Source organism: Anas platyrhynchos, chromosome 4 (genome assembly GCF_047663525.1).
Source record: "Anas platyrhynchos isolate ZD024472 breed Pekin duck chromosome 4, IASCAAS_PekinDuck_T2T, whole genome shotgun sequence".
Taxonomy (NCBI): Eukaryota; Metazoa; Chordata; class Aves; order Anseriformes; family Anatidae; genus Anas; species Anas platyrhynchos.
In genome coordinates, this window is record NC_092590.1 from 65,559,779 (window position 1) to 65,837,332 (window position 277,554).

The following is a 277,554-nucleotide window of genomic DNA, read 5'->3' on the forward strand; positions in this document are numbered from 1 at the left end:
AGTTGTGATCCATTTGACCTACAAAATGTCACAGTTACTGGAGAAAAATCTGTAGAAAGATTTTGCCCAATGTGATCAGCAGAAGTATGCCCTTTGAATTGGTGTATTGTGAAGTTTGTAATTACTTAATAAAAATGAGTATATAGAAATATGACCAGTGAGCCATAAATCATAATGTGCCTTCTTTCATTAAACAGTGAAGGTTAGTTTATTTTTAAATAGCAACCTTTTCTCAATTATATTTTAAATACAGTATCTTTTTGACATAAGCAAAAGAATGTTGTCCAGTAGATTTACCATGGGCTACATTTGAAAGATTTGATCACTAGCTTTTACTTATCCTCTCTTTTCCTAAGTTGACCAATTTTCAAAAATAAAGTGGATTGGTCACCTTTTTCATCTTCTCCAGGGAAATTTTCTGAGAGGTTTGGGCAGATATGAATGAAAATGATGGCTCTTAGCAAATTCCCTCCAGCTAATTTGTCATGCTTATATAACTTAGGGAGCAGCATTACACAGTATGAGCATATGTAACATGACATATCAATTCCAAGCATTAGAAATGATCCTACTTTAGGGAAAGGTAATATGAAGACCATAATAATATTTTCTTATTTAAAGGTGTGCAATACTTAGCTCACATAAAGGACAGTTATATAAAGCTGTCTCTAAATGAAGTAATCAGCTTAATTGCATGCTTGCCTTTAAGCATACACATTATTCTGTTGAGCTGAAGGGGATCTGAGAAATCTGTGAAAGATACAATTATTAATCTGTCCAAAAGAGAAGTAGGAAGAGTGGTGCTGTATCTTGTCAAGACATGTGTCTACTGAAGGGGAGACTGAATTCCAGTGTATGCACCAAAAAATCACTACAGACTTATTGCTCTCTCCTACACAAGCAAGTGTACCCTGATCCACACAGCTAGTCTTCCTCTGTGTTATTCATCAATAAATATTTAGTCCTTTCATGTTAAGTGCAACAGTGTCAACAGAAGCAGTTGAAAGAAACTCAGTCACAGAACAGACCAAGAAAGCGCAGGGTCCTGTGTGAGTTTAAATCCTTCTGGATAGCAAAGGACAATCTCTGCTGCTCTTTCCCATGCGGGAATACTCACTGTGTTACTGGTTAAAACAGGGAGAAGAGTGCAGCCCTGCAGTCGTTGTCATTTATGTGAGGGAGGTTTAGGCAACTGAAGACTTTAAGAATTCCTGACTACTGACAGCTCCTTATGTCTCCCCAGACCAGACCTCAGAGCTGAACACCCCTCAGCAGGTTCAGAAAAAATCCCAGTTCCTCTCCTCTGCCTATTACTACTAGATAATTTAGGTGGTTTGCAGCTCAGTGATAGCTGGTGCAGTTTTATTTCTTTCCTTTCCTTGGAAAGAAATCCAGCCAAAGACCGAGTGTGATTGAAAATCAGGGTGACTAGAATGAAATGGTACAGTGCTAGTCATAGCAGATTTCGTCTATTTCCACGAAGAGTTATGTTAGATGTCCCTGATGTTGAACTTCATACCCACAGCAAAGGAACTCTTAGCCTTGTCTGCATTTCTCAGGCACCTCCTGTAAAACAAGCCTGAGGGAGAACAGTGCTGTCATCATTGGATCTTCAGTCCATGAGCTGAGTCTTCCTGAATTACTGTGCAGTATACATATATAACAGAGTCAATATGCACCATAAATGTCATAGCCATAAAAACATACTTGATTGAATCCAGTCATGGTGTATTTGGCATAGAATGTGTATAAACCAATAGAGTGTTTTCCTACTTGCCCCAAGAGTTAATTTGACCTGTTATCTTTCTTGTCCTGTTAGCATTTATTTGCACCTAATAAGGCATGAATTCATTACTCGTCATAAATGTCCTAGCATTTAATCCTACAGTGTCATATTTTAATTGGACACAAAGAGTATCTAAATGGCTGTAATTCTCCAGGGATGTGGTTATTCAGTAATAATCACAACCCTTGAAGCTCCTTTATTACTTTTACTAAAATAAAACACCTCATGATTGAAATACTACATATTTCCTACATTGCATCAAAATGAATTTGATGGTTTAAAGGAAAAGATTAGAAATTTAGTTCCTACAAGACTGCTTGTCAGTAATGGCTTATACAGCACCTTTCACATTCCAAGTCCTGTAGCTGTAAAATGGTAACACTTCAAAGACTGAAGAAATGTGACTGAGGGCATTACATCCTTGTAGATCCCATGAGGGGTCTGTGAGGCTAATACCAATATGTATAGTCTGAGGTCTTTGTTTTACACATTATATAGCACATGAACAGCTGGAAATGAAGCATCATTTGCTGTCGTCTACTAGGCCCTACCTGATTAAGTCCCTCCATACAAATAAAGAAAAGAAAATTGCAGAAGACAAGCTATCACTCAAATTCCTGTTTAGACTTCTGGGCTACATCTGCGACAGTCAGCGAAGCAAGCTTGGGCTCATTGTCTGAATCTGAGGAGAAGAGGCATGGCATGGTTCCTTTATGCAGAACTAAGCTTTTTATTTCCTACTTCTTGCACCCAAATGGTGCAATGGACCTTGTCTGTAATGAGAAGGCATTTGTCCTCCTGAATCCAGGACAGGTACACCTGAGAGTACCCCGGGTGCCTGCCAATGCAGCACCCTTGATCCAGCCCTTTGTAAGAGCATACCAGTGCATGGCTTGTTTTTGATATCTTAGATGGACACGCCCAGACTATGTGTGAGAGAGTAAAGGGAATTTTGCTCTGTTTCTGGAAATGAAATCAGCTGGGGCTTGAAGCTTGCTGCAGTTACATCAAGAAAAGCAAAACATTTAAGTGGAGCCTGGCTGATACAATGAAATTATGAGACTTGGTTAAATAGATAGAAAATAATGAACTTTGTTAGAACATGCAAGAACATCAGTGCTAACTCCTAATGGTCTCCTTGAGGTAAAAAAAAAAAATCACCAGGAAACCTTTTAAGACCCCAGTTTTCTTGTTTTTCTGTTTTAGCGAGGATGCGCTGAGAGCAGATAGAACCCAGAAGAGCCTGCCCAGCAGCAGGCACCCCCTCCTGGAAGGCACACTGCCCCTTGGTGTTAATTGCAGCATACTAACTCCTGACAGCCTTTTAATAGGCAAGGCAGGAGGGAAGGTGGTATTTTGTTACATGTCTTTATAAAGTACTAAAATGCAAATTTAAAATGCTCATTACACTTGAGTAGCTCCACTCTGCTTAAATATTGGCTCCAGGTTTACTTCATTATCCTCTTACCAGTAATTAAGCTACCTAGGGACAATCAGCAAATAATAAAATGCTGTGGTGGAGGAAATTAGTTTAGACTACAAAGCATTGAATGAAATTATTGTGCAAAATAGAAGAAAGCAATAGAATATAAAAGATATTTAGCTATCTCTAGATAAATACATTCCAAGGACCATAATATTTCCTCTACATGAAATGTATAAATTGAGGGTTTGGAAAAGTCCCTGCTCATACCTCCTCAATGCAGCTTATTAGGTAAATACTGGCCTTTCATTCCCACTAATATCTGATCAATGAACCGGTCATTTTCCCAGACTTTCAGCTTTCTGCAAACCAACAGGTATGAAGGGCAGTGTAAAGGCAACTGAATGAGGTGTAAGTCCTCTGTCCATTTATTTCTTCCACATCACTGACTGAAGAATGCAAACACAAAAATGCAGGGAATAAGCTGGGTTTTTGTCCCTTCATCTGGAAAAAAGCAAAGCTTTGGAGACAGATCATCCTGGAAACGAAGGCAGGAGCCCAGCTAGATATGTATGCTGTCCTCAGTCCATATTCTGCTCTTACTACAGCTGATTTAGGGAGATGGTACTTTCTCTACCTGTCTTAAGGAAGCCTTCTTGACTCAGTCAGAAGCAGAGCAGGCTATCTTAATGACTGCATTGAGAAGAAGTAAAATTATTTGAATATTTATACATTTATGTCACTTTTTTTAGCATATGCTACAAAACAAACAAACAAACAAAAATAGAAAAAAAACAGTAAGGTATGAGCATTTGAGAAAAGGAAATGGAGGGTAGGAGAGGAGATATTTCATGCGCCAGCAGTTAAAATATCTCAGCTCATTTCTCAGAACTAGATTAGAGGATGAGTGACACAAAAGGAATGTAAAACCTAGCACCTGACTGCTACTTTTCATCCACCCTGTGAACAGTGCTGTAAAAGCTGTGGGGCTGCTACAGATGTGAGAAAAATCTGCTATCAGAAGGTGGACGAATTTCTAGAGGGAAAAGCCTCAGTCCATGTGGCAACTGTTTGAAAGGAACAACAACCCATGCCCTTTTAAAGCTCAGTAAGTGACATACCACAAAGGAAATTGAGTTCCTTCGTAACAAATTTTAAAGAAAATCATGCCCTGGATCTCAAATGCTGCCAGGTGTTCCAACAATTCATTAGTTACACAGAGTCACTGTGAACAACTGGTGTTCACAAACACAGTGGCAACTTTTGATACCACAGGGGAAAAAATAAATAAATAAATAATCTTGTCTCTGTGTGAATCTTAAGCACTTAACGTTTTACCCAGCATTGGTGTTTTTTCTTGCTTTTTTTCAAAGAACACAGCTACCCCACAAAAAGGTGAATTTGTTCACTTCCACACACTGCTATGGGCAAATAGAATACAGCTGGCTTTACTCAACTGTGACTTCTGGTTTTGACTGATTAGTTTCTCTATTTCAGGTTTTAGTGAAAGGAGATGTAAATAATAAACCCAAACTGCTAACAATGTAATTGTTATTTTAATGTTGTGTCAGTACTGTAAAATCTTAAATTTAAAAATTTAAGACTTCAAGAACTTAAGGGCATGACTGAAGTAAAGCAGTGTGAAAACAAATATATCTGTGGCAGGGTTTGAAGATCCACCTGGGTTTAGCAGTTCTCTGATTTAAAATATTAGGGCTTTAAAATTGAAAAGGTCTAAAAAAGTCAGGTCATTCCCCATATTTATATCTCTGTTTATGTTCTCTACTGTCCTGATGGCATTGCCATCACTCCAATTTTATTGGAACATAAAGATATTTGGTATATTTCTAAAATCCCAAATTCCTGAAGTCTTGTGATTATAACTCCATCTTTTTAGTAAGTTCTCTGTCCTCTGTGGTGCAATGAAAACTTTGAAAAAGTGAATTCTAAAATGTGAACCCAAAAGAAAATGTAAAATCATAAAATGTGCATGACTCTTTAAAAAATATATTTACTTCTTCCTCATGATACTCACAGGGACTAGCTATTTTTGAGTATACAGGGTTGTTGAGGCTGAATACTTCACTTCTGTTCATGTTACTAGGAGATTCACAGCCACAGCAAAAGGAAAATATGTGTATGCCTAGGACATGGTGTCCTGGGGTGCATTCGGATGAGTATTGCCAGCAGCTAAGGGGGGTGACCCTGCCCCTCACCTCAGGCCAGGTGAGGCCTCACCTGGAACACTGCGTCCAGTTCTGTGTTCCCCAGTACCAGAGGGACATGGAGTGGCTGGAGAGTAAATAGGTATTAGTAATGGGGTGGTTATTTTTCTCAGTCAAATTGCATAAGTGAAAATTTACTAAGAATCTTAAATATGCTTTCAAAAATGGTCTGTAAAACTACTAGAAGGTTGTAAGCAGAATCCTTGTATTATACAAGTTGAAATGTTGTTTCAGATAATCATGTAATAGTAAATATTTTCTCTAAAAAAAAAAAAAAAAAAAAAAGAATTGTTAATGATTCCCAGGTTAAATTCCAGTTTAAATTCCCAGTTTAAATATTCTCAAGAAATGAAGTGTATTAAGAAAACTCAGTAGGTGGGAGCTGTGCTCCAACTGATAGTACAAAAAAGACCTTTTTTCCTGGCACTAATAATGGAGGAAAATAAAATCTGAAATACATTACCTTGCTAATCTTGATGTAGTGTTTCTTGAGATAAAACATTAATATTCCTTTGACCAACTAATACATCAAAAATTATAATTCTATCAAAGTCTATTAGCTGGCTTACTGAAAGACCACTATTCAAAGCATGCAAAGACACTTCTCCTGCAGGAAGAACATAATTTCTTCACAAAAGGGTTTTATTTTTTTCTTTCTATGCACTCTATTTGAAATTCTTTTATATTGATTTCTTTTTTAATTTTTAATGTAAACAGAATGTGGAAGGCATGATGATAATCAAGATCTATTATTGCATTATATTTAGTTTAGAAATAATAAAAAAGATAAATAATGAATAGGTGGCAAAGGCTTATCTTCTTCCCCGGCCTGTTCCATGTAGCGCTTTGTTACAAAGTTACTGGCATTTTCAATAAAATGTATCAGTAAATTTAGTCAATTAAAACTTTCCTGTGATTCAATAGCAAGATTTATCCCACATGTAGAGTTCATCAGAACATCGAAACTTCATCAATCTTACAAACTCACATTTATTTTCTTCACTAGGCTTCACACTCATAAATATGAAGCTTGCAGTTGTAGCTACCATTTCTTAAACTTTTCATGGCTGCCAGGCTGTAATTGTGTCTTGACAAAGTTTTTAATGGATCATCCATCCAGAAGAACAGCACACATGGCATTCCTGCAACCTGCAGCTACTCAAGAAGACTACCAGGTATTACTGACAGATGGAGGCCAATGTACACACAAACTCTAGAGCCCGACTTTCAGCCACTTGCATTGGTGCAAATACACAGTAACACCACCAAAATGATTCAGTGTTACTTGGAAGGTATGATGAGGAATAAAACTAGTTCATGCTGCTGCATGTTACTTAGAGATCAGAAAGCATAACAGACATAATAATATCAGACATGATTTAAAATGATAAAGCTATGTGTCCTTCATCGTTTCTGCATGTAGACTTATACTCCCACCACACAGTGACAGTGACATCATCTGTGTCCTTCCCGGAGAGCCAGGTAATGGTGTAGGGAAAGCCTAAGAAAAGCTGGCAGCTCTCCCACATGCTAAAAGTGAGGTGGGGTCCTGCTCATGGGGATTCATCTGCTTGTTGTTGCTTCTGCAGAAGAGCCCTGCCACAGTGGTCACAGTGTGACAGATTGGCAGTGCATCCACATCCTAACTTATTTCATCATGAGAACTTCTGCCCCTTACCCTCATGCTGGCACCTCCAGAACACAGCATCATGTGAGCACAACAGCCCGAAAGGGTTTGCACTAGCACTGACTGTGCTCTGAGGTCTTTTGGTGCCTCCTGTCAGCAATATTTTAAAGGAATTACACAAAGTAACTTTGGCAGCTATGTCAAGCATACTCTGTATTAAAATGAAGAGTTCCTCTGCTTTAGAAGAGGAACTAACTATGTAGAAGTAGATCTGCGCTGTAGTTTGCTTGCCTAATTCCCACTTAACACATTTAAATCTGATTTTAGGTGCAGGTGAGATCTTTAAAAATCTTGTTTATTTCCTACTTAAACTTGAAGGTGCTGAATGACTTTTTATACCTGTATTTTTGCTGCAGGGTGCATGTGAAATAGTAAATGACTTGGCAGCAAAAGTACTTTGCACCTTGCATACAGTTATGAATCAGAACAGATACTCTTGATATATCCCACAAGGATTAATTCTGCAGATACTCTCATGACTCATTGTCCCACACATACAAAAAGGTTACATTTGCACCCATGTTTTTTAATCCCTCTTAGAGCACTTACCTGGTGCATGTAATGCCTGGCTTCAAATTCCCTCTTTAATTCTTGCTTCACTGCAGTGATTATTAAGCACCAATATATTCTTGAATTGGAAATATCTCTTTGGGTTGCGCTGTTGCACTTCTACCTATATAAAGAAATGCACGCTGTAGCTCTGGGGCCATAGGAATAACAGTGGCTTGAGATGGCTGCAGAGAGGGCCAGGATACTGCTCCTGAGACCACCACTTTGCTTGGTTCATGCTGATGTTGCTGAGTACTTGCTGGGCCTGCAAGCAGAGAGCAACCTTGCCCCAATATGCTTCTGTCAGCTCTTCAATACATACCTAATAATGGGCTGAAGTGGAGGCCCTTGGGCAATTTCACTCCTGGAAACAAAGGCAGTGTTTCAGGACACAGACCCTCGCACCCCAGTGGTGTAAAGAAAGATTGAAGCCATAGAGAAAAAGTTCTTTGTATGCACTTATTTTACTCACCTCAGTGTTAGTAACAGTGAAAAGTGCCTTCATGGTTGTAACTGGCCTCTGAAGGCATGCCTGTGAAAGTCTGAGAAGCAGGATATCTCCCAAGTTGTTTCAGGTAGATGCTAGAGGAAACCATTTCCCTATCTATGGAAAAACTTCTTTCTGACAAAGCTGGCCCATTTATTAAATAACTTCTCTCTTCTGGTAAAGCTGCTGGACTACTCTCTCTATATTTTGTTGTTGAAGAAAATCTCATCTCTATGAGGAAAATAAATAAATAAATAAAAATGTCCTTAACTTAAAAGAAGAAAAATGCTTTCAACAAGTAGGTTCTGTAATAACTCACACTCTTTTTTTTTTTTCACTCTGTAGTTGTCTTACATTCAGTCACAAGGCTCAGGTAAGAACCAGAACAGAGGAAAGGAAAGAGAGTGAAATCAACTATTACATTTTTCTTTGAAGTAATCATGATCCTTCTAAATATTTCCTCTTTATTTCTCCTTTTAATATTTCTATAAATTCCGTGTTGCCTTCAGACTCACTCATGATAACATTCACGGTCTTTCTCTACTACATTTACATATCTCTTATAGATGTTTTCTGCCATATCAGCAATTTTTGGTGTTGCTGTTAGAGGAAAGTCATTCAAGGTGCAGGAACTTCTTTGGCTGGGTTTTGTGGGGGACTCCAGCAGAGAACATAATTAAGCAGCAGCTTCATTGCACTGCTTCTTGCCTGAGAGATCTCTTCCTTCAGTGCTCCCTTCCTCAGTGGTGTCATTATTTACATACATGAGAGATATGAGAAATAAAAGTTGTGGAGATACAATGTTTGGCTTCCTATTTTGAATGTAGAAAGTTTCTGCACTCCAAAGTAGTTTTTTCTCTTTGGTGTACATCCCACACATCATTTGTTTCCTTAAGCCGGATTTTCCCTTCATGAAGAAGCAATCTCCACAACACTTGCTGAGACCCCGCACACTAAGTAGAGGGAGGGAATTGATTGTATTTGAAATCTTCCTGTAAGGGCTATCACTAACCAAAGAAGATCTTGTAAAGCACAGTGCATAATATGCTGTGAGTTGTGCAGCCTGAGAATGGTTTCATTATGCGTCATTAAAACCGGCTGGAAATTTTCAGCTGCTTTGTAGTCTGCCATCAGTGCCTGGGTTTTCATTTGAAATTGGAATTCCACCAAATTCAAATAAATATTGAAATCCTACATGGAATAGAGGACTTGTTAACATAATTCCATGTGTCACAAGTCATATCTCTATCATATGCTGCAGCTCTTTTTTAGCAAAAAGGAAGGAAGTCTCCAATTTTGCAGCAGATTGACTTTCCTGCTGATGACATTACTTGGGGATTTATATCCTCTTTTAAGTTCAGAATTCTGCAGAAGGGGGTTTGTGGCAGATTTAATTATTCTTCATAAGAGTGGTAAAAACAAACAAATGCCTGTGCCTTCTCTCTCTCCACTTGTCCTTAGGTTCCTTGATTTCTCTTCCTGCTTTTTCCTTTTCATTTGGTGAGTACTTGGCAAAGTATTTATACCTTTGGTTTATTTCAGTGGTGCTAAAAAAATCTTTATTTATTCTTTTTTTTTTTCCTCTGCCTGCCCATCCTTGCTTATAATGGCAGTTTTTCACAGGTAGTGGGATGTGGACCCTTGGTAAATAAATTCCTTGCAGCAATTATGATGGGCTGTGCTTGCTGCCAGTCCCAAGTGGGAAACATAAGACTGGCAGCAGCAGCCAGGCTGATCCCTGCCAAGGGAGGTGAGGTGGGCGCAGTGTAATGAAGCTGAGGTCTGGAGGCAGATTACAGAAAAGAGTGACTGAATGGGGCCAGCTACCTTCTCCCTGGCCAGGCTGTCCTGTAGGGGAGAGGGGACAGCAGAGGACTGGTGCCAGGTCCCACAAGACTTCCCTGACCACAGATCTGGCGCTTGCCCACTCTTCATCTAACCCAGCAGTACCCTGACATGCCTCAAGCTGCTTTCCTGTGCTGCAGCTCTGTCTGTCACCGGAAAATCTGGAGTACAGAGGAACAAAGACAGTTGTGGAATTAAGCTGTCATAGATGACCTTGTGCTAAATTGTGCTCTCTGTTTTTCCAGCAGGAGACCTTTGACTTTACAACACACCTACTCTTGGATGCTTTATATTATTTCCTATTATTCACACCAGATGGGTGGCTTCCTGCAGGAAGCAGCACTGTAGTTAATAGGTGAATGGAGCATGCCCACTGCCTGTTGGAACTGAATATGCTCACGTCCACCAACAAACTTACTCACGTCTCACTGCCTTTTGAAAAACACCAGACAGGTAGCTGAAACTACTTTGTATTTCTTGCTTCACCATGTCTATCAGAAAATCAAAAATATACTTTAAAAAGACTTATATCTAGGGGGAAAAAAAAAAAAAGGAAAAAAAAAAAAAAAAGGAAAAAAAAAAGTAATTTAAAGTAATTTGCATCTTTTTCCATTAACTTACATGCCCTGTTACTGCTAACAATATTCTGTGTTCTCCATCACAGTGTAGACTGTATTTCAAACATGAAACAGGCCTTCTGAGTAATCAAATGATTTTTCTCTTGGAAAAGCCTGTTGGTGAGTGCATGGAGGTGTAGCTCTGGTGAAGGACGGATCATGCTGTGAAGATTTATTTTCACTGTGCTGTGGAGGAGCAGTGAGCTCTCTTCTGAATCTGGCCATCACCATAGTAAAAACACTACAATGAAGATTTTCTTACTTCTAGCCACTGGTATAACCCATGGAAAAGATGGGCTACACCATAATGCACATGGGATATACATATAAAATATATAAATATATAAAATGTGTGAGCACGGATTCCCTCAGAAAGTAAATCGGAAATGTTATTATTCAAAAGCATGTAATCTTATATTAGCTGGCACCTGAACCATATCCAAAACTTTGGTTCCAAAAATGAATCTATCCCTCTCCTCTGTTGCCTGTAGTCCTTCCAGAATTAACATACGACATCTTTGTAGAAAGTATTTAAAGGAAAACTAATCTACTTGAAAAAATAAAATAAGAAGACATAAGAGCAACAATTTATTTATTTTTTGTTTGTTTATTTATTTAGAAAAAAAAACACACAAAAAAAAAAAAAACAAAAAAAAAAAAAACCACAACTATTCTCTTTTTCTTTAGTAGATACTATAAAAATTATCACTACTAAACATCCTCTCTAGGGTACTGAAATATTGTGTCCTCCAGTGTTCTTCTGAAGACCCATGGTATATTAGTGCGCTAACAGTGCTTTTTTAATGATTCTATGTAGCCTCCAGCCCTGCCTGAAGCCACAGTAGACAATTCCTTTCACACTGCTTCTTGCCAGTTTCCCTTGACCTGTCTGGATTTTAAATGAAGATCCTTATTCTGATAAAATCAGAACATTCTGAACAATACAGGATATATAGGAGGCTGCTGCTTGATGCTCAGTTAGCCAACTAATGTTCTGCAAAATGGGTGTATATAGGTAAAAATTGGTTGCACAGGAAAGACCCCTTTTATTTTTCTTACAAAATTATATTTAGGACACTGACAGTATCTAAGATTTCCTCTTCCATCAGAGAGGAATAACCTCTTCCCAGTTCCAGACAGGTGATATTGCTCTTTAAAAACATTATGATTTTGTACTATGTTCTGGGTGCGTTTCAGGCATATTTTCACATCCCTCTGGAAATGCCCATGAACAGTGGACATGTAGTATCTTAATGACATATTCCCCTGCTACATAAAAAAAAAGATTGTCTTCTCCCCATGTAGATTTCAGAATAGAAACAGTGATCACGCTTGCGAAGACCCTCTGCTTCCCTGTCAGATGATAGGACACCGGGGATCTTCTCCTCCCCAAAAGAAGCCACCAAACAAGGAGGTTCTGTGTGACATGGAGATGCTGAAAAAAGCATGACTGCACCTAGAAGTAATCACCTCTAAGACAACTCTGTCTTAACTCAACTTCATGGGACTGCACGAGCTTTTCACATGCCAGTCTCCCAGTCAAGTCCAAGGAATCATTACCAAAGTTTTGTACTGTTAAACACTCATCCTTTATTTTCCCACAGAAGTGAAAGGTGTGCACACCTTATGTGGTACATGAACAGAAAGGACACACCTAAGGACACATAAGGACACATAAGCTAACCTACTTAGCTATTCTATAGCCACTTCGTTTATGCATTGCTTGCTGTTAACAAGTATACTAGTTGCTAACATGTTAATAGAAACTATTGTGTTTTCATTGGTGCTGCACAAGAAAAAGGCCTGAGGCCCAACCCATATCTTCTGAAGAACTTGAGGAGACCTTGGTGAAAAAGTGATAGACCTTGGATCAGGCCCAGCATTACAATGTGTTTCTCTTACAAACCCCAAGAAGTTATCACTGTTTTCAAGGGTAAGCTGGGAACAGGCCATTAATGCAGTGACTGATGGAAATGAATTGCTTTAGAAACAGAAGACTGAGATTATTACGGCAGGTCACAGCAAGATCAAGAAGCAAAGTTCTCAGTAAGAATCTCCCTACTGAATATACAGCAGAGGGGAGAAAAAAAACTAACCACTAAGATTTAAGAGTTCTGTAATTCTCTTTTCATCTTGTGTCTGAAAAGTGCAACACATATCAGAAGGACTTTATAAAGACTGCATGATAAAATAGCAGAAAAGTATAGAGATTTCCACCAGTTTCTTCCTTCCACCAATTTTACTTCCTTTTTTTTTTTCAATGCTGTTAAGTAAGATGTATGACTATCTCGAAGTTTTCCTGATAATTTTGGTGAGCTGTATAAACATTCATTATACACTAATATTTATATGTTCTGGAAATAGGAAGTGTTTAGGGAAAAATAGAAAATTCAGGTCATTTTCTCCAGAGGAAATTTTATTTATTTATTTATTTAGGAGATAAGGTCCTTAAAACTGTTTGTTTGTTTGTCTGTTTCCTGAAGTAGGTGACTGAATGACAGATTTCATTCCTGGTTTGGGATAGTCCTCTAACCAAGTCACGGAAGTGCTGTGGTTTGTAGTATGTGACATTTGCTAAAGAATAAGGGGACATGACTCAAATGTTCCTGTTAGAAACGAACATATTCCTTATACAAAAATATTCCCATAATCTGGAAGATGCAAAGGTATGGCTTATACAAGCAGTAATATAAAGTGAATTCAAATTAGACATGCTTATCAGAGACAGTGCTTAATGGTGCTATACTGTTATGGCTGGGAAAAGAGATTTGATTTTGTAGAACATAAAGCTTATACTTCTCAGGCCTCGTAATTTCAGTGATGTTCCCAGCCAGGATTCTTGACTTTCAAAGTTAAATCTGTAAGAAAAAACTTGAACTCTAAGTAAAATGAACTCCAGTGCCTTTTCTGTCAGCTTCCTACAATTCTCTTGTGCAAACAATAATGTATTTTAGGCAGAGGTCCTAACCTGTACATAGAAACAAGATAGGTTAATTAATTTTTAATGCATTCCTGAAGGAGGGCCTGCCATCAAACTTGATTTTGTTATGAAACTTGCTTCCAGAAAGTTCAAAATATAAATTCCTTATCGGCTTATGAAGTTGGAATAAATAAATAAATAAATAAATGACATTAGCTAGAGTGAAGTAGAAGTCAGTAAAGCAGGATATGCAGGGCAAGCAAACCATGATGATGAGGTTTTCTACATACTGATACGTTACACAGAAGCACTGCATTAACAAGTAAACTGCTTTCCAATTTTTTGAAGTAAATCTTATCCATGGTGATCATATTGTAACAACAATAAATTTCGTATTAGAAAAGGCTTCTATAACAATTATAATTAAACCCCTATTTTATTTTATTTTATTTTATTTTTTTTACCACTTGATCTTGTAGGCACCCTGTTTAGCTGCTGATCACATTTTAATGACAGGTACTACATATTGCCTTCAGATCAAAGAGAATTGTTTTCAGCATTAGCAATGATTGTACATATTTTAGACTAAAATAATTACATATTGAAAAGTGTAGCTAAAATATGCTGTAGAGTGGCTACATTTCTTACAAACAATAATGCACAGCGGAGACATTAAAGACATTTCACGGCTGTTAAAGCTGACTAGGTTATTTTTGATTAAATTCATCTGATTGACAGCATATTTTACTAAATCTGAAACTGGAGATCTTCCAGTCAGCCAAGCACCAAGGGAGAAACCAGAGGGGGAAAAAAAAAAAAAAGTTTAAGTCCTTTTGCCTGAATGATCACCAATGGTGAGGTAGGAATACTTCGACTGAAGCAAAATGTCAACATTGTTTTAACACATTTCATTTGAGTCATTTTGGTTTAAATGCAAGACCCAAATGTTCTGAATCTAAACTTTCTTCAAATGCCAGAAGCTTGCATGCATTCTTGCTACCAAAGCCTTGCCAGAAGCAGTCCATATAAAGTTGTTTATGAACCACTGGCCTGTATTTTGGGCATTTGTACTGTTATCTAGAACAAGAGCTCTCCATACTAGGAGGAAAGTAGTTCTCCCTCACACTGCTCTATGCCTTGTACAATTGCACACAGTGAACTGAGGAACCCTCAAACCAGACATCTCAACTCACTTCTGCTTTTGTGAAAATGTCTTTAGATTATTGCATTTTGAGCCAACATAGAACAAGAATCCAAATATGAAATATGAGGTGTTGCCACTGAGGACTGTTCAGTTATTCATTGTGGATGTCATGACCTATTGCTGGTGTTTGTGAAACCAAAAGTGAGTAGTATAGTTGTCTTTTTTCTATACACATTGAATTCAGTTATTCAAACTGCAGGTGCTAGAACTCGCTAGGTATAAACTGAAACTAATGTACTGGTGTGACCTGTATGTGAAAATCACATGCAGACAGGAATGCTAACCTAGCATGCAGAATGCGACTTGGACCACTATGACCAATACTCCTTGGGAAAACACATTCTCTTCCCTGTTTTCTTATGGGCATCATGAAGCATGGAACAGTTAAACAGCTCATCCATCCTGGCAGTACTTGGAGTAAAACGTATTAATAAAATATGTGTGCATTTGTAAAAATATCCAAAAACATTACAATCCTCTGTGCCTCTTGCTAAGGACCCCTGTGGACCTCAGGTATAGAAAGGCCACCAGCATTTTTGTGAAAAATAAATTCATCAGTGCAGTTCTGGGCACCACTGTGTGCAGTTCTGGGCACCACAGTATAAAAAGGACATGAAACTGTTGGAGAGTGTCCAGAGGAGGGCTACGAAGATGGTGAAAGGCCTGGAGGAGAAGACATACAAGGTCACTGGGCCTGTTCAGCCTGGAGAAGAGGAGGCTGAGGGGAGACCTCATCACAGTCTACAACTTCCTCGTAAGGGGGTGTCGAGAGGCAGGAGACCTTTTCTCCATTAACACCAGCGACAGGACCCGTGGGAACGGGGTTAAGCTGAGGCAGGGGAAGTTTAGGCTTGACATCAGGAGGGGGTTCTTCACAGAGAGAGTGGTTGCACACTGGAACAGGCTCCCCAGGGAAGTGGTCACTGCACCGAGCCTGTCTGAATTTAAGAAGAGATTGGACTGTGCACTTAGTCACATGGTCTGAACTTTTGGGTAGACCTGTGCGGTGTCAAGAGTTGGACTTGATGATCCTTAAGGGTCCCTTCCAACTCAGGATATTCTATGATTCTATGATTCTATGATCAGTATATTTATGGCTAGATTCTCTCTTTCTCCTGTTGCTGAGCATTTATACAAATATTCAAGTTGATTTCACTGAAACTACTCATTGGATTATGAACTTCTCAGTTCAAATACATGTTTTACAAGAGAGCTCTTAAAGACTGGAAGATTCTTAACATGATTAATATGGTGAGGAGATTTCTTTCTTTCTTCTTAATGGAACTCTAATACAGACTCTCACAAACTCAAAGTTTGACTTCAGTTTTTACTTCTGTGAAGCAAATTCAAGCACTCCCATGTTTGAGGATCTCTTTGCTTAATAGGTGAACTTGATTTGTTCAGGACAGATTGGGAGCAGATGGTATGTCTAGTTGTGAAGGGTATAGACAGTGTCTGCTGAATGTTTTGCTCACAATCTTATGATATTGTTTTGTTGGTAGTGTTTTGTTTGTTTATATATGTATATATAAACACACATATATGTATATATAAACAAACATATATAATATATACATATACGTATATATATATATATATATTATTTTTTCCCATAGTTCTTCTGCGACCAGTTCCTAACAGGGCTGCACTCTGACAACTACTCTGAAACCAGCATAATTACTAGAGACATCTTTTAATATTTGGCTTTGCAAGTGAGTAGACCTTTGAAACAAGCACTCTAAAGTTGCATTCTTTCTTGACAAACAGTAAGAGGAAAACAACGATTCCTCAACCATTTCTAATCCTCTCTCTCTCTCCCCCTCCCATACCCTCTTCTGGCCTGCACAAACAAGTCAGAAGGTCATCTGCAGGAGGATTTCCTTCCCCTGTGGAATAGGTACTCTTACTATTTCCCAGATATTAGTATTTCTTGTTCAGACTCACTGTTTTTGTTTTACTTTCTAATAAGGTCTACTTTCTTAAAGAGATGTATACGTTTGTACTTTTATACTGTTCTTAGACAAGGGGAGGTACTGAATAGGAAATTAATCCAAACCTGGCATTCCTTCAGTTCCTTCACAGATCCCAGACATACATAAACTGATTGCCTCCTGTTCACCATTTACTTTCGTCACTTTTTACACTGTTGTTTGCATTACTTACTCTGAAATATTTAAATATAAATAAGCTGTGAGTTTTTACAACTTTCTCTGGAACAGCTTAACACTCACGTGCCTCTGATGATTCTTCTTCTTCTGACAACACATATGTTGTAATCTTGAAATCAAATGCAAGGCACTGGGCTCACATTCTAAATACCAAAGATAATGTGTCTTTTTCATAATGAGATTACAATCAAGGTCTGAAATTCCTGTGTCTCAGAAGCTCTGGGGGTTCAAACTTTTGGAGGTAATTACACTTCTACTGGTGAAGGATTTTTAGCACTATTTGTGGCATACCTTGATAGATTTAGCTTCAAAATGAAGCATGTTTACTGCTCTAATATTATGCTCTTTGGATAGATTTTTGTGTGCTCTGCAGACAGCTCACTGCATTTTAAAAGCATCAGTATTTTCTGCAATAGAAAGCATCTAAAACTGTATCAAGCAAGCATGTCCTTTTTAAAGATTTCAAGTTTAGTATGGGAATAAAAAATACATTGGAACAGGCATGAGATGAGTAGGTTTCAATTCTATGTGATCTTTTTATGGAGAGATGTGTCCCTGTGTGCTCCAGGCATCAACTTGTGTAATGAAAGTTAAACACCTAGAGATCCTGATTATTGCACATCTGCAGTGCACCAGAAGTAGAAATGGCACAAAAAGCAAGCAAACAAATAAACAAAAGCCACAAGTTTTCTCACAGTGTATGAAGTATACACTCATTTTATTATTATTATTATTGTTTTTAAGTGGGTCGTACATAGCCTAGCCTGACTTCTGTTTCTACACTGATTTCAAGGACAGATCTGTTTGTTCATTAAGCTCTGTCACCAGTAACCTATGTGCCTAGTTGTTGTTTGGCTGCTTAATTTGAAAAACTGGTAATTTCTATTTAATTTTTATTTTTATTTAACTGTGGCACATTTTATCACAGATCTAATCTTCATTTTATCACTGGACCTATTCTTAATTTTTCTTAATACCAAAGAGAATTTATCTCCTTTTTTCACATACACATTACTCTGAATATAAATAGTTGTATAATTGTTAATATATTACTTTTCAGTTTGTTACAGGTGCTTCACAGAAACCTTTGTGAAACAGAAAATATCAGAAGTCATTATGTGGCCTTTTCACAAAGGCTTCCATCTGCACCTGACAAAAGAGTGACTGATAAACATGTGCCCTTATTTTTCAGCTGAGTAGAAAATCTCCAGGCACTAGCCTTTTCTAAGGTCAGAGAAGACCTTTCTTAAGAAAGGTTTGGATTATTCAGAGACAAATTATCGCATAACACCTCATTATTTATAAAGTACCTGTTTCTGAAGATGCTCATGATTACATTTATCTGACCACAATGAGGAGTTGTGATCTAGCTCTTGGTAAAGTTCTGAGGGGCTGCTGCTGGCAAAAGGCTGTTCCTGCAGAAGCACATCAACTTTTGCTGCTAGCAGTGCTCCCCTCTCTGCCTGTGATGGGTATTGTCAGCACAGTGATGCAAGAAGAGATAGACCTGGGTATCATCTCTTCCTCTACTTTTGAGCAAAGACTTGCCTCATTTCACACCAAGACATCAGAAGAAGCATCCTAATATTCCAGCAAGCTGCTACATACCTGGAATAGGAAAGAGGGGAGCACAGCTATTGGTCCTTTTTTTTTGATGTGTCTGATGTGTCATGGAAATTTATTATTTAAATGAAAATTACTTTCCTCACCTAGCAGTAGTTTGCCACCAAAAATTGAAGTCATGTCCTAATCTTTGTTCTCCTGAATTTTTGCATATCTTGGTATATATATACCTTATATAAAACTTGTAAATGGTCAGTGGGACAGCAACCCACACTGAGGAGTGCTTCTCCACTGAGACTTTTTCAAGAGTTGCTGAAATCATCTTAGTTATTTCCAAAAGAGGCTTTTCCTCCTCGAGAACCATCCACCTCCTCTGTGCTTGGTGGTCATGCTCAGGAGAGGTTATACAATGAGAATTAATGAAGTCATCCAGATGAAAACTCGTGTTAAGGGATGCAAAGCATGTCAGAAACAGAACAAACAGTGTAGAGGAGCTCTGGTTAGAATGTTGTGGATTCTCAAATACATAAAATGTATTGAATTAACATGTAAAGAGAAAAGAATAAGACATAGATTTTCTCCAGTTCAGGTTAAAACTAATTTTATGTTACATAACTTTTAAATTTATCAAGTTTAATTTTAAAGTCCTTGTGACTGTTCTGTTTACAGTCATTTGACCTAAGCAGGGATCAAATAAATAAATAATAATAAAAAAAAATCACTGACCTTACTAGCTCTTTTGTGAGCAGTGATGTATCATGCCATAATAAACATGAAGACAACCTAATATGGGTCCAATAATAACAAAAAGGATAAATATATTAATTTTTAAAGGAAATGTCTGCAGTGTGTATTTCAGGGAAACACTGCTGGCATGTAATCCGACACTACAATCAGTGTTAGCTGTTTAGGCTATGCTGAACTTTTTTGTTTGGACTTGGGTCCATAGACAGTTGAAGTTTGGTCAGTTCTGAGAATTGGCGGACCAAGTTTATCCCTTCTTTCTTTTTGTTATCATGGTGACAGAAAACACAAGGTCAATAAAGTCTCATACCAGGAAGCATTAATTTGTCATAGGAATTTTTCTCAGTAATTTTCCCCTTGTGATAGCTCAGATTATCCCATCTTCAGCATGTACTTTCTTCCATACCATGCGGAGACAGGAATGACAATCTAGGTGGCATGAGACATTCAGACATGATGAAAAGGAAGTATCTAATCAATAAAGCATTGAGAACAATTATTGATGCTATCTCATAATGCTGTTGATAGAAGCATTGAGAGCAAATGGTTTTATGAACTGAGCTTGGGCAGACTTTGGTCTTGTTAAATCACAGTGTCATTTCATGCTCTTTTGGCTGTAAGTTAATTGAATCTGACCTACAAGGAAGTTTGTTATAGATTGTCTCCACAGAATTGTAGTCAATTTGTTGTTTTCCTAATTAAAAACCTGATTAATGTTAAATTCTCTCAAACTACTCAGATGAATGTTGTCATTGCCAGCATTTATTGGCATCAAAACAAATTAGGTTTAAGCGTTTCCTAATTTTAAGTAGTTTTCAAAATTACATCATATAGAAACAATAGCTAATCACTCTGAGAACAATTCTCATCCTTTTAAAGCAAATACTTTAATTATTTGCCTATATTTTTCCCTTGTGTACTCCTCTCTATTATCTGACAACATAACTTTTCCCATAGGAAATGCAGTATATTATACTCTTTAATTTTTAACAGCTTTGTGTGACTTTTTAACATATTACCTTGAGAGAAGAGTTTATCTTTGATATGACATATCAGTCTCTAAAAAAAACCCTCAGCTAACACTACAGGATAAGTTTAAATCACATGAAGGCATGTTCCAAATTGTAGTTACTGTAACTGTGCAAATAAGGAATATATACATTGGATGAACCAAACAGAGTTTGGGTTTATCACATAGTCAACATAATTAGCTTAATTATATTACATGATTTGTACAACTGGAAAAAGTATATATATATTTTTTTCTCATTTTACCCGAAATGTTTCTGATTCTGATTTTGGTAAAACACTCACTTTACTTATTAGTATTATTACTTTACTTCTTCTCTGTCCAGTCTAGTAAACATTCACAAAAATTGAGCAAGTATGAATTGCTAAAATAATATTCTGTCTGAAAAAAAAACGTCCATGTGTATCCTTTTGGAAATGTTGAAATCAAGTATTTCAGCAGTTCTCATTTCTCTCTGTAAATAATGTTAGTCTCCCCAGACTGACATTTTTTGGTAAATTGTCTCTTCATCAAAATATATTCAGTCATTTCTGTTGTAAATGAAAACACTGTAAAAATGTGTATAATTGTGAGCTTAGTAATTTGGAGTAAACCTGAATTATTATTTTTTTTTTGAGAAACAAAGGTAGTCAGGGTGTTTTTTTTTGTTTGTTTTGTTTTGTTTTCCATTGGAGTTGATGTAGAAAAATGGACAGATAGAAAACATCTTTGTTTTTTCTCTCTTCTCACATAACCCATAACCAAAACAGCCATTGCAGTAGTTGCATGTGATATGCTTCTATACATGCTTTAGCACCATCTAGCAACCCCCCAAGATACTGCATTTTATCACCTGCTTTCTCTTGTGCTGTTGCCTTTAAACAGAAGTCTAGACAATTGCTTTTAATTTCCCCAAATGAAGCCACAGATGTTGTCAATTAATACGCTTTAATATGAAATAATATCCAAGAACGCTAGGGAAAGTCAAGATAGGATTTCCTATGCTCCCTCTTTCAACCTGAACAACAGAGTGCCTGGTAAGTCATATCTTGAGAACTGTATATGGACTTGGTTCACTACTAACAGAGTTCAAGATGTCTTTTCATACAACTGCATGCAAAATTGAACTAAAGCAGCAATTTCTTTTGTCCAGGAAGGAGAAAGAAACTACTTACTAGTCCTGGAAACAAACTGTCCTGGAACAAACTACGTCCTGGAAAACACGGTAAAATAACTTTAAATGCTCATTTGCAGAGTGAAGGGCTTGTTGCAATGTGTTCAGAGCTGGGGCTTCAGTGCCACAGAAAATGGAAGTCTTTACTTCTCAAATTGAGCTGTGAATATACAGAGATTCACAGAGGGAGAAAATCCCCTAAATAAGCAAAATCAAAACTGCTCTACTGTACACTCAAGCACAACTTCCAGATGTCTGTCTGGAGGGTGTCACTGATGATCTGAACAACTGCTATCACTGCTATTTTATGATCTAGAATACCTAACCCATTACTAATCAGTAAAGTGAGTGGCTTGAACTCTTCTAGCAACAGGGGTCTTGACTTGGTTATGAGGATTTTTCTGAGGAAAAATAAAACAAAACAAAAAAAAATAAAACTTGATGAAATAGAAACTTTCTACTAGAAGCAGACCTATTCTGATTAAACTTTCATTGGGAAGTGTTTTTTGATCCCAGGTGGAATTCATTGATAAAATTCTAGCAAAAAAGTTCTAGAGGAGAGCTTGATGAAGCCCAGTCCCCAACGGCAACAACCATTACGTGTAAATTGCCCATGAGCAGTGATAGTCCAAATTAAACTAGACAGCCTCCCATCCGGTCCCTTGCCTTGTGAGAACAATAGAAATCTTTTCTTTATTTCTATACAGAACTGTGGTCTTTTTGTTTGCTTTTGTTGTTTGTTTGTTTTTCTTTTGTAACTTAATCTTTTTATTTCTTGTCCTCTGTACACGGGACTTGTAGAAGTACCTCTCCCTGAGGCTCTTTTACCTAGGCAAAGTTATTACTATGTCCCCTCTTCAATCTTCTTCTCTTTAAGCTGAAAGCCCCAGTTCTTTCAATTTTTACTCATAGGTTTCTAGATCTGTGATCACTCCTGATGTGTTCTTGTCACCTGGGGCTTATGGCATTAATGATGAACATGAGCCCTTTCTCTGCCAAATTCAGATACAATGAAAACAAAAGCAAATAATAGCACTGTGAGAGACAGCATTGCAAAGCAGTACTTCTGACCTAAGTTTCATACATACTCTCATTAGTGTATAACTTTGAAAGTACAATGATGTTGGCCTAGTTTAAGTTGGGCACAGATGCTCAAATCTGTTAACAGTTTTATTTTACATCACTCTATGTTCTGATAGGAAGCCATGAAATATGCATAATATTTTGATGTCTGTAACTTGTCTCCTCTTTAGCAATGCTTGCAGGCTACCAAGCAAATCGTCAGTCTAGATTTATTTAAAAAACAATTTTAAATCACTCAGGGTTTTTAATGTGTCCTGTTTGTAAGTAAAAGAAAAAAGGAAACCATTTCTCTTGAGAAGGCTTATGTCCTCCATATCATGTTAAATAATTAACAGCACTCACCATGCCAGCAATTATTAGGAGACATTCCTGGAGTTGGCCTCTTGCTCTCAACAAACACATTGACTAATTTTGACAAATGCTACTGCTCTCAGAAGTGTGCTTATTCCTGGTAGCACATTTAATGATCTGCAGAACATGTCCCCTTCTAATACTTACCAGTCATAGAAAGTACCTCCTACACCCTGCAATTAAAGCATAGTCTGTAAAATAATTAGTCACAGGGAAAGAATGTCAGACAGGAACAAGGGTTTCTAAGATCACATCATTTCAGCAATAATTGTTGAGCAAACTAGGGATCTATTCAGAAACCTGCTCAAAGACATAATTTCAATGCTAATGTTATTTTTAAGGAGAGTTTGAGTTTAAGAGAAAATTAAAGAAATATTCTAAGTGGGTGAACTTCATAAAAGTAAAATACACTGCTTAGATATTTTTAAAACAACGTTGCTAAATTAGGATTCCATTCCTTTTCTAAAATGTGTCAGAGGTATTAACTCCTACATGAGAATCAGTTAGCTAATGTGAAATCTCATTAATTTAATTTAATTTTACAAGCTATTTCAGGCACATTCTTACCTTCCTTCTAGGAGAAAATAGAGAGGAAATATTTAAGAAAAAATAAATGTTAAGGGAACAACAATATATTAATTAGGAGCAGAATTGATACAGTTACCAGATCCTGTTATATATTCAGACCATGGATTCAAGTTAATGCCAAAAGCATTTCTCGCTCAGTGCCTATGTGGAGGGGTGCCTCTCATCACAGCTGCCCTAAAACCCTCATCATGTCCCCTCTTTGCACATCACCGGTCACATGCACTACTCAAACCATGGTAACCCCATGGGTTTGCTGAACAGGGGCAGCTATTTGACCTCACTTTCATTCAGGAGTAAAATTTTCTTCTTCCTGACTCTTCAGTGGGCAGTGTCTAACAATTATAATCTACATTATTAACTTCAGTAGGCTTTTGGGAGATCTTCCATAAAGCCTCAGCTAAACTGTCTTCAATAATAAAATATCTTTGCATAACATATGCCGTACCTCTTGACAATGGAAATCAACATTGTATCAAGTCCATCTTTTATCATAGAGAGCTTCCTTTGACCTTAGAGTCTTTGTTCAGTATTACAGCTTTTTCTGTGTATTTCCAGTGGTTAATATTTAAAGTGTCATTGGACTTTTCTGCACACTTGACTTCTAATGCACAGATGATTATTGTTATTCTGATTCTTTTTTACTTTTAGTAGAAGGTATTTCCTCATTTTTAGAGGTGTTTGATCTAATGGATGCAAGCCACGGATGGTTCTTACAAAATCTCATTAGTCTCTCTAAAAGAATGTTTTGTTACTGTGTGGGTAGAAATATCCTTTGTTTTCAAAGTAATTGTAATATATCGTCTGTAAGGTGCAGCACAAAGTATTCCAGGTTTTACATAGTAATTGTTTTTCTTATGAAAAGACAGTGAGGTCTACAGAATCCTTCTTGACCTTGGACATGTCACTTTGCTTGTATTTCTTTTTTAATTGTTTCATTTTTACCTTACAACACAAGTTCTTAGACCCAGAGATTAGCTTTCAAATATGGCCATATAACAAGATACAGATGTCTCTTTACAGCCACGGCTTCTGTGCTAAGCATAATAAAAATAAACAACAGTAACAGTAAATGAAATACTGAAGGCCCTTAACCCACTGCGCTATTAATGTGCAGAAAAAAGATTCTGAGGATGCTATCCATGAGGATCTCAGCATCAAGCTACAGACTCATGAGTAGAGAGATTAAATTCAAGGCATGAAGTCAGAGCAATTCACACTCTAGTCACTGCATATAGATTAGTGGACTTCGCTTTTGTACATAGCTTCAGTTCAGAAAAAAAAAAAAAAAAAGTAGTAGGGGAATGTGGAAATAATATCTGAAGGAGGTAGTAGCATAGAATAAATTAATGATTCAGAATTAAGAATTTATCTGAAATGTGGTTTGCCAGGGCAAGCCATGCCAGTCTTAGGTCCATACCTTAAGTCCGTTTTGAATAACCCTCAGTCTGAAGACCATGGATAGAGAACTGTGAAGATTTGCACTGCAGAGTGCATTGTTACAGTACATTAGTTACAGTAAGCACACCCTCAGTTGTTTTTTTTGTTTGTTGTTTTGTTTTGTTTTTTTTTGCTTTTTTTTGTTTTGTTTTTGTTTTTGTTTTTGTTTTGCTTCTTTAGTGGAGTGGGTAACTTGCATAAGAAAGGAAAACAAATTGCAAACTGTTCTCTTAAATGAACTATGCAAAATTTTTCTGTAAAAGAATATTGAGCTGTAATGTTTTCCTGTTTTAGTATTGATACTAGCTTGAGTACTTCAATACTCATAGAAAGAAAACTTCATAAGAATACAAACAAATCAAATGCATGGAGTTTTCCCACACTACTTCTTCAATTCTCATTATGAACTTGCATGTATAAGCACAGTAACACTGAGATGGCAGCTGTAACTGCTGGCGGTGTGTGACCATATACAAACAATCAAAATGCTTGTGTTACAACTGCCACTTAGTGCAACATCACTCTGCACTTACTATGGGTAAGCACTGCTTTTGCTACAATCATTATTGACAGTGCAAAAGCTGACTGCTTCTCTGTGTAAAAAACAAACAAACAAACAAACAAAAAACCTTTTAATTCCACCAAAGCTGACTATTTTCTGTGACTCCTGAGGTTAGATTAGTCCCAGTCAAGATCAGTTTGATTTTTAGTTGTAATAGATTTATAATGTGGTTTTCCAGTAACATTTTCGCTATGTCAGGAAACCAATGTATTCTTTCTGATTTATTCTAATTTGCTTTCTTCTAGAAAGAAAACCAAATACATTTGGACTGCAGAGTCAAAAGAACAAAAAATCTTATCTTTTAGAGAAATGGTTTCTGTGAAGCTTACATGTAAACAAGCACTGAACACCCTTATCTATGCTAGCTGAAGGAATATAAGTAGTTACCATCAACCTGATTCAAGGATTCAAGAACAGGTATATCACATTCAGGGGAGGGAATGCGCAGACAGACTACTGCGTTACTAGCTGTATGTGCTATTAATAACTCCACAACTATCACTTACTAAATAAACTTGTGTAGGAAGACAAAAGGAAGGAAAATTTAAGGTGTCCATTTTTTATTGCATATTATTTCTAAACAGTGCTTTATGAAGTGTCAATATTATTTCTTTAATAGGTATTTGTGATTTTTCTTATGAGTATTAGGATATTCCTTATGCCCATTTTTAAATGGCACGTCTAAATGGTAGCTAAAATATATTTTCTTGTGAGGTAAATCTGGATGGGAATTATCTATTTATGTGAAATTAGTTCAAAATTTTAGATTGAAAAAAAATGTGTAGATTTAACAAGATGTTGTAGTATGATCAAATTAAAACTTTTTCAGGTAGAAGGCTGATTTCAGTGTAAATTCTTGATAAAAATCTTCCAGCCAAATGACTATCAGGGTCCACTGCTCTCAGGATTTTTGTGCTGTCCAGTATACATTTAGAAATGTCAGATCTCTGATGTCTTGTGCCTTGGGACTGGATTCACATGGTGAGTTCTTGTTGTTTTCCACCATTACCTCTCTTACACTGGGCCCAACACAGCCAGCTGGCCAGATCTTGGTGACAATCATTTCTTCCTATCACCATACCCTATGGGAAGGCTATCATATGCTAAGGGAAAACTGGGCAACATTATGCAAGACTCTTTATCCTTCAGTGGGAAAACTGCAAGGACGAAGAACTGTAGAGCAAGAAGAGACCTACAGAGATCTGAGCTCTCTCTACTGTACACACAGCAACAGAAGCCATGCAGTGGAGGGGTTAATGTTAAAGGTGTTGTGTTAACTCATAAAAAAATTAATTGGGGGTCCAAATCTCTAAAGAAAATATTATTTCTGGTTTGATCTCCTTGTTCTTTTCAGCCTGTGAGACTTTAGCATAGAAATCTGAGGTGCATTATTTTTTCATGCCTGCCTATATTTTTTTTTTCTGTTCTAACAGCTGAAATTTACTAGAGTGCTTTGACTTATGGAGCAAAAGAGCATAATGTTATGACTGCATACTAGAAAGTTACTTTTGATGCTATCCAATACATTGGAACAGTCTGTTACTCCTTTCTCAGCCAAGCAAAATCTACTCACTTGTGTATTTTTTGGCAGTGATATGTGTTTTGAAGAAAAGCTGCTATTGTTCCAGTGCCTGATATCATAACAGTCCTTAACTCTTTTATATATGATCTGCACTGGAGACTGTTACAGGTAGTAGTTTCACTGGCATTTTACTGAACCCTCTGCAGCAAGATCTACAAATCATATTCAGACAAAACTCATAAAAAATAAAGCCCAGAAGTTCAAAACAAAGAACGCCTGTAAAAAACTTTTCTCTGACAGTTGCATCAAAGAGAAGGAAAAAAATACCCTCCACCAAAACAAAAGAAACAAAAACCTGTAATTCATCTTATTCATCTTATATTAATGTTCAACATAAGCAAGAAATAAATATGAGGAGAAGAGCGATCTAGGAATTAACATGGTGGTAAGAATATTGAGCTTCCTATATTGTCAAAGTGTATTAGTCATTGTATATGTTATTAAAATGAGAAGTAACCCTCTAGATTAAAGTAGCCTAGGCTAGGTGTGTGAACAAGCAGGTTTATATTTGCTGTACTCAGATAACAATTTTAAATTAAAAAAAAATTGCTTTAAGGTGACTTCTGAGCATGTTAAAGCTTCCCAAATAACAAGACAGGTAGCCAAAAATATCTCTCAATGCTAGGCATATCACTTGCTAAGTGCAAAGCACAGGACGCAACAGTTACAGCAAGCAAGAATCCAGCATATAGCCCACAAAATAATTGTTCTTTGTCCTCCTATCATACTGTGCAGGACTTGGGCCACTAACACTTAAATATGATAAGACATCAAACCCTCCCCCCAAAAAGAAAGTTATGCAGAGAAATCCATGTAGAATTTAAAAATAAAAATAGAAAAGCTTGGGAAGTGCAATGTAAATGAAAACTACCACAAAGGTTGCTGTCTTCCACTGCTGAATCTCAAAGCAGTTCACTAACCAGAGCACTACAATATTGTGATTAAAAAACTGAAGCTCTGTGGTTCACTCATTCCCTAAGAAGAAAAAAGAGAGAGAAAAGGGAAGCTTGGCTCTCAGGCCAGGTTTGTAGGGACTTGCCTATAATGCATGCTTCTTGCTTGTTTTCTCTGCCTGGCACATTGCATATTTAAACAGCCCCTGCAACACTAGACACTGTGGGTTGTATTGTACCTCAAAAGTCATCTGTTCTGAAGAGAGCAGATAACTCTGGATCATAAGATTTACAATGACTCTCTGCATCCCATTACTAATCACTCAGCCCATTTCCTTCCTTTGGGTTGAAATCACAGACTCATTGTAGGCAGCAGCAGATTGTATTGAAATCAGTATCCTATCCTTTGCATCAAAGTTCTGAAAAAAAGTTCACATCAACCTTTTTGATTTTTCAGAGGGAGACTACATCATTAATATCATGGTGGTAGAGTACACAATAGATATATTTAGAGGTTCTCCACACATAGCAGCATTTCAGTTGTCCTATATTTCAATGCCTTTGGACAAACAAACGTGGTAAAATAGAATACTGATATAATGAAATGTCATTCATCATTCAGCGTTACAGATGATGTTACAGAAAGCGCCAAGTATAGAAATCTGTGTACTGAAACCAACATTCATCTTCAAAAAATCAATGTGCTAAGTAATAATAACTAACCCAAAAGAAAATATATTTGCAGAAGCTCAGCTACGCATGAAGAAAATGGATGTGAGCAAAGAACAAATGCTCAACAAGAAGTAATACAGCAATTTTTTATGTGCTGAAGATTTATCCACAGAAAATTTTAGCTTTTTTTTTTTTTTTTTCAAATAATACATTCCAAGGTACACCAAATTTACACAACATATGTTTTACATCCCATAAGAGCTTCACTGAGACCATTCAAAGGTCTGCCTTTCTTTTGAAACCAGACTACAACAATCCCATGAAGATTAAAACAAAGAGAATCCCCTAAATTAGGTAGTACACCAGAACATAAGAGAATACTTGAAGCAGTCCCACTGTCCATGTGGCAGGGTTAGAGAGGTTAACTAAGAACTTGTCTATCACTATTTAGTGTTTGGACTTAAGCAGGGGGGAAAAAGGAAAAGAAAAAAAGAAAAGAAATAAAAGAAAAAAAAAAGAAAAAAAGAAAAGAGAAAAAGAAAATAAAAAGCCCTTCAAGTTTCTAAGAACTGGAAAAAAGAAAAAAAATAATTCATATTAGTATGTACAATGAAACATAAATTATGGTAGAATATGGAAATTTCCCTGAGTTAAGTTACTTACTCCAACTAACACAGAATAATTCCATCCTTCAAGGCAGGATACTCTGAACTAAGATCCATGTTCAGGAGACAGAATGCCTTGTAGCATTCTCACAGTTCTCAAAATCACAGCAAACTTAAAACAACTCCTCACACATGAAAATCACAGAAGTAGATTACCCACTAGAGTGGGTGAGGCTGTAATCAAGGAAAGTCCCATAATTAAAACAATTACAACATCAAAAGACTGAGGTAGAAAAATTCTCCAAGACCACCATCTGAATGGGTTTGCAATGTACACAAAATGAACAACTGTAAGGATGATGGAAGACTGCCCTGACACGACTCCCCATGTTTCATCCATGGGGAGACAGCATTGCACATTGGAAATGTCACCATGCAGGAGCTCAAGCCTGCCACCCTAGAACTTCTATGAATTTCTCTAGATCCATATCTGCCAGATTCAAGACAATATGCTTGACTCGGCTGTCACAATGGGCAAGTAAAAAAACCCTGGGAGAGGCCTTGCATAATATTAACTGCATGCTTAATTCCTAGCCCAACTTTTGTGAAGACAGCATGGGGTGACTAGTAAATTGCTGGGGAACTACAAACATCTCTGGAACATGGACCTCTTTCCCAGCAGGACAGAAGTACCAGCAAAAACTCCTAGACTCGACAGATAAAAATTATTTTGTCACTATCTGAGATATTCCTAGTAATGAAGATACTACATAAAAGCTAAACTGTGTTTGAGCCAAAAATAATTTGAGGAATTATACCATAGTGACATTTTGCAGAATCTGGCATCTGTTTAGTACTCATTGCAGCATACAAAAGTGCCTGGTGGACTACTGAGCCTGTTTGTTTTGAAATGTCTTACCTTAAAAGCACATAGCTGCCTCATAGCAGCTCTGAGATAATTTATAGCTAAATTTATTAAAATGTATAGACTTCTGTTATAATATCTTAGAAATTTGTTTACTGAACAACTGAATATCTTTCATTCTGGATTAGGGACCATGAACTATAGAACTCAAGGGCTGTTGCAGTTACTTACGAGGTCCTTAAAAGGAAATGCTTTGTTGTTGGTGGTGGTGGTGGTGGTGGTTTTCTCCCCATCATAAATTATTTACACCTAACAAGCTCAGAAAACAGTCTTTTTCCACACAGCACATAACTTTAAATTCACTGAAATATATAAACAATGCTTTCCTAATGAAAAGTTTGTATCCCAGAGTCTGATGAATAGAAATTCTGCTACTAAATTATTTTTAATTACAAATTCAGTCAAGAACGCATCTCATTCGCTTCTAATGTAGTTCAGATTACAGAAAGATAAAATGTAAAAATAAGAAAGCTTCCTTTAGCCCCGGAGACATTTTTTAGAAAAACAAGATGTTCTTTCTTCCTTTGCTCAAATCACTCTGTTGCTCCTGCCTGAGAACAATGATTAACTTATTTAAAGAAAGCAATTTGATTTTTATTTTTCTGTTGCTATGCAGGAGATGCAAGCTGCTTTCTTGTTTCATTTTATGACAGACAAATTATCTTTGCAGCACCAGCAGTTGGTTTCAGTGTCTGTCCACTGGATATGAACGTAACCTCTCATGCAAACTTAGAAGCAAGTATGGACACACAGCACAGGTTTCTAAATGAGGTCCACAGAGAATTACCAGATCTTAAGAAAAATCAGCAATCAACAAGCTCCAGAAATGCAGCCTAAGCACCATGTCAATGATGATTCTTTCAACAAAAATAACAGTATTTGTAACACTTGCTGTAAGCAAGCATGAAATTGGAGGCAGTCTCGAAAGAATAAATCTGCAGCGCTGTATATAGAAGTACTTCATGCTAGGAAATGGACTTTAATTAGAACATCACTGGTGTCAAATTTCTAATAAAATGTTTAAAGACAAATGGAGATAGCAGAACCTCAGGAGCTTCACTAATGTAAAAACATCTGTTAATTGCTGTGGATTTACATTTTTACATTAGCACAAAGTCTGAGGCACAAAACTGATAAAGGGATACAAAGGCTTTGTATGTGCCTAAGCTCCTTCCAGGCTGCCACCTAAATGGTGTGCTCAGCCAGCGTGGAGCATCTGTGATTTTGCAGAGCCTGCCCCGTCTCTCCCCCTAGTGCAGCCGGTGGGGATTAACTCCCACCTATGTTCTGGGTCATGCTTTAGCAGTATTTCCATGCACAGGTTACCACAGACAGCTAAGGATTTAGCTGCCCTACCTCTTTGTGCATTCAGAGGTAACCCAGTTTTGTTCAGTCTTTCCTAAACTGACTGGAAGACAGACGATTGCCATTTCAACAGTCTCATTGCTTGCTTCCTTGAATCTCTCTCACCAGCATGATGTAACTGTCCTCTGAAGCATAACATTCTGCTGAGCCCCACATTTTCAATAAGAAATCAGATAAAAAATTATTGCTTGTACTCAGAGTAAGACCCATGGGAGTCTCAGGTGTCCCTGGGGATCAGATAATTAAGAGGATGTTAAATTTAAATCTACAGGTAGCAACACATGGAGACACTTAAGAGAAATGGATCCAAGTGACTTCTGTCCCTCTCGAAGATATCGGGTACAGTCAGCCAGTGTAAGCAGTATGGACACATGGCGAACCCAGCTAACAACCTGCAAAATAAAATAATAGCAATTCTAGACATACATTTTTATTTCATACTCAAAATATGAAGAAAAAAAAAATCTTCGAATTGACATCTCTTCACTAAATGAATAGTTTGAAGCTTGGATATTACAGAATGTCTCCAAGTACTTTCAAAGTCATAAAAAATTTGCAAACTCAGAAATGGTCATTTGGGATGTGTGGGGTGAAGTGAGGCTGTTGAGAGAAACAGACAGAAATGAACAGTGCAGTCAAAAGCTACTCTGCAGTCCGTTACAGCTCAACAGCAGAGGAAAGCTGTGCAAAAAGACAGATAGATATGTGCATATATATTTGTGCAAATGGGCCTCAGCAGATAAAGGTCTCTCTTGCATTTCTGACTAGGACATCAGAGCATGGAGGCAACTGTCAAGGGAAATCGGCTTCATGCTCAAGGAGAAACTGGCACTCCATGGAGAAAGAGAAGAGACATAGTGCAGAGGCTATTCCTTTGAGCAACCATCCTTATGCATGATGTTCTCTAAAGACACAACTTTCATAACAGGGGCAGCTTCTAAATCAGGGCTTTAGTCTTTATACCACTGATCTCATCCTGCTCCAGCAATCCCTAGGCTCTGTTATTTTTCATTATATTATTTGCAGGAGAGATGAAGTGAGCATGTGAAAAGACAGACTCTTTAAAACAGACCCATCATGGTGGCACTGGTCCCAATCAGCAGAGATCCTTAGAAATATCAAAGACTTTGCTGGAAATCACACTGAGCAATCTGAGCTCAGCAGGCCCTGCTCTGCGCTGGTTTAAGAAGATGGTCTCCAGAAGTCCATTCCAGCTTGGGTGGAGGCTATAAAGTTTTGGGTTTCAGACTGTATCTCAGCGGGGCTTTGGTAGTTCTCCTTTTCCACCACTGTCCTATACCACACTCCTTGCTAATTAAGAACAGGAAAAGGAATAACATCAGGGATCTAAGCACTGGATTTGTATCCACTGAAAGAAAATAACAAAAAGATTAACAAAAAATCTTGTTTTTCATATGGTCATTTGGAGTTGTGTTGGTTTACATAACATTCATGACATTTCAATTTACAAAGAAAACTAAAGTGCTGCTAGTGGTGAAGTGACCGTGTAGGCCACAGTTTTCTTTTCCTTATGCTGTGTGTGGAGAACAGCTTTTACAGATGCTGGTGGTTTTTGGTTTTGTTTTCATCTTCTGCGCTGATTTTTCAATTCTGTTGGCTAAGTAAAATCTGTTGTTCTAAATAGAAAAGCATTCACTTCTGTGTTCAATCATCTTTAAGGGACTAATAGTTGTACAGCATTTTCAGTTAACCTGAGGAAGGCCTATAAAACCAAGCTGAATATGCTTTCAAAGGCAGAAAATGCCCAGAAACCGTGATACCTCACTCTGTTGTAAATAATAATTAGACATTTTTAACAAGTCAGTATGAAATAATTAAAAGTTACACATTAAAGTGGAGGAAAAAAAAAAAAAAACACAACCCACAAGCCAACACTTCCAAGATGAAGTTCGCTTTATTAAGCAATTTCAAATACTAAAGTTTATTACAACATAGAGTTTTTACTCCTTTAATTGAATTTCTGGCACTAAAAGCTTGGTAATTAGAATATCTAAATGATCTGCAAGGAAATAAATGAAGTTATATACATTTTAAGTGATAGCAATCACTTATGTCACAAGTCTATGGGATGGCCTGTGCAGTTCTCTCAGGCTCAACACATAGAGGGGCACCTAGCGATTCTGCCCCAGAAGAGGCAAGGACTACACCAGGTTTCATTAAGCCATAAATCCATCTCTGGCACCACTTGCTGCAGGGACACAGGGAACAGGGACAGCTTTAGTCCTGATTCACAGTTCTGAGCTATTCCTGCCTGCTGCTTGCTCCTGCAGGTATTATTTCCCACTGCTGTCCTGTATAAAAGGATGCCTGCTTTTATTCCAGGTACAAAAACCTTTATGTAGGTAGTCTGGCCAGCAAAGCAAAATGTTTCCCTCTGTCATAACTTGGGTTAGAATTTGGGCCAGAATTTGGGCTTCTAGTGATAAAACTTTAACGTACAATTAAATAAATAATTAAATAAATAAATCATTATTGCTTGGGGAGACCTCTTTTTCCATTGCTACTCCTAAAAGAAAACATATTATAACTATATGAAAAATGCCTTTGGCTGAATCTTGTACTATTGGAGTCTATACATCATAAAACTAAGCACTAAAACCAATTTATTTTAAATTGTTTCACTGAATATGCTCACCTGTTTTCTCTCCTTTTCCCCCTCTCTGGAGAAAGTAAAGAGGAAATAAGAAAGGGGGAAGAGGAAAGAGAAAGGAGGGAAAATGAAGGGGTATGAAAGGAGACGAGAGAAGGAATAAGAAGGGAAATGGAATAGAAATAATAATGTGCATAAGTTATTTTTAAGCAGTGAACAGAAGTGTTATTAACTAATCTTTGTGTGTCTGATCTTCATATGAAAGTTGCAATTTGCTATAAAGGCTTTTTTTCTGCTACATGGTAAGATTTGTATGCTATTTAAATGCTTGTTTAAGGGAAATTTGATGAAGTTTGAAGGATTAACCTCATAAAAAGTCCCTGTTTAATAGGAAAAGATCTGTAAAAAAAGAGGCAAATATATTTATAAAACTTTAAAAATTATTATTACAGAAATACAAATTTATGCAATTCAATCTTCAGCTCCAAGATCTAGCTGGTCATTGGAACCTCCTAGCAATTTTTTTCTTCCAATAAAAAAAAAAATCATCCTATTTCCAGGTCAATTTTAAAATGAGGTGATCACACATTAAGTTCTTTTTGACAAGACAGAGGAATAGGTCTGTCACAATTGGTGTCCAGTCACCAAAACAGCTTGCCCGATATCAGTATGATTATAAGGGTCCCTTCTGGTGGCACAGCAGTGGACTGGTTCTCATGCATTGTCTCTAACACAACTGATGTGATGATAACAGTGTCTGTGCCAATGCACTTCCAACACACTGGTGGCATTTGAGGGCCCACCTCAGAAGAACTTAATGTGACTACGAGTATGCTTATGCCCTTTGAGCTGTTCCATATGATGAATGTCGGTCCTGTTACATAAACGCCAGATCCGTTTCTTTTGTCTTATAATGTGAGATAACTGCAGTAAGCAGGACTGTTGTGTGCTTCTGAACATTTGCTTTCTCCTAGGAAATAATGGAAATTTTGAAATAACAGTTACCATGATTCCATTTACCCTCAGGTCTGTGATAACAGGGTAGATTTATCACTGTTGCTATAATCTGACAAAACTGATGGAAATAAAGCTTTAGTAAAATGAGCCACTGGAAAGCACTTTAATACACATACAGTAAGTCAAAAGATTCATCAAGGGCAGAGGGGTCACTTTAATCCTTAAAGTAAATTGGAATCACTTTTAAATCACAAGAACATAGGCCATGTTCTTGTTATCATGCATTATCTTTGGGCTGTCAATACTTGGGCAAAACTGTAAGGACATAGTGTCATACTTCCTTTCATTAAACAAATAAAAATAAGCTTCCTTGCTCTAAGGATTCTTTGCAGAATGTATTATTAGGTATTACATAAATGCTGAGATTAACCCCTCTGTACTTCGTTTATTCAGTATAAAAACACACTGCTTTGACAGGCATGATGATCATGCTGCAATGAACTGGAAAGATAAAAGCCAATATAACTATATTTGTTATGCAAGAGCAGTCAACAGTCAAGTTAATAACATTTTTACAATTAACTTTTGTAGGTGTGAATTGAAAGGAGCTAGAGCAGGATGGCGTCGTTTTTTTGTGTTTTTTTTTTTTTTTTGGTTGGTTGGTTAGTTGTTGTTTTTCTATGCAGATTACTATTTGACAAGAACACACAGGTTTAATGGTCACTAAGAAAGACAAAATATAAGCATAGAATTCTAAGATCCTAAAAGAGCTCAGTCTTTTTAAAGACAGCTTTGGTGGATTAAGGACAGCAGGATTTGGTTCTAAGCTTTTAAATGATGAAACTCATAAATAGTTTTGAAGATGCAAAGTCAAGAAAATAGTAAATAAAGGTCTTTGAAGGATTAACTGTAAAATAGATTCCACTAATCACTGCTTATGAAGGGGTGACCTTCAACATAAATAGAGCCATTTTGTCAAACCAAAGTCGATTTGATGGAAACAGAACTAACAGGAAATAAAATCACAAATTGTCTGCAATCAAAATGTTTTGTGCAAGGTTATAAAAACATTCAGTACATCTATCAACAACAGGGCACTCACATATTTTCAGTCTATAGTGGTGAACGGTGAGATATAATAGACTCATAGAGTTTAAGGCCAAAAGGACTCTTAGATCATTTATCCAACCAACATCATAGGACATTACATCTCCCCTAGACACCATTACATTGAGCCCAATAGTTCTTACCAGCTAGACTGTCTTTGCTGTGAACCTGAAGTCTTGCAAGGTCCCAGGAACAGGCCATGAGGGCAAACTCTACACATTCAAGAAGGAAGAAGTCTGAGACTACCTTGTGTTGAGGAAGACAGAGAAGAAGGATATCTCCACTCCTGTCTAACACAAGACCCCAGCTAGCACTACTGCCAAACAAACACTTGAGATACATGTTGTGTAGTCCTGTGGGGCAGACTGTTAGACCCTTCCAGCTTCAGTCATGGCCCCAATGTACTCCAACAGAAAGGAAAGTTCTTGCCTTGGTCCCCTTACTCATCTTTAGTGTTTCCTCTATATTCCTCTGTCTCATGATGGGAATGAAACCTACAGTCACTGTCCTTCAGGAGATGGGTCTGGCAATACTCAAATGACCTGTGCTGCAGAGAAGCTTGGAGAGGGCTCCATATCCAACTGGCCTATACTAACTACCTGGTAAATGAAGAAAGGAGTGAAAGGAGATAACACCACAAAGGCATGAATTCAACAGATATATGCGTACAGGAGTCCTTTATGAGCCCAGATTGTTATCCTAACCACGAGACGCAAGGTACAGATGATAGGAGATGGCTTGGTGTCTGCTAGCCAGCAGACAATCTGCTTGCACAGTGGGTTTACTTTAGCTTCTACTTTTTTATGGTGATGTGATTCCTTTTTATTTATTTATTTTATTTATTTATTTATTTATTTATTTATTTATTTATTTATTTTATTGTTACTCCAAGTGCTTGAATGGTCTAGTACATTATCTAAAGGGAAGATGGTTATTACTAGTGACTTAACTGTAGAGCTGATGAAGCATAAGGCACACAAAACCTTCTGAGAATTAAATAAAAAAAGAGAGAGAATAAAGAAAAAATAAAATTATATTTTCTACATGCACCCATTTTTTTACTGGATATACAGATTACATATCATATATATTTTGAGTTACAAATTATCAAGAAAATTGATTAATTAATCATTAATTAAAGTTAATTTACATCCTCCCTCCCCTTCAGAAGAAGAAAGGAAGGTATCATATAACCCAAGTACACTGAAGCATTGGCTTTACTGAGGTTTGGATCAAACCCCAAGATTTAGTGAGCTTTATATATACAACAATGATGCAAAAGAAGGACCTGATTGCCATAGCCAGGCTGCAGGATACAGTTTCCCATTATGGACAAAACAGCAGAGGAAAAAAAAAAAGAGAATATTTCTTAGTTCTGACTTGAATATTGGACACCACTGCAAATGATAACATACCAGAGCTTCCATACGCATTATCACAAAGAGAAGGAAAACAGAGATATTAACAAGGATTGTTTATTCTCCAAATCAATGCATTCTGTAGAGCAAAAAGATGAGAAAATCTATTTGGAATGGGTAACAATGCATGATCAGTGGATGACATGCATAACAAAGAATGTTCATCCAAGTGTTCTAGCAATCTGAACATAAAGTGGGTTATGAAACGTTAAGACTCAAAATAGAAATAAGACACTTACATTTGGTGATAAGAGGAACAAAGCATGACCTGGACTCAGCTGGAATGGCTGAGTATGTGTAATTTTTACACCTTTCAGTGAAACCAAAAGTATGTAAAAAGAAGTATGACACTGGTGAGTCAAGAGGAAAACTAACACAACTACAACCCAAAACCTACAGTGTTTTTTATCATTTCATCATGCAAATTATCAGCCCTTTTTGGCCCACGAGATCTACTAAGAACTGAAGGCAACAAGATTGGGAAAAGAAAAAGGAAGTTTCATAGTTCTGACTGGAGATAAAAGAGAAAAGGAACAAGTGTCTATTGAGAATAATAGTTTTCTTGGATAAATAGAGGCCTTTTAGGTGAAAAGCAAAAATATTGTCTTTCTATACAGAGTTTTGAGCAACTTGTAATCAAATCTGACAGTGTTCTGAGTATTGCTGAAAGATTTCTACCGTTAAAAAGCACTCTCCCAAATTCCTGTAGTAATTCAGAACTTCGTTTTTAACATATTCTCTCATTTATCAGTGTTATTTGTTATCCTCCCTGAAAAACTCATAGGCAGAACTTCCATTTTATTTATTTATTTACTTACTTATATATTTCTCTTTACGAGTCAAGTCCACAATCATATTGCAGCATTGGCCTATTCAATTCACATTTTTATCTATTGATCTGAAAATGATAATCATGAAATTCATTCCAGTTCTTGTGCTCTCAGACGAACTTACTTTACAAATCAAGGAAGTACATACCATAGCCAGAGTACCTGGGAACTTGCAAGTTTTTTCATTTAATTTTCCTTTGACATTTCAAAGGAAATTGGGCAGATCTGCTTATATTATTTTAAGGGCAGAGAAACCTTTACAAAGAATATTGTTAGACCTGTGAATGGTAAGTGTTACTTTACATATGCAGTGATCAGAAAATTTTTATGTCCCCAACATTCTCCCCCCACCAAAAAAAAAAAAAAGGATATCACCACCTTTAGCGGTGATATACAGGTATATGAACAGTTCAAGAGAACAGTATATCCAGAAGGTCAGTTCAACATTTCTATTAATTTAGACCTGAGATTGTTTCCATTACACACAACTAATACTGTCTTTCTGGAGGCTTCTGATCTGTAAATAAAGTGACAGACTTTTATGCCAGTAATTGGGTGGTATTGAGTTACTGAGAAGTGAGCTGAAGGGGCATGATAACATTAATGAAAGCTCTTGCACAATGCATGTACTTGAAAGCAGTACAAATGTATAGCTTGTCTAGGATGGCCTATTTCAGTAGTCAGCAAGAAGATTAATATGATGGTGTCAAACAGAGATAATTGATACCAATTTTATATATTTAAGTTTCTATCAAGGAAGTGCACTGAAATCCATCATTCTATTTGCAGTGACAAGTTAGTGTAACAGCAGTGGAATTTTTAGGTTTAATTCTTTCATAACCTGTGATAAATTGTTATTCTGAATTATCAAGATTATGAACTGGCAGATTAAAATATCACACTTGGGGATCGGTAAAGCTTTCCATATGAAAATGGTATTAAGAAAGATGAGAACAATATTTTCTAAAAACTGAGCTGCCAGAAAATGCTGGAACTGTATAAAAAACTTTTCACATACAAGGCTACCACACATCTCTTTTCTTTTTGATAGATCCCACATAGAAAATGTTTGGGTAGTGATCCCATGCACCACTTCATATTTTTATACACCTTTTTTAGCAGTATAAAAACTTTCATCAGCACCTGCCACACACCAGAAATCCACAGTGTCCACAAGATGTCCTAAGGACCCTATGCCTACTTAAGGCATTCATCAAGCAAGCACTATATGTTGACTTGCTATATAAGCAATTAACATCATACTTTGAGTAAATATCAGGCTAACAATGGATGACTTACAGGATTGCTCTGTGTGTGTACTGATAATTCATCTGTTAGCAGGAACATCATGTACTTGGAAAAGACAGAGGTCCATCGGGAGACTCCAGCAAGGCTACGCACAGACTGCAGTCATAACAACTGGAGAAGGCACTACATATGCACAGTCATGTGGGGTTGAGCCTGTTCACAAACACCATGAACATATGACCGCCTGTTCTAAGGGTTACTGACGCAGAACTATTATTACTTGTTCAGGTGCATTCTGAGCCTCTTTCAGAAAGATCCATTTTGTATTGCCCAGAAGATAGACATGGCATAGTCTCCTGCATATGCCTATGGTGTATAGCGTATACACAAGTCTCTATGTGCATAAACATGTGCGTGCAAATGTGCAAATATCAGTATTTATTTATCTATCCATCTGTATATATACAGGTATTATACATTTATGCACTTCCATATATGTGTCTAAAACCATAGTCTATCTACGACCCTTCAGAATGAAAGCATGGGGAAAAAAAAGAAGAAATTGGAATGATTGGACACTTCAGCACATATCTGAGCCTGTGACTCAGGTACCTGTCCAATAGTTCTATGCTAAACAAGTCCAAAAAGGAATTAACTTTGTTGTACACAGTGCCACCACACCTACCTGCATAATGTTGAAGTGACCCTGTCTTTGTCCCATCTTTGCTGATGCCTGTGCCTGGTGTGCCATAAGACACTGTTCTGAAGTTGCTTCTCCCAGTCCTCCTGCCCTTCCTCAGTGGCAAGGAGTTCAAAGCTCAATTCCTAAAGCTCAAAATTAACGAAGTTTTAATATGGATATTAAAGACCCTGGCCTTCTATCAATTTATAATTTAAATGAATTATTTGGTGTTTCTTTCCTTCTCCATAATTCTTAATTTATTTTCTACTGTGTTCAATAATATATATATATGTGTGTGTTTATATATACATATATAAAAATACCAAAATACCTTACCAGTCTCACTGTGGTGTTGATAATTCATTGGCTGGAAATTTCTGAAAAGCTTATACAAAAACTTTCTCTAAATTAGAGCATATACATGTCACTAGAGTAAACTATAATTTTTTTACTTATAAATGAAACAGAATGCTGCATGGCAATTTCAGCCGTGAAAGGATTTATGCTACTTTTTTTGTCTTAATTTTTCAATTTTGATAATCCATTTACAGGGCTCGTGATGGCTGTGCATTCTTTCTTACGCTGTGGTGTTCTGACCTGCAAAAGCACATCGTTGTTTTTTTTTGTTTGGTTGTTGTTGTTGTTTTTTTTTTTTTTTTTTTTTTTTTTTTTTTCAAGCAGACAAGGAACATCTATAATGCTTCCATATTCATTTTATTTAAAGAATGTAGACCTTACACGTGTTCACTTAGGTTAAAGGCCTCTTACTTTCTTGTTGATGATGTTTAATTGCTGGCAGTTTAAAGGAGGTGTTTAACACTACTTATCTCCTACACTTAGTTGGGATGGATATGGGGCTTTTAAACTATCACTCACCCAGGCTGCAAAAAGCTCCTGTGGAGAAACAATTTAAGTAAGACTCATTTCGTAACACAGCCAAAATTCCTCAAGATTCTTTACAAAAGCTCATCCCCATGTGGTAATTCCTCCAATTTTTCTATGACTCATTCCATCTCACAAGTCCTGCACCACCCTGTATGTTCTTCCTTACCTCATTTTAGTGCCTCTCACTTCATTTTCTAGTGCATAGAAGCAGGGATGGGGGCAAGGACCAAGTCTGAGGGCTCTGATACCTTCTTCACCAGGAGCCCGCCCCTGGAAAGCTGTGGCTGCTGAGCTTTGAGAAAGAATGAGTTGAGTTCGCCAAATGGACAAGTACCCCTTGGATCCCTTTTGATCACATAGGGAATGAGTTTGAAAGAAAAATTTTGCAACTTAAATGACTATATCCCACTTTACTGCTTTTTTTGATTTTAGATTTTTTTTTAGATTTTTTAGTCTTAATCCAAGATGGGTATATGTTTCTGCCAATTTTTTCATTACTTAAAAAGTCCTCTTGAAAAACAAAATCAAAACAACAACAAAAAAAAACATACCCATGTAGAAACTGCATTTGAGGTATCACTAGAAAAGTGTAGTATTTTCTGCAAGAAGTTCTGGAAAAAGCTTTCTTGGACCATTGTTCGAACATTGCTCCTCCTGAGGCATCATCTTTTAAGTGCCCATTTCACACTGCAATTCCACAGCCACTAAACCAGAGTGGCTGCAGCAGGACTGTGTTCAGCCAAATCTACCGCCTCAGATGGCTAAACATAAGACTGCAGGAACACTGCTGCCTGAACCAGATGGCCACTGATAAATGGCAGGGTTGAACCATGGCAGGCCTAATTTAGATCAGCATATGCTACCGTGTTGCCCCAAATTTTAATTTTTATTATGCCACATGTAAGTCTTATAAGAATTACACTAGTAACAATAAAGTGTGAGCAGCTCTATATTGCTTTTTTTCTGGTTATAAATATGTTAAGGCTGAAAATCAAAACTAGTGAATCTTAGAATATGTTAGCATATTCATTATCACTTGTAAGCTAGTTAAAAATAAACTCCAGCTAGGCAACTATATTTCTAGTCATAGATAAAAGTTCTCACAAAATAAATGCAAAAATGGAGTTATGCCAGCACTTGAGATAATATGGAATTAATTTATCATTTTGTAAAACAAATCAAACCGTGATTAGATACAGATAGGTAAAGAACAAAGAAGAAAAGAGTTTCATTTTGTTTTCTTTATGACTATACCTGGCCCTTTCCTGCTCAGATACAGGCTATGTTGGCACTTCAGGCTGTGTTCATTTCACATTTTTCATTAGCAAACCTGATTAGCTATACTGTCTGTTCTTTGACACCATATATTTGTTTTTATTTTCATTTATTTTTATTTTCTTCTCTTCTAGTCTCTATTATAGATAATATTATAATACTCTACTATATGAAAATACTTTACCTCCACTGGAAGTGGAATATTTGAATTTACTGATTCAAGAATGATTACTAAAGATATGCAGTTGAAAACCTGCAGCAGGTTCAAACCTCAGTCACTGACCCATTGATTTCACCTAAAGGTTGACAAGTTCTGTCTTGCCTCACAGGCCAGCAGCTTACGTCAAGAACAGTAGGCACTAGAGAACAGACGATAAATTGACTCCTACAGGATCCAATACAACTGCTTTTCTTATTTACAGAATCATAAACAGCATATTATCTGGAATATATGTCAGTTAGATGACCTTAACTGAAGAGAGACAAACCCGGGGCATCTTCATTAAACCTCTCCATCTCTTAACTTTCCAGCTAAATCCCTAAGGTGTTCTGAAAAAGTATTACAAATCCTTCACAGGCATTATTTTTTTAGGTTCTCAAATGGGCACAAGAAATAAAGCTGCTGATTAATAGAAACATTATTTCTGCTCAATAAAAGTGACTGGGGCTAAAGTCCTCATTTGTTAAAAACTACGGACATTGTGATATTGGGTAAGTTTCTACCTAATGTTGGACCTCCTTGTTATAAGTCAAACCTGCCCACTTTCAAACTTCTGTATAGCTGAGACTTAGATTCAAATCTTAGATCCAGTGATACGGATGAGAGGTGGTAAATTTGGACAACCTGTAAAATTTGAGATATTCTTTCCATGTTTCTCAGAATGTGTCCCCAGGTATACATTAGAAGGTGCCAGTTCTCCTTCTTGGATATTATCAAGGTTTGAAAGTATACAGACATTCACTTAAAACAAAACAAAACTAACTTAAAAACCAATTTTATACAAGTTGATGTGGAGTTCACTGTGACATCTCATCCTCCTGCCAGATGATTCTACTTTCCCTCTACTTTGAAAATGTGTGTGTGTATATAAATGACTAAAAACTCTGCTAAAATAATTGGGGAATGAATTAACACTGATGTCAGCTGCCCTAATTAATGTAAAAGTCAGATACAGTCCTCAGAGGGGTGGTCTTCTTTGCATAACACTTATGTTCAAGTTCAAGACAGAACTAGAACAGAAATCTTAGTGTAATCAGGCTTAAACAGATGGCATTTAGAATAGGAGGGGGAAAAATGTTATGTGCTCTGGCATATAAATGAGAGCAGTTTAAGACAGCAATGGATCAAAGATGCTGATCCAATTCTTGCAAGAGAAGCTCCACATTGCCATAGCCCCATGATTTTAGTGAGGCTCTGTGAAGATACATGTGTCAGTTTGTGTATCTTGGATTTTAAAATAAAAGAAGGGTATGACTAAAGGTGAGTCCTGTCTGGCTATGAACAATTTCAATTTGAAAAGAGGAAAAACATTTAAGTTCTCCATAGGGGTGAGCATCAGCAAAGCTTTCAGACTCTTGACAGCTACAGGGAATCTTCAAATGTTTAAAGAAGTTGAAAATACTTACACAAGCTCTGAATAATCAGGAAAGCAACTTAATGAGGCTAACCTCAGAGAACACGGGGGTGGGGAGTGGGGTGTTTGTTTCCCTACTGAATGGGTATTTTGCTTTAGGAGGACAACAGTGATTGCTAAGATAATTTTTTGAGAAGATTTTTACCATTTTTTTCCTTCGTCTGTAATTAGATGTGAGTTAAGATGGAAAATGGTGATAACGGACCACCAAAAAGCTCCTGCCTTCATTATTCATTTTCAGAAAGGAAGAAGGTCATTGCGCTCACATTTTAGTATGAACAGAAGAAATGTGTGAAGTGTTTGTGATAAACTGACGAGTAAACACAATGCCACCAGTGTGAAATGACAATGCAGGCAAAAGTGGCAAGTGAGACAGTGTTAAGTTTTTTACTTTGAAAAGTACGGTGAAATGGGTGAAACGAATGATTTTTTTTTACTGCTGGAAGATCTGAGGAATACATCTATCCCATGTAACACTAGACAGATAACTGAGAAGCTGAGTTAGGACAGTGGGTAAAGGTGGCTCCTTCTTTTGTCAGAACAAAGGGGTAGTTCCAAAGACATTACATAGAATGAATCACCTTTTCCTCTCATTATTGTGGCTTGAAAGTGCAAAGGTGTTTGTAAATTGGATCTTCAGCTTAACAGTATGTGAACTATACCAAGCTATGAGTCTTGCCCAGTAGCAGCCACAAAAAACACTCAGAATGGTCCAGCCAAGCAGCTGGCACAGCAATGTGCTAGGAAAGTATGATGATGATCATTAAAGAAAAAGTTCTTGTCTTGATTGGATATGTTGCTCTTTCAAATCTACCATTCCCATACATTCCCATATATAATCTACCATTAATGTAATCTGCCATAACCATATACAGCAGTGCATATATAGCAGTGCATACACCGCACTGCTATGAGGTAATAAACACAGCACAGTACAATTCCCCTCTCCAGTGAACTGGAACTGACAAAAGACATGATCCAAAACCAGTGATTTTTTTATTTTTTTTTCCCCGCTGAGTTCGTTGGACATTAGATTTTACCCATAAAATCAGTTCTAAATTCTAATATTCAGCAATGGGGTGCAGCACAGACATTATGGATGTTATTCACACATAAACACTAACAGGAACTCTTCTCCCCCATAATCCAACTTGTTTATGTGATCAGTGTTAGATACCAGGCTTTGCTCAAGTTCTATTTTAATGTTACCCAGCCATAAAATCATGACTGACACTTTTCTGCAAGAGATGTGTTAGGTCTGGTATCTCATCCAGCTTCAAATCTGGGTAATTACCTTCTGCCCCTGCAGTTTAAATAAGATACACCATTTATCTTCATTACATGCCCTAAAATTACTGTTCCAATTTGCTGTGCTTTACTGCAATACCTGCTGCATTTCACTGCAGAAGTGGCTGCTTTAAGTGGTAGGTGAGCTGATTTTAGAAAGATAGATAGTTTGTATAAAATATTTTGGGATCCTTTGAAATGAGCAGTGCTCAGAATTATTTTTGATTTTTACAATCCTTGTGAGTATGCCAGGATAGTCATATTAAATATGCTATTTGGCAGGTTTTATTTTTAAAAAATGCCATATGGTATGTGTTCATCACCCAAGCTACTGCACAGAACAATTCCATATCAGTTTTTGATGTTAATTTTACTTGGGACTGTATCGAGATCATCATGCCAGGTTAATTAAAGTACTACAAAGAATTCTGCACAATGAACTGATACTAAAACAGAAGGAAGTGTCAGTTTTCAGTGAATAAAATAGGAATGCTAGAAGGTAATTACCTGCTGTTGGTAGCAGAAAGAAGAACATTGCAGAGTTCTGGAAAAATAATAATAATAATAATAATAAAAAGTAATAATTTTTAAAAAGGCGTTATAACAAAACTAACTACTTGGATAAATTTATTCCTAACTTGGCAGCAATGAATGTAATATTTGGAACACTGTCACATAACATGTCATAAGGAACAATGTACATGAGTCAGCAGGGATGGAGGTGTATTTCAGTCTGGGCATATCATTCTTTACCTCATGAGCATTGCCACTGATAACTTCAAATGTAAAGTGCATTCTCTTCTGTGGGCGTGACACAACCAATTCAAATAATAACACACTTGGAAGAAGACAAAACCTATCATACATTAAATGTGTTTCTGCCAACATTCCTGAACAAAAGTCCATCCCATGATCCTAGATTTGGCTTTATTATAATTCAGTGGGTTTAATTAATCACTAGAGTTATTCAGTTTCATACCTGTGTAATTCCACAAATTTGAATGCAGACAAATCTACACTAGTTGTAGTTATGCTGCGGTGAATAAAATGTCATGCCGGAAGACCATCATCACTACAGGAGAACAGGAATGTTTTTTTTCTGTCCCCCCTTGTTTTTCTCAATGTTAAATATATTTTGTCATGAATCAGATAGTAGCATAATATTTTTTAAATCTTCAAAACAAAAGCATTCTGAACAGGTGGTATAATTAACCTTCACTGTGATATTTCATGCTGCTCATGGAAGAAACAAGATTCCCTGCAGAAGGTGGAACTCTGTGCATAATGTCTACCACTATAGCATCAACTATCCTTGAAAGGCTAATTGTTCATCTTGGGAGTACCATGAGGGGGGAAATTCAGAGAACAATTTTTTCCATGCTACACCTCTTCCCTTCCAATGGACAGTTTTGATTATTTGGACCACAGTCCATCATACAATAACCTGCATTATAAAGTAGAGTATGTCACTTCTCTGACATACTTCATGGGCTGTGCAATCCTCTGTCTTTATACCATGTCAAAAGTTTCAGGGTGTGGTGGCTTCATACTGATGCTCAGCTCCACCTCACTGCTATCTCACTCCCCCTCCTCAAAATAGTAGGGGAAGATAACATATGATGAAAAGAAGAAGAAAATATATGATGAAAAGAATTTTCATGGGTTGAGACAAGGACAGGGAGATCACTCAACAATTATTATCACAGGCAAAACTGGCTCTGCATAGGGAGATAAATGTAACATTGTTTATTGCTAACATCAGACTAGAGTAGTGAGAAAATTAAGCAAACTAAAGCCACCTCTACTCTCATTCACCCTCTTCTACATCATCCCCCCAAGTGGCACAGGGCAACAAGGAAAAAGTGCTGTTGTCATTCTATAGCACTTTGTTTCCTCCACTCCTTCATGGTTATTCTTTGCCCCTGCCCCAACATGGGGTCCCTCCCATAGGATGCTGTCCTTCCCAAACTGATCCTGCGTGGGCTTCCCATAGGCAGCAGCTCTTCAAGAACTGCTCCAACACAGATTATGTACCCTGGGGTCCACCCCCAAGAGCAAACTGCTCCAGCACGGGTCCCCCACAGGCAGCAGCTCCCCCTAGACCCCTGCTCCTGTGTGGGCTCCTCTCCACGGGCTGCAGCTCCGGCCCAGGGCCTGCTCCTGTGGGGGCTCTCCATGGGCTGGGCCGCAGCCTCCTCCAGGACACATCCACCTGCTCCACCGGAGGCTGCTCCATAGGCTGCAGAGTGGAGATCTGCTCCGTGTGGGACCCACAGGCTGCAGGGGAACTTCTGCTCCAGAGCCTGGAGCAATTCCTGCCCTCCTTCTGCACTGACCTTGGGGCTGCAGGGCTGTTTCTCTCACTCCTCTCTCTCCCAGCAGCTGTGTCACAGCATTTTTTTCTCTTACATCTGCTCTTCCTTAGGCCCAACCAGCATCACTCCCTGGCTTGGCTCTGGCCAGCGGCAGGTCCCTTTGGAGTCGGCTGGAGCTGGCTCTGATCTGACACAGGGCAGCTCCTGGGCTCTGCTCACAGAGGCCACTGTTGCAGCCCCCTGTCAAAATCTTGCCACATAAACCCAATACACAAGGTACAAGCAGCAATGGTGCTATCAGGTGACCCCACACAGCAAGCCAAGCCTGTCAACAGCCCCAGTCACGTCTGAATGCCTTGTGAGTAACCAAGGGATCAGGATAGAGCTTCAAACATCAGGAAAACATGGATCAAAATTTTCTGGATAACAACTTGATGCCCCCTTGTCCCATAATATGACAGAAAGGACATCATCTAGAGGGAAAATAACTTTGTCCTTAGCTTTTCAAAGAACAAATCACACTACTATGTACTTATTTATCTTGTTTTGCAGGCAGGTAAAGAGATCCAGCTAAAAATTTTTCATTCTAATACAGCAATATGAAGCCACACATACAGCAGAAAGGATATATTTTCTTTTTGTCTAAACACAAGATCCTTTATGACATGTTGTGACTGAAAACAAAATATATAGCAAGGCAGTGATATTTTGAAGTATTCCCTTCTAAAACATATTTCTGTTCTTGTGGTTGGAATAGGTATATCTTACTTTTCTATCAGTCCAATATGTTCTTGTTAAAAGCATGTCTGGGTCACAAGCACTTACAGAAAACCCAGATGAGTTGTAGGAGACTGAGAATTTTACATCTTCTTACATTTTTAAAGGTAACCAAGATATTTTGTCTTAATTAAAGGCAGCTCTAGTCCTTTTTGAAAACGAAACCTGACCTTTTCAGTAATGCAAAACAATCACCTTTAATGTGTACAATGTACATTCTTGGCCTTAAAAGATTAGTATAATTGTATTCAACTTTGCTTTCTCAAGAGGAAGAACAGCATTTTCCATTTAATTTAATATTTTCCTCTCCTTTAATAGGAGAGGGTTTAAATGACACAACAGAGAAAAATGTGAGTATTTCCTGGGAAAATTTCTACCCTTGTACTAAGATCTGCTCATGTCAAATCTCCAGACTTCTTTCCACTTTTTAATTTGTCATTCTAGATCCTTTCAAAATTACATCTAGGTATTTACATTGTAATAGCATTCCCATGAAAAATTTGCCAACCTAAGAGAAAGAACTTCATGTTTATAACACATAATTCCCAATTGAATTAACAGTGGCAGTCATAGCCTGAGTGGAGCTCTGGTTAACAGCTTCTGCAGCAATTTGGGCCTGTGTGCTGCAAGCCTGATGCAGCACACAGGCCCCCTATAGCACAGCCACACTAGACTCGATGTCAGAAGATGCTTATTTTGGGCCTGCATTACTATATCTTAGATTCATAGAATATCCCAAGGTGGAAGGTTCCCACAAGGATCACAAAGTCCAACTCCTAGCTCCATACAGGACCACCCAAAAATCATATCATGTGTCTGAGAGCATTGTCCAAATGCTTCTTGAGCTCTGGCAAGCTTGCTTGGTCAGAAAACCAGGCATGAATGAATACAGTGACATACCTTACTGAATATTTCTTGTATGTCTTGGGAACAGGCTGACATTCAAGTCTACTACTTAGGTAGGACAAAGATTTTAAATTGAGATTCTGACTATGGTATTGCTTGAAAAAATAAAAAAAAAAAAAAAAAAGAAAAGAATAATAATAATTAAAAAAACTTTCCTTGAAAACGCAAGTGCCGAGTGTCACTGATAAATCCTCATTACTACAAATCTATCTAACAACAGACTTCTCTGATGTCAGCAATTAATCAAGCTCCAGGCTTCTCAAATGCATTTTGCTATGTGATCATATATGTGCAGATGACAACATTGGTAACTACAATTTCATACTGAAGTCTGAATAATACAGCTTTTGTAGCACCTGTACATAAATCCATCAGAAGTTACTGTTAATTTATTTGATAACTTCTTATTGTAGAACAAAGTTGCAAAACATGAGGAGAAATTCCATCTACAAACCATAGGCAGAAAATCGCCCTTAGTGTTGACAAAATCAAAATAAGGTCTAATTTTCTTTAAAAAGTTTTACTTCAAGCTGGTGCATGTTGAAGCAAGAAAATCTATTCTGAAAAGCCAGATACTGGTTTGATGGCTTTGATATCTCCCTATCTTTTATACACATGCCAAGAGAAATTCTGAATATTCTCTTAGCATCAATGAATATGCTAAAGCTTTTTGTTAGATTACAACTAAATCCTGTTTCTTTGGAAATCTCAAGTTCAAATAAGTTAATTTGGATAACATTCATCAGCTAGTTGCAGGTACAAAAAAAGTTAGGAAGACCTTTTAGATGGCATTATGAAAAATAGATACCTCTTGCTTCAAAGTAGTTAAGCTTTTTGAACAAGTTAGCTTATTTTTTTATCCCCAAGAAGTAAAATCAACCAAAAGTCAAATCAACCAACAGTAAATGAAAATAATATTTTAAATAAATTTTATTTGATTAGAGATTGAGACAAACTATTTGATCTCAAAATTATTGATTTTTCTATTTTGATCCATTGTTGAAAACACTAATTTCAGATACATATACATGTGTTTTGTGCATCATCAATTTTTCCATTTATGTCTGTATGTATTGAGGAGTGGCTGTACTGTTGCCAAGACTATGTGCATAAGTGAACCTATATTTGTAGGGAACTGTAATAATCTTTATTTGACCAGCTGATACAGCAGGTAGAAACTGAATAAGCTTGCATGCTTACAAGCTTTGCTGCAAATCTGGAACAGAAGCAGTAACCTCAGGCTAAATACTCGCTGCAGACAATTGCTCTGAGTTTAGCTTGATTATGATGAACAGTTAGACAATTTGAGAAATAATGTGATTGGCGTGAGAAGAACGGAAGGTCAGGTTAGCAAAAGGAGAGTAGACAGGGTTGCTTACCCCCATGCAACAAGCAGAAACTGGGAGAGGGGGGTAATGATCAACTTGAACTGAGAGGTACAAATACCACTTTTTACCTTGGTTAGATAATGATGGAATTAAATATCTTTTAGTTTTGTGATAGCTGAAAGAAGGGAAGACACTGCTAAAGGCATGAACCAGCACAGAAAAGCCTCACATGGAGCTGGGTAATATGTTGGTGCATAGTCTGAGGAACATGCTCCTTTGGGAAAAAAGTACCTGGTAATTTGTCTCATTTTCTTTCCTCATGAGACACAAAGCCCGGCTCCTAAATCGTGCCAAGCATTACCTGTGGGCGGCACACTGAACTAGGTGATACTTCATGCTATGAGTGCGAGAACTGAATTATATAGTCCTGTTCACAGAGTCACAGAATTACAGAATGGTTGAGGTTGGAAGGGACCTCCAGAGATCATCTAGTCCAAACCCCCTGCTCAAGCAGGGTCACTGGTTTGTTTTTGTGACGGACCAATTTATAGATACTATTCTCAGCATTTCCCACTCCTTCCTCATAGTTGTATCACACCATCATGGCTACAAAATACACGTCTGGGGAAGCACCACTAGCAGCAGGGAAGAGGCAGAGGCTGAGCTCTGCTGACCAGCGGGGCTACCAAGCCTTTGTAGTGTGATACCACCTGGACACCTGGCAGGAGCCAGAAGGCATTCAAGGAGAGACAGAAGGTCTGAGAGAATCTCCCATCATAAAACGGCTTTTCTTTGACTTGCCATGGTAGGCATGTCTGGAAACTGGCAATAAAGACAATCTGGTTCATGTACTTAGAAACAGGAATGAAGCCACCAGTATGACATGGAAGTTTAGCTACCAGAACTCACAGTAAAATGCATAGTCACCTGTTTCACTGACTTAATTTCTCTTCCCTAAAAACAACTACTCCATGAGACTGAGTACCAGATACCTTTTGGGGCCAAGAGACTCCAAGATATACGTATAGCAATGACAATTTTAATGAAGAAACATTTAATTTCAGATTTCTTAACACTGGTATAGATTGCACGTGTAAGAAGTATATATTAAATAAAAAGAATGGCCTTTGATTTCACTGGAAGTAATGCATGAGCACTCTGGGATGTTTCAGTGTTAAAATCCAGAGATGATTTTCATTCTCCTTTGAAGGGCAAGGTGTAAACATGTTCGATAGATTCATTATTTACAATGCTGCATCAAGCAGCAGATGTAGTTGCTCCAGAAAATATAGTTCCAAGTAATTCATTCACTCTTGGTTCTGTAAAAAACAGTAAGGAGAGAATGAAATGAGAATAATACTTCTCCACGTAGAACAGAGAGGAAGAACATTTTAGATGCCATTTCAAACCAGTACCCCGAGGACAATATTTCCTTCTTCCATGAGGCCTAAGTTTAAATTTTTCATATTAAACTACTATGAAGTTTAAAATCTGATAAGGGAGTGCTGTGCTACAGAAAAATAACCTTTTTTTTTTTTTTTTAGATCTGGGCTGTTATAAACAGCGCTGGGTGTGGGGGGAGTCTACGCTCCACCAACACACACACAGGAACATCAAACATTCTAAATATATAGAACATTGCTTTTACATACTAAACCTGAGTATGCCTATACATACATACACAATCAGAAAAGGTAACAATCCTTTAAGTTCCCTGCCTTAACAGTCTCCATTTTCCATTCCTTTTCTTGATTACTAACAAGTCTCCATTTTCCATTCCTTTTGAACAATATGTCTCGCTTTAAGTTGTCAAGCAACTTGGTCTTCAAGCCTTATGTATCCCGTTCTTCCCAGATGGAAGAAAAGCATATCCATCTCCTTTTCAAGGCAAATAGGCCTGGGTCAATAGGCACGTCCAGGTCAACAGGGGGCGTAACAGCAAAGGCCTGAGATGGCCGTAGCAGCAGAGTCTCCTGAATCACCCTTCTTTGTTCCCTCTAAACTCTTTTATATTTCTGATGGCCTCATCGTTAAGAGTCTAATGTTATCTCAACCACGGGGCTTTCCAACCCCCATGGCCACACTCTCAAATCTCCCCCTTCTTTATTAATATCAACCATTTTCTCGACACGAATTACCACTCCATATATGACACTATTGTTCCTCTTTGGCTGTGGCAGAAAAGACAATGTAGGAGTGTAAGAGCAGGAGGAGAAAATGTTATCAATCAGGTGACTGACAGTCATCTCCCTGCGAAGTAGACATAAGACAGATACATACAGGTGCACACACACACACATTCACTCATATATACATACATACATATATATGTGGGTGAATATATATATGTGTGCGTGTAGGGAAAAGTCTATGAAATGGCATTGTGGGGTGAATGTGACCTCCAAAACAACACATTTCACAGACAGTCCATCCACTCAGTCACCACGCTGATACAAATACAATGAGAATGACATGCTTGATTCAGAAAAAAATAGCTTTTAACCATAAGCTTAAGGCTTATGCCTGTTCTAGGCATATTCATTCTTATATTAAATCCTGGGGAAAGTGCTATTTTCAGCATGGATGTTTGAATCCTAAATCACAATTTAAAACAAAATAAAGCAAAACAACTTGCACGACCCTTAATTTTTCACAGCTTTCTTTAACATAACTGTTTCATATCTGTGGACTTTTTCTTTGAAAAGACAAGTAGTTACACATGCATTTTAAAACAGTAGCATAACAAAAGAGATTTTTTTTTTTCCCAAAGACTTCTGTTTATGCTATGTAGCATCGTTCATTTTCTTGAGGTTGTTTTTGTTATTCATCCCTGTGCTCAACCTGCTCATCTGTAAAGTTCTGTCTCTTTTGTTTTTCTTTTCTGTCTCAGATTTTCATCATTGAAACAGAGAAGATTTGTTTTATGCCTCGATTTAATTTACCATTTCAGTAAATTTCTTCTGACAGTGTTCATACTGTAGTTAGTGTGTGTACCAATGATAACAGTTGCATCGATTACTTTACTGACAAGTAATATAAAAAGGAAGGAAACTAACTGCAATGCTTTCTCAAGGAATGAGAAATTTTTCTGTATTATAAATATAAAGGGAAAGGTGGAATGAAATAAGCTGCAGCAATAAAGAGGAAAATTAATTCCAAGCTTTTACAGATGGCTGCAGTTGTATTACTTAACATGCATGTCAGCTGTAGGAAAATGTTTGAAAAATGAGGTTCAGCTCGACAGTAAGAAATCACAAAGCTTCCCAAATGGACCAAATTCAACATTGGAGTGAAACGCTGAAGTCAGTGGGGTTACAAAAACAGTAAATTTAGCACTTTATGCTTTGAATCTTTTAATATTTGTGCTAAAACAAAATGGAAGAGGGATACTTGCTCTCTACCATGCTGCTATTACAGAGAGGTTAAAAATAATGTACTAACATGAATGTTGAAGTGCTTCCCTTTCATTTTTGTTTATTGCTGTAGATATAAAAGTATCACATGACCTTCCAGAAAGAAGCTCTCATACCAGAATTATTAGGCAAAATTTACTGCAATCCATCAATGCAGGAATGCAGTGATTATTGGTATAAGACCATGTAAAAAATAAATAAATAAATAAATAAAAATACTTAAAACTAAAAGCACAGTCTTTATTAAAACAGACATCAGAGTTATAGAGCTGACCTCACGAAAAAGCCCGTTGCTGTGTTCTAGGGTTAAAAACAGAAATAAATGAGACCTCAGTTCATTACCATTCTTTAAGGAGAGTAGAGGTAGTGTAAAAGGACATCTGTGAGTAGTAGTGACAATTTATCTCCAGTTTTGTAACAGTCACAACATTTCTTACAATAAATTCTTTGATACTTGATATGGCATGAAATATTTCTGATGATCTTTAATGACAAAGAAATATACACATGTTCTAATGGGATAACAAGTGAATATGTTTCTTTACATTAGAAAACACATTGTTATTATGCTTCACAATGATCTTTTACTTATTCATGCAACAATCTAAAAAGGAGAGGACTATTCAAAAATTGACAAAATTACAAGTGATTTTTGAATGTTTGACCTTATAAAAGAAATAAGATACAGAAAAAGGCTACTAGTACTTTCCTAAAATTATGGTAACATTTTGAGAAGCTTTTAGATTTAGACTTTGAAATACAGTTTTCTGAGAAGGCTTTCATTAAATCCACTTTATTTTTTATTTATTTATTTTTTTATTTAGAAGACACTTTATTGAGCCTACATTTCAAGAGTTAAAATCTATGGCAAGATGACTCTTCTCTGTAGAACTGAGAATCTCTGCAAAGAGATTCTCCAAGCCCAGGGCACTACTGAATGATCTGGACTAACTTCTGACAGCTTTCTGTTAAAGCAAAAGAGACTGCAGGATGCTTAGTAACCAAACAGGTGTCATCTTAAAATTGCTGTCATGAGAAAGTTACGATGGAGTAAGGAATGAACAGAGCTGGCATTTCATGTGGTACATACGTACACCTCAAGCCTGCCAGAATTTTACTTACTTATTTATTTATTTATTTTGTTTTTATTTTTATCAGCCTTGGTGGGATAATTAATATATTTAAGTTAAATATGTGGCAAAACATGCTTTTGGAGGACTGGAACCTATAGCAGAAGGGATTAGAAGGGATTAGAAGTACTACCTGAAGTGCAGAATTTCAGAGTGGTCTCCTCCCAAACACAGTTGATCCTGAGTGTGCCTCCTCCTGCCTTAGGGCATACCAATCCATCTGACCTTTTCTCTTATTCAGAACAGAATGCTGTCCCCAGAAGGTTTCTGGTAAAGTGCAAATTTTTTTGTGCTTCTTGGATAGACACTGGTCTTAACACACTTGCACAGCTCTGTTAGTCCTACACCAGATTCAGCACTTCCACATTTGTCCCAGTAAATGCTTAAAGGTCCCATGGCAAGGAGAAGGCTAACCAAGCTGAACACAGCTTCATAATGATTGGGACATTCAGTATTTTACTGTTTTGCTGTGTATTTTACTTTTATGAGAACAGTGCTATTAGATGAAACATTCTGTTCACTTTCAGAGCATTTCTAACATTTATTTTAACATTTTTCAACACTCTTGGAGTACTGGCATCATACACATACAGGTGCACACACCTATACAAACATATGAATAAGTATTTATATATAAACACATATGCATACATTACCAGGGGCAGAAAGGCCATATCAGTAAAATATGAAGACTTTTATGAGCATGTTATTTTTCTCAACAAATACTGTAATTTTAAAAAATATGTTTGTTTTTAAAATATGCTTTCCCATATTGAAAATATAATGGAAGTTTCTCTTTTAACTATTCCATTTTAAGCATATAAAGAAGTCTGAAATGTCAGCTAAATATCTTGATAACACAATTTAACACTTAGAAGAGAAAACTGAGCATTTTCAGATTATTTTGTAAGCATTTTAATTAGTTTCTCAGGAATAACCACATCAATTTCTCAGGCCTGCCAGTGTTCCCATCATAACAGTATTTCAGCAAGAATTTCACACCATTACTACTTAAACAAAGTGGAGAAAGCATTCTTAAAAAGTGAGAAAGGAAAAAAGGGGAATATGCTGACAGAACAATGGACCTGAAGTCTGCAGTACCACATACAGCAGTCTCTGCAGTAAATTGATAACCACCTGTTTTTTCAAAGGACATAAATTTTTCCCACCTGATCACATTCCTAGCAGTACTGGAAACAAAGACAACTTCTGAAGGACTTCAACACTGGACTAAAAAGGTGTAACTTATTTTCTTGAGGGCTGGAATAGTGACCTTCTGCTCTCCCTACCAACCTGAATTTTGCTGTGATCCTATGACCCTATTGTTATTATGGAATTCAATATGTTGCACCACAGCATGCCCTCCCTTTTTAAGGTAGAGGTTACACAAATACATCTTCATTGTCTTTAGTTGCTGAAATTTATGTTTGGTTTATTAAGGGAAACACTGATTCTTAGCAAACCCATGGAAAAGGTAATCACACTGACCTTTCTAACTGCTGTGCAATGGAATCAGCAAAAAGAGAGAGCAGATAAGAATAAATAAAGAAGGGATATTTGCTACTGCTATTTGTTGTTTCTTCTTCTTCATGAGAATAATGCAGTTCAAAACACTGGGCTGTCAGCGCAGGACATATGTTGATTTTAATAATTAAGCACTGTTGGGTTGCTGACACTATTAGTCAAGGGTCAGTAGACATTTTCATTACAATTGCCATTTTCCAAGACTTCCTAACTGTCTCTTTGATTCACGCTGGGCTGAGCCTTAGTGTGTAGGTTATCAACTTCCTCGCATTTTTTGCCTCACCATAATAATCTATTTTTCAAGTTTTCAAACTATAGCAATTTAGGATTGTTTCAGTCTGTTTCCATTAGGAGCCTGTAAGCTGGGAGGACAGAAGAGAGCAGGGATTTTGAAGCCTCATTTCTTCTCAGTCTCTAACAAACAACACTGAAGCCTCGGGTCCAGAGACTGGGTAGAAGAGAATTGCATGTATCAGTGGAGAACTATGGGAGCTGTGGAGGCAGTGTTTTTCCCGTCTTGTAAGAAGTTTCTGGGAAGCGGGTTACTTTTCTTTGAATGTAGCAGAAATCTCTAAGAGACACAAGTGTGAGAAAGAAAATAGCCTCCACAATCTACACAGTAGATGGACTTCAACTACTTGTTTTGTTATGAGTTATTTGGGAAACATGCAGCAGCTTTTTTTTTTTTTTTTTTTTTTTGTCCTTTTTTCACCTTTTTCTCCACAACTTTTTATTGTGTGGATGTAACGTTTCTGGAACACTTCCTTCCAGGCACAAGTCCTGAAGCTACCACAAAAGCTTACCTCTTTGGATGATGACATCTGCTGCAACGTGGTGCTCAGAGCATGAGTGGACCTGCTCTGCTCTACCCTCCCCCCCCCCCCTCCCCCCCTTTCCAATGTGCCATTGAAAGTGCCATTGAAAAACAGATTTATAAAACATGCTTCTGCAACCAAAATCCCTCAAACATTTAGATCAGTGTTCAACTCCAGATAGGAATAATAACTTACTCTTTTTCCATTGTTCATGTACATTTAGTTACTAAAGGAAGCAGAATGAAAACTTTATACTACCTATGTTTTCTATATGCTTAAAAAAAAACAAACAAACAAACAAAAAAAAAACACTCCATCATCTGCATTTGAACAGGAATATTTCCTATTTATTGTCAATGGTGATAAAACCCTCAGAGCAACCTTTATTCAAACTTAGGGTGCATCTGTGAACTCTGTGAACGTTACCTGATTTTTGTTCATGAAGTATGGACAGACATCCAGTAGACGCTTTCTACAAACATCTGCTCCCTTCTGTCTCCATTACATTTGTATAGTTGTTTTATGGTTTGTATTTCAAGCTAAGCTCGTTTTGGTCAAAGATTTCATTAGAAGCAAATAATTCAGGCTCAAGTTAGGGAGATTTGGGAACCTAAACAACTAATAGACATACACTAGGAAGATTTGTCTGCATTCTGGCTTATCCAGTTCTTGTCAATCATAAGAACCAATCATTTCAGAAAAAGCCGTTTACCTATTGATTCAAAGAAACTTGCTGATCTGTGTTACATGAATTATATGACACATTGGGAAAAATACAGAATAAACATCCATTTTGTCACTGTCAGAATCCAATAAACATTGTGAAATAGATACTGCTATTCCATAATTTTTCTATTTACTAATAATATCATATAATATGTTTAAAATGGTAGTATACTACAGGCTAATCTGTTGCAATGGCATGGCAATTGGGTCTCTCTGTTCTTGAATTGTATGATGAACAGTAACCCATCCATTCCTATCCAATTCAAAAGAGGTGCAAGCTTGACTCTAGCCTAAATTCTGAGACAAATTGAAAAATATTTTTGCATGCCTGTTAATTCCTTAAAAAAACAAAAACAAAACAACACCAACAAACAAATTACCTTGAGCAAAGGAGTTGATAGCAAAAGAAACAAGCAAACAAACAAACAGATCTGCTTCAAATGCAATGCTTGAAAACATAAATAGTGGAACAATTATATTGTTTCTTGAATTTTGACTACTTCACAAATGTAATCATGAAGCATGAACCTGCATAGCTCCCTTGGTTTGTTCAGCCCACAGCAGAGCAGGCCAAGGGGAGGCCTTGTGGTGGCCTGCAGCTTCCTCATGAGGGGGGCAGAGGGGGCAGGCGCTGAGCTCTGCTCTCTGGGGACAGCGACAGGACCCAAGGGAATGGCATGGAGCTGGGACAGGGAAGGGTCAGGCTGGGTGATAGGGAAAGGTTCTGCACCCAGAGGGTGGTCGAGCACTGGGACGGGCTCCCCAGGGCAGTGGTCAAGCCACCAAGCCTGTGGCAGTTCAAGAAGCGCTTGGACAGTGCTGTCAGACACATGGTCTAATTTGGGGGTAATCTTGCGTGGAGCCAGGAGTTGATCCTTGTGGGTCCCTTCTAACTCAGGATATTCTAGGATTCTATTGTTTTTTATGTATTGGTTTACTGTACCTCATTTATCTTCAAGTTCAATCCTATTCAGATAAAATCAAGAATGAGAGCTGCAAAATCAAGTTAATTCAAATTTTAAAAGAAATATTTCTTTACTGTACATGAACTGGTAAATACACTACCTTTTTTTCTTACTCTCTATTACGTTTTGTATTTAACCAAAATGTCATCAAATCTGTAAATATCTATGTATTTATGTATACATTAAAAGAAATATGACCAAAAGAGTCAAAACCACAAAAGTAAACCTTGTTTTTGTAAATACCAAGTGAATCAATTATTAGAACTCAACTGCGCTCATGTCTTACTTTTTTTTTTGTGTGTGTGTGTGATATTAAAAGCAAAATACTGAAAAGTTTCTATATTTTTCATGTGATGAAAATTGTTTTGGTTTACTTTGAAAAGGTCAGAAATAAGTGTATACACAAACACTACAGCTTCAAAATAACTATTCAACTTGTGGTTGTAAGTTTTACTGTTTCGCAGTTTCAGCTATAAAGGCTCTGAAACTGCTCTGAAATATTTTTTCTGAAGGGAGAGAACATCTCTTCATGCAGTTATTACAACTACAAAGGAGTCGTGAATGAAAATGAAGTCTGTAACTATATTACCTGCTCTACAATTATAAGTGTGGCAATTAATTTTCTCAAAGCTTGAACCAGCACTCCAGTTTGTGAGTCACAACAAAGTAAGCTTTGGAAAGTGTTATAGATAACCGCTCATTGAATAAGTTCACACTGACTGTTAGAAAAAAAAAATAAAATCTATTAATACACTCCTCCAGAATTTTCTGTGTAATTACCCTGACAAGATAAAAATGCATATAGGTTGATCAAGAGATTGTTAAATAGACAGGTAAATGATAGATATCAGTTACATGTGGATGACAGTTTTTGAAATGTATTTTAGCATTAGCAAATTCTCGAGTCACAGATTTCCTGAGAAGAAGGTGTGTCTAAAACGTATTCTGAATTCATTGAAACCTGAGGCAGACAGAAAAAGTCAGGCAGGATAAGCCAGGATACCAGCATAACACACTGCTCTGCCTGGAATTTTTAATGTCCCCTTAGCTGTACAGCTTCACAGATAATAGTTTTCTTCGCCCAAGACAGTTTTTGATATTTGGGAAAAAAAAAAAAAAAAAAAAAAAAAAAAAAAAGACCTTGAAAATGTTATTAATTAAAAATTTAAAACATAGAATTCAGCAAGTGAATCCAACAAATTTTTGTCTTTAATTTTTCATCTCTAAACATGATTTTACATTTTTCAACTAGTTGTTCAATTATGTTTCAAAAAGAAAATTTTTTTTTCAGACAAAGATTGAAGACTTTTCTTTCATTGCTCTGGGGCCTTGAGCACACCGACAGTCTCTAATTGCCCTGATCAGCCTGAAACCATCATTATCTGCAATCCTCCTCTGCAACTGCATCCCACTGCCAAGGGCTTTAGCTGCCTGTGCTGGAGGTCAGCGCTGAGTGTCACAACTCTTGACCTTGGATCAGGCTGCTGGGAGAGGTTTCTGTGTGCACCCTGCAGCTTGGGGGCCTTGTGCACACTTGGTGTAGGCAGGTATGCAGTGCCTGGTCTTGCACTGACCTTGACCCTGACCTCAACACTGCTTTTGACTCACAGCGGTCAACATTCGCTAATTGAAAAAAGATACAAACAAAAAATCCTAAATCCAAACTTATTCTTCTTGTTTTATTTAGTATTTACCATATGTGACTGTTTACTTCTGCTGCCTTGGAGGAACTGTGAGACTAACTTGATTGATGTTTCTAAATATCAGTCCTGTGAAACCTGTGATGGAGACCTTCCCATAGAGAAGTGCAAGTAGTTTAGTCATCACGCATGTTAGACACACTCTCTAAAGACCACGCATTTAGAGAGTAGCTATTCCTCTCCCACTGTTTTTCTATCTCATGTCTTAATTATTCTAAATCAAGAAAGAATATCTGGGCAAATGATTAATTACACTCATTAAAAATTATTTTGATGGGCTGCACATTCTAAAGTGTGGCATTCGTTTGAATTAAAAGTACACATTATACCATAACTTTTAATGAGGAGTCATATCAATATGGTTTGACCATGGATGTATCATCTACTTGTTTCACTCAATAAGCTCTTTTTCAGGATCTGGCAATGATTAATTATATATAATTACAAATGATAATGGGACTACAGAGCTGGGAAAAACAGTAGTATGAGATTTGTTTGGTGATCCTTTTTTTTTTTTTTGTCTTAAATTTGAGGTAGTAAACAATGGTAGCAGCAGGTTCATTAAGGGAATAAGTACTTTTTATGAGCAGTTAAATACTAATTGTAAAGATTGTTGGATTCAAGCTGAACTGTATCTCTCTCTTTTTTTTTTTTTTTTTTTTTTTTAATTAGAAGAACAGCTAAGGACATCAATTTTAGAGGAACCACATTGTTTTATCTGTAGTCTAATCAGACATTTGAGACTCAGGATGCTTGCAATCAACTTCAGCATACTGGCATTACTTACATGTGACAAACCGTAAGAAAAACTCCATTTTCTTTGTTTCTCTTTGCTTGTCTCTTGCAGTTTCAGGCTGTCTTTCTCTTTTCATATTATCTGAATTTAAATCTTCATTTCAACTGTGTATCTGCAGGACAAAGAGAGAAGTGGGGTTCGCTATTTTTGATGGGGAAATTATATATTCATAAAATAAAAAGAAAAGTTTCTGTTGTGGGTGGACTTCTACTCACTAATGATCTGACTCTCAACATTAAGAAAATGACCCATTTTTCACTTTTTTTTTTTCTAAATTTACTCATCATCTCTAACTTACCATCTGTACAAATAAGTTTAAGGAAAAGGACTTGAGGAATATTAAGCAGGAAAGGAAAATTGCATTAACAGTATCTCCTGGCTACTAAAGATGGATGAAAATTGAAATTTCAGCCCTATCACACATTCCAATATTTCTACCTTTGTTTTGTATCAGATAAAAGTTAAAATGCATTCAGATTTTCACAGAAGTGAAAATTTTTAAATTTCCTACTTTTAATTGTTAAAACCTTATCTTCAGATTAGGAAAAAAATAATTATTATTTTTTTTTTTAAAGCCAAAATTCTCAGAGCAGTTGAAGTCCACCAAACGTTTGATCTTTTCTTTTCCAAAAACCAAAATGTACTTTCTTTCACCTGTTCACTCTAATACATACACAGTGTGAAATAAGCAATTAAATAAAATAAATGAACTAGCTTAGAAAGAAGTCAAAGCAAATCTCCGCCTATACAATTCTTTGCCTAAGGAGAAAATGACAAAGCGAATGGAAAATGCATGACTAAAATTCATCAGAGTGCTTAATGCACTACTGGAATCTGCTCTTACATGATAACAACGGGGGCACTGTAAGAACTTCTAAAGCAAAGGAGTCTTTCCTTTGTATTGTTGTACCAAACTAAATCATCATTTTCGGTGTTCATTTGTTATTGAGATGTGGCTATATATGCAGAAACAAGCTACTTGGTGCAGAAAAAAGAGATCAATATATCAAAGCATTTGCCAGTCCGGACTCATATCCATATCATAAATGTCTTGATAATTTTACTACAGATTGAATTTTATCAGGTTCCCCCCACAATAAATGTTCCCACCTTATATTTGTTTTGAAGCTGTCTGAAGAACAAAATATTGCTACAGATCCCCCAAACGTTGCTGGATCATGTCTGTGCACACTTGGAACAGAGCTACATCCTCTGGAAGGAATCTGTCTTCTGTAAACTGAAAACTTTCTCTGAACTGAGCCAATGTGTGGTAAGTAGGGACTACTGGGAGATGAACTTCAAAATTTCAGTATTTTTTTCAACCAAAAATTCTAGTTTAAATGCAGCCTGTGTCAGACGTAATTGTCTACAAGCTGGTAGCTACAGTTCATGTGTTCATGGTCTAATTTCTAACAACGCACCACAAGCATAAAATTAATGTATTACAGTAATTTTGAGTAGGGGAGGTCCATAGTGGAGTGTGGGAGACACATCTGATTTTAGAGATACAGATGATTTACAATATAGAAAAGACTACCCCACGTATGGTTATCTACACTCTTCATTATCTTCCAACACTATCCCATAATGGTTTGACAACCTCAAACTCCCACATCTTACTATGTATAGAAAAGGAGCAGTGGGGGGATCTTCATATGGCACAGCAAGGCATCCAATAAGTATAGTTTAAAATAACACATAAATGGGCTTTGATACAGCCTTCAAATTTATTTATTTATTTATTTATTTATTTATTTATTTATTTATTTATTTTATTTATTTATTAGCTCAAAGCATCCAAAATATTAGCTACATTAAATAGCAATTATATCAAAGCAGCATTGCTTGAAGACCAGACCTAATTCTTATGTAGGCTGGATGTAAGAAGTCTACTTGGTATGAAGTGTCTTTACCCCTGTGCTGTTTGAGAAGACAGACATATCTTTCATGTTTGTTCACACCCAGCTTCTGTATATTATCAAAATTGCCGAAATCAGAGAAGCGGGAGTTGATGCTCCTATCTATGCCCATCTGAGAGCTGAAACCTAGAGGAAGTGCTTGAACATCTTGGATCTAAAAAATCATTTGGTACAGGTGCTCACACTTAGTCTCACTGAAATCAACAACATCAGGCCGCTAACACAATGCTTTCATTTCAAAATTTAAAGAAAGGAGAATGGTATCAGTACCTAGTATATAGCTGTCTGATAATTAGGACAGTCACCTAAATAAGGCACTACAATATATGCCCTCCTAAACCAGAAGGATTTCCAATCCTGAGGTCTCTCCAGCAGGATAGCTTGGCCTGGAAAAGAAGCATCCTCCACCTTTCCTATGAAAGTCAAAGTAAAGAGTGCATGGGACAGAGGGAACCACATATGAAAGATAATAATATAATATATATATATAATATGAAAGATAATACTATAATAAGATAATAAAAATAATAATTAAAAAATAATTTAAAAATATATATGACTTTGCAGCCAAGTATTAGGAATGACATCAAGCTGAAAAAGCAGGAATTCTTTGTATTATAAGAAACATGTACTGGATAAACTTGAAAAGAAATGAGGGAGAACAGCAAGAGTCTAATTCTTTGAAAAAATTGATGGGAAAGGAAAGTACAAACCCTGATTTAGAGTGGACAGAGTTGCTGTTGCCATGACCAATATAGCTTGCCTTAGGGGGAGAGATTGGATTCCATTCATAGCCTTATGGGTCCTACTAACTAAGCAGGTCTCCCAGTGGAAAGAATAAGATTTCTGGTCAGAGATTCACTTGGTCAAATCAAGACACCCATAACCATCCTAAAATAGATTAAATGAGTTGCATGTCACAACTTTCTTCATTATAAATGGAGATGAAACCAGATTAGAACATCTCAAGTAAGATAAGGCAAGGCTTACTTTTATGACTTCCTCTCCTGAAGAAGTTGTGGTGACTTTATATGCCAAAATCTGGTGTTTATAATTAACATTTGAGTACTCCAGTGAGTCACTCTACTACGTTAGACATCTCAGCCTTTGGTTATATCCAGGCTTTACTGATACAGGTAAATCCAGTTTCTCATTATTTGCTTCCTTGGTTAGCAATAGTCCAGCAAGAAGCAAATCCACAAAGAAAAAGAACAAAGAAAATGAAGCACAGTATAGGTGCAAAAATATTTTAAATGTTAAGTGGTACGGTACTGTGAACCACAGTGTAATTAGAACATAGCCACTTAATGCTGCAGCAGTTCTGATTACGTACATCAACTGCCTCTGTGCATTGCAAATCTGGAAATATGTTAGAAATGCCAATTTAAAGGTGTTTCTATTTAAGTTAATGGCATGGAAAAATCTAAAAGGTTTGTTCCATGGAAATAATCATCTTGGTTTACTAGCCATGGGGAACTTTTTGCAAAAGGTTTTGAGAATGTCTTTTATAGTTTTACATATATCTATGCTTATAGTAGCCTGATTCATAAGTAGAAAACAGATTATTATAAAGTTTTACTTATCTTACACTTTCAAAATTGCTAAGTAGAGATAAACAGAATGGGCATGTTAAAATTTCTTTTTTTTTTCTGATTAATTTTACGGTAATTCAAAGTGTTTCAGTTTTAAATGAATTGTTTGAATACTAAATTATGCAGCTTTATGATCCAAGAGATAAGCAGAGCTCTAAAGATGCCTCTGAGACTTGAAAGACAGCATTAGAAGCTCATTATTGCCGGCACATTTAACATGGTTAAAGTAGGGGAAAATAGCCATTAAGTTAATGTAATAGTTAAACTGCATTAATTTGAAAAACTGCCCAGTGAAATGCTTACAGTGAGGATGTATCTTTTTCTTTCTTTCTTTTTTTTTTTTTTTTTTAATTCTCTAGTATTTTCAAATATTAATGAGTCAAAACATTTGAAGAGTAGTCCCTTTCAAGCATTTTAACATAACTTTTACACTTGAAGATATGTTCTGTTTATTACTCAAATGCATTTCAGAGCATCAATATTTTCTAAAGAGAGAAAAGCAAATGTTAATATGCATAAAAAATGAGTTCAGTGCTTCTGGGTGGTACAAACAAACAAAATAAGCTTCATCCCTCCTTCCCATTAGTCCCTTCATCCACTGAGTCCTTTCTTCTAAACATTGTTCTCTACATTTCACGGGAGTCTGGATAGTTTTTAATGCTTCCTTTTGTCTTTTGGAGCAATTAGGAGAGAGTTACAGTTGCTTTCAATCTCATAGAGGAAAGAGAACCACAAAGTGCTAGTAAAGTCCACATCAAAGAAACATAATGACTGCCACCAGGGGGTTAGATTTAATATATATCATGTTTCCAAAAATGATGTGATCAACCCCACAAAAGTAAAGTTCAGGGTAATCTCCAATATGTCTCTATGTACATACAAGTCTATACTTATTCCACAGTGGGTGAAGGTTTAATGTCCCTTTCAGAATTTGTTGGGGTAAGTTTGGCACCTGCTCTGCACCCCATCATACAGGGATCTCTCATACTCTGTGCTGCTTCTGTCCAACTGATTCTTAAGTTGTCTTTGATGGCAGAGGAAGACAAAGAAAGGAAACGGACTGGCCTCTGCTCTTAATCTCAGACATGGAATGAGCACAAGTGAACTCTTAAACCATGAACTAGACCAACCAGTGCTTGTGAGAGCTAAAAGCTGATGAAGATTTAGAAAAAGACAGCAGACCCAGAATCACTCACCGCTTCACTGCTGAGAAGTTTTCAAGCAGCCTAATATCCTCCTTTCTACCATTAGGAAAACATGTGCCTGCTTTGAAGATCTCTCTTTTTTTTTTTTTTTTTTTTTGGGGGGGGGGGCTGGGGGAGAGGAGTCTGCACCACCATATTACAGAAAGAAATAATTCAGGGGAACCACTCAATGTGCTTTGTTCCTATTTCCTTCCCATTAGCTATGACTCCAAGATTACAATGCTCATTCTTCCTCAGCAGCAGTGGATGACTCAAGCGCTTGAGAACTGAAAAATCTTCCTTCTTCTGTGGAAGAGGGGTGGAGCTCTCCACTGTCAATGTTACTTTGCACTAGAAATCAAAGACCAGGGTGCCAAAAGCAAGCACTACAATTTTAACATGGAGAGAGAAAAGCACAAGATGGAGAAAAACAGCAGGAATATTTTCCACCTTTACTTTTTAAAGTAAACTGAGCCCTATACTTCCTGAATCTCCAGCCAATATTATAAGTTTCACAGTGAAACTACATGTATTTTATGATTTAGCACCAAAAAATAAAAAAAAAATAAATGGTGCAGTTAGCCCAACTGGTGTTCCACTATTACATGCCAGAGACATTCAGTAAGTACACAGTAAAGTTAAGGTAAGGACTCTATAGCTTCTGATTCCATTGAAAGGATAACATTTCTGGACATCAACTCAAAACTGATTGAGAGAAGCATTCTATAATTTACTGTTCCCAATATCTACACCGTGCATTGCCTTTCCTGCTCTCTTAGTTGCCTTGAGCACTACTGAAATTTAGTGCTTTTAAGTCAAGCTGTCTTAAAAAAAAAAAAGGCAAGAAACAAAAAGAAAAAATACATACATGTATTTTTAAATTATTTTCCTCTTATACTTCAATATTCTAAAATATTTACTTAAACTTTTTTGCCAACAGATCTCATAATAATTTCATTTTGAGAAATTTCCAAAGAACTATTTTTTTCCTACAAAGAGTTTTTGAGATCAGCTTAACAATTTTTCAAATCTGAAAAACGGTTGCCCAATATTCGGTGTCAGTAGGGTGACTATATGGGCAAATAGAAGATATTTTTCCCTTCCCACTGTAATTCCTCCTTCCTGAATTTGCTACATTGATTATATAATTATACATGTATAACTTCTGCTGCCATGAAATCTGACCAAAGTTAAAAAGAAAGAGGTACTACACTAGAAAAAGTAGCAAATAGCTTTTCACTTGTCCACAGCATCACTCTGTCTCCAAAATCAAATTTAAATAGATGACTTTCTGATATTCATTACAGTGAAACCTGATCAAAATTTATGCCCCTCCAAACAGCAACATAACATTAATTCTATGTAAAATATGTGCTCCCAAATAATTATACTTACACAAAACACAAAAGCTTTCTGTTTGTATATAAGTAACTAATATGTCCTGAAGGTCTGTCTAGCTTAAATCTGTGGATTTAAGTAATGTCCAAACAAATATCTTATTTTAAAATTTCCTTTTCTTTTGGATATTAAAGTATAAAGAATGTCTATCAGGATTTTGTACCATTATAACAATATATTGTGTATCTACGGCAATGCAGATGCTTATAATTTGCTCCAATGGTAAAAATTTTAATTCCATTAATTAAACAGGTTGTTTCCCCTCTGATATTTTTATGTTCATTTTGTATTTTCTTTTCTGTTCATGGTCTTGATTATTATTTGAAAAAATAAAATAAAGCCATGCAATTTATTATAAAGCAATATATGATCAAGCTTTGTAAGTTAATTCCAGAAAATCTAAGCAACTTTCCATTTAATACGGAAGTAGAACGTTAATGTTGGTTATGATCTCAAGGAAGCTTAGACAAATTTGCTTATGAAGTTCAGACCTTGGAATTCCATGCTTATTTGTTCCATACTTCCATACTTTTCTCATACTAATTAACTCTCCACAAACTATGAAATAGCTATGTAAACTGAAGGAAAAGCTCGTGTGTTCATTTTTACAAGATTTCATTTTGTTAACTCCATCTTTCCCCAAAATGATGTTCTATCAGTATCCATTCTATTTTAGCAATGGCTAGCAAAGCTGAAATGGCAGCCTTATATGAAAATATATCCCATATTTTTAATGTTACAGAATGCATAATGATTTCTCCTAATTGTTCTACTTAGCTTGCAAGGTGATGTTACACAGATCAGATGACATATCATCAAAGAAGATAGTCAATCTTTTTGAAGGAGACTCAAAAGTATAAATTGCAATTAAACTTGAAATAAAAATTCAGTTCCATAATTTAAACATACTGCTAATTGCTTCTTACCTTACAAAGGGTTATATTCTTCTCTCTCCAGTTAATGCAAATTTCCATTAACAGAGAATATTAGGATTCCAAAGTGTTGGACAGAGGAAAAAGAATATAGACCTCTTTAAACTTAAGTACCTGCAAAATACCATTAACTGATGTAAAGTTGACAGTCAATTAGCTACTCATGTTTTAAGTGCTTTTAGTATTTGGAAGAAAAACATCTCAGCCATTAATTTTGAATTGAAAATAAGCTTCTGTTAGTTGATGCTAAACTTTTCCTGCCACAGTAGAAAGGTTTTTCTAGTGAACAATAGGGATTCTGAAAAAAGCTATCATAAATCAGACTGGGACTATGTCACCTTTTCTTAAGAGTGCTTAACACATTGCATTCATATAAAGACTGGGTTTTCACTTTAATATAATATTGCCAAATTTCAACAACTTGTCATTTAAGATTTTATTCCAAGTACCCGAGTGTGGCTCATCATTTTCTTGCCCCTGAAAAATTCAGTAAAGTAGTTCAGTATATGGCTTTACAATGTTAAAGATGCATTTCAGCTTAGAATTATAGAGCATTTCATATGTTCACACCACAGCTTTCATTGACTTCACTTGCAGCTGTGTGTACTCTGCACCTGTGCAAATCAGACTCCAGAATTTCACACTGTGTGCCCAGAAAATGAGGAAAATATGCAATCCAACAACCTGTGAAAAGTTTAACAGTTTGATCCCCAAAAAGTTTTAATAAATAAATAAATATGTAGAGCTTTCCATGCTTTTCTAGCAATGAGAAGCTCCTAAACTCAAGTTATTTGAGTATTATTCTGGGAGGACATGTGGGGTCTGTGCTTTAAGAAATGTATTAAAGCTTCTACATGTACACTGGCTCCCAAAATGACCTCTGAATTATGTGACAAATCTCTATTTCCATCAGCAATATTCGAAGAACGTCACAGCAGGATACAACAGGCATGTTTACACCATGCTACAAAAGCCAAGTCATGTGAATTTATCAATATTTTCAGCTGAAGGTTTAAAGCACATGAACCAGATCAGCCTACCCCCACTAGACCATCCTGCCAAAGGATTTATCCTACTTGCCATAACTGCCTCTGTCTGAGATTTTACAAGCATTACTGTGTTGGGATGCATGACTCATTACAAAGTGAGAAAGTTGTGGTAACAGAACTTTATAATGGATGGACTTGGTCTCATAAGTATAGCCATTTAAATGAGACTTGTTTTCTCCAAGGCTGCAAGCTTTTTTGTTTGTGATATACAATTTCAAAGGATCAATGGAATGCTTACTTTATGAAGAGAGGCAGCTTCTTTCTGATACTTCAGTTCAACCATTTCATCCATTTTTTGTGATTACTCCATATAAGACATCAGAACAAACAGATTTTAGCTTGTCTTGTGAATGACTTTCAGTTCTCATCACTATTTTGTCACAAGAATACATTAATTTGGTGCAATTTTCCACTTTTTTTCATTTATTATTTTAGCTGAGAGAATAACAAGAACGCATGATTACTCATTGAAATCACATGACATTGATGATGATAATCCACATCATTTGCACAGAACCCCCAACATTGTAGCTGCAAAATAGTAATCCTCAACTTCTATTTCTATTCCTTTATTTTTTTGTTGTTATTGTTGTTCCTCCAAAACATCAAGTGTTACAGCAGTTCACCACAGGAGACTGTACTATGTACAGGCAAAACACTACACAACCCAGCAGAAAGATATTTTTCTATTTGCTGATAATGCTAGCTTTTTTCCTTGGTAGAAAATGCATTTCTCTTGATCTCACGTGTCAATTTAACATTCATTAGAGAGCCAGAAGAATTTATATATTGTCTCAGTGGAACAGTATAATATATGACTAGTTTCTTTTATTTTGATTTTTATTTTGTTCCAAAACTATCTTAGTTAAACTTGACCAATACCCACTTGAAGTAATTTATGATAGTCTCAGAGGCACTGAACTTCTTAGTTCTAAAGCATTGTTTAGTTTGTCAGCTTCAGACATTAGGAATTGCTGAATTGCTGAATCCAGTAGCCCAGTAAAGGCATGGCTGACCTCTAGGCCTCATGGTCTTACACAATCACATGAGATACACACACTCTGCTCTCTCCAGGTGCATGTGGAATAAAGAGCCCCTCATCCAGGAAAAATAGTTTGAAAAATAGATGGAGTTTAATGAGAAGACGTGACAAAACATGGTGAGTTGAGGCAACTGTCAAACCTTTAGGGTCACTCCTCATCACCATGCACAGAAGCAGTTTGAGGCCTCTTTGAATTAATTCAACAATTAAATCACAGAACAAAAAAGATAAAACAGAATTTTGTGCTTGGAAGCCTATACACATAAATCAAATAGTAACGTGATCATGACATTGTTATCAGCTTTGCTTCCAGGTATTTTCTGGTTAGTGACCATCATATTATCTTATCATATCTTTCTTATCATATCTTCCGGCAGGTTTTCTCTAAGTGAACTCCTGTCATTGGCTTCCCCTCTGTGAAGTGAATACAGGCTGATATGACTTCATTGATTTCATGATTTTTTTTTTTCCTAAGTAGAATTATACCACTAAATGCATATTCTTTTCCAAAGCTTTCTACAATCTTCAGGCCTGATGACTGATTTACTTAAGGCAACTCCTCATTTCTTAACTTGTGTCTCCTGCAGGAATGCAGTTTTGTTTCACATAAATACCCTTTTTCACTCCATTTAAAGATGCCTTTGAAATATTCCACTCTACCAGCAAGGTTTCACCAGTCTGAATGTGTTTGTATCTGTAAATCTGCCTAGTTACAGTTGCAGTGCATCCGCCAATTATAGCAGATAGATGGATCTACCCAGATTGCACCTTCCCATCATAAAATTAAGCACCTAACTTTTCTTTTTTCTTTTTTTTTTTTTTCAAAAAGCTGCATGTTCATCATGCAAACTCATAAATAAGGACAGTGAATATGCTTCCTTACCAGAGCTTGAGATAGAGTAGACATGATGTTATAGAAAAAAAAAATCGGTTGGGCTTCCTGACCCTCAGAGATGGCCTGCTGAGATCTGGAAAAATACTGGCAATTCTCTGAGGTAGTTTTGCAATGTAATAAAGGTTTTGCTGCTGGAATCCATCTCCACATTCATTGGGCTGTACATCACTGCATCTTTGCTGACTTTAGGGCTGTATTGCAGGCACAAGTGATGTGCAGTGGAAATTTCTGTGTCATGGCCAAACTACATATATATATATATTTTTTTTTTAAATTAGAACTGATTATGCAAAGTCATGCATTGCCAATTATGGAGAAAGATGTCCCAGAGGGAATAAAGCAGTATATGCTAGAAAGAGGATTTTGCTAGTTTATTCTGTAACTATCTTTGTGGAGGATCCCTGCTGCTTTCTTTGAAACCCTTTACACTGATTGATACCGGAGTCTGTGTGGGTTACTAAATATGATCCTCTATTTTAATATTTTGGCTGTTCCAGAATGGGTGAGCATGATGCAAGATTCCCTCAGTATCCTGCAGCTCAGAGAAAGAAGATTGGGAGAATAAGTGTTTCTGTATTACTTCTGCCCAGACATTTCATTCGTATTTTGTTGGCACTGCCATCATGACTGTACATTTCTATGACTATTTCTGTGTTTGCAATGTAGATCCCTGTTTAATCACTACTGAAATAAAAACATCACTCCTTTTCATGCGGAATGCTGCACCGTCTACAGGGAGATCCTGTGAGAATCAGGGATTAACTTTTTAATCTTTTGCCTCTGGTCTAACATTACTTATTATTATTATAGTAATCATTCAATTGCCTTGACAGAAGAGGAAGGTACGTTCCACACAAATCTTATAGCCTTTTTCTGTGGAGAGAAGTGTTCTCTTTTTCTGCTAATATCAGAAAATGCAATCCATCCATCAAATTGTCAGACATTACCTACAAGGCAGATTGACAGATTTTGTTCAAATGAATTTTAGGAAAGCTGAATAAATCCTTTTAAAAAAAGATAGCAACAACTGCCCACAGCACCACTTGGACCAATTCCTAATCTGATGTAGCTATTTGAAGCTTTTCCTGAATTGTCTGGGGCAATATGGAAAGAGTTGAATTTGGCCATATCTATAGAAAATCGCTTGCTACTCTACTAACTTTGTCAGTCTGGGGACAGAACATAGCTTTTCTCCTGCTGTGGTATATGTAGACTCCATTTGAACTAGATAACTGGTGGAAGAACACCTGATATTGCAGTTTTTATTATAAAGTCATGCTTAAATAATTAATAATTGCATTATTGCCTTAATAAACACTGAAGGTACAATAAAACTACAATTAAATTTGCTTTATGAGAAGAAAATTATAGTGTCTTTTAAGGTCTGTTGTTTACAGTTAAGAAATCATATTACTCTTCTATGACACCTTTACAGCACTTTCAACCTTCAGCATTAAGCTAGAGTATAGCCAGTTCTAGTTTGTTTGAGGTAGTTCTCCATCGATAGCAGAAAGTAGGATCAATATGTGCAACTTGGTGCTCTGTAGGTAGGAAAGTTCTGCCCCTGAGCTTCTTGAATATCATGATAAACATGAATTTGAGCTGATGTTGTAGACAAAACAACATAGAAGGAAGAGGAATAACTTCTCCATACGTAAAGACAAAGTTCTGCCATCCAGAGGATTCTGCCTCCGGATGAAGAGTCTTGAGGTGGTGGACAGCAATCAGGTGGACAGCACTGGCTGAAGTAGAAACATCAGCACTATTAAAAGAAGGACACATGCATTTATCACACTACTTATCTAGAGCTTCCTGTCATGCCCACAAGACCTTACTCTTTCTGGTACTGCTGCCAAAGTTGTTTTCACCACAGGATATTTCTGATCAAATTCAAGTGGAGAGATGAAGTCTGCTGGAACATGGTGATGAGCACCATTGATGAAAACTGGCGTAACACTGCTAATAGGTTTTCCAGTTTCTTCAAAATTGTCTGGTATGAAAAAAAAAAAAAAAAAAAAAAAAAGGCAATGAATTATACGAATTACTCTTCATGCTTTTGGATGGTCTTGTATTTAAGATATCAGCACTGACCCTTGTCTGATTCCTGACAGTTCTGCTAAGGATTGTTGACAAAGATTTAAAAGTCAAGTTTCCCATTTGTTGAGAGTTTAGAATTTTGATGACAAAAGAATCATTAAAGTTGCACTAGCCATTTTTATATAATATGCAAGGTATTCACACCTGACCTGATATTGCAGACTGCATGGTACAACATAAATACTTTTGCTAGCCCTCAGCAAACTAAAACAAGCCCTGGGAAGTGAACAGTCCAATCATGTTACCTTAGAACTCTAAACACCAATTAACCCTGCTTTTTAGCTCATATTTCTCTTCCCTACATTGTAGTTTATACTGCAGTTATGAACTTAATTAGATAATCTATCTGAATATGTCATGTTTCTATTTAAAATGACAACTTTTGTTAGGTAAGGTTATAAAAAAGTCATATATGTGGGAAATGTAATGACAAAATGTGAAATTTATTTTAGTTCTGAGTGATGGTGAGAATTTATCATTTAAGAGGCAGGTATAATTTTCTAGCAGCAGTTTGCTTTCTGTGTTGCACAACATTTGCTGCTGAGTCCTGTATTTCTCTTCTCCATATGCCAAGAATAAGGTCTTTTTGCATGAACATGTCACACTTGTTCAGTATATTTATGATTCATTCAGAATTGATGAACGGGTGTATGTTGTCACACTTTGTCTTTTCTGTTTCTAGTATTTCTAAAGTGCATAAACTAGATAGGTTTGATGGGAGTTAGGAAGTTTCTCAAGGTTAGAGTGGAAGTTAGAGTGGCCTTGCAACCAAGATAAGAAAAAGAGAAAACTTAAGGGAATTGCACCCACATCTTATACGTACAGAAAGTGCAAGAGAAGTTAGGTAGTAAGTCTACATAGCTGGAGTTCACCTGCAGAACTTTTCACAGCTTGCCCCAAATCTGTTCTTTGCACCAAGGAAGAACCTACGACTGCCTTCTGGTCCAGAGAATGATCTGTTCTCCTGGAGTTTGCATTTTCACTGAACTCACTTAAGATCTTTGATCTACACTTCCACTGTATTCTATTGTTTTATGAAAAGGGACACATGGCCGATTACACAGATGTGGAAAGATAATGCCATGAGGAAAATAAATCATTCAGATTGACTGGCATAACTTCAACCTAGACTCGGTGCTCTTTTCCAGTAAGACCTAGAAATGAACTAGTACTTTAATCCATACATTCTGAATTACTTGATAAAAGTTAAACACATCTCAGTTAAACGCTATTCACAAGAAGAAAGGTATTGGAATCTGGAAACACTTTCAATGTCATTTCCTGACACCTAACATACAAACTATGTAATTAATCAGATTCCTCTTCCATAGAGTAGTCCTTGTGCAAAAGCATTTAGGTAGTGACAAAATATTAACGATGATAATGTCAAATTCATGAATTCTCTGAATTGATAATACTCTGAATGATACCAAACTAGTGAAGCGGTACTGAATGACTTAGTTGAACTAGATGATCTTAGAGGTCTTTTCCAACCTAATTGATTTTATGATTCTATGACTTTCCCCTTCCCTTCCCTTCCCTTCCCTTCCCTTCCCTTCCCTTCCCTTCCCTTCCCTTCCCTTCCCTTCCCTTCCCTTCCCTTCCCTTCCCTTCCCTTCCCTTCCCTTCCCTTCCCTTCCCTTCCCTTCCCTTCCCTTCCCTTCCCTTCCCTTCCCTTCCCTTCCCTTCCCTTCCCTTCCCTTCCCTTCCCTTCCCTCCCCATTCCTTCTCATCCTTTTTCAGTCCCACCCTAAATTGTCCTAAACTATGTTTCTTGTCATAGCTGAGACACCCTGTTCTGAATGCACACTACAGATGATCATAAAAGGTCAGCTGCTGCATGGAGTGCAAAATTTTTTGCTTGGTGCACATAACTTGCAGGTGTACAGACATATATAGTAAGAGAAATCAGTCAGATGCTTTTTTTTTTTTTTTTTTGGTGCTGAATATAGCCAAGTGTTTCTAAGTGGGAGTCAGTTACTGTGCTGCTGAGCACCTTCCAGTTTCAGAAGTGCCAAAATCATCAGTATTTCTCTGGTTTCTCATGTGCCTCCATTGTTCAGCCTTAGTTGAGCTGATCAGAAACTTTCTAGCAAAAATAAAATACACCAACATATTAATTGAAGCTGAAATGTTTCCCTGTCTCACACTTAGGATACTAGTCTAACATGTAGAGACAAAAGTAAAGTTTTTTTTCTGCTTTCTGTAGAGAAATGCTGGATCAAAGATTTAGGAACTAAGAGAGCAGATGGCTTCCATAACTAAGACCAGCTCTCTAAGCATCATGGGTTATAAATAAACCTATTAAACAAAACTAGTTGGGTTTTGGAGCCAAAGGCAGATACTTTCATGTATTTCCTTTCCTATGTAAATGTTTTAAAGATTTTATTTTTGTTCCAGAATAGAAAAAAAATATATTTCAGAAGTTCTTGTGATACAAAATTTTCATCCTCCACAGTCTAGTGCATCATGCCAGATACTTCCTGAGAATGTGTGCTTTAAGCTTTCTACATCAGTTGAATTGACTTTGACACATAACAATCTGCGGCTTTCAAAAATAACACCTAAAGAATAAATCTTTAACACTGGTCCAAATGTTTAAGAATTTGGAAGGGAGTAATTGCCAAGGTAATTTCACTCAGCAAGAGCACAGACTGAACTGCAGAAATTCAGTGTAACTCACAAAGCAGTCAAGGTATGCAGAACGTGAAGAAACACCTCACCTGTTTTCACTGCTGCATAAAATGAAGAGGCAATTGAAAAGGGTAATTTTAGTAAATCTCAGAAGATTAAATGGAGGCAATCATAGAATAAGTAGTTCTCCTTTGTATATAAAACACTAACAACAATCTGCTGTCAAAGATGTAATGTTTCTTATGAACATACTTTGGTTTTAAGAGCTTTAGAGAGAGTTTACTAAGACGTCTGCAGATCAGCATCTCTGTGTCCCTCTGACAGCTGTAGCATTGAAAAAAAAAGTCTATAAAAGGGATCAGATGTAAATAAAGAAATGGGACTTACCCATGACCTTCCAGAGATATTGAAAAGTGTAAGGAAATATTACTTTAAGCCATAAATGTACAGTAGAGATAATGCCAAGAGAATTAAACAACCATCTGGTGTAATTATTCATGTTCTCTAAAAATAGTTTGCATGTGAATGTGGCACCATATTTCCGTATATAATTTAGAGGTTTGAGTCTAAGGGAAAATTGCAGAAAATGACAGGAAATAAAGACACTTTTTTTTTTTTTTAATGTAGATTAATGCATTCTCTTCTAGATAAGAAAGCATGGGAGACAGTGTGGTGAGTGGATGGGAACTGGGAGTGAGAAGAGTACTAATGCTTTTAAGGCAAACATGCATGTGACAACCAAAATTCATTTGAAATCCTGCCTTCGTGTGCTGGGGTTTTCTTGATGCTTTGTACAACAGTTTCAGACTGTACAGTTGTCAGGTGAGGAATTGTGTGAATAGTACACATTTTAGATACTGTTATATTCTAAATAAGTGATGTAAAGAAAAATATTGGTGACTGAAGTAGTGCAAAATTTGTCAAAAGAGATTTTTATCATAAAAATAAATCATGGATCTTTGAGGAGGAGAAATTTGTTCATATAAAACCTCTTGCTGTCCATACTGCATGAACCTACCCATGCTTCTAGGAGAGTCAGGCAGTTAGAGAGCAGAACAGACCAAGCTATGTTTAAATACTGTATTCCAACAACTGCAATAAAATTAAATGAGTAAAAACCTGTCCAAGGATAAGCTGCAGATTTTTTTTTCCCCACTCTTAATTGCACATTTGTGTAAAAGAAAACAAAATATCCATTTATAACATGGGCAGTACTCTGCAGTAGAAAATACCACTGGGTAACATGAGAAAAATACAGCAGAGGTATTTTTTAATGATAATATGTGACTAATGCACATAAGTAATAAATTTACAGAGAAAGAATGTTAAATTATTTGTCTTTACTCATGTACTATAACCAGTATTACAGTAAAAAAGGACATCAAAACGACTGATGAAAACTAATTTGAATTCATTGCGAAATAAATACCTGCAGAAGGTGTTGTTTGATGCATCATTTCCCAGGACTGCATACATGGAGGATTCTACACATACCACTGTGTACTCTGAAAGCCAAGTTTCCTATACAAATATGAGTAACACTGATGTGAGTTAGCTGTAACTCCCCCATATCAGAAGAAGGTACCAACTCTGTACATGGAAAAAAAAAAAAAAAAAAAGTGAAATGTTATCTCTTTAAAAAATGTTCGGAATGAAAGCTACCACAGGTGCCAAGAATGGAAAGGCCAAGATAGTCTCACAGCATTTTGGTGTAAAAAAGCACCATTTGCTCCAGGAGATGTATGCTTGATGTCAGTTCTCGTTTTCCTCTTCTACTTTTCAGTTGCAATCTAAAGTTTTAGCAGTCTAGTTTTGATAATCCAAGAATCTTAATCGATGGAGAACCATCATATTCCTTCTAAATCAATTAAATAGCAATTATAGCAAATTGGTAGCCTGATAATAGAATCCAGAGAAGGAAGACCTGAGCATGTCAAAGTCATGCCTGTCTGCAAAACTCTCCAAATTTCTTTGACTGCCAGTACAGTCTTTACTGGAAACAAAAGACTCAAAACTGACACAAAAATGGATAATAATAACATTTTTGTGATTTATTTTCAGGAATTCAGGTTGCTGTAACTGTATCTCTACTCCTACTTATTTCAAGGCAATATTGTTGTCCCTAGATGCTCTTATTTTTGTCTCTTTGTTTTATTAAGGCAAGAATTCAAACTAATTAAAGAACTTCCATCTGGTTTTTGTCTTCCGTCAACAGCTTGGCTAAGACCAGTATTCAGAAGATAGCATTTCTGTATGATAATGCAAAGTCTATTACACTCACATATAAAAAGATTAAAATATAGTTATTTCTTTCTTTTCTTCACTTTTTGCAATGTTTTGTATGATCTAATAAATATATTCATTAGCTGCTGAGAGTTTCATTTTAACATATAATGTATAAGTTAGAAATATTTAGATAGAAAGTGTAAAATAGCTGCAGATGGCTCACATCTATTTCAGTAAAATTTGAACCAGTTTCTTCAGCCAACTACATTCCTTCTAGTACCAAACATTTGCTTTTAAGACATTATTATCTAAGAAAAAAAAAAAAAAAAAAAGAAAAGAAAAGAAAAAAAAAGTTATGAAAGCAATGTATGCTTTAGAAAAGATATCGTGCTGTGTCAAAAGTAACATCAGGGCATTATGTTGGAAGAATAAAGAGCAATGCAGAGGTGTGTGTTATCTGAGCAATAAAACAAAGCAGTAAACAGCATTCTTGCCATATCTCCTATTTTTTTTTAAAGGAAAAAAAAAAGCCTACTTAGCTTAAAACTATGAAAACTTAAATATCTTCTTTAGAAGGAAGAAATATCTTCTTTAAAGGAAGCCAATAATGGTGTAAAATAATGGTGGGAAAATGCTTTAAATAAACTCAAGTTTTTTTTCTGCTAACTCCTGTTCCAACTCTTTACTAATCATGCCTTTCTCTTGAAATGTTTTAGGTTACAACCCCCTTTTTAGAGCTGTAATTTTGTATACTATTTACTTTAATAAGTCTGTAAATAACATCTTCCTGCACAGGATGACTAGTAAGATATTCCATGTACCCAAAAAATAAAATGACCTTGGTGGGTTCCTTACTAGGAACAATAGTCATTTGAGCATATGCTATCTATGTTAATTGGAGAAGCTGTTATCTGACAATACTTACACCATTTCTGTGCCAAATTAAAAAACACAAGAGCTTTTTCTCCAAGAGCTATTAATAATGCTTGTTGGAATAGGCTGCTTAAATTTAAGGACACTTTTCAAAAATAACTTATGTTTAGAAAGTCTATTTTGAGAATGGAGAAGCTTCATAAGTGAGATTTGAATCAGAATTGAAAAACTCTTATTGCTTGCTGAAACCAAAGAACGTAACAGAAAGTGGGTCAAACAGAAGTTGATCTAAAAGTCAAAAGATGTTGAGAACTTTTTACCACAAAGGCAGTTAATCACCAAACTGGCAAAATTACAGCCCTGCATGTGTAATATCAGACCCCCTTCATGATGTGGAGCTGCTAACAAGAGAGATCTGAGCTAATAAAAGAACAACAGCAGCTAATTTTGAATCCAGCCAAGCCTGAAGGAGGTATATTTTCCTTCCTCCATGAAACTATTGAAACGGTGGGGTGCTATAAAAGCTAGCTGCAGCAAACAAGCAGTAACAGATGCCACTCCCATTCTTGGCTTTACAAAACTCCTCTGAGCTTCCCACTATAAAAGAAGAAAAAAAAGAAAAAAGAAAAAAAAACAAACACTATGAACGCAGCATGCAGGCTAAAATTCAGCTCAGAAGCAACTGTCTGTGTCACATGCTATCTGCAGTACAGTGACCTCACAGAGATTATATCAATATGGATGAGATGAGACAAAGTCACTAATTATTACAACTAGCTGCAATTTTATTTTCATTTGAAGTGATCACAATTGAAACTAAAATAACACCAACATTTTAAATAATAATAGGTTTTCCAGTAAAAACAAGCAAACAAACAAACAAACAAAAAGTCCTATATATCTAGAATAAATATATGAAATAAAAGCAGTAAACAGGAGAAGAGTAGCTCAACTTAAATGAGGAATTCTCCATATACATTGTTTTGCCTACATAAAGTGTTGTTCTTGAACTATTCTCCTGAATAAGGGACAGGTCATATAAAGAATCTAGGAAACCATTCTCAACCTCCGTAAAATAATACACTGGAAAGCACCTTCTCATAAGTATCTAGCCTCTCTATATTGTCTTCCTAATACGAGTGCAACACCCTCAAAATGCTATCTAAAAGAGACAGCATGCTAATAATTGCTTCATACTGCCCAGCAGAAAAATGATACAGACATTGAAGTTCTCTGTCTTTATTGTACCCGTGCACCTACATTCTCTATCTGTATTGTACCAGTACACCTGCAAGTGTTTCTACACATAATCATTTTTTCAAAGAACTAATTTTGGTGGTCATGCAACTACTTGCCTTTGATACAATTATAGGGGGAGCAAGAGACTTGAATTTTTTGAAGAAGAGTAAAAACTGGGGCCTGTCCTTGCCACAGACAGAGATTAAGGTCTCAGAGTTTAATTCCCTCCTTTCACTAGTTTCATGATTTGGATGGATTTTTAATGCACTTTGCCGTTATTATTTGGAAATCATTAAAATGGCAAGCTGTTTCAATGCTCCATGGTGCTTAGCTGTAGCTGTGGTGTAATTACCTGAAGTAACTAGGAAAATAAAACTTAAAGAAAATGTACAGCATTGAAGAGGCTTTCAGGGTAGGGCATAGCTGCATTACCTGAGCGTTCCCTAGGCTTCCAACCTTAGATGCTATCGTGCTGGGGAAACCTGGTGTGCTAGCTCTAAGGAACAGTACGGAGTGTAGAGTGGAGTGGAGACACCACGGCTAGGCTCTGTGACCAGGTGGGGACTCTATTGTTCTTGTGCACACCGAAACTGATAAGCTGCACTTTTTGCCACCCTGAGCCAAGGACTTGTCATGTTTTGACAAATGCTGTACCCTAGTGTACTTTTTGCTCATTATAATATCATTATAATACCAAAACACACCTCCATCCCAAAAGCTACCCGCTTCCAAGGTGCGACCACCCCTCACTGAGCATGCACTCTGAATTTCTCAGAGCCTATTACTTTAAATGGAGACGGGAGAACTTTTCACCAATCATAACTAAGATATGCTTGTCTAGAGTCACTCAAGCTCCACCTAAAAGATAGAAAATAATATAAATTGGCCTAAGAGAGAGGGCATGTTAGGGAAGATACCACCATCAGGGGAGATACTATCCCGAGGGAATACAACATCCTTAGGACCTCCTGACTCCTGGGATCAGTCGACGGGCTGAGCCTCTCTTCCCCTCCCATTGGGACGCCTTTGGATGAGATTTGAACACTTGGTTATAAATCTTTCTAGAATCTTTGATCCTTTTAACACGTTAATTTCTAGGCTGCGCACCTGTAACACCTGTAACACCTGTGTATTTCATGCATGCTAGCTTGCTTTTGCAGACAGTCACTATCGCTGTCAATCCAAAGAACCTGTGTACCTGTTGCTGTAATAAATCACACTTGATTGCATTGTTATAGCTCTCATAAAGTGCAACTAGGGTAAGGATGGTTATACGTTATTGGTGAATCTGTGACCGTGATAGTTCAGTGTTCTGAATCCAACCAGACCCCAGACGGTTAACACGTTATTGGTGAATATCCGACTGGACCCCAGAAGGTTAACACATTATTGGTGAATCCAACTGGACCCCAGATGGTTAATGCATTATTGGTGAAATCTGTGACTGTGATAGTTCATTCAGTACCCTGAATCCGACTGGGCCCATAACGGTTAATCAGCTACACCCCTTAACGCAACAGTAGCTCACCAGGGTAACTGCACTTGCAAAATGACATGTTCTCATCTTGCTCTAACAGTTGCCTCATTCATTGGCTGCATAAACCATTTTGCAGGCTGGTCTCTTCCTGAAAAAGGAAGGTACCATAGCAGAAGAATCTTGAGCTACCTGCTTCATGGATAATGTACAGACTGCCTAGAGGGTGCACTCATAGGATTTCACTGAGTCCTTCTGAGACCATGGTGAGCTGCACTCTCACTGACAACAATTCAGTAGCATGTTTTAACATACATTGGCTGCTGAACTAAATGACAGTCATTGAAGAGTAGTAAAACTCAGACATGTTTTAATTACAATTTTCTAGAGAAAGATCATGTTCTCCAGTTTGCCATGGGCATATATCCTCCAGTACACACAATATAAGAGACAAGTAGTACTATTATTTCTTCTATGAGATCATAGTAAATCAGAATTTTGCAGTACTCAAAGCATATTATGTGTTAAATTATATCTCCTCCCTTAATTTCAAAAGCTCATTAAGTGTTTAGTTATATAACGCTGTCTGTGCTAGATTACAGATGCAATCTTTTGAATCAACAATACTGTCAATTACATTACCTAAACAGCTGAAAATACATTATGAAGAAAATTCACAGATGTCCATAAAAGCTTATAGGAGAAATTACATTATGTTTTAAATACCATAATCTTTGTGTACAGATAGAATTAGATGACTCAGCCACATGTCACCAGCCTAGTAACTTAAACGTCAGCTAGTAGTGACTGAGGCACTAACCAAAAATATGGATGGGCCTGATTTCATTCTGCCTAGCTCTAGTGACTTAAGTGAGACATTTAAGTTAGGAAATTAAATGTAATAAGTTATCTCCACAATTAATGGAAAGAAGACAGCAATTCAGAGTTGTGGCTGCCTGCTTCACCATTGAAAGGTGCCAACCTTCTTCCATCAGCTCCTGAGGAGAAGAAACCCAAGTGACTAAGCTATAAATGTGTCTGCTTTGTGGAATGCAAACAACTCTGCCAAACTGAGTGATGAAAAAAAAAAAAAAACCCACAAAACAAAACAAAACAAAACAAAAAACCACTACATAAATCAAAAGGGCCCCAAACTAAACAAAGTTTAGATGTCGATGTGAAAGTTCAGATGTCACATAGAGATACGTCAATGTACCAGCTAAAATGAATTCATCATATGCTTAAACCATTTGGGTTTAAAAATCTGAGAGATCAAGCATTTAGTAGCTTTGAAGAGCCTGTGAAGCAACTGTGGTCAGGCCACATACAACATTTGCTATGGCCACACAAAGCTCTGAAGAGATAGCTGAGGCAGACACATTAGGATGGTTTGTACCTTTTGTATAGAGGCCTTGTGATTGAATGCAATGATTATTTCAGGTATCACTTTGCATAGCTAGTAATGATTTTGTATACTACATCACAATCTGTAGAAAGGTTTTAGGGCTAGTTTGCAGCAGAAGACTGCTGTTACTATGCTGTCCACTATTTTATGACTGTGAGATTTGGACAGCTTATCCCTGATTTATCAGGTACCTCTGTCACTGCCTCAGCGGTCTCAGGGGTGAATACCTGACACATTATTGTCGTCTGGTGCTGCAGACTGCTGCTCTTGAAATCATAGTGCTCAGTGTTCAGCTGAGAGTGTGTAGTCACATAGTTCATATACACAGTGAGAAAATTTGCACAGATTTTGCAGATCTCTGAATAGAAATTCACTTAAGTAGTGTACTGACACCTCATTAAAATAACTTTATACTAGTTTTAACTTTTAGCAGCTTTGACTTAACACTCCCATTGCCCAGTGTGATGAGACAGACAGTTTTTTGGTTCTGAAAAACTTTGGGGATAGGTGTAATGTTAAAATAATGCAGAAGGCAGAGTTCAGCTTAGTACGTGGAGAGACAAAGTATACTATCTCGTGGGCACACTGTCTTGAACTCATAGCTTTTGTCTGGCTCTGCGTGTAGGCAGGCCCTATTGATTTCAGTATGTAATATACCATGTGGACTTAATTGTTGTAGAAATAACACACAATTCAGAGGCTATGGAAACAGTAAACAAAGGGAACACAAAGGGGTTCCTCAGTGATCTGATAGTGTCCCTCCATGGAGCTCTAATCCTTGCCCCAAAGATTGTTTATGCACTTTTGCCCTGAAGTATCCACAAATAAAATATACACACAGTATGAGAACTGGCCCCTTCCTGGGCAACAGTGATTGCTACAGAGCTCTGAGTTGTATTCCCAGTTGTTGACTCTCTTTTCCCTCTCTGACCCCCTTTGTTTTGCTTTTCTGTTTGCACAGTGGCACACCTTCAACTGAAAGATCAAGAACAAATTCCTGTCAGATTTGCCTTAAACCAGGAAGTGATGGCACAACTTCTGGAATATGCAAAATGTAGGTTTGACTCTTCCCAAGAGGAAAAGGGCAGGTGCCAGCGTTGTACTTCCTTTGAAATTTGTACTTCCTTTGAAATTTATTTTATTTTTATTTTTTTTTCCACCAAAAAAAAAGGTGGATAACAACACTGATACCTTCTCTTTCCATTGAATTTTTAAAGGGAACTAGAAGACCAAACCCAAAGAGGCAACAGGAGCACTGAAGTCTTACAGGTTGTGACAGCTAATCTTTCATGAGCACCAGCCTCAGAGGTTTTCTTAGCTGATGAAAGCTCGAAGAAGAGTACAAATTTCTCTCTGCCTTCAGCCTTTCCTCATAGCTGGCTGAGGCATCCTCAGTTACACGTTGGATGAAATTTCCCAAAACCAGCTCATGGCTGTAGATCCCAGCCAGCACTCTAACTTTTTCCATCCACAATGCCCAGAACAGTTTCTGGAATATGTCAAATCTAGCTGTAACTGCCTAAGAACTTGCTGCCCTGAGATGTCTGCTCTCCCTTTCCATGGTAATTCAGTTATCCCTGTAGCAGTGTGGCAGAATCACAACTACAGGCCACTGCTTTTGTGTGATGTTAGTGGTTTTTAACAGCTCTTCTTCATGGTTTAAGATAATATGCTCAAATTGGGAATGGAGCAGTGAGGTTCAAATTTAAGCTCTATACTGCTGCCTCTACCCTTGGGACAGTAACCACAACTGAGAGGGAAGAGGAAAGTATCTCACTCACAACACTCATATGCACTTTCAGTGCATGGACTCTGCTGCTGTGGCACCTGAAAATCCAGCTTCCTACAGTAAATCTACAGCTTAGTATATTTTCCTTGAACTGACTTTAAGTGAAAGAAAATTCATTTCAAAATGAATGAAAATTCAATTTAAATGAAAGAAATTTAAAATGAAAATTAAAATTTAAATGAAAGAAAATTCAAAAAGAAAGAAGATTCCATCATCATGACATATTAGTTGACCTCCATGTCCAGGAGGTTGTGAAGTGCTAGATGTTCACAGGTTAAAAATCATAGAGCAGTAGTATGTTTCTTGGACTGCACAGTCAGCGCATTTAGAGAACACTGATAGAAGATGATGTGCTGTATTGGGATCTTGCTTTTACCTTGGGCCTCCTGCTCAGTTGTGCTTTCATTGCCACAGCTTTTGGCCTGAGTTGCTACTGCCAGTTAGGGAAGGAAAATTCCACAATGGAGATAAAGCAGAGCTCTGTTAGAGAGTAAGAAAAATAACAGCTTTGATTGTTGGTACTGGAGATAAATTGTCAAGCTGGAATACTCGGCTGCTTTCCACAGAATCAGATTAAAAGAAAGATCATCTGGCTAAACAGTACTAGACTGGCAACTCTTGAGTAGATGGTGTTGATTTGATTCTGTTAAAAGTCACTCAAGAGAATAGAAACTTCAGATAAGACAGAAAAGCGACAAGTGCTTGTAATGACTTGCTTCTTCATTTCTGAGTGGTTTGAGCTTAAAAGTCACAAACTGTTAAACTTCCAGGTGCCTTTTCAAGACAATTTATTTTCCTTGAATTTAACATAAATCGTAGAGAAAAGGAGTTCTCAGTATGCAAAGCCAGTGAAAGAAGTGTGCTATGGTTGTAAACATGGGGTTTATTAAAAAAGTAATGGACTACAGTTAAAATAAAAAGCATAGCCTTCTTGCATACAATATAAAACCTCTCTGCTGGCCGAGTATCTCACCCCTCCCAGTGCAATTCTACTTCAGCAAGACTATTCAGGAAATAACAGCACTGAAAAAAAAAAATAATAAAGTGATGTGTTTGTCCGTGAGTCATATAAAATGTAATTTTGGCTTCAACATCTAAAGCTCTTAGACACTTAAAAACCTTCTGCAGCATTATGGTGGCATCAGGAACCTGGCACAGAAACCTGAGCAGAGATTTTCTGAGACTGTTTCTCTAAACAGGCTAAAGACTGAGGGCTTGGTGAGCGATTAGGGGATTATTGATCACGGCTCAAATCTGCAGCAGTATATAGGTGCCAAACTCCCATTAAGTAAGATTCAAGTAAAGAGCCCAAATACCTTTACAGATCTGAGATCATATTTTTATACAGTGAACCCCACCTTATGTTACTTGCTTCCACCCTATTTTTTAAACACAGCTTAATGTTTGTCTCAGAGTTACACAAACACGGTGTTCTTAGAATAACATCATCTTTGTCATTTTATTTATTTATTTGTGCTTGCAGTTCTTTTTAAAGTCATGCAGAGCACCCGAGTGGTCACAGACCAAAAAAAAAAAAAAAAAAGAAAAAGGTAACCCTGTGTGTACATTTCCCTGTTAGCTGAGCTCTGCATATCCCAGAGCCAGAGAGGGGTTTCCTTTGCATCTCCTTGCTGCTGGGTTGGACTGGCCCCTGCAGCACCAATTCTGCTGCATGGCTTGAGGAGCAAACAGAATGCTGGCAGCAACTCTTTGCTCAACTCTGCTACCTTCTCCCTGGGAAAGGCTGTAGTGGGTAATCGTGGGAGTGAGCTGAGTTTGAGAACATATCGCAGCACTGAACTGGGGATCAAACCACTATTTGACATTGAATAATGTACTACTTAATGTCTGTGCTAATAGTGATCACTTAATTAATTGTAATATTGTAATCCTTCGATATTAGCACAGATTTAGGAACCCATGTGGGAACAATGGAGCTAGGAAAACAGTGTTGCATAAAACTTAGAGGAGTAGCGGAATAATCTCCTGAAGCTGATTCGGCAGGCATTTTGATTTTAGAACAAGCTTTGGTAGGCAGTTTATGCACCTAATAATCCCAAAACACTATGTCTTGTTCCATTAAAGGGTGCCTCCTGCCATCAGAGGAACTTGCAATACTAAGCACGGAACAGAACTTCCACTGGGGAAACTAAACTTTGTCTGAAAAGTAAAAATTTCACAGCTCAGCTATATCAAGCCACAGAGCCAGTTTCTGCAGGTGTGGGCTACAAATCCTTGCTTATTCAGGAAACATCTCATCCTGCTTGGTATATTCATTTAGAAAGTCCTGAGGTATTATTTCCTTTCCTAATCCTTGGAATAGCTGACAAAAAATTTCTTTTTAGCCTTGTCTCAGAACATTGACAATAGCTTTTCAACAATAAAATGTTAGTAGTAACTGCAACTGAAGACAATGTGCTCAAAAACATGTTCAGTTTGCTTTTTGGAAAGGAAAAAGTGCATGACAAATTTCTTTCTAATTTAGTTACTGATGAAACTTCATTTGCTAGTAAAAGGACAAGTGTCTCTCCCTGAAATGCAACAGGGGGATTTTTTCAGATTTTTTGTTCAGATTTGCAGTATTTTCAGTAGTCATTTCTAGCAATACCATATCTGCTATCTTTACCCTTATTTTTTTGAACTCTTATATAGTGAATTTATTTATTTATTTATTTATTTATTTTACAGAGAGCAGTAGGAAAATATGAATACTTGCTACTGAAACTGATTGAAGAAAGTTTCAGTAAAAATATTGGCAAAGCAGAAGATATCAATGCACACACACACACACACAAAATTTAAATTTACAAAAATTGGAAATGTTGACAATGGCAAAATATTTTGGAGTTTTGTAAAGGACTTTTTTCAAGGAATAATAATAGTTGTGCACAGAATGTTTTTCCATAGTGTTCCTGATGATACACCTATTTGAGATTATCCCAAAATAAAATAAAAAAAAAAAAACAAATGCTGGCAAAAGTAATAGTGAGATGGTATGACAGTAGTAAGTCTATAAATTTCTTAAGGAATCCAAAAAAATCATTATCCCTCCATAGAACATCCTTAAAGAAAATGTTTGTGGGGAGTGACAATACCATTTATTAAACTAATTAAGAAGAAAAAGATGACAAGTTTTTCTGCTCATGTTCCCTTCTTCGTGTCTGTTAAAGCAATAACAAACTTCTTAGCCAAGTATAATCCTGAAGAATAATTGTATGTCCAAATATTTGTTTTGTTTTGTTTTTCTCCCCAGCTATATCTATTTGTTATACCTCAGTCAAAGCTTCCTAAATAATCTCATGCATATACCTTTGGACCATACCAGAAAAGAAAAAAAGTAAATAAAATAGTATTATTGCTGAAAATCTTGTACTCTAATGAAGACAAAGATAAAAAGATGTGCTATTTTGACATAAAAGAGAACAGAGAGGTGCCAGTTCTGAGCAGATAAGCATAGGGCAACTTTTGTAAGGAAGTGAGTTTTAAATGAATAAAGTTAAAAGGGTTAATAAAAGTGTAATGGTGACCAAGACAAAACTTCTCCAAGTATCAGAAGCAGCATCAGTGGAAGCAGGAAGCTAAGAACAGAGAAGCCTGGTAGATCTGAATGTGCTTGTAAAACAGGTAAGGATTGAACTGGAACAGGAGAAAAAAAAAAAAAAAGGCAAAAGTAAAAAGAAAAAATGTCACCAAACCAATAGGACCAAATGGGAAGCTTATTCTGCAGAAAGCCAGGTGAGGAAGCATTTGAGTATGAATATGCATTCATGCACTAAGTGTGATAAGGGGTAGACATTAAACTCACTGAAATATATTCCAAAACAAACATTACATACCAGCTCAGGCTGTGCTTTTCACTACGCTTGTGAATGTACTTCTATGCCTCACAGATGAGACAGATGAAGTTACTGTTCCCCACTAACTTCCAATGCAACCCAGGTCAATCAAAAGTATCTTGTTGATGGACATACTACAGCAGTTCAATAGTGTATGCAGTAAGAGGTATGCAGTGCAGGCATGCATCTCCAGGCAGGAGAAAAGCATAAGAACACAATGGTACAAGCATTGGGAAGGAGACACCAAACTCATTGGGCCAGAAGAAACTCCAAGATCAATAAATTCAGAAAACATAGGGGTGTCCTTTGCTACAATAAGTATATAATAACTTGGCTATCTACCTGGATGATTGTGTTTTTATAGACGTGGGAGTAGTGGTGGAGAAAGCAAAGAGATCTAATAGAGACTGGGAAGCAGAGAAGTCTGGCGTGGCTGCTTGTGTGCATTTATTTACTCATGCAATTGTTTTACCTTGATGGTAGGTTAACACCACTGGGTTACTCATAGCCCCCATTGCCTCTACAATGCACTGCCTGAGTACCATGATACTCTCTGGATGTACATGTACACTGTAGTCTCTGGCCTCCTCTATTCTCTGGATGTGTGGTTTGGTTTATTTTTCTTTTTCCTCTCTTGGCTCCATGCTTGAAAAAGATTCTGTTTCTTTTCAACAACTTCTCTAATTATTTCTGGAAATTCTAAGATCTCCAGTCATAATATTTGTGTCATCAAAAGCAACTCCACAGGAAATAATGCCAAATCACAGAGTAGCTTTATAATGAAAAGGTAGCTACACAAATTTAACCGTGAGAAAAGTCATGCCTCGATCTAGAATAAAGCTAAACACTTTAACACGCATAAAATGGCCTTACTGAGCCCCAGCATAGTGCATTGGAAGCCAAAATCAGACCCACTGGTCTAATTAAAAACCCGTATTCTACTCTCATATTGGTCTTTGACTACAGTTCTCAGAGGAAGGAGATAATAACAGACCTTGTAGACCTTTTGTATTTCTTTCCTCTCTAACTCTCTAACATATGAAAGATGCTTGGTTCATATGATAAGTTCATATGTAGTCATACTGTAATGAAGACACCTTTCCTGTGGTTTCTGTGTTTCACCTACATATTACATTTTAGGTTCTCTAACAAAGGATAAAGCATCTACATGTATATGCTTGTTTGAAAATCTTAGCTATTAAAAACAAACAAACAAAAGGAACACAACAGAGTTTTTAGAAATGTCAGATATCAGCGTGCATAAAAATATAAGAACTTGTTCCAATTTTTACTTCATGCTGTTATTAACAAAAGTAATTTCTATGAAGACATTCAAGCATGCTTTAGTCAAATGTGAAGTTAATAAATTATATTAATTTTTAAAAGCAAGGACTCCAATTAAGGTAAATTTACTGCAGGTTACCTTTTAATGTCACTCAGGACTTGCATTGATAGAGGAGTGTAGAGATAGAGAGCTGTCTGATAGTGGGAGATCTTTCCCCCACTGCCCTGGACACTGCATTGGTCTTAAAAAGGTAGAGTAGGGTCCTCCTATAGGAAAACACAGGGCAAGGCAGGGCAGGGAAAGGGGTAGGGGACAAAATTTGTTTTCAGATAAGCATCAGGTCATTATAACCATTTACCTTCTTCTTCTCATAATGAAGTCTTCCCCCCCTCCCCTCCCCCCCAGTATCATCTACTTCCCTTCCTGTGTTTTTTTTGGTCTTGTGATGTTTCATGGTGTCTTACAAGTAGACTTTAGATCCAGAGCAGGGACTATCTTTCCAATTTCTGTCTGTGCAAGAGTGGTCTACTGCCACTCCCTAACATAAATGTTGCTACTGTAAATAATTGAAATTTATGTAATATTACATCAAGTTGTGAGCACCTCTGTACATGTCCTGTCTGATGTCACATGGAGAATTAATAACAGGAAAAGACCACCTTAAACTCTCTATTCTTGGATACAAAAAGCAACTAGGACAATAACAGAATCAAACTGTAATTTGGAGAACAGTAATAAATATATTCATGAAATCTCCCCACTAAGTTAATGAAGAAGTAGTTCAATCTTCCAACAACATAATTATAAACACAATAAAAAATGTAGTAGTAAAATCTATCCTTGTAACATTTCAAAGGTGTAGAACAGAGCAGCTGAGGGAACTAGGGTTGTTTAGTCTGGAGAAGAGGAGGCTCAGGGGAGACCTCATTGATCTCTCCAACTACCTGAAAGGAAGGTGTGGGGAGCTGGGGGCTGGCCTCTTCTTGCAGGTAACTAGCAATAGGACTAGAGGAAAAGGCCTCAGGTTGTGACAAGGGGTTGGAAATTAGGAGACATTTCCTCTCAGAAAGAGTAGTCAGGCATCAGAATGGGTTGCCCAGGGAGGTGGTGAAGTCACCATCCCTGGGGGTGTTTAAGGAAAGGTTGGACATGGTGCTCAGGGACATGGTTTAGTGGGTGACATTGGTAGTAGGGAGATGGTTGGACCAGATGATCTTGAAGGTCTTTTCCAAACTTCATGATTCTATGAAAGAGAACAAACAGGTGTGTGTTCATTATTTGATGTTGAGTGACTTGAGGATGCTGTTAAGAGAAACTTGTTTAAGGAAGCAGAGCAATCTGAGCAGGGAAAAGCATGTGATAACAATAAAAACATTAGAAGTCAAATTCATTTACAGCAAATAGTAAAACCACGCTGGCTGGTCAAGAAGTGTGAACTGAGTCTGCTAATGTTAGAAGTGCATCATTTCTTTGAAGTTTACTCCCGGGAGCTAAGAAGCTAGTCATGACTATTTTTCAGGCTAAAGAGAATATTTACACACATAGTACTGTTTCCTACTAAACAGACAGAAGTGTTTTAATCTATTTTTTTTTAGTTGTGTTCATGATACACAAATAAACAAAAACGTAAAGTTCTTGACATGTAAAGATCAAGGTAGTTCTTATGGACTACTTTTATCATTTGGAATGTCTGCTGCATTCAGGTGATCTTATTGTGGTTCAAAAGATAATTTTCAAACAATAGTAACATTTGATTACAGATGCTTCATATCCTGGCTAACTGGAACTAGACTGCATTATCAGAGCCAATGATGTATTAAAGCATATTACTGAATCATATAATGGACAAAATAAAAAAATAATCATATTTTATTCATTTTATATTTATTCATGCAATAATTGTAGCTATTGCTGCTGGGTAGACAACAGACTTTTTTTTTTTTTCTTTTTTTCCTGGCAATTTTACTTAGAGAATGTAGTCAGTTATTCAGATAAGCCACCATTGCTTTTTACTGCCCTATCTTCTCCTTCCCCTCAGTTACTGATTTTTTTTTTTTTTCTGTTCTCTGTGGTATTTTTGCCTGTAATTGCAGCAACAGAAATTGGAACCGATTCTTCATATGTTCAAATAAATGCAAAACTGCTCACTAGGCAAGCAAATAAAACAGTATTTTCATTCTGTAGAAACTCCCTCTATGATCACAAATGAAGATATGATATGGGTGTGATAAACAAGGACTGATAAAAGGTATTATCTTTTTCTTTGCGTCAGTTCTGTTACAGACGTCATTGGAACAAAAGGTTGTCATTCTGTCTTTTAACACTGCCCAGTACTTATTCACTTATCAAATAGATACTGTTACATTCTGCTTTCTTTAAAGGCAGGTTAAATAACATTTCCAGTTATGGGAACAACTTATTCACTGAACAAATTCACCATCATTTGTCCCTATCAAGCCTTTTTAACATGCATGAAGAGGCATTTTTAATTTTCTACACTGTTAGTTTTTTAATACTATTTGTTTTTAATTTATTTTATTTTTTAATGTCATTTATTGATGTTCAGAGGGGTTTAGTTTAGATAGGTGATTTATGAGGGAAAAACAGTTTAAAGAAATAGAACTAGAACCAAATACCCAAAATAAAACAGAGTAAAGGAGAAGTGATTACATCATTGATTACAGGTATCAGGAATAAAAGCCTCTTCTTCATCATTGATTCATCAATGATGAGTCACAAATTCATCATTCTTTATCATTGGGATTGGCTCCTCCTTTTCACAGACTTTGAGAGGCACTTGATTTAAGACAAACCAGATTTGTGTCCTCACCTAAAATCAAAGCTCAAGCTAATACAATTAAGAGCAGAAAAGTAAAAAACGAGCAAACAAAAAATAAAACAATAGAAATAGCACTGCAGCATGACTTTTGTCTCCAGGGGAGGTGTGAAACTGTTCATGTAAAACTCTTTTTTCTCACCTTTGTCCTTGCATATTGGGAGCCTCTAGAGACAGTGGGCACAGAGAGCCAGGAAAAGCAACTACAGGAGCCTGCTTAAGTCAGCACAGATCGCCACATTACAAATTCAGCCTCCCCATCCCGAGGCAATAGACTTGAGAAGAGGTGCTGCACTTGACTTCTGGCATTTCTGGTGAAAGAATGAAAGCAGAAATGGATGCAGATATATCTGCCGGAGGAAAATAAACCTACTTTTTTGTTCTTATTTTTTTTTCCTTATTCTTTTTTTTCCTTTCTGTAAGGCCTTTATCCAACACAGAAGAGCTAAAAAACAAACTAAATAGTTACAGCTGTTAACACAGAAAGTTAAATTTATATATAATACCATTAGCATAGCCACATATACAGGCACAAACCTAAAACCGGTAGTAGCCACCTGCTGAATGCGGCTTTCCTCTGTTAGTCAAATTCTTACAGATTCATTTTCCTAATTTGCCTTATAATTTCATTATAGAACACTGGACAAAACTGCTAGGGAAGAGCTACAATGGTCCAATGAAAAATAGCATGGAAAACAAATGATAAAACAGAATTGCAGGTTGTGGACATGTACAGATATGTGGACATGTCCACTGTATCTATTGACATCTCTCACATTGGAGCCACTCTCAGTTGTTCTTAGTGAGTTACTCTGCATAATTGCTTCTAGCCAAGGGTATTTATTTCCATAGTATGACATCATGTAGCAAACTGAGCCCTTCCCATTTAACAAACTGCAAAAGATGAAATCTAAGTCACAAGCCTTTTCCCCAGTGGGCAAGACTTGCATTACAAATGTGGAGATCAGTTTTTCACAACTCCTGACCTATCAGCAAATTAAATTTTAAAAACCTCTACACTCAGATTTTATCTGATCACTAGGATTGAGACAGATTCTTATTTCAAAATAAATGTTCCTCCTGAATTTGGTTTCTACTTCACATCCTCCTCAACTGCATCCTCATTTTATCCTTTGGAAGAAATATTTCTAATCCTGTGGAACTGAGAAAAATTAACATATAAGTGCTTAAACTGTCATGAAAACCAAAGGCAAATGAAAGATTGCTTTCTTAAATAAGAGGCGCTTAAACATGACTTGCACATCACTTAAAGACATTGTTCACTGTCAGGAGAAAGAATCAGATTCTTCAACCTCTAAGGCTAAAATATATACCCTCTTTTGATTTAGAGCCAGAGTCAAAAAAAAAAAAAAAAGGACATAGGAATATAAAACCAAATTCAGGAGGATGCTCAGAGCACTAAATCAAAAACTGAAGTCTAAAAAGCTTCGCTCACTCTCTCCTCACCTGAGTGGGTGATAATCTGTCCTTGGCAGGGTGGTACATACCTAAAAGGAGAGAAAACAATGCTCCTGGTACCCAAAATCTTACAGAAAATACAAAAGGGAAACGTGATCTCAGAAGCTGGAGGACTCTTAGCCTAAGTTCCGTCTTGTTCCATTCTGGACCGAAAACTCACACAGAGCAATGCTTTGCAGCCAAGAAAATGCCTTGCCTAAACAATTGCATGGACTGATCTTGCCCTCCTTCACGGAGCATCAGGGAGGCCTGGAGAGGGGTCAGTGCTGTGGATGTGCTCTGGTTACTCCTAGGAATTACCTCAGGGCTCAGGGCCCTCACAAACATGTATTTCTTGAAACAAAGCTTATAAAATGGATAGTGTTGCTGAATGAATAGTGTCGCTGGCTTAGTGTCAAGTTAGAGGAGAGTAAACAAGAAATCAGGCTTTCTTGCCTTCACAGGAGCCTGGAGGGGCACTCAAGCCTGCTGCTCTCATTTCTAAGGAGCAGCAAACCACTTCTCTTCAAAAACTTTTCTTCTCTGAAGGACATAAAACAAGATACAGGAGGTGAAGAAGTGCAATGGTCAAAGCATACTTGTACAAGGGAGCGCTCCAAACTCCTGTCTCCAGTACTGAAGCAGTTCTCCTGTGGATATGAACAGAACAGAATAGTTCAGTTGGAAGAGAAAGGTGCTCTGAAAACCATGCTGAAGACCACTGATCAATACCTTCTTCAGTTTTACTTTTTTCCTTTTTGGAACTCTGTGTAATCTCATGGAAAGAACTTGCAAATGTAAAAGTGTCAAGATCTTAGTTAATATACCTACAGGTAAGACTGAAACTAGGGAAATCCATAACTCTAATTAATTCAGGGTCACACTGTTGTTATTTTTTCCAATTAGAGACTTAATTTCAGATATATTTATCAGATACAATTAGAACACCTAAAAGCATGTATTGAATATAATGCCATAGTGCTTTCTAGGACCATCTACAGTCATTTTTCTTTTGTTTAGCTAGTTTTTCATCAAATGCCTGTGTTATTCACAGCATTGGCTGCCATTTCCTGACACTTTTCCTGTGTTGTACCCTGACAAAACTCAGCAGATTTTCTTGTAATCCAGATCAAACATCAGCACAAGCCTGAGGTCTGCAGTGCTCTCTAAACCCAACAATTTGCAGAGCTGGAGGGCTTCAGAAACTACACAGAGCAAAGCTCAATTTCTACAAGCAACAACATTTGTGTATTTTCACTTATTTGCTCCTTTGAAATATAAAAGTTGGTGCTCCAGTGCAGCAGATGATGACAAAGGTAGCTAATCACACAAATGGCAAAAATGTCATGACTCAGAGATGAAATAAGATCAAGTACACCAGTTCCAAGTTGCAACAGTGAAAGTTAAGCTGCAAAAACACTATACCAAGAGATAGCATAGTAATAAGAAATGAAGCAATATCTTGGGATCTTCAAAGTTGGCTAGTTTAAAAATCCTACTACTAATAATATTATAATAATATAAAATATAAATAATATATAATATAAATATGAAAAATATAAAATATATATATGACTGGCTCTCCCTGTCATTGGATTAATTTGTAATTTGTCTTTCTGGACATCAGTTTGAAGTTTGCTTTTCTATGAGTCTACAACTATTCTAATACAAAGAAATGATATTTTTGAACTCCTGTTTCTCTGAGCTGTTCTGGTTAAACCAATTATGAAAGACCATGTCTGCTCTAGGAGAACTGCTGATCTAGAGTTGGATCCAGGCCCTTGAGTATCCCTCTTTTCAGTTTCCTTAGAGAATAAGTTGGAAATGAAGAAGGGCAAGCTATATTAAGGGCATCACTTTAAGAGAAAATTTAGGGTGACTGAAACAAAGAGGATGCCTCCCCTCTTCTCACTGATGAGGGCTAGGATATGATGTGATTAGTACCCACAGTCTACATGGATACATAGCAAATAATAAACTCTGTGTGCTCCCTGTAGCAGACAAGCTTGCTAAGAAAACCATAATAGGATATAGGTTTGTGGAGTATTTTTTTTTAATATTTTATCAACTTAATCACTCACATTTCTGAAGTAGTTTCCACTTAGTTCAGTAAAAGTTTTACATATTGTGTTTTTACTCTCATAAATTCCAGTCTCAGCTGAACTGTAAGCTATGGGATGCCAACTTTTTTCTGTTGGCATCTGAATTCCATTTCTGAATGGGTGACTGTTGCTGACACATCAGAATACCTCATTGTCCAGTGCTTCTTATACGAATGTCTGAGTTTTCAAGCAGTTAGAAGAAACAGCTAGAGATCCATTAGTTGTCTGAAATAAAATAAAATAAATAAAATAAACATAAAAATAAAAATTTCACTTTAAGTGTAACATTTCAGTTTCAATAACTTCTAAAAAGATAATTCATAAGCATTTAGTATATATACATTTATGTTTAGAGTGTTCATTCAAAACAAAAAGTCAAAACACCTCTTCTGTTTATAAAGTGTCAAAATGAACTATTTCCTTTTAGAAAAGAATATTTATTGTGGGGTGTATTTAGCAAACAGCATAAAATCACAAACAGCTGCAGTCAATCTTAAAAAATGCATTTTTGGATAAATAACATATTTGTCCTAAGAAAAAATACATATATTGCTTATGCCTTAGGGTTAGAAATTTGTGTTGTTTCTGTAAATAAAAAAAAAAAAAAGCAAAATATTTATAATATACTTTTTGCTTTGTAAAAGCAAAAAAAAAATTTTTGCTTTTAGTGATACTGTTACCTGTGATATCATCTCTTGCAATTGCTTTGAACGAAATGAAAGCATATCCAAATGAAGATATTTTCTCCAAAATAAATTTCCTTTTAAAAAGTTTAAATATGAGGGTGAATACCTTTAGATATGAATTTATATTGTGATGCATGTACACACTCAGAAAGCACATTTTCCATCTATTCTGAATCACAGACACCTATTCCTTGTTCAGATAAGCTTGCACTCTCCCCAGTATCCAAATTCCAGTGTTCTCTGTGGTCGCTGCCCACAAGCTTACATATATCATAATTATAGTGGATGGGAGGAAGCAAATAACCCCTCTTTAAGTGTATCAACTATTGATTACTTCTTAGAGATTTCAAAAACACTGCCATTAAATATTAATTATAAAAGAACTGATTACCCTATTGAAAGCAAGAATGCTTTCCTCAGGGGTTCTAACAGCAACCTCATGGATTCTAACAAACACTTATTCAAGACTGATGGGAAACAGAGGAGCTCAATTGCTGTAGTACAGGGATTTTGTGTGATGGCTGCAACACTATGCACAAATCTCCACAGCTGCAGTTTACTTTGCTGCTATCAGTCATGACCATCTATGTATGTAAAGTTACTTATATATGTAAAGTTACTTATACATGTAAAGTCACCTGTATGCAAAGTCACCTATACGTGTATGTGTAAAGTTAAGGACTCTAACTTCTCTAATGATATGAACCCTGGATTTCTGCATGCTCAGACAGTTATACAATATTTAATTTGTCTCCTCTTTTTCTGTTCTCCAACCTTTACTAACATTCAATCTTTTCTTTTTCATATACAGGAAACAAATGCAGCCCTGGGTAGGTCATGTATAGATGGACAGTGTTCAGGTTTCACTGTGAAATTTGTTTCTTTCGTGAGAAACAAATAAGATGAATTTACTGCCCATAAAACAGCAGTCTAAAAGCTTGGTCTGCTCCCTGTCCTGGAGGTAAATGCCAAGGACTCATCCCCACACAAACCCCTTATTCCCAGGTGGGGATGTGGCAACAAGCCTACAAGACACGGCTGGTCAGCACCTCCTTGCTTAGCATCTCTTTGCATTTTCTTCTGGGACTCCCACTGAACTGCCCTCCAGCCTTTCAAAGTACAACAACATCAAGGAGATTCATATCACAAGAATCTTAAAACGTGATATCTCAAACTGTGATTACCACCTGGATGCCCCGTTTGATGCGATATCGACACAGCTTGTACATGCCTCCTCAAGACAGCAGAGGGATCTGTAACGTTATGTTTGCAATATCAAGGGGAGCACTCTCATCATGGGTGGAGACCAAGCTGGCAGTGACCTCTGCTCGTCAAGGGTGTCAAAATCAACAATGAAAAATACAGGAAGGGGCAGGGGGAAAAATAAACTTTAGGCCTGATGTCACTTTAATTAAGAGAAAATACAAATCACAAAGTCACATCCATTTAGGGATGGTCCCGTGTTTTCATTATAACCTTAGTGAACGTATAGAAGACGAAGTTAAGGGTCTGAGGATGGGAAAACAACTGCCAGCAACAGAATAGTGTTCTGCTATGACAAGCAACTCTTCTCTAAGCTAGCAGAATTAGCCTCAGAGTAAATCTATCCTGACCACTTTAAGGGTTGCAACACTACAGCTGAGAAACAGTGCAGCAGGATATTTTAAGTTAATAAGCTTTTGTGGCACCTGGAGGTTGACTCTTAGCAGTGATGCCAAATGCAGCAGCACTTAACAGTGGGTGCTTCCAACCCACTGGCACCAAGAGATTATGGTTAAAATTTTTATTGTGTGTTTTCCAAGCCTGCTATTTGATTAATGCACTGGCTTAGCAATATTGAATGAAGCTTTACTTGAATTTAAGTTCCACTATCTCAAAGAATAACAGAGTCAAGTTATTCCAAAGTTAGCTCCTAAAATAAATAGACAAACATGTAAATAAAGAAAGAAAGAAAGAACAACAACAACAAAAACATAGATTTATAAATCATTGGAAAGACCCTAAAATGTTTCCTGCTGTTTGAAAGAATCAGGATCAAGATTTCCCTAGGGGAAAAAATAAAAATATAAAAAAATCAGAAACCATTAAGTTTTACTTTATATGTCATCCAGGAGAGACCTAAAATAAATCCTTTCTCAGGTATTAGTTGCATGACCCAGTGACCAGGTTTATATCAGTCAAAAAGCATGTAGGGCTAACCATTACTATTTGTATTTAAGACACTTTTTAAAAGGCAGTTTCAAAACACTACCAGGTTAATGGACCAGTAAGCCAGGTGGGATGTGTTAAACAGGAAATTTACAGTGACCTGGCTGGATAATCAATAGAAATGAGTAAAAAGTTAGGGTTGAAAAAAGCATTCAATCTATGCCTGGATAAGATCAAATTTATTACAAAGGGACCAAGATGTACTATTTACTTTTCTGGTATAACATATCTCTCAGGCATGTCAAACTGCAATGGCTGTGCCCAAACAAAGCAAAAAGACACTAGTCCTGATGTTTTGAAAAGCCTTATAGAATTGGGAAAATAATATAACCCATGTTGAAAGTACATATAAGGAAAAAAAATAAAAACTAAATAACAACTAATCCAGCAAATTAAGAAACATTAGTAACAACATATATATATATATATATATATATACACACACATATATACATATATATATATACATATATATATATATATACAGGAATAGCATTTTCTTATTAACAAGCAAGAGAAATGCATCTCTTACATAGCTGTGAAGGGCACAGAACATTAAGTTCCTCTTACAACTGAAAAATGAAAGGCAACTACAGCAAAATGAGAGCTTTGCCAATCAAACCAAGCAGGAGAGAATAATCTAAATCCAATTGTCTTAGAGGAAACTGCTGAGAAACTTGCTCTCTGAGCATATCCATTACTGTTCATAATTAACAAATGTTTGAAAACTGTAGAAATTTCAAAGAACTGGAGGAGTGCCAGGATAAAAAAAAAAAAAAAAAATCAGAGGCTGAGGGAATTGTGAGGGAATTGTAGAGGACTTAGATATCAATTCCTGGGGAAAAAAATTGAACCAATTTGAGACAGTCAATTAAATTTAGAGACTACAGAAATGTTCAGCATCAGTCAACATGATTTCATGGAAAGTAGGTCTTTTCAAATCAACTGTTCCCTTTCTACTGTTGGATTTTAGGTCTAACTGATATGATAAATATATATTGTTATATATTTGTATTTATTTTAGACAGAGTACCCTTTAGCTGCTGATTTTAGATTTCTTGGCTCTAAAAGACAGTACAACGAATTAAAACTTGGTCCCCTGATGAATCTCAAAATACAGTACCTACTGAGAAAATAGTCAGGAATGCAGCCTTAGCCATAAGGCCACTGGGAATCGATTTTCAACTCCTATTTTTATCAGTAACTTAGTTAAAGGTACAAAAGTTTTATTAGCACAGTAACTGCTAAGATCAAAGAGTACACTTAACAGTCAGGTTATTACAGGGAGACCTGAATCATTTGGTAAATGATCACAAAGCAATAAAAGGACATTTTGTATGGTCAAACAAAACATAACATAGATGGGAACACAAAGTGCAGGTTGTACAAGTTTCTGTGAGAACTAAGTAATTCAGAAAGGGACTTAGAGGTCATCATAGGCAATTGCCTCAACATGAGTTCACAGCACAAAGCTGTGGCAAGAAGTTCATGTACACTTAAAAAAGTGACTTCAAGCATAGGAGCGAAACCTTGACTATTTTTTAATCTTTCTGCATGGCATGGGTCATGAATTTCCTGCTATGATCATCTGGGCATATCTCTCCTAATCATTGCAGAGGCCTAAAGTACTGCTCGCACCTTGGTTTCTTGTCTCTTTACCTGTGGCATACAACACTTAACTCCCCAGATAGCTGAACTTCACATTATTTAGGCCAACCATCCAGCAGCTTTGGACACAGCGTAGGAGTTCCTGGGTAAAAATGTAATGAAAAAGTAGTATAGATGTGGGGGATCAAATTGCATGAGTGGCAGACAATGTTCCAATCTTCCCAGCCTGGGTAAGAAATTTTCATAAGGCCAACTGCACTAACACGTCCAGATTTTATATTACTGAGGACAGGGAGAGCTCCTGGATCCTCCTTCTCTTGTGATGTTAGGCTTTGCATAACTGGGGTCTCAGAGTGCCTCCACTGCAGAGCCAGCAAGTAGAACATCTGATGTCACCCTATCAGAAAAGTCAAATGTGAACTGAATAAGGGTTGGATGCAGTAAACAGGCTATGGCTTGGCATCCCTTCAGCTAGATGAATCTCTCCAGCTTTAATTTTAAGCTCTAGAATTTTGTGATAAATATTGTGCCAATATTTATTTCAGAAAATTATATTTCTGCCAGTGATAGAAAACATCAAGCTGACAGCTATACTCTCAGCTTTCCTGAATTTGGATTCTCAACATAGATTTCTGTACTTGTCTGTAAGTTGAAATATGTAGACAAACCCTTAAGACCATGTTCTTTTTTTGTAGTGCATTGGTTTTTAATCACACTAACAATAAAGGCTCAAATCACTGTTCACATGTTTAAGAGCTTTCCTTGGTGTTTCATATATTCAAAAGGCATGGAAACAGCATCTTCAGAACAATGCCTTACTCAGACACCTCTTCTCTCAAGTATTTGGGAAAAAAAAAAAAAAAAAAAAAAAAAAGAAAAGCTTATGGAACAGAATCTCATAGTTTTGTGCTCAAATTCAGACTTCAGTTAATAACAACAAGATCCACAGCAACTTCTGGGAGAGGATGTCACTTGTCTTGCTCACAGCATATTCCTTCTCCTCTGCATCTCTGACTGCTGAGAACCCATCCCACCTCATTCCTGAAGACTCTCTTTAACCTCATGATGAAACTTGGAAAGAGTGAACTCCCAGCCTGATGGAGATAGAGGATATTACCCCACAGAGAGTCTTCTTGTCTTTCAAGATTTGCATCTGTTCTCTACCTGTTTGGTTTATGCTTTTAAGCAATTTGTTTCAATGTAACTCCTTGAAGTCAGAAAGCATATTGTTAAACAGGGAATCTAAAGGTATGTCATGTTAAAAGAATAATCCCTGCAGTTCTCTCTGTTTTCCTAAAAGGATTACATTAAATATTTGATACTTGACATTTGTACATAGATAACAAGGTTGCTTTTTTTCTTTTTTCTTTTTTTTTTTTTTCCCCTTTTATAAATCAGAAATTGAGAGAAACCAAGGGGGATAAGACAGATAACTTTTGATTAAGTCATTAGCATGGACCTCTAAAAATGTGGTTCGATACATAAATCGTTTTTTGTCTGATCTTTATTATTCTCCTAGGGCCTGACTAAAGTAGGGATGATAAAACACCTGGTATATAATGAAGATGAATTAATTGATCTTCATGAATGACTTATGCACTACGGAGATGAGGGTCTTAAAAAGATGTGCCAGATGGGCATTTTTTGAGCCAGAGCAAAAGCATCACAGTGGCAATTCTTTTCCCATTTCACAGAAAAGACACAATTTGTTTCTTATGGATTAGAGAGGCTAATTTTGCTAGAGGACAGAACGATTCAAGAAATCTGGAGCATTCAAGGATTTAGTGCTGCTGCCAGGACACATCTGTGAAAAGAAGACTCTTGATCCCATTTATCCTCAACTAGAACAAGCCCAGAGGAGGGTCAGAAAGATGATCAAAGGGCTGGAGCACCTCTCCTATGAAGACAGGCTAAGAGAGTTGGGGTTGTTCAGCCTGGAGAAGACAAGGCTCCGGGGAGACCTTACAGTGGCCTTCCAGTACATAAAAGGGGCCTGCAGAAAAGACGGGGAGGGACTCTTTGTCCTGTCCAGAGACTGTAAGTCCCTGACAGGACAAGGAACAATGGCTTTAAACTAAGAGATAGTAGGTTTAAATTAGATATTAGGTAGAAATTCTATCCTGTGAGAGAGGCATGGCTCTGGAACAGGTTGCCCAGGGAAGCTGTGGTTGCCTCATCCCTGGAAGTGTTCAAGGGCAGGTTGAATGGAGATTTGAGTAACCTGATCTAGTGGGAAATGCCCCTGTTCATGGCAGGTCCCTTCCAACTCAAACCATCCTATGATTCTATGATTCAAACAGTGAGCAAAATCTCCGAGATGACATTCTCAAAATTATCTGGGAAACAACAAATCAAACAACCTTACTCTTTTACATATTCTCCTTTCTGGATGTTGGTTCCTGACTTATTGAGTTTCATGGCTTAAAACTTTATGCTTATTGATTGTGAAATTTGCAAGTTCAGTTCCTTAGTAACAATTTCAATTCCTCCATTGTAAAGACATAGAAGAAGAAATCACTGCAGACTCATGTTGTGTGTTTTATTGGTATTTCTTTGTTTTCTGGTCCGCTTTAAGAAAAATGCACTGAGAACAATCACTTAGTCGCTCATAGAGAAAGCAAGTCTGTTTCTGACCCTGCTCTGCTGTGCAGAAAAAAAGAGGTTTGAGACTCCAAGACGTGCCCCTATTTCTGCCTATGGACATTTTGTTAAATCTGCAGACTTCACCTGAATGTTTTCCATCTCCACAGCCACAGGCAAACATCAACAGGAACAGACACACAGTTTAAGCTCGTAATTAAAACTGCCATCTACCTGAAACACGGTAGTCCAGCACCTAAGCAATCTGCTTGTAATCTACAGAAATATTTTGAGCCAGGAAATGCTTGAGACTCTTATAATTTCTTTAACATTTCCATTTGTGTTGCAGCTAATGCTTTGTTTTAGAGAACACTGTAATTTCATGACCAAGTAAGCATCTGTGAAAGATGCTTACTCTGTGAGGATGCTTAATCTGTGAAGATTTCAGAAACCAATAATATTGAGGTCCATATAACATTAACCAGTATTACTTCAGAAATGACGTTAATATTAATATTTCAGTTTAAAGACTATGGGCTACATCCACAACTGTCAATAAATTAGCAAGATCACTCAGAATGAACAATAGATAGATATTCATTCAAATCATGTTAAATGCGAGTATAAAGACAGAAGAATGCATGAAAGTTTGGAAAATTGTAATATTCTATAACATATATGTATTGAAAGAAGGCAATTATATTCCATGATTTTGTTAAATTGCACAGTAATTTAAAAATCCAATTACATTTAAAACGAACAATTGAAAAGAATAATTATATTTCATTATGTCAGCTGGGTTGCTAAGATGAACATTGTGTACTGCTGGATAGATACTCTGCCATGGAATCCCATAATATGATAAGTTTAAGAAAATCATGATTATCAGCCCAATGTGCTGGGAGACATTTTATTACAGCTGCTGGCTACTGATATATTTAAAACTCATTAACTGGAAATGGGATAGAAACTGAAAAAAAAAAAAAGGAACTGGAAAGGAAAGGTAGCACTCATACCTAAAAACACTTTTTTCAACTTCAATTCAAAAGGATTGGAACTTTTAAGTATTTGATTATATAGCTAGAAATTAGTTGAGAATACAGATGCTTTAAACTGCCACCTTTTGCTAAAGACAATTTCCCAAAACACTTTTACTTCTCTGAAGTAAAATTAAGCTAAAACAGATGCCTGGTTCATGCCACTGCACTGGCAGGTTGTACCCCTGTTTTCAGTCTGGCTATACTTCAATTTATTTTACAGATATTTCAGTGTGACTTTTCCTGCCACTCTTTTGCAGCTGAATAGCACAGGATGCATGGCTAGAAGAAACCAAGAAAGGTTATGACATTTCTCCAGCCCATATAGGATTTCTAGCTGCTGTTTCAATTCCATAGTCTGAATAGCAGCCAGCATAAAGCAGGCATATCTCATGCTGGCATGTAGAGAATAAGGAAAAAGAAAAGTCACATATGTGCAAACAGACTTGCATGGTTTCCTAAGATATGCCTCAGTCTTAGCTAGCATTTGGGAAGTGTTCTTCCCCAGCATATTTAACATCTATGTTAATCATGACTTAGATGTATAAAGCAAATTTAGGGCAAAGCTATCTACAACTTCAGTAAGTTAGAATGAAGTTGCATAAACTAAAAATTAATTGAGCCTTTAAAAATGTTTGTAAATCCCCTAAGTGCTGGCAGGAGCTGTTCTGTGGATACATTTCTTTTTGGAATTATCCCTTTTTATACTTAAAATCCACAGTTATATTAATTTACATCCATTATGCATCATAGTGTTCTGGAATATTTTCTGTATAAATGCTCATCAGTCTTAAACATCAACCTCAAATCTCTGTAATGCCTAATCTATACAAGGGTATGTCATTAGTCACAGCATGCACTATTGGTTAGAAAGTATGACCCATTAACCAAATAATTGTGCCATTACATTTATGTCATACTTGTTAGCTTTAAAGTCCATGTTTTCTTAGGAGCTTCCAGATGCCATTTCATTTCATGAATTAGACTTTCCGTTTTCCCAGCCTTAAAGAATTGTAAATACCACTAAAAATTCAAGACATCTTCTGTCAAGAGTTCATTTTTATAAAAATAATATAATATTATACTTGATGGGAAGAGCTTATGGGAAGAACTTCAACTGCACTTGAGGAGATGACCTAAATACCATGAGAAGACAATAGAAATTACCCATTGCCCCCTTCATACTCAAAAAGAAAAAACAAAAAATCCTTAGAAAGAGGAATTGAGCGAAGGGATAAGAAATTCATGAAGGAATATTTCAAATATACTCTAATTTAATTTAACCTCTAAATCTGCATATAGAATAATTCACATACCCATAAATATCCACTTGTTGAAAACAGACTGTGTAGCAAAGGAAAAAAAAATCCACTTCCAAATACTCTGCAGAGCTGAGGTTAATCTGCAGGTATTATACTCTCATTAATGGACAAAAAGCAGGTCAGCTACTTCCTGGTTTCTCAAACTGCACTGGCAGAACTTGAAGAAAGACCTTGTGTCTGTGTAAATATCTTTATTTAAAATGTAAGACAAAAAGAGGACAAGTCTAGCTGTCTTTCACCAGTCTGAAGGATCTCTCTCCTCCTGACCTTCACCTCACAGTCTCCTCTGTCTGATCTATTTGCCTCTTTTTGCCTGTCTCTGCCTCTTTCAATTTCCAGGGGGAAATGGAAATAATAGCACTGCCTGAGATATGCAAGGCTTTCAGACACAGTGGTTTTTGCTAAATAATGTTTCTCTTTAAAGAAATTGTGGTAGTCGTTAAAAGCTTTGCAAAAGATTTTAAGAATTCTGAGAGGACTTTAAGGTTAATAGTATTTATTTACCTTCCCAGAAGATCTAAAACAGAAATAAACCTTTTATGAAGATGTTTTTCTGAAGTGAGGCGTTGGGCCCAGATCTGTTCTTAGTTAATCAAGGAAAAACTCACAAGGCTAACTTCAAGTTTACATCATGTGGTGGTTTTACCGTGCTGGGCAGCTAAACCCCACAACCGCTCTCTCACTCCCCCACTTTTTAGATGAGGAGGGGGAGAAGTAAACCAAAGAACAACTCACGGGTTGAGATAAGGATAATTTAATTAATGGGAAATAATAGTAATAATTGAATAAAGATTACTATGAACTAAACAATTTAACTAAAGGGAAATAAAAAGGGGAAGGGGAAAAGGGAGGGGGAAAGGGAAAATAAAAAGAAGGGAGGAAAACAAACAAATAAAATAAATGAAGGCTATGTGGAAGTGCAGAGGAAAGAAATTACTCTCTACTTCCCACAAATGAGCGATGATTGACCACGTCCTTGAAGCAAGGCCTCAACACACATAGCCGGTGTTCGGGAGGAGGACCAACGTTTTCACAACCAGGGCCCACCCCTCCTCTCTTCTTCCTGTTTCCACTTTTTATTGCTGAGTGTGACATCACATGGTATGGAATATCCCTTTGGTTGGTTTAGGTCAGCTGCCCTAGTGATGTTTCTCTTCTCACTTTTTGCCCACCCCCTAGGAGGGTTAGAGAGAGTCCCGATGCTGTGCCAGTGCTGCTCAGCAGTAGACACAACACTGGTGTGATAACACTGCTGTTCCAGCTACAAGTGCAGAGTACAGCACTGTATGGGCTGCTGCAGGGAAAGTTCCAGCCAGACCCAGTACACACCACTGTTAACAAGAACAGACTTGTCTAATGTAAAGAAATTTATTGTAAATTCTATTAAGTTATATTAAGTGCAAATCAGAGTATACTTCTTGCAATATCTATTACGGTAAAATATGCAACTTAGCTGCAGAACAGATGTTCATGTTGTGACAGAACCAGCTACCCGCTAACGTAGACACCTCATTTGGATCATTTAACTTATGCCATTATGGTGTCAGTTCAGGATTACTTCCCAAACAGCAAACATTTTTCGAGTGACTTTATTTCTAGTTCTTTCTTATTTCTTCTTCTTTCAGGAAGAGAGTGATCCTGATCTAAACACATTTTTTAAGGCTTTTTTTTTCTGAATTTAATCTAGCTTAAGTTCTCACTTCCATCTATTGTTCTTAGGTATGCTTCATTTTAGCCCTCTAAATAATTCCTCATACTTCTTGATATTATTACATTTGTAGTTGCATTTTCATTTTTTTTCCATGTTATTAAAAAAAAAAAAAAAAAAACACTGAAAAACAAGAATAAAAACCATTGCCACCACTACCAAAACCAAAACAAACAAACAAAAACATCCTTTGACATCAATCTTCAATCTGAAATCAATGGGTATGTTTTCATTATCCCAGATCAGTCCCTTTTTCAAACAGTGCAGAAGAATAAGGTATATACAGCACGACCCTTTTCTTGACAGATGACAGCAATCAGTAGTTTAGAGATTCCTCAAGCTAGAGGTTACCTCTGGGCCACAGTACTTCAGATGCCTATTATTCATAAATTTGCCTAATACCTTTTTGAACCAATTTATAATTTTGACCTCTTCACAAATTGAGAGTCATCATTTAAATTACATATGAAGGGGAGAAAATGATTTCGTACATTTAAAGTGCTGCTTTTATCATTTCACTAGGCTCCTTGTTCCTGAATGTGGCACAGAACAGCCACTCTTTTATGCTGTTCATGTATGCTACACACCTTTGTCATATGCACTGCCTTTTTCCAAACTGAAAAGTTGTAGTTGCAAAGAAGATTTTTCATACTTTGATCATTTTCTTGCCCTGCTCTGAATTTGGTTTTGAGACAGAAGGGCCAGAACACACAGAGTAAACAGATTACTTCTGTTTTCCAAACTCTTTCCTAGTTCTGCCCAGTTTGCTTTCTCAGAATTTCAATGCTAACTGCAGAAATGCATTAGCAGTTCTACACCCTGCAATTAAAATGCACCATGCGAGACAAACAAGGAAACTTTAAACTGGAGAAAGCACAGTAAAGGTGTCAAAACATTGGAAGCGGAAATGAACCTTTCAGTGCCCTGGACAGAAATGCGACAACAACATGGAAATCACAATTATTCAGGGCCAGAGTTCCCTTCAGCAGCATTAAGGATGCATTACAGAAACATGGCTGTGAAAACTGTGGCTATGGCTTCTCAGGGATAGAGGGGGAGAAGGAATACATTAGAAGTTTCCACAGCTGGAATAAAAATGTTGCAAATAAACATTGAAAAACATGAATCATGTGATCTTAAAGGAAAAAAAAAACAAAACAAAACAAAAAGAAAAAAAAGAAAAATAACCTAATCCCCTAAGCCTGCAAGTCTAAGGAAGCTCATTGACAGCAAACTGCTATGTTACTTAAAACAGCCTTGCTCATGTCACTGTCTTAAAACAGAAAACTAAGAACACCTAAACCATTTGCAAAGGTGAATGCAAACTCATTCACTATATTATCTGCTACAGAATCATATTATGCAGTGTCCTTGACTGAAAGGAAGGGATGACTCAGAAAAAAAAATCCCAATTATAATATTTTACAGAAACAAACAACAAAACCTCTCCTAAATTAATGGCTGTAATATCATTATACAAAGTGCTGTCAGATTTGGGTCCTAAATATCATGGCATTCTACATTTTACTTAAAGCCTTCAGAATCTCACAAAAATCTCCAGAAATCTTAAAACGTATTGGGATAAAAAAAAAAAAAAAAAAAAAAAAAAAAAAAAAAAAGGAAATAAATTCACTTCTTCTAAGCCTTTCTGTCCAAAATGCTGGTAAACCTGATCCCTAGATCTGCAAGGTGTGGGAAGGTCTATCAGGAGAAGAAATAAAAGGAAACAAGCACCTATTTCTTTAAGTGATATTTTTAAGCCTACCTCTCCCCAACTCTTTTTTTTCTCAAGACTCCTGATCTTGTGACATTTGGCAATGCAAAGCCTGAAAGCTCTATTATTAGTCAGTGAGAAAATGCAACAAATGGCTTAGCTTCCCTTACAGAGCAGTGCTACCCCACAGCTCACCTCCTTGTAAGGTGGTGAAATAAATTCTGTGTTTTGAAATCAGCAGTGAGATTAAAGGCAGGCAGGGAGGGAGGGAGTGCAAATCAGCATGACACAGGACAGAGGAGTATGAAAGATGCTATCGAAGAAGCCCAAATTACTTGCAGTCAGTTGGATTGAGGTTTTGCAAACATCACAAGAAGAATTCTGAGAAATAGCATCTAAACTATGCTTGGAGACCTCCCACTAAAACTGCATGTCTAGTGTTGCTTTTGCTTTTGGTGAATCACACTGGTAGGTCAGCTATAGAAAAGTGCAATTGTGTTTTCTCTGAGATGTCACAGGGAGTAAGACCCTTAGGCCTCATGCACTGACAGCTAGAGGAAAAGTTAGAGGCAAAAATGCCTCTTTCTCAACAATATTGTGATAATCCTTATTTGTCTATCTTTTTTTTTCTTTTTTCTTTTCCTCACTTTTCATAGTTTAAAAAGAAAATTGCTACAGTCTTCTTTTTCATTTGCTACAGAAAATTGCTAAAATCATGAGCGAATCTGCAACATAATATACAATGCTGTCAGAAGGGAAGGGGAAATTATAACAGCTGTTAAAATCAAATATCATTAATAGAAGAAAAACATTCTTATGAGAAGTATACAGGAAGAAAAAAAAATTCTACAAGAGCAGCCAAGTAATAGGACTTTTTCATTCATAACTTTTGCACAACATTGGAGAGATACATATGTACCTCCCAATAGGAAAAGTACAGACAATGGTGTGCTTTTAGACGTTATGCTAAAATGTATCAGAAAAGTCCTGTGGCAGAGCTGTGTCTCCATTGAAATAAAAAAGTTATTGTCAACTTGTCTGCATTTAAGTATTCTAATATGTAATTTTCTGTGAATACCAGGAAAGCCTTGCTGCTGTTCTTCTACTCCATTGAACTGAGATGTATGAGAAGACTTTGTTCTCTACCAAATCCACACTTCGATCAGGTCAGCACAACCTCTCCTAGATCATTTAATATCATTCACATGAGTAATCTCCTTGTAACCATAGAGAGTACTTCCATGTACACCAGGTAAGCACCAATATGAATGTTTGCTGTTTCTAAAGCTATTTTCAAGGTTGAATTGATATATATATATCAAAACTAACACTTGTACCAGCATAATATCAAGTGAAGAAGAATTCTGTCCATTCAGGCATCATTTCCATCCAGCTTTTTAATGGGGACTTTCACTTTTGAATGACAAATAAGCTATCTCACTGTGCAAAAGCTTTGGATTTAATGATATAGGAACATAATTGCAATTTATATATTTGAGTTAAATATTTTCCCTTATTAAAAGTCTGAAATATTGGAGCTTCTCTCTGCCATGAATTTCCGCTGAACATATGGAAGCTTAGCCCCCTTTTGACAGTCTTGTAGGGAATGTTATTGTCTTTATTTCAGAAGAGGAAGCCAACTAAATGTAGGTGACACACCTGCTACAGGTTCTATATTTCAACTAAAGAGTCTTCTTCTACAGAAAATCATTGTTATGATTACTACCACTTTCAGATTTAAAAGTAAGATTCATCCTTGAATTTAATTTGATCATCAGGAACACAGAAAAAATAAAATCCCATAAAGCTGTTTCTCTCAGATTAAGAAAGAAGACTCCAGCCATTCCTATTTTAACCACTGAATGTAAAATAAGACCCTACATATCTGAAATTACTAGACGTTCTTAGGAAATGGGGTAAAAGGATGCATAGTATAGAAATGTGAGTGAAATTTTTAATGGGCCTTTTTATTTGAATTTTTTTGACAAACGAAAAGAAACATACAAACAAAATAAAACAAAAGAAGACAAACAAATAAATAAATAAATAAAAATCAAACACCATCCTAAGGATTATGTTTCAGAAGGTAATAAAAAGAAACAAGACATACTATTATCTTTGGATTACCTGTGATTCACTCACATTTTACTACAGCGGATATCCTTACAAGTTTAATTGCCCTTCATATGACTTAAAGAGCAGCTACTGTGCTTACAATGTTCATCAATCATGGAGAAGATACACTGTGAAAGCAGACAAAACTCTGAAGCATGAAGACAATTCTGCAATTAGAATCCCAAATCAGGTTTGTTCTCTTTTACTTTTGTAAATCCTTCTAAATTTTAAAGTAGTAACTACAAAGTATGTACATGGAAGAAAGCTGTACATTCATGAAAAACCATCAACATCTGAGTAAAAGCAAAAAAAGATAATGATATCAAAATATTGAAAACAAATATTTTAGAATTAATATTTTGTGGAACAAAAGAAACCTTAGCTGAAATTTCAGTGAAATCAAATATTTAAATGAGAAAATTTTCCACAAATAATATATCAACTAAACATTTTGAGCGTTTTTCCGCTACAAATTAAAATGCAGACTCTCGGAAGGCAGGGTTTTTTATTTCCAGAAACTTGGACATAGTTGCTTGGGTTGTTCTTATGTCCATATTATTTTTCAACCTCTTTGTCTCTTGATTCAAAATATCAATAAGTCATAAAATTGCTTGAATTTCTTAATAAATGTCAGAAATATTAATAGCATGTGAAAAGGAGACATAATCTTTCCCATTAATTTAAATGGCATTTGGAGGAATATTTTAAGCTGACAAGTACTAACATTCTCCATTTTACTGATATTGTGACATTTTAATATTTCTTTTCCTTGACTCAGAAGAAAAAATATTGTTCAAAATTCCTGACAAAATGTACCTTTCATTTTTATTTTTTTATTATTTTTTTTTCTTGAAAATTTGTGCATGTTAAACATCATTTCAAAACTTTATTTCAAAAACATACTCCCTAGTTGGGAAAAAGCCCATGTGGAAATGTCATGAACATCTTAACTGAGTTCAAAAATCTTGGTTTTGTTGAAACAGCATTTTCTGTTGCAGATCTGAACTGAACAGCAGCTTTTGCTGCAGCAGGCCTCAATACCTTTATTTACACAAGGATATAAAAAGGACACACACATACAAATGTCCTTCACTGGAAGAGTTTATAAACTGACAGATGTTTTACAGGAAATGCTCTCATTGTAGTTTTACAGTTAAAAACAAAGACTAAACTGTTGAAGATAATACAGGAAGTCTGAGGCAGAAACAGGATTTAAACATATGTTTCCTAAGTGCCAATACAGCTTTTTTTTTTTTTTTTTTTTTAATCACAATTGCCAATACAGCTTTTTTTTTTTTTTCTGTCCCACAGGCATACATCCAGAGATGCTTATACTGATATACAAACTTTGTTTATGAATTCAACCAATCTTTATTATAGAACTATGTCTGCAAAATAGAACTAGTAATAGCTTACTGCATACCATCTTACATTAAAGAGATCCAAACTGAAAACTCTGTGTCTTATTTAATATAAACATAGATTTAAGTTTAAACAAAAGTAATTGCCTATAAGGATGACACAGTATTTGCAACTGAATGACCTCTGAATATGTGAAGATTCATACTCTACTTCAGCTCCTGCTCCCTCTTTAACCCTCCTGCATACCCACACACAGAAATTTCCAAGTCATTGTCTTATCTGTGATATGCTGACTTTTTCAACCCAATGTTACTGTAGGTGTTGTTTTCACACTGTGTTCTTCCAAACCTTCAGATTTCACTAAAGGTAAACCTGTTCCAAGATGTTGCCTGCAGCACTATGTGAACTTGCTGTCAAATAAATTTATTTATGGATGATAGCTGAGTTTTATTATCTAGAGGTCAATATTAGTTACATGTACATGTATGGATAAAGATCTGCATAGGTGGCCTGACACATTACTAGCATTTTACAAATTTGTTGTACTTTTCACAATTACAAATCAAAATGAGTTAGTAGCTTAAAAAATGTTTCCTTCAAAATGGGGAGAAACAGCAACAGTTAAACTTGTATTTTTTTACCATGTAGTCTTACCTTTTTCAGTGAGCTATGGAGCCTGAACCCAGAGTCATCCATTACCAGTATTACTCTCCAGGGTAAATGCAACAATAATCTATGGGGTCAAGAGGTCTGAAGAGTCAGCAGCCTAAAAGCTGACTCAGCATGAAAGCAAAACAGCCCTTACAGTCTATTCAGGAACATCCTAGTTTATCACACAGCTGTGTAATGGGTGCCCAGAAGGTCGCACAGTAGAGCACTAACAGATTCTGACCTCAGGTATGAGCCGTAGTTTTTATGAGCTGAAGGTTGAAACTATAAAACCATCCATGGATGCAGATATAGCCACAGTCCAAGTGGTAAAGTCCTATCATGGCTTTCTCTGTGGCCACACAATCATCTGTAAGCCTGTCTCAGCTGCTTGCATCTCACTATAACATATAGTAAAGTTTTGAAGAAGCCGGTATCTGGCTTTTCTTTCCTTTTCTATGTTTGTTTTGCCATGCCTTTGATTTTCAACTGAAGTTAAATAACAAAATATGTTCCTAGGAAGGAAGTCACAGTTGCAAGAGTCACCATGCTTATTTTAGTGATAACTTCTTCACTGCAGAGCCTGAACTGCAGGCTGAACATTAACGTGTGAAACCATGACAAGTTTCAATAGATTATACTCATTAACACAGTTAGTATATTAAATTCACAAAACTTGTTTGTTTTTGTTCAAAGGGACTTTAAAAACTCTTTAAAATGACTATATTTAAACACTTTTAAAATGCATTAAATTAGGTATTGCAAAGAATTGCAAGAACTTTTGTAAGTCTTGGCTCTATGATGATATTCCATGTACAGACCATTATGCATGATATGCAGATGCTCTTACTTTGGGGTCAGCATATTCACATCATAAGCACACATAAACATATTCAAAGGGCTAATAAGGCAATCATAATCTTTGGCAGAAACCACAGATCCCGAAAAACTAACTAGATAGTACCTATTCAGGTAAGAATTCTTTAAAAAAAAAAAAGTGCTCAGATTTTGCTGTGTATTGCATTTTATCTATAAAGAGAATTCAGTCATCAGAGCTGTAAAATCTTTTACATGTAACCAACATGTTAATTTGAATTGCCGAATTAATGAACCTAATGTACAGCTCACATCAGTAAGTACCCCTTCAGATTCATGTCTAAGTTCATACCATGTCTAAGTTTTGAACAAAGCAACTCTCCTGTTGAATATTATGCTACTTTAAATTTCTCACTTCTCTGGCTTCAAAAATGATATATCTATAAACTGAATCCTGGTGAGATCTGTGGGTGTAGGGCAATATTCTCCATAAATCTGAAACACATAACAAGCTTAAGTTTTCAATACTACAGATAAATGAAAAAATTACAAATCAAATAAAATCTGTAGTTTATATACACATTACATTCCATTGTTGGTTAAGACAGATTATATTTTATAGGTTACAGTAGTAAAATTGACTTATGTTCTACAGTTGTACGGTCCAGTAAGGAATTCATAAATGTTCCAAATAGAAAGAGGAATCAATAAGAAACGTGAATTTAAGGCTCCATACAGCATCACATAGACATATGTAAAAGTCTGTCTCTATATTCTTCCACCATTAAGGCTCAACAAAACCTAGAAATTCAATTTTCGTATTCCACAGGGTTATGGATTTTCCCACTTAGAGAAATGGTTCAAGGTTAAAAAAAAAAAAAAAAAAAAAAAAAAAAAAAAAGTTTCATCAGAACCTCATAGACAATCATAGTAAAATATTATTACATTTCTATGTCACAAAAACAAAAAGTAAACTTGCATTACTGTGTTCTGTGCTTCGCTTTTTTTTTTTTTTTTTCCTCCTTTGTTTTGTTTTGTTTAAATGAGGCCCTTGCTGTGTGCTAAATTGGCTTTGTTGTAACTTTTGTACAGGGTAAAGATTTCTGCAGATCAAGACTCACAGTGACAGAGCAAATCATCATGCAGGAAACCAACCCAAGGAAACCATTGTTCTGAGGGTTGTTTGTCTTGTTTTCCCCGTGTGCTCTGCTTTGGATTGCAGAACAGAGTTCAGAGAAAGTAGGTCGAGAGCTTTTTGCACTGGAGGTTTGAGAATTCCCAAATACAGAGAAGTGCAAAACAAAGGGACCTATTCTCAATTTATCTGAATTCAAGTGTGTTCCTTACTTGAAAATAGAACTTGGAGAAGCATAAACTTCACAGTGGCATGTACAGAAATCACTAGGGTAAATCAATAGAGACAGATATACATAGACTTTATTCTGAGATTCGTTACCACTGAGTTCAGTGAGCACAGGATCATGCAGAGGGTTCCTAGGTTTCAGTAAGCTACATTCACTGTAAGGAAAAGGAACCTTGACAGCAATACTATCTGTATCTGCAACCTCTCTGGATACATCTGGAAAACTGTTTTATGCATTGACGGCAGAGAGGGCACCAATGAGATCAGAACTGAGGCAAAAAGAGACGAGCAGGAGTCTTTCAGGGGGCTGCCAAAGATAAGTGAGTTTTTGGGGCAGGGATGACATAAGAGATTAGGAGAAAATGATGAGCTTTTAGACGGGTAAAATGGTATTAAGAGGTGGTGTTGGAATTCATGGAGAAATACAGGGAAGACTCCTGACTGAGCAGCACAGTCTGTGCTGCCAGACCAAAGGTCCATCCAGCCCGGTGTCCTGCTTCCAAAAGTGGCTAAAGCATGTTTAGGATCTTCATTAAGAACAGAGAGAAATGCATGCTTCCTCACATATGCACAGACTTCAATACTTGGGCTCAGGGAACTGAGGTAACTGTGGTATGACAGGAGTCTCTCATCTGAACTGTTTTATTTCTGAGAATTACCTCACTTTAGGAAAGGATTCTCATTTTAGGATCATGAGTTCCCCAAAATACATTTGCTGGTAACCACCCTCTTCCAAACCCTGCACCCTTTACCTGTGCTTAGAGCTTTTTCTTTTCTTTTCTTTTTTTTTGTTTTGTTTTGTTTTGTTTCTCATACACATACATTCATAAGTGAAACTGGTCAAAAATATGTCAAAAAAAAAAATCTTTACTAGCCATAAGAAAATATAGTCCCTAGCTTTTGTTTTGCTTTCCATGAACAGCTGAAGAAACAAACACAAAACAAACACAGAAAGATCAAACATCTCAGGATGCATCTTAGAAAGAAGGGAGACTGCAGTGCACCTCAGTCTAGTGAAAGTGACTGAGAGTGCCAACTGTGGCATGTAACCTCTGGCTTCCACGAGGCTCCAAGCAGTTATCAGGGCTGAGGTGACCATCCTGGTGTTTTATTTCAGCCAGAAGTCAGAAATTTCTTCAGAAATGAGAAGACACATTTTTCAATAAAAAAACAAACATCTTGTGAAGAGCTCTACATCAACCTTACAAAACACTGGTAACCTCACCATCCTGGATTTTAGCACAGAAGTTTTCATGTCACTCTGACTTAAACCCAAAAGAAAGTTTAAATGGTTTAACTCATGACTTTAAACTTGACCTAAACCATTTGCAGGGTCATGATCTTTTTCCAGTGCTAAATTCCAAGCTGCAATTAACCTGTCCATTTCTTTTATTGTCTTTCCAGACAGCTTCTGAAAATTTTTATTTGCAAAGAATTTTTGTCAATAAAACATTTATGGCTTTCTTCCTAATAGATAAGAAAAATGTTTTAATGAACAAGATTAGTAAGTGGTATCATCTCAAGTTTAATTTGATTTATTAATGAGTTACTTTGGATTCATATTTTACTCCTATTCTAATTCTCTCTCTTTTTTTCTTTTTTTTTTTTTTTCTCCCTCCTGTTTTCCCCTTCCAAGTTTCTGGCCTCTCTCATGAAGGGCTGGACTTGTACTCCAGGATCACTCCTTTAATTTCTAAAGAGCTTAAACATTTAGAAGCTCCAAAGAATCTGGACTTTTTTTATTCACCTGAAAACATAGGGACTAGTCCCCAGAGGCCATGAAAGTGTCAGATGAAGGATGACTCTACAAATCCTATCTGAACAACAAAAGCGTGTGTACATTCACAGAAACAGAAGTTCTATCACCACTGCACAGTCTTTTTGTCCTCTGACTGCATCTGTTCATGTCAGTGTTACCCCATAGAACTCTTCCTGCTTTGCCCTTCCTCTTATGCAAGTGTGCAGTGACCAAGTACTGAGTGGCACATAAAGAGTATTGTGCTGGCAACAAAAAGAAAAGGTTATGTCAAACCAGAATCAATAGCAGAAACATTAGAAATGTCATCTGCAGAGAGTAAGATGAATTTCTTCAACCATAGTCTCCTCTTCTCTAGTAATAAAATAAGCAGGTTATGAGCAAAGTTCAAATCTTGTCTTGCAGCATGTACTTCACATAAAAATGCAATGATATAGTTATAATAAATAGTTTCTATTTTGAAATCACCTCCAAATTATCAACTCCAAAGAATCTTCATCTAATAATAATTCCATTGCAATTATCATTACATACACAAGATTCAGAATCAGTCTAATTGTACTAACGGCCTTTGGAAGCAATTTGAAAACTGAAAGTTCTATAATTCAGAAGATATTTACAACACAGCAATTGGTTATATGACAAAAACATGTAGTTTCATAAAAGCCATCTGCTACATTGCAGGACAAATAACTGTGTTTTCTTTAGGCTACTCATCATGAACTTTACTTTAGTAGAAAATGATGAAAAGGAAATCAAAAGTAGTACTTTAAAAATTCCAAGAGGAATGCATGATGTGACAAAACGGACAAAGTGGCACAACTTCAATAAAAATCAAGATTCTTTTCTGGGATTTTGATGGTAGTGGCTGGTTGTTTCTTGGTGGTCGTCATACGTTTTTCTTTGTTTCTTAGTTTTGTTAGTGTTGATTTGTGTTTTTTTTGTTTGTTTGTTTTTGTTTCTGTGTGCGTCTGTTGTTAGTTGTTTTTTTTTTTGTCAACTTTCGATGACATTATCTAATGAGAGCTAAGACAACTTATGGACATAGCTTGGTCTGAGTTTTGAGAAAATATTTCATAAACAGAAAGATGTTGAATTAATTAAATTCACCATGTGTATGCCCACAATGAAAAGTAAGGACTCAGACCTCTTTTTCATGTCAGATTTGCTTTGTGTTTCTGGGAAAAAAACACTTGAGACTAAACTCAATAATGACTTGAGAGTACAGGATTTAGTCCACACTGTCAGATCCCTGGCCCAGGTGAAATCTTGTATCCACAGTAAGGTACATAGGCTCTGAATTGCATTTCTGTACCCATGAGTCTGGTGTTCCTGACGGTGCATTCTTGACCTATCATGGTCAATAAGAAAAACAAGGCAAAAGAAACAAATAAAAATGAAAACTCTTTCATCATGCTGAAAGAGTAGTATTAATAAATACTGAGAACAGAACATGCATCCTGACTGCTGCGTCTTTTCAGAACCTGACTGCCCTCATATGTTCAACCCAAAAGGTCAGAGTCTGCCTTTCAATACAGAAACAACTATTATTTGGAAGAAATGGCAACATGTCTCCTTTTACATACTTCAAAGCGCAGGTAGCAAAAGAAAAACCTTTCTTTTCTGTATACATTTTTTAATTGTCTAGCAGCTGGTACACTCCTCTAAGAAGTAGGAAAGCCCTAGCTCACTGACTGCAGTTTGAAGTAGGAAAGCCCTAGCTCACTGACTGCAGTTTGAAGGGTGGAGGTATTCCTCATTTTCTACTGCAACATCATCACTATTTGTCATTGTATACTTCTTGAAGAAAGGAAAGACACAGGAAGAGCAAACTGCTCTGGAACAGTAGTTCACATCCTCACCAAGGAGATGGGTCCTAGATTTTGAACTTTCTTAATGAAATGAAAATCAAATATAGGTGTGAGAACAGAGTTCAAGCTTCCTCCTCTGAAATGAATTTCCTAACTTTAGGTGCAAAACCAAGCTTCCCCTTGCACTCTCTCCTTCTGATCTCACAGATCTGGAATATCTTCTTGCACAATGACACAACTTTACAAGAAAGACAGGAGATGTTCTCTCTCATTTCCCACACTCTAGTACTAGCCTGAGAAGAGGTGTTAGAACTTGACATTCAACTTCTGTTCTAGATGCCTCGGGCCCTTTTGAATTTAATGGCTTTATGGTGTCTTAGTATGACTGAAGATTCAGGAGATGTTTGTGAAGCCTCTTCTCACTCAACTCCCCTATGAATGAACCTCCAGTTATATGGACAGTGGAATCTGTGGAAAGCTGAGTGCTCCATCAGAAGCAGACTATATGCAATGAAGCTGCCTCCCACACTGACGTATATCTTAGTTTTTCTGATTGAAAAGAGGTTAGTCATCTACCTAGAGAAAAAAAATTAATTACAGAGATTCAGACTCTCATATGAGCAAAGGTGAGGAAAAAAAAGACTGTTTAATCAAGAAGACTTAATAAGAAGTAAGACGGCAAAGAGATCATAATAAATGATTGACAAAGAACATAGAATCAGAGAATCAAAGAACATTGCAAGTTTGATGGGACCCACATGGATCATCAAATACAACGCCTGGCTACACCCAGGACAATCCATTAATCAAACCATGTATCGGAGAGTGTTGTTAAAATGCTTTTTGAACTCTGGCAGGCTTGCTGATGACCATTTCCCTGGGGAGCCTGTTCCAGTGGCTGACCATGCTCAGTGAAGAACCTTTCCCTAACACCCAGACTGACCCTCCCCTGTCTCAGCTCCATGCCGTTCTCTTGGGTCCTACTGCTGTCCCCAGAGAGCACTTCCTCCCCTCGTGAAGAAGCTGCAGGCCACCACGAGGCCTCCCCTCTGTCTCCTCTTCTCTGGGTTGAGCAAAACAAGTGACCTCAGCTGCTCCTCAAATAACTTCCCCTCCAGACCCTTTACCATCTCTGTAGCACTCCTTTAGACATCTCTAGTAGTTTTATGCCCTTCTTATGCTGTGGTGCCCAAACCTGCACATAGTACCGGAGGTGAGGCCGCATCAGCACAGAGCACAGCAGGACAATCTGTTCCAGCTAGCAATGCCATGCCTGATGCACCCCAGGATACAGTTGACCCTGTTGGCTCACATTCAACTTGCCATCAAGCAGAACTCACAAATCCCTTTCTACAGGTCTGATCTCCAGTCTGTCTATACATATATCCAGAGTTGCCCCTTCCCAAGTGCAGAATCTGTCACTTGCTCTTGTTAAGCTTCCTGTGGCTGATGATTGTCCAGTCCTCTAATTTGTCAAGATCTCTCAGCAAGGCCTCTATACCCTCAACAGAGTCAGCTGCTCCTCACAATTTTGGAGGGAACGTACCTACTCAGTGTACCTTTGAGTCAGGCTTCTAGCTCCTCTTGCTTGTTTCTCTAGATGTGTGCATTGTTGTAGAGACATTTCAAATGTGCTTCATTGTACCAGGCACCTCATGGAGCAGACTGAAGGATCTCTCTGGCATGCATCCCTCAGATTTGGCTTGCTGTTGCATAGTTTATCAACGGTGGGCCTGACTTTATCCCTCTCCCTCTTCAAATCTTGTTTAAAGCTCTACCAATCAGTCCAGCAAATTCCTGCACAAAATCCTTTCTCCCTCCCACATCATCATGCCTGTTCATCAAGTTCCAGAGCCTCTTACCTGTTGTGTGATGGCAACTGAGAAGGCGAGTTGGGCAGGAAGGGGATTTGCATGCCACCCAAGGCCAAAACCTGCTTCCATTCCTCCCTGTCTCTTAGGTTCCCTCCTGCTGCCTATTGGTGAGAGTGTAGGGGACACTTACTTCTTGTGTTGTAGCTGGCTGATGTATCTGTCTTAAGGACAGTAGAGTATGGTTGCACCAGTCCTTCTCTGACACCCTGATGCTCTTCAACCTGCCCACTTTCTCCTGAAGCTTTAACACCAAGCTGACCGGCTCTTCTACCTGGGCATACCTCCCACAGGTGTACTCACTGCTGTCATCAGACACTAACAGAAAACACAAGCACACCCTGCATTTTGAGACTTGGATGGCTGCATGTTTCCTTGGGAGATCTGTCTGGGTAGTTGTGTTGTTTCCTGTGGCTGGAGAAGCCACAGGGTGCACAGTGGACAAAAACTTTCTGCTGGGAATTGCAGATTGCATTGTCATCATTCTTTTGTGAGATAAAAATAAATACCTGAAGAAAGAAGGAGCCTGAAGCTATCTGCATTGTTTCCTGATTCTTTTTCCAGTTGGTATTCAGCTACATCAGAAGAGGTGATTTTGCAAGTGGAAAGTTCATTATTATTGAATTCTTCCAGGGTCAGCAACATTTTTTTAGGAAATTACAGGTCACATCTGAACTCACTTTAATTACAGAGCTAGCCTATTAAAAAGTTCATGTGTTGTCAGTTATTTCACAGAATTGCTTAACGATGTTTTTTAACAACTGTACTTGCTACTAGCTTATCAGTCTAAAAGTTTTTCTTAGTTTTCTTTTTTTTAAAAAAAATAAAAAATAAAGGAGGAAAAACTTGGGTGAAGACAAAAATATCATTTAAAACAGTGAGTCTAAACATTTTGAAAGGACATAAAGATATTTTGAAAATTTGTAAGGATGAAAACTTTGTATACCAATGAATTCAGGGATCTTTCAGAATGTGTATTGTAGAAGTATAAGTTTTGTAGAGATTTAATTTTTTGTCTTGGGTTCATCTGTTTTATGAAGAAGTTTAGAGATGTACAGAAAACATTTTTAGATAGATTGGCATGAGTTTGCCTGTACTAATACTTTCTGACTTAATATCTGCATCTTCGTATGAGCAGCAGCTGGAGAGTGTCCATCCTCAGTATTTTGACCTTCAGCCACCTGAAGGTGGATAACCCCTTGTTAAAAGCATCATGTTTTTTGTAGGTATCTGCAGTCCTGTAAATGGTAAGGAAAAGCTGTGATACGGTAATGGCTGTGTTGTTGGCAGTATTTCCTCTTTTTTTTTTTTTTTTTTTTTTAAGAGTTAATACAAAGAATCAGCCTTACACAGAGGACAAGATAGACTTATTCTCCTAGTCCTACAGCAAGAAAAGTCCATAATATAAATCTTTTAATGATAAATCTGATTCTCAGTCCACATCTTTGCTCATTAATCATTCACCTTTTTCCTTCTGAGATGGGATCTGTTTTCTATAGTATTTCACAGCCTCTTCCCTTAAGAGATGAGATTTTGTAGCAGTGAGATTCCCTGTGATATTTTTCAATAAGATGTCATCTTTTCAACAGTATTTTAAGTGAAAACACTTTTTTTTTTTTTTTTAAATGTGAACAAATAAATAAAACCTCTCACTTAAGCACTGTCACTAGCAAATTTTAAACTACACTTAATCTTGCAAAGATGGTTTGTTGTAAAGTGTATTAGGAAATCAGAAGAAAAAGCATACGTATTGCTCTGATTGTAAATGCATCTTCACCTTAGTTCTGAAAAAGAACAAAGGAAGGAAGATCACATACTGGAGACTGGAGCAGAGTTTTCTGAGGAAAAGAGTAAAATACACTAAGATTTTATGATTACAAGACGGTAAAAAGTCTGGCAAGTAGATGTAATAAAATATAACAAGAGAGCAAACCTAGATGAATAATATCCCGTCATTATGCAATAAGCAGCAGGGGAAGTAGGAAAGCCTTTGGCAAATCTTATGGATAGCTCACTGCTGGTAAAGAAAGCAAAAGAGGAATGGTAGATATTTGATATAATTCAAAATTTTAAGAAGGATCAAAAGAATAAGAATTATTTTAACTGTCAACTGGATGCTGAAATCACTCATTTGGGATGAAGGGTATATAATATTTACAAATTCTTTATTTGGTAACAGATAGTTTATGTCTCTTACTTAGAGAAGAACACCAGCCTATCCCAAAATAAAATAGCAAACTAGTGAATGGCTAGACAAAAATGACAAAGATTTACTTCAAGGTCTTTTTTTTTTTTTTTTCAAATAAAACTTTTATACAGAGGATTATTTTACTGTGATAGGGAAAATATTGAAGAAAATTAGAAAATGGAAAAAGTACAGAGAATTCAGTTATTTTAACAAAAGAAATGGCTTATACTGCAGTGAGAGGAGTACTCAGTCCTACATGTTTCCTGTTAATTCCTCCGGTATATATACACATTTTAAACCATTATTTATATAATGACACAAAATTGAAGAAAAGTATAAAATCCTATGCAATAGAAGACACATTAAAGTGGATAAAGATTAAAAATTACCTATGTAATTCTGAGAAAATAACGGAATTTAATGAGACTGCTAATACCTTCATAATTTTAAGTATCATCTACTACTGACCACAATGGAAAACACTTTGAAAAAGATTTGAGAGTGAAATGCATGAGGAATCACAGAGTTGACAAATTTTTTCAATTTGTTGGGGATGTGGCAATATTAGCAGAAAAATAACTTTTCTTACTTTCCTGTGCAACTAACGATAGAGTTCAGTCATACTGTCATACACAAATGCTACCAAAATATAGTTCTTCAAAAGAAGAGTGTACAGAAGACATTAATTCAGGCATATTTCTTTTACTTCTATTCTCTTAACGAACTGTGTAAACTAGAAGCCTACTCCAAATCTCAGTGGTATCTGAAGGAACGTATCATTCAAATCTCGTAATAGACTGGTATTATTAGTTTATTTTTGCAGGAAATCCTAGATACTGGCTAATACTACCAGTATATATGTTCACTCAGGGTCATGAAGGATAGTAAAGTTTACAGTAAACATTCTGAGCATTCAGAAAAATGTACTATATTAAATTATTTGAGTCATGAACTATCTTTCCCTCAGTTTTAGTTGGGTCCAGAACTATTTCCTTCATTATATATTTCCTCATCTAGCACTTGGTCAGCTCTCTAAATCTGAGACCTGTAACTTGGGTCTCCAGACCTCATTTTGTTCACAACCCATCTTCTGAAATTTTCGAGCAAGCTAAACTCAATACAAGAAATGTGAGTTTCTAGTCTTCTGGTACATAACCTTTTTATTTTATTTATTTATTTATTTATTTATTTTCTGAAGGAAAAAAAAAGGTACAGATGGTCATCTCTACACCGGACTCACACACCTTTTTGTGCAGCTCCCTAACATGAAGAAACTTGTAACATCTACTTCATTTCCCTCAAACTTTGGGCTGACAGTATCCAAGGATCTCTCCTCCACAGCTCATAGCTTTCCTCCTGCTCTCTGCAATTTTTGTGACTCACTGTACTTTCTCATACCTTAATTTTTATCAAAGCAAAAGCAGGACTCTTCTACTCCATATCTTTCCCTAGCCTGCCCTAACCTTCCTGTGAGTTTTTCAAGTGACTTCAACCTTTATTCCTCCTACATCCAACCTTTTAAAACTTCCTTCATTATTGGCTGTCTTCTTTTGTAGCTGCTGGTATACTGATTTCCCTTTCACTCTCCCTCTGCAGAGAACTCAAACTGGCGTCCTCACTGAGGCAGCCTCTTCCCAATGTACACTATATTGTTTAGGTGGCCTTGCCCCTAAGTCGGTACATCTCACTTGTTAACAACAGATTACATCTCTCATTCACTTAAACACACACCACTCTTAGTCATCTTGATCACCTAAGCTTTATTTCCAACATTTGTTTTATAGTATTCAATTCTTTCTGATCATGTCAAAAGCAGTGCAAAATCAAACAGATCCACTGACACTCTGTCAGTGTTCATAGAAATTGTCCTCATTCTCTATTCACAATTCTTGATGTTCCCATTAAATAGTACCATATACTGATGTGACCACCTGGAGAGGTCTGATATGCTGCAGACACAAGCCTGTACTTGTCATATAAGAAGACAATTTGAGTGGATGCACAGAATTGTGACTTGAGAAAGTGCAAGTTGGAAATATTGCCTTTTGCTTACTCACACCTACCTCTAGGAGTACAGAAGCCTGAGGCAAGCATCAGACTGTGGTTCTGATCAGCTCTCAGTTAAAGAAAATCATTTTTGGAGTGATAAGAGTTATCATATTATAACTCTTTAGTAACTAGAGGCCTCTCCAAAGTAGGCAGATAAGTGGTTGGTCATAGGGTAAGGGGTTGGTCATACCTAGTAAACTTAAAGTCTTTTAAATGACCTGCTCATTTCAAACAGAATGAATGTTCAATGACATTCACCCAGATCGGGAGGAAAAGATTTCTTGTGCTGGCCCTGCCTTTTTGCATTAAGCAAACAGCTTTTGAAGAGTCCTTTATAGCACTATAGAAAGTGTCTCCTACAATGGGTCTGAATAGAGATGATAATTTACAAAACCACATCCTTAACTGCAGAAATTTCTGACTGAAAAGATAAGCCTTTATGCTTGTTGTATCACACTGTGTAAAGATGAGACTCAGAGATAACATCAAACTTTACTCTGCTATCCTGGAAAGAGTATTATTACAAATACAAGACATGAGAAAGCTATCTGGATAGATCAGTTAAAATATCTTATGTTCTTTTTATTGCTGATGTCCCTGATTTTTGTTATTAGAGGACATGCTTCTTGATACTGCAGTTACACTGGACTCCTCAAGCATCCTTTTAAGTTGGCTTGTATTCACTGCAGAAATAGCATTTGAAAGAATGTTAAATATCTGTCAAAATATCTCTGAGCACATCCAGTTTTTCTTCCAGATGTTGCCAAGTTATTCAATATGCAAATGAGTACAATTGTCTGAGGGGTAGGTCATGTCTTTCCACTTGCAAAATGATAATAATGGTAACAATAATAATAATTAATCAGCTAACAATGATAAATAAGCAAAGCGAAAGAAATCTTAGAAAAAAGCAGATAACACAGATATAAGGAAACAATAACTAAACAATCAGAAAAACCTATTATCAGCCGTTAGCTTAATTCTGCTATATGAACATAAGAAATGTATGCTCTGAGGCAAGAAATAGATAATATTTGATGTGAATCTGGGGAAGTCTCCAGATCGCCCACAAGAAAACCAAGAAAACAACCTGAACTCATTCCAGGTTGCAGCTGACCCACCTCTGAAAGGCAGGATACTCCTCCAATCTATCTCACACTTCCCTGAGCTTGTACTGAGTCAAAGTAAGATGATGTGGTTAGGACATGATTTGGTTAAGTGCATGTTTAGATTTAAGCATGTTCTGATTATGGCTTTGTCTTCTTCATTTCACTGGCATCAGTTCACATCTTTGGGCCTTCAGTAAAATACAAGCACTGATCTCCTTTGTAAAACAATTTGAGATCTACTGATTAAAATTGTATTGTTTTTTATATAAACAAACAAACAAAACAACAACAACAAAACAGTATTACTCTGTAAACTGAAACCTTTGCCTCACATGTATCTTGCAGCTTCCTTGACTGACAGCTTCTTTGCTCTCAGCTGCCAGGAAATCTTGACCCCTCTCAAAGTAGCACACCCATTCTCTTGAGGACACTCAAGCTGATGTGAGCTGTTTGAGGGACTGCCAGCTCCCTTCCCTTGCAGCTCCGCAGAGAGAAGATACTACTCAAACACTCAATGTTATATGAAAACAAGCGCACAAGTCATGAACAGCCAATTCCACACAGGAAAAAGAGGCACATTTTGGGAGGGGCCCTCCCAGCAATAACATTCAGAGGTTGTTAGTAATTTGCCTTGGGTTGAAAACACATAATTCTTTGTATTATTGAAGAGTCCAGATATTTCTAAACAGCAAGATGGTTGCAGAAAAGCAATATGAGCTACACCTCATCATTGATATCTGCATGGAAATAGCATCTCCTTTTCATTGTATGCTAGCTTTTTCCTCAGAATTATTTTCCTAATAATCATATGGCAGTTGGAAGAAGAATGTTTAAAGGTTGGACTAGATGATCTTAGACACCTTTTCCAAAATAAATGATTCTACGATTCTCTGGAATTTTGCATCTCACTTTCAGTTTCAAAACAAATTTGTCTACCACACAAAACAGGGGAAAAAGGATAAGGAACAGCTCTTTGTCTCCTTTCTCTTTCATTTGAACACAAGTTGCAATGCACCTAAACAAGAGCAGAAATTGCAAATGTCATTTCTCTTCCCACAAATGGTACAAATGAATGACAGCAGAAACTATTTCTCCTGACCTAGGTTGACTGCTCTCAAGAAAACAAAAAGAGAAACAAACACAAAAACACATTCAAACATTCCGGTAGACTCTTGCTATGAATCCTAGTCTCTGAAATTCTCTGGGCATTATGATTACGTCAGTCTCTACATCATTATTCCTAGATTTCAGAAATGTAAAGTAATTGAAAATAATCTAAAATAGGAAGCTTCTAGCCTATACAAAATGTACAATGTTATAATTAGTTCTTCTGAATTACTATCAAATTCAGTTTTTAAGATTTTTTAATTCTCATTTTATTACTGTTAGTGACTTTCTTTCAGAAGGAACTGTGGACTTCAAATGCTGAGCCAAATATCCATTTTTCACTGGCTTTTATATGCTATTATAGTGGCCTTTCTGGATCTGATATGTGCAAATCAGAAATTCTTATTCATGTGAGTAACCCTTACCCCTCTCCCCACGGCATTCTTTTAGGGAAACTGAACATGTGACTAAGACTCATCTATGCTGGTCAACTATGTGAAATTAAGTCTAAGCAATTTTTTTTTCTTTTTTATCCAGATAATAAGGTCTGACTTTTTGCTGTGTTTAGAAGCCAAATTGCTCTTAACTCCAGTCTAATTCATCCAATGCTTTACTCAAAAGCTCACTTAATTTTAGATAAAGACATGCTGGCAGTCTATCAGCTGAATCTGATACTTTCTGGTTTCTTGCTTCAGTCTCATATACATCTCTTCTTCTAAAAGAGTAGCCTGCCAAATCCTTTCAACCATATGTTCCTTGAGTATTTCTTTACTTTAGGAAGTAACAGATGCCTGCCTTGGGGGAAAAAAACAATTTATTTCTGTTACTTAGTTCCAGTAAAGTAGCAGAGTTATTTTGCTTTAAGGAAAGGGCAACTAAGCCTGAAAGGAGACTTCTTTTACCTTTAAGAAATATTACATAAGTGGTTTTTACTGAATAATTTATGAATTTATAGAGAGGAGTTATTCAAAATAGTTCAAAATGTACATTCGTCATAACCTTTTCTTCAGCTTTCCACTAATTAATGCTTCTGAAAATTCCTAATTTTAAGTTTCAGGAAGTATCCATGTTTAGAAAAGTACTTCATTTTATGTTTGCAATGAAATATACATGAGCTATTTTATAAATTTTAATGAATCTTTATTAACTTTGGTCAGTTAACATTATTCATTAACAATTTATAAACATTTCAACTTAGCCCTATTATGCAGCATTATAAACTCTTATGAGAGTGTTTGATACAAAACAGGCATAAGAACAGTTCTGAAATAAGGAATAAAACAAATAATCCATAGACTGCTTGCTAACTCAAATGCTTCTACATATGCTAAAAACATACTTTTCCCAAATTAAACTTTCAGGAGCCACAGAAATGTGAGTGGGTTTCATTATGTGAGTGGGTCTACAACGATCTAGTCATGCCTAACTTCAGACCCCAGACAGTGCTACACTCTCAATCTGGAAACAATCCCATCTAGGAGTTATTGAATTCACCTAATACCAGCCCCAGCATAAAATGTAATCTGGGATTAAGGTTCAATTATGTTCATTCATTCGTTCTGGAAAAAGTAATTTTCTGCATATCACTTATTGATCTTGGATTTTTCTAGGCAAATCTGGGTGGGATTTGCTTTGTTAAAAAAAAAAAAAAAATGTAAAGGAAAAAGAAAGACTTATCTTTTACAGTAGTTCTGTATAGAGGTTTTGGACACAGCCTATTCAGCCTTTAGTGAATACTTTCTGTGGCTTTCTGATAACCCTGCTGTATCTGTATCACTTACACTCTTGTTATTGTTACCTCCTCAACATCAGCAGGAATCCAAAATTACTAGTTCTGTTCTAGAGAAGAAGGGCAAAGCTCTGTAAGGTTACCCACAAATCAGGTATGCATGCTGTGAATATGAACCGAACTTTCCTACAACCTAGGCATTAAACAGATGAGCTGCTAGACTGCAGTTCCTCTGGGAGGAAAGGGCTGGCCTGACACAGGCACCTATGGGTAAAGTTATCTCAAGCATCAGGAAACAGAGCTCTACGGATGGGAGCTGTGTCTCAGCTTCCACGTGCACTCATTATTCTTTACCTAACTGCCTCTTCACTCAGCATTTGGGATTTTCTGATCATGCCTAGGTGTTTAATTAATATAAGATGCTCTAGCGTTGTGAATTACTCTGCACACCCAAGTCAGGTGTTTCAGCACAAAACATACACCTTGCAGGGATGCTACTTCTACATTACTCTCTCATTTCAGAGGATCAACCTGGCACAGGGCAGGGGTTTGAATCCAAATGCCCAGTTGTAAGAGCCCTCACCACAGACCCTCATTTTAGGCCAGAAGCATGTACTAAGCAGGAGCAGCTGAGCTATGCACTTCCAATAAAATCTGTCATAGCAAGAAATTTCACCAAACACATTTTATTGTCAGAGGAAAGAGAAATTGGGAGAAAATGGCATTGCTAGGAGCATATGAAGTATATAACAAAATACAATTTGTTGAGGATGCAGGTAAAGGAAAACATTCCCATTGACAGAATGAGTTCTGTGGGCATATTTTACTTTTTTGTCAGGCCTCTCAATCTGTTTGATCAATAAAGTGCATGTTTTAAGCCACTCCAATCCATTCTATACTCAATATCTTAAAATCAATTCATTGGTGTTTTCCATAGACAGCATACCACAAGTCGCTCTCCGTCTAATCCATCCACAAAATGCATTTTGTCGAACTATTGAATCCTCTCCCTTGAATGAAACACATTCCATCAAACCAAGCCATCTGCTCTTATGACAGTATGAATTCTGCCTAATGTGATACGCAGTGCATGAGGAGAGGCATTTAATCTAACACATATGTTTAACAAATGGGAATATTCCTTATTTGGTAAGACACACCTTTGTTCTTTATGAATTTTAAAATACTGCACCAGTGTAAATCAAAAGATGAATTCTATGTAGGTTGTGAATGAAACTGTTATTTACAAAATATTTCTAAAATCTTTTATCATTAGAAAATTCTGGGACAAGGGAATATTAGCTCACTTCATACTTTGTAAACTCCATTAATTTAAATGAAACCATTAAAAAAATGATCTAGTTTATACTCCAAAACAGTTTATAGCGGCTAACTAAGGTAGCTGTGTAGAGGCAGGTACAACAACTATGGTACTATACTAGGAATTCCCTGAAACATACTTTCTGCATTCAGGTTGGTCATTATTGGTGAATGGAAATCTCTTTACTTACTCCCAAACTGCCAGAAACAAAACTCAACTCTTTTTGAAAAGAAATGGGTTGAAATATGACCTGAATAACATACATTAACATTTCTGACATCTGGTCCAGGAGTCTGTTTTTGCTGTGAGCCAGGGATATTTCATGGGTTGCAAATGAACACTGAAATTGTAACCAACATGTTATTTGTACTCTCCTCCTTCTTCCATGTGAATCACTCAGAGCTTTTCTATGTGGAAAGTCTGGACAGGATATATATGTACATGTGCAGTTTGGGTAAAAGGTTTTACTGGCATGAGTTTGAGCTGACTGCATTAATTCACCATAACCTTCTCAAGTCATCCCAAACAAAAGTAGATAAAATATTTATCTTAGCATGGCTTCATTCATACTATATGCCACTTTCTACAATACTATAATTATTTTAAGTATTGTTATCATTTGGGCTGAACATTTTCTTTTTCTTTTCTTTTTTTTTTTTTCTTTTTCTGAAACAGCTGCTTATATACACCAAAAAAATACGAAAAGCAGCTGAAATCCCTTATAGAACCAAACAGATGGAAGGATTATAACCTCTATCAGAACAGAGGTCTGTATGTGGGCTTGGGGGAGACTCACTAAAAGCACCATTTGGTGATAAACTTAACACTTCAGAAAGGAAAAAGACAAACTGGAATGTTGAGAGAGAAGCAGCAGAAAATCACGTCTGATTGGGTACTGCAAAATGACCTTGAGAAAAACTGTGAGGAAATTTCTGAGCTGAGTGTATCTGAAAAGAAGCTGGGAACTCTCCTGTTGAAAATAAATAAATGAAATAAATAAAATAAAATAAAATAAAATAAAATAAAATAAAATAAAATAATAAAATAAAATAAAATAAAATAAAATAAAATAAAATAAAATAACATTCCTGTTGAAAATCTCCTGCAAAGGAAAGTATGTTTTCTAAAGTTTTAATTAATAAACAAGAATGACTCTGTTTCTCCTCTCACTCAGCCATGTGGTCCCAAACTTTGACAAAAGTACCCAAGGAAAAAAAATGTGACAGATCTTTAGAATTCCATTTTTCTCAAGAATAAACCAAGAAGCATTCTCTCTACCACTTGCAAACACAGCTGCTCTACTTACTCTAACTCTTAACTACACATCTGACAAAATTCTAAATCCTTTCCCCAGTTACAGGATTTTTTTTTTTGTCATTATTTTTAATTATAGCTAATATCTTTTCACATCAAATAGAAAATCAGTTCATATATATATATGTTCTGATATTTATCAGGGCAAATACACAATATGATCAATATCTAAGAACAAGCTTAATGACACAGGGCAAATTTTTGCCTAGATTTTATTATAGAAAAGCAAAAAATATCAGACGAGGCACACATACATGCTTGAGGCAAAATGTGAGCAGCAGAAAGGCTCTAATGAGCTGACACAAGTATCCAAAATTGGAGGAGATGACGTACAATACAGCAATGGCATCCAGAAGCTTCATTTTCTGCAGGACTTGGACCTGATTGAGTTCCGTGCAGAGGGTTGCCCTGCATCCCATGGAGCCGTATTCACCTCTCTTCAGGATCAGTGCTTTCAAGTCAATATGTTTCACCCAGAAGTGCTAAAATAAAATGTTTAGTTCACCTATCTGATACTTAACTCAGAAGAAGGTCAGAAAGCTTAATTTGGAAAATACTTTGAAAATCTTGGATAAAATATGTACTCTCTGTGTACAGTGAACAACTTTTTCCTCTACCATTTAATAAAAGCTAAGTCAAGAGGCTCTTCACTGAGCAAATGAGTTTGAATTGCTGACAAATGCACAAAAATTACTACTTAATCAATATTTATTTTATTTTATTTTATTTTATTTTATTTTATTTTATTTTATTTTATTTTATTTTATTTTATATTTTATTTTATTTTATTTTATTTTATTTTATTTTATTTTATTTTATTTTATTTTATTTTATTTTATTTTATTTTATTTTATTTTTTCCCCAAGCTGCAGGTTTTTGCATGCCAAAGTCCTATAAACATAAAAACTGAAATGAATGGATCACCAAATTCACAGCATCACTTCTTATTAAAAACAGTGTTAGGCTTTAGATCTCTTCATAGCAGAGAATCCTTCATTTGAAATGGTAACACCTAAAAGAGACTGATTCAAACAAGGTCTGCATGTGCAGAATCAGAAGTAGAATGCAAGATATATCCACCTCCTCTGCATATCTAACCAACATTTTGTGGCTCTGAAGTCTTCTGACAGACCTTAACTGTTACTTTTTCTGTTGAACCTGAATTCCAATACACTTGAATCAATTGCTTCTTTGCATCACAAACCATGAAATTCCCCATTATCCAGGTAAAGGATAACAAAGATAATATCGGGAAAAAAAAAAAAAAAGTAAAAAGGATATTAGCTTACCATAAAATTAAACTTGTAACTTTTTGCAGCTGGAAGGTATAATCTGTAAAAGGCTGACTCATGCAAGATAAGACAGTGCTGCTTCCTTCTATTTTTGTAGTACCTTGAAAACATGAAGAGTATTTTACAAGAACTGAAAACTTTTATAAAGGAGAAAAAAAAAAAAAAAAAAAAGCAATGCTTGTTTGCTTTGATAGGGAAAAGTAGAAAGTTTTATACTTTTTGTTACCTTTCCAATACTGAAGATCATGAAATAAGACAGAGGTCTCTGATCACCCACAATACATTTTTTTAAAACACAGAATCATAAAATCACAGAATATCTTGAGTCGGTAGGGACCCACAAGGATCACCGAGTCCAACTCCTGGTTCCACACAGTACCACCCAAAAATCAGACTGAGACTATTGTCCAAATGCTTCTTGAACTTTGGCTGTCTCAGTGTTATGACCACTTCCCTGGGGAGCTTGTGCCAGTGCCTTCTGGGTGAAGAACCTTTTCCTGACACCCAGCCTGACCCTCCCCTGTCCAGCTCCATACCTGATGAACCCCAGGATACGGTTGGCCCTTTTGGCTCATATTCATCTTTCCATCAAGCAGAACCCCCAGATCCCTTTCCACAGGGCCTCTTGTCCCCCCATTTGTATGTATATCCAGAGTTGCCCTTTCCCAAGTGCAGAATATGGCACTTCCTCTTTTTAAATTTCACATGGCTGGGGATTGTCCAGCCCTCTGATTTGTCAAGATCTCTCCACAAGGCCTCTCTACACTCAACAGAGCCAGCTGCTCCTCACAATTTTGTGTCATCTGCAAAGTTACTCAGTGTACTTTTGAGTCCTGCATCCAAGTCAATTTTGAAAACATTAAAGAGAACTGACCCTAAAACGGAGACCTGCAGAACCCCAGTGGTGACAGAAATTTTAAAATATAAAATATAAATATAAATATAAAATATAAATATAAAAAATATAAAGTCGTGCTAGAAATTTTAAAATATATTTAATTTGCTCAAAAAGATATTGGATATTGGCTTGAAAAATAGTTTTAAAAATTATTACCAATGTTCATAATTAAGTATCAGGATATGGAATTTAAGGTTTCTGATTTAGGCTGTACATATCCATTATAGTCATATTATTACTGTTCAATATAACCAAGTTTCACAGAAATTTATAATGCAGTCCTTGCTAACAGGTTTTTATGAGTCATATCTTTTTTTTTTTATATATATATATATATATATCTCATTTGCAGTACAGCCTCCTTTCCAGTTCATAAATACATAATCATTCTTTATATATGTCTCCATTTACTTAAAGGTATTTCACAAGTGTTTGGATCTATAGCATTGCTCCTGGTTTGTAATGTAATACTTAAAATTCTTCTGAAAGTAAGAATATAAATCAGACCAACTTGCCTAGCCTGTCTTCAGAGACCTACTGTTTAAGAAGCTCTATGTTAAAGATTTCTGATTTTGTTAAAGCAGAAGATTTGAAATGAAAGATTCCTGAACAAGGTTTGTATCTCAGATCTGACAGAGTCTTGTGGGAGTGATATAACCTGTGCTCTGATATGCTTTTGACTCTGGTCAAAGGCACAACTCCCACTGGCTTCAGGCAGTAAGAACTTGCTCTTTGCTGTCAGCAACACACAATTTTGCTAAAAGAGGAACCTCGGCCATACCAAAGCAAGATTTATCCATGTGTGAAAGTGGTCTGATTCTGTCCAAAAAAAACACTGGTCTGCTTTTTTTTTTAAGTGCTTGTTTTTTGTTAAGTTCAGAGCGGATATTTTTACTGCTATGAAAGAAACCCAGATACATTTTCACTAAATTGAACAAGTAAAATTATAAAAACAACATGCCTTCAACATTGTTAGCACGGGAGCCTTGTATGAAACTATAACAACAAAGCAGCTATGAGCTATTACTTACACTTCTTTCTGATAGATTGCTTTTGACTTCAGAAGTTGAGTGAAGCAGAAAGATGAGTCTTGTGACTCCAAGGGGGGATATTGTGTTCATCACATACTTAGCATTTTTGTCCAATATAAAGTTACTTTTTCTTCAGTCAAAATTTTAACCATATGAAGCAAATGGTCTCAAATATCAAAAAAGATAATCAACAACAACAACAACAAAAATAAATTGCATGCTGATTATTATAAACTGGAAGTTAGGATATCAAATCTGGCCCTGTTTTAATACCCAGTTTAATTGCTATGTTTCTCTTGAATTTGAATTTAAGAATTGTATTTGGTTTTTAGTTTATTATCACTAACTGAACCAAAAAAAAGAATATTTCTTTCACTTCAAAAACATCTGGTTCTGCAAAACATTTAGTACAGAAACATCAGAAAATATCTATTTAACCTTGGAGGGACATGAAAGCATCAGTTTGGAGGATTCTCATATCCTAGGAGGAGGATCCTCATATCCACCAGAAATGTGGTGAGCCTTGTCTACCATTAATCTCTGCTCAAAGTATCCTAGGACACTGATCAAAAAATTTTATTACATGGTAAGATTTTACCTATAACAACTTTGCTACAGGTAAGATGCTTCCAAGCTCTGTGGTATTAAAAATACTTCAGTATTGGTATTTGGTTTGAACCAAAGTGTGAAAGAAGGAAGGAAGGAAGGAAGGACGGAAGAAAGGAAGGAAGGAAGGAAGGAAGGAAGGAAGGAAGGAAGGAAGGAAGGAAGGAAGGAAGGAAGGAAGGAAGGAAGGAAGGACGGACATTGATATTACATAATATCATAATATAATATGATATTATATGATATGATATTATAATAATATAAATACATAATATTCATAATATTTTCACAATATTTCATAAACCATACTTTAGTTTCTGTGCAGATATATTTCATGAATGTTTATGAAGGCCTTCTTTCTCATCCAGATCTTCACTTGCTTTGATTTCTTAAATAGTGTTTGAATGAGATTGTTACTTTTATAGAGTACAAAAGACAATCAAAAAATGTAGACACACAACAGAGGGCATGATCATTTTCCACGGGTAGCTTGAGTAGGTGGTAGTGATAAAGTAGGTGGTCACATTAAACTGCGAGATCAAGAGTAGCAGTAATGATGGCTGGGCACCCAACAACTACTGTAAAGCCCACCATAGAGAGAAAAACCCTTTCATCAACCCAAATGCCTGAGTTGTTTAGAGATGCAATAGTGGTAGCTGATGAGTAAGCAGGTAAGATGACTACCATCAATCTTTCATGCTGATGAAAATGTTGCCTAAACATAAAGGAGGAAAATGAAAGTTCTGCAGAGGATTGAAATATTATAAAAGGGCTTCCTCTCAGGGTGGCTTATTTTAATCTAGCAAATTCACCTCTCCAGAACTTTGCACTAAAATTCAATAGTTTCATTGAGATAGCTATTTTCTCTCTGCAAACAAGAAGAACATAATTCAAAATCATAAGTATTACTGAGTCAAGGTGAGCCTATAAAAATGTGCCACTTTCCTTTCTTAAAAAGACAAAAGAAAATAATATCAAATGCTATTAACACTTATGAACTACCTTGAAGAGATGCAGAAAGTAAAAATTAGCAGTAAACTGGCTACTTCAGGGCTGTAGCACTTCTATTGTGCAAAATATAAAGGGCGATTAACAAACCTTTCTGGAAAGAAATAGTGACAGTAACTCCTTGAGACTGAAGGGTAAGTACATAGCAGTCAATTACAGGAAGATAGTAAAAATAAAATAGTTCTGTGATACAAGATTCTGCTAGATATTTCTGAATTTATCCTCCAAGTGTGTGTGTGTGTAAGTAATTTTTCCTTTTTTTTTTTTTTTTTTTGGTTTGTAGATTTTAAATATTTTTAGTAAAAAGCAGTTTTAAAAGCCTCTCCTTCCCTAATTCAACATTTTTATATATATGGAAACACATTTGATGTATGAAACCCGTTACTCCTCTTGCACATTAACTTTGAAGAAAGCTTATATACCTATCAACTAATACCTATCTTTGTATATTACAAATGTTTAAAATGGTACTCTAACACTGGGGGGGGTGGGGGGAGGAGAGAGGGAGAACACCAAAATTGTAGCGCTGAACAATACCCTTTTCTTGCAACTTTGTCTGTTCTGTGACTTCAGGATGAATCTAGGTCAAATCACACAAATCACACCACCATTATTGTCACCTTTTCCCAAGCTAACAGGAGTGTGAAACTGAAAAGACTAACACCATGTTATTCAAAAAAAAACACCAGAAAGAGCTTGGGATAAATTCACGACTCATGTAACTCTGTGCAATCAGTTTAAGTTAACTGATTTTAAGTCAACTGATTTGAAATAAAATATGCCAGTCTGATTTGAACCTACGGTTTTGTCTATTTAGTCTATTTATTTGTTGATCTTCCCTTCATAAGTACAGCTGTATCTAGTGACTTTTCTAAATTTGGTACTATAATGATAGGAATAATCTTATTTTACCAATAACAATCAATATTTTTTTGTTTGTTTTTCAGGCTACAGAAGACATTGTTTAATCTGTTTGGGTTTTGTTCAGGTTTTTTGGTTGGTTGTTTTTGTTGTTGGTTGTGGTGGTGTGTTGTTTGTTTTTTTTTTGGTTGGGGGGTGGAGGAAGAAGGGACATTTGATGTGTATGAAAAACATTTACTGAGTAAATTAACTGGCAGACATGGTAGATAGCTCTCAGGTATTCAAACTAACAGTTAATCATTTCCACTGTGTGGGACAGGAATGGGCTGAGGCAGATTCTGGTGAAAGCATAAGCCTAACACTTCTCATACCAACCTTGCAGCAGCCTTACCTATAGACTTAATCAATTACTATGGAAATATTGTTTCAGAATATTCTGAAATATTGGGCAAAACTTCCTTCAATTAGAAACCAACATTATAGGCAGTGGTGAGAGCAGGCTTCAAGAACTTTCTTCTAGCATGGATCATCTCAAAAAATCAAAGATCAAGACAGAAATTTGTATTATTGCCCTTCGTAGAAAACTTGCTCCATTATTTGTATGTCATATTTATAAAAAATAATCTATACATTTATTATCTATAAAATGACAGTTGGTCTTATACCACCCAGCATGCTTAGACAATGTGGATACTATGATAACACCATCACAGAGTAGAAAGGAAGTGAATAATTGTGATGAATTGGGCAGAATATAAGAATTCAGGTAACAGATGTCAACAAATGTAAATAAGCATACATGTAATTAAGAATACATTGGACTGAAGACATTGAGGTGAAAAAAAGAGAGAGGGAGACAATTTTCCCTGCTGGAACTTTATAGTTCATGTATTAAGTTTATATATTAACACACATGTACCCATAAAGAAAAAAAAAATGCTAGAAGAAGTCATAGGGGAAATAATCACAGGAAGGCATGAGAAAAAAGTCCAGACACAGATGGCTACTACTGGTATTTCTTGTACAGGAAATATCACAAGGCAACACATCAGATATTAAGGAAATAGTGTATTTGGAAGTGAATGTATATTGTGTTTAAAAAGATCAGCCATCCTGTCAGAAACAGAAATATTCTGTGTAGGAGGTTTGGAGACTGTGATCTGTGATCTCCTTTTGACACCCCAGCAGCTCCACTCCCTTCCTTTTGCTGGAGTCCCAGGCAAAGATAATGGAAGGCACTTCAGGTTCAGATAGACTGATGCAACCAGGTCTTCTAGTGCTAAGCAGAATAAAATTTCCTTGTGTGTAGCTGTTTGATCTATTCCCTATGCCTTTCACTGGCATTTTTAATTTACTTATTTATTTTTGTACCACAATCAGTTACTCAGTCTCTAGTCTCTCCCGTCACCCTGGTGCCACCACAGCAATGTACTTACATTTCTATCTGAACTGCCACAGCACCTAGGATCTGCAGCAGGGAATCCACACCATTAGCCCCTGTACCTTCAGAGCAGAAAGGACAGTTCCTTTCTAGTTTACAATTTCCTTTTGTTTTGTCTCCTGCAAACAGTTCATCTCTGCACTGAAAGGTCTTCTGGTTATTTCTGCTTGTTTCCAGATTGAGACCTTCTCTGAACCTTCATTATTTCAGTGGACATAATGCATAAATTCATAATGAAATGCAGAAAACAATTACAAATCTCTTTAGACTAATTTTTAGAAGTTATTTTTTCTTTAGTAGAAACAAATTCATAAAAGTTTTCTTGAATTTTAGGAGGTTAAATATTATAACTTTTAACTTCTTTTCTTTTAAAAATAGAAAGAATGTTTTTAAAATAAGATTAAGGAAAAGTTTGCATGTGCAAAGCCACTATTTTTAGCTCTGTAGAGAGTGTCAAAAGTGGTTTAGTCCATTATGTTTATTCTGTACACTTTTGGGGATGAAGAGGTTGTTTTTCTAGTTGTGAAAATAAGATAGTTTCTCTTCTGAAGAAAATTTGACTACTCACATACTAACCTCCTGAATCTATTCCTACATTAAATACCTACGGAGCTCAGAAACACACAGAAAATAAATAAGTAGGGAAGTAAATAAATAAATAATAACACAAAAAGTGAACAATGTTATTTCAGATGTGCATAATTTAGTCGTGGTCAATAATCCAAAGTACAACAGAACATAATTTCAATAACCAAAATGGAAGGTACAATTAAAATCGTTACTTCTGATGTCTTTGTGCTTATAAAGCCAGAAGGTTTTTTTGTTTTGTTTTGTTGTTGTGTTTTGTTGTTTTGTTTTGTTTTGTTTTTTTTATGCAACAGCTTTCAGTACATACAGTAGATAAAGATCCTTATCACAACTATAAAGTACAAAATACTAACAGTGTTCCAATGAAAATATTGGGTTTTCTGATCCCTTACCAAATGATAATAAGGATACTTTTCAGAACCTGTCACTGCTATCTTGTTTATTTTAATAATGGCTTCCTCAACTCTGTATCATGTTAAAACTTGTTAATACTCTATTACTTAAGTTAGCAAAAGAAACAGTTTGGTTTTGCCATAACAATGGCCAAAAACTGTATATATTCCCATAGAAAAAATAATTGGAAACTGCACCTAAAAATAATTCAGAAAAATCTTAAACTAGTTTTGTATAGAACAAAATCCACGCAATTTCTGACACAAAACAGTCAAAGATTGCCTTGGAGTATTCATCGAAGAAAGCTCTTGGGATCTGGTCCAAACATTTTTGCAAGTGATGATGTATTCAGGGATTTGAGTTTTTTGGAACTTGGAAAGAAGAATAAGTTTGAACCATTCAGTTTCATACACTATTCTTCCAAAATGATACAAAAACCATATTTAGATGTTGAGGATGGCTGGATGGTCACACTCAAAGAGTTCTGGTCAACAGCTCAATGTCCAAGTGGAAATCAGTAATGAGTGGTGTTCCTCAGGAGCCAGGATTGGGACCAGCACTATTAACATCTTTGTCATTGATGTGGACAGTGGACAGGAGTATTAGAACAAGGTTGTCTTTAAGGTCCATTCCAACCCAAAACATTCTATTATTCTATGACAGTTAACAGCATGGCAATAGAAACAAGCCTTTTATCTTAAGAGTAGAAGACCTTGTATTAACAACCATGAATCTTAAATTCAGCTTCAATGCTGACTTCAAATCATAACATCACACAATTTGTATAAACATATATAGTATATTACCATTATCTACCTGTTTAAATGTATAATGAATAGATAGCTTTTGATAAGGAATATCTTCAGAAAACGCAAAAACAGTTCCATCATTTCAAAAGTTTACTATTACTCTAGCTGGAGAAATGATCAGCACCTAGACTCCTGATGGTCACATTAAAAAAATTTGGCTTCCTATATTGAATCTTCAGACTTATCTCTCAATCCACTGAAAATACTACACAAATGTATGCGTTTATGGACCATCATATTGTCAAGAGCTTTGATGGGTCAAAGTCCACATGCACAGTATCATGAAGTACCAAGCATATCACTGTACTTTGAGACCACTTGTTGCAGTCCCATTTCTCCTCCCTGACTTCAGAGTGCATCCTTGTGAAAAGAGTTGTTTCCCATTTAACTGTTCACATGTCCATATTCACATCTCTGTATCTTTGTTTACTTTGCTAATCAAACTTATTTGCCTTAAGAAGGTCTAAAAGCTATTCTCAAATAACTGAAGCCTGCTGATCACTTTCCAGACATGAAACCATAATTTTTATGTTTTCTTTCTTCAGTTGTGAGGTTGAATTTAATATTTTAAATCAATACTTTAGGACTACCTGCAAACTTGATGCTTTATCCAAACTGTGCTTAATCTTTCTAAGAGGTGTCTACCTCTTTTTTGGATAGCAACAAACTCATTGGGTTCATAGCTGTAATAATGAAAGGCAAAATATATTGTTTTATTCAGTTTTATAATCCTCTAAGGCAGTACTGACTAAAGTTTGAATAAACACTGAGTGTATTGTATTTGTAAACTCTCAGATGATAAAAGTTTGTGTCAAAATCTTCCAAATAACTAATAAGATATTAATATGCAATAAAATTAAGCAAACACTTTTTAAAAATCCTTCAAAAACAAATTAACCTTCTGACTGACATTATTAACCCTTTAAATATAAGAAAATACAGAGATAATACAAATTGGTAGTTTTCTTTCCTCCACAGTTACTAATTACTTAGAGGCCCTGATAGTTTCAAGATGTGATTGTGCTACAAAGTAATAGTGTATCTGTGAAAAATCTGAACATTCAGATCTCTGTGATAATCATGCAGCATCCAGGGTATTGCTATACAAATTATTAAGTTCAATCATCCAAACTAAAGCACAGATTTAAGTAATCATTTTGTACGTAGCTGTGTGACACCAGCTAAGCCTAACTGTCTTCAGTCATCACGTTTAACATTAGCAGTTAAGCCACCTTAAGGAGTTTAAGACATTCAGAAAACAAACTTTATCTGAACCTTCTGTTGCTCTCAGAAAAAGTGCCTAGTGAATTTTAATGTTCTCATTCACAGACTGTATAGATCCACCCAGATTTATTTCACAGTTCTCTGGTCTGTATCAGACCTTTCTTTCAACCGCTATTTACTGCGAAATGGATAGTCTCAAGGCATCATACATGTGCCTTAATCAAATTATTGATAACTGAACAGAAATAAATAATATCCCACAGTTTCAGAAACCTAGCAAAATCTTTCTGCCATGCCTCTTGCACTTCTGTTGTTATTAAGAGTCTTCTATTTATTATTCCTTGTAATAGGTATTCCTAATAAATTCTAATTCTGCAATAGTATTCCTAATAAATTCTAATTTATTATTGAGACACATGGCCAATACAATGGCACATGGCCACCTTCCCAAAGTAGTCAAGTGTCCTTGTGTCTCTCTATGTTTGCACACATCAAATACCCCTGTGTTTATCACTTCTGAACAAGGCAGAACTGGAATTCAGCTTAAAACTACCCCTGGCTCAGAGTTTAATATCTTGGTTGTACATTTTGAAATTCCTCCTGCAGTTCTTTCTACACATGATCATTAACATGCAATCTTGTTTCTTTGGACATATTAAGCGTGCTTGAACCTTTGAAAATTATTCCATTATCATTAGTACCACATTTGTGCACAACTTTGTCAACCAGAAGGCACAAATTTGGGCAGAAAATTGCATAACTTACTCATAAAATATAATACAGACTTTTTATCACCTTGACATCTTTGTCATGCTTCTGATAGATCAAATTCCCATGACAATATTAACCTCAAAGCCTTTTAAAAGTATTTGATCATACAGGATGCATTTATCATTGATATTTTGAGTGGCAGCAGATATTTTGATTGATAATAAAAATCTGGATCATTTAAAAATTATTGGCCTCTAGGAGGCATATGTTTACAGCTCAAGGTTACCTGAAAAATATAAGTACATAGTCTCTGAGTATACAAAGTATAAAAACAAGAATCTTTCTGAGATTTTAACCTGAGTGTCTGAGTGTCCAGTCAATACCAGTTCAGTAAAAGGTTCTCTGTATAGAAGGACTAAAGAGAATGAACATGGCAAGAATCCAGAGGACAGAAGAAGTGCAATTTCTCAGGATTCCAGCTGGCAATATGTGGCAGGGATCACCCAGAATTTCAACACTTCCAAGATTCAGTCATTACCAAAGACTTTCAATGCAAAGATACCCTTCAAGACATAAATGTGGTCTGACCACCCCTATTTACTGCACCATTTATTAAAATGACTGTTTTATTTATGTGTGTGCTTGAGTGTGTGTGTGTTGTGTGTTTTTTTTTTTTTGTTTTTGTTTTTGTTTGTGACAATAAATAGTGTTGTGATCATTTAAATATATCTTGGATAACTCTGCGTAGGTTTTTGGCCTTGTTCCTATTCCAAGACCTCAGTGGTTAGCCCAGGCAGAAGTGAAAGCCTTTTTCAAGAGAGCAGAATTATTAAAAAGTAGCAAACAATAATAGTGTTCCTCCATTATTAAAGACTAGTGAACTGTATTGTCTACCTTGTGAGACTGAAAGTTTCTGGGATATAATACTACATTTTTCATTTTTGCTTAATCAAGAACATGTACCTTAATATTTGTTCTACAGTTTGCTGAACAGGCATCTTATCCATTAAGTAACTTTAGTAGCTTAAGTAGCTTTAGATGTGTTTTGAAAAAATCAATAGGGATCAGATGGTACTGATCAATTTCCTTTGGGTCAATTTAAATTAGTCAGTATCAGAAAAAAAAAAAAAGTCATAAATGTTATTGCAGTGTTAATGGGATAAACTGATGCTGTATTTGACTGTTACAGAAAGCAAATCACAGAGCAATAATTCTAGATCCTGGAAATGGAAGAATACTACCAGCCTATGAAAGCACCTGTTTTCCCTCTGTGATGTTTTTGTTCCAACTGCCAATGAATGCTTTGTATCAAAAATCTTGTATGGCTGCAGAACATATACAAAAGGGATTTTGAACAGTATTCACTGTTAATGGTACTGGGGTTAGCAAGAATTAAAGCTGTTCATAAGTTTATTTTGCCCAAATCTCTAGAAACATACCTGGAATTTTCTAAGCTGTTAGGTTTTGCACATAGGTCTGTAAAAAAAAAAAATAATAATAATACTGTGTTGTTGTTGTTTTTGTTTGTTTGTTTGTTTGTTTTGTTTTGTTTTGTTTTGTTTTGTTTTTTTCACAAGATACATGGTTAGAGTGGCATTCGAAATAAAATTTTCTTACTTGGACCTGTCTCTTTAAAATAAAGTGAATGGATAAACAAAGTAAATATGCAATCAAAATGTTTTTTGTTTGGCTGGTTGTTGGTGGAGGTGCTTTTGTTTTTCCACATGCTTTTACTCATCTGCATTTAAGAATCTTTGGTCTTCCTGTGCTGTTTAGAAAGTGAAAGGGAATCCCCAGTGATACAAGCAGTATTTCCATTTTAGTTTGTGTGAAAGTATTCCAGTTTCATTTAGAAACACAGAACATGAGAAGAACGTATTGTTCAGGAAATATTTGTAAGAACAGCTTATTTACCTGTGTCCATCTATAAAGTAATAAGAGTAAAGTAAAAAGAAAAAGGAGTTGATCTGGATTTCTCTGAGGCTATTGTGAGTCTTCCATTGACATTAATGTACTTTGGCAGAAGTCCATATTAACTGTTATAGTACATTAACAGATCAGCTTTCAGTCCAAAGGATCCTCAAACATATCACAAACAAACTTTAAGGGTAGGTACCCTTCAGAGATATTCTAAAAGTGTATGATTACACTTTACAAGAACCTTAGAAAATGGACTACTTACTTAAAAATGCAGAAGGAAATAAGCATATAGCGGATACTCATACTGGAGCTGCCCCGGACAGTGGAGTTAATGCAATTTAGATGTGCTCTTCGAATGCCAAAATTTTAAGGAATCTTTGTATTTCATCTCTTGTGAACATGTGCAAATTATGACAGATAAGCTTTTAAAGGAAGAGAATGGAAAAAGTCTAACTCCAGGTCTCAAGCCTTTCTATAAAAGAGAAGATACATAAGGAAAATATTCTGATACAGATACAGAAGGAAAATATTCTGTGTGAGGGTTGGGTTTAAGGTTTATATTTTTAGTTTGATGAAAAATTGTTGTATGTTTCATGTATGCTCCATTAAAAAATTTAATTTGGAAAAAAATTGTATGTCCTCTGATGAGTACGACAGTGTTCTTTCACACTTTGTGTGTACTGTCCATTTGAATGTAGGATGTCTGGGCAGAAAAAAAACTCTGCAAACTAGAGTCAGTCTTACATGTTTCTTGCCCATTCACTTGCATATGGCCTGTTTTATTAGAAGGTGAGGGGGAAAAAAACTCATCCTGTGGTGTTTAAAAGATAGGAAACACGAACCTGCAGTGAAGGTGAATCCTACAGACAGAAATTAGGCAGGGACTTGAAAGCAACAGGGAAGGGTTTAGAAACTAATGAATTCCCACAGGCATTTCCCACTCTCCCTCTGGGGATGTATGTAGCTGGCATTATTACCCACATACTGACTCATGATCACTGCATTTCCCCAAGCTCCTGTTGGTGTTGTCATTTAAATACTGATATATCTGAGAGGACTACACCATATGGTGGCATTGCTGCACTGAGTACTGTTAAATACAGAAGTGACGTGAATTGCACATATAAAACCATATTTTTAGTATTCAGAATGACAACGTAGGCCAGATTTTTCCTAACTTCTTAGCTCTCTTTAGGGTATCAAAACAAGGGGCAGATTCTAAAGTTTTCAACTTGCAGCTGCTTATACCGGGACCCTAATTGTTAGATTTTTTGGAAGTTTTCAGTAAAAAGGACTATGATTATGTTACTCTGCTATATAAACAAGTGTTAAGATACTGCTGTTTCCCCATGGACTGGAAATTTTTGTTTAACATGAATTGAGCAACTCATGGAGTCAGCTGGGCTTGCTCTTCCTTTCCTCATGTTCATCCACATAAATCCACAAACTTTCTGAAGTCTGTCCTGAATACGCTGATCTAAGAGGATCTAATTCCATATGTAGAACACCTTCTAAGGGACCACAAAGACCAGACCTAGCTCTGGTTACTTCTTATTTAACTGAGAGTTTATTTCTCCAACAAAAGTTTTAAAAATAACATTCTGTGATTACTACGGGTGATTATTTCTGAACAAGAGATAAAAAAAATACACATGAAATAAAATATGTGCCTATTTGGTACTTTGGAAATGTGTGACTTTACTTACAAATTTGTATGTATACCCAGCCCTCCCTAAATTATCAAAATGAGAAGGTGACCAATGTAGTACTATTTAAGATAAATTTATAATCCTTGGCTAGAAAGTTAATTTCATAATCTATCAATATTATTCAGATCATCTGATTTCTTTTCTCACACCAGTGGCAACTGGTTATATTCAATACAGTCACAGTACTGATGGTGTTCCTGTAATATGGTATTACTGGCTTGTGCTTGCATCTTCAGCACAATCAGAAAATGGATGCATTTTCAGTGGCTTCTGAATTAATACCTATAAACACTTGAAAATTTGAATTATTTTCCATTTCTGGGTAAAAGCCAACAAACATAATAAATATATATATTTATTTTCATGTGTCAATTTTGACAACTTTCTTTTTTATTTATTTTTTCTTTTTCTATGTGCTCTATTACTCCAGTCATCTCTTCTCATGCTGAGTTTTGCAATGTTTTTGTCTTGTGTCCTGGGGTTAAACATCAACCCCCAACACTTTTAGAAGGATAGTCAAAGCATGTGACTTGGGATTTTCTCTCTTTGAACCTGCTGCTGGTTCTTGTATTATGTTATCACTCTTATCTGAACTCTGCCCTTCTTCTGTGTCTGTGTTTTGGTTGCAACAAAGTTAATTTTCTTCCTAGTAGCTGGTATGGTGCTGTTTCATATTTGGGAAGAAAAAAATGCTGATAACACACTGGTGTTTTAGCTATTGCAGAGTGGTGCTTACACAGAGCCAAGGACTTTTCAGCTTCTCATGCTGCCTTGCCTACAAGGAGGCTGAAGGTGCACCAGGAGCTGGGAGGGGACAAAACCGGGACAGCTGGCCCAGACTGACCAGAGAGACATTCCATACCATGTCATGATCATCAATAAAACTAGGGGAAGTTGGCCAAGTCAAGGGAGCTGATATTGCTCTGGACCTGGCTGGGCATTAGTCACCTGATGATGAGCAATTTTGTTGTAACATTTATATATATATATATATTTTTTTTTTTCTTTCTTATTAAACTGTCCTTTTTCTCAACACATAAGTTCTTGCACTTTTACCTTTCTCAATTTTCTCCCTCAGCCCACTGAGAGGGGGGAGTGAGCATGGCGCTGAGTAGCTTGCCAGGTTAAACCACAACCTATGGCAATAGTACTGTCTCTTTTGTCTCCTCCCTTAACTACAGTTAGTTAATGATAGCTTGCACACACAAGGTTTATTGCATCATAAAGGCATGAATGATTTCTTTAAATCCACTTTCTTCTGCACTCACCTTTAAAACATTTCTGCTGGGAGATTTCCAGGAAGATAGCCCAGAATGGAAGTCATCTTCTATGATAGCAATTGAAAAGTATCAAGATTTTTTTTTTTCCTGTGAATTATTCTAAATCTAATTACATGATAACTTAGATATGCTTAAATGTTCTTATTTCTCTTTCTTCTTGTGCACCTCTTCTCTTAAGACAATACAACATTTCTGACAGACAGAACTCATCTGAAAATGTGAATGAGAAAATGATAAGTCTGAGGTAATGTCATACAAGATAAAAGAGTTTATTGGCTATTCTTAATAATCAAAACTGAAAGAATATTCAAAGCATGAGGGGCAATACTGGAGCAAATCTAATAAGTAACACTACCTTCTTTTGAGATTGCACACCTGTAAGTCCAGTCTATACAAGTACTTATCAAGTACCAAGGTTTGCAATGAACATTCAATGAATATTTTTATATTAAATCCATGTATTACTGCAACTTCTGTTTTACAGGGTGTGAAGACAAAAAGTATATAATTCTTTTCCCGTCTTTAACTGTTTCACATTGGAACAACCCATTAATGTCCAAATAGAAGACAAAAGAAAATAACACCTTACATCTTTTTATTTTTATCATCTGAATGAAAAATTATGTAGTTCAAATTCTTCCACTTGTTCCTGAAAACAATTTGTGTAAATACCATTTATTGTTTTGTCCCTCTGAACCCATTGTTAAGAGCAAGCACTGTTGATATTGGAGTTAGTTTTTTATTTATTCTGGGAACTTTACATTTCACACAAATGACAGTCACCATGGAATAACAAGGTACCCTTCTGGAAAACATTCTTCTCTTTAATCTGCAGATTGTGTGCAATTAAAGGCACAAAAGGTAGTAAATAATTGTCTAGGCCATACCATGTGGGAGATTTTATGCATGTCTAAACACGTTTGGGAAAGGATGTTGGTTTAAGAAATAAGTGTGTTTGTTTAAATCCTCTTCTGTTGTTTTTTTTTGTTTTTTTTTTGTTTGTTTGTTTGTTTTTTGTTTTTTGTTTTGTAGTTTTGTTTTTTTTTTGTTTGTTTGTTTGTTTTTCTACAGATAGACAAAAAAGTAAAAGTCACAATTGACTTACTGGTTATAAATCATGAGTTACTTCATCATCATCCCTATGAAACCAGTGAATTGAAAGCAAAATTGCAACAATTCATTTGTTAATATATTTGTGAAAAGTGGCAATTGTACCCGTACAGCTGAAGGTCATACCAGTCTGCCCTACTTCAAAACTTATTTCCTGCTATTTTCTCTTATGGCATGCATCCAGATGATTCATGAGATTTAAGGAAACTGTCCACAAAGGCAATATTAACACACGGGATCTGTGCATATGTGTGCATGTAAAGTAACCAGAAATTCAGCTCACAGCTTAAAGGTTTGCATATGTAAATATGTGCAGGCTGCAAGTAAGTCTGCGCAGGTTTATATTAAAGCAAGGAGAAAATTATTAGCATATTTATCCTCTGAGAGAGGCTAACTAAATACGCAGGCTATACATCCTCTGTTCCTCCTGCTGTACTGCACACCTATGGATGGGTTATAAGCAGAGCTAATCATATTTTAAAACTTGGAGTTCCCCTCTGGATGGCTGAGAGCAGGTGTTTATGATACAATTCTTACTCATTTAAGGTGGCATATGGCAGCTCCCTTTGTTGCCATGTCGTAAGGTATTTGTCACGATCCTTATAGGTCTACTTCCTGGAACAGTGAAAAGCTTCATTTGCCTTAAAAAGGAAGTGTGTAATGCTAGAGGATTGTAGAAAAGAAGCTTAAAGACTCAACCTGACTGAATGCAAAAACCCCAATGGCACATTATAAGCACCAGCATATTTGATTTCAATAAAAATCTCTTGACCTTTTAAACTGACTGATTAGGTTTGAAATATTTTTGATCCTTGCTCAAGATATACTTGAGGTGGCTGGTGGTGGGCCTTCTTGCATTTCTAGGTCTTTGCTTTGCTATTATTCCTGCTGTAGAAGCAACTGAACAATGAACTGCTAAAACCTATCTACACTGATCAGCCACAATGAAGTGGCTCTCATAATGTGATTCCCCACAATAAAAAGTAGAGGTTAGAAGGAGACCTGTTGGCAGGAGGTGAGGATAGTTAATGAGTAAAGGTACTCTAGCTGTGTAGGCCATTTACTAAGTCTATTGAGAACATGGTGTAAAATAGCACAGATATTTACAGCATGATCAAATAGCAGCAAAGCATGACTGCTGTTCCCAAAATAGGTAGGAAGGGAGGTGTTGCTTTCTTCCTTCCTTCCCATTCCATTCTACTGCTTTTCAGATAAATTCCAGTTCTCTTTAATTTTGTTTATGTAGCAATAATCTCTATTCTTGGCTTAGGTTCTAACAGTGAGCATTTTAAGTGGTAATTGGAAAGAAGGGGAACAAATCTTAAAAGAACATTTTTTTGAAATAAATATTCACTTCACACTAGGGTAAACTTACAAAATGTAAGGACAGAAGAAATCCCATACAGGGTCAGACCATTAGCCCACCCAGACCTATATTCTTCTCTAACAGAGACAATCATAGGTGCTATTTTAGGAGAGCAGTGGTGATCAGCTGCAGTCCCTTCCCTTAGAGACTTCCAGCATCCAAAATCTCTGTGTTAGTGATGTTAAAGAGCATGTCCTTGCCTTTGCTTTTATAGTTTGTCTCTAGACCTGATTTCCATGACTTTCCTTAGTTAATTTATGGTCCTGCTGATATTGTCTCCATAACCTCCTGTTGCAAGAAATTCCAGAAATACTCTACCCATTGAGTAAAAGGGTGCTTTCTATTACCTATTTTAAACTTCCCTTCCAGTGATTTCAGTAACTGCTCACTCATTTTTGTACTGTGGTGTTTGGTGAATAAAAGTTCTTCATATACCTCATTCATCACCTTCTACATTTTGCAGACTTTGTTCCTACTCTTTTCTTCCCTCTAAGCTGAAAAGTTCCAACCCCCTTAGTGTCTCCTTCTAAGGCAATATCATGTAAACATGATTTGGATTATTTTTCCTGCTTTACAGTTACCTCCTCTGAAGCTTATCTACCATTTTATTTTCATGCTTACTCACTGAGGTAATTTTGATGATCCTTACCACCAGTGTGACATTTGACTACCCAATATAACATACTACCAACTGTGAAATTGGAGATTTCACAATTCACTCCCTTTTCCAGGTTACTGATGAAGATCTTGAATAAAACTGGCCCCAGTACTGATAGTGGCCCCTAAAAGAACCTTTTATTGAACACTAAAGCAGCTTACTTTTCTCAAGGGCCTTTAGTTGAAAACTGTCAGTAGCTTTAAAAACTAAAAATAAAAAAACAAAATGTATTAGGATTTGGATTAGTTTGGACAAAGGGGATTGAGTTATGTTAACCAACACACTCAGTAAACTAGAATGACAAGAACCTCACCAGAACAGCTAGACAGGCTTTACCCTTACAAGAACCTTCATAACAAACCCTCAAAATTCATATATTCAGTGATGCTAAATTTATCGTAGACTCTCTGTTTTTTTCAGGGATGGAGAGAAGATTCACCAGATTGTAGTTTCCCGGATGTCACAGGGGCACCATGTAGACCTTTCTTGGAGGCTGGGATTGCTAAACAACCATTTGTCTGGTGCAGTAGGCTACGTCTTTATAAGGTACCCTTCAAATTCTCTTATCCCTCTCTTTTTTATTTTATTTTATTTTATTTTATTTTATTTTATTTTATTTTATTTTATTTTATTTTATTTTATTTTATTTTATTTTATTTTATTTTTTCCTATTTGTCATGTATTACAGGCTTTGCTTTCTAATTCTTTGTGTAGACCTACCATTTTTAAACTGCTGTTTTTTTGCCTACGATAGTATCATTTTCCATTTGCCTTCATTTGCTGTGATAGTTTTCCCCTTGAGCTTTGAAGAAATTTCATTTGATGGCTTCATTTTCTCCTGGAATTGCAGTACACAGTTTAACTGGGCTTGTAATACATACTCCAGGCTCTTGTTTGTTGAACTATTCTTTATATGACTATTTGACTGGCTGGTTGATTTTTTTAATTTATTTATTTATTTATTTTAACTATCTATATTTTTCTTTTTCATTGCTCTTTCTTGAAACTGAATATTTGGCTTTTGAATTTATTTGTTTTTTTCCCTCATGATACTAACATTAATTTCAATTGTATTGAGATCATTGTTACAGAGTGGCTCACCAACAGTAAAACTTGAGTGAGGTCCTGTGTACCACTCAACACTGAGTAAGACTGAGTTTAGGATAATGTCTGGTTTTTGTTTGTTTGTTTTTTATGTGTTCTGAGACAAGCTGATGGAGAAAGGAGATGTTCGTTGCATTATAAAGTTTTGTTTCTACATCTCATAATGATGAGATGCACTACACTATAGCTAGGTAGTTAAAGCTACTATATTTTGACTTGTCCTAACTTTGCAGCTGCTTCAGTTTCACTTATTTTGTCCTGATCAGATGGGAGGTGGCCTTGCAATACATTTTTATTGCTAACTTCTTAATAGTAAAGTGATAGATTTAACCCACATAGATTCCTCAGTGATCTTCTTTCCCAACAATATTATATTGTATTTGATTTTTGCATTATCCTTCCTGCTCTGCACCTCTCCCACACCTCAAACATCCTATTTGTACTTCCTACAAAATTGATGTCCAAGCAACATAGTAACCTGCTCCTTACCTCTGCATAACCAGTCTCAGAGATTTCTATTAGATTTGCCACAGATGCTAATTATTGCATTTTTTTGACCTATTTTTTAGGCTTCTGCTATTGATATAGAAGCATGTATAACGTTTAGCACTGCATAATATTGCACATACTACTCAATTGGTACTATAGCGAGGTGGGGGTTGGTCTGTTCTCCCACGTGCCTGGTGACAGGATGAGGGGGAATGGGCTAAAGTTGCACCAGGGGAGTTTTAGGTTGGATGTTAGGAAGAACTTCTTTACTGAAAGGGTTGTGAGGCATTGGAACAGGCTGCCCAGGAAAGTGGTGGAGTCACCATCCCCGGAGGTCTTTAAAAGACATTTAGATGTAGAGCTTAGGGATATGGTTTAGTGGAGGACTTGTTAGTGTTAGGTCAGAGGTTGGACTCGATGATCTTGAGGTCTCTTCCAACCTAGAAATTCTGTGATTCTGTGATAATCTGCCTTCTCTGTATATTACAATTCTTATTTATTTCCCTCCTGGCCTTTTTGGAGTTGCATTGAACATTAGCCACATCCTGTGTATGGATTGCATCAGACTGAAACAAGTGCTTCTCAAAGCCTATCAGATTTCCTTTTGTTTCTAGTTTAGATAACCTTCTGCATTATTTTCAGTGCCATCAACCAGGCTCCATTTTGATTAAGGTACAACATTCTAGGGTACAACATTCCCAAATCATTCACCAGTTCCAAACACAGCCAAATTCCTCTTTTCTAGACCTTTGAGTCAATCAGTCGATGGGGCTCTGGACTCTGCCTGTCTTGTGGGCCTTGCAGTGAAACTGGCAGTGTTTCAGACCAGAGAGGTCATGGAGTCCAGTCTTTTGCCTAGCAGCTTGCATTTCCCATGCAGAGAATTTCTCCCTTATTTCCCTGCGTTAGTAGTACCAACATGAACCAAGACTGGTGTCTCCTCCCTTGCACCTTAAAACCATAATCAAAGCAAACTAAGACCTTGTGTGGTCTGCTGCCTTCTGCAAACTGAGCTACCCACGTGCCTTGGAAGCAAGTCTTCTCCCAGCCCTGAAGACCTTCCCTGCACTGGTGCACAGTACCTGTGGCACTGGAAGACATCACAGCACCAGCTGGGTGCTGGATCCCACCTGAGATCCCTCTGGCCCTGAGATAGCATCCTCCTCAGCAACATGAGGCTCTGGGTGGAAGTGGTGATGTCCCCGCAGACCTCATTTGTGAACCTCTCTGATTCTCTTAGAAGTTCCTGCTCAGCTTCTCACAGCTCAGACCAGACCTACTCTCTCAGGGCCAGGAGGACTGTGCGTCACATCCACACGTAAAATGCGTCCCCTGGGAAGACCCCTGTACCCTGAGCAAGCAAGGAGGGGCCCCCAGCCTATTGCTGGGCTTTCACCTGCACCTTGAGCTTGAAATGTGGCTGTCCTCTGAAAGCATATAAAATTTAGTATCTCTTTTGATTAGATAAATAAGATTATACTCTTCTCTTAATCTGTTTTACCCTTATTAAACTAATTAGCAAGAAAGACAGATCTGCCTGACTGTGATATACCCTGCTTACTTGCCTTCCAGAAGCCAATCTGACATGCAGTCAGAGCTTCTGAAGGGATTGCCATTGCTCTTTTCATTTCACTGCCATATGAGAGTGCAAAATGATGTAAAATGATTTCACCTCACTTCCTGAGGTGAAAAGATTTTATTTCTGTATACTTTGCATGGGTGTGTGCAATTACTCCACTTGTAAAGAATTACTGAATTAGAAGGGTGTTTACATCCTTTTTTTTTTTCCTAACTTTTGTTCTAATCTTATTTCCTGCCTGAATTTATTTTCTCTGTCACTTATTCAATGCAGAAAAAATCCAATTTGATTGTAATGTATATTAAGAGTATGGAAGAGAAGAATCTGATTTTTCATTCAAATTAATTAATTTAACATTTGATGTTACACGATTGCTTTTCACTGAGGATTTGACTCTGTAGTTTTAAACAAAGGTCTCTTCACTGAAGACAGCTAAGGCACTTCAGGACATATAAATCTGTTGCTGGTGAAGTGCTTTACTATCCAAATAAACAGGTATAAAAAATGGCTTAGGTATCTAAAAGTTAGGTGTCTAGTCAAAACCACCTTACTTCATAGTAATAGTGACAAATTGTCAGGATTAATTATATTTTGGAGTTCCTGCATTTAGATGCTTATCTCGGGGGAAAAAAAAAAGGAAAAGGAAACTGGCAATGTCTCCAGACCTGTTAGAGCAACATAAGAAATGAAGACAACTAACAGCAACATTCTAGAGATGTTATCTGTAAATAGAGAGAACTGCTACAGTGAATTCAGGCAATGACAAAGGATAGGAAAAGATGGAGTGTTAAAGATAAGCTTCAGATCATCAGATCATGGCTATAATAATTTCTTTCTTAAAGGGCCATACCCATGCCAGATATGACTAAAGAAAAAAGAAGAAAAAAAAAAAAAAAGGTAGGGCGGGGGTAGGGCAGGGGCAGAGAGAGGGAGGAGGGAGAGAGGAAGAGATGTCAGGATCATATTATTCTGTGCTACAGTCTGTTTTTTCAAGTGCTACCCCCTAGGTGATGGCTATTCTGGATGAGTACATTCTGGTATCTGTCCTATCAAGTTCTTCAGGTCAAGAGCTTGAAGAAAATAATATTCATATTACCTTTCTTCAGCAAGCTGTGATTTTAGCCCTGTAATTTCTCTTAAAAACTCTTCAACATAGGAAAAAGCCACTTAAGGACATTTACAAATCAGTGTTGCATTTTTTGAGTGTATTATCTTCACTGAAGCTTCACATTTGCTCTGACTGAACAGCTCAACACATTCAAAGAAAAGTTGGGAATATATTTCAAGACTCAAAACAGTGTGACTTTGAGTAGATGCAATTTCAGGCACATAAGCATGGGAACAAGGCAGCAAAAATTTTTCATGAGTAGCCTTTAATAACCTAAACCAACTCCATAGGGATCAAAGACTGTAATGAGATGGGCTCTCTGCAGGGCTAGTAGATGCCCAGCTCTCTGGAGCCTCATTCTGCATTCTCCCAAGTCAGTATGTTGAAGACCAATAAAGGTTCTGGGGTGTGGCAATAAGTAGAGGAACCCTTCCCAGAAATTTAAGGAAGAAAACAGACATGGGGAAGCTAACAGAAAGTCAGGAAAATGAAAAGGAAGTTGTTAAATATCTCCAAAGAAAAAAATCACTCCCAACTGAGGGTTGAAAAGCCCCTACCCTTTGTAGAATAGACATTTTTCTGTTGTGAGCTGACATTCCTTTATTATCATTTTTCCTATAAATAAATAAATAGATTTTTGGACTTTTCAGTAGAATTACTTGATCCAATTGATACAGGCATACCACAGAGGACAATGACAGAGAGAACAGTCATTAAAAAAGGGCATTTATGTGTGTATTTGTCAGTGTAAACATAAAATCGATATTTCTACATTCACTCCAGCCATGGTGTGTTTTTATTGCTCTTCCAATGTAAAAAATACAGTTAAGAACCTGGTATGATCTACTAATAATACATTTTAAAATATATATTTTAACTACATGATTTCACATTCAAGGGCATTTAAGGCATCCTAGGTTATGTTAAAAATGCTGCAGAGATGTTAAGCATGAGATTAAAAAGCTGGGCAAAGTACTCTATAAATGTAGTGAGGCTCAAAACTGAATGGGGATCAAAATAAAATTGCATCTGAACATTTCACATAAAAGTAAAGAAAACCAATTTTAAGCATTCATTCCACTCTTAATTCCTCTGACTTATAAAAAAGCCTTAAAGTCTCTTAGGCTGGAAACCACAAGTTTCTACAAAGCTGAAGATTCAATTAAGAACTGAGGTAGTATTGGTAGGAAATAAGTTCTGCTCAGTTACAAATAAGCCTCTTCCTTTTTTTTTTTTTTTTTCTTTGAAAAAATAAATAAAAGAAAAGACACAAAACAATGACAAAACTTCCCTCTACCTCTACAGCAAAACTGAAAGATGAGGAACAAAATGTCAATCTGCCTTGAGGTCCTTCACACAGGGTAGGAGCAAAAGTGTCACAGTTTTGCCTTGGAGGAATGTTCCCAGGAGGAGCTGCATATGCTTGCACTTTGAGAACTACTAAAGTAAGAACACAAAAATGTGTATTTGAAATATTATTATTATTTTAAGAAAGAAAGAAAGCTGTCTCTATAATTGAATTGGAAACTGCAGCCACTTCTTCCTTTGAATAGTAGATATCATGACACGTATGAGTGGCGTGGGAGACTGGAGGGTTGATCAAAGTCAGAGAACCTCTTTGTACAGGGTAGAGCAAGGAGTTGGAAGAGAAAGAGTGACCTTTTGATCAATTAAAACTTCAGCCCAATCTATATCCCCAAGTACTTGGGATTAGTTTCACTAACACATTGCTACTTTATTTTTGCTGAAAGCAGAAGTCAAAAGGCAGAAAGAAATAAGAAAGAAATGTAGAAAAGAGGCTCTTTCTCTTCTTTTTCCTTCAAACAAGGCATGTAAATGGATTTAGGTCTTAAAATAGTATAAAGGGGATAGAATGAGCATTTTGGGGGGGCAATCACTATCACTGAAAGGAGTTTTCCAGCTAGAATTAAAACAGTGGGGGAAGGAAAAAAAAATAATAATAAAAAATCTTTATTTAGACCTTGAATCAAAATGGACCAGAATCTGGCAACATTCCATACACTCAATGATACCCTAAGGAAGGGAGTCCTATACTTATATAAAGTGAAATGAGGTAGTTCCAGTTACTGAAATGGAGTCTGAACAATGAGTAAATCTTAGTTCTTAAGAAAATAGCTTGCTGTGGGGAAAGAGATGATGTGGTCCTGGTGTTTTTATTATTATGATTTTTTTTTTTTTTTATAATAATAGCAAAATTTGAAGTAACACATTTTCCCTTCAAGAAAACTTTGCACATTATGTAATCACTTGCATAACTCACATATCATAGTAGAAAAGCAAGGGTTTAGTGGTTTAATTTTTTTTTCTACTTTAAGTTTTGGTGACCATTTTTTTCTGAATGAGATCATCATTTTTTTTTCCCAAATTCCATGTAGATTTTTTGCTAAAGATTTTTATTGGTGATCTCCTGTAGGGAAATTACTAGAACTGTGAGCCTGAAAAGGTATATAATAAGAAGGTATATAATAATATAATAGATAAAATAGTAGTCATTTATTATCTTCAGAATAATTGACATTATTTTACTTTCTTAATAGAAGTAGTTTCTTTGTTTTGTTATGCTAAGACAGACAATAAAACTTCAGATCAGATAAACTTCTGAATACAAATGGCAATTTTTCTGTTAGGGATTTCTAGCAAAAGATAGATGAAGCTGCATGAATGCTGGGGACACTAAAGCAAATTGAAAGCAAAAACTGAAGCAAGTACACTTGCATGCCAAGATGGAGAGCTAAAAACTCTGCAAATTCTCATTAATTCAAATCAGAGTGAATAGGTACCTTCTGACAGATAATGATCTGAACAGAAGACTGAAAGACAAGAACAAAAGGAAATAAGTAAAAATATCAGCCTTTGCAATCATCAAAACACACACTCATGACATACATGATCCTAAAGCAAATGCTGACCTTGTGGAAAATATGAATAAAGTTATAAGGGGTTATATTTAGGATATCTGCTTTCTCTTCAGAGAAGAATAAGATTATATCTGAAAACGTGTAGAAGAGCTTTGCAGGCAAGATATAAAACATGCTAGTAACAGGAGTTTAAACTTCATCATGAAATGAAGTGAATTAGAATGTAACAAAGGTTGTAATCAGCTGGAGACATTACATTTAATTTTATTAATTTTCTAGTCATTAACCTTTCTGAAACTGAAAAATCTTAACTCCAATATTCGTTTTCACCTTACTTCAAGCAGATCTGAAATCTGAGGGCCTAATTTTCTTGAGGAGCAGTTGTTCGGATTTATGCACTGTAGAACAAACAAACAATCAACAAAATAAAGCACAAAAAAAAAAAAAGCATTTTTTTCCATCAAAAATGTAAATGGATCTGGCTTGTGATTTTTACCCAAGTTTAACTGTATTGTCTTCCCTGTAATAAATTGATTCTGTGTTTGGATTGAAATGGAGAAAAATAATGTAATAATTTATAACATTACATTCCCACTTGGGAATTACTTGGAAATTTACTGCTAAAAAGTGGCCGTACTCAGCTATTTTTCTATACATTTTTTCTTGGTTGGATTTGTATTTTGAATTACACTCTCTTATTGATTTCATGTAAATTGGGAACTAGCCCTAAAACAAAAGTTTTTCTTTCATCAGTGACATGGTCTTCACTAGCTGTATTAAACTAAATATATACAACAGTTATGTGTAGAGCGTGATAATTGCATTTCCCTGATATTTTTTAGGTGTCTCAACCACCAAGAAAACTTCCCTAAATGTTTAAAGATATCATGTAACACTTAATCTATTCAGACTGGCAAGCATGTGAAAACAGTTTTATACAGATGGGAATAAGTATTGGTACTTAAAATAAGAAAGTTTACTACATGGAGTGCTAATCAATACCTATGAAAAACCTTAGCATAAAGAAAAGCATAAGTTTATCTTGTGAAAACAGATGCTGGTAATTAACTTGCAAATTTTTGGAAAGATTTTCAAGAAAATCAAAGCCAATAACAAAAAACACATTTAATGTACATAAACATATATATTATATATCACATATCAATATTATATATCATAACATAACATATATAACCTCACACATTAATTCACACCAGTCAATGATATTTTGAACTTCACAACTGTTGCTGCCAAGATTTTAGTCCTACATTCAGACATGGAATAATTGAATGCAGACACGCCAAGGTAACTTTGACTTGCACAGTATTTTAGTGATCCCAGAAGGGCAGATCTATGGATCTGCACTTGAATATAATGTTATCCTCCCCAGCGCATAAGCTCTTGAGCTTTGTGCACTGTATTTACTATAGCAAAATGAGAAAATTAGTGTAACATGCCATACAAATATTATTCCTAAAGACAACTCTCCTGTGTTCAAACATGAAATTTTAGGCAGCAAAAACCCATTCCTCTACTTGATCCCATTGCCTCAGGAGTTATTTTTCTCCCGTGTATAGTTACAAATAAGGCTGAATAAGACCAAGTTGCCTGGATTCAAGCATAGCTGCTGAGCCCAGTCCTCAGTTCTTACCACAAGTGCATTAAATCTGTTGTAAACTGTACATTTACAAATATATTTACATTTGAAAATTCTATATATGTACCTACACATATTCTGAACACAGCTAGGAAAACTTGTTGTAATCAGTTTTACCGTTTAGACCACAATATAACTAAATGGTCATAGTTAATTTTAAATGTATAGCACGTTCTGAGAGTGGTATTGAGTATGAAAAGAATAAAGCAGTGAGTAGAAGAAAAACCACAGAAAATAGTCTAAGTAATGCTGTGTGTTAGGTCAGAGTTCTAGGTTGCTGTATCTTGTAAATTCATGAGGGGGAGGAATTTAGTGACAGACCAAAGTCTTTAGGCTTTAATTAATGTCATGGGAATGATAGATCCGCAGTGAACTCATTTCATTTCATACAAATGACTACCCAAGTCACCTTTGTTATCCACTAACTGCTCTGCAGGAAGAAACAAAACAGTCATAGATATGGTGTTATAATCCAAAAGAAAGGGTTTAGACCATCATTTTCAAAGATATCTGGAGTTATTAATATTTTTAAATCCAAAAGAATTTAAATCCCAGTAGAATTTAGGTAGCTACATCTTTAGGCTCTACTGAAAATAGCTGCAAAGTTTGGTTTCTTCTAGGTCACACTCTTTCAGTTTAAGAAATAAAGGGTCAGTATTAATGGTGTTAAAATACCACTCCAATTTTTAATGGTCCTATTAAAATCACATTGTTATTTATTTTAAGAAATAGTCAATAGCATATGACTCTCTGTTGGCTTTAGCTGGCAGATATCCTTCTCATTCCATCATCTAGCTGAACACTTAGCTAAGAAATCACATTTCATTGGCTTTTGTGCTTGTATTTAATTTTTATTAACACACATGTTTATAAAGAGACAAGCGATCTTTCCTAAGAGGGACACAACTGATATTTTCAACATTTGTGTGTGTGTGTATGTAAATTGTAAGAACTCATGAAAACGTGATTTTAGACCAGACCGATTTTGAATTTGTGCAAATCTTGAGATCAAAGGTGGCATGCCAGAACTCCACAGGAGCTGGATCTAGTATGATTTAATCATCTGGAATAATTCTATCATGTTCTCATTTGCTTTGTTCTCAACAAACAAACAAGCTAACAAAAAAGTGGAAAGAAAAAAGCCCAATGACTACCCCATTGCTGAATTTGGGTAATATGTCTGTTTCAAATTCATGTCATCTGAAGTTTGTTTAAATTTCAATCAAAACTTTAAAACGGAACAGAGAGGTGCATTCATCTCTACAGAACTCTCGCAGTGGAGCAAAGAAGCCTGACTGTGCCAATGCACAAGATGGTATCAAGATGGAACAGATTTAGAAAGGTCATCACTGCACACATTGCTTAGATTATCATAATCTAGTGTAGTCCCAGTTCTGCAACATTTATCCTCATATCAGCTCTTTGTTACCCTATGAAAGATGAGAACCGAGTGTCCTTTCTATAGGGACTGACAGTCAAGGAAAATACAACAGATAAATAAGGGTCAGATGACTGGGTACCATGAAACAGTGAGATAAGGGTGGTCAACATGATAAGCAGTCCACTCACAGCCAATTGTGCACAAAGTTTTAAGCATCAGAGTTTTCCTTGCTGAAGAACACAAAATGCTGAAGGAGTGATTTGAGAGATGATAAGGAAGCAGTTTGGTCAATGCTGAAGGAGGGGGCTGGGTTACACGTGGGTTAGTGCTTAAAAAAATATAAAAAGCGAGCAACAAAAACTAGCATCAGAGGTGGACTGTAAGCTAGGAGTCAATAGCTTGACATGACCAGAGAACCAAAGGGTATAGGAAAGCTAGGAAAAGAAAGGAAAAGAAAACCAACCCCTTCTGTTCCATACAGTGAAGGCCAGTATCCTGCTCAGGAGCACTTGGATGCTAAGAACTTACTTGTGTTACAACAGTATTTGAAGAAGGTGGAATTGATAAATTGGAATTGGTAAATTGGAGAGGATGGGATACATCTGGAGAATGAAGGCCTGATAGTGCTCTTCCAAAATGGCAGCAAGTCATAACCACAACTTCCTCATGGCCTTATAACATGGGAATGCGAGAGTATATTCCCCAGTCTCTTAAATCTTAAAAATATAAAAGAACTGTTGAGAAACTGTTGCTGCCACTCCAGGTATTCAATTAAAATAAAATCCCTTTTCTTCAGAATGACTTTTATTTCCAAAGCAAGGCATTTAAGCTTTTAGCTATGTGACAATCAACACAAAAATTGCCTCAGCAGACAAGCTTTGATTCTACCCCATGGAAGTCAATTATAATTTCAATGTAGATGCACAATGAAAAAAGGAACTTGGTGCAACAGTATTTCACACCTCTTGGTGTTTTATCACCTATGCCATGTTTTCATTACATTTTAACCTGAGAATTGAACCCTGTGCATAAAATGTGTTGTGGTCACTTATTCAAGTTCAGAAATGTCTCGCTGAAGTCCACGGTGAGCCAGCCTAGATACTGAAACACTGGTGTGGATAACACCTGGTGGGGTGGGATTGCTTAGCTCTGCCACGCAGTTTCCATGGGAGGCAATCTGCACCACAGATCACAAAGCATCACTCTTAAAAGCTTTTCTTAAGTGTCCCTCAAACTGATGTTGGATGCTGTGTTGTGATGCAATAGTGTTCACAGCAATATCTGCTTAGGGAATTTACTGCCTGCTCCCTTGCTGCTGAGTGGCTGCCTCCTCTCATTTCTCAGAGCAGCGTGAGGCCCTCAAATATGCCAAACTGTTTGTGTAGCTGCGCTATGAACCAGATGACCAAGCCAGACCTCTGACCCTGTTCACAGCACTCTGTGTAAGTACTACCTAGTGGCAGGCCCTTTGGTGTGTGGACAAGACCAAATACAAAGAACAGCGGGACTGGCTGTGAAGAGGCAGGCTAGTGTCATCACTGCAGAAAAAAAAACTGTTAAATCAGTCTCGTTATATTGTCTCCTTCCCTTCCTAGCTACAGGAGGGCCTTGTATTTGCATGTGGTTTTCACAGAACATCTCAGAGCCATTCCTGACTACAGCTGTAATATCTTTACCTTGCTATATGCACTGACTGAAAGCCCATAATTTACAACGCGACTGTTACACCAATGGAGTTATCAGCCATGAAGCAGGTGCCAAGCAAGGTCTCCCAAAAGTAACCTTTATTACTTTTTACCTTGTGTAGAATTAAGCATTTGAATATGGGAGACACAGATTGTCTCCCACAAAACTGCTAGATTTGAGCTGAAAACTTTTTACAGATCTACAGTTTTGCTACTAAGTCCAACTAAAGTTGTCACCACCTAGACAGAGATGAATGTGTAGGCGACTAAAGCTGTTTGCAAATCACAGTCTCTTCACACCTAGGTTGCTAAAGGCATCCAGTCCTGGAAGCATGTTCTGGGAATGGCTAATATGCCCCAACAGAGCTTAACTGCCAGACGCAGTCAACACAAGGCTGAAGGAGACAAGAGATAGGTCTCATTTTTTGCATAATTTCTTAGTGCTGGAAGAGTCACACAAGAAGTTAGGGTCCTGGATTCAAAGCTCTGCACTCAGAGACAATCCATACACATATGGCTTCTGCTACAAGGTCACAAACTTCTGAATTAAGGTCAGGATGCTCTCAAACACCCAGGTAAGCAAGAAAGTCAGTGTTTTTGTTGTGTTTTTTTTTGTTTGTTTGTTTGTTTGTTTGTTTTGGTTTTTAGCTAGCAGCAATATTTAGTCACTCAGCAGTCTCAAGTAAGAAAGTTCAAAACATCTTTCACTTCCTGTGATAAAACTATTGACGTATCCACTTAAATTTTGCTTCAGAAAACCTTCAAAATAGTAGAACGTCAAATGACAGAAGAAAAGAATGTATCTATTTCTCAAAGGAATCTTTCAGACAGAGTAGTCACATGAAATTTCTGGTATTTCCTAGCCAGAAATATTCCCTTTTGGGGCATTTGATATTTTGGAACATAGATAAAGAAACATCATGTGAAAATGGGGAGAGATGCTGAAGAAGGAAAAGAAGCTTCATATACGCATATAGAGAGAGGTGGGAGAGAGAGGGGATGGTGTGTGCATGTACACATATGTTCTTCAAAGTTTGTCCACCCCGACTGTGAAGGAAAAGCAGACATGGTGTGGAATTCAAATTCATTGTTCCTTTGAACCCGTTTACATTCCCTCCTCTACATCTGAACCAAGTGTCATATGTAATAGGTAACACTTTACTTTAACAGGTTAATCTGGCAGACGTAGAAAACCCACAGTCTCTCTCAAATAGATTTTTCTTTACTTCCTTTCACTTCTATTCAACTCCATTGAGCTATCTACTTCCTGACTAATTCTCTAAAATTGTGCCAAATGTGTTCCAGATTTTTTCCTTAGCATATTATGATAGGATCTTTTGCAGCCTATGAGAACATACAGTCAACAAAGCTTCTCTTTTACCTTAATTTCCTGAGCTACTGGGAAAAGCAATTTAATTTTCAGGATGTTAACATCATTATTTCTGGCTAAGAAAATAATAATTCATCATAAAAATGTTGATAGTGTATCAGAAGGAAAAAAAATTCATTGTGTTTGCAGATAGCAAAATAAAATGTAGCTTTTCCAAAATTAAAGACACACTTTCAAGGAGAGGAAGTATGAAATAATTGCTGAGAAAGCTGTCAATAATTGGACAAAGTGCAACCCAAATAAACTAGGCAACTATATTTCATCCTAACACATCAAACTAACGTGAAGAGAACTCAATTTTACACCTAATTGTTGCTTTAGGCTTACAGACTAGATTTTTCTTATATATTTATTTTTCCAAATAGGCACACAATGTATATGTATCTATACATATTGGTACCTAGGGCCAAGTTAAAAAGAAGAAATTAATCCCTCTACCTAAACATATGCTAGATAAATTCTCAGAGAACTTGCCATGAAAGTTATTTAGGCCCTGCAGTTCTGTCTTTACAAACAGCTGTCCCAACTTGGAGAAACCACGAAACAAGTCATCATTGAAGAATTTCCTCACAGATAATAAATTAGGTCCAAAAGTGCCTATACCCAGAAGGAGGCAAAAAGCAGATTCCCTGGGGAAGTCACCTGGTTCAGATACACCAAGCAGCAATGCATCAGTGGGTTCACTGCATTCACCAAATTACTTTATCTTTAAAGAGTGTATGAAACAGGAACCACTCTTTCACTCTTTCTTCTGTGATAAAAAAAAAAGAAAAAAAAAAAAAAAAAAAGCTAAACTGGGCACTCTTGCAAGACAACTTGTCTTATGCTGATGCTGTTCACTATCTTACCTTCCAGGTTTAATGATGCACACTAGCAGCAGACATTGCAAGATACTCAGCCTGGGCACCTGACTTCCCCTCTCCAGACTGGGGACCAGGGACCTCCACTCCAGCCAGCAATTACCAGCACCAAAGCTCTTCATAGAGATAGCTCATATTTAGATGTCTAATATCCACTGAAAGCAAGGTTTACTTAGGTACTAGGAAGGTGTAGGGTTCTGGACTAAGATACTTTAGGAATTCAAATGCAGTCACCTTCATTTTTATGTACTTGCTTTACTGTGGTGCCTTGGCTGGCAGTTCAGTGAAGCTGGTGCACAGCTCAGGGGGTTGAAGTACAGCACAGACAGAGTTCCTGTATGAAGGCTGACCTGTCACACTCTCATCTTCCCTGAATCCTTCAGGTCAGATACCTGTTAGAGCACACACACAATGTCTCTGTGAAGCAGACACCTGACTTTCCTTTTACAGAAGCCATGAACCAGAAGTTTAATGAAAGGGTTTGTGAAGGTCTATTTCTCATCCTGACCTTGACTGAAGGTACAACTGAACCTTACTCTAGGGCTCAAAGTCTCAGAAGTATCACCAGTTTCCATGGTTTAGTAATAGCTTCAAAAGGCTTTTAAACTCTGAAACACAGCATTCCTGGGAAAATCTGCTCTTTCAAAACTTGTGAATAGCGAGAAATTTAAACAATCACAGTATTTTCCACACAATATTAGTGTTTCCATTCTTTGAATTCAGGCTAATCATAATAACACAGCTATTAACCAGCAACTCTAATTACATTACAGAAAAATAATTATACACACTTTAAATTTGCAGGAAAAAATACAGAAATTGCAGTTATGTTTTTTCATATCATTTTTTTAATGTCTCAAATTCAATTTTACCCACAGACTTTCCTGTTGATTTTGTATTAACTAATACCTGTTTTCTTAAATATGCTAAACAAAGCTTTTCTGATCATTTAATTACAGTCCTCTTGGTCCTCCTAGTTAATTTCCTACAGAAATGTTACTAAGTTTTAATTACAGCAAGAAGACTTGTGAAACTTCTGAAAGCTTATGTGTAATCTGGATATAGAGCTGAGTAATCATGCTTTAGAAACTCAATAAACCCTAGCCTTCCTTTCCACTTCTGTGACTGATGGTGCTGGAAATTCTTTCTGTGTAATGTGGAAATCAAAGCACAAACGAATTAATGGATTTCCTATTTCTAGACCACTTCATAGTATATAAAGGAAAAATTATTTGTATTCTAGGGTGTTCTCTTTTTGTTTTGACCTGAGGCAAATAAAGACAGTTCTTTTTTAACCTGGGTCTAATATTATACAACTCTTTCAGTGAATGACAGGCTTTAACCTTAATGCTTGAAAGTCTTTGAACACGATCTTTCTCTTCTCCCACTCTATACTGCCTTGTTTCTCTTTTATTGATTCTAGCACCTTAGTAGCTCTGTTGATTTCTGACTCTTTTAGTGCATGATTGAAAAACAGTCTTCTACAGTTTTTTCAGGAATAATCCAATAAGGCACTGACCAGATGTTCTTTTGAATAATACCAACAAATCTGCAGTTCAAATGAAATATTAATGGCTAGATCCAAAGATATATTCCTACATCTAAAAGACACCTGTTCCCAGTAATGAAACCCAAACTATGAGTGGAAGATTCACATACTCATTAGAGTCTGTGGCATGAGTTGGACATCTACAAAGACCAGAAAAGTGACTATCTCCACCATACACCATAGAGTTGGCTAATGATAGTGTGCCACTGCTTAGAACTAGACAACTACGCAACTGTGTCTAAGTCATGTTTTAAAGTTTTCTCTTCTTTAATATTTTTTTTCAGATGTATCTCACCTCATTGACTGGAGCATCTGCAAAAAGAAGGCACCTACATATTTTTTTTAAAATAACAGAGCAATGTTATCCAAATTCTCTTAAAACATGAAGTGATGAAAGAAAATCCTTTTTTTTTTTTTTTTTTTTTTTCCTACAACAGGAACATAGTTACAGCCATTTGTTATGATATGTAAGACTATTTCCATTCTAAGCCAAATAATTATTTTGTCTGACTGAAAGCATTCAACTCATCAATTTCTGCTGCCTCAGCAACTGGACAAAGCACCAAGTCACAAGACAGTTTTTTTCATTTAGAAAATGTGACAGTGGAAATCAAAATTCCAAGACTATTTTGTAATTCTTCCTCATACTAAGTTAGGAAGTACTTCACAAGAAGTTCCAGCAGTGACTGAATACAAGACTTTCAACTAAGCAGATTGAACTAATTTTATTTTCGTTTTTAGAAAGAAAAAAAAAAAAAAAAAGAATAAGGCCTGTAGCAGATACAATTAATTACAAAGACCAAATTCAAAAGGCAGCCTAGAAATACCATGTTGAGCTATAGGAACAGTATTTATGATATCCAATTGAATGGAAACTCTTAATTCTTAGAAAGTGTTTAGATTTATCAGAATGAAATCAATATGATGGGATACATGAAGAAAATCCATTAACTGAATAAATCTAACTTTTCTTCCCAAACAGTCTTTGCTCTTGTTCAGCTATTAATTGTTAAAATTATCTTCTAGTTTAGTTCTTATATAGATATATATGTATATGTCTATAGAAAAGTACATTTCTAGGAAAGTGATAATGTCTCAAAAAAATTAATCAATTAGAAACTGTTTTCTGACAAGTGTAAGAGCACCTGCATGGCAAAAATTGGAGACTCCCAACTTTTAAAGTAAAATAACAGAAGAGTTTACAGACATTTGTTTTGCATCCAAGTCATGGGGAGGTAATATCAAGTCTGCATTTTTGGTTAAAGTTTTACTGTAATTATTATGTCAAAAAGTATCTTTAGTAGTAGTAATACAATATCTTAAAACAATGCTTTCCGGAGGTTTGAAACAATTTAGAAAAATTGCTTAGAAACAGTCCAACTGGTAGGCTGTGAAATGCTACAAAATCTGGAAATGTGCAAATATTGAACATGTAATAGTATTATGAGCTGATGAAGTCATCAGAAAGAGTCCATTGAGGTTTAGCACACTATATCCAGCAAAGAAAAAGAAGGAAAATCCAGAAGCCCAGACACTAACATCAGGAAAACAATAAATTCAAAGACTCGGTGATATTGTAGACTTCCAGAAGAAAATTAATCTGAGAAAATCACATACAATTTAACATTAAGCAGAAGATGGGTAAAACACTGGCAAATTAACAGCTGAGCTAATGAAGCTGCAAGTCCACAAAAAGATGGAATAATGTGCTAAAGGTTTAATTAAGACACCAAGGTTGTAGACAAACAATTACAAACTAAGGCTATAGCTACTGAGAGAACCTTATTTAAATCTCCTTGATCAATTGCCAGGTTCAGAGCTAAAGAATCCAGAATTGCACAGCTCCCACTGATAGTGGGTGATGTGATCCATGCATGTTGGTGCAAAGCCAACTCATAACCAAATTAGGCAGAAAACCCAAGTCAGGACAGTGTTGTAACCTGTTGTGGGTGTCATGCTTGCCTTACTTGAAAAACAAGACTGTACACTGAAGGAGCTGCAATCTAAGCCAAAAGCAAGAACATACAGCAAAAGTGGGTCTAGGTGACATCCAAGACCAGAAAGGATTAGCAGATATCACTTAAAAGTAAAAGAACAAAAAGGTGAAACACAATCTCATTCATCAGTTTAACACAATGCAGGAAGTACAACAGCAGAGTACACCACTGTCAGGAAAGGTAAAGGTGTACAAAACAATGTAGCTTTGATGAAAGCAAGCATCTGAGGAAGGACATTAAATGAATCCCTGTGAGAAAACAAAGTATGTTTGTCATTATAAAAAGCTGTATAAATGCAAATTTTCCCCTGGTATAAAATATCTTTTGTTCAGAGTTTTTTATTTATTTAGACCAGCTGAGTTTGTGGGTTTGTGGAGTCAGTACAACCTGAGGATCAAGTTTCCTTTTTTTTTTTTTTTTAACCTTGTCTTATGTCTCACCTCTATTTTGCTCTAGTATTCATGCTGTACATGATGAAACTAAGGCATAGGTGGTTAAAGCAAAATAAATAAATAAATAAATGAAATAAGATTGTTTTACAGAAAGGAAATTTCACAGCAGGAGAATCCTTCCAAGGCAATCAATCTTGCTATTTAAATTCTAATAACTGGAAGAATCTCAGCAAACTGTTAAGCTCACATTGCCCTAATAGGAAGAGTTGACAACAACAAAATGCAAATTTTGTCCTTATTGACGCTGAGCATTGGTATAAAGTCCTGTGAGATCCATATCCCCAGCTGGCCACAGGGACTGAGTGCACTATGGTCCATGCTGGCATAGTCAAGCAGATTTTCTTTCCATGGAAACAGGTTCACTGCACCCTCCTGTTTGTGACCAGAATGAGGTCAGGATGTGTGTGTGCATCAGGAATACATTCAGGATTACTTCCAGGCCAAAGACTATAGGTGCTGCCAAAATTTGCCCATATTTGCACTAATGAAACCAAAATCAGAATTTCTCTTTTGTTCAGCACCTTTCTCCCCAGTTAACATGAACCATCCATTTAATACCTGAGAGAGAACACACCTACCTGCGTCTAGTTCTGTACAATTTCCTAATTAGTCTGTGAAGTCTCATTTTATTGAGAGCTGACAGTTATTCACCTCTACCTTTGCACAGCACCTGGAAAAGTGGATCTCTTGAATTAGTAAGAAGGGCAGGGGTTAGCTGATTACAATATAGGTAAAGCATTCTTCCTTTGTTTGTACTTTATCTGTGGTTCTGTTTTGCTGTAACAGAAAATGTGCTATATTTATATATACTCAATCCTCCATGCAGTGGAAAGAGGAATTTACATTTTTTTCTTAAACTCCTTCCCAGCAAGGCTTTTATCCCGTGCCAAGTGTAACGCAGCACCTTACTGTTGTGTCCCTTTCAGTTGGCCATGTTCCCAATGTACTGACATGAATACAGGAATCTGCTGATCTGACCCGTAAAGGTGGCAGCAGGAGTGGATGCTGAGCACTGGATCTCAGTACTTTCCAAATGTGGTTATTAACATTTATTTCCCTGATTGTTCAACTCTAGTCATTAAGGTACTTGGGAACTTTCTTTACTCTTTCCTAAGGCATAACTTCCCTGTTAGTCTGAATTCTTTCTGCATGATTAATGCCACTCAAATTACTTATTTACCTGGTAGTATTCACAGAGAACAATAGCTTTGGTATAACCCACTTCCTTCTCAGAATCAGGGAAACACATATCGAGTATATGCAATTCCCCCACTCCAGTGAAGTCAACAGAAGAAAGAGAATTTATTCCATCCAAAGTTTTGCTGATGTGCGAATCTGAGCCTAGCAGTAAAATGCATCATACGAGCAACAACAAGAAAGAACACTCTTTTCAGTGTTGTTAAAAGTGCTGAAAATGTACTTGTTAAATTATAACCTTCCTGTTTTAATTTTTTATTCTTGATTAGAATAGGCTATAGTCGAAGAATACTGCTGGGTCATTAATTTTAGCTGATTTCAGTGGATTATAACTTGGTACAGTTAAACCCACAAATTAGTCACTCAGCTGATTCAGAGACGTGTAGACTCACTGCAATCCTATCTACAGAGACAGCAACACTAATTTATTAAGATGACCACTACAATTAGAGGCAGAGAGAAAACAAAGATACAGACCAGTTACGCTTGTCTGTTCATACCATCTAAACTTCTACCTTTAATGGATAAAACAAAAACTACCACCCCTGGCAAGTACAGGTTTTGGGCTTTTTTATTCCCCAAAAATATATTTGTAACTATTCTCAGACACACAGTTTCACTATTTTTATCAGCATACTTACTTCAAAACCATGGCCTGTATTACATCTTGCTATATGTCGTGCTCTATAAATTAACTGCTATAGTAATTTACATCTGTGTCCATCTAAGCCAAAGAGGTGCAAAGGCAGTGGTATGGCAGTGCTGCAGTTGTACTATTTATTTATGATGACTCAGTTCGCATGCAGTACTATTTCTACACCTTAAAATACATCTTCTTTGCTATAGCAGTTAGCATATATCAATTCTATGACATATGGTATATTACTTATCTGCATACAGTAAGTATGCAAATAAGTTACATAAACTAGAAGGGCAGCACAACAAAGACACATTTACTAAAACTCATGCCAGATTTCAGTTAGGCCTGGTGGCAGGCTTAGCTTTCCCTTTCCCATGTTACTAGAGAAAAAGCTTTAAAATGATGAGGCATGCAAATCTGTAATGTTCCTATACTTAAAATTCCCATGGTGAGACAGTGAAAATGAAAATCCTAAGGCAATATCAGACTTTAAATGCCAAGAATGGACTACATTTTCTGCTCCAGTCTAAGAATACAAAAATAAATAAATAAATAACACTATTACAGAAACTTAAAAGAAGCCTTTGCAAGATTTTCACTCAAATTGCTACATTCATACTTAGCCTCAAAGATCCGGTTTTTGTTTGTTTGTCTCTAGAGTTCCATGCAAAGGTAAGGTTACTAGCTTGCCCTCAGTGTGTCACCCAGACTACAGTCCCTGTCTTTTCATTGACTTCAGTGGCAGGGAATGAGACCTCAGAGCACATTCATATGAGCATTGGGTAACACCACTCAAGTCAGTGAAAAGTTTGGAGATCCTACCTGTGGAAACAAGGTGATCTCTGATACTCTGGGGATCAAACCAGAAAATAACAGTCCTTTCATCACATGCTGATGGGCCACAAATGTTTTCACTTCCAGTGATGCCAGTGAGGTTCAAAGCTGGTGAGGATGCTCAGAGGAAGAGTTTTTCAGAGAATTTCATGTACACTCCTTTCCTTAGCAGAGACTTTGCTGAGCTGTGTCTGTAAACTCAGAAGGCCTGCAAAGTACTTTTATTTACCCTGTGACCAGCATGGTGATTTATCAGCATGAACAAGCTGAAAACTTATTTACTCTTATCTTTGTAAAGTTCTCTATTTCTTATGTAACAAAAAGATTTGTTGTGCCCTGTAAAGGCTTTCAGAATTACAGAGAAAGCTCAGTTCTGGGAAACTGATAAAGACCAGAACATAAAGGAAATATACAAATAAATGTTATCATGAAAACATTTATTCTTTGATTTTCCTGGAGGAAAAAAAAAAAAAAAAAAAAAAAAGACTAACGCAAATTAAACATTGTGGTATGTAATATTTCAATGTATCAGAAAAGTGGAACATTTTACTATTTGCTTTAAACTCACACAGAAATAAAGGCCCCAAAAAACACTGATATAAAGCTGTAAAGGCAAAGTCTGTACAGTCAAATAGTGTGATACAAGACAATCTGGGGCATTTTGCTAAATGGCATGCTCACACAGTGTTTCATGACATGGTCACATGCTCTTTTCTAAAAAATCTGCTCCACACAATAAGCACAAGAATGCTGGTGTTTCTTTGGAGTGCTGCTTGTGCTTCTGTGCCCATTCTTGCTTGCACAGCAATGGGCAGATGCTGACCATCTCTGCTTGTGTTCTTCATTAAGTATGTAGTAATTGTCCTATTCTTAGTGATACTGAATGTAAAGTTATTGCTCCGTAGCTTGCTTGTGCTTGTTTTTTTAATATTTTTTGAAGTAAGTGCAGCAGGTGCCTAAGCACCAGATGGGCTCATAGGTCCTCATGTAATTCCCTGTCAAAATTATTAGGCATTTAGCTTCAGAAATTCCATCCTTCTATGAATACCAATATTAACAAATACAAGATGAAGTAACAATGTAAGCAACTTTTACTGTTTAATGTTTGAGGGGAAAAAAAAAAAAAATCAAATCTGTGAGGCCTTATGCCTACCAGAACTGTGACCCAGATGAGCAAAGAGAAATAGCTGTAAGGCTGTAAGAGGAGGTCTGTTTCAACCCTCCTGTTTATCTCCCCCCCCCCTCCCCCCCCTCCCCCCCCTCCCCCATTCTGTTCTTCTTTAGGGATGTAACAGAGCCTATCCAGTCACCATGCAGGAGTTATTTGAACTTAAAGTATGCTCGGTCCAAGAGGAGTCTTCAAACCACCCCACTGTCCAACTGTCCTGGACCTCATTCAGCATGTAAGGAATCAGATTCTTTCTAGATTCTTGGAAACTGGCAAAAACAAGATGATTTTTCACAGATGGTAAACACATCTGTCAACTACCATGACAAATAAACTGAATAATTAAATTGATTGAAAGCCCTCGAACTTTTCAGCAAACAAATAAATTCAGAGATTATTTTTTGTCTGATGCAGAGAAGAAATAGTGTTTTTCCTAACTTCATTCTTAGAAATGGCCAAACCATTAAAAAAAATAATTTCCTGAGTCACACATTCAGCATAAAAGATGTTTGCCCAAACACTTTAAATTTAGCAAAGTTATACACTGCTAAAAACAGCCTTGCAGCATAAATGCATTTATTTTGATTAATATGTTTACACTGCAGTATATAAAAGAGCTAAGATATGAATTGGATTTGGGATTATCTAAAGAGTGGTAAACAGCACTGAAAAAAAAAAAAGTGCTTATTATATAGAATACCTAATGTATTCTAAATTTACTGAGGGAAAATACTGAATTTCATATCTATGACATGCACGGACGTACCTGTATAGTTTAGGGACTGGCTTAGCTTTTGCTTGGAAGGGTACCCAAACTCACACTGTCCCCATCTCATGTCCTGCAGGTCATCCTTACCTCTATGAGTCTGCAACTAGGAAAGTAAAGAGGGACAATCTCAGTATTTCTCCTAAGGGTTTTGCTAGCTAGATCTCCTATCAGGTCAACTGTTTGTAGCTCTTTTTAAAGAGAATGAGATGAGCAGTGGAGAACCATTATTTTCCTGATACCTTTATTTTCTAAAATCTATACATCAAAATCCTCACTCAGGATAAATGTCTTAATATATATTAAGAATTCAACATGCAGTACTAATTTGTGGAAGTACGTATTTGTAGATAAATGTCATTTCTTCATATTCCTTGAAGACATATTGGCTTTCAATTATTTGTTGTTTTAAAATTCTGTATGGATTTTTCCACTCATACATTAGCAGTTTTTGAACTTGCAAAAATTGCTTACAGTAGAAAACAAGTCAAGCTCCTGTAATTGTTAGATGCCAGCATCCTGTCCCTTTGAGGTTAAAGCAAGACAGCATGTGATTTCTTTTTTCTTACCCCCTTTCAACACCTGAGCCAGGAGCAAACAGTCAGTTGAAACAGTGAGGATTACAAATGACAACTTGTAGAAAGTATTATCACAGTCACTGTACACAGTAATTCAGCTAATAATGCATTCTGTTAACAACCCCATTTCCCTGAATGGATTCAGGGAAAACTATTTATTTTCTGGAGGAAATCAACTACAGGCGCATTATTACAGTATGACTTTCCCAGGATCTGTTTTGGGTTAGCAGACTAAATGCAATGTTAGAAAAGGTCTTTGGCAGACATTGGGTGAAAGCTGACCCCTTTAAAGTTAGTGCATAGATGTTACTGAGGCTAAGGTTATAATTACCCATATAGCTATTGGATTGTCAAATATTTTTGGTTCAATTTAGCCTGTTCACAATCTGACTGAGAGAAAAGATTTCTCTCAAGAGCTTTTTCAGTTATTTTAGTCAAATAAATTACATCATGGGCTCCCAGTCAGGAAAGGATGTGACAGGTTCGTGAAGGTGTCAGATGTGAACCTTGCTGAGCTTGAAGTTTTCCTGAGGTATCTGTGAATTTTAAATTCATCTCTTGAAGGACACAGTTCCCCTGGATGACACTTCAGACATATTAACTGCAGGCCATTAAGGAGCAGCTGCACTCAATGGGCTTGTAGGAAATAAATGATTAGATGGAATTACCCACTTTGAAGTGTGTCTGGACAAAAACTTTAGACATGTCTGGACAAAGGCATGACACAACCACATAAACTGAAAATTAAGAGATTGTGATCGGGTAACATCAACATTCCCCAACATAAAAATGAAGTATGAGGAAATGAGAAACCATGGAACAATTCTTTCTATGTCTTATTATGCAAGTGGCACTTTTCCTCCAAGAGTGGCAAATGGCATAGCAAGGACCCTCCCTCAGCCTTCAACAGCTATAGCAGCGTGGTACAGATTAGCTGTCCCACAATCTAGTGTGACACCTTAATGACAGCTTCAGCAAAATTACCATCCAGCCAAAACAGCCTGGGTTCACAGGTTAAGTGTGCTGGTGTCATTAAGCTAAGTGTAAGGAATAAACATGATCAATCTCCATAAATAACAAAGGCTGGGTGGGGAATGAGCAGCCACTTCTGAAAAGAAGAGAAAGAAAAAAAAAAAAAAAAAAGAAGAAAAAAAAGAAAGAAAAAAAAATGGAACGCAGCAAAAATCAAATGAGGAATTATTTATGTTACTGTGAAAGCTAAGGGCATAGATCAGAAAGAAAGTTATACATTTACAGCTTGAAGACTTTTAACAATGTTTTTACTAATTAGGGAAACATTTTAAAAGCTTTGGGTCAGATTCTTCAGAATCCTTCTGGAGAATTTTGATCCTTCATTTTTCTTTATTGTTGAGTTCTGCAGTTATTCAATTAAGCAGAGATCCCTTTTTCTGTATTCTGGTTACCTCCCAATCCTATAGAAACCTGCCTATAAAAAATGCCTTTGGCATTCAAAGGCAAAAAGCACCAAAAACTTCAAAAATACTAGTCTGTCATTTCTAGTTGCTATTTTTGTTATTTTTTTTTCCTAAATTTACCAGATTATATGACGTCAGTACAAATAGAGACTTCAGAAAAGATGGAGTCACAGCTGCTCCCTCATTCTTCAGCTTGTGAAATAAATAAAGATTACTTTCAGTGAGTGACAGTAAAAAAAAAAAAAACTTCTCTATTATTCCAGTGTCCAAAGAATATGTATCTGTATATTTAAGTCCAGAGCCTCATTTAAGTGGGATATCCATTCACATGAACAGAATGCCAAAAAGTGACAAACACAGCTTACTCTTGGATAGCCACATTAGTTGTAAATATTTTTATCTGAAAAATGCTGCAATGAAATGTTACTAATATAATATTCTCAGCAACTGCAATTTGATAATTTATAGCAGAAAATTCACATCTTTCATTCTCATCCCCTCAGCCTACAGATGCAGAAGAGCATCTGCACTGTCAGGAAAAACTGAACAACTAGAAAGAAAGAGCACAAAGAATCTTTCCCTGTCTCTCTCACACTTTCCCTGGCTGCATACAGAGTTGAGAAACCATGAGAACAAAATCTTGATTCCTCATAACTCTGCATATTCCTCCTGCCCACACCTTTCTCTCAAAGTCTTTCCAATGTCATTTGTCTGGGAAAAAAACTCAGTATCATTCACTAGGACAGAGATAACAGAATATAGTGAGAACTGTCATTTATATTTTCCAATTCATAAGCAATTTTGCTTGCAAATGTTTATATAGGAATATAATGTCTCTAAGCACAGTGTTACGGAAATCCAGTGAACCCAGTTCTATATCATGCAGTACTTTTCAGTCACCTGTGAAGCTGTAATCGTCTTGACAGTGGCTGTGACATCTTTTCCCCCAAAATGGGGACATTAAAAAGAATTCTAAAACCAGAACTGGAATCTCTGTTATGCTGACCTGGGCATATACCAGAGAAATTAGTGCACAAGCCTTACAAAATCTGAATGATACCACTTCACATCCCTTTGTAAAAGTGTTAATGACAGTGCAGGGTTGCAAGAGGAAAGGATGTTCAGATCTAAAGCTGGATATTCTCTTCCTCACATTCAATTTTTCCATGATTCCCAGAGGAAGGCTACTCTCATTTCCCTGAAATGCAAAAATGCATTTCTTATTTTTAACCTACCCATTGTCATCTAGGTCATCATATAGTGATGATTATTCAAAAAATTCCTCTCACTTTAATAACTTGAAATTAATTTAGCTCAGTGTGCTGCACACAAAGCTTCTTCAGAGTAGCACACCCAGTGACAGAAGGTTTTCAAGCAACCTTCAGCTGTATGATTCATTTCCCTACGGCTGTTTTACATGAGTACTAATACACTCAGAACTTCCCTGCCAACAAGGATTGGCCTCTTGACTTACTTGTTTGGTGAGGGTATCTTCTCAGACATTTATCTCATTACACCCAATTAGCAGTTATCATTTTATCATCAGCATTCACTGTCTAACTGTGCCTGGCCAAGTCTTGTGCTCTCTCTTTCCCCCCTACACAGATATTACTGGTCTTTTCTGGCACAGAGTTGCAGATTTGGTCTTCACATTAAGATCGTATGCACAGACTTGGTACATGTCCAGACATGCTTAAGAAGCTTCACCAGGTAAGCACCAGAGACAACATAACCCCTACATCCCCTTGGTTTCCACAGTGCTTGGGTCCAAAATCAGCTTAGTTCTGAAGCCAAATATTAAATGGTTGTAATAGTACTGCTAATAATAAAAAGACCAACACAGGAAAACTCAAGAAAGGACAAAGTGAATCAATATTCCCCATATATTATGCAAGTTGACAAGTATATACCCAAGCCTGCAGTGTTTCAGTCATCAGGGATCAAGCCCAGTGAGATCTCCTTTGAATTAGTGGTTTAGCACTTAACCTGCTCTTCACTAACCTTTCCTTAGACAGAAAGAGTTATTCTGCTGTTGGACACCTTCTAGATGAGAAACGACCAGCTCAGAGCACTGCTCCATATGTGTAATGACAGAGATGGGAGCTGACTTTAGGTCAGCTGTTTTCCTCTGAGCAGGTGGATACAAGGAAGAGCATGGTGATACCATCACTGAGCATCTGCTTCATGTTGCTGATTAACACTGACCATAACTTGCCAGAAATGATTAGAACTATAGAATGAGTCATTTGGCCTCGACGTACTCTGAGGATAAAGATACCATGCTTATCTAAAGGTATCTAAGACAGGACTAAATGAGTCAGTTTAAGTTGCGGAACAAAGGTAGCCGTGTTAGCACAGTGTGGAACTTGCTTCTCGACAGAGCTAATTAATCTGTACAGAATGCCACCTTAATATGGCTGTATTGTTTCTGGCAACAGTCCAGCCCAGCCTGGGTCTTTCCACCTCACTGCGGCTCTTTGCTTCAACAACATCAGCCCAACATCAATAGGTACTTCCCAAGGATGTCAAGAACTAGTCAGATTAATGCAAATTCTACTGGCAACTGGAAAAAAAATATATATATCTTCAAGCACACTTCCCATACAACAGCCCCTTTGACAAAATTTCTTTACCAAATCAGAGGCCAAGCACTACAAGAAAAAACATGGAGTGAAGAGAGGTCAGCAGAAAATGGTACATGACCAGATATTTTTTTAACTTCTTCCAAGACAGGGAGAGAATTCTTTGTAATGTATACCTTCATCTGAACCCCAAGACATCCATCTGACATCAGTAGTGGCATTTCAGTGGAACTACTTCATGTTATTGCATTTACACTTTTTTTACGTGGCCAAGGAAATCTGTGCTTTAGCAGTAAAATGCCTGATCTGTTTTAGAAGCAGTTGCTTGATAAACTTAGTAAGTAGTTTGATCATTTGCTCAATAAAAAAAAAATGTCCTAAAGGCAGAAAATTTTGTTTCTATTATTGTTTATTCTGTCAATTATTGTTTTAAAATTTTTACTTTTAAAAGACTGCTGTGAATTTCATATTGATCAGAAAAAGTAAGTTTGACTGGAGTCCTGAAAGAGTTGCCTGTTCTCCAGGCTAATTATTAATCTTGAATTGATTAATGAATTACCCTAGAAGAAAACAAAAGGCCCGTACATGTCAAATCAGTGTATTTGCACACTTGAAACTTAAACATATAGATACTTTGTAAAAGAAAAAAGATATTAAGATATTAGAATATTTTACAAAAGCATTGAAGGGCTAGTTCTACATACAACTGTTGAGCAATAAAGCTAAGGGAAGGCTTCTTTTTGCAATCAGTCAGTACTGCCGTGCCAGTTCTGAAGACATGGGAAGGTTTCCATAAGCTGTCACAGCACTGCATGGAGACTTTGGAAGTGATGATGGAAGTTCAGACACCTGAAGGCTCTTGTGAGGCATGCTGCCAATCTCCTGTGTCTGCTGCCTTTTATCGCAACTTGTTCATATGTAGCCAATTCATTGTGATGTTTGACGAAGCATTTGCAAAATGTATAGAGGTGCTCCCTTAAAAAGCAATCCACTGATTCTTTCATCATCTTTTTTGCATTTATCTTACCATTTAGCAGTGTAATTGACTTTACCGTCATGTACCACTAGCAACCTATGAATCACTTCCACCTAACTCAGCAGGGCATGAACTAGCCGGGGAAAAATAACTTGAACATAATTCCTTGTTCCTCAGAAGTATTCTAATGGAGTTCATCCTTCAGCTGAAAGAGACTACAGATGTATGGACCAGGCCCTTCATGGTCTTGCTACTTGTGTAAGCCAATAATACTCACAAACATAAGACTTTTTAAAACTTGTTCCAAGACTTTGACAGGGTAAGAATAGCATGGACAAGGTCACTATAAAAACCTGAGCAGTAGGTGGCTTCATAGGTCTCAGAGACTGCAGTACTATTGGAAAACGTCTCATGGAAGAAAAAGTTATTTTCTACTTCTTCTGCATGGTCCAGGGTGCTTACGGGTATTTGAACTAGCCTTCTTTCAAACTAAAATGATGCATATTCAGTGCATTAAATGCAATCATGTCTGCACACTCCATCTGAAGCTCTGATCCTTAACTGAATGTTTGGCATCTAGACCATTGATGCAAGCTACTTTATGTAATTGGCTGATTGATATAGACTAAGGAGGGATAACATGGTTTTGCTTAGCCATTTCCACAGCTAAATTGATCTGTAAAGGCTTTCTGCTATAGAAGGATTTTCTGTTCAGATGGAAAAAACATGTCAGTAATAGTGGACATTCGTTTGTAGGAGAGCTGCCTTTCATGCATACCTTGTCTCTTAATAGCCCCCTTTCCTGAAAAGAATTACTTTAGAATTACTTTTTTTTTTTTTTCAATTTACTTTAAAAGTTCAGCTATTTAGTGCACTGCAACAGCGTATGACTAATAATAAATCACAATAACAGCATGCTTTTTCAGCCACATCTGTACACAACTGTAACTGTAATTGGGTATACAGTTATTCAATTAAATTTAATTAAATTAAATACATCCTTTTAATGGAAGCCCCATAAAATGCGTTGCTTGTTAAAATAACAACAGCAAAAGCAAAACACAGAAGTACCACTTACCACTTTGGAAGAGTCCATGAAAGGAACACAGTAAATGATACACCCAGAGCAAGATTAGCTATGCATAGAAGGCTTGACCCAGGAACTACACAGAGATCAACAACCAATAGAAAGGTCTAGACAGAACACACTTTCCTCTGTGTTTTTTTGTTTGTTTGTTTGTTTTTGTTTTGGTTTGTTTTGTTTTTGCTTTGTGAGCCTCTGAAACATGTTAGAATGAGGCCTGGTTGGTTTTCTCAGGTACAAGGCTTAGATACTTGCAAGCCTTACTAAAGTGTAAGATCTAGAGAAGATAGTTATGCCTGACATACTTTTATCATTATTATTATTATTATTATTATTACAGTGAGGCTTGATACACAATTTTCTAGGCATGCAATTCAGAGAGTAGCTTCTATTGACATTTAAAAAGAAAATTCACAAAATTCCATTCTCCGTTCCTTCTTCACAGTGAGACTTCTCAAGTTTTTGACAGAATTACTAGCTCTTTTCAATGCCAGGATGTTACACTGCATCTGACCATGGCAATTACAGTGACACAGGCAGTGTAGTTTTTTGTTATATAAATATACTTTTATGACAGCAGAGGAATGAATACAACTCAAGGAGCTCATAAAGAGCAGTCACAAGCATCCTGTAATAACACAGCTATCACTGTCAATAGAAGCAGCTTTAACCATATCTTGAGCAAACAGAAGGATATATTGCTCTTATTTGTTAATGTCTGAAGGTGTACCTGTGTCCATATTTTCATAGAAAATTAATTGTTCACCTGAATGTAATTCACTTATTGGTCTCCATTTTAGAACGTCCTGTAATTATTTTTAGACACATCGACCCTCCACAAACGGGAAAAAAAAAAAAAAAAAAAAAAAAAAAACGGGGAAAAACAAAACAAAACAAAAAAGAAAAAAAAACAGCTGGAACAAAACATGAACTCTTCACTTGATGGCAATTTTGATGCATTGCACTCTTGACAGGAAGGCAATAAAAAGAAACGTAGGAGATATTCACACAGCCACTGGAGCACTGACAATATGAGCCTAGGTCATTCATGCTGTTTTTCAATGTACGCTTCCCATCTCCAGCATTGATCTTAGCCATTTTCTAGGAAATTCATTTCACTGAGAAAACTACCATCCTGGAAAATTTCATAAGAACAGGCTTGTTTCAATGACATGTTTAAAAGGAAGAAGTTGAAAAAATCGTCTCAGCTTTCTCAAATCACTCTGGAAATGATAAATTATTTCATTTGGATAATCTTAAAAGCATTTCATGTTGATTTCATTGTTAATTTATATTAGGCTGTGTAGTATATCATTGAAAAATCATATATAAGCAAAGGAAAAGGCTGAACTGAAATATTTGGTTTATTAAAATGATACATTTTACCTTCTTGAAATGAAAGCAAGTGATATAGAAAAATTAAATCCTTCAGTGGTCCCAAATAAAAGTAAGATGTGTCAAAAACAAAAAACAGAATTTTAGAATTATTCTGAAATTATTTTAAAAAATTCTGAAATGTAGTGAACTACTAGATCCTCTCTCACACTCAAAGACAAATCCAGTTTCTGACCCACATTAGTATATTCATTGCTTGTAAAGATTATTTTATTACCTCCCTACTAGCTAAATTGTTCCTGTTTGGCACAGACTACTGGAAAAATCAATGCAGACCCATACTACTGTGGAAGGAGTAACAGGAAACACTGGGGTTTCTCAGAACTCCCTGACTGTCCTGGGAGATGCGTCAAACAATTTAAGGCACCCTTTTAGTGAGGTACAGTATATTCACCACTATTAATTTCACTGTGCTAGTAACAATAAAGCTCAATAGCTACTTTTATGGATGATTATTTTTAGAAGTTGCAATGGAGGAAAGAACGGGAAAGAGCAGTGTAGTACTCTGCATGAAGAACAGAGGAAAGGACAACATATTGAAAGGGATACTGCACAATCAGAAATAAGATCACTTTTAAAATTAAAAAAAAAAAGTAATAATAATAATAATAATAATAATAATAATAATAATAATAATAATAATAATAATAATAATAATGATAATAATAATAAAAGAACATGTAGTTAGGGGTAGCTATTTTAGTATTTGTCTTGGAAAAAAGAGCAGTTTGATACAAATGGAGTCTGTATATTATTTCATGCAGTAAGTAAAACAAGAGCCCACAGTATGACATATGACACAAAGGGTGAGCATCATTTGCAAGCAAATGGGGAAAAAATCAGGCACATAAAAACAGATAAAAGATTGAAGGAGAAAATACTGATGCCACATTTAATTGGAGAACAGAAACTCTGTGTAAGCATCACATCTCGGGTGTACACAACTCTAGGGTCTCATGAATCACTACTAAACAAACAGTATTCAACTTTACTGTAGGAAGTAATGCGCAATCTAGAGTTTACTTTTTCCTTCTCATGCATTGTTCAAAAACTTTAGCTTGACATATTCATCTGGCATTCTTATTAAGTGTTACTTTTCATTATTTCACAACTGCCTGAAACCTAGTTGCCTATAAAGCATGCAGATTGCCCTTTGTTCATGTGATGGTTATTCATTCAATTATCAGATGAGATACCAGAAAATAAATACTGTTAGTTTGATTTTGAATGCATTATTGCACAAACCACGTCAGAATCCTCTTGGGAGAAAGATGACAGTACACCGGTTTCTCCATGATAAATCATTCTGCACTCTTACAGCTTTTTCATAAGGAAGATGGTGTAATGAATAAGGCTACATAAAAGCATTTGTGTTTCTCAATTCAAAAAATGGCATTAGCTTCCCTATGGTCATAAGCTACCTCAGTCTTTTGCTAGCCTTTTTATCAATTCCACAGAAGAAAAATAAAACAAACAAGTATTAAAACGTGTGCCATAATAGGGCTTCCAAGCTAATAAATATATTTCACTAATACAGTGTAATTTGTGTCAGTAATAGGCCATACTGGCAGAGACTTTTGGATCAAGTAGCTGTCAGCTACTAGTATACTACTGCAACTAAACTGGTTCATGTGGGCCTGAGAAATGAAGGTTCAAAAATGGTTTAGGAGGAAATGGAGAGTAATAGAGACAGAGGCCATTATCCAGCTTATGAATGGAAATGGCAAGTATGATAGTGCAGGCATGGAAGAACAATTCCCATTAGACAGGTATGGTCTGTCTAGTCCATCTGACTCCAGTATTGATGGAAAGCCTATAGGAAACTGGCCAGATTATTCATTGCCTTCCATTTACTCCTGTGCAATGAGTATAAAATGTTATCAGCATGGGTAATGATTCAAAAAAGGCAGGGCTGAGCATATTGCTCACCCCTAATCCTTGAGATGAGGCAAAGACAAGATGCTACACTGGGTACTTTCCTTCCTGTTCTCCACACCCTCTTGAGCTATAAAAGACTCTACTTGGCAGAGCTCACATTGCAAGTGTCACAGTTTTGCCAAAACTGCGTACTTAACTTCAAGAAAGCAGAAGACTGGTTTAAAGTCAAAGACAGAAAAATCAATACCACTCTGGTAACTCTTCATGTTTTGTCCCCAGAAATAAATAAATAAATAAATAAACAAACAATAATAATTATATATATATATATATATATATATATATATATATATATATATATATATATATATATATATAAAATATATGTAATTATAATATGTAATATATAATATTATATATGAATATTATAATTACATATTATAATATTCATATAACATATATAACATATATAATGTAACATATAACATATAACATTTATAACATATATATTGGTTAATATATGAATGCAATCATGACTTTCCATTTTGTATTCTAAATTTCTTCAAATCTGTAGATTTAAGTTTGTACTTTAGTAAGGATTAAAACTTAAAAATAAATAAATAAATAAAAATTATGAAAGAAGCCAGGAACTCAATTAGAGAATTAAAATCTGACTTTACTTATTTAGATATTATAAATTTTTCCCCAAGCAGTTATAATGAAATTCCAACATTTTCTGTGTACACTGGATACATACACATGCCAATCTCAGTTATTTATCTTGTTAATGCTATATTTTATTTATCGAGTGCACAGTTATAATGCTAGAAGAAAAACCAAGATACTATGGCAATTCCATTAATATTAATATGGAAAATAGTGACAGGGTACACTGAACAAGAAAAATTCATCCACGGTGTGAGTCTAAAAATGTCAGTGGAATTAAATAAGATATGAACTTGGTCATGGACTTTTATATATGGATACACCACTGGATTATTTCATTGAGCAATTTTTTTTTTCATTATGCAAGAAACACAGATTTAAATCTAGTGAAACTGTATAGGCTAATCTGACTCAATGCAAGCTGGAAAGTTCACTGCATAACCAACACTCTTTAGCAATGTTGAATTATCTTTCCTTAAGGTGTACAGGAAATTATAAATGGCCATGATTCCTGACCTGTACTTTATCTGTAAACTGTAAGCTTACATGGAAGGCAAATTGAGCAAATCTCCTTCTGTGATGTGTGAACTACCGGTGAAAAGCCTAACGTAATGACAGACATGCAGGTAGAATGCAAAAGGTTTAATTCATTCATGTCACCTGAAACAACCACCTTATTTGTTAGATACTTGGTTGTTGCATAAGGTTAGCTGGGGGAAAATAAATAAATAAATAGATAGATATATAGATAAATAAATAAATAAATAAAATTGATGGTATTTCAGTAAGAGCAGGTGTTTTACCACAGGGTACTTGAAAAGAAGAAATTACACAGATATTTAAAATGTGTAGTGATGCTTTAACTTTTCTAAAGGGTGTTAGGAGTTTTGTGCTAAAGTTTTAAACCAAAACAATGTCTTAAAACTCAGGCAAAGAGCAAGAGTGAACCTTTGATTCAGTGAGTTTTGTACTACAGTTTAGATGTCTTTATGAGACAGTATTCCATGAAGTCAAATGTCTGTATGATGGTTTTCAGCACTCACGAACAATTCCTGTCATGGCCAGAAAGTCATATCTTTATGATCACAGCCAAAAAATGTTGGTGGGGTGTTTTCTTTTGTTTTTGTTTTGCTTTGTTTCGTTTTCGACTCAAAAACAGAGAACTCAAAAGAAGTAGAAAGACAAAAGAGAATTTCTGTTCAATGCATTTACTCATTAGGCAACTAAGTTGAAAAGCTTCTATTTCTCCCTTTTCTTTTCTTTTTCTTTTTTTTCTCTTTTTTTTTTCTTTTTCAGTAAATGCAAGCCTATGAACTATTTTCTGAAAGGAAAGCCTTCAACTTCAAGTAGGGAGAGAAACGAACAAATGAAATTCAGGCAGAAGGCTGGTAAATATCTACTAATTTCCTAGTAGCAGGTTTTCTTCTGGAGTAGGAAGAAATAAGAAAAAAGTTATTTTTCTTATAACAAAGTCAACTGTTACTTTCTCTGATTTTAATTGATTTTGGCCCAGATCTGGCATCCTCACTCAGTGTTAGCTGCTCTATATAAGAACATTCTTCGTTGCCAGGAAACTACTTGCACTGAGGTCTTCGCAGGTTAAAGTTTCCAAAATGAATACCTTTTTATTTTATCGATATTTATTTAACTATTTATTTTATTTCTTTATTTAATTTATTTTCATTAATCCAATGTGGCACCTACAGCCAGATTTTTATCTGTAATGAGTTAGGATAGTATTAGTTACACCTTTTTAAACAGGTGGTTTAATGGTTTAAACACAGGTGCCGTGTTGAGAGGCCACAGATGTTCCTGCTGTTCTTCTGTTTTCAGCTCAAACATTTAAAGTTGAAGCAGCATAATAACTGTACAGAAACAGTGAATCGGAAGTCATATCCTCATACTCCAAGTCCATTCCTTCAGATCCTAAGTACCCACACCCTATAATCTATCTCATAATTTTCTATCTTCAAAAATAATTAGATATTTTTGGCCCGTATTGTTCCTATTAGGAGTCAGTTTCTTTACTTTGTCCTATTCTTTTTTTTTTTGATTATTTTGATTTTGCCAATCCAAAAGATTCCCTGGACACTTCTTAATAATGCATTTAATTAACCAGCTGAGTTCTTCTTCACACAATACTACTGAAGCCAGGTATCTAGTCTTAACAAAATATTTAAGAATTGGGCTTTTGAATAAATAATTTAATTCTGAATAATTAAATCAGATGGGAAGAAAACGATAAAGAGATGAAAATATTTGTACTTCAGGGAAAACCTTAACTATTTTATGTTTGGAAGAAATTTCATTTTAAGTACATTACTTCCATAATGTTCACCCCCGCAATTATTTCACATTCTAGTCCATCATTTGCAGGACTGTCTGCAGAAGACCAGAACCTTTAAATAAGGGGCCAGCTCTGCAGCAGGTTATTGCCACATTTCAGAATTTGTTACAGGCCACAGCAAATTTATCACAGATCAATGTGATTTTTTTTTTTTCCTTGAAAACACTCATTAAGCAGTATGGTGGTTTTGTTATTGTTTTGTTTTGAGATGTCTGTAACTGCCTCAAAGTCCACTAGTGAGTGAGCTGCTACAGCTTAGTAAACTCTGAACTCTGAATATGATGTGATGTATTGATAGCTATCTTCTCAAGTTGTATTCTCCCATTCTACCCTTCTCCTAACATCCTTTCTTGTTTATGCATGTGGCAATACTGAGCTTCTGAGCCAAAGTCTGACCCTTGCTCAAATCTGACACACAAGAATACAAAAAAAGATTTTCAAACACAGATTCACAATAGTGAGATTTGAAGCCACTACCAGAATGGGAGCTGGTATTTTCAGGAGATCATTTTAATTAATTCTTTTGCTACATATATAGCCATTAATAATATTTAGGTAATATTTTAACAACAGGAATGGTTGACTATACAGTAAACTATATTGTCCACATTTTACAGACAGCTTGGAGCTCAAATAGGATGCCAAGGCTCTCTTGTATCACACTGGAAGACATTGACAGGACCACATTAGAGCTGACAGGCTGGATTAGGACACAACTGCCTGACCCAGGTTAGGCTCTAAATGTTGCCCAAAATAGCAGTCCTACTAGATGCCCTAGATGGACAAACATTATCTCCTCTCCTGCTAAGATCAACTCGTTAAAGGGAGGGAGTGACATGCAATGTATTGACAAAGAGCTATGCCTGGCTCCAGTGTCTGCATCTCTGAAAGGAGTCACACAAGTCTACCTCCTGCCTGACAGACTGTTGTTGCGCTATGTGATGAGCCAGGCAATCCTGTGTGATCATTCCTCTAGAAAGATGAACCCTTCTTTCTGCCTATGCCTCATCCTCATTAAAAATGCTATTACAACCTCCTTCAAATACTGATGTGGAAGGTGCCCTTTCACTTGCTTTTTCTTCTCAATGAATAAGTTAATAAGTTTCCTCAACTAGTGCAAACTGCTTTACCCTTGCCCTTCACTTTTGTGTTGTTAGGTGAGAAAAGCTCGAGAGCATTCTGCCTTCTCATTTACTTCGATTATTTACAGTCCCACTCTCACCTTCACTGCTATAATTGCTTGTGAGTTACACAGAATCAGTCACTTTCCTTTATTCATACTGAACAGCCGCAGTGAGAAGGCAGTCTCAGTGTAGCACAGTTCATTTTATGACACTCACGAATCTCACCAGACTGGAGAAATAACAGGGGAAGTAATTCAGAGAGCAACTTCCATTGTCTCTGCAAAACAGCAGCTTCTAACTCGCACTTCCTCAGACACTCTGTTGCTAAACCCATTTGATCACCATTACCAGTGTGTCAGGATACTACGTTGATTACCCTAAAAACAAATGACGCAAGTAGAAGAGTACCATACATGTTGACAAATGTATACATCGCCCCTTCTAAATGTAATTTTAAGAAAATGTACCTACTAAAGAAACAACTATTTGCAAGTACAGACTTAAGATATGAGGTTATTCAGATTTGAGAATTGATAGGAATTTAACTGAAAGCCAAGGTCTGAAGTCTACCTCTTAGTTCCAGAATGGCTATGAAATTTGGGAATGCTTTATTACTATGCAAATAAAATAAATAAAAAATAATTAATATACACATACTGCAAATTAATTAGGAAAACTCATCCAAATTCAACTAAATTCTTTCACTCCAACCTGAGCTCAACCATCTATTACAAGCCAATACACACCTCATCTTAAAATTAACCTTACTCCAAACAAACTACATCCCAAAGACTTTACATCCTCAGTTTATGATAATCCTCTGTTCCTTCCCTTCTTCCATTTTAAATGTGACCAGCAAAGTGTTTCACTGAAGAAAAATGCATTTATATTGAGAATGTAAACTACAGCGAATCACAGAAAATAAAACCAGTGAAAATTATCGCATGGAGTTGTAGTTACTTCACAGCAACCAAGAATAAATCCTCTCCAGGTTCTAAGCTTTTCTTAGATGAACTTGTAAAATTTCTACCTCCAAAAATTATGATATGAAAGCTGTTAGATACAGAAGTAGCCAGATATCTATAATTCAGCATGATCATGATACAGAAAGAAGGCTCTTCCTAGGTTTCTGATATCCAAATCCACTATCTCAAATATCAACCCAGAAAACAAACAAACAAAACAAAACAAAAAAACACTCTGAAGTGACATCAGAAGTCATAAAAGTATCATAAAAGTATAGTCCGCTAAAGGAATACTACACAATAGGCACAGTCCAACCATTCCTCTACTCCTCCTACCTTGAATTGTGCCTTCATTTACAAACTGCTTTTCTTCAGCTCTGCTACACAGCCAACAAAGGCATATTGTCTATGTTATTAACCAGACAGAAAATAAGCACTGAGCTTGTGAAAAATGCATTAATTCTTGGGATAAATACTTATTGACACTCTAATGTGGAGCCTGTCTCCTCTGTTTTATGAGCTCTACGGAGTTTGATTATTATGAGTCACCTCATTCTCTCAGAACAAAAGAAAATCAGGTGTGGGGTAAAGTGTATATATTCTTCAAACTACTATGCATAAACTATGCTTAGATTGTCTTTTGTTTTTGCTGCTTGAGAGGTTCTTCCCCACAAACACAGGCAGCTGGATTTTTTTCCCCCATTACTCTTTTAATCTTTGCTCAGCTGCCACCATGGCATTTGGGAATGCTCAATACAGTTTTCAAAGCACTGCACCCAATATTTATGAACCTATAAACTGGTGCTGTTTGTTTGAAGCAGCTCAGTCTGTTGGCAGGACTTCTTGTTGGTTTTGATTGCAAACAAGTTCTGACTGCATTTCAGATTCATTCAGAGTAAAACATTGAAAAATCCAGTAAGAGCCACTAAACAACTTCAGACATGCCCATATTCTTATCAGCCTTGGCTTTCTTAAATATCTCCTGAGGAAGGAAAAGATATGAACTTGTCCCTACTGCACTTCCCTTCATATGCATTTTCTTCTAGTGTCTTTAACAATATCCACCACAGTTTCAAATGACCTTTATTTTTTATTTCCCCCCCCCCCCAAAGAAAAGCATCTAATTAACCTATCTCCCAGCCCTAAGTTTGCTGATGTATACATTTAGTGGAAAGAGCAAAGACTAAAAGGTATACACAGTACACATTAGCTCAACTCAGTTTGGTATGCAGAATCTAGATAATTTCAATAATGGCTTGGCAGCTGTATATCCTTCTAGCATCATCACTGAAAGCACTCTATAATGGCTGTAGTCCAGCTCTCCTTCACTCTGAGGATCTTATAAGTTAAAGAAGTGTGCAGGCCTAGAAAATACTACAGTTTCCTACTTGTTTTTCTACTGTCTTCTCTATCTCCATCATTAGTGCATCACCATCCTGAAGAAATGGAAGCAGTGACACCGTATGCTTTTCTGCTTATTTTTCCCATTTTACAGATGCTTTTCACATTGTATAGTAGAAAATTCTACAGACTGCAGAACACTATAAGCTATGTTCCTGGGGCCACAGTAAAGACTGAAGAAATAGTTTCATAAATATCTATATCATTTAGGTAATGTTTCTATTTTACAGAATTTTACTTTACAGATAAGAGGTTCACAGAGCTCTACATGCCAAGACAAGTAAAATCTAGCTACTCTTATTAAAGAATCTGTCTCCTCTATCTCCACAACTATATTAGTAAAATAAAAAAAATGAAAGTGAGTGTTATTGACATGAACATGTGATTTTCCTTGCTGTTTGATTCACTTCTAGACTGGACAGAGCCACATAGCCATCTCTCAAGTAATTCTCAGCAAAGGTTGGATATTAACAGAAACCAAGGACCTCTTCCAACAGGCACTTTGCCACTGTGTTTGTGAGGAAGAGATTAATCTTAAGATCAAAACCAGACAATATCACTTGACATCAGGGCTAAAATATTCCTTGACATTGTTTAATTTTCTAGTAAAAATTAACAGTCTCTATTTATGTCTCTAACAAACTTCAGTTTCAGGTGGGAAGAAGGAAATAAATACTATTACAAGTTATACTTTGCAAAGGCACAAGTAGAACAATACTTTCTCAATAGCATTTAGGTATGCAATTCTCATATCTTCAAAGATCTAGGTAGGTCTAAGCTTAGCTGACAAGGATACCCCTGGGCAGAAACTGCTTGGAACACAGAGTTAGAATCCAAGCAAATGGAAAAAATCTTTTTGTGGACAAAGCCTGCAGCTAGAAATTAATGCCAAAACTGACCCTGTGGTTCTGTCACTACTAAGCCACAATAAACATGACAGTTAAGCAACTTTATATATGGTTCACTCCATTTTAAGACAGCTATTTAAGGCATATAAAATAAGTTTTCATTTAGAATAGTTTTTTCTATATTAATTATAAAGACAGCCTTGATGAGTGTTTTGATGCATATACCTTAATTTTAGAAAATAAAGAATATGTGATGTGAATCTCACATTTAATCTGTCTTCTAGACTAAAATCATCTCTGAATAAAGAGTGAACAGAGGATAACATGTCTTAGGAAGATTAGATTTAGACTTTTGGCTTAATAACTTGCAAGAACTTTAAGAACTTGGAGAATTCCCATTATAGGATCTAATCATTTTACTGTTTTTACATAATTTCTAACCTCATGGTAAATATTAGGGGCTTTTTGTTGTTGTTGTTTTGTTTTCTTCATTGTCATAGACTCAGTGACCTCCAGATAAATCAATTTTAGAAAATTCTTATCAGTTCTTTTTATTTCTCACAACCAAAGGTAAATGTGTAACTGTAGTTAAAGGTTAAGAAGTCAGAAGAATTTATCACTGAAATGACATAGATAAAATCTGCTAAGGAACATCTGTTGTAAGAAATTTATTATTACAATACTTTTTAAGTGCTCTTTTGATTATCTTGCAAAGGTCTGCATGCTAACAAATCTGCTGAATATTAATTTACAATGGTTGCATACTTACCTCTGCACATCAGAAAAGCATAATTGTATAAAAACTACAGGCACAGTCTATCATGGGCCAACCTTGATTATAAAAGATTATCTCCAGTGCTACATGCTTTGCCATATTCTTTATCTAAGATCTATATCTAAGATCTATATTTCCTATTCTCAGTCTTCAAGCAAGCTGTGGAGACAAATTATTTGCAAAGATACATCTTGGAACCCTAAACAAATGAGAATGAATGCCTTGTTTTCTTTTGGTAAAAACTGTCATTCTTTGCAATGGAAAGACATAAATAAATATACATCAAATTATATAAGAAGCCACAGAGCAGGCAGCCACAAGATGAATATGTCTTTTTAAAGGCATAGCTTACGCATAGATGTTGAGAAAAATGAAAACAGTGTTGCAGTTATAATGTACAGCATGATACCTCTGACCTGGAGATAAAGGAAGACAAAGCATCAAAGGCATGTCAATCTAAAGGATATAAAAACAGAGACACCTCAGTGCTCTGGTTTTGTTTTACATTTTTTGGAATGAAAAAATTACATATTTCTTTTAGATTCTCTTCTCTTCATCAGTACTACTTTATTCCCAGAAAGCAGTACTGTAGGTCAGAGAAATCAGAGAAATCACAGATTTACAGAGAAATCAGTCGTTAATGGGAAAACAAACAAACAAAATAACAACAACAAAAATAAAACACACCACCACCAACAAACGGTTATTTACTTGGCTAATGCACTTCCCTAGGTCACATTATACAGAAAAGCTTTTAAAAAATATTTGTTTGACTGATCATATCAAGATTTACACTGTTTGAGTAGTAGACTTTACACAAGGGCTTTAAAAGTACAGTCCAGATGTGTTCAATTGAGGAAGGAAGGACGCACTGTGTATGTAACACAGATGGAAAGTTTCAGGAAAATACGAACACTCTGGGTCACCTCAGAGAAAACATGCTGTAAAGCCAGCTTCTGATCCTGCTGTAAAAGGGACAATCCCAGTAAACCAGCAGGGTTCCTACTGGCTTTCTGGGAAGAAGTGCCAAAGGCTGAGTTTCTTCTTGGACATAGGAGTGGACATAAAATAACCTTATACTTGCAAGTAGGTTAGCAAAGATTAGACTTATGCATAGTACTTTAGCATCACCGTTTCTTATATTTCTTTCTCTGGCCTTCTGGAGAGCTCACTCGGACGCCCTGGTACTTGCAAACTTGCTTCAAAGGACACTGTTACAATCATCAGTTTCATCCCTTGCTATTGCTGCTTCTCCCCAAGGAGCTGCTTTCAGATGGAGGATCATCACATTAAGAAACACAGAAAGACCTACAGATCATGCTGTGTTACTGTATTCCAATTAAAATATCTTAATTTTATGACTGGAGATTCAATTTTTCAGGAGGTAGTGCTCTGGCTGCTGACAGACTGCTCATGTGCAAAAGCACTGCTTTCCACCCACACCTCCAAAGCTGTATGACCTGAAGAGATCACACGAGGTACAAGTATAAGACAAACGTTGCCTGATCTGTTACAGTGGTGAATCCCTCCAGGCCAGGGTCACTGCAAGGTGCTCGCTGCTCCCGGGGCAACTTTCATGAGAAGCAAGAACAGCCTCTGTTTTATGGCCCCCAAAAGCTACTGGCGTAAAGGCAACGTGGATTAGGGCCACCGGGTTCAGAAAAATTTACCACACTGTGTAAGTAATGGACACTCACCTAGAATGTCCATTAAAAGAAAGTTCGGAGGGAATGTCTGCCCCTAGGAGCTCACTGCTCTTGGGTTTGTAGGTTGGGGGTGCCGGGGCCTTGGTGCCCAAGGCAGCCGTGTGTCAGCTGGGCGGTGGTATGTCTATGACATGGCTCTGACGCCTGTCACACACACATCAGAGGACAAGTCACAATGGAGACCTGTCCTTAAGGGAGCGAGCACCAGGCAGTCCGTTTCATTTGGACTTGGGCAATCTGTGAATATGGTGTGTGGGGGAAGGCTGGGCTGGGCAAGGGCCGCAGCACGCATCTGGGGTGGGGGGGGGTTCTGAGCCTGCACCTGGGGTCCAGACACTCCGGGCCACACTGCGGGCAGGGCCCGGTGCGGCCACTGGGGCTGGGAGCAAGGATGAAGGGACTCTCGGGGAGTCTCTACCCGGGGCCTGTGTCCCCTTCAAGCCTGCTGACACCCAGCCACACAGTGCTCACAAGCCCTGCTTTTGCCCACTCCAAGACCAGCCCTCTTACCAGCCCCGCTCCCCCAGCAGCCAGCTCCCTCCCAGACAGGCCCACTAACCCCCTTTCTCTCCCCCCTCCTCCAGGCCGTGGCTGAGTGGATTGCCTTTGTCCTGACTGTGCTGGGAAGCCAGTACGTGGGGCATGTCAACGAACAGGCTGACATGTCCACGCTTGAGCAGATATGGAAGCGTGAGGAGCAGCTGAGACAGGAGATGGCTCGGCTGCAAGACGAGATGGAGAACAAGGTGGTTGTTGAGGAAGCCACGCTCTCCACTGTGTTCCAGCAGTGGCATATCTGGGCCATTGTTGGAGCCCTTGTCCTGTTCTGTGGGCTCTGCTGGCTGGCCAGGCGAAGGAAGACAAAGCCTGCCAGAAGCAGAAAGGAGATCAGCTCCAGCAGTGAGGAGGAGGGGGAAGAGGACAATGAGCTAAAAGACCGCAGTGGTGCACGGCGTGCTTTCAGGCCTTTGGAAAAGCTCACCCCTGGGCCCATGCAGGAAGTGACCATCGTGTGCAAGGAGCTAGTAGGAGACCTCCTCTGCATCTGCCGAATGCTTTCCAAGAATATTTTCATGCCACAGCTGCACCTAGACATGGGGATGAATGACACCTACACTGGCTGGAATGTCCAGAAGGGTTGCTTATTCTACAGCCTGCACGTGTTCCTGGATCCACCTCCCGGGTTCTCCTTCCTCCTTGACTTGGACCCCACAGGGCAGCGGCCAAAGAGGCACTCCGGCGTCCGTGTAGAACAGAAGTGCGAGTGCTCCAGGGAGAGGATGCTGGGGGACGTGAAGTGCATCCTCCACCATCCCAATGACAACCTGGGGAAGAATCAGGCCTCGCATCTCCTAAGCACCCTCTGCACCCAGTCCTACCTAGACACAGAGAAGGTTGCCTCCTGGGTCCAAGAAATGGTGAAAAAGGCCTGGGTGCTTTTGCCTGTGTCACACCACTGCCAGCTAACGGTGCTGCCCTCCTCCCATTCCTGCAAGCTACAGCTGACAACCACCTCCCAGAGGACCATCTTCATGGAGCTGATTTTTGCTGTGCAGGAAGCTGAACCAGATTCCTTATGCTGCAGTACCAACTAGGCAAGCGCTGGCTTCACCGTCAGCACGCCGTGAGAGACAACATCACATCATGACCATCAGCTGCGCTTCTTCGGGCTCACGGCGAGGCACGCCTGTCAGAACAGCTTCTACTTACTATGTCGCAGCTCTGCACTGTATCCTGGAAGGCACAGGCTGTTCCACCTCTTCCTCAAAGGCAGCTGTGATGCACCTCCTGATGACTACACCCCTGCCAAGATGGCACAGGAGGTTTCCTACTGCAGCTGGATGACATCTTCTGGTACCCATGCTGCTGCCCAGAGGAGAAATACTGTTGAGCCTTCCTCCTAGGAAATAAAAGGGTGACTGAGGAGGTTGTCTTACCCTCGGCCTTCTGAACAACCATCCTGCTCAACCTCTCGCAGTGCCTGGTGCTGGAACCAGCTGCCCAAGCTCAGGCGCTGCACAAGTTTCAGGAGCTACAAGACCGGCTCAGAATGTTGTTAACCTACAGACATCAGCAGAGGTCTTCATGCAAAGCGCTGTGTTTGTGGGGTTCACAGCTGGCAGCGGACATTGACCTCATCCCTTGGGGAAGAAAAGGAGGGAATGTGAGAAATGAAACCCCCCAGCAGTAGAAATTTCATCTTGTGGACGATCCTTCCTGTACAGCAGGAATTTAAGTCAACAGCAGCTACAGAATGACTTTCCCACTCTGTTCCCCTTGCACTGGTTTGGCCTGGGTGACAATTTCAGGCTCTGGGGCAGAGAATCTGCTCAGCCCAGAGGTTCTCTGGGGAGAACTGAGTACACTGCACCTGAAGAAGACGGTGGGAATTGATCCTCGCACCTGGGAACAGTCGTGGAGGAATCGTGCATGTGTTCTGGACTGTGGGCAAGCTGCATTAGAGGAATTCTTCAAAAGCAGAGTCTGAGGAATCTCACCCAACCCAGACCAAGAAGCCATCGCAAGCGGGCTTACAACAGAACACGCTGTCACCTCCTGGACAGTGACTGCCCAGCCTGTGTGAGAGAGTCAGTTCCCCCAGGGACCTTCAGCTTTGCAAAAATGACAATAAATTACCTCTCTTCCCGATTGTCTGCGCAATACACTTTATTGGGGAAAGTAGGCATAGGTTGCTACTTGCTCAGCTGCAGCAGAATCAGGGCAGCATTTGGAGGTGAGATGTATCAAAGCGGAATGCTTTCTGTCCTCCTCTTCTCTTACTTTTATAGGTTTCTGGACTGCTTCCCTTTTCATCAAAGATGTCTCTGTGTATTAATATCTGATGGAGGGGAACAGAGAGAAGGCAATAAAACTTTTCTATGCAGTGCACACTAACTGGACAAGAAACAACTCTTCGTATTACTAACAGTTTGATATTTTAGTTGGTGCAGAGTAGTGCTTACACGAAGTTAAGGACTTTTCTTCTTCTCATGCTTCCCTTTAAGGAGGCTGGGGCTTCACACAGAACTAGGAGGAGACAGAACCAGGCCTGCTAACCCAAAGTGGACAAAAGGGTATTTCATACCATATGATGTATGAAATATGCTCATATGAATGATAAATCTGGGAGGTTTGGATAATAATCTGATAATAAATTTGAGGAGGTTTCCTGGGGGAGGGGTGAGGCTACTCCTTGTCTGGCTTGGCATCGGCAATTGGGTGGTGTTGAATTTCATTGTGCATCTCTTGCTTTGTACTTTCTTTTATCTTTACCATTGGTATTTTCCCTTCATTTTTTGTCCTATTAAACTGTGAATTTTTTACACTTATTTTTTGATTCTCTCCCCCATCCCACTGTGGGGATCGTGTGAAGTGAGCAAAAGGCTGTGTGGTGTTTAGCTGCCATCCATGTTACCACAACAGTAGCACTGCTTGAGCAGAGGGGTTGTACCGTATGACCACTAGAGGTCCCTTCCAATTCTGACTGTTCTGTGACTGCGATTCTGGGAGATCTGCATCCAAAATTAAGACAGACACATAAGGAACGAGCATCTTGCAGCACCAGGCATGCTCCATCCATGCCTGCTCATCACCATTTGGAAACAACTCTTGAACCACTGTCAACTCACACCAGTGTCTTGGGAACAGAGACCCAGCCATGCAGAAACCCCATCCCACCACAGGGTTCCCACTATCTCCCACCTTATCAGTATTATGAAGGCACCAAGAGTGCACTAATATTTACAAGCACAAAGAAAGTTATTCTGGCTTAGAGGATGGTAGAGCAAGAGTAAGGCATCCATGGGCCACATCATGTCTCACACTTTGAATTCTTTCGGGTAGCCTGCCTACAGTCAGAGGTGGATGGATCAAACATACCTATTCTCAACCCAGGAGCTCAGGTCCCCGCCACCTTAGCAAGAGAGATATAATACATTAAGGGACTTCAGGGCATGTTCTCATTTATGGACATACACTCTTTTTGCCTCTAGAAAACTTTGGACAGGCAGCTGTGTTTTTGTCACAGAATTTCTGATGTTTGATTGATGATTAGAAACACAAATACTAGCACAGACCAGTCTGTCACGTGTCAGAAAATCTCAGACAGCTATTGTGGAGTTGCAATTTGACTTCAGCAAATGTACCATATAGACAACAGTTCAGGGGTGCATCACATACACAGTTCTGCACATGCTGAACAGACAGAAATATGGCACCCTTGTGGGTGTTATTATGTATGCAGCAAGGCTACAGAGAGCTTTTGAGGTGTCTTGGACTCAAAGCAGTCCCTTGTGCAGAACATGCCGCATTTCTGGGAAACACATTTCTGTCACACCACAACTGTGTGACAGAAATGGTGAACACACTTCTGCATCTGAGACATTCCCAGAGTAAATTTAGTGATGGTATATTGGGGAAAAATTGCTATATCACTTTGAGCAAAGCGTTACAGTACCTCAGTCAAAATCAGGGACATAAACTGAAACTTCTCTCAAGGATATGTCCAAATAAGGGTAAGGAAGCTGGTGAAGGGTCTAGAAAACAAGTCTTATAAGGAAGAGATGAGGGAACTAGGGTTGCTTAGCCTAGAGAAAAGGAGGCTCTGGGTAGACCTTATTGTGCTGTACCATTGACTTAAAGGCTATAGTGAGGTGGGTATTAAGAGAAAATTCTTTACTGAAAGGGTTGTAGGTCATTGGAACAGGCTGCTCAGGGAAGTGGTTGAGTCACCATCCCTGGAGGTCTTCAAGAAAGGTGTAGATGTAGAACTTAGTTGCATGGTTTAGTGGTGGACTTGTCAGTACTAGGTTAAAGGTTGGACTAGATGATCTTAGAGGTCTTTCTCAACCTGTATTCTATGATTCTACGAAATGCATTGTGGCATGAATCTTCTGAAACTAATGCAAGTCCAACGTGTTACAATATTCTTTTCCTGCATACCCAACTGTTTAAATGTCACTGTTTTTTAAATCCTTTTTTTATTATTATTATTTACTTTTTTAAACTTCTGTTTAAATCTAAATAATAGTTTCTGAATCTCTCTCTCTCCTCCCCCCTCCAGCCCCAAGCCTCCAAGACAGACTTAGATCCTTAGGGGACTTGGAGCCAGTACATAGAAATATGGTTTCTCAAACTACTTCACCTGTTTCTACTAAATAATTGTTTCCCTTTACAATGTTTTATATTTCAGAAACTCAATTTTCTTTAACAGTCCATTACCAAGAACTGACTAATCCAGATACTTCATTATTTGTATGGAATGCAAACACAAAGAAAGATCTTCAATACAAAATAAGTGATGCATAGGAGATAAGGTTATGTATTACGCAGAGGAATGATATATTGCCCAACACATTCCTGTATTCTTTCTCACTGTCAGGCTAGCTCACATTCAACATTTTAGTCTTTTTTTCAAGGGATGCCATTATTATTATATCAGTCAAAAGGAACTAATATGAGCTATATAAAAATGGCAGTGTATTAGTAAATATCTTTAGGTCATCAAATAAAATCTATTTTGAATTGAAAGTAAAAAAAAAAAAAACAAAACACTTTTAACTATATATGTCAAGGTCAGAATTAAATCTGGGTTATTTATTTATTTTCATCCTTTACATTGACAAAAACAAAAGACATTCATCTGAATCAAGCATGTGACTATGTTCCAAATCAAAATGGAAGAAAAAAATTTTTTGCATCACAATTTCTGTTATTTGCCAAAAATATATCATAACTATGTATTAATTTACAAACTTGAGTGCAGTTCTTTCATAATGCTTTGTATTTTATGTTACTGTTTGCATCTTTTAAAATCTGGTCTACAAGTTACATTGCAGAGAAATTATAGCCTCATCTAAATTTACTAGGACTATTACTAGTCCACATTCTAGAAATCCTCTTAAACTTTTGATTTGGAAGGGATACAAGAGAAGTATATCACCGTCTGCTTGACCCAATCTTATTTCTAGTATCCTAAACTGACCACTGTAGATAGTGCAGCAGTCTAAACAGACCTGTTGTTCGACCCATTACAAATGTTTTTCTGTTCTTAGCATTGAAGATAATTGTTTTAGGGAAAGGATCGTATGGCTTTCCTAATAAGTTTTGTGTTTTGTTTTGTTTCAAAGAGCAACAACAGTGCCATTCTCTTTTTTATTTTTATTTTTCCTGTATTGCTTAGCTCTGATATTCTGCACTCCCAGTGTAAACAGATTGCCCTTTGATGTCAGGAATAACTCCTTGCATGTTGATGGAGCAGAATATCAGAGATGAAATCAATCATATGGCTTTGAGACAAGGATCCATCTGCATCATCATTCTAATTTGAAAACATATTTGGAGCCAAGATAAAATACAATCTTGCGTGGAGCTGAACATTATACTGATCAGCAGAGACACCACTACATGCCATTGAAGTCTAAGGGAAATAAAATCAGTGAGCAGATTGAATCAAGTTGTCCAGCTGTATTTCTTTTCAGCAATACAAATGTGTGTGGTGTACGTATGCACACATATGTATTATTAAATTAATAAACTGTAAAATGTACTTGCAGACAGACATAGTCTTTGAATTTGCTGTACCCTGGTGGGGTTTTAGTGCAAGTATTAAAGGACATTATATTTTGACACTGTTATTTTGGGTCAAATGCAATGTCTCCTGAAAACAATGGAATGGCTCTCACCAGCTTCAGCATGAAATATGTCAAACTTAGAAAGTTGCTCCTTGTGGCAGTTGACAGGGGGTAGACTTAGTTGACAACAGTGTTAACATCTGAACTTTAGTCAACTCTCTAGGGTATGGGAATAATTTAGTTCTAAAAATAGAGGAGTACCTAGAGTGTAAACAACCCCTGAAGCACTGTGAGAGTGCCTGTGGTGAAAGCCTTTGAGATGGGAAGACTGTGAGCACCACTGTGAGCCGGTTGTTGGATGCCAAGGGAATTTGAAAAAACTAGCCAGGAGTCAGCTATTCTCTATCTAGTGCTATAAGTATCACTGTCCAGTCGCTTAAGAATGGAATGGAAATCCCCAGAGAGACTCATGGACCTCATAGACCTTCCCCACAGCTATGTACCATGCAGCTGGAACCACTGGAACCACTACATTAACTCTCCAACAGTTTTTTCTAGATAGCACTGTCTCTCCCATGGGACACGAAAGTTGTACAATTTGTAGAATTACATACATCTATGATTAAAGTGTTTTGGCATCCAATAAATTTAGTCTCTGTACTGTTGATCTGTTCTTTTACCACAATATTTCTACCTCATGAACCACACCTGTATTCTCAAGCACTGTTTGGAAAGGGATTATTATTACATGGAGGCCTGTGATATGAAAATTAGATGTCATGAGTGACCTATATGTCCAACTTTTCATGTTACCAGAGTTCTCATGAAAATACATGACTCCAGCTGTAAAAGGGACAATCCCAGTAAACCAGCAGGGTTCCTACTGGCTTTCTGGGAAGAAGTGCCAAAGGCTGAGTTTCTTCTTGGACATAGGAGTGGACAGAAAATAACCTTATACTTGCAAGTAGGTTAGCAAAGATTAGATTTATTCATAGTAATTTAGCATCACCATTTCTTATATTTCTTTCTCTGGCCTTCTGGAGAACCCACCCAGACCCCGTGGTACTTGCAAACTTGCTTCAAAGGACACTGTTACAATCATCAGTTTCATCCCTTGCTATTGCTGCTTCTCCCCAAGGAGCTGCTTTCAGGGGCAGAATTCCTCAGGGCAGCTTTCATGAGAAGCAAGAACAGCCTCTGTTTTATGGCCCCCAAAAGCTACTGGCGTAAAGGCAACGTGGATTAGGGCCACCGGGTTCAGAAAAATTTACCACACTGTGTAAGTAATGGACACTCACCTAGAATGTCCATTAAAAGAAAGTTCGGAGGGAATGTCTGCCCCTAGGAGCTCACTGCTCTTGGGTTTGTAGGTTGGGGGTGCCGGGGCCTTGGTGCCCAAGGCAGCCGTGTGTCAGCTGGGCGGTGGTATGTCTATGACATGGCTCTGACACCTGTCACACACACATCAGAGGACAAGTCACAATGGAGACCTGTCCTTAAGGGAGCGAGCACCAGGCAGTCCGTTTCATTTGGACTTGGGCAATCTGTGAATATGGTGTGTGGGGGAAGGCTGGGCTGGGCAAGGGCCGCAGCACGCATCTGGGGTGGGGGGGGGTTCTGAGCCTGCACCTGGGGTCCAGACACTCCGGGCCACACTGCGGGCAGGGCCCGGTGCGGCCACTGGGGCTGGGAGCAAGGATGAAGGGACTCTCGGGGAGTCTCTACCCGGGGCCTGTGTCCCCTTCAAGCCTGCTGACACCCAGCCACACAGTGCTCACAAGCCCTGCTTTTGCCCACTCCAAGACCAGCCCTCTTACCAGCCCCGCTCCCCCAGCAGCCAGCTCCCTCCCAGACAGGCCCACTAACCCCCTTTCTCTCCCCCCTCCTCCAGGCCGTGGCTGAGTGGATTGCCTTTGTCCTGACTGTGCTGGGAAGCCAGTACGTGGGGCATGTCAACGAACAGGCTGACATGTCCACGCTTGAGCAGATATGGAAGCGTGAGGAGCAGCTGAGACAGGAGATGGCTCGGCTGCAAGACGAGATGGAGAACAAGGTGGTTGTTGAGGAAGCCACGCTCTCCACTGTGTTCCAGCAGTGGCATATCTGGGCCATTGTTGGAGCCCTTGTCCTGTTCTGTGGGCTCTGCTGGCTGGCCAGGCGAAGGAAGACAAAGCCTGCCAGAAGCAGAAAGGAGATCAGCTCCAGCAGTGAGGAGGAGGGGGAAGAGGACAATGAGCTAAAAGACCGCAGTGGTGCACGGCGTGCTTTCAGGCCTTTGGAAAAGCTCACCCCTGGGCCCATGCAGGAAGTGACCATCGTGTGCAAGGAGCTAGTAGGAGACCTCCTCTGCATCTGCCGAATGCTTTCCAAGAATATTTTCATGCCACAGCTGCACCTAGACATGGGGATGAATGACACCTACACTGGCTGGAATGTCCAGAAGGGTTGCTTATTCTACAGCCTGCACGTGTTCCTGGATCCACCTCCCGGGTTCTCCTTCCTCCTTGACTTGGACCCCACAGGGCAGCGGCCAAAGAGGCACTCCGGCGTCCGTGTAGAACAGAAGTGCGAGTGCTCCAGGGAGAGGATGCTGGGGGACGTGAAGTGCATCCTCCACCATCCCAATGACAACCTGGGGAAGAATCAGGCCTCGCATCTCCTAAGCACCCTCTGCACCCAGTCCTACCTAGACACAGAGAAGGTTGCCTCCTGGGTCCAAGAAATGGTGAAAAAGGCCTGGGTGCTTTTGCCTGTGTCACACCACTGCCAGCTAACGGTGCTGCCCTCCTCCCATTCCTGCAAGCTACAGCTGACAACCACCTCCCAGAGGACCATCTTCATGGAGCTGATTTTTGCTGTGCAGGAAGCTGAACCAGATTCCTTATGCTGCAGTACCAACTAGGCAAGCGCTGGCTTCACCGTCAGCACGCCGTGAGAGACAACATCACATCATGACCATCAGCTGCGCTTCTTCGGGCTCACGGCGAGGCACGCCTGTCAGAACAGCTTCTACTTACTATGTCGCAGCTCTGCACTGTATCCTGGAAGGCACAGGCTGTTCCACCTCTTCCTCAAAGGCAGCTGTGATGCACCTCCTGATGACTACACCCCTGCCAAGATGGCACAGGAGGTTTCCTACTGCAGCTGGATGACATCTTCTGGTACCCATGCTGCTGCCCAGAGGAGAAATACTGTTGAGCCTTCCTCCTAGGAAATAAAAGGGTGACTGAGGAGGTTGTCTTACCCTCGGCCTTCTGAACAACCATCCTGCTCAACCTCTCGCAGTGCCTGGTGCTGGAACCAGCTGCCCAAGCTCAGGCGCTGCACAAGTTTCAGGAGCTACAAGACCGGCTCAGAATGTTGTTAACCTACAGACATCAGCAGAGGTCTTCATGCAAAGCGCTGTGTTTGTGGGGTTCACAGCTGGCAGCGGACATTGACCTCATCCCTTGGGGAAGAAAAGGAGGGAATGTGAGAAATGAAACCCCCCAGCAGTAGAAATTTCATCTTGTGGACGATCCTTCCTGTACAGCAGGAATTTAAGTCAACAGCAGCTACAGAATGACTTTCCCACTCTGTTCCCCTTGCACTGGTTTGGCCTGGGTGACAATTTCAGGCTCTGGGGCAGAGAATCTGCTCAGCCCAGAGGTTCTCTGGGGAGAACTGAGTACACTGCACCTGAAGAAGACGGTGGGAATTGATCCTCGCACCTGGGAACAGTCGTGGAGGAATCGTGCATGTGTTCTGGACTGTGGGCAAGCTGCATTAGAGGAATTCTTCAAAAGCAGAGTCTGAGGAATCTCACCCAACCCAGACCAAGAAGCCATCGCAAGCGGGCTTACAACAGAACACGCTGTCACCTCCTGGACAGTGACTGCCCAGCCTGTGTGAGAGAGTCGGTTCCCCCAGGGACCTTCAGCTTTGCAAAGATGACAATAAATTACCTCTCTTCCTGATTGTCTGTGCAATACACTTTATTGGGGAAAGTAGGCATAGGTTGCTACCTGCTCAGCTGCAGCAGAATCAGGGCAGCATTTGGAGGTGAGATGTATCAAAATGGAATGCTTCCTGTACCACAACATCATATCCTAATGAACTATACCTGTATTCTCAGACAGCATTGTTCAGAAAGGAATTATTATTACACGGAGGCCTGTGATATGAAAATTAGATGTCATGAGTGACCTACACGTCCAACTTTTTATGTTACCAGAGTTCTCATAAAGATACATGTCTCCTGTACATTATGGTCCATCCCTGCCATGTAAGCAAATATGCACCCATCCTTTAATCACACTGTAGATGTCTGCCATCATTCATGTCTGTTTGCAAGTAGGTCCCAAGTCACATAAAGACTGTCTACTTTTATGTGCCTATTACTTTCCCAAAAAGCAGATATTCCTCTTGTATGAGACAGATGTGTTCATTTATGTTATATGGGATGCAAACATCCTCAGGTCACCTAAACTTACACACATGCATGTGCAGAAGACATACCTTGTCAAGTATGTGTCATAAAACATTCTGATTGTGCTATGGATACACAGCTGGTGATGGAGTGGAAAGGACTGATTATACAGGGAAGGATGACATATCTCTGGAGAAAGATGGTGGCACAGAGGTGGGCAGGGAGGAACAAACTGTTTGGGTTGGCATATGTGGCTTGTGGCACCCCATCCCAGAACCCACCTACCAGTCCTTCCTAGCCCTGAACAAACCTTGATAAAACCTTCCAGAGAGTTCTCACTGTACTCTCACATGTACTAGTCCATTTCACCCAAGTCTGCCCATTAATGTGGGGAATGTAGAGGATGAAAATACATTTCTACAACACTTGAATGTATGCGCCCTGTCTCATCCTTCATATGTAGTTAGCATCACCTGGCACACAGGGAGCAGTTTATGTTTTCCAAAATATTCTTACTTCCCCTCTGAAGGAAAAAGGAAGAATAGAAAAGGCATTTCCTGTGCAGACATCTGCTGCTGGACCTGTGAGAGGATTCCCTCAGTCCCCTCCTTAGACTAGGATCAGCCTGAACTAGGGAGACTAGATAAGATATTAAAAATATCACAGCAAGATGAATCATAGCAAAACCTGACTTTTAATGAATTGTTCAAATCCATAAAAGTGATGTCCCCCATCTGTTATAAAAAATGTGTAATATTCTTCATGTCACTTAACTGATTCTGAACACTGTGTGGGAGAACACAGAAGAAAGATTAAACTAGGCCAGGAGGATTTCATAACATTCTGTAGCATCTCCTCTCAGCAGAGTAAATAGCACTGTCTACTGCAGCTCTTCTAATAGATTTTTATGCTGCATTCCTAAAAAGCCACAAAGAATGACACATTCCTTTGGGTCAAATACACACACAACAGTAGCAAACATTTATACAGCTACTAGCAAAAAACTCAGCCAGCTTTATCACTAGTATTCAAGGTAATCTGCAGGAACTGGGAATTTTGAAAATAGGGCTGGATAGCTCTAAGACATTCAAATACAGTCAGATGAAAGACTTAGTCACTCAAAGACTTTCTCACTGATAAAGTGATTGACCATCACTGGTTTATACTAGGTACCTGACTTTTGGTTTACTTGGGTTTAGGTGAGACTTCTCCTGGCCAACCTGTAAGGTCCATCTTTCCCAGCTGCCCTAGAATGATTCTGGGGAGTGGAAACATCACAGAGTTTTTACCACACAAATCTCTCCCAGTATCAGATAAGCTCCGCGGCCTTAAGAAACAACTTTTCTGAAACTGTGGACTGCTGTCCTCCTGCATCCCAAGTAGCTAACCAAAGAGGGATATGAAATTGTTTGATCTCATATAGGCATGAACTGTCATAAGTGTATGAATGCATATAAGAGTGGAGTTGAAGGAAAACCACCTAAATGTCACATGTAAGGCCTCTCCCCTGTGACATACGTACAACTTTGAAAATGGGAGCAGTTATCGGTAGAAGAAATGGATTGCAATATTCTGCTTGGTTCTTTCCCCCACTTTTAGAAAGGTATAAGAAAGTGCTTTCTTTGCTTATTCTTAGATGTGAGATGTGTCCTCCCACCTCCACATAGGACATGCCTTCCCGCCCCTTTGCCAGCTTGGTTGCCCTCCTCTGGACACTTTCAAGGACGTCAACATCCTTTTTGCATCGTGCAGCCCAAGCTGCACACAGTAGTCAAGATAAGGCTGCACCAACACAAAACACAGCAGAATCACCTCTTTTGACCAGCTGGCTATGCTGTGTTTAATGCACCCCATAATGTGCTTTCTCTTCTTGGCTGCCAGGGCACACTGCTGACTCCCATTGAGCCTACTATTGACCTGCACCCCCAGATCACTTTCTGCTGAGCTGCTCTTCAGCCGCTTGTCTCCCAGATTTTAACTATGTCCAATATTACTCCATCCCAGCTGCAGAACCTGGCATTTGTCTTAGCTGTATGTCATGCCATCGATGATTGCCCAGTACTTCAATGTATCCAGATCCCTATGCAAGGCCTCTTGTCCCACCAGAGAATCATCAGCACCTCCCAGTTTAGGATTGTCTGCAAACTTGCTGAAGATGCATTCCACTCCTGCATCCAGCTAATTGATAAAAATGTTGAACAGAACTGTCCTGTTGGAACTCAGTTGGAACTGAGCCCTGGGGAACACCACTGGTGACTGCCTGCCAGCAAGATGTATCCCCATGATCTTGTTGGGATCACAGAGATATGGTGGATGGCTCACACAACTGTGGTGTTGCAATGCAGGGATTCAGGCTTTTTAGGAAAAATGTACTTGGTGACCCACAAGGACCACCAAGTCCAACTCATGGTTCTACACAGAACCACACAAAAGTCACACTGGTGACTTCAGGACAGCAGATTTTGGCTTAATCAGACATCTTCTTGGGAGAGCCTCATGGGATAAGGACCTTGAGGGATGCAAGAAAGCTGGTGAATATTCATGGACCACCAAGCTCAGAAGTAGACTACCCCAATGAGAAAGACGTCAGGCAAATATGCCAGGAGGTCTGTGTGGATGAGCAGGGAGCTCCTGGCAAAACCAAAACATTAAAAGGAAGTATGCAGAATGTGGAAGCAGGGAACCCAGCAGAAATACACCATCCAAGCATGCAGAGATGCATTTACAAAAGCCAAAACCCACCTGAAGTTGAATCTGGTGCAGGATGGCAAAGGCAACAGGAAGGGCTTCTCTAAGTACACAGGTGATGAAAGGAAGGCTATGGAAAATAATGTGGGACCACTGCTGAATGAAACAGGAAACCTAGCCTCACAGGACAGGGAAAAGATGAGGGTCAATATCTTTTTTTGCCTCAGTCTTTGCTAGGAAGACCAGCCTTCAGGAATCCCACGTCCCAGAGACCAGGAAGAAAAACTGGAGCAAGGAGGACGTACCCTTGGTGGAAGAGAATCAGGTCAGGACATATTTCACCAAACTGGACATACATAAGTTGACGGACTCAGGTGGAATGCACTCACGAGCACTGAAGAAGCTGCTAGGACACTCAATAATCTTTGATTGGCCATGGTGACCAGAAGTGCCCGAAGACTGAAGAAAAACAGGTGTCACTCCTATCTTCAAGAAAGGCAAGAATGAGGACCTGGGGAACTGCAGGCCACTCAGCCTTACCTTGATCCCTGGAAAGATGGTGGAGCTAAACCTGGAAATCATTTCCAGGCACATGAAAGGACAAAAAACATCAGGAGTAGTCAGCACAGATTACTTCTGCTCCGCTCCAGGAGTGAGGGAACAATGCTGCCCATAGTCCACTGACATCTCAAGACTGTGGCTGAGGCCTTCAGCCTATGCATTCAGAAAAGTATTTAGTCCCAAATACTGATTTTCTTTTGACTTTTAACTAAGCATGTTTGACTTTCTGTGTCTGAAGAATTTGAATGAACATTTTTCTGTAGTAGCTATATCCCCTCTGCACATCTGTCTGCCCAGAGGTTTACTGCAAATGTTTCCATCTCTTTTTAAAAACAGGTCATTTGTCTAGTTGAATCAGGCTTATATAAGACAGTTTACCAGGGTAGCCAGTGTGCATTAGCACTCTTTTATTAATGAGTTCTACACAATAAAACTGCACAATTCTTTTTGCTGTTCTCCCAGAGAACTGAGAACAGGCCAGGGGTTTAAAGTGACTTTCTAATCAAGCTGCAGCTCATTAATGGAGTCTATTTTTTAATAGTTTTTTATAGTGAGACTGCTTAAAAATACCCTTTAATTAACTCCAGTTCATTTTTGCTTACACTTCTCTTCATTTGATTTAGAGCAAAGACTGCCTGAGCTGATGTTCACAAACAGGAAGAATTATTTTATGATAACATTTTAAACAAATGAGATGTAATCTTTGTAACAAAAAGAAGAAAAAAAAAAAACATTTAAAAAATGAAGCTAGAAAACTGCATTATCCACTATGTAGATATTTACATAAAATGTAAATATTCATATGTACAAATATTTATATACAAATATATTAGCTAGGCATATTTTAGTAATGAAATATACTCCAGTATATACAAGTATACACAGACAGAAACACCAGCCTAGCAAATTTAAACACTGAAATCTATTCTTGTGAGAAATTAGAAGTAATTAGATCTATGTTTTACAAAATCTCAGACTTTCTAAGTGGGAAATGGAAGTAGGTTTTAACTCTGTGGGTAAAGACCTACCCGTCCTAATAACAAATTTTTAAGCATGAAAGACTTCCCTGTTGAAAAACTGTCTAAATGGGTTTTTAATAGAGAAACATGACTGACTAATGTGACAGAAATGTTTCCTACAATAAAGGCGGAAGAATCTATAATAAAAGATAGAAATATACGAATCCATGGCAGAGATATGACTACATCTCACCTTTACTATGGCTTTGTTGCAATGTAAGGACAAAATGAGTTTCTTAATTTGGGCTACAAAACTGGAGCATAAAAGCAGATGAAACAATTATTCTAACACAATTTTTCTAACTGTGAGACTGTAACTGCGTTAAGAGAGAGATAAAAGTTTTTATTGGTTAGCCATAGATACCTTTAATTGCTAGTAGCTGCTAAAGCAGGCTTATGATGATTCTGCCAAACAGTAGCAGAACAGTGCCCACAATTAAAGCTAGTTAGCTATTCCCTCCCTGGTGTAGCACTTACAGCTTGTAATTCTGGTCACTTCTCATTTTACTGAACTAGATGAATTGGGATGTTGCTATCTTATCTGCAGTGGAGAAAAAGGGGGTGGAAGGAGAGGTAAAAAAGGTGTTTACACACAGACACATCAGCCTAAAAAGGGGTTTGAATTTTAAAACTGACAGTTTTTATGAAACACTGCCCCAGAGCAAGCTGGTTATTATTCATATATACAGAGCTATTTGAAAAGTCAATCTAGTAGTAAATGCAATGTATCAAACACATCTCTCATTAAGGGAGAGAAGGAGGAGGAAAAGATGGAGAGACAAAACAATCCATTTTTCCTTGGATAGTGGTGGAGGACACACAAAAAAAAACAGCTTCATCCAAAAAAAAAAAAATGTATTTCTGTCCCCTTTTTTTCTGTACTGGTCATCATAATGAAACACATCACTGCCAGAGAAGCATGGACAAAAACTGTAGGACAGGAAGACAGTCTTCAAGAAAAGCTCTGGGTTACTGTTGTATTAAATGACATTTTTGATATCTTATGTTTTTAATCAACACAACACTAGATCAAATCTATAATTTAAAAATAAAATAATAATAATAATAATAATAATAATAATAATAATAATAATAATAATAATAATAATAATAATAATAATAATAATAATAATAATAATAATAATAACAGACGTTACCTTTTTTACCTTTTCTCCTTAAGGATAAAGTTGCAATCAACTTTCTTTTCTGTCACTGAAAAAAAATTACCAGCTCATAATATATGGCTTCTCCAAAAGCTTTGGAACATCTCCAGTAAGGATCCCAGGAACACTGACTCCTCATACAGCCAGTGCACACCGTAAAGGTACTACCACCTTTTACAACCCAAACCACCTTTAAACGTGGAATCAGATCAAGACCTGGATGAGACCAGAACAACCAAATGTTAACTCTAACAGTGAGTATGAAAACGTAGTTGTTTGGGATTCCTCCCCAACTCTATAAAGGAACTTTGCAGTTATACCAGTCCTAAGGATATAGTAAAACTTCTTTCATTCAGTCCAGTCCAGCTGCCTTTCAGGCAGGGTGGCACTATGAAAGACACATTACACTATGGCTAAGCAGACAGTGATCACAATTTTTCTGATGATTTCAATATTGCAAAATTTTGGTGATGGTGTGTTTTTTTTTTTTGTTTGTTTGTTTGTTTTGTTTTGTTTTGTTTTGTTTTTCTGTTCAGCATTTAACAAGTCTGAGGGCTGCTAGTGGACACTTTTGCAACCAGGGAGCCAGGATGATCTAGGGACCCCACAAATTCAACCAGCCCCCAGGATGTTAAGTAACTAGCAAAAGAATCAAGCCCAGAAACTTAGGAAGCTCTAGGCAGGATTTCACAAACAAATTGGCTTCCTTCAATCTCCAGCAAAAGCTATTCTCAGCTGAAGTATTCTGACATGACTATATGATTTGGGTAGGTATTTCAGCTGAATCTGTCTAACCGTTTTTAGTTTGTACCTTCTAAAAAGGACTGCAAAGAGCTGGTGTCAGCCCTGTCCCTCAATGTCTAGGAAACCTGATTCCATCTCTGTACAACTCAAACAGCCATACTGAGAAAGGTAATGAGTTTCATTAAAGCTGTAGTTTCTAGTAAGCAGATAAAAGATTTGCTTTTCATTCTTTCTAACAAGTGAAATAGGGAATAAATGTTCTTCCCCTGTAGCTAAAGAAATTTGAAACAAGTCCAAACAGCTTTTCTATTGAATTTATACAAACAGCAGCTCTAAACTCATAAAAATATATCACTGTGAAACTTACAAATACGGCTTCATTTTATTACCCTTACAACGATAATTTGGAGCAATAAATATTTTACACAGAACTTGTCTTATGTCTGCAACTGGGGTCATGTAATTTCCTTGGACTTCACTCTATATCTGGAACTCATAACCTAGTTGGTCTGTGCCTGGAAATCCTAATGATGTTAGAGGCAGCTAGCTATATGCAATGATAGACCAGCCTACGTTATATACGAGTTGTATTTAATAAGAGCCCGGATCAAGCTTTCTTTTTCTCTGTTGAACATATCTTTCTCTGCAAGGTCAGTGGATTTCTGTGGAATCCCTTGCAAACTTAGGTAACAATCTGAATCAGAGAGGCAGAGTTGAGCCTTAAGGGTTAGAGACCATCACAGAAAAAAGAAAGGAAAAAAAATCTTTTACACACAACAGTGTCCTTAAAGGAACACAGTTATGCTTGATATAATCTGCTAGGTGAAAGCATTCAACCTTGAACACTGTCTGATAAAGACTACAAAGCATACAGGTGCCTGGGCATGTTCTTTGCATCTAAGGTAACCATACCTCTGCTGTGCTGTAGCTATTGCAACACCTCAAATGATTTTTAGTGTTAAGAGCAATCACAGCTTGCTTTAAGCTTCCAGTCCATCTAGTGATGTTATGTTCTATTTGAAATAAGCAAAGGCCACACACTTTTCTTTTTTTTTTTCCCTGCAGTGTTAACCCAGGGGACAGATGACTGCACTCTGGGTCCCTGCCTTGGTCCTGAGCAGATAACACATCATGCTGCGTAGGGAAAGGATGGCTAGAAAGTGTCCCAATGCTTATGAAAACACACAGTATGCTTCACCTCCTGCCAACTGTGTGAAAGGAAAGTGGGCCATCTCCTTACCCACTTTTAGTCCCTTTAAAGCTGGCAGACATCCCAGACAATTCAACGGGGAGCAAAGTGCCTTCATAACCACGGTGCTATCAGGCTCCTAGACAACTGTGGCACAGTTTTCTGCTCTCTGTGCCCTACCCATGTCACACACTGGAGGCTAGGCAAAGTCTATATAGCCCATAACAATAAAAGAAATACTAGAAGAAACAGGTAGAAGAAATAACCTACCTTATGCAGGTTTGTATTTGAGTCACAGAGTAAACATTCACCTCGAATCCTTTCCTTCACCTAAGCAAGAAAAACAGTAGAGTATGCTTCAATTAGAATATGCAGATTGGTTCTTTCCTATTACCATTAAGTTCTCACAGATCATGCAACACTGGTGAGACAGGGATTTGCTTCTAAAGCAAGTAGCAATGATACAAAAAGAAAAAAAAAGTAAAATATATTCCAGCAGGTGGCAGGTACAGGAAAACAAAAGGGGACAGCACAAATGCAGAACACTATTCTCAATCACAGTAACACTCTCTAAAAACTGAGATGGAAATAATGTAATACTGTAATTCTGAAGAGCATTAAAATCTTACTCTTAATATAATTCAAGGCCAGGATTTCCTAACTGAGAGTAGCCAGAAGACTGAGCAAAGAATTAACTTGTCTTTTTGAAACCACCTGGCTCTTTCCTTATATTTGAACATGGCTGTGACTAGAAAAACATATGTCTCTCAGGCTGAACATATAATAAATCTAAATAGCACAATTGGCTTTTTGACATTGACATTTTGACATGGTTAGGCACTGCTGAAAACAGGGATCCTAACCCTTTCTCACCAGCTCTCAGCCACAAGCAGGATCTAGCTGGAGCAAAACCTCAGTGAAGAATGAAAGCAGCAGGAAACAGTTCTCTTTGCTGGTGGCACTGGTGGTTTTCTGCTGCTTTGGCAAACTCAGACACCCAGAAAAAAGGGTCTGGCACCATGAAGATGGAGAGGGAAAAGGACAGACCAGCCCTCTTCAGCACCTGTAAGCCCTGCTGTCCTTAAAAGGCTCTGCTTGCCTTCAGATGTCACCCTGAACAGAAGGATGGGAAAATCTGCACTGCAGCAACTACTCCACACTCCCCTCTTGCCCAGAGCTCTCGTCACCCACACAGACTACCCTGTACCAGTTATCACTCTGTATCTGTCCTCTTTCTCTTTACATAGCAATCCCATTCCATAAAGGGGTACATTCTCAAAGGCAAAGGCTTAATTGCTTGCAGAGCTGCAGTAAGTCTGACACGTCTTCTGGAACCTGGATCTCATCCATTGTCAATTTAGTACTAATCTTTTATTTTCCCTTTACTTTGTTAAACCAAACATTCTTCATATCATGTAGAAGCCATTATCTGTAGTCTTGCATCACTAAGTAATAATCCCTATTTCTTATTACAAGCAACACTTCAGTTATGGAAAGGAAAAGATAGGTCTTATATGTTTATATTGAAAGACAGGATTTTGGCAGTCCTCTTACTTACAGCAGTATAAACCTCAGTGCTCCACAGTCCTTGGCTCCTGGAGCTTGAAGTACAAACTTGAGAATGTTTTGTCTAGAGAAAATGTATTAGCAGGCAATGGCATTACTGCGTGTTTAAGAGAGACCATTTCAAATCAAATTCTCAGCTGTGCTATGTGGAATCTTCAAACTAATCCCTTATTTATTTCACTGGAAAATTCAATATTATCACTGAATTACCATTCATTTTCCCTTTTTACTTTAAGAGTTCCCTTCTGCATGCCTCACCTTCCACCTAGCTTTCAGAAATGCACCTATACAGCAAGCAACGCTGTCATATCCAACCTCAACACCTCATAAGTTCTTGCCACTGGGGATAACAGAAAACCAAAAATTGTAGGAAATGAGAAAAATGTAAATGTATTTCAACTGAGCAAGGGCTGGCTTATAACCTCACACTCCCAACCGCATACAACATTGTTCCATACTTTCCTTTGCTTCTCATGTCCTTTGCTTTTCACACCAAAATGGTGCATTTCTCATGTCTAAATGTCTCAATGTTATTTCTTCATTCTAGCCCTGAATTCGACCTGTCTTCTTGACATTTTAGACCTGAATTAACATATCTGTTATTTCCTAAATTTAAAATAACTTTAGAAATTGTCTGTTTAAATGTATTTTATAACTCACCCTCTGAATCCCCTTAGCTTCCTACATTACACTACTTCCTGCTTTCCCAAGTGTTTCCCAGTGACAAACCTAGAAATCCGTGAGCTTGAATTGTCTTAAATTGCTTAAATCATAACTGCATTCCTTCGATCTGACAAATGTACACTTTGTTATGTAACAGGCAGCACCAATGGAGACCACACAGAGAAAACTTTAAGTATTGCTCAATTAAGTAATTTTCATGCCTATGCTTTCTTCTTCAGCTGTCTTCCACCTCTGTATTTCCAAAACGCTGTGACAAACAGAGGAGTGGTGGCACAGGGTTTGAAAAAAAGGTTTCAAACTCGGTTAAGGAGTTTGCTCACTGGTGCTTATGGCAGCATGAATCCATTGCTCTCCAGGCTGTGTTTGAAACAGCTTCAGCCAGTCCCAGAGCTGTTAAGCCAGCTGCAAAGCACACCTCCAGCTCCATCCACGCTGCAGCCCCTCCTGGAAGCTGCATTACTTCCCGTGAGTCATCATCTCCTCCTTCACCACTGCAGAGGCATCCCACATCTGCTCAGGGAAGTCTGGTGCCTTCCTGTCTCCAGCCCTGTCCCCAGATTTTCTGACCCTGGCTTTGAATGAGTTGGTATCTCAGAATTGCTTTCTCCAAGCAGGCTCCAGTTTCATTTATTGCATGGGCAAAACACCTCTTTCTTTACAGTGTATGACACATGCCAGTCATCCAGGATATAATGGAATTTCGGTATTATCAGAGGCCCCATTTTTCACATCCTCCTTTTCAGACTAACGAGGGAAGCGTAAATGAATATTGGCAACATTGCACTTATAATTTTAATTTCCTTTCTTATTCTTTTGGCTTTAAGAATTCTCATTTCCTTTTTCTAGATTAGTCATTATTCAATCAACAGAATAAAAATACAGCACGTGTATAGTTACTGTATCACTTCTACCAGTTTTCCCACAGTTGAAGAGACACTGCCACCACCACGTTAAACAAGTCTGCTTTGAGGAAATTACAAATTTGCTTGATAAAGAGAATATGCAGTCAGAACAGATCAAGACTTTCATAAGGCATCAGATCTAGTAACCAGAACATTTGAATTGAAAAAGTAAGGACTATATGTCAAGGGCACTTGAAATAGCTTAACAGCTGGTGAACTCATAGATCTTGAAACCATATTGGCAATTGGGGTTCCTTATCAAAGCACTGTGAAAATGTTTCCAATATGAATGTTAAGGATCAGTATGGCACTCATGAAAATCTGTGAAAAGTGAAGAAAAAAAATTAAACTGAAGTTACTTGTGCCTAGACAAAATACCTTTCAGTGAGATGCTGTAAGAGATCATTTTCTTTAGCTTATCCCCTGCTCACCCCCCCCCCCAAAAAAAAAGAAAAAAAAAGAAAAAATTATAATAATAATATTGAGAAGGTACTTAATTGGAATAAGAAAGTACATTTTGGGGCAAAATATATCTTTAATCTACCTAGGAAGGTGATAATATAAAGCAATGTCTTGGAGCTACAGTTAGATACTGCCAGATTAAAAGGTAAAGATACTTTCTGTTGTTATTTTGATACTGAAGATGGTTCACAATTGGAACAAACTACCTAAAGAAATGGTGATTTTTTTACCTTTTGATTCTTCTATATCAAGACTGGATATTAAATATGAAATAGGTATCACACCATCTGATCTAGAGATCACATGGAAGAAACAGTGATCCTTTATGACTAAATCATGTGCTGAAGCAGTTGAACAGTACCTAAGCATTTTGGATTTCACCTGCTTGCAAGAAGACCAAAACACACTATCATGCCATAAATAGCACAATTAATCAGCAAAGTTAATCTCAAATGAAATTTCTCTACTGTTTCTCTACTGGACTCTCAGACTCTCATGTTTATACTGAAACATAAAGGAATATATTAAAATACAAGTAAAAAGACTATCACTGTTGGTGGTGGGTGCTTGTGTGTTTTTTTTTTCATAGTAAACACAGTAGTGAAATATTCTCTTTACATATTAAAAATTAGAAGGTCAGTATTAACAGATGTCTATTGCTGTTAAAGAAATTATAGTGAAACGATTGAGGAAGCTGAAATACAGGAAATATCTTAACTGCTAAATATGCAAAAAACATTGCATAAAAGAAATTCATAGTTACAGTATCCTATCTTTTCTTGTACTTATTTCCTGAAAACATTTGTCAAAATTCTGTTTAGAGATACCAAACAGAACTGAGTGATTTTTATTCCTCAGATTTTCACTTGTTTATTTTACTAATTAATTTGGCCCTACAAAAGTATGCTTATTCAGGGCTGAAGCAGACAAACAGTTATAAACAAAACAGCTCCCCACGCACTCCTACGTCCTTTAATCCATTTGAAATTGCTGGTGATACTTAAACAAACACAGCACCTTTGTTCTGCATTCCTCAGTAAGAGCCAGAACTAGAAAACAGAGTTCCGTAACTGATTGCTGTGACTCCTGTTACAATACCACTACACACTAAGACTGAAGGAAAAGGATTTAAGAAAATCCACATGATGCAATTTTTACATAGAAGTAGTGCAATAAGCTGTTTTTTTGGTGCCAAAAGCTTGTGTAACCTGACATTTCCACTGACCACAACTCAAGGAGTGCGCAAACAGCAAACACGTCACCACCAATGGTCAAGGTATCCTGCAAAAAGTGGGTGATTAGCCTAATTTAATCAGAAATACGAAAGGCAATTTAAACCTTCCTCACCCAATAACTTACGTGCCTGTATGAACCCTCTCAGATGCGTAGGTTCGGCTCATGCCAGCCTCCTGCCTGGCACACACGTGCAGTGTGAGCCCAGCCCTGCGACGCCTGTGCAAACAGCTCCACCAACACTGACGGAACTTTAAACACCAAACCCTGAATCAATAAAATGACGTGCCATTGGGGAACAGCTCTCCAGCCACACTGGTGAACAAGCGGCCACTCTTTGCAAAGGAGAGCTGCGGTAGTAAAACTCCAGAACAGGAGCAAGAGTTTGGAACAGAAAATGTTTTTTAAAAAGTGTGAATCAGGGAATCTCACACTGACCCTCGGCTGCAGAGAGATTCTGGGCTGCCATCCAAGCCTGTTAGGGGAGTGCTGAGCCATTATTATGCAAGTTACCTCGTTGGGCAAACCGCCCTGAGCCCTGCGTACAAGCAGTACAAGTTGAGCATCGTTAGGAAGAGACCACCACTTTCCGACAGATCTGTCAGCCTGCATGAAACCCCTCAGGAGGGTGGGGAGCTAAATTGACCAAAATCAACTGAGAAATAAGCTCCCCCCTGAGAAATGAGCTACCCCAACATATATATATATATATATATATATATATATATGCTTTTTATTACCAGTAAATTTCAAGAGAGTTTGTCTGATGAATAAATGGATAGAGATGTAGTATGATAATACTTCTAACATACATTGACTTGAAAAATATATATGTACCACGTTTTGGCAAATAGAGACCTATTTCAGTGGATTAACCCTATTACTTTAAAATCCACGAAAAGCCTTTTTTTCCACTCCCCTTAGGAAGCCACATTTCTTACATTCGAGACATCCATCCTGCTTTACGTTCTAGCTGCACAAAAAGCATTTCAATGGAAATAAATAAATAAATAAATAAGATCGAAGCCCAGAAAACACATCCAGGAGGTACTCACGAAGTATATAAAACCGAAAGCGGACAGGGGGGTATTATTCCATATATACACGGGTGTTATTTTTATGGGTACAGAAGGAGGCAGCCGAGGGGTGCTTTCCGTGCCGAGGTACTCCCCCGGTGCCGCATCCCCCGAGCCCATCCCCGCACACGGCAGTGCGCTGGGTGCCGATCCGTGCACACTGCCGGCCCCCCCCGCGCTGCTCCCGCTCCCCGCACCCCGCCACCAGGGCGCCGGATCTGGCCCCGAGGGGACCGGCGGCGCCCGGCGGCTGAGCGAGCGCAGCTGGGAGGGGGCCGGCACCGGGACCGGGGCCGTGTTTGGGGCCGGGGCCGTGTTTTGGGGCCGGGGGCGGTGCCGTGCCTGACGCGGCGGCGGGGCGGAGCGGGGGCCGTACAAACGGGCTGGCGCCGGGCGCTGCTCGCAGGAGGAGCGGAGCGGAGCGGAGCGGGCGGCAGCGGGCGCTCGTTACACCGCCCGCCCCGCCGGCACCGGGAGCGCTTCCCACGGCTCCGCCACCGTCTCCTCCGCCGGTACCGGCACCCACGGGCGCCCATGGCACGGCGCGGAGGGCTCTGCCCCACGGCTCCGCGCCCCCGCGGTGAGTGATGCGCTGGAGGGGGTCCCGCAGAGAGCGGCCGGAGCTGCCCCGGGGAACGGGGAGGGGAGATTGGGGCGGCGGTATTGGGGTGATGGGGGAATTGAGGAGCGGTGCCCCCCGGGGGGTGTCCGGTCGCTGGCAACCCGGGGGTTGGCCGCTGCCGGGGCTGAGCTGCCCGCGGCACCTGCTCCCGGGGAGCGGCGCGGAGAAACCTGCCCCGCTTGCAGCACCGCGGTGCTTGCACTTGCTCACTGAGTCAGGAGCCGGCAGGTTTCGCTTGTCGTGGGAAGGAGGAAAAAAAAAAAAAAAAAAGAATGGGGAGAAAGTGGGGGAAGCGGTCAGCAGGACCTGAATTGCAGATCCATCCAGATTTGGCCCCTAGGCACTCTCTTTCCTTACCGCCTTGTTTTTCTTGTAGCTAAATGACAAGGGCATGCAAAGCCAGAATGGCAGGGTGTGGAAACGGCGTGGCGGAGCGCCGGGCTCCTACCTGACAGCAGAGCAACTTGCAAAAGCTCCCCCGAGCATCTTTGATCTGCTCCCATGCTGAGTGCCGAAGCTGGCCAGGTGCAGCGTGCTCGGCTGCAGCCTGCCAAGCTGTGCAAGGCTGGAGGGCACAGACGTGAACTCGAGCTCACCCTTGTTTTGCCTGGAATAGGCAAGCTGCCTGGGCTAGCACAGGACAGGCACGGGGGCACTGTAGTTCTCTGTGTGTTTTTCAGGGTTAAGGCTGTGTGTGAGAGGTTCAAGTCTATGGGGGGTAAAAGGATGCCATGAGGCAGGGGTGGTAGTTCCCAGCTGGAGGAGTGCTGGCTGGGCATTGTCTTGGTTTGGTCTTGCCTTTTAGTCATACAGAAGATTAGGGAAGGGCACCCAGCTAGGTACAGGCAATTCAATCACCTCAGCTGACTAGGAATTAAAGTGTATGACTCCTTCCTCTCTGTTAGTGCAATGAGTTCAAGGCTTTTGAGTTCAAGGCTTTCCCTGTTCCTAGACTTCCTTTTTGGACACTGGGGAAGCAAAAAAAATTATTAAATATCTGGGAAGTCTCATAAATACCAGGCTTAAATGGCATGGGGATGGGGTGCATGCAGGGACCATCGTTCTGGCACAGGAGAGCCGTTCATTGCCCACTCCCACTGCAAGCCTCTGCAGTGTTATGTGGCAAGAGGAACCTCAACCCATAAATTGTCTTGCAAAAATGGCCTTTCAAACTTAATATGCAAATTATAAATTATTACTATATTTTATTTGTCAGCATTTCTTGCAGTCTTGAACAAGTGTATTTCCCACATTGCTCAGAAAAGAGCACCTTTTAAGAGTGCAGCTACTAACATCAGCTTCAGTTAGCTCTTTCCTATCCACCCTGTCCGCACCCACCTTTCTTTTTTCTTCCCTGTTTTTTTGGAAAATGCAGAGGCTTTTGATATTACGTCTCCGGTCGGCAGCAGATTACACATGTGAAGCAAAGCCAGCTGCTGCAGTGGAAAGGCAATAATTGAGAAGAGCAAATTCTGACCCTCGGATTGCCAGTCTCTGAGCCATGTCCCCTCCTTTTGAGGATACTACCTTGGTTATTCCAAATTAACCATGTGATTACAGACACTTTACTGAAAAACAGTTTTCCAATGCATAAGAATACATGCATGTGTAGATACAGAGAGGAAGACAGAAATGCTTTTTAGTCTCATGAGGGGGTCTCTCCCTCCCTCTTCCAGAAATGCTGCCCATTGCCAAGAAGCTACCAAAGCCCCAGATTGATGCATTTCCCTGAAAAATTTTGATAATTAAAGAGAGCAAGAAAACTGAGAATATCCCCGGGCAGCCCAAAATGGAAGATCCTTCTGGGTCACCTCACTTCTTACTCCAGAGTATCAGGGTTCCCTCCAGGTCACCAAACAGTGCTTCACTCAGTAAATGGATTGGTTTAGTTAAGTCTAATGCAGTGGCGACCTCACCAGTACTCTGCTCCAGTATTAATCTAAAGTCAAGTAGCAGGAGGGTGGCAGACATAAATCAGCTTGGAGTATGATTGCTAAGGTTACTTAGAGGTTTATTTGTTTGTTCATTTTTTTTAGTTTTTATTGTTGGTTTCAATGATTTGCTGCATTTGAGATAGGGCCCACATTGACAGAGAGTGGTAAGAAGTTGCTTGGCAGGGGTAATGAAACTGGGATTGTTGAATATGCTGTGTTCCCTTTTTCAATCCATTCAGTTCAGGTAAGCCTTTGTATGGAAAGGGAACAAGATACAGCAGAGCTATCCTTTCATGCAGGTTGATTTCCTAGGGAAGGTTTCAATGAATTAGAAATCAACTTTATTAACTGTGCAATAGATCTCTGCTTCCCAGTTAGATTGTGACCCATTTTCCTTGGGAAGTGGGAAAACTTCAAGATTTTGAATTTAATGTTTGGGTTTATGAGGGTACAGAGAAGGCACTGATACAGTGTACTTCCCGTTCCCTTTATGAAGGACAACATTTGAGTCCTGCAAGATATTAGGCAATTGCTAGAAGAAGGGCTACAAGAAGGTGGTAAGGGGATTCCATACGAGCATTCAGTACAAAAAATATCTGTGCATCCTGAGCTTCTCAGGTTTATTTTTATTCTGCTGTAATGTCCCATTTTCCTTTTACCTGCATGAGGCTCTCTGAAATGTAGGGTATTCTCTCTTCTAAAAATGTCTATGATTTCCTGGCATGAAACATTGCAGTGGTCCCTTCTGACCTTTTTTAAAAAAAAAAAAAAGTGCATGTTATATATAACTACAGTCTATTATAAATTTGCTACTCTATTGCTCACACTGGAGCTGAACTCCTCCTTTAGAAGGCACGAACCAGTGACCTAGCTAATTTGTATAAACTCTATTTATCACAGCAGGTGCAGAAATATAGCAGATCTCAGCCAAAAATACTTCCTACCAAGTCAACCTTTCTCAGCTTGCTAAGTTCTCCTAACCAAAATTTAGAGGCTTTTTAAGGAATATTTCTGAAGTCTTAAAGCCCGTAGACGATATATCATCATAACCACACTGAAATTATGATTAGATTTCATAACATGCTGACTATAAAAGTTAAATCCACGGTTTTATCTCTTCTGGTTATGCAGTATTTTTTAATATAATTTATGAAATGTAGTTTAAGTAGCTAGGCAGTATTGTTTAGGCACTTTAATACAGATTAATACAATTTCTTATCTTTTCACCTCCCCTCTTAATGCACAGATGGCTTTTTAATATATAATGAGATCAATAGTTTATGCACCTAGAGATCTATGGCTTCAGTAGTATACAGTGCTATTTGACTTGTTATAATTTTCTCTATAACACTAAAGTAGGCAATTGCATATTGTTAATTAATAGAAACTAAGTTTAAACATTTCATTGGCAGATGTTTCTTAAAACTTTCTTAAAATGTGATTTGACAACAGTGTGGAGTAAGTGTGGGAAGCATTTCTTCATGAAGAGGACATTATGAGGGAGTTTAATAGTTAAAATTTTTTTTTTTTCCTTGGAAATATGTTCTGCATTTTGCTGGTTTATAAACTAGATCAGACGGGGGGAAAAAATAAAATTGCGCCTTTTCAATTCAGGAAAAGCTCTTGACTAAGCTGTAAGTGATTGCCGTGTGTTTTATGCTAACTGGAGACAAAATGTCACTTGAAAGAGCTCATATAAACAACTGAAGAATATATATTATGGCAGACACCATCTATCCTGGGAGGGTAGGAATATATACTGTTCGTATCAATGACTTGACAAATTTCAAGTTCAGTTAATCTAGTTCAGATTTTTTTCAAATGTGACCCTGAATACAAATGTTCAGTTCACTGTCTCTTCATCAGTGTAGAAGGTTGTTTGTAGGGTTGGTTAACTTGATTTTGGATTTCTTTTTCCTGTTATAAGAAGCCAGTGTAGTAGATCTGTGAGTTGTACCTCACAGCTACTTTTAACCAGAAATGTCAATCTGACTACTTCTAACTGGTAATGTTAATCTGACTATTGAGTGCCCAAACGTGCACTTCTAGAGTAAAGGAAAATAAACCCCACAAACTGTACATGTACATGACATGTTCTGTCATGTCTACAGTGCCATCATCCTGTGAAGAGCAAAATTTCTCCCTTCAGTTTTCAGCTCTGATCTCCCTCTAGAGACAAATCTTAGCAACTGACCTGTAGTTCTCGATTGGGCCAGACTGGGTTTTCATAGATGTCTGTGCAAAGATCCCCCCAGCGAAGGGCTTCAGCTCTGCAATGAGAGAAAGTGAGATTACCTGAAACTTATTGGGGTCTTCCTCACTCCCTGGAGGACCATAAAAAGGTACAGCTTTTGTTTAGTGAAGATGAAGGCACCTGCATGTGAATGGTAAGGATATAGTCATTTTTGTAGTCTGTGTCCTGGCAGCAGCTGTGCGTGTGTGTGGTGTGTGTGTGTTGAGAGATGGTCAAAAGTGATAAAATAGCAACACATCTTTCAAAGAGCACTGTGATATACTTAAAAGTCACTGAAATATGACAGCTGTACCCCTCATACTGCATTTAGTGAGAAAAGGTTCCATTTATTTCTAAATTACTATTAGTTTTGAAGTGGTTATAACCTTAATGAAAGCTGATTTGATTGGCAATGTCCACACTGAATCTTGAATAAACAGTATGTCACATTTAGCTAATTAATTGGAGAAAGCTGAAGAAAAGATTAAGAAAAAGCAATCAGACTTTTTGAATAGTCTTGGTGTAATCTTCAAAGCGCCATTTAGCATAAACTGTGCTTCTTTTACCAACTTGTTCGTTTACTTGTAGCAAATACAATAGTAATGATTGTCAGTTAAATTTCTGTATTAATCTGGAATACAAAGTCACTGAGTGCAGTCATGTATGCTCTGCATGACTCGTGGAGGCAGTTAGGAGAATTCTTAAAGCAGAAAAGTAATTTGGCAGAGTGGCTGCTATCAAATCTTCAGTGCATGCTTATTATTGTTGAAACAGTTTTTCAGACCTACAAATTATAAAGCTTTGGAATACACATTTGCATCATTTTATATAAACTGCTGTAATTCCAGCCACCAAATTGTAGATCTGCATAAAGCATTAAAGAGGGCAGAAGAGAAGAAAGCTGAACAGCAACCAATTTATAAGCAGTTTTATTCCTGGACACCACTTTGCCTACACAACACATGTTTTGTGCTGAATTTAGAGGAACACTCATGTCCATTGTGTTGCATTAGTCTAACACAACACAATAATTGGTCCAGGTATCAGACCTACACAGTCTGAAAGAAATGAGAGGAACAGAAAGAGATGACAAACAAAGCTTTATTGCTAGCAAGTAAAGCAACAATAGCACGGAGGTACTTTGAATGGCATAATTACTGACATGGTTCATTGGGTGTGCATAAAGACAGTAAATGCTACAGATCCTGATGCATGCATGATACGCACCTGAACAAATAGTTGGGGAGGAGGAAAAAAATCAAATTCTGTATGTCTGAATTAGAGGGTACTTCCATGTAATTCTGAGGGCTCACACTGCAACTGAAGACAGTTGTTTTGTTTACTTAGAAAATAATATTTCCCCCCCAAAAGTACTTCAGTTAAGAAGACTACCCGACATCAGTCCCTTGGTATCACACCTGTAATATCCTGCAAGTCTGATTTTGAAGAGTGATGCCAGCCAAAATAAGAGTAGAGCTACAGTTAGAAGAAACCTTTGGTCTTATTTCTCTCAAACGTTCCCATGCTGTACTCCGCCATGGGAAGGCTTGAATAAAAAAAGTTGGCAGCTGAGTACTATGCAAACTATGAATTTAAAAACAAAAAATCCCAATGAATTGGTATATATAGTTCATAAAATTAAAAATAATAATAAAAAAAAGTGTTCCCAGCAGTGTGTTGTCATTAATATCTGAGACTAGTAGCTCTAAGTTAATGTTTCCAGAGGAAGACTGCCTAGTATGCAACTTGGCTACTAGTATAGTATATTTCAATCTGACTGCTAAGAAATAAGGGGTTCTTACTATTAGGCTTTTACTTAACTCCTTTCAACATCAATTCAACCTGTTCCTCACTGAAATCCTATTATGCTTTTCCATTAAGGTGTTAGGACAACGACTCAGGCTTACTATTTATGGAGCTTGTAACTCTTAAAATATACTCTGCAGTAAGTGGCTATTCCTTTAATCTGTGACCTTAAAATTCAGGAAGAGTTGATGTTTTGTTGCTTTTATGTTCTGAGCTGCCCATCATTCACTGATCTAATTAAACCACTTGCTCACATTGCTTCTAAAATATGGTGGCAGCATGGCTCAATGCCGACATCCAGCACAAAGCAAAAATGTACCTATTCTTAATTGTCTGTCACCCAGTCCACCCCTCCACAACACCATTAGTGAGATTTTCTTCTTGAAACTGAAGTAGATTTAGTTGAGAATGGTGAAGACAGGGAAATAATAGAAAATTAATGACAGCCAAAATGTAGCTCTTCCAACCAGATAAAACTCTTAGCAGTGACCAAAAATGGGAGAACAAATTCCTTTGCAAAGTTTTCTCATATCAGACATCACAGAACAGCCTAGGGCACAACTTTGTGTCCAGGACAGAGCATGGTCATGAACTCAAAGCCTGCAGGCACCTGGAGAAGCACACGCTTCTTGATTTCAGGTGTATCATAGGCATATCATGGCCCTTTGCTTCCCTCTCCTCCCAGCCTTAATTTCTGCTTCCTAACAATACCACTGCCTTGCAGCCATTTAAAAGTGATTAGAAAAGGGAAAGCAGAAAAGTAATAATCAGTAGCAAACATCAGGAAGCAAGCCTGCTTCATTCAGGATGAAGTCATGACCTCTGTAAACGCAAAGCTATCAAACAACTTTCTACATCACTTGGAAACACATCATTAGTCCTTGTCACACAGGGACTTAGCTTATTGTGGAAAAGTCATTAGTATCTTTTCAGATTCTCTGGAGAATTTCCAAAACCTAGCCCTTGCATTTCCTCAGGTTGTTCGTATGTAATCTCATACTTCAGCCCTTGGTAGTTACTACAGTACGCATTGTTCTGAGCTTAAATTTATAATTACAGTAACCTGGTAAGGCAAAGCAGTCAGATGCTCGGCCATTATGGCTTCTACTTCTACATGGAGTTAGACAATACCACAGTCATGCTTACACCAGCCTCTGCTGAGCTTACAGGACTTCAGAAAGCCTCCAAATTTATGGAGTTTGTATACGCAGCTAGCTCATAACGTGACAATCTAACAGGTTTGCTATATATGAAGCCATTACCATTTCATTTCGAACACTGTGTTAAGAAACCTGACCTTTACCTTGAATTTACAGAATCACAGAATGGTTAAGGCTGGAAGGTATCCATGGAGGTCGTCTGGACCAACACGCCTGCTCAAGCAGGGATACCTAGAGCAGGTTGCCCAGGCCCATGTCCAGGTGGCTTTTGAAGATCTTTTTAGTTGTAGTATTTAGTAGCCTTTTGATAAATAAAGAGTAAAGATGTTTACATCACAGCAGCTTGCTGCCAGACTCTGGAAGTGATCTTCAACAATATCCATTGTGTATCTTCTTTCCTGAGTACTTGGACTGGGACCACAGCTCTTTTTGCATTTTGTTGATGCAGTCCTATTGTAGTCTGAAGTACTATAGCAGCAGCAGAGTACATAGCACCTGACTTTCCTCAGAGACCCTAAGCACAGCAAACGAGTACTTCATTTAAAAGTTATACAAAAATTCGCCTTTTCCTTGGTCTACTACTCACCCAGAGCTCTTCTTAACTTCTATGGGAAGGTCACATTTTTGTAGAAAGTTCTCTTCATATAGTGTTAGCCTTTTTTCCCCAGGAGGCTTTACTTTCAGATTGCCATCACGTGATCCCTTAGGAGACTACAAGACCATCTTTAAGGAAGCTATCTTGTTCAAGCCTATACCTTTTTCTTTTTAGGTTTTGTTTCTAAAATAGACCTATTCTTGCAGATTTAAAAACAAATACCAAAAAGAAAAAAAAAAATCTCTTGCAGTAGTGGTTCAATTCCACTGAAATCAGATTTTAAAAAAAATAAAAAAGTTACCTCAGAATGAATCTTGGGTGGAAAAAAAAAAAAAAGATTCAGAATGTTCATGTCTCCTAGTGACTGGAAATCATTTTCTTGTGGCATTATTTTATGTGCCTGTCTTTAAAGAATTTAATTCTATCCAATGATTTATGAGCCTAGAATTGGGAAAGCTAAAGACGTTTGTTCAGTTGTGAAAATCAAAAGATACTTGCAGTGTGGCTTTAGTAGTGATATATCAGAGTATAAAATAATGTGCCTCTCTTCTTTTTTTCTCTCAGCAAAGTTTCCGTTTGAGAAATACGCATCCACTCAGCAAAACAAAAACAAATTTTAAAGGTTGTTCTCGGTGGAAATCACTCCATGCCCCATTACCTGCTTGAGTGAAACCAGACTAAGAACTTCTGTCATGGCAGCTTTTCTGCTGGGAGCTGTGTTGCTTATTGTTCAACCTCAGATAGTGCCTTCCAGACCGGCTATCAATTCAAAGGCTGAGACTTCTGCTCAGTCTGTTCAGAGAGAGCTTTTAAAGAAAACATCTCAAAAAAATGACTTCAAGGAAAACATTCATTCTAATGGAACATGCCGGCAGCTGCCACAGACTATCATTATTGGAGTGAGAAAAGGTGGAACAAGAGCTTTGTTAGAGATGTTGAGTCTTCATCCAGATATTGCAGCAGCAGAAAGTGAAGTTCACTTCTTTGACTGGGAAGATCATTACAGAAATGGATTGCAGTGGTATGTTAATCAAATGCCGTTCTCTTATCCGCATCAGATCACAGTGGAAAAAACTCCAGCGTATTTCACATCACCTAAAGTGCCTGAAAGAGTTTATAACATGAACCAATCTATGAGACTACTCCTTATTTTAAGAGACCCAAGTGAGAGAGTACTATCAGATTACACCCAAGTGTTCTATAACCACATGCAGAAGCACAAGCCGTATCCATCCATTGAACAATTCCTGATTAAAGATGGTGAACTCAATGTGGACTACAAGGCAATAAACAGAAGCTTGTACTACATTCACATGCAAAACTGGTTGAAGTATTTTCCCCTTAACCATATCCACATTGTAGATGGGGATAAGCTAATCAAAGATCCCTTTCCAGAAATAGAGAAGGTAGAGAGATTTTTGAAATTATCACCACAGATAAATGCTTCAAACTTTTATTTCAATAAAACTAAAGGCTTCTACTGCCTAAGGGACAGTGGGAGGGAGCGTTGTTTACATGAGTCAAAAGGACGAGCACATCCACAAGTAGATACCTGGTTACTTGAGAAACTGCATGAGTATTTCCATGAACCCAACAAAAAATTTTTTGAGCTCGTCGACAGAACATTTGACTGGCACTCATTTGTTGCAAGTTAGTGGTGAGCTTCAGAACCTATGTTCCAGTGTACATCTAGAAATTTTTAAAAGGGCATTTACGCTATAATTTATTTGTAAAAATACGTAAATACTTCTGTACAGTATTAGATTCACAATTGCCATATATACTAGTTATATTTTTCTACTTGTTAAATTTGAAAGCATTTTGTATTGTTTTTCATGGTTGTTAACATTGTGTATGATGTGTCTATATGAAGAAACTAAATTATTTCACTACAGAAGATGCTCTCGAGAATGTGTTGTCTTTTTAATAAATAAGAAGTTCATTTCAACAAAACCCTTCAGAATTATTTGAATACTTCAGTCTTTCTGGACTATTCTGGACTTTCTCCTCTAATTGCTAATGAATATGCTTAGCTTTACATTTCCATTTTTCTTGCTTTAAAATGTGATCTAATTTCTTTTCTTATCTGAAAATATTGTAATTTGAAAATTGTTCCATCCTGCTTTATAAAAATATTTCCGGATAAAGTGGTACTTCTTGCACATGTTGGGACATGCACAGCCAAAGGATGATGTAAGGCTCTGTATCATAAAACATGCTAACAGCTGTACTTACTTTTATAGTTAATGCTATAACAGTTGCTCCTCAAATTCTTTGGCAGTACCATGCTAGTTTAATTGCAGTTTTTTAAAGATTCTGTGGAGACCAGCTCATAAAAACACAGAATTAAGTGCAGAAAAATAGTCAACCTGAAAATTTTCTACAGTCGATGAATGTACGTATACCTCATAATGAAAGAAAGAGGTTTGAGAGAAGAATTTAAGCAATATGGGGAAATTTTAATGGTTGCTTATGACTGTTCCTGAATTTTATAGCACGCTTATGATTTCCTATCACTGAAAATCAACGCTTACACCAGAAAAAAATTAGCTGGTCTATGTTCTAGCAAGCAGCAGCTTCATTCTTATAAATATTAACACACTTGTACCCTAGTGAAGGCTATTTTCTATGAGATGAGCAGCTGCTTCATGCAACTGGAAAGTGCTCATGGACTACTGTTCAATTAGTCTCCCTCCAGGAAACATGAAGCCAAGTCCTCATTCCAGCCTGTGTGTCATGGAATTAACCCCAGTCCCAGGAACTTTTATGGTCTTCCATCTGCTAAAAATAGAAGTTAGGTGTTAGTACGTTTGTAAAATTACAGCTCTCCTTATCTACACTAGTTCTGCTGTCCTGTTAGCCACCATTCTCCAGAGTTAGAGTTAATCTTGTTTCCACACAGTGCTTACTACAATACTTTCTTTATGAGCTCCTAATTCTCCTGTTATGATCTAGAGTATATCCATTGAACATTCAGTGGCAACACCCTGTATATTTGAACTTGCTACTGATTATTACAGTCCTTTATAAAATTTAAATGTAGATGCATTAAATTTTCCTGGTGAGATGGTGCAAACTTGGGCACTGTGACAAGGTACTGTCTGGATGCAATTATCCTGTATTACGCTGCTTGCATGAAAATTTGAAGATGCTGCCCCTCTCCTGCTCCTTGTGCACCTGCCCAAGCTGTATTCAACCTCAGAGAGGTTGTTGGTGTTGTTTTATAAAGTAGACCTTTGATGAAAGCCTAAAATGAAATGGTATTGTACTCAATAAAATATTTTCTGAATTGCATCTTTCCTTTCTTGTTTATTCATCAGTCTCTAGTTTGGAAGGCCAGAAGTTAGGATTCAACTTCAGTTTAGACTCCGGTTAAATTTTACATAAGAATTCAGCTGTAGCCTAGTGGATTCAGTGGAAGTCAGTTGTTGGCTACTGGGTTGTTGCCTTCATGGTCCATTGCTGATCCAGAATATACAAAAAAGGAATACATCTTCTGGTGGCAATAATGTTGAATCTTTTGCAAGAGATGGATACAAAAAAAAACAACAGGCTTAAAGTACCAGGACGCTCCGATTACAGTTTGAAAAGAGAAATACTGCGGGTTTTGTGTAAGGAGGGGCAGTATATTCTTGTCCACTTACTATTATCCCATTTCCTTGCTAACTCTGTAGGAACCATCTGGACCTAAGAGATTTTGGCCCACAAGAAAAACTTCCCATCTTAGTACAGTCCCACCTTCAATTTCGCCTTCTTAGAGCCCCAGACTGAGCCCACTACGTTTACTAACTTTTTGCTGGGAAAGAAAGAAATGCTGCCAGGGTATGTGGCCATGTCGGTAGTACCTTTTCAGTCAGAGTCAGCTGAATGCAAGAAGACAGGGATACATCAAGCTCACCTACAGCAGGTCACACATACAGGGCGATACAGCATATGATGTATGTAATTGTGAATGCCATGGTAGTATTGATGCCTGATGTTAGAATTGAGAATGTTTTTAAATGTATAATGCTATTTGATACCACTATCTTGCCTGAAACTAACCAGGACACATCCTCTCACTCCCCACCTCTGTATGGCTTTATCTCTGTAGAAGAAGAAGTAGAGTATGAACCATCGAGTTGGACTCGATGATCCTTCTGGGTCCCTTCCAACTCGGGATATTCTATGATTCTGTGATTCTATGAACCATCAGGTCACAGGTGACATTTATTGGCCATAGATGCCCTGTATTCAAGGGTCGCAATGCTAAAAGCTATGGTTCTGAGTGTGAATTCTGTTTTACAGAATTTACAGCTGCATTCACTTTCTGCACGTCACTGTATTTTCTAAAAATGTGCTAAACAACAACAAAAAAATCAAACAAGAAAGTGAAGAGATAATGAAAGAGGCTGATGCACATTCTGGTTGAGACTGTAGAAACACAGTCTTCAAACACTTTGAAGTCATGCCATATTTATTCATATTAAAGGAAATCTCTGAAAATACCTTTCCACTGTTCAGCAGTACAGGTATTTATTCTTGTTAAACTTTGCCCTCTCAGGTCTAAAGTACAACTACTTGGGTGTAGCTCTGGAGGCCTGTCTCCTCAGGGCTGCTAGCCAACTCTGTAATCACTCTTACAAATATTAAATACATACAACATTTTTATGATAATCCAATGTTCAATGCAAAGTTTACCACTCCCCTTGACTAAGAAGAAGAAAAGCCAATCAAAACATTAATCAGGGTGGCACTCCAAGACTAAGCCTTGCCCTTTGCTTCACAACGTGGATTAGTGTGAATCTTTGAAAGCAGATAGTATATTTGCAGAGGACAAAGTTTAAACTATATTGATTATTCCATGAACATTTCTAGAGTATGGGAAATGAAAGAAGTCTCCTAGGTAAATATATATACACACACACACACATGTATATATATATATATATATATACATATATATATATGTGTATATATATAAATCTTCAGCAAGAATATTGATACAACTACTGTTGTTGCTGCATGATACTTTCGTATGTCCTTTGATGTTCCCTACACCTTTTTTCTTATGGGTGAAATAACATCTACTGTGCTTGAGGAAATCTATATTGTTTTGGAACACCTCATTAAAAAAAACTCATTCTTTTTTAAATCTTGTTTGAGTCTATTTGCACCAGTAGGGCAGTGCTACATTCATTGATGAATGTGTGAGACGCTTACCACCACTGAATATCTTTTCTTGCTTTGGGACTCAGATCTGATCATTTCACGTTTCCTTGTCTATATGCATTTTCAGGATCAGGTTCAGCAGAAAAATAGGATTCCTATTTCTTCTTGTCATGCACACAGATTTCAAATGTGTAAAGGAAAGTAAGTTGGGGTAGTGCATATTTCCATATGTTTTTCTTCTGCTTTATCTAGCATGGCTGACCAGACATTTAAGAAAGTTTACATTTCCACCCCACAAGTAAGAGGTTGCATATCAAAACTGCTACTCTGGGGAATATCCCTTCTCCTTTCTCTTTTTCAAAGTCTGCAACAACCAAGTCCCAATTCGGCTCACATTGTGAATAAAATTTTAAAGGAGTATAGTAATAGATGTTATCTGATACAATAATAAAGTAATATTTTTATTACTTTGCACAGGAAAAAGTGATAGGTTAAAATATGTAAACAGAGTGTATTGAACTTGCTAGTAGGTACATACCAGCTGAAATATGTGCAAGTATTTCCTCTACAGCTGTAAGTAGCATTATTCTTTTCTCATTCTTACTCCAATAACTTGTATTTGTGACTCTGCCTGAGTTTCCAACTATGTTGGAAAGACTGTATGTTCAGTATTAATTCCTCCATGTTTCAGTTGCTTTGGCAAGGCCAGTTACAGATGGAAGCTATGCAAAGATCTTATCTGAGTGGGGAAAAAAATTAAAGATATTTTGCTTACCAAAAATAAAAGAAAGTGTATATCAGATTATTAGTAAAGGAGAGCAGTAGTCTCTTTTCTTGCAACAATAACCCACCTATGGTAAATTTTCTGCTTAACTCCCTCACAACAGTTGTTGAGGTTTTTAAGTCAATAGTGCAATAATCTCAACAGTGATGCTGCAGATTTTAAATGCCTTCTGGGATATATAAAATATGCAAGTCAGGGTGGGGAGCAGCTGGATGCGCAGGAACAGCTGGTCTCATTGGGCTGAAAACATTTTTGTTTAATGATATGGGACATTAAATTTTTGACTTGGATATCACTTTATGTTGTCTATGAAAGCAATGCCTTCAATTAACTCCTAAGTCAATAATACTGTCATAGTGACATCATCTTTTTACTTTCTGTAGATATTGTGCTCTGCCAAAACACGGTCTAAGATTCCAACCTCAAAGAGCAGGTGGAAGAGGAATCCCTTAATATAAAAAAACAATTGTAATACAACTCAGATACACAGCTTCAATTATGAAGGCACAGTGGCTAAAACAAAAAGCTGTTCTGAAATGAATGGCAATATTCTTCACAACTTAATTTGAATACAGGTTACAGAAACAGGAACCTGTATGAATACACAGAAAAACAGCAGAGCAAATAACATGCCCTCCCTTCCTGAGTTCTTGGTCAACAGTATTTCAACAATAATAATAATAACAATCTGTAGTCATATTTCCTCAAAATGAACAGGCCAGCCTCCAGGACTTAGTGCAGTTGAGATCAGATAACTATCAAATGGCAGAGTTCTTGCAGTATTTTTTACACCAGACAGAGTTCTCAGGGAATCTCTTACTACTGGATTTTGTGAAATTCTTTTCTCCTCCCCAGTCTGCTGCTGTGTCATATCTGTCCTATAACTATTCAATTAACACCGTAAGAAAGTAAATTCATGATATGAAAGTATTTTTAAAGAATACTGGTCAAATGAATGGGAAAGCATAGCATTATGATGTATAAAATGCACTTTGCATATGTTTGCTCGGATATGTTTTTAACTTTAATAAAATTTGGCTTATTTGGTCTGCATCATTGCATTACAGCAGGAACTACTGTAACACCATCATATGTGAGCAGCTATCTATTGTACTTGGTAAATAGAAATGTATAATCAAAGGAACATATTGTTCTTACTGCTAGTGTAGCAGTTATATTATTGGCAATAGCGTGACACTTACCCACGGTGTCACTACAAGTGGTAGCAGTATTTCTTTTGAAAGAATGGAAGTAATCTGAGAATCATTCTCTTGATCCATGTAGGAACAGGGTCTTTTTTTTCCCCTCGTGTAAAGTACAAAGAAGTCTGAGCAGAAATGCCAGTTATCTTATATAGTCACATAACAAGAGTTTACTGAAATGTAGCCAGACCATACTAACATAAGAAGTGTGCAAGTGCTGCAGAAAAAAAAGAATTGGAACCATACTGTATCTTTTTTTAGTGTCTTATCATTCTCTTGCCTGAATATGTGTGTTCCCGTGCAAGGAGAATAAGGGAGGGAAAAAGGACACACTCTGCAGAAAGAGAACAACTGGTCCATTTTGCACATCACACTAGCTGGGACCAGGGCTAGACAGCCACATTGTGACAAGGACACTAGGAGTGGATATGGGGGAACATCTTATCATAGCTTCATTCCCTCTGTTCACACCCTTACATATGATGAATAAGGGCTTTCAGGAAAAAAATGCTTATTGCCCAGCTCTCATTTGTGCCACCCAAACAGAGAAAAGGCATCCAAATTCATCTGAGTATCAGTTCATTCCCTTGCCATAAGGCCTTTTAGAAAGTCAGTGCAGTATAATGCAATTAGTCTTATTATTCACCTAACTGTCTAATCTTTCCCTTTTTTGTTTTCAAACTTATAGCAAGTTTTCCATCTGCTACAAATAAAAGGGTTTGATGAATAAATGATTTACAGCCTGCAGGAGGAGAAGAGTTCATATTAAATATTCTTCAGACAGGAGACTTGCAAAAGAGGATATTTTCTCATAGAAAAAAGAGCATCTGTGGACCAGTTGGTTTCTTGCTGAATAAGCCAACTGGATATGATACTATTTTGGCAGCTTCCTTATTCTTGTGTGGGCTTCAGTTATATGAATGCCATAAGATATTTATTATTGAACATAGATATAGATTCAATATCATACATATCGTGTTTTATGATGTTGGCACTCGTTTGCTAAGTTAATTATTTAACATCAAGTGATGATAAAATTCTAGTGCTTTTTCATCCTTAATAAACTTGAGTCAGCTAATGCTCAGACATTCATAAACTGGAAAAAAAAAATGTAAATGCTAAACTGCTTCAAACACTCCTTTTCTGTGACTCATACAAGAACTTCATTTCCACAGCCTTATGGAAGAAAGTTAAATTTCAAGCATGGTAAATAAAGGAAAGGATTTACTATTACTCACAAATACAGTAATGCATAAAAAATGGATTTCCATGATTTTATATCATGAAATGGCACAAGGATTGACAGCTTAGGAAAGGGAAGAGCTTTTACTGTTCTCATTGCAAGGGTGAAAGTAGTGTCACAAATGCTATGGGGATCTGCAGAGTATGGTTCCTCTACCTTATCACAAGCCGGAGAGTTTTTACTGTCACTGTGTTGTACTTCTTTTTCTTCTCCTGCACCCCACGTTACCAGCCTTGAACTGGTCTGTTCATCTGTGAATATACTGGAAATAATGTTTTAAACATAAAAGAGAATGTGGCTTACTACAATGAGCTCTCTACCTATATAAATGCTTGTCCTACAGTTTGCTGAACCAGCTGGGAGGACAACATGCCCAGTGCAGACAGCAGGAATACATTATACTGATATTGCTGCTAAACTCTTGATTACCTTATTCAGGAGATAGTTTTGGCATTGCTGCTACTAACCAAAGGACCTTTCCAGTTGCAGCCATTTCTTTGCAGACCAACTATCATCTCTTGTGTTTGACTGTCTAGTAATAACTGCTTGCTGGGGGATATCACCCTCTAAATTTCTTTGTCCCCAAACCAGTGATGCAGAAGGTGGTTTCAGCAGACACTGGCCATGGCTAGGCCTTCAAAGATACTGCTCAAGCTAGCCAAAAAGCTTTGGCTAGCTGTGAGAGCTGTGCCAGAACAAAAGTGTATTCAGACAAAAGAGAACACAAACAAAATTATTTTCATCTGCATCAGGTCCCTGGTTCAGGTCATCATTCAGTTCTGTAAACACATGCAACTCTGATTAGACCTGAGTGTGCAACAACTTTTCCTACAAACATTGCCACCAAAAATTAGCCAATTAAACTACAGAAATCTTCAGGTATTACAGTGCCTTGAGATATTCCTATCCTCCCATCTCTTCACCTCCTACTTGTACTGCCAGTTCTTTGGGGTGGTACAACATTGTGGGCAGTTATCCTGTGAATTACATCAGGATATTTTTAATACCTTTGCTTTAAAGTGTTGGCCATGCAGAGGCAACTAGAGGAGTGGCACACTGTGGCCAATGTACAGGCTAATATAAAACCCCTTTAGCCACTGAGCATACACACATAGCTTTGTGCTATGACTCCACTGCCCTGGTGTCTACATTTCAGCAGTTATTTTCATCCACTAGACCTTCTTGTGCAGATCAACCTGTGAACTGACAAATGCACTTGATAAAAATGTTTAAATGGATTGAATGCCCATAGCTCATTTTTACATCTTTACTGATGTTAGACATAATAGTATTCAAACACCCTAGGTGAGAAGCAGCATGACCTCCAAACCTGTCTGTGAGGACACTACATTGCAAATTGGTCAAGTCAGGAGTTGGTAGGTAAGAGCGTAAAGAATTTATGCATCTAGAAATGCAGAAAAGTAACCACTGGGATTTTAAAAAAGCAACTTTCAAAAATTTCAAAAGCAAGTAAGTACCAGGTTATATGTAGGTTCTTGAATACTGTGTCTCCGATAGCCTTGTGAAGGCTTTGTGAATATTCTTACTGGGAAATGGGCTCTACCTCCTGGGAACAAAAAATAAAATAAAATAAAATAAAATAAAATAAAATAAAATAAAATAAAATAAAATAAAATAAAATAAAATAAAATAAAAGACTCCATAGCTGATACAAAAATGCTACGTTTAAGATATCTACAAACTAAAGTGATGAAAATAAAATCTTCTGATCTTTAAAGATGCCTAATACTTAAAGAAAGGTCATTTCAGTGTAAGGAGTATCATTTTTCTGTCTATGATGTCTCCAGTGATAAGCCCTCTGTAGCTTAGACAAACTTTTTCTGAAAAGTCTTGCTTTCTCTTTAAGAAAAAGTTAAAAAAGAAAAGAAACCATACTGCTGGGGAAACCTACCTCAGCTCTATTTTCTTTGGAACAGTTGCATAGGAATTCAGCATTATAGGAAGTGAAATACTAGCAGAAACCCAAACCATCAATTCAAATATACAGAAATTAGACATACACTAGACTTTTGCAGATAACAAACAAGATTCTAAACTCATTTAAATCAACACAAATTCATTAAAGCCAACCCACTTGGTTCTCATATACTTTGTACTTTTCTTCTGTGGAAAGGGGACTTGCAGAAACAATTCATAGATGATCCATAGTCCCTCTGCACTTCTGAAATGGTGTAAATGACTGTATTAAAATGAGATTGAAGTCTTCCCTATTTGATCTCAGAAAATAATCCTAAACTATCTGCTAGAACCATATGATAGGAAAAAATAGAATAAAATTCCATAGCAGAGTTGGCTATAGCCAGATATCTTTCAAAGAACAAGAACAATCATGTATAAATTAGCTAGACTCCTGGTGTTCATGAAGCAACTTGTGCCTCATAAAATCCCCTCCACTCAAAAAGCACATTTCAGTTTTTAGGCACTGACTATCAATCCAAAGTGTGCTATGCAACTTGCACAAATTTGACTTGTTCCTCTTTTACAGAGCTAATTTAAAACCATGCCTAAAGTTTTCCAGCAGGACAGTCAATAATCTGCTAACTTGATACATCGCTTTACAGTTTATCACAGAAAAGACAATGAAGTTAAATGCAGCAGAAGGATACAGACAGTCCCAGCAGTTATGGTTCATGGGTTTTGTGTTCTTCAGCCCAAACTAAAGATTTGTAGTGGATCAAGTTATTTTTCTTTTTTATCCCTAGAAAAGTCTACTAAATTACCTGTATTTTGACAGCTGTAACTCAAGCATGATGGAGAGACAGCGTACAAATGAAAACAGATTTTTCTTCTGGCTTTGTTGGAGCTTGTCTATCAGTAAAGAAGGTGGTGTTTTTTTTTGTTGTTTTTTTTTTTTTTGTGTGTGTGTTTTTTTGTTGTTTTGTTGTTTTTTTTTTTAGTCTGTTCTAGTGTATTGAGAGAATGCTTTATGCAAGGGAAGTGCCAGTTTTCTTCTCTCCAGTTCATATTTAAAAACAAAACAAAAAGAATATGCACAAGTTTCTATGAAGAGAAAAGGCAATTAGCTTATGCAAGAAAGCAATACAGCAAAAAGACAAAGCAGACAACTGCAGATTGAAATGTGGACTGTGAGAGCAGCCATCATTCTGTTGCAAGGCATCTATTAATCGCCTCTTAACAGCTTTTTAGCCTCCACGGACAATCTCCGACTGTCCAGGTTAAATTAATAAAAATAATAAAAAGCAGAAGCAACCACAGCCACTGTCTTTTATTGAACAAAACATGTCTGGAGGACCATGCTGATCTGATAAGAGAAGTCTCTAACATGATGGACATGGTGACCAAAGTCTTCCATAAACTGGAGAGCAAGGCCCCAACTATACTTAGATGTTTAGACAACAGGATATATAAATGTGAAGTTGCTAACCTTTTTTAAATCTTTTTTCTTACTATATAATTCATATAAATGCTCACGGAAAAAAGGGAAAATAGCTCTGTCTGTATCATCCCCACAGGAATAATGTGGAATCTCTATTTTTCCTCAATTAGGTCTAGATTGAGAATTGTCCCCTAAAGGGCTCTCTCCTGACACATGATGTTATCATTATAAATCAGCTCAAGGGGAAAAGGTGAAAGTTAGCACAAAGTTGAGAGAGAGCTGTTAGTAGAACTTGAGAGATAGCTGTTAGTAGCCAACCTGTAACAAAGTGATGTTTTAATTCATTTCTTTCATGAGGTGTCTTTATTTACTTGCATACCTCACACAATAGATGTTTTCTCTCAAAATCACTGGGGAGTGGTATCGCTAAGACATGATGGTGCTATTCTTGCTGAGTGTGTACTAAGGCCACTTGACTTGATTGCCAGCTGGGGAAAAATAAAAAAAAAAAAAAGGATTCAGGAAAGCAAAGTGTAGCTTTAGGTGAACCTTGAAATAAGGACAAAAGGGGGTCACTGCCTTGCTTCTGGCTGCTTCTGTAGGAATCATGAATAGCAGAAGAAAAAGGCAAGCAGAAGTGCTGCAGCAGTGAGGTCAAGGATAAGATCTCCTACAGTGATTATTCTTATTAGATTTATAGATTTAACTAAGTTAAGCTAAAGATAGCACTACACTACTACTTCTAATAAAGCCAATAAAAATACAAATGGGTACATAAAATACAGCAATTTAAAATGTTTGTAAATAAAATAATAAATTGCTAAAAGGATCGAGCTCTTTAATATTTTTGAAGTGCTTATATTGATATTTTATTTGTAGGAGGTAACAAAGTTCCTTTAAATCACTGAGTGTAATTGAACAGATCTGGCTGTAGACTGCTGTTCTGAGGATTAAATATAGGAAAGGTAAGTCATCGTTCTATAGTTAATGGGCCCATAAAATAAACAAAGAAGTATTTTTCTGCTTGACTTTTGTGGGTGAATATCAGAACGAAAATTAATATTTCCTCTAAATAAACTGGCATCAAATCATTTAAAAGTTTATATACTTGGTAGCGTGATGTACTTCATTGTCTTCTTGCAAAAAATAACCAATGCGGCTTGTCATACCGTTTACTGTACTGTTTGCAAAAGTTATGTTCCATCACCGTTCTCCCTGGCTGGCTGTAAAAAAACATGTACAGGATTTAAACAACTTCTGAAAGTCCTTGGCAACATTACTTCAGACGTCCAGATGATGTATAACAAAAATCTTCACAGCTTTACTTGCAAAACCAGTCATGCAATACTGAATATTTTGTGCTATACTTTCAGCTAAGTGTAATTTAGAACATGCTTGCATCACAGTTTTTAGGCAAGATTCCAAAATAGAATAATAAAACTATAGGTAGCTCACCATGTTTCTTTAAAACTATATGAGTACTTAAGTGTGAAATCAGATTGGGATTCTGGAAAGTGACATCCTAGGATTTTCTATAACATTCACTATGAAGATTTTGTAAGCAAACAGCTTTTCCCTAAACAGTTTTGTTAGCAAGACCACGTAAATTAGACACTTTAAATTCTATCTTTCTAATGCTTATCACTACTCCAATTCACCCCCACCTGCCAATGTCTTTCAGATTAGTGAGTTTTGAAGGAATGTAACCGGAGTTAGAGAGCCCTGAAAAAGCTATGCTAAAGATGTAAACGGGACTCCTCTTAAATGCTAAAACTCATAGTTAGAGGTTTATCTATTCTTAAATCCTCAAATATTCTACAGTTCATATCTCATGCCTAGGCTTTCAAGGACAATGAAGTTATTCTGAAGAACAAAGAGACTATGTAGCACATTTTAAGCAGAACAATTATTGGCTTACTATAGTAACTATAACCTATTTTATCCTGAGTATATTCTTCTGAATCTAGAAACCTGGTTCATCGCTTATTGCCCCTTCAGCTGTTGTCGTTCTCAAACTTAAGGGAGACAAAAAGAGACAAAAGTGTTAATTTAAAGGCACTTCCACTTTCCATAACCTAATCATCAATAATTGTAATGCGATGCTGTTAACACATTGTAAACAGAATTCAAAGTTAATCCTGTATGCACTTGTGAATATAAATCAGCAAAGGGTGCAGAAGAATAGCTTTGCAAGAAATCCTCCTTTGCTGGATAAAGAACAGAGGAAAAATAAAGTGAATAGAGAATGGATAACAAAAGTTATACATGCTTTTAGTTTTATCTTACCCAACAAGGCCAACTTCTGTACAAGGTCACATTGGTTGAAACAGACACAATCCAAGTCATCTATCATCATCTCGCCAGTCTACAGTCTGCCTTTTTTTTAGCCTGAACTCTAGAATAATCGAGATTTATAAACTATATATTTTTTTAATTTAATGCTAAGGAAGAAATAATGAATGTCAGTGTCACAGCTTATAAATATCTAAAACTCTCTTTTGGATTTTCTTAAATATACCTCAAAGTTGCTAGATCTTCTAGCTAGTTCCTGCTCTCCAGGGTGGGATTCCACAGCTTACCCTTCCCCAGCCTTGATATGAGTGACAATAAGATGTTGGTCATGACTATTTTCACAAATATGCCTGCAGATTTGTATCTATATGATGACACAGTGGTCACACCTGCAAAACAAGCAGAACATGAATTCCTGAAAGGCAGGAACATCTACAGAGCTGTGTGAAAGCTTTGATTCTTTGTATATTCCCCTGAATTGAACTAACCTCATTCCTGAAGGTAAAACAAAACAAAACAAGGAAAAACAAAACAAAACAAAACAAAAAAAACTCACTCAGCTCACTATACCTGGTGTTTTCCATATCTCTTGTAGTCTGACTGTCAGTTTTTCATCGTTTCATCCCCATAGCCTTTCCTAATCTATTCATGCCCCCTCTCCTTTTCTAAAGTGTTTGAAGTTTCAGATCTCTGCTAACCAGGCATAGCCCTAGGAAGACTACCCCATTCCAGCCTACACAGAGTCAGTTTTTCTCCCAATAGCCTAGCAGACACTCATATCTAAGTCTTTGAAGTTATATACCTGAGGCTGCCTTATCTGTGTCATTGTTCTACCATCACTGCTTAGTTCTTTAACAACCTTGTTGCCACTTCCGATGATTTAACTCTATGCATTCAGGTTGGCAGCAGAAAAAAAAAAAAAAAGAAAAAAAAAAAAAAAAGAGAGAGAATCAAACTTTAGATACATAACAAATTCTGAAAGTATATATTCCCAGATTTATGGCCTTAAAAGAAGCAACTGCATTCCATAAATGTCATTTAATATATATTTTTCAATTCTCAGTAGTTACTTAAATTGCAATCAAAAGAAGCAGAGCTAAATTAATTTTAAATGCAAGATGCTCTGTGATTCAAATTCACTGACACCAATAAGATGCTTATACCCTTTGGAATATTTTCAGTATGTTGTGAAAAGCCAGGTCAACTTTGGATGTAGATGCTTACCTTACTTCATTTCCCAGAGTGGAACTCACACAAGAAACTGGTGCTCTACATTCTGTATCTATCACAGAAGAATCTCAGATCTCTCAGAAAGGCTGTACTGCACATCTGGTAGAGAGTTGCATAGAGTACCCAGCAGAATACACTGCACTATGGGGTGCTCAATTCTGTGAGTGTGGGGACAGCCCTTCCAGCTCTCCTGGGACCAAGGCCCAGAATCTCCTCTTCAGGGCAGGGGCATACCTCTTGCACAGCTGAGGAGGACTTTGTTGCTTTTAGAACAAAGCTGCATCCTGGTGGTGTTCCTGTGAATACCAGCACATAGTATTCATCCATATAGCTTTAAATGGCTATGGCTGAGGTAATTGTGTCAGGGTCCCTTTCCAGACAACTGAAAGAAATAGACATTTGTAGAGGTTGACTGACCTGACCTTTTTTCAGACATCTGTTCTTGGATAAGATGAGCAACATCCTAAATACACTATCCATCAACTGCTAAAATAGTTGAGATGTTCTACCTTAAAAGTAGGCAGCTAGTTCAATTAAACTAGGTCCCCAACCTCTCTCAATGACTTCAATATTCTGTGAAGCAGTAAGTGTCTCCTCTAGCCGGAGTGCATTCAAAGCCACGTTTGGAGAGGTCCCCTACCAGAGGGCTGCACACCTCCACACCTCTGATGGAAACTGTGCTGCTCTGTATAAAAGCATACAGAATGTACAGGTCAGTGATCTGAAGGACTCCTGCAAAAGTAGGTTTGTACCACATTCTGATCTATGCATTTGGAGAGCTTCAGAACAGCCCCATGGAAAAAGATCTGGGCATTCTGGTTGATGGCAAGTTGAATATGAGCCAGCAGTGTGCCCTGGCAGCCAGGAGAGCCAGCCATACCCTGGGGTGCATTGCATCAGGCACAGCACCACTAGCTGGTCAAGGGAAGGGATTGTCCTGCTTTGCTCTGTGCTGGTGCGGCCTCACTTCAAGTACTGTGTGCAGTTTGGTACACCACAGCATAAGAAGGACATAAAACTACTAGAGAGTGTCCAAAGGAAGGTTACAATGATGGTGAAGGTTCTGTAGGGGAAGACGTATGAGGAGAGGACTGAGGTCCCTTGGTTTGTTCAGCCCAGAGCAGAGCAGGCTGAGGGGAGGCCTCATGGTGGCCTGTACCTCCCTCACAAGGGGAGCGGAGGGACAGGCGCTGAGCTCTGCTCTCTGGGGACAGTGCCAGGACCTGAGGGAACGGCATGGAGCTGGGACAGGGGAGGGTCAGGCTGGGTGATAGGGAACGGTTCTGCACCCAGAGGGTGGTCGGGCCCTGGGACAGGCTCCTCATGGCACAGAGCTGTTCAAGAAGCGTTTGGGCAATGCTCCCAGACACATGGTTCTTTGGTGGTCCTGTGTGTAGCCAGGTGTTGTATTCGATGATCCTTGTGGGTCCCTTACAACTCACAATATTCTACAATTCTATGATTTGCCCATCTTTTGTTTCTCTTGTTCTTTTTTAGTTTTATTATTTCAATATTTAATAATAATAATAATATTTTAATAAAACCCACTTAATGTTAACACATAAATAGGTCTTGAATCAAGAATTAAGTCCAGGACTCCTTTTCTTTTAGGTAAGCATCAGCTCCCAGGTAAGTGTATTAGCCACAAGTCTATAAAATAAAAAATGATCACACAGCCATAATTTTCTCCTCCAGTAGCTATATATGAAAGGAAAATAGCTAGAAAGCAAGGCTGACAGGGACCGGACCCAGTTTAGATTTCTCCGATTTCTCTTTGCTGCAATGACATTCAGCAAGAATGTCCTCCTCCGTCAAGCCAAAGACTTTGGTATTGCTCTGCACAACTTCTGCCCTCCTAGCATAGGTGGGAACTACATTTTCCATTCTGTGTCTGTACAAATGAGAGGACTTTAGGAACCTCACATGAGGAGCTATCAGACGATAACAAAACACTTAAATATATATTGGTTTAAGAAGATACTGTGCTAGCAGGATTTGGATGACTATTTATATTTAGGTGTCTGATTTCTGTCTAGAGCCCATTTTAAGTGGTAGTGATTTTTTTCCCTGTTTCCCAAAGACAAAACAATGCATTTGAAATTCAAGATTATTTAAAATATATATATATCATTATAGGATCACAGTCAATACATTCTTTAGGTTAAGTTTTCTGGTAAATCTCTTTGGATAATATTTCTAGCTTAGTTTACATAAAACTATACTTGATTGATATGCATCAATAAAATTATTAAGCAAAACTATTTTTCCCTATTTATTACTAGTTTGATTATAGAACCGTAAAAGGATGTGAAATTTTTCTGTAATAACATTGTTAAAAACAGAATTTGGATGAGGTTTTCAAAAACACTTATTAAAGTGCAAGCATCAGACAAATTTGGGTCAGGAAGTAGGTTTTGGCTTGAAACCTTCTAAAAGTTTATAGTATGATTTCAATATGTCAATCTATGCAAGTAAGAATGTAAGATTAATGTTCACGTTGATATTTACCCTAACCAAATTTGGTGAAAATAATACACAGAGAGACCTAATATAAATCTCAAAAAGGAGGGGAGCCCAGTTTTTAATGTTTGGGAAAAGCCAGTTAGGCAGTGCATAAAAAGTTATTTGGCAGAACTATTTTCAACTTACTTTTTGATCCAAAATGACAAAACTCCATAGACTTTGTTTTTATACCTCCATTGGCCATGCTTCACAAATAAATGAAACTGGTAAAAATCTTATGCCTGCCAAGAAAGAACCCCCCCTTGATTATTGGCATTTCAATGCAATTACAGAATTCAGGTTTAAAAATTAGACTGAATGATAAAAAGCACATTCTTCATAAATATTTAACCTTCTTCAGTATGACAGTAATTATAGTGTGGAGCTCAGTAGCTGCATATTTCATTTAAAAGATCTGTCATGCCTTCCATTCTAAATGCTTCCTTTCAAAGGTTTGTAATGCCAAGATAAAAAGAAAACTCCCTCAAGGTGGAAACTTGGAATAAAGTCTCACCTTCTAAAAAATATTAATAGTAGATTCTGAGGATGAGAGAGACTGTTTGAAATATAGTGAGATTTTACAACCACTGCTTTCTTTTCCTGAGCAAAATATTTAATAACATTGGATAGTCATTTCATTTTTACACTCTTAAAATATCTGGTAAAAATTGCAAAGTAATTTTTAAAAATTAAAACACTGACTTTCATAAAATATTCTGGGGGCTTTTGTCCTTATATCTCGCTGATAACATATCAATATTAAAAAATAATAATTTAAATAAAGATAAAGTAATTGGTTTTGAATACAATTGTTTTAGAATAAATGAAATGTTTATTTTCTAGAAGTTCTAAATAACCACCAAAGCTGTTATTCAATCAGCATTAGATAGGTGTATATACATTTTGATAGATATAAACATGCTTTCATATTATGGAAAGCTAGTGAATAGCTTTTAATAAGGTTTTGATAATGTTCGACTCAAATTGCCATGTTCATTTACTAGGGGCAGCTAATTCATCCATTTGAAGCCTGATGGTGTCGGGATAAGGTAGGAAGAGACAAAATGCTAAACCTAATCTATACTCTTTAGTTAAGTGAGGATAACAAGTCTCATCAGGAGAGAGTATAATACCTGTGGGTGTGCTGGCACCCAGGCACTTGACCCAGCTTTTCCCTTGTTACAGAAGCAGGATGTGCAAGTCTCTTTGCAGGGCAGAGTTTTGCTGTTCAGCACATGCAGTCAGGGCACCTCAGGAACAATCAACACTTCCCCCTTTCTTGCAAGAAGAGAGCAGGATCAGCTCCCAGGAGCTATTTTCCCATTCTCTGCCCACACAGTATGGGTAAGAAACTAGGCTAGTTTGCGTGTGGGTGGTGGAGAGGCGGAGGTAAATAAAGACACATATGTTTATATGGCACTTCATCTCTACTGGAAGTCAGTGAGGTTTGGAGCCCAGCTGCTGCTTATGCAGCTTTGAAAATCTTCTCTGTCCTTGGAGCTGAACTATCATTAGAAGCTGTATCGGTGAAAAGTAACTGACAATATCTCTACGAGATGCTGCATACTCTTGTTTAAGACTAGTTAAAGATATGCAGTTGAAACTTGAGTTTCACTTCAGATTCTTTTAAGCACTGAAAGATTTAATGAGTATTTGTGTTTCATTTCTTTCCACTGCTAGGCTTTCCTTAATATACATATATATATATATATACTAAAAAATAGGTCTTTAGCCCTAGCTACTTGTATACTAACATAGACTATTTTTATCCATTTGCATTACTTTGCATTTATGACAGAGGGCTTCATGTCAGTTTCACCATTCTATCAGTTAGTTGCAGGAGGATTTTCTGCAACTCTTGACAGTCAGCTTTAGATTTGTTTTAAATAATTTTAATCATATAAAAACTTTTTTATTTCCTTATTTCTCCCATCTGCAGATTTTTTAATATGCTACATAGCAGTTGGATCTCATTTCTAACTGTCTTCTATTGTCACAACAAAGCATATGCTCCAGCCCTTTGTTACATATATTTTAAATATTTGCTGACCCAGGAGGGGACTTTTTTTTTTTTTCCTGTGAAAGCTTTATTTCTTCAACAATATTAGCTTGATCATCCCTACTGATATGCCTTTGACTTTAGAAGACCCCTAGTAGATATATGAAATAGGAGTTCCCTCTACACAGTGAGTCTTCCTTCAGATAACATATAATCATTTCCTGACAAACTCTAATTCATAGGATACTCATCACTCAATATAAAGTGTGCTTAGCTGGCTATGAACTTAATATTTCTGCATTCTCTCTAGAAGAATCCTTAACCTGTATTTAATGTATAAAAACATATTGGAGCTTACATGGTTATTTAGTTTAGTTAAGTAGTCAAAAATGGGGAACGAACCTACATGTTTATCTAGTATAAGACCCAGATTCATTGGCACTTAGCTTATTAGGATCTTCTCTGTTTCTTCTGAAAATTTGGTATTATATTGGCTACCTTTTATTACCTTTACTTTTGTATTACAGTTGATTAAACAATAGATGTTATATCACAGTCATTGACAAAATTCATTTCACCAGGTCATTTTTCCCCTCCTGCATCTCTAAATTTTTTGAATTCCAGAGAAGAAGAAAACAGCAAAAAGAGAGTGAATAAGAAAATAATGAAGAAAGGAGACAAATCAAAGAAAAAAAAAAAAGTATTTAAATAGAGCAGAAGCATAAATTGTTGAAAATACACTTTTTCCCTACCCTAAGCACAATATTCCACTAAAGACTGTTCTGTTCTCAGCACTGTATAATAGATAGAACTCAACTTCTACAAACTTACTGGTCTATTTGCAACTCCATCTCATTTTTAGGGTTACAAAATGGAAGGTTTGGGATAGTCATTTTTCCTCTTTTTGGGAACCCATGACCAACATCACTGACACACACATTTCTTGGATCAAAAACTATGAATAAATAAATAAATAAATAAATAAATATGAAATACTCTCTAATCACTGCTAGAAGACAGATTTTTCCTTTAAAATTACACCATAAATGGCAAAGTAAAACTTGAAGCAGTAATCTGGACTATGAATATTACTTGAAAATTAACAAGGAAGTCATAAATCTATAAATTAGATAATAAGGGGGAAAATCTATATGATTCCCTTAGGAAGACATGCTCACCTAGGGATGAAGTTGTCATTATTGGGACAGGGTTACCCCTCTTTGCACATTGTGCTACTCCTTCAGTATAATGTTCCACTTTTTAACTTGTTCATGTAACCAGGGCTGCTGAGTAACAAGTTTGATTTCTTCACATGAACCTCCAAACCCCATACTGTATTCACCCATGTTCTTTACAAATTTTCTGTATCTTCAGAAGAGATAAGATTAAGAAGATTATCTGGGCAAACATTTTATCCGAAGAAAACATAGATATCATTGAGTAGACCATTTTTATGGCTCGATTTCAAGGACAATTGTTTTCTGGTGCTTTGTTCAGCTGGTTTGGTTATTATTTAAACACCATTAAAATGCAAGAAGTTTAAGAATGCAAGAACCCTCTTCAGAGAAGAGGGAGAAAAGATGATGGAAAGTGCTCAAGGGTTGAGATATGGACAGGGAGATCACTCAGTAGTTATCAACACAGGCAAAACAGACGCAGCATAGGGAGATTAATATAATTTATCAGTAGCAGACTAGAACAGAGAGAAACTGAAAACAAACTGAAGACACCCCCACATCCACTGTCTTCTGTCTCCTGTTCCCAAGCGGCACAGGGAATAGGTGCTACGCTACTGGGGGCTCCTCCACAGGCTGCAGCGTGGAGATCTGCTCCATGTGGGACCCATGGGCTGCGGGGGGACAGCCTGCTCCACCAGGGGCCTCTCCACAGGCCGCAGGGGAAGTGCTGCTGCATGCCTGGAGCACCTCCTGCTGCACTGACCTTAGGGCCTGCAGGGCTGGTTCTCTCACATTTTCTCCCTCCTGTCTCCCAGCTGTTGTGTCATAGCAGCCTCTCTCTTTCTTAAATATGCTCTTCCTTAGGCCCAACCAGTGTTGCTCACTGCCTGGGCTCTGGGCCACAGCAGGTGTCTTTGGAGCCAGCTGGAACTGGGCCTTATCTAACATGGGGCAGCTGCTGGGATCTGGTCAGAGGCCATGTAAACCCAATACAATAATATTTGATACAAATCCTGATATGCTACTTATACAGCATGTTTTATTCTGTCATGTGTACAAGAAACATTTCTCTGGTTTTGTAGGTAGGAATTTCTGCCTTTTTTTTTTTTTTTTTCTTTTTTCTTTTTTCTTTTTTTCCCCTCTAGGACAAGGCAGGAGTCCTGCTGCAGCACTCAACAGTTCAGGGGTATTATAATAAAAACTGCTCTCAGCCTCTCAGTGCTTCTGGAGAAGTAGTGCGCCTTGCGTTCTTAGCACAGTGTTCAAAGCAAATCATGAACTTGTCACAGTTCACCTCTTGAACCACACTGCAGCCATGCAGTATGGATATGAATGGTGGTGTTTTAAGGTACCCAGAGTGCTTCAGTATGCCAGTCACCAACTGCTCTACAAAGTACAGCGGTGCCAGGAGCATGTATACAGTTTCAGAATATGTTTACATGCTGTGCTGAAAATTATGCAAGCTTAAGAAATTTACATGCCTGTCTCCCCTGCCGCTTAAACCTCTTGACTCTACATCAGCACTCCAGTGTATTCTCCATTTAGTGACCTCCTGCTCAAATCCCATAGTACATTGTACCATTCTATAGTATGTGTCAGTAAAATTGGTTGCAGGATTTTTTATGAAATATATCACTAAAATGATTGAGGTTAACATTTTTATCTTCCCTTGAATGTATCTTTTCTATCTTTTCTATCATGTTTCTTAAACCCAGAACATTTTTGTGAGTCAAGTGACATTTTAGCACTCTAGATAAGGCTTTTCTAGACAAACCATTACAAAGATCTTTTGTCACTGTCTTTAGAAAAATATATGTATTAACTTTAGTATTATACGCCTGTAATTAGCTAGCTATTAATCTTTAAAGATGTCTAAAAGAACTTCAAGGATTTGTCAGATAAAATGGAATTTCACAATTAAACCAAAGTTTTAAAGGTAGAAAGGTCCACGTGTAGATAGCTGTTGTGGTTTAACCCAGCCAGCAGCTCAGCACCACACAGCTCTTCATTCACATTCTCCCCCCCCCCCCCCCCAACCCTCAGTGAGATGGGGGAAAGAATCAGAAAAATTGAGATAAAGACAGTTTATGAGGACAGAAAATAAATAAATAAATAATGGTAATAATAACAATAATGTGTACAAAACAAGTGATGCACAATGCAATTGCTCACCACCCACTGACAGATGTCCAACCCAGCCCTGAGCAGCAGTCTCCCTCTGACCCTGGCAAGCCACCCCATATTAATTACTCAGCATGATGTCATATGGTATGGAATATCCCTTTGGTGAGTTCAGGTCAGCTGTCGTAGTTCTGTCCCCTCCCAGCTCCTTGTGCACCCCCAGCCTCCTCGCTGGCAGGACAGTGTGAGAAGCTGCAAAGTCTTTGGCTTAGTGTAAGCACTGCTCTACAACAATTAAAACACCAGCGTGTTATCAACATTATTCTCATCTTAAATCCAAAATACAGCACCATACCAGCTACTAGGAGGAAAATTAACTTTATCCTAGCTGAAACCAGGACAATAGCAGAGTAATATATTCTTCATGAATGTATAGACATATAAAAATAAAAAATACCTTAAATAATCAATTATCAGTGAAATGTCTGACCTATGTAAAGCAAGGTCTTCTAACTGATTATGCATAAATAGAAAAAAAAAAAAAAAAGAAAAAAGAAAAAGGAATTAACTCTTACAAACAAGCTATTCTGAATTTTTATGGCAAGGATGGATGGAGAGAGTGTGGAGAGGAGGGAACAGAAATTGACATATCTTAAATGACTAGATGCATTTCTAGATGGTAGATATCCTCAGAAACATACACATAGCAAGATAATAACTAGAAATAAAACTCTAATTGTACAGCAACAAAGTACAGGGAATGTGGCTGCTGGTAAGATTCCTGAAACAGAATCAGAGAAAAAAAAATAAAGAGAATAGAAAATTTGAATAGGAGTGTAAAAGATTACACACTAGAAATAGAGGTGTGATGGGGGAAATCTTATGAATGTTGGAGACAAAAGATGAAGGAAACAGGCACCCCCTCCTTGCTAAAAGACTTGCTGTTTTTTTGTTTTGTTTTGTTTTGTTTTTTTCCCAAAAACTATCAGGCTGGAATAGAAATAGGAGATTAAAATTTGCAGTGAAAGCAATGGGAAAGGATACAAGATAAGAGCTCTAGTGTTAGCATATAAAGCGTCTCAGCCCAAATCTATAAACTTCATAAATGAGATTTCCAATTCAGTATAACCAGTTTCTGTGAGCCAAAAGAAAAAAAATGAAAGGTTGAATCCTCTGTTAGCAGGAAACTATTTAGTCCCACTGACTTCAAATAGAGATGGAACAAATAACACCAGCACAGAACCTGGCTGGATCCATTAGTTTCCATACTAACAAGGGAGAGCACAATTCCTCGTGTTTATTTGTGACAAATTTAAAATAACTCGTGACTGTTGCAGCTCAGAAAGTAGTAGGTGAAACAAGTTCTGCAGAACAGCTGGAAGATGTTCATTTTATGACAAATAGCACTTCATTCTTGCCAGAGCAATACCACTGCTAATAATGTCACTAATGTTTTTACATGCATACAATGAGTACTTCTCCACTGAGGAAGAACCACTCCTGTCCAAATATCCAAAAAACGCAAACATATTTAGAAAAGCCAAAGTTTACACAACACTTAAATATATTCCTGAAGTCTCTGCTGACTCTTGCTTGGCTGAACACTCATTGTAACTGTTGTCCCACACTAATGGTTCTGCCCAGAAGTTTCATTTCTTTCTTTTTGGCTTGGCCCAAGGAGAAACCCTGACTTCATGTCTGTCCCTCAGCTCACTGGAAGAGTGAGCTGGGTTGAATCTCTGCCCTTCCCACTGACAAAACACAGCTTTCAGTGATATTCAGTCACTATCTATCCTGATAGTCACTAACTATCCTGATAGTTAGCTAGATTTTTTTTTTTTTCAGTTGGAATATTATGCCAGTAGAGAACTGTTCTACAAGAACAAGTGAATGCAGTGAGCAATTTGACAGAACCAGGTAGGTCTTCATGGAATGAAGCCCAGGTTACTGGCAGGTCACCTGTCTTCTGGAAACCTTTTGTGAAAGGCACTTAGTGAAGCTAACACTGCCATGCTAGCTGGAAGTACCCAGCTAAAACTTTGCATTATATTTTCTTCATACAGACAGAAGTTCAATTCATTCCTTTCTAACAGAAATGTCATGATTTTTTTTCAAATGCATAAACATTTTTAAAGCTTCTGGATCTCCTACTGAATGTAATTATATATTGCAATGAGCTTCAGTACATAGGCACCCAACCGTATCATTAGGCATCCTGAGAATCTGTGAGGCTTCAATATCTTTGTAGGTCTGGGCACTAAAATACCTTTAAAAATTAATCTTTTAGAAAGGGCTACAGAAAACACAGAAAGTACAAACTGGCAAATTATTAACCTGCAGAAGTTAATATATATAATCAGCTTTGCTGTTTCAGTGGGAACTTTTGTACAACAAAGACAAAGTTTTAGGACTGGGTCAAGAATTCTGGATTGTATATGATGCAGAGCACCAACCTCCCCCACTAACGTCTATGTCTTCTGCAGTCCAAGGATGGCTAGGAGGAGAAAGCTATCTGTAAGATGCTTCCTGTTGTGTAAGATATAGTCACTGGTGCAACAGGCAGGTTTAGAAGAGAGCATGACTGTAGCTTTCTCTACTATCCATAAGGTAGCTAGTATTACGTATGACAACAATTGCAATTTTTCTCTTCCATATTTCTTCTTCCTCTGACATCTGAGAATTTGCAAGATATGAACTGGCCACCATGCAGAGAACATTTACAAGCTTGAGTTGCTGGAACTAGGTAATAGGATATAAAACATTTATTTTTTTAATGTTTGCAAAGTTTACATAAATATTTTCATTTCTCTAGAGAAAACAAAACAAAAGACTTCAGGAAAACAAAACAAAACAAAACAAAAACCTGGAAACAAAGTTTAAAAACCCTCTCTGTATAAATAAAATAAACCCAGAGAAATGAACAAGAGTTGCTTGGCATTGCTGAGAGCATTGAAGTTAGGGGGCCTACTGAGGATCCTACTTCATTTCAAATATTTGATTTCCTATTCTTCCTTTCATGAATATGACAGCTGCTTCCTCCCTGTCCCCTGGGCACTGAAAGTTTTTGAATGGTTATCTCTTACCAACACCACATAAAGATCCTCTGCTCTATATAAACATCTAAGTAGTTATTGCACTTTGGACTAAATAGTCCACCGTGTTGTGCATACTGTTGTGAGTACAGAAGGTTTGACTTTTCCAATGCAAAACTTTATTGTGGAGCAGAAAAATATTCCCTGGGGGAAAAAATCAAACAAACCTTGCTCAAAATTGTATACTTTCTTCAAGAGTACAATTGATTAAATTGTTATTTTTCCAGCAAAAAGGTATGTTGCAGATATTCAAGTCATTCCACTGCTAAGATCTCCATCTCACATCAGTCCAACTAGGGGACAGCTCAGAGACTAGTGCTGCCAGGATGCAATTTCCTTCTTCCCTTGGCAACCCACCAGAAAAGCAGAGCTCTTCTAATTTTTGATTTACCTGCACATTTCCCTTGGCTGTGAGGGCTCCCTGCTAGGCTTCCTGTGTCCTGAGTGGAAGATGTCTGCAGATGCCAGCCACCTTACAGGTAGGTTTGTAACAAGACTGACAGAGAGTGGTCAGAAATACTTTAAAAGCTCTATATCAATTTCCCAAAATGCAATCTTTCACATACTTCTGCTGCACAGGAAATCTCATATTTCCAGTTTTCTGTTCAAGAACATTAAAAAAGGAAAAGGTCCTGGGGGGCAGATATGTAATCTTCTGAACTAAGTTACTTTTAAACTTTATTTCCAGTTCTGAAACCCTTTCACTGGGAAAGAGATACTCAAGCTCTGCCATTATTTAAATAGGTGCAAAAATTTATCCCCTGAAGTCTTCCATTATAAACAAACAAACAAAAATATCATGCTTAGAAAGTGCTTACTTCTCATGGCTTACTTTCATCATGGGATTGCTTTGGGGGCCTAATATTAGGAATGTACTTTCAAATCTAAAATTAAAGTTCCTAAAGTCTGTATGCTGAATGCATCAATAGTGTTTTTAGGCATATTTTACCTTATTTGCTGTCTTTTACTTGAAGTTTTTCACGAAACAGAAAACTGCTGAAATCCATAGGCTTTTGGAAACCAGCAACTTAATCAAAGGAGAAATTAGCAAATAAACCACATGAGAGTAACAGCTGCTAGGAACCACAAAACATACCAACAGCTAGTCAAGCTGATCAGACCCAAAAGCACTGAACAAGAAGAGAAATCTGCACCACAGTATGAAAACAAAGAGATTTAACACCCATGTGGAGGAGCAAACACGAGACTGACTATCTGGATGAAGTTGCATGGAGATTTTGGTTTTGGTCAGAATTTTGAAGACAAAATTTTCACTACATTTTGACAACTTCCATTACTATAACAAAGTATATTCATTAATGTTATGAAGGATTTACCAAAAAAAAAAAAAAGCATTGCTGTTATTCAGGAACTCTGAAGTCATGAGATGCACTTGCGCATAAAAGGGAGTTAATCTTCAGTACTGGTAGGAGTTTTCTAAAACAGCTGGAGACCAAAACATTCAATAACACAAGCAGCTGTTCCTGGCTGATTAGGTAACAGCGCTCACCCATCTACTGGAGACACTGCTCTGTACACTGCCGTATTTCCTTTGTTTAAGTTCAGTGTAATTTGTGTCAGCAGTATAAACACAACGTGCGAAGAGTAGTGATAAAAAGAGGACATTATAATATCTGACAGCGTCACCGGATTCCCTTACAGTAGAAACAATTTACATAGACAAAAACCATCATGACAATCACAGCATGGTCAATAGGCTATTTAACAATTCTAAATACAACATGTAAGATACTTGATGTCTTTTTAATTTGACCTGAGGTTCATCGTCATATTTCCTGCTTGTCTTTTTGAGTATTTACATCTGCCTGACAAATAATCTAATTAAGAAATAGTTCACAAACAAGGCTGAAATTGGGTATACATAAAATATTGAACATACTTAGAACGAAAAAAATCACTGTTGAAATTATTCATAGTGATATGTTCCCCTTTAATTTCATAGTGATATGTTCCCTTTTAATTAAGAAAGAAAAAAAAAAAAAAAGCTGAAGTGTCAAGCCCTCCTTCCCCATGAATTTATGGGAAGATCTGTGCATATTTGTGCATATTTTGCCGTTGGGTCACGGTATATTATATGAAATATCTAAACATATGCTATATGTTGGTATGGCACTTCACATAACTTCACCCTGATCCTCATGTGGGATTCAGTCACCACAACAAAATAAAAGCCACAGTCTTCACAAGAGTAAGTCAGTTTTGCATACTGATAGAATATCATGATGTAATTGGTTTGGACTCCTTTTGACTGATGATGAAAAGTCCCTTCTGCTGCTACCATTACCATAGCACTGAGTGAGGTTACCCTTTGCAAACACAAGGGATCTGATATAACATTTGTAATGAGGTATTAACTATAGTATAATTGTAAAAAGAAAAAGAAAGAAAAAAAAAAAAGAAAAAAAAAAAACTTCTGAACTTTATAAAACTGCCCATGATTTATTATGATTGTATATCAAAGGATGTCAGGGGAGAGAGTGCAAATGAGACTATAATAACTGAAACAAAGAGAGTAGAATAAAGAAATAAAGATAAAAAGAGGCAACCACACTGATAGAGTTGCTAGGACATTAGAAGAAAAACAGCACTTGCAATTTATCAGGTGATTAAGCTTAGATACTACTCATTAGGGAGACTCCGGCTTTAATTTTCCATTAAGAGTTAGCATCAAGAATGAAAATACATCCTCTTAAGGTTCAGTAGAAAAATAATAATAACAATAAATTAAGCACCTGTGTAACTGAACAGGAAGTGTCCTTTTTAATGTCAATGAAATTACTTATGTTTTCAAAGGTTGTCATGTACTTAGTGTTGAGGCTTTGACAGTCTTGTTCGTGCTTTATACCAACATCTTGTTATCATAAAAAGGGGATCACCTAAGGGTACATAGCCAAGAATTTATTGTTAGTAAAATTAATAATTTATCATCTAATCAAAATAAAGTAGCCAGATGTTATTTTGTCTAGGTACAATAACACTAATCCATATGGCTTCATTTATCTAAGTATTCCAGAAGTATCCTCTAAATACAACAGGAAATTACATGTTAACTTTCAAGTACCTATGCCTTTTATCTGAAGCTTCTTTCACTTTTAATGCTCTTCTAGGTCCTAAAGTTAACTTCTTCAGGCTTCTGAAAGAACGGGGAGGCTGGTGGTCCTTACAATAACTTGAAAGCAACTTTGATTCTTAGCCCTGATTAATAGTAAAAGCTGAGGTTTGTTACTAATTACAATTACACGTTTCTAAAACAAGCTAAAATTGGCCAGGCCAGACAAGTTTTAACTGCTAGGTCAATGAAAAAAAAATATAAATATATATATATATTTTAATACATATATATATATATTTACTAGTAATGACAAAAAATATTTTAACTGGGCTACATATATGATTAAAATGTAGATGCTTGTATATGGTGCAGAAGGGAAAGGTATATATTCAAGAGTTGGACTTGATGATCCTTAAGGGTCCCTTCCAACTCAGGATATTCTATGATTCTATGATATATGAACATGTCTTGCTACAAGAAGCCAACCTACTGTCCATTGTTGTGAATACATGAACCTCAAATGAAATTAAATTAAAACTGAATCCCACAAACTTGTTACCAGAGTTATGTTCCAAAGATTCCAAAGACTGCATCAGAGATCTAAAGCATAATAACATCCATCCTGCAACCACGATGTGGCTGATTTCTAGAATTAGAGAACTATACCTGTTACTTCAGTATAAATATTTGACATGATGTTTCTAACTATTAACTATGCAGAATAAGATAACTCATCCTGAAGTCAGATGGCTTTGTTAGTAGAAGCTAATCTGTCTTTTAATTATTTAGAATTTCTGATGAGTTATCAGCTGAAGGTACAAAAAGGAATGGAAAAAAATCCACTTGGAGTTTTGAAAAGTCTAGGAGAAGATTTTCAGGAAATGATAGCATCTTAAATAATAGATACAGCTTTCTCATTGGGCTGTAACGATGGAAATAAAACATATTGTGTACAGTAATGGTTAATGGTTACTATAGTTCAAAAAATTCAATAATGTAATTTAATCTATTTACAAATATTGTATAAAGGGAATGAAAAACAAATCTTGCAGAAAGCAAAAATCTTCATTAATTAGATTTAGACAAGTTAAAAATGAAGAAAATTTAGATAGCTTTAAAACAGTAGCCAAAAGGACAATAAAAATTCAGGATCATATTACCACAAAATTGGATAGCATAATATATGATCCTTGATACTATAAAATTTTATTATAGTTTCCTGCCCAGATTTAAGAAAAAAAATGCCCAGATCAATATGCTATATAATTCTCCTTTACACCTCTCTGTGTAATATGTAGTTATTTAGATGAAAAATACTTCATGAGATGGACTTCTCATCTGATCTGATGAATATATGCTAGTGTAAACACTATAAATATAAAAATATAAAATTATAAAAAATAAATAAGTGTTCAGAGCTATATAAGCATAGGGGGTATTAGGATTATATTGTCTCTTGGACAGAATTTAAATAACAAACGAAAAGTGGCCAAGAATGTAGTCACAAGGCAGTTATTTAAAGACCAGACTAGAGTAGCCATGTGAATCAGGCATCTGTGATAAAAAGCTGGCAAGATATTCTAAATGTTATTTGTACTGAAAGTTGAACAGTAAATTCTAAAGTTGTTAAAATATTGAATTTAAATACTTCACTCATAGACAGGCAATCTAAAAATATAATTTATTTCTGGTTGCCACATTCCTTGAGTTATGTCAAGACCAACTCTCATTTAGGCTTGACTAAATATTTGACATTTCAGAGTCGTAACTGCTTCAGCAGTATTATAAAATACAGGGCTGAAAATGTTCATGTGGCATTGTAGCTACTCAGGTTTTCAGTTTCAAACTGCATCTCAAAAGTGAAGCTAGTGCTTTGGTCAGGAGTGGAATAACATGTTGGATTGACTTTAACCTAGAGATTTTATTTCAGCTATTCTTAATAATAAACAGGTAATATTTTGTTTTGAAATTACCAACATTTTATGAAAAGCAATCTCCCAATTATATCAAATTTTATCTGAAGTTTTTAAAAAAAAAACAGTCATTTCAAATGGTCTGCAGCTTCTCTTCTCCCTCTGCCTCATCTCTTGATTTTGAAATAGCAAGATATCATGGAATCCCTACACAGCAGCCAACCTGCAGGCTAGGGTTTATCAAATAAGCGATTGCAGATTGCTAATTTATTTTTTGAGTTTATGCTGTGATAAATATACAGTTTATGGGATGTTGATACAGCTTCCGTTCTGTAACACAACACGAACATGAAAAGAATAAAAAAAGTGCCCTTGCAGAGAAGGCAGCCAACCACATGCTAGGGTGTGCTAGCAGGAGCGTAGCCAACAGGTCAGGTCAATTTTAAGTTCTCATTTATTTGGCATTTATGAGCCCAAATCTGAAATACCATGTCCCGTTTCAGGTTCCCTGAAAGATGCTGATGTGCCACAACAAGTACAGGAGAAGTCCACTAAGATAAGGAATTAGAGCACATAGTTTACAAGCCTTAGGAGAAGATTCAGAAGAGATCTTAATAATGGAAAGAAGTAAAGAAAGTGGAGGCACAGTCCTCTCCCAAAGGTGCACACTGAAAGGACAAGAGGAAATAGACACTTTCCTATGTGAGTGGGAATCTTGTATTCTCAGATATTGTCATATATTGCCCAGAAAGAAGAACTACAAATTTCTCAGTTTCAAAAAGAACTACCTTGCTGTTTTTACAATTTAAATTCTTTAAAAGTTCCCATTTTCACACTGAGATACGAGTACTCCACAATTTATCCCAGACAACCACCTATGTAGAGATGAGGAACTGAGAAGTTACAAGTGTTTAATGATTGTTGAAGAGCATGAATTTTCAAGTGTATCAAGACAAACAAGGAGGTAAGATCCAACAGCGATGAAGTTGCAAAAGCCTTAACTGGAAGCAATAAAGATGTCCTAGGAGGAAAGAATTTCCCTACTAAAAGCTGCACAAATTGAGGTCTGGAGAATCAGATGTGGTATAAGAACAGTCTTCAGTCTAACATTATGAACCACTTTGTATTGTTGGGGATTCAGTGAGGATGAAATCCCTTTGCTTTAAAAGAACCATCTCACTGAACAGTTTGTCAAGCTGTGCTTGATAATAAAACAAAATAGTAAGAACTGCACACAAAGACTCAGTAATAATACTTACCTCATGGATAGTTTGCTTGCTTTCAGGGGTCCAGAGAGCTTTACAAGATAAACACTATTTCTGCCTTTGAAGCTGAAGAAACTGAGACACCAATTGCTAAATGACCTGGCAAGTCACCAATTTATCTTGGACTTAGACCAGAGTTCTCTAAGTATCAGTCCATTGCCCAAGCCACTAACCAACACTGTTTCCAATCGCCTGGCAAATATGTTCTGAGCATGCCAGTGTGTAGCTGCGTACATTCAGCATTTAAAATAAGTTTTGTGGTTTCTTCTTCCTCTTCCTCTTCCTCTTCCTCTTCCTCTTCCTGTGGAAAAATAGATATGGTCAGATTGTGTTCTAAGGTGTATTCAAATTGAATGATCACATCTTTATTAAGTTGTCTATTCATATAACTGAATAAGTCTCAAGACTTTCCTATTTATATAAGCAGCCACTGTACTTCATTCACAGTTTGTCCTGTCATATTCCTTGAGGCCTGCTACATATCTTGCTTGGCATGAGTTACTATATTCCCAAAATAATCAATGATTACTCTTTCAAATGGATCTGTTACCACACTGAAGAAAGTCGTCATATTACTGAGCTTTTTTTTTTTTTTTTTTTTTTTTTTTTTTTTTTTTGCTGTGGTTGGACTTCTTTTTCCCCCTTTATAATTAATTATAAACTAGAACAGTCCACAGAACTGTAAAATGCAATATGTTTAATTTCTCAATGGGAAGGCATCTGCAGTAAGAGTAATTCATATTGAATTAGCTTGTCTATTTGGTAAAAGAAAGCAGCATATGACGTCATTAAAGTGGTGTTCATATTCAATATCATCTGCATAAAGAAAATATACTGTGTTAGAATTTAGTATTTACAACCTTTTAGGAAAAATTGTTACCACAATTAAAGTAATCAGATGTGGCTTAAAATGATACTACATCTGTTATCACATGATGGAAATTTTCTGATGTTAACTAGTTTTATGTTTTGCCATTATGAATGATGATATCAGTGCTGACTGAACAGTGCTATCAGAACAATGATGTGTGAAATAGAGGAGAATGCCAGGTCTAGCTTTGACTCCCCTTTGCAGAACTGCTTTAAGCCCAGATCAGTCCAAAGTAAATTTAATTACTAAAGTACCTTTCATGGCTAGAATCACAGTAGTATTAAGATATGCTGACTTTGATGGAATCTTGTGGGAATTAAATATCTAAAACATATTTTTAAGCTCCATTGCCACAGGAAACTAGATGCACAAGATATAAAATGACCATCTACCTACTCTAGATAACATTGTTAGCAACAATAATGAAGCAACATGTAGTAGATCAAAAAGCATCCCTTGTATACACCCTAAAGGATTAAAATCACCTTGCTGCAGAGGACATTAACAAAGTTAACATACCATGTAATCCCTACATAAATCCAAAAATCTGTGTTACTTGAGTTGCTTTTTAGTCAGGAAGACAAAAGCAAGGATAAAGATTTTGGAACAAATTTATATCTTTAAACTGATTTAGCACACATGCTTAGATTCAGGGACAGAAGGCAACATTCATCCTGACAATTGCTTTGCAATGCATAACAGACTTAGATGAAAAATAGAAGACCTCTTAAAAGGTCAATTTCTTCCACTGACTTTATTTCTTAAGTCCAGATAAACAGATGGCATTTATTCAACGATGTATGTGTTTTGCACAGTTAACAGTGTTCATGTTTAAGATCATGGCTGTTTGCTAAAAAAAGCCCATAGATTATATATGCGTGTATTAACATGTATTACATGTATATAACATGCATATATATGTAGCACATATATACATATATATAGCATACATACATGTATATGTGCTGATATATACAGGAAAAGCAGTATTTTTTTCACTAATTCACACAACTCACAGAGTGACTGCATGGAATGATCCCATTTAAATATGTAACTGGCAGATTATGGAACAGTCTACAAATAAGTGAGAATCAGTACATGAGCTCATGTACAATAACATAGTTCTGTGTCAATTATCGATTTCAGTACAATTTTTCCAGCTAGTTATGCTTTACAGTATGGTCATACTTTGATCCCTTCCAATAATTGGCTGAGGGAGATCCAACAAAATTCCACCTCTTTTCCTTTTTTTTCTTTCTTTCTTTTTTTCTTTTCTTTTTTTTTTTCCGTTTCTTTTTCTTTTTCATCTCCTCCCCTCCCCTCCCCTCCCCTCCCCTCCCCTCCCCTCCCCTCTCCTCTCCTCTCCTCTCCTCTCCTCTCCTCTCCTCTCCTCTCCTCTCCTCTCCTCTCCTCTCCTCTCCTCTCCTCTCCTCTCCTCTCCTCTCCTCTCCTCTCCTCTCCTCTCCTCTCCTCTCCTCTCCTCTCCTCTCCTCTTCCCTTTTCTCTTCTCTTTTTTCCTTTCCTTTTTTCTTCTTTTTTTTTTCTCTTTTTTTGTTGTTTCTTTTTTCTTTTCCTTCAAAAGATGTAGTAAGCTCTTAGACATTGTCTTTATTTCAGACTATACACCTATTCAATAAATTTCCCAAAATAATGGTGTTGATGGAGGTGAGGTGTCATCTTTTTTTTTTTTTTTTTTTTTTTTTTAATATAGGGACCAAAACACATTAGATACTAACTTTTCATAAGTATATGTGCAACAGAGGTGCCAGAAGAGAACAGTGCAACAGAGGGTCAGAAGAGAACCATAAGCCAGGTGCATAAAGTAAAACGCACATACAATTGCAGAGTTTATACAAACCATTATTATGATTGCAGATGCAAATGGTAAGTCAGATGTTTAACTGTTCATTTACTCATGTAAGTACTGTTTTCTCAAGCAATGACATTGTATATATGTAAATTAAGAAGCAATCTGATTTGTTAGTGTTATACTCACTTTGTGCAGGGGTAAATAACTACCAAAGATGAAAGGAAACAGAAAATCATGGCTGCAAAGTTGAATAGCATTAATTATTGGTGGCACTGCATCTCATTATATTGCAAAATCTCTTCCTGATTAGATGCACATTCAATAAGAGACATGACTAGAGAAGAGAGAGAGAGAGAAAGAGAGAGAGAGATGAGAAAAATAAAAGCAAAAAGACTGCAATAAGAAATATTTCAAAGCTTTTGGAAAGATTATAAATGTCCATTACCATGGTCTGGAATCTCTCAAACAGAAAGATCTCTTTTGGGATATAAACTACTTCCATTACATTTATTATTTTTTCTGTCAGGAACATATGTATTGATATATACCCTGTTTGTTTCAGTAGGAGACTGCTAGTGAGACAGCTATGTCTTGCAGTCCAAGACACCAAGACAACATAAACAGGGATGCCTCTTATATTTAAGATGCATCTTTCAAACAAAACACAATGCATATCCAGCTACAAAAATAAATAAATAAATAAATAAAAATCTATAGCCAAATAAATACAAGTCCCAGGGCCTTGGGTACAAAGAACTATAAATATTTCATCAAATATCTCCATGTTTTCCATACATTTTCTGAATTCCTCCAAGTGCCTTTCCTCTAGAAGCTTCATCATAACTCCACTTATGTGCTGCTGTGTTTTCCTTCTCTTATAGAACTAATCCTAACCTTACTATAACCATAACATTAAACCAAAACTTGAACCTAGATCTGTGGTTGTGGCTTGGCCTTAGCCCAAGACCCAAGCCATGTCAAGGTGAAAACATTCTCAGAACTCTGAAGCCTGCTACTTTCTTTGGCAGCCCCTTCCCAGCCCCATTCAAATTATATCTAGAGATATAGGAGTTGAGTTAGGGTTGGGAGTGAGTCAAAGTGACTCCAAACTGCATTTGGAATGAGGCTAGAAATGGACTGTGAGAGTAAAGTGCAGGTTGCTAAAATGTGCCTGTGAGAATTATGAAACGTTGATAAATAACTGCTCTCTCCTGGCAAGTTGTTCATATCAGACATAAGGGTGACTGTAGTGGGTTTACGTGGCAAGGTTTTTGTAGCAGGGGGCCATAGGAGTGGTTTCTGTGAGAAGGATCTAGAAGCTGGCCCACGTTTGATAAGGGCCCCACTGTTTTCCAGAGCTGAGCCAATGTTGTTTTGCGCCTCTGTGAGAGTATATTTAAGACAAGGAAAACAACGCCACGCCACATACAGCAGCTGGGAGAGTGAGAGGAGTGAGGAACAGCCTTGCAGGCACCAAGATCAGTGAAGAAGGAGGGGGAGAGGTGCTCCAGGCACTGGAGCAGAAGTCCCCTGCGGCCTGTGGTGAGGACCATGGTGAAGCAGGATGTCCCCCTGCAGCCCATGGAGTACCACGGTGGAGCAGGGTTCCATGCTGCAGCCCATGGAGGAGACCACAGTGGAGTAGGTGGCCCTGCACCGACGGAGGCTGCCGCCTGTGGAAGACCCCTGCCGGAGCAGACTCCGGGCTGAACCTGTTGCCTGTGGAGAGGAGACCACGCAGGAGCAGGTGACCTGGCAGGAGCTGCTGCCCATGTTGGAGCAGTTTTCTCCTGAGGGATGGACCCCGTGGTATGGACCTATATCTGGAGCAGTTCTGGAAGAGCTGCTGCCTGTGGGAAGCCCACGCCGGATCAGTTCATCAAGGACTGCATCCCATGGGTGGGACCCCACAGCACAGGGGACGAGAGTGACCGAGAAGGAGCGGCAAAGAAGAAGTGCTGTAGACTGACCATAACCCCCCATTCCCCCGTTCCCCTCCACCACTCGGGGGGAGGAGGTGGAAGAGGGTGGATGGAGGGGGGGAAGGTGCTTTTGGTTTCTTTCCTTTGTTTCTCACTTCTCTAGCTTGTTAGTAATAAGCAATAAATCTTACTATCTCCTTATGCCATCTGTTTTGCCCGTTACAATAATTACTGCGTGATTTTCTCATCCTTTTCTCAACCTTTGAGCCCTTTTCACATATTTTCTCCCCATTCCTCTTTAAGGAGGGGGAGTGAAAGAGCGGTTGTGGTGAAGCTCGGCTGCCCACTCGAGCGGAACCACGACAGTGACTTTTTGGAAAGACTCAGGCTCAGCTGTTGTACTGACTGGTTTTGTACCGTGGTTTTGATTCCTCTTGGTGTTGGGTTGAGTACACTTAGGGAAAAGAATAGGAAGAGAAATAAAAACTATCAGGATTTTTAATTGCACAATCCCAATAACAATTTCCAGTCTAATTTAGGAAGACATCCCAACATGAAACATTTGTAATGAGGATGAACAAGAATTACATAATAATAACTATAATAACACAAGAAGTAAATAAATTGATGGGCTTGGGGGATACAAAGAGACAAAACAAGGAGTAAAAAGAAATTCTAGGCTATGTCTAAAGGAAAATTCCCTCACATTAAGATCCAGTAATCAATTGCATAGGTGGAAGTGCTCTTATTTGTGATGTTGAGTAAAGCATGAGATGTTAAAAATTAAACTTTTGACAGGTAATATTGAAAATGGCTTAATAAATCTTTCCATCAATCATGTCTCTTTAAGAAAATGCATAGTTTTTACTCCATTTAATATTTTGAAAATATTATATTTGGATATTTTGACTAAAAACACAGGTAATATTTTGTAAGGAATATAATTTTGTCTCTGTATGTTTTCTACTGCCTTTAAGAGGTGCTGTAGACTGCTTCCCCTGCTCAATAATTCAATACTTTTATTTTCCCCTGATTCCCTATCCACAGTCTTTGAGGCTCTTATAGCAGTAAGGACATTTCTCACTGGTTGAACAAATTTAAAAATGGAAAAGCTTAAAATACCAGGGACTGGAAGTTCTAAACAAATCAGGTTCAGAGAAGAGAAGAAAGGAATCAATCTCAAAGGAAATTTAAGTAGGATTTTAATGCCATTGGGATTGTTGGAATTATTGTTTTCACAATTAATTGTATAAAGATTAAAATATTTTTTTGCCTAATTTATCACTATTTTATGTACCCTTATGATAATAATTATAGATGCCTTTCTTTATATTCACATGGCTCTAAGTACCTGCTGCCATTTATGATGTTGTCATTCCGCATCATTTAATTCTTCATGACAGATCCTGACAAAATTTAGTGGTTGCCTTTACCTTATCCACCTGCTTTTCATCTGAACTCATTTGGAAAGGTTTCAGGACTTCCATGGCATGCATGCAACCCGTGCATTATGTGTGCCTGTAATGAGGCCAAAACAACACAGCTCTTGTATAGACAACTAAATGACCTTTTTGCCAAAGTTCTGGGAGTGGCTGCAGTTAACACAGTCAACAAGCTGGGGTCTAACTCTGCAGCATAGTGTTTAGATACAGCTGGAAGAGAACTGGTCCACTGGCTGAGAATCACCTCCTCCTCATCCCCATTTTCCTACCTTTCAGCTGTAGCTTTTGTTCCACACTAGGGCACCCATTACCTTGCCTTCACTGTTCTGAAATATTAACTATTATGCAACAGTTGCCCTGAACAAAGCATGCTCCAGCCAGTGCTAACTGCATCACAAGAAGGAATTCCCAAAAGGGAATCAGTGTGTCATAATGAAAAATACACAGTTAATAAGGGGAAAGTACTAAGTGGGCACCCTACAGCACTGGAGGTGACACCCAGGAAAGGATGCCTACCTAGGAACACCTCCTCCCACCCATTTGTCTTTCCCTGGATTGACAAGAATGGAAGGGAAAACTTTACTCCCTGTCCTCCTTTGCTTTTTGGGGGGTTTGTTTTCTTTTTCTCCCAAAAGTTACTTTTACAATTTTAGCCAATATCTGTCCTCAGCTATGGACCCTGCTAGAAAATCTTTGTCCACGTAAATCTGTCTCAACATCCTTTGTACAACAAGGATATTGTGTTTCTTTGGCCATGACCAAGCACTGACATATTAGTCCCAATATGATAGTAGATGTTGCCAGTCACACAGTATGGTAGTGTTCCCCACTTCCTCAGCAGTTTAGATTTGGGCTCCTCCTCTAATGTCTGAAGCTTGCCACATGGATTGTTTGGAGTGTCAGTTCAGGCACCCCAAGTTTGAAGCAGGCTCACAGCACAGGTCTCCACAAGGTGATTATTCAAAAGATACTCTTTGTTCTATTTGAACTTTTGATATTATCAGTAAATTGTGACCACAGATTAGGAGTACCTCTCTCTGGATGCAAACTGGTTCAGTGGTTGCACAAGCACCTTAATCCTTTGCTCAGCAAAGCCCCTGTGGACAACCTCAGCAGCTTAAATTCCTGCAGTGAATCAGATACACGGAATGGGGATTGAAAGAAGCTTTTTGGTCACTCTTCTGAACCCATTACCTAAATTCTGCTCAAACAGTGCTTTGGGACTTGTGCCTCTTAGTCCTTTAACTAAATGGGGACAGTCATTATTCATTCCTTTCAAATCTTATTCATCTTGCAATTTTGATTTTGCTAGAGGGGACTTTTTTCCTTCATTGCAGTGACTTATTGAATGATATCCCATTGGAGGATGGGGCAAGGGTATTCTGTGAGCTACGCAGTAGGAAAATTCATAATTTATATCATTGCTTCATCCTCACATATATGACTATGTGTGTGCTAATGAATCTGAAAAGACACCATTTCAAAATACTACATATCTTTTTTCAGGTATCATACAGCCAAAAAATAAAAAAAAAAAAAAAAAAATAGTTCATACTCATTGTAAAGCCCGCACAATGGTTATTAACTAATTCAAGAGTTGCATTTCTTAGGTTAGACCAGTTTGATTTCTCTTCTCTTTTGTCACCATGGCAGAATTATATCACTGAAACTACACAGAAGAGGTTATTTCTTCTGTTGCTTTGAAGCGATGAATGGAAAAACAAGCTGAAAATTGAAGCAGCTGTTGCCATAGTTGTGCATAAGTCTGCAGAGAATCTTTCTGCCAATTACTTTTATATCCTGCCTATATGACATGTTCCCAAATTGTCCTACTGCAAACTGCATATCTGTCAGAGAGTCACTCACATGATGAAGACTAGCAAATATCACAAAAGTATTTACATGGATTTTCATTTGATTTGGGAAAACAAATTGCTTTGGATGTGGTTTGTTCCTCAGTTGCAGTATGTGAAATTTTGGTACAGATAGTGGATCTTAGAAGATTTTGAGGGGCATAAGGGGAGAATGAATTTTCTATATAGCCCAACAGATTCCATATTTGTGCCAGAGGTAGCTGCAGTTATTCAATTACAGGATAGAATATTATCTGAGTGACATGACAAATCCTGATCAAGATTCCTGATTTATAAGGCAGAATTAGAGATTTTACTTGTTACAGGAGATTCCAAGGGATGTGTGAACCAGGTAGGTCAGTTTCCCATTCAGTCAGTCCTGTACAGACAGTACTTCAGCTATATAATGTAGATTTATTCCACTAAGTATTTCCCAGGGCTCCACACAGGATCATGCTTTCACCATAGTTCTTTGTTGCAACCAAAGCTGGTTATTTCACTTCTGACACATCTACACCAGTACAGCAAAACCTTTAAACATATTTTGAATGTTATCAATGTATTAAAATTAGGTGTGTTCATCTACATGAGGAAAAAATGAAGCCAAGTTGCTAATTAACTTAGCTAGTGTCACAGAAGAACTATAGTAGAAAAAGGTTTTAGAGCTCTAATCTTATAAATAGCATTGTTTCATAAAATAAAATGGTCTGAGGTACAGTCAGGATAATAACTTCCACAATGCTGATGAAGAATAAGAAGAATCATGAACCTAACAGCCCAGCAGCTATAATGTGTCTTTTGAAATTATATAAGGTACACTATATAAATGAACTAATTTTTGTTCAGAAAATCCTTTTAGAGCTTACCGCTATTTTTGTTTTCTCTTGATGCAGCTTTTTGCTCTGAGTGCTGGCAGCAAAGTGAAATTTACTCAAATCCTAATGGCTGTGTGGAGCTGGTGCTTCAGTGAGCAGAATTTGAGTAAATTCTTTTTTGTTGCCAGTACTCAGAACACAGCATGCAGGATTTCCGCATTTCCAGGGAGAATGCCACATTTGGGAATGCAAGAAAATACAGATGGCCAAAGGCAACCTGAAATACGGGATATGAGGTGGAAGAAAGAGAGCAGGAAGGAGAAAGAAGAGGAACTGAAGCCCAGAGAAAGAAAAGAGAAAGACAAGGCAGACACGGTCAAAACACAGGAAAGGCAAAGAAGCGTACTGAACTTCAGCCCATGAAAATTAATACGGTTCTGCATATTACAATATGATTACATTTCTAACAGCTACATCGGAACATCCAACCTGCAAACACAGCATGGATAATTATCTTTAAAAGTGAAGAATCAAATATTTCCATTTGAGACTTTTGGACAGCAATCTATCCACTTCCTTTTTTTCTCTTTTTGTAAGTGTGGTAGCTGCTGCTTCTCATGTTGACAGTCTCTGAAGAAGACACAGCAGAAGAGAGTCCCCTCCTTTTAAGTGAACTGTTGAAGTCTCCTTGGAGCATCCATGTAGGAGAGGTACATTTAATAACCATCCACCCACATAGTGCAGCTGCTGGAACGTTGTAAGAAAATGAAAACCTGACAAATCTGTTTCAACAAAGTAGTCAGCTGGAGGTTTCTGTGATCCAGGGTCTCATACCACAGAGGAGAAGGAACAAAACAAAAGCCAACCTGTCCAATTCATAAACAAATAAATAAATAATATTATATGCTATTCCCTTCTCAAAATAAAATAAAATAAAATAAAATAAATAAGTAAAATGAAATAAAATAAAATGTAAAGTTGATTCTAAAATGGAATGAAAACAATTTTTGCAATCTAATCATAGAATCATAGAATATCCTGAGTTGGAAGGGACCCTTAAGGATCATCAAGTAATGAGCTGCAACAAAACAGCATTGTTGTCCCCTAACACCTCAGTCTTAGGGCTAGTAGTTACAAAACTACTTCCACTTTCACAGGCTCACTGTATAACTCTCCAAAAGTCTGTTGAGAGGAGAGATTCTTTTCTATTCCTTTGGTACAAAGAGGCTTACAGTTTATAAAATTAATTGATTGCTTGCCAACATGCATCTAAACCCAAATATTTGTGCAATCCAACATAAATTCACCACCATACCTTGCTGTGTTTTGCTGAGCTCTGTGGCCCAATTTTAATGGAATACTTGATGAAGCTGATGTGCATATTTTCATCCCACACATACAAATTCATCACGAGAATGATTGCCTTCAGCAAACAGAATACCACATCCGACATTACAAATTTAGATATACTTCCCTGGAAAAATAGTAGGAATGAAATTAAAGAGATAATGACTTCAGCAAAAAATCTGCCTGAAATTCAAGCCTCTGAGAAATGTCCTACCTTTGTGAAAATTAGAATGAAGAGTGGCAGGGGGTGAGGTTGAGAGAAAGCGGGGGAAGAGTAGAATTACTGGAATTGTATATAAAATAAATCAATCTGACAATCTGAAAGCACAAAACACTATTCAGCTGGTAGACTTTTACTTAGCTAGTGGCTTAACACAGATTGCTTGTTTTTCACACTCATCTATTTGAAAACTAAGAAATAATTTGTAACCCATTCCCTTTTCAAGTTAGTTAGGATCAATTTTTCTTATTTATTTTTTTTTTTCAATTTTCTTGCACTGACTAGATATATTCCTCTACATCCTGGGAAGTTTTAGCTAGCAGTGTTCCGGATTAATCTTCTCCTAGAAGGAAGACTACTTCTTTCTGCTCTTTTTCCTATCACTTTTAATTTATTCCCTGGATGTTTCATTAAGAGATTACAAGTTCCCAGAACATTAATAGAGGTTTAAATAAGACTAGTCTCCTTGCATTGATCTCTCATGTCTCAGCTATTCAGTCTTTGCACCTAACTTGATACAGTGTTGTAAATGTCCTTATCACACATCCCGCTTTTCTGTTTCCACAGAAGCAAACAAACAAAAGGGACAGTTCCTCATCTAGAGTAAATCAATAAAACTTACTGAATTTGACAGATATGGCTGTTAACAACACCTAGTAATTTTTCATACACTAAAACATCATTTATGATACAAAAATCAAGTTTGGTGCTCGTCTCAGCTTCCTCCCTAAGTCTTCATACTAACCCTCCTACCAACTTTCAGGGCTCAGTTGGAGTACAATGATCCTATCTGGGGTAAAAAGCATCACAGAGCCACATTCCTCCTTTGACTTTCATCCTGGAAAGAGAAGCAACTTGAAAAGAGCTCTGCTCTTTTGCTGCCACAGCCATCCCTGCGCTTTGCAGGGACAGCCCAGTATCCAGTGCCAGCAAAGCAGCAGCAGTTCTGCTTGTGTCCCAGCCTGGAGCTTTCAGCTACACTGTAAACCCAATCAAAAAGTCATATCATAGAAAACAGACCATTCTAGCAAGGGTGAAGGATTTAGGGGCAGGGAGGAGGTGAAAGTGGAGATCTTCCTTCACCTATAGATATTTCTAATGCATTACTGGATGTGCAGGAACATCTGTTGGGAACACAGCCAGTCTTCATAGGATCCAAGTGATGAAGAAAACCTCTCTAACTCAGAATAAACTGCTACAGTGATTTATTAATTACCTTGTTAAAAAAAAAAAATAAAGAAAGAAAATAAAAGAAAAAAGTCACATTATGTTTGTGGTTTGAATTTATCACGCTTCACTGTTCAACAGTTTGATTTGTCTACAAAATTAAAAAAAAAAAAAAAAATTACAGTTTTAATCTCCTGTGATAAGTAAGATATTTCAGACCTTGATTAATGAAAAGGTTCAGCACAGACATATTTGTTTAGATCTTCCTGGTTTGTCAACCTACTTTTGAAGGCACAAATATTAGGTTTGAAGACAGTGTTCCATTAATTAGCAGTCACTGGAAATGTTCTGAATCAATGGTTTTCCTTTGGAGAATGCCAATTTGCTGAAATCAGACAACTGTAGTGATGCATCTTGTGTGTCAGATGTTGCAGAAACGAACTATTCTCCCCCCAGCTTGGCTCCTTTGTCAGCTGCTGCAGAATTAGAAGAAGGTTCTGGTACCGCCACCTCAAACATCTATATGTTCTTAATGACAAAACAAATAGTAACCTCAACTTTGGTCACAACTTTCTGCACGTCTTAAAACAACTGAGACAGCTCTGTCTCATTTCCGGTGGGGAAATGGGTTGTTCAAATTCTCAGGACTTCCTGGTTCCCAGCTGGACTTATCTTAGCACCGGAAGTTTTTCTGTGGTTTGTATTATAGTAATCAGGTTTGCCATCTCTGCTGTACTGGTTATTGGGGATTACTGAAAGATTTTTCATTCTTTTTTTCTAACATCTATGATATCAGATTTAATATTGTCTGTAAAGTTTTTATGCATTCCCATTTCTACTGGGGCAGACTGGACCGATGTGCTGAAAGCTAGGCAGTTTGTTCAAAAGTCCAAATATCTCTTTTTTATCTGAATTTATCTAATCAAAATTTTCATTATTTTTCACTTCTCTCAGACTTAAATAGGAGATATTTAGTAGGGGGAAACTCAGAATTAAGGACTGTATCAACTCTTTGGATAGAAAAGTGACATTTCCTGTACTTTGCCAGTTGGTAACAATTCCTTCTCCTGATGTTAAGTAAAAGTCACTTTAATGACAAAAACTGTGGTTTCATGGGAATTTACAGTATCTGATAAAATCTGGTCTGTAGCATTTTTTCTCCTCCCTTGCATGACTACACTATGAGCCACCAGAATAAGCTAACGTCACAAGCCAGGTCACACTGTTTTGCTGTAAAACAGAAGGTAGGACATTGCAAACTCACCTTTAGTTTGGTTTAAACTGCCAGGGAATCAAATTTTCACTCTGTGACTCCACCATATTTTGTTTTCTGTAGCAGTTCTTCATCTTTAATTGCTTCACCTTTGTCCCCCTCCAATGACTTGTTCATACTTTATCTCAGCACTGCTCACTCAGTTTTACCAGTATCTGTTTGTGCAGCTGAGCAGTGAATCAGAGAATGGGCCAAGTTAAAAGTAAGTCAGCCAAAAGAAAAAAAAAAATAATCTGATCAGTTCTCTGATCCAGATCACTCTGCAGCTGCACAAATAGGAGTAGGATCAAAACTGAGAAGAGAAAGAAGAGTGACAAGAATAACCAACCTGAAGAGGGAGAGCAGCCCTCCTCCAACTACTGAACTCTGTGCTTTATTTTATTCCTACAATCAATAAGTATTACTAGTTGAAATGACTGTTTCTGACATAGACAGTACCCAGGCTATTTTGCAGACTTGCCTGTACTTCAGCTTTTGAATGGTTCTGAGTTGAAAGCTGGATACTGGAAGGTTAATTCTTTCTGGGTATGTTATAATATCTCTTCTGCCAACAAAGCTGGAAGTAGCAAAAAAAGAATAAAAAATAAAAATAAAAAAATGTGGTTCTCAGTTACCTCAATCTCTGTCTCAGGATCTAACAAGTACAGAAAAGTTTTGTTTTGTCCATGGTAATCATGTGGTCCCTACCCATCATTACAAACTTTTTATTTAGCCATATTGTCTCCACTACTCCCTGTCTCCTCAGCTTGGTAATTCATTGAAAATGAGATGCTCAACCCACCAGATAACTTCTTCTTAATCAATCTGAACAATGTTATCCATTTACCACAAATGGAACTGCTCTTAGGCAAATGCTTATCTGGAGAGCTTGATGCTTCATTAAACTTCATGCAATTTCAGACCCAGTCTGAAATTAGAAGTGTTGTTTGTGATTTGTCTGCTGGACCGAACTCTTTCATGTTTATCCCACATCTTGCTGAGTTATCTCAGCTTCTGTCAAAATCAGTAGGAGTTAAGAGAACTTAGCACTCATAAGAGACAGCTCATAAAATCAACCCAAGTGATAGGCCATTTTCCTTTGTTATGTTATTTGTGTGACCTTTGGTGCAACTAATAATTATCATAATCAACAATCATCCAAGCTTGAAAGGACCTCAGGGGGTCTCCACTCCAACCTCCTGCTCAAAGCAAGGTTAGCCATCAGATCAGACCAGGAGATGGGATCAGATTTTATACTGAACACCGAATCAGCTCTGATACATATCAGGTTGATATTTGCTTGTTTCTTGCAATGTTTTCCAGAATTCTGTGCAAATAGTATATGAGATGGTTTCATTACCAGTGCCTGGGTTGTGGAACACTCAATTACATAGTCTCAATATCAAAATATAACCTGAATGTAACGAGAAAAGCAAGAAAATCAGATGTAGTTTTTCCCAAGCATTTTGAGAATCAAGATTGACAATGGCAGGAGCATGATTTTCCATGAAGTTGGTTTGAAATACAAAAGCAATGAAACCTAATGGCTAACAAACTGATAACAAAGAAAGAAACTAAAGTTGAAAGCTCTAAATCCCTTTGAACACAAAGTCTTCTACATTCAACTGTTTCCATCTCTCTTTTGTTTTTTCCTCTGGCCCAATCTAAAGAGAGTTTTCTTGGGGGGAAACAAGCCTTAAAGGAAGCATAAAGATATATGTATGTATTTAATTTCTTTTTGAAGTACACTTTCCTAATCATGCCAATTTAACTTCACTCGACTCCCACATACTCCTGTTAACTACCCTCCTTAAATGCAGTTTCAACAGAGATTTCTGTCACTGGACTGAAGCTACCTTGAATTCATGTAGCAGAGCCAAGTGTTACATCTCAGCTAACAAATAAACTGTATGTGGGACCAGTCACTAGCACTGAGGCCAGCTGACATAGAATAGCCTTGGTGTCTGTCACTAAACACTTATTGTTCTATAACTGGGTAATGATATCATAGAATCATAGAACACCTCAGGTTGGAAGGGACCTTAAAGATCATCCAGTTCCAATCCCCCTGCCATAGGCAGGGATACTACCCACTAGATCAACTTGCTTAAAGCCCTATATAACCTGGCCTTGAACACCTCCAGGGATAGGGCAACCACAACTTCCCTGGGCTACCTCTTCCAGTGCCTCACCACCCTTACAGTGAAGAATTTCCTCAGAAACTCTAACCTAAATCTCCTTCTTTTAGTTTAAAACTACTACCCCTTGTCTGTCTGAACAAAAAGGTGTTCTCCATTTTTTTATAAGCCCCCTTTAAGTATTGAAAAGCTGCAATAAGATCACCCCAGTGCCTTCTCTTCTTCAGGCTGAACAAGCCTCAGCTCTCTTAGCCTGCCTAAATAGGAGAGGTGTTGCAGCTCTCTGATAAGCTTCATGGTTCTCCTCTGGACTTGTTCTAAAAGGCCACATCCTTCTTGTGCTTGGGGCCCCAGACCTGGCTGCAGTACTCCAGGTGGGGCCTTACAAGGGCAGAGCAGAGGCAGGCAATCACCTCCCTAGACTTGCTGGCCACTCTGGTTGATGCAGCCCAGGATGCAGTTGGCCTTCTGGGCTGCAAGTGTTCACTGCTGGCTCATGTCCACTTTTTTGTTTTTTGTCCACTATAACTTCTCTAAGCCCTTCTCTGCAGGGCTGCTCTCAATAAGTTCTCACAGTCTATCTTTGTGTCTGGGATTGCCCCAACCCAGAGGTAGCACCTTGCACTTTGACTTGTAGAACATCATTAGGTTCATGTGGGCCCACTTCTCCAGCTTTTCCAGGTCCCTTTGGATGGCATCCCTTCCTTCTGTTGTATCAGCTGCACCATTTAGCTTGGTGTTATATGCCAACTTGCTGAGGGTGTACGTGAACCTATTATCTATGTCACTGATAAAGATAGTAAACAGTACCAAGCCCAGTATAGACCCCTGAGGTACACTACTCATCACCAGCCTCCACCTGGACATAGAGCCATTGAACATCATTCTGTGGGTGTGACCTTCAAGACAATTCCTTATCCACTGAATGGTCCACCCATCAAATCCATATCATTTCATTTTGGATGTCAGGATGTCATGTGGGACCTTGTCAAAGACCTTACAGAAGTCTGGATAGATGACATCGGTTGGTCTTCCCTTGTCAACTGATGCAGTCTCTCAAGCATAGAAGGCCACCAGATTAGTCAGGCATGATTTGCCCTTGGTGAAGCCGTGATAGCTGTCTCTAATAACCTCCTTGTCTTGCATGTGCCTTGATATTGCTTCCAGGAGGATCTGTTCCATGATCTTCCCAGGCACAGGGGTGAGGCTCACAGTGTGAGGGACTTTGTTCCCCCAGCACTCACCTATGGGTTCAGGGAAATGAGAGATGTAGGAAGCCTGACTGGCAGTGAACACTGAGGCAAAGAATTTGTTGAGTACCTCAACCTCTCCATGTCTGCTGTTATCAGTTCACTCTTATTGTCCATCAGACGGGGCACACTCTCCTTGGCCTTTCTTTACTGAGCAATGTACCTACCCTTCTTGTTATTTTTTGCATCCCTTGCCAAGTTTAGTTCCATCTGTGCTTTCCTGGTCCCATCCCTGCATATCCAAACAGCATCCCTGTACTCTTCCCAGGCCACATGTCCCTGCTTCCACTGCCTGTGCATTTCCTTCTTGCAACTCATTTCGACCAACAGGTCTTTGCTCAGCCATCCTGGTTTTCTGCCCTTCCTGCTCACTTTCTTACACAGGGAAGATAGAGAGTTCTTGGGATCTAAGGAAGGCATCTTTAAGGAGTTGCCAGATCTGACATATTTTAACTAGCTATGGATAATGGTCCCTGGCCTAGGCTAACTTCTGAACAGTTAGTTCCTGGCAAATATTTGAGAACATAAATATTGGTCTGGGCCAAGCACTTGCCAGGGAAAGTTGTAGCCGTTTAACAGTGTGTAAATTTAAATTGTGTTCCTGGGAACAGACTTCAGGCATGTCTGTATTATTAAAAGAAACATGCCAAGGAAATGTCATAACAACAGAGAAGAGGATGGGAGAATATACTTCTGTCCATTTTCCTGTTGATTGTTTTTGAGTTTTGGTTGAAACTTACCTCAGCTACAGTTGGGAAAAGTTAAACTCAGGACAGATTTAGCAGCTCAGGCTGTAGTGCACTCAGTCCTTGTCACACCTGATCTATCCAGACACAAACCTGGACTAAGACCTACAACAAGTATGAACAGAGACTGAGAAAACTCTTTATTCATTTAGAAAAAGCTGGAGAGATCTTACTGTCTACAACTAATAAGATACAGAAAGGACAAAGCCAAATTATTCTCCGAGTATCCACTGATAGGACAAGAGGCAAAGAAAACATACTGGAAAACAGGAAATTCCTTTACGCATAAAGGAGAGCTTTTCCACCGTAAGGGTGGTCAAATACTGGACCAGGTTGCCCATAATCTCCATCCTTGGAGATATTCAGAAAATACCTGGACAAGCCTTGAGAAATCTGACCTAGATGAACCTGCTTCCAACAGAATGAGATAACTGTCAGATCTCTTTCACCCTAAGTTATTCTACAATTATAAGAAAATAGATTTTTCCAGGTCCTTTCTTAAGGAAGACATGGAGCTCAGGAGAAAGTAGCTGTAAGCATATGCTTGAGGATTTATAAATATGAGAACAGGTTTTCTGTTTTGACAGTGAGCAAAAAAGCACAGTCACACACTTTAACTAACTTGGTTGGAAGGCCAGTAATTTTGTTTGTTTGGTTGGTTGTTTTTTGTTATTATGAAAACACCATGAATTCAACAACAAACTAAACTTCAAACAGTGCAGACCCAATAGTTAGTTGCAGTACAGCCTATGCATGAAGAAACCATTCCATGATGTTTCACTGTGTTTTTGTTGTTGTTGTTGTTGTTTATTTTGTTTTGTTTTATCTTACTCATTTACCTCTTTAGATCTCTTCTTTTATAATACCTCACTTACATGTACACAGACTTGGTCTCTCTTGCTTTGACTGTTATAGCTCTCTGATGTCCCTTTTGGGTTGGGAGCTCTACTCTGTGTATGCACTTTTCTAACTTTTCTAAACTGTCCTTCTTAGCGTTCCATCTCACCAACTCTCCAGCTATTTCCAAATCTCATTTAGAAAAAAAAAAAAAAAGAAAAAAAAAGAAAAAAAAAAGCCTTTCCTTTTTAAAATCTTCATTCTTTTAACTGCCTACACTTGCAAATATTTGGGAAACAGGTTTTTTGTTGGTTTGTTTGTTCCCCATGATATCCTCTAAAATGAAACATGGATTCTATAGTCCATGAGATTGCCCTTAATCAAATGAAAATATAGCCCCAGTTTCCTAAGAACAAGAGTCTGCAGAGTGGACCCCATTGTACTTATCCCAGTCTTCCAGTCCCTTCCTGCAACCAGAGGTACTGATCTGGAACTCATTTCTTTGAAGAAATTCTTTAGTTCCACTGCCATGAAATGGGCATCAGATCAGAATCTGGTCTTTGGGCAGATAAGCCAGATAAACATTAACTTTGGATTCACTTCTTGTCCATGGCCATTTGTTAAAAACATTTTTAAGATGCCAGTAATGAAATGGCTCCCCAGTTGCAGATACCGCAGTCATTATGCAGCACTCTGGTGCCAGTGCACACAACAGAAGCCCTCCCCAAGGGCTACGTTTTGTGCCACTTAACTGTATATTTTTCATTATCATTTATTTTTATTAGCAGACGTGGCCCTGACTGCCAGTCAGTCAGAGCACATATAGACAATGTGCTGCTCTCACAGACAAAAGAGTCAGAAGAAGAATTTTTAATGAGCTGTTTCAAGAGTGTTTACCATCTAAACCTACTTCCCAAGTGCTACTGTAGATAGTTGCAGTGCATCTGCCTACCTGATTTTCTACTCAGGAGTGAATTTCCACC

At 37.4% G+C, this 277,554-nt stretch overlaps 2 protein-coding genes and 1 long non-coding RNA gene across 28 annotated transcripts; 1 reads left to right on the forward strand and 2 right to left on the reverse strand.

Moving 5' to 3' along the window:
- Positions 1 to 49,910: 49,910 nt before the first annotated feature.
- On the reverse strand, positions 49,911 to 78,541 carry LOC106019639 (uncharacterized). 5 transcript variants are annotated; one of them, XR_005265651.2, is made up of 6 exons: positions 77,965 to 78,541; positions 73,640 to 73,794; positions 70,106 to 73,546; positions 68,813 to 68,932; positions 61,785 to 61,905; positions 49,911 to 52,043 (listed from the first exon to the last, which is right to left on the reverse strand). It is a non-coding gene; the product is annotated as an uncharacterized lncRNA (long non-coding RNA). The 5 variants fall into 5 exon arrangements; XR_011809239.1 differs by having other exon boundaries at positions 70,106 to 73,794; XR_011809240.1 differs by lacking the exon at positions 49,911 to 52,043 and adding an exon at positions 54,364 to 57,362 and having other exon boundaries at positions 70,106 to 73,794.
- Positions 78,542 to 88,193: 9,652 nt separating this feature from the next.
- On the reverse strand, positions 88,194 to 218,477 carry LOC110354175 (uncharacterized). Of its 22 annotated transcripts, none has more exons than XM_072037768.1 (8): positions 218,128 to 218,468; positions 213,784 to 213,855; positions 212,496 to 212,555; positions 97,206 to 97,283; positions 95,556 to 95,606; positions 94,966 to 95,006; positions 93,641 to 93,809; positions 88,194 to 91,905 (listed from the first exon to the last, which is right to left on the reverse strand). In XM_072037768.1, the coding sequence occupies exons 1-4, from the start codon at positions 218,266 to 218,268 to the stop codon at positions 97,224 to 97,226; spliced, it is 333 nt and encodes a 110-aa protein (XP_071893869.1). In that variant the 5' UTR covers positions 218,269 to 218,468; the 3' UTR covers positions 88,194 to 91,905; positions 93,641 to 93,809; positions 94,966 to 95,006; positions 95,556 to 95,606; positions 97,206 to 97,223. The 22 variants fall into 22 exon arrangements, 9 of the variants coding, with proteins under 9 accessions (XP_071893869.1, XP_071893871.1, XP_071893865.1 ...); XR_011809243.1 differs by lacking the exons at positions 88,194 to 91,905; positions 93,641 to 93,809; positions 94,966 to 95,006; positions 95,556 to 95,606; positions 97,206 to 97,283 and adding exons at positions 192,493 to 195,781; positions 196,519 to 196,720; positions 203,471 to 203,660; positions 203,826 to 203,901; positions 210,287 to 210,341 and having other exon boundaries at positions 218,128 to 218,475; XR_011809241.1 differs by lacking the exons at positions 88,194 to 91,905; positions 93,641 to 93,809; positions 94,966 to 95,006; positions 95,556 to 95,606; positions 97,206 to 97,283 and adding exons at positions 192,493 to 195,744; positions 195,819 to 196,022; positions 196,519 to 196,720; positions 203,471 to 203,660; positions 210,287 to 210,341 and having other exon boundaries at positions 218,128 to 218,474.
- Positions 218,478 to 218,551: 74 nt separating this feature from the next.
- Positions 218,552 to 229,792, forward strand: HS3ST1 (heparan sulfate-glucosamine 3-sulfotransferase 1). The gene is made up of 2 exons (XM_027457382.3): positions 218,552 to 218,728; positions 227,063 to 229,792. The coding sequence occupies exon 2, from the start codon at positions 227,191 to 227,193 to the stop codon at positions 228,151 to 228,153; it is 963 nt and encodes a 320-aa protein (XP_027313183.2). The 5' UTR covers positions 218,552 to 218,728; positions 227,063 to 227,190; the 3' UTR covers positions 228,154 to 229,792.
- The last annotated feature ends 47,762 nt before the right edge of the window (positions 229,793 to 277,554 follow it).

Coding starts and splice junctions, on each gene's coding strand:
- LOC110354175 (XM_072037763.1), bottom strand. CDS start 218,268: ATGGGCTCGGGGGATGCGGCACCGGGGGAGTACCTCGGCACGGAAAGC. Junction 213,856..218,127: donor CTTTCGGTTTTATATACTTC/GTGAGTACCTCC, acceptor CATTTTCTCTAG/ACAAAACATTCTCAAGTTTG. Junction 196,721..212,495: donor CAAATACAAACCTGCATAAG/GTAGGTTATTTC, acceptor CCCCTCCATCAG/ATATTAATACACAGAGACAT.
- HS3ST1 (XM_027457382.3), top strand. CDS start 227,191: ATGGCAGCTTTTCTGCTGGGAGCTGTGTTGCTTATTGTTCAACCTCAG.